Here is a 273869-nt window from a genome sequence, read left to right as displayed (position 1 = left end):
AGCTTGTTCTTTAAAGATATTTCACATGGTTCCATATTTTGCCGAAGCGTTAGAATGCATGCTTTCTTATTTTAAGTATTAACATCCCCTTCTGTGCCTCAATCTGTGCCTATGAGATTTTCAAGATAGTGTGTCACCTTCAAGGGGTCATTTTCCAGCAATATTCTATCAGCCATATTATTGATTATATTTGAAATGCATAACTTTGGTGTTTTATCTATATTATGTATACATGGTAGAAACTCCATAAACTAGTCAAGGAGCATTGAATGTGTCACGAGAGAGTGGCATCCCTTACACAGAAAAAACAAATTCACTGAGAAGTGGTAATGTGCCGACATGTGAATATTGAATGCATCCTTGAAAGGTGAAGCTGACTCATAGTACATAACTTGCCAGTGACCCAGACAGTGGTACACATTCTTTTGAGTATATATATTTGAATGGTGGAATTTGCTAGAATCTTTTCAGACGGTCAAATTCGGTGACAAACTTTGAATTTCAAATTTTGTCAATGCCATAATTGATTCTTGTCAATGAAAATGAATCTGGTTTGTTCACCTTTCTATAATCTATGCACATGCAGATAGTTCTTTCTAGTTTCGGTTCAAGAATATATGGTTAACTCTAGTCACTTTTACTTGGTTCTGCAAAATCATTCACCAGCAAATACTGACTTTCAAACACTCAAACAAACTGACTTTCAAACACTCATGTTTGAGAGGGTTAACCCTGTACGGTATTGTTTCACAGGTGTGTAATCTACAATTTCATCGTCATGGTAGAATTTTTTTGTTCCTGTAGAAACTTCTGGAAACAAGTGCTCATATTATAGTACCAGCGGTTTTAGTTCATTCTTTTCTCTTGTTGCTGCAGATGTGAAAGTTTCTGGTCCAGATAATTCATAATTTTGAAATATCCAAAGATTGGTTACTTAGAAGCACTACAGTTTGATTACATTGAATTTCTTAATTCCTCACTGTGTGGGACAGGTACCACTAAATTGACTGCATAATTAGCCTGGCTATAGCTATCAACATACCGCTGCTCTTTTTATATATTTACATACAAGGAGAACTAATATTGTTATTTAACTCAATCATTTTCTTCTTAGCTTTATAAGGGCCATAATACTTAATCTGTTGAAAATTTGAAAGCATGACCTGGAGAGACAGACCCCTATCAGCAAACTGAAAAGTTTTGTACATTGTAGTTCGGTCGTACCTTAATTTAACTTCTGACTTGAATTTTTGGATGCCTAATTCACGCATAACTTCTGAAAAATTGCTGACATAAAATTTTGCCCATGCTCAGATTGGAGAGATTTGGGAAGGCGAAATTGATATTACCTGTGGGAGTTTTATACACTATAGAAAGAGTTTTGGATACTATTTCTTGATATGTGATAGGATATCTTCCAGTGCGCGTAGAACAGTGCTCAAGAGTTTGGTGTTGGATTTTAATTAAAAGTGGATCATAGATAATATTCACAAGTTGAGTTTTGGATGGTATGTTGGTGTGATTTGACCCACCTTGTTTTACATTATACCCATTTCTTTGGATAGTAGAGGCGGGATTTTAGACACTACATAAGACGTTTTGGACAATATATATAAAAGGTGTTCGGTAGGATATCATAAACTGTGTGTTGGATATTATATCAAAATATGTATGACAGATATTACTCACGAACTGGGTATTAGTAAAAACGATGAGGTGTTCGACAGTAATCAACAAGTTTGTGTTGTGTAATTTCGTTCCCCTTTTTTCACATCATATCTTTTTTCGTCGTATATTAGCCGTGGGGGTTTGAGAAGCTACACAAGGCGTTTTGATAATATGTGTTTGGTGTTGGATAATACTCCAAAAGTATGTGTTGAATAGCATATAAAAAGTGTTGGAAAGTACCAGAAACGTGTGTGCTGTATAGTAATACAAACTGGATTTCGGAATGTATATCAAAAGGTGGATATTGAATACTACTCAAAAATTGGGTGGTGCATAGTATGTGTATATATTATTTCTTTCTTCTATTCGCGATGTGAGACTATGACGATGCTGAGTTTCGTGCTTCGAAACAGTTTTTTTTTCGTCCTTACGAGGTTGGTAATCGGCAGCTGGTTTTGCTGAGTCACAAACCGATTCGTTAATTCCTATTTGCTTTCAATAAATTGCAAAATGGTGGCTTATTGTCACTGTAAAAGTTCGAACAGAATGTCAAAATCCTTTTTTGTAAGCGCATAACTTAGCATATACAAGATTTTACTTCCAGAATTTAAAATGGTAACCTAATTGTTTGATGCATGTCTTATTAACTACTCGAACTTACCACATGAACCATATTCTTGTGGTGAAATGCACGCATTAGTTAGTCTCGAGCACACCATAACTGACTTCAGACCCATACAATTTAAGCTTAAATGTCAGCAAAGCAAATGTTGAGCTTTTTAATCCGGCAAATTCAAGTCCGTGCTCCACTCATATCCCAATCACCACTTCCTCTCTCTCTCTCTCTCTCAGTTACACACAAACACATACGCACGCACACACACGAACATATATACAAACACATTCCGGTGAGAATTATATCATTGTTCATGGCAGTGATGAGAGCCTCGACTTCATTTCGCAGATCTGCCTCGATCTGTCAGCGCCCACCTTTGGTAATGTTGTTGTTGTTGTGGGGTTTAACGCCATATTTCAGCACACGATAGGCTATACATGGCGGCCAGTATTAATGGTGGAGGAAGAACCCGGGAAAACCCCGGGAAGAACCACCGACCCACGAGAAGCTACTGGCGAGCTTTCTCACATACCTACGTTAGCCGAATCCTAAACTCGAACCTACGCAGACAGAGGTGAGATGTCAGTGATCCGTAACGGAAAGCGCTTTAGATCATTCGGGGCCCCCTGGCAAGATTTACTTGTTGTTGTTGTTGTTGTTGTTTGGGGGCTTAACGCCATTTTTCAGCACACGATAGGCTATACATGGCGGCCAGTATTAATGGTGGAGGAAGAACCCGGGAAAACCCCGGAAAGAACCACCGACCCACGAGAAGCTACTGGCAAGCTTTCTCACATACCCACATTGGCTGAATCCTAGACTCGAACCGCCGCAGACAGAGGTGAGATGGCAGTGATCCGTAACGGAGAGCGCTTTAGACCACTCGGCCACTCGGGGCCCCTGGCAAGATTTACTAAGAAGCGGGTAACATGTAAATTAAAATTTCATTTTATTGGTTTCAGTTATTGTCAGCAAAACGAACTTACGTGTTCTGACTACAAACCAAGATGACTAACATACTGAGACTTCACTGAATGATCATGCACGTGACACTAGGAAGACGTGTTGCAATGCATGCGTTTCGGTCGAATGAAATCGTCCTCAGCCTTAGGAAAGAAAATGATAGGAAACTGTACTACATTTAACGGTGTTTGATTTTTGTACATTTTTTTACGTATTTCTTTTTATTCCAAACCTTTTGACTGCTTTATAACCAGTTTTGCACCTTAAACTATACATCTCTCTGTAATCCGAATCATAGTCACACTATTGATATGCAATCCTTGTAATTCAAAACTACTGCATTCATTAATAAATCGACAGAACAGCGCTTAAAGCAATATCCGTTACGAAAAAAAAGGATCACTTCTTAACTTTCAGACAAAACAAGCACCATCAGGTTGAAAATATGTTTCTACTCAGGATAATTTAGAGTCCAATGAACACGCACCTGATGTCTTGAATATCATTACTTCCGAAACATTGTCTTCTACGAGCCATTTGGCTCCTCCGAGAAATGCTACTGTTCAATTACATTTGGAGTCCCAAATTGATGTAATAAATGCTGACTTCGTTCGTTTGTATGATCGGCAGAAACATGGAGCAGAACACAGAGTTAAAAGATAAATAATAAAACACCGAGTTGGAAAAGAAACTAAAGAGGAAGATTGATGATCAAAGAAGATCCCAGAATGCAAGGGATTTGAAAAAATCAAAACAGAATGCTTTATTGGAAGATAATCCTGAACTGCGCACAAAACTGAATATCAGGGCAAGATGTGGTCAACCAAAAATTGAAGAGAAACAACCTTTTGCAAACTATACTCGATATCGTAATGCATGGTTCATCTTCTCATGAATAAAAAAATAGTTCGAAGTCGACAGAGTATCAAAACCTTAGATCAATTAACAGAGCATTTAAAAAAAGATGGCTTCAATATAAGTCGAAGTAAGCTATACTTTCGACTGCTTCCTAAGCGTAGTTCATCGTCAGAAGGTAGATATCATGTAATCACTGTCCCAGTAAAGTTAATCAGAGTGCAAAATGGTTATCACACTAAACATATTGATGGCCAGTTTTGCACAGCTACAATAAAACATTTGGAAGAACTGTCTTCCATGCTTGGTGAGGTCTGTTTTATTATCCAGTACAATACATGTCGCGTACCAATTTGTCTGGTCGCAGCCAATAAGCAAAGCTCACTGCTAATGTACGTTGAGTATAAAGTAAGCCTTCCTAACCATGATTGGGTAGTTGCTGCCTGTCACAAACTTATACCCTCGGTGTATGCCGGCAATGAGATCATCGCAACGGTCTCGGAAACAGAGACGCTGTTGGCTTTTCTGGCCATCCGATCTGGAAACTATTCCGCATCAACAGCACTCAGCCATGGGGTTGACTTTGAAAATTTGATGTGTCTGACAGGGTTCGACACCATAAAACCATGACTGGTATTGATAAATTGGTCAAGCTGATTCTCGTGTTTACTATTGATGGTAAGCCGGATGAAAACCCACGGTATAAAAAAGTCATTATGGTTTCCATCCACTATTTCTTGAAACATGATCTTGACTCTGTCGTCATAGCAACAAATGCTCCAGAACGAAGTGCTTTTAACAGAGTGGAGAGAGAGAAGGCGCCGCTGAGCAGGGAATTGAGTGGATTAATATTACCTCATGACAACTATGGCAGCAATTTAGACAAACGATGTAAGACAATTGACATTGAGCTAGAATAAAAACTTTGAATTTGCCGGAAAAACGTTGGCCGAAATAAGGCCACAGTTGACTGCCGACAATTACCCAACCATTGCTGAATATAAGGATCCATTAAATTCAGAACTCATGGAACAGGATATATTGTTAAGAGATCAAAGCTGGTGTGACACCCATGTCCGCTCAAGCCAATACTTGCTTCAGATTGTGAAGTGTGACGCCAACATATGATGCTTGAAATCACGAAGCTCATACTTTAACTTGATAAAATATATATTTCTTCCTCCTCCTTTACCCCTTGTTCAATCACGTGAAGGGCTTAACGTTCCAGAACGAGCAACAGATGAAGCCATGCACAAATGTCCATCAATATTTGGAACTCAAAGTCTCAAAACGGAAGACATTCTACTTCGGTTAGCAAACACATTTAGAATAATTCCTTACGATCTTTATTGTCCTTCACTTAAATCTGTGCTGAAGGAGAGAATTAGCCAGATATGACACGTGTACTTCAGCTCTCTGGTCATGCTGCGCAGTCACTCAGTCATTCACAAACAGATAGCAATTCCATCGAAGCACATCAGACCAATGATTGTCGCTGCTAGAAGGCAATGCGAAATGGTGGTCATCCTAACAAATGCGGAAAACGGATGAAGTTGGGATTGGATTGGATTGACCAGGAGGAGTTTGATTTGGAGAGAATATCCCTTCGAATAAACGATGTTAATCTAGACACAAATGGATTTCTTGTTTGTTCAGTAAAAGAACATCTTCCTTTGCCTTGGAATAATGTTAACTAAGAAGAAAAGTAATTCAATTACAAATACTTCAGATTTTAACACTTAGAATTTGTATGGATTTGTTGAAACTTTAATGTTAGGAAGAATTGAAGTGATCGATGTGTTTAATTTACATTTCATTTTGTTTTTTGTTTAAAATTAATTAAATTTTTGAAAATAATTTTATAAATTTGTAATTAGCCAAGCAGTCCTTGTACAAGCCTGATTAATTGAACACTATGTTACATAAAAGATTGTTGTTTTGTCTGTGTAGTTAACTGATTTACATTAATTTACTTTTCAATATTACAAACAATTGTGGAAAAAAGGGGAGGGTAAAAGGGGTGTCTGTGTTTTTGTGACGAAGTGTGACGGTGTGTGTGTAAAAAAAATGGCAAAAATTGCGTGACGTCATATGTGGACGAACCCTTAAGCCGTACTTTAACCGCATTTAAACCACATGCATCACTTTCCCTGCTGAAGTCAAAGACGTACTAAAGCTTGAGGCGGAAAATAATCTTTCCATCAACGTTTTTGGCTTGCAAGAAAACAAAACGTCGGAAAAGAATTTCACTGCGTATCCTATGCTCATTTCCAAAACAGCCTAACAAAGCAGCATCAACTTTCTTTATCACAAAGACCATTTTCTCTGGATTAAAGATTATACCCGAGTATGCCTATCACAGTATATACAGCGTAAAGAACAATGACATTTCTATAATCGTGGTTACATTGTTTTTCCAAATTCGAACGATTAAACAAAAATTTGTCGTCGGAATACTGTCAAGAAGTACAATCAGTTCAAATGCCGGAGCTTGATAAAAAAATATTACACATTTTCAAAACACTAATAGAAAATATGCTCAAACGTTTCATACGGTATTCAACCGTGAGGCGCTCTTGGAAACAGTAAAAGGACCTGTGCCAGATTTTTACCAAGGTGGAACGACATCACGTACCCTGCGATGTCGGTTATAAATTATGATGTTCGTCCGATGAACGTACGTTTTCGGATTATAAACACAAACGTTGACTTGACTACATCGTCTGGTTCTTTGAATAACTCGTCGAATGGAAGCGCATCCTTGGCATGAGAACATATTTCAGCTCCATGAATTCCGCTCACTTCAGAACAACAAAACCCCCTTAAAACAGCAGATGTCACATTTGCGTAAAACCTTTTCCTAACACACACACACACGAATCTAAAACAAAAAAGGTCATATGTCATGGGTACGTTACTGGGCGTTATTGATGACCGGCGTAGTCAGTGCAGTTTAGAATTCAAAGACCAACCTTTATATTCCTGTCACAGCTTATAATCTACGTGGGTACGCTACTCATTTCATCGTGGCTGCACTAAGCAATCCGCGAGTTAAAGAACTTTATAATCTGTCGAAAGCAGTATCAAATAGTTTCCACATAAATTTAACAAGTACATGTCGGTGACTATAGGACTATTTTGTTTTATCGATAGCGCTCATTTCATGGCGGCTTAATTGGACGAACTAGTGAAAAATTGTCCTGATTTCAAACATTTGGAAAAAGGTTTTACTCATCACCTGCTGCTCAAACAAATAGGAATCTACCTGTACAAATACATCGATAGCTGGACGAAATTTGACAAAACCTAGCTGTCGTCAAAAATATGACTTTTACTCCAATCTCAATATGACAGGAATCAGCGATGACGTTTATGAACTTGCTGAGCAAATCTGGAAAGAGTTTGACTGTAAAACACTAAGAGACTACTACGAATGTGCCTAAAAACCAACGTGTTCTTTCTAGCAGATGTGTTTTTTGAAAAACATGCCAAAATGACTATAAACCTGACCCACTGTAATATGTTTCATCGCCAGGTCTCGCATGGAATGCACTACTGAAAAATCGGGAGCAACCTTAGAATTTTTTACCGATCCAGACGTGCTCATGCTCACTGAAAAAAATGTTTCGGATGGAATCTGCGTCGTTAGCAAAAAGCATACTGTAGCCAACAACAAATACCTGTCCAACTACGATCCCACTAAAGCTGACTAAGCCATCGGTGTATATCATTTACCTGAACGCCTTCAATCTGTACCACTGGGCCATGTCACAGCCACTTCCCGTAAGCTGTTTCCACTGGATCACCGCAGAACAGTTTTTACAAGAACGATATGCCATTTATGTCGACGACCTGTGATATTTTGTGGAGGTGGATCTGATTTATCCCAAAGAACTCCATGACGACTATAATTGTTTTCCTGGTCATTAACAAAATGCAATCATGGGAACAATTGGAACAAAAAAAACCCATTAGGTCTGAGCAAAACCAACGTAAGAAAAGCTGATACCGAATCTCATGCATAAGAAAAAGTACATTTTGCATTATCATTTACTCGAGCAGGAGATGAAATACATCAAAGTTAACATTCAGCAACGAACTCTTGCCAAGTCAGATTTCGAAAAAGATTTATTCAGACTCATGCACAATAGCGTGTTTGGAAATACCATGGAAAACAAACGAAAACTGAAAAACATAGAAATCATTGACGACTCCCGCAGACTTGTTAAACTTGTAAATAATGGTGCTTTCCTCAGCATGGAAATCTTCGACGAAAATTGGACGCCATCGAAAGCAGAAAAATAGCTCTTAAGCTCGACAAACCTTATTTTGTTGGTGCCGCCGTGCTGGATTTATCCACATTACACATACTTGGTTTTCATTATGGTTTAATCAAGCCCAAATACTGTTCATGACCGATATGGACAGCTCAGTCTACGATATTCACACCGAGGATGTTTACAAAGACATGTTCGATCACAAAGAACTTTTTTTAATTTAAATGATTACTTACTTGGCAGTCCGTTTTATTGTGCTGATAACAAAAATGCCAATAACAGAGTTTATCGGGTTAAGATAAAAAGGAAAAGACTTTCAAGCTGGATACAGACGCGGTCAAGAAAAAAAAGCTCTCGTGGATAACGTGGCTAGCACCACTCCTCATAGATGAGTGCTACATGGAGACATCATACATTATCCCATGCGATGCTTCAGATCAGAATGGCATCATCTCAAAGCAGTTTTAATCAACAAAAATGGTTTGTATACTTTAGATGACAAACGATATTGCTTGGTAAAACGTTGGCCTTTGGTCCCTGGAAAATCATGCCACACGTTCATACGGTTTTGGGCTTATCATTCGAGTCCAGAAAGCATCATAGTTTTGACACACATGATACAGAAACTCCCATAGTTTTGATACGCTCAGCAGAGCCAGATCATTTTGATCACCATTACTCATGTGTTTGATCCTGAAATCAGCAATCCACACACACACCCAAAATACCCCATAGATTACTGTAGTCTCATTATAGTTTAATGCGCTCATCAGATCCTTCAGCATCATAGTTTTGTATCATTACTCATGCATCTGTCCAGAAACCTCCATACTTTGTATCTTCACTCGTGCATCTGGTCCAGAAACCTCCATAGTTTTGTATCATTACTCATGCATCTTCCAGAAACCTCCATAGTTTTGTATCATTACTCGTACATCTGGTCCAGAAACCTCCATAGTTTTGCGCCATTACTCATGCAACTGGTCCAGAAACCTCCATAGCTTTGTATCTTCACTCATGCATCTGGTCCAGAAACCTCCATAGCTTTGATACGCTCATCAAATCCATTAAACTCTTATAGTTGTATGCGCACGTCATATCCAATAGACAGCTATCAAATTCTTCTACTTTCGTCATAGTTTGTATTTATTTTGATACTCCTATCAGATATGTTGATTTCTTGGGGTCCAGAACCTCCATCATCATAATTTATGCAATCTTCAGATCCAGTAGAAAGTTATAAAATTCTTGTACTTTCCTCAAAATTTTGTTTTCATTTTTAAAATCTCATTGGTCCTTTAAAATTCTTATAATTTTATGTGCTCGTCAGATCCATTATACAATTATCAAAATCTCATGATATGATCATAGTTTTTTAAATTTCTTTTGATGCTCATGAATCCGTCAAATTTGTGTGGTATAGAAAACCCATTTTTCTATTAAAGCACGTTCAAGAAAAAGTGGTCCACAACCGCCATTTGACTATACTACTGGCGTCGTTGTCATAGCTTATTAGTGTTTTAGGTTAAATTTTTTCATTTGCTTCTATTTCCTAAACCTATCGATAGATTATATTTATACTTAACATAAATCATTATGACGTTAAGGCAATTTATTCTATGACATGTTTGCTGATTCTTTCACGCTGTGGTCAAGGTCTTAATCATAGACATTTGTGTCAAGGTTACGTTTACATTTTCTTGGTATATATTTTTAAACCTCTTATTATATTGTCGTTATACTTGAGATGAATCATAATGATGCGAAGACATTCCATCCTGCCTGCCGCCTTTGTCCTTGGTGTCAAGGTCACATTGATAGAGACTTTGCATTAACGTGTTAGTAATTATTATTATTATTATTATTTGGCCATTTGACTATATTTATTAAACCCATCGATTGATTTTCTTCATACTTTGCGAGAAAGATTATGAAGTTAATACTATTCATTCTTCGATGTGCTAACTATCCCCTTTGACCTTGTGGTCAAGGCCATACGTTTTAATGCTTTGATCGTAAACTTGACATGCTGGCTTTGCTGTTCTTATTTCGTTAGGTGCAATAATTTGAATATACTATATCGCTGAGATTTTGCATGCAAATCTTTATATAATAGTTGCAAAGTCTGATGGCTTAGTGTCCCATGTTCATATAAACTATGCAATATTTATTTCATTTATTCTACTTGATGCTATATCTGACATTTTTTAAAAACATTGGAATTTTCGTTATCACGGGTCCTTCGGCTTCGATAGAGGAAAATTAATATAGATTTTACTCTTTGTTGCCATAGAATAAAATAGTGTTACAAGCCACAACTTCAGTTGTAAATTAGAAAGCCCGACGTGTCCATTCTATACATAAATTTTACTCTAATCAATACAAGACCAGAGATCTCACAACTTTCCAATTGTCTATCAACCGCACATCTGCATGGTTTCTCGTCAACCTTTCGTACCGTCAGCAGTTCACGCCGTAAATTTCTATACAACTGTCCTCTAATACATGGAAATATTTTCACTACGCCACCATGGGTCAGTGAATTCATGGTTTCGGGCTACACTCCGCCAATAAAACTTCATCACATTTGCCATCATGGCGACATAAACGGTATCTGCCGAGTCCCTTATTTATTCCACTGTGTAATTTACTGGTCTGCTACCATAAATACTGTCACCGCAGTCACACCACCCATGTACACTATTAGATTTTAATAGGTACTATGGATCGACAGGGACACTCATGCGGTTCTGACCTGAATTCACTAAAAGTAAACCATGGCATTATGGAAACTCACTAATACTTCACTCCGTGACGTTTGCTACTAGTAACTGGCTACTTATTTCGGTCTAAGGAATATTTATATTGCTCTGAATTCGAATAATCAAATAAGTAATCACAAAAGTCTAAGGATTCCTTAAAACTGGGCGCTATAACAAAATGCGCATGCTCCAAATTTATTACAATAGTATCCCAAACCAAAACATGATTATTACTTAGGTCTTTGGGGTTGGTTAAGCAAAGGGGGTTAGCAGAAGATGATTAAATTAGTTCGCACTGGGCAAAACTGTCACATTAAATTGATTCTCTTTGTGTATCAGTTCAAATTTCAAATGTTGCAAACAGATTTCTTCATATCATGTAGCCGCTTTAAAACTTTGTTTCAAAGACCTGCCAACCCAAAGATGGTTATAATCATCCCAAAAAAAACATAAACTATTGCTAGGAACTTATCCTATCTTTTATTGTTCTATAAGTATGAATTTTGTTAATTATACTCATGCGAGTGTTTAATACTTGTAAATATTTCACTCAGTCCTACAGTTGTCATAGAATATTATAATGCGTATATTTACCCGTGGTATACAATTTCCGTTTAAGAAAGGTGAAATTCGTCAGTGAAATACCTCGGGTCTGACGTTATCGGGATAATAGGAATAGGAATATCCTTGTATTCCTTTGTGTCTTTATATTACACTATCTCATGGTTAACATATGTGTGTAAAGCATTAGTAGAATAATAATATACTTTCTGCGGGTGAATAAGTTTATTTCTATATATGTTTTATAAAGAAAATAACCTATATTTACATGTATGTGCTAATTTATGCTGTTAAATGCAACATATAGAAACTTTTCGCCGAAACAATGTTCATATATTTGTTATTGTTATTGCCGTTATGGTAACAATCTTCATATATTTGTTATTGTTATTGCCGTCATGGTTGCAATGTTCATATATTTGTTATTGTTATTGACGTTATTGTGATTCTTTGATCATAACCTTCTAATATTCCTATATTTTCACCTGTGAAAATAATATTCTTATATTTTCAGAGTTGGAAATATAAATACAAATATGTGAAATATATATATGACGCATGATTGTGTGTACCTACAGAAATGATACCTGCGGTAGCAAAAACGAGTACTTTGTGTGCTAAAACAAGAAGAAACATTTCAGATATAGAAATTAATATTTTGCTACAATTTGACTCGACGTCTTTTCGCGTGCTTATGAAGTTATTTGCCTTTATTTATTTGACAACAGTGATAAACCCGATGTGATTCATTAGTGAATCGGACTTGCTTTATAGTGAGATACAATCAGATAGTTTACTGTGCTCGGAATAATTGGTTATTCTGTTGATCAGTTATTTAATCTGTTTGTTGAGTGGGCACATCGGTTTTGGTTTTCTGTATTAAAGTGACTTTTAAATTAGTTTATACAAGGCTGTAGATTTGTCAAACACACACACATATATGTGTGTGTGTGTGTGTGTGTGCGTATGCATTCAATGTAGTCGCCTGGTTATGGTTCCGCACGCTTATGTATAAACATATCCTATCCTGTACCATATCTGCAGTGACTATCTATCGGTCATTCTCAGTGAAATACCAAGGTTCTGTTTTTAAATTTATTAACTGGAGGAATTGTAAACTTCAATGAAAAAGTTGAAAGCTATGTTGTAAACAAATATAAATTCCAAGCTGAGACAGAAAATTGTCTTTCCGCATGAAATGTGCTTTAATCACCTGTACACGTTGTATCCAGTTTTTTTAATAAAAAATACTTTTAATGTCTTTGTACTTTGATTTTTATATTTTTGAGCTTAACAATTAATAAACTGTTTTGTCAGTCATAAGTCCAGATAATCTTTGTATTCTGGTTCAATACCGTGTTTTGCTTATCTTGTTTATACAAGTTTCCTTTCTTGGGGAAAAGATATTGACTCCTCTATCATTTGTATATAATGCAGTTTTATGTCGGTTGTCATGGTAATATTATTAGCATGTTTATGTTCTCTTGTTTGTATTTAAATATGCAGCGTATGCATTCTTGTTTAAACTCTGTCATACGTGTTTTACATTATGATGGTAAAATGTCTCTTACATACATAAAGCAATAGAGACTTTTTAGGTTGTCATACTACCATTGCAAAATAAAGTTTTTCGTGTCTCTTTAACGTGTATGCCTTGCGTGAAGGTTAAACGTTTGTACGATGCAATTTGTATATAAGGAAATAGTGAAGTCTTGTACGATGCAATTTGTATATAGGGGAACAGTGAAGTCTTGTACGATGCAATTTGTTTATAAGGGAACAGTGAAGTCTTGTACGATGTACTTTTTATATGGGGAACAGTGAAGTCTTGCTATAAAGCCCTCTATTGATACATACGTAACATATTGCTTTGAGTATTGAAGTCATATCAAACAATATTATTTATGCGTCTTACTCGATGTTTTCCAGCAAGTATTGACTGTCTAATTTTGGTTGCGATTATTGTTTTGATAGATCAAATGTATGGAAAGAATTGCCTCCTTAAAATCCTTCACAGTACTGTTAATTTAGGGTACGTCAGAAGAAAAAAACCATAAAAAGGAGAGAAAAAAAAACAAAATACCATTGACATTATTTATGTATATGTAAGGGTTTATGGACACGTCAGCGCAATACTAGATATAAAGAGATGATTCTTAAATAGAATGATAAAATATGGCTAAAAATGTAAGAAGATCAACCAATCCAAAATAATGTAAACATATGAACCTTCAAGGTAAAAGGTAAAGATGTTATAAGTCTGTAAAAGCCATATACTATCTTAACAAATAAATGTATCTGTCAATTTGAGAAAACCGCCCCACTTTGACAGCACTCTGCAGTAGCCAGCTACATACACAGCATTGTATATATGCTAGCGTTGATCTATCAGAACAACACATTTGAATGAAAACTTTGCTAACAACATTTCATCAGAAAGAATACATTTTCTATTGCTATCCATGTGATCGGGACATTGCCATGTGTTTCCTACGTTCTTCAAGAGAAAACTCAACTTTAATTTCTAAATCACATACGAAACGATGTATCTATATCAGTCAAAAAGTCACACAAGGAGAGAAATTCCAGAAATTTGTATGATTCTGATCTACTAAGAGCAAATATAGAAATTTAAACGTTTGTTGATTCTAACCTTGAATTATAGAATTATGTTTACCAGTTCCCTTTGAAATAATATCCAAGACTTCTTGTGAAATTTTGAATTCAATACTCCTTTCATCTCCATCTCATGAGTCCGAATAACTTCAACAACCTCCCACCCATGTGTGCCCATGGTATCCATCCCTGAAACCCAGCCTATAGGACTAGAGTGATTGGACTCTTGCAGAACATCAAATCCATATTCAACGTCATATCAAAAGTCTAAAACTGTTCCTTCATATAAATGAGACAACTCATTAAACCTTGCAACTGGTTTCTCAAAAATCCAAGTGGTATTTTTGTGTGCATTTGATGGGAATCCAGGTATTGTTCCCGATTATGACATATCTGCTAGAATATCCACAAGTCTCCAACCTTTTCTTAAATGTTATGTTCGAACACCACTCCAGTCACAGACACACACCCATTTGCTTTGTCAAAGATATCTTCTAAGCTTGCAGGTTATGGGTACACTGACAGATTTGTAGGTGTGAGGTTCTAATGTTGAGTCATCGATGGGTATTTCACCAAAGATATTAGCACGATCATCTGCATTAAAAAGGAAAATAACGACACTGAGAATAAATTACATTTATGATTGAAATGTATCTAATACATTCAAGAATATCTGCGTTTTAAACTTTGATATGAGTAATTAGTTCCAGTAAGACGATTCAGTAGTGTTTGCATTAGACAACTATGTCCAATTCCATAACGTTGTTAGCTGGTTGTACATTTCTGATGGTGATAACATATTGCATGGAGTTATTCTGAATCAAGGTAACAGCCATTAGTGCTAAATATTATGGCATTATGGTGTGGTCCACTATGATATATTACTAAAATTAGATCTTATCTTCGATGTATGTATGTATGTATGTATGTATGTATCTATGTATGTATGTATGTGTGTGTGTGTGTGTGTGTGTGAGTGTGAGTGTGTGTAGTATAGTGTGATACCCTACGGACAATGGAAATCCCAGTCAAAATACCCTAGGAACGTCTACGGACAAGATTTTTCAGACCCCCCCCCCCCGCGAACGTTTACGGACGATGGGAATTTATTATGGGGAATATTGGGACTGTATACAGACAAGAGACAGTGCAGTTCTTGTATAGGGTAGCGGGTAGCAGGTAAGTTCAGCTAGTTCAGCGGGTAGCGGGTGACGGGTAAATTCCGCTAGTTCAGCGGGTAGCGGGTGGCGGGTAAATTCTGCTAGTTCAGCGGGTAGCGGGTGACGGGTAAATTCCGCTAGTTCAGCGGGTAGCGGGTGGCGGGTAAGTTCAGCTAGTTCATAAAATATACCAATAAAACAGCACTTGGTGGGGCGGGACAAAGAACTTCTTAGTAGACAAAGACATAGACATAGGACACATACATAGAGTGTTGAACATCAAACTATCAACAAACAACTATACAACCAGCTTAAAAAACTAGGGAAGAAAGCAAATCTTTTCGATGCATATGAGTGACCCTGAAAAGAGCCTTTGTTTATTGGGGTCTTTTTTTTTTTTTTGTTAACATCATTCCTTTAACATAGAGGGCATTGCATAGGTCTTCTTCTCTTCTTCAAACTTCTTCTGACTTCTGCTCCGTAGAAGAGGACTCTTTTCAGACAGTCTTGTCTCTCCACATAGATTCTTCTTTTCAAAACGCTCATATCGGTGATCCGGATGGTTGTCCATGATAATCTGACATAAATGGGTAAGTCCGTACGGAACAGCATCGACGATACGAGAGTAGATGATTCAACGTTAGTCCACATCTTGTGACGAGAACAGTTGAATGGAATGAAATAAACTGCGGTTATTTATAGTGGAAACGTGGATCAAAACGGATCGAGTTTTTTGACCAATCCTAACACGCATTACAAAATTCAGTCACAGTGTGGAGTCTGTCTTCCAATTCGAAGAGAGCTACATGTGACGTCACATTCCATATATAGGTGCGCTAGCGTCTGTGCGCAGTGAATCAATGCGGCAGAGTTTTCGAACATGACGGAAATAAAGAAGACGATGAATTGGGGTGCACCGGCCATGGAGACGAGAAGTGACGGTATAGCAGCGGCTACCAAAGTCAATACAGTTCTACTTCCAGAAGAGACCGATTTTAATTGGGATTTAGTCGATTTTCTCTCTGCTTCGCAAGAATTTGTTCCTGTACCAGCACTTTCGCCGCCTTCTCCTTCCTTACCACATGTCGAGGATTTTAAACAGACAGAAAAAAGTATTGGAGAAATTTTTACTGTAGCAGAAAGAAGCCTCGTTGCTCGATGAAAATAGAATTGTTATTCACTCTTTTTAAAATGCAACGCAGCAAGTTCAGTATTTGCATTTATTAAAACAATTTCAATGTCAAACATCAGCCGTGTATCTTTAGTAAAATTATTACTGCATTTTTACATTTTGCATTAAAAAGTTGTATTAAAGCATGTGCCAGCGTTTGTGTAATTTTTAAGTATCCTAACATCATTCTCATAGCAAAGGTTCATCTTTCCCATTCTGCGCAAGTTTTGTTAAAATTACTTTTCATTACAATAAGATGTTTAAAATTAGTCTTCAGTTGTTTAATCGACTGAAGACAAGCTTGTTAAAATCATTGAAAAAATACATATTGAAATTGTATACTGCTTGGGGCCAAACATTCACGTAGCACTGTAGAATTAATTCAAAAACCACATATAAAAAAGAAAATAATGTAGATTTAATCTATCTACAGTGCCATTTTGAACTACAGCTTCCATATAGCAACGCGTTGAATTTTGTCCGTTTAGCCACTGATCCATATTGTTTTATTATGCTCAGTATGTCGTCTTTCATCAATAATTATGCAGCTAGGTCAATAATTATTTTTCCAAAACAAGAATTAGCCCCTCAAAGGCTTTCGTCTTAGTTATATTTGTTAGTTAGGAATACAAATTTCTTATTCAGAAGATTGCTTTATTTTTGGAACTAATCAATAGAGACTTACAATTATTACAGTGCACACGCACATTAATGGTCGCTATGAAGTGCAGGCTGACCCCGTGAACGGCCTAATGTACAGTTTACGGATTAGTGGGCTGCATGCTTTCCAAACACACTTTCAAGACTATTTGCTATATCACGACAAAAAAAGGGCTCAAATTTAGGTTTTCGAAGGACACGCTGAGTTAGCCGAGCCGCCATGGCCTCGGTGTTATCCATAGATTACGATGACTACGAATCTGGCTGGGCTGCTTTCGTATTATGGTTCCCAGTTCAGCTGAACGAAGCGGTTGCTTTTACTTACCTATGCATCAAGGACACAATGCTAGTTCATAGCACAACCGATTATCATTGCAAAAAGTAATTAAAATTATATGGGACTCAAAACAAATCTTCTCATATCTTTTTTTATATAGATTTAACTCAAGATTTGCTATAAAGTAAGGTAGGCTAGCATCATTAAGAGTACATTCTGAGACCTTAACTTATTGATTTAAAGATTGGCCCTCTTTAACATTTCCTGAATGATTTTCAGTATTGATTATTTCCTATTTATATGTAGACATAAATAAAGATGTTTTGTGATATGTATGTATCACCTTGATTCAAACATACTCAAGCTGACCCACACATGCGTACTGGCACAACCAATGAATCCTCTAAATACAGATAAGATTATTTTACGTACATTACTAATAAATTATTGTCATATGTAGCTTCTTGTTGCGAAATAAACAATATAAAGTATGTATGTTAATTAATGTAGCAAACGAAACACATGCATTTTAGAAACGCAGACATTTCCTTATTCTAAAAAAATATTATTTTAGTTTTAAGCGACTTAACAGACTTAGACATTCTGGCTTCCTTCTGAGTGATGGAGTTATGTGCAAACGTGGTAAACTAATAATAGGAAGATGATTATTTATGTCTCTTTGAAGATTTCATGGAGCAAGGTCCAGTAAGAAGAAAAGTGAAATGACCCCTGTAAGCAAAGAAATTTAGTTGAATATCATATGATTTCCAGCTGTTAACCGGCAGAATCAATCATTAAACAGGTACTCTCTCTCTCTCTCTGTCTCTCTCTCCGTCCCTGCAGGATACAATAAAATACACATGAAAATACAATGCACAATGTTCATAGTATGGGTCGATGTTTAGTCCACTGCAAAACCTAAATCATTTTATCTGTGTGTGCGCGTGTGTGTGTGTTTGAGAGAGAGAGAGAGAGAGAGAGAGAGAGAGAGAGAGAGATTAAATATTAACAATTCCAAACTGTGGTTTCTCGCTGAATCAAATCAAATCCATGCTACATTTATATACAGAAAATAACAATGAAATATACATTTAAAAAAACAAAACTATCTTGACCGTCTAAACGAGGTTTGTATTTCTAGATCTGTAACACAATAGATACATTTAAGTTTTTTCATACAAAGGTGATATTGTTTTCAGTTGGTGTAAATGAAAAAAAAATTCTATGATCTTTGATGTAATATTGTCCGGGCCCCCATGCCACGATAAACACATTTTGCTAAGATTAGGTAGTAATGATGAGGATTTGTTTTCGGTTGGCTTGTATATATTTCCTTATGATAATAAATAATATTCCATAACAAATTCTAGTTAAGACTAAGTGGCGGATATACAAGCCAAAAACAACTTCTATCTTAAAGATGATTCTTACTGATTTTTTTCCTATATCAATATTAATGACATAATATCCACATCTAAACCGTATCAAACATTTTCTGGGATTGTTATTGAAATATCTGTTGGAAGGGGTTCTAAAGCAATCTTAACACCATTATTCTGTTCTGCCAAAAAGTGAAAGCAATAGTTATGAAACAGACGTACGTCAATGATACATTCCTTGTTGTTTCTGAAGAAAAAAACACTTTAATTATAATTATTCCAGCTCCACGATCAAGATGAAAACGGTCTTCGTCATTTTACTGCTCTTGTTTTCGGTTGCCATAGCAACACCCGGCTACTATGGAGGATAACATTGTCGCGGTGACAGTTCATACTCACGAGGTGGATATAGCCGAGGTAGACCGGGTTATTCTGCATACAGTAGAGGTGGATGCAGTTGATATTGTAGACATGGATACAGTGGATATCGTAGACATGGATACAGTGGATATAGTAGACACTATTATTAAGGTAGCGATACAGCGATTAATTTATGGATTACACCATAATCAGGTAGGTAATTCTCCACACATATTTTCTTTCTTGCAATACAACTAAGGGCATATTGTTATTTTGTTTGGTTCGTGATAACTGTCCAAAATAATTGCCGCTTTAATGTACTTTATAAATTGGATATCAATCGATACAATTATTTGTGGGATCATAACTTGAAATTGTCATTTTTAAATTTCCTATTTGGCAGGCATTTTGCCTTCACATTATCATAATTTATTACAAAAAACAAAAGCAATGTTTTAAGAACATATATGTAAGCAATCTTGATTGTTTTGTTTTCTTTGTATCTATCAAACGATTAACATCATCTGAACTATTGAAATAATGTCGACCTTGATATTTGAAGACTTGTAAAGTTTGGATCTCTAGTGTTATTTGTCACATACCTATGTCGACCAGTATGCAATTGCCTATCTTCTTGGATCGTTTGAATTACACAAACTATTATTTGACATGTATTATTGTTTAGTTTAATTATGGTTAAAGGAAGTAGATCCCTGTAACGTGTAAGCCTATAGAGCTAAACATAGATATTTAGTATTTTTATCATAGAGATATACAATAAACACTTTAAAGTGTCAAAATATGGTATCGGTATGTAAATCATAATACAGGTAGGGCTTTGTGTACGAATCTTTCGCATGTAAATATTTGTGAAAACGCAACGGTTAAAATACCTCAAATGATGTCATAGAAAATATGGCCTCAATCGAAATGGCAATCAGAAATGTCTGTAGTATTTGTTATATCTTTCAATGATATTTATTTCCGAAACACCTGAAACATAGCCAGTTGTATATGTATATACCTAGTATGATCACCTGTCATGTTCCCACAAACAAATTTGTATCATCAACCATTTTGCGTGTACTGTTAAAGAACCTTATGAAGAAAATATTCTGTTGACTCCTTTCTGCTTGCAAACAGAACTACCCACGTAGCAAATCATAGCATTTATATTTCTATTTATTACCTCTTTACGTAAACGATGTTTTATATCAAGATTTCATTTTTTTATATTCTTGATTTTAGGATGTTAATCATAAATCAGAAACCTTTATCCTAGTTATTTCGAGTACACAAACTAGTATCAGTCACCAGTGATGAATGCTAAATTAAACCATGACCGTAAAACCGAATATTCAGTTTAATCCTTTTAACTGGTCTCCAAAGAATACACCCAGACCGTCTTTTATATTCGTGAATGCTCGTTGGTGAAAATTATTCTTTGTTACCACTTCCAATATGGGCAAAGAGTATATAAATGTTTCTACGTGTTTGAGACTAATGCATAAGCCTTGCCTCTGATTAAATGGTTGTCTGGGTTAGAGATTAAGGTTAGCTGACAAATTAATATGTGTGAACATTCTGTGTGCATACGACTGGTCTTCCATCCAAACGTAGAATGTACAGTTCGTTAAAGTCCAACTATCATGCCAATTTTTCTACTATCTATCTGAATATGATTGAGACTAAAAAGGAGTTACATCAGGCAAGCATAATATTCCTTTAGAAAGAGTAAGATTTTGCACAATTACCTGTAAAATGTTTGAGCATTTGTCTAAATAAAATATTTTTTATAGTGGTTAGAAATTGCTTTAAAATAAAAATCCACTGTTCGGTAATAATAATTAAAATGCAACGTTTGAGCTCTTGATAAATTGGATTTTTCGTCCAGTAAAATTAACATTTTATTTTGCCTCCTGTATGTTTTCCAATCAGCAATCATTTTCTTTCGTGTTGGTACCGTTGACTTTATGGGTAAATATCAAAGTAAAGAAAACTATTTTAATAACAAGAATTATTATTCTCCTAATGTTTGTAGAGCGAAGACAAAAAAGATAGTGTTTCTGGGTAGTATAATATTGCCTTTCTTGAAGTAAAAAGACAAAATAAGCAAACAGATCTTATAGTAATATTTGTATTCCTATGTTTATGGTTGACAACAGGTATACTCAGAGATATTTAAACCTTATCACAAAGTTTTCAAAAGATACCGATATAAAAATAAGTTAAACTATCTAAATTTCTGTCAGATCCAGCTCATTCTCGCATGCATTATACAATATTGTCTGTAACATACGCATGCATTATACAATATAGTCTGTAACATACGCATGCATTATACAATATTGTCTGTAACATACGCATGCATTATACAATATTGTCTGTAACATACGCATGCATTATACAATATTGTCTGTAACATTCGAGGTAATATGAGATTTTTTAAGCTAATAGGATGGCGTCTTGAAAACTAGAGGAAAGTCAATGAAATAGTTTGATTGAAATTTACAATATATGTCCTATATTTAAGTACCGATTGATGGATCGTTTCTGACATGTCATCCAGCATTGTGTGAATTGATGCAAATTTTGACACAATATTTAATCTGATAGCTCTACCATCGGCCATTGACAATTAGATAAGCAGATGCTATGCATGATAGAATGATAGTATCGGAGGAGTCATTTCGTTCTTTGTTATTATGCACATAATGTAGTTCCTTGCACTTTCTACAGCCGTGCTTTCAGGCAAGTTATTGACATATTACTGCATCATTTGTGTAACTGAGACAAGCTGTTGTCTCAGTGTTCTAATAGACCAAAGATCTCACCGGCGAAAGATTATCTGACGTTTGAGGAAAATGATCAACGCCACTTGATTCATTACAGCAGAAGGACAAACGTGTCAGGTCTCTAGGTTATGGAGGGAAAATAATCTGCTAGTTTGCATTTTCTTGGCAGTTTTGTCATACATTAATTGTATTCGAGGACATGTTATTAAAAGATCCAAAATCAAACTCATTAAATAATAATAATAATAATAATAATAATAATAATAAATCTTAAAAACTGCCAACTCATTCTTTTTTCAAATAGCAGTTGTATTGCCGTGTTGCGTAGCATTAACTTTATTGCTACATTAATGCACATATTTTATCCAATGTATCGACCAATCTGCTGGCCACTTTTATGTCAGTTTTTATGGCCTCGTCCCATATGAATGAACAAGAAAAAAAGACTCTTATATGTATGATAGCCGCTTTTAAATGTTAGTTGTTCTATCGTCAGGTTCAATATATAAATCAGAGTTTATAATTCCTATTGGTTTCTATCCAGTGTTGTATAATTTGGCCTTATTTTCAAAATTTTGCAATATGCTATCGATAAATAGAAAGGAATGCAGATGAGCATATGGGTAGATATGCCGCCAGATAGATATAAGGAGAAGCATAGATGAAAATGTGGTTGCAGACAAACTGAAGGAGAGTATGATCGATGACATGTTCGCTCTTCTCAGAAATAATACTCTGGAGAAACAGTCCTGTTACTAATTTCATTTCCTTTTTCCAATATACTGCATGTATGAAGAAGCCTCTTGTTCACGAAATGTACACATCGGACACACATGTTGCTGTTTCGGAGAGAAATGTATATGAATTATATACATGTAATAATAATGTATGGATCTTTTATGGATCAGACTAGAAATATCGCTTCCACAGAAGTAACAAGCACAACCAATCAGATTCAAGGACGTCTAATTAGTATGCTTGGATCTTGCTCACTATCATTGGGATCTTTACGCTATACGCATATAATTCAAGATTGATCAAAATTATATCAGAAATGAGGCATCTAGGATGGTAACAAATTCCAACAATCAGATTCAATGTCCCTTCATTAATATGCATTAATCTTGTTCATTATCAAACCCGTTCCATATTTTGACAATGTAAACATAAACACCAAGTTTGATTGAAATTGGGTAGACAATATGGACTCAACAATGATAACAAGCAATTGTTGACACACAGACGACACGGGTCATACACATTATAATATTAAAATTGTACTGCACACAACGCGTACTTGGTATTAGGACTGTGCGCAGCATGCTTTGCCTGTGAATCATGAAGATTTCTGATAAATGCTTCAAATGGTTAAACACAAAAACTGTTTTGATTTCAAGATTCATTAAATTTTATGTTTTGGGCATTGTAATAATGGGCAGATCTTGTGTACGAGATTGCGATTCCTGGCTGTGTTTTAAATTGTAACTACAGTTGCCACCCCCTCACGTTCGCAGCTGAAGCAAGAAACAAATGAACAACACTTGCTACACTGTTCACTTTTACTAATTCAGATTTTACATTGATTTTTAAAAATATATATATTTAGCAATAGTTAAAACAACAATAGAAATGTAGCAATCCTCTCCTGAAAGCAAATGAATTATTTAAGCTTGTGATGCGCTATTTAACTCCTGAGGTTTGGTTAACTTTAACCCATAATAATAATATTGTACCTGAAATATGGTCAGCTTTAACTTGAATCTACATAAGCGACCGTAAGAGACAATAAACTTTAACTTCATATTACCCATAATGTTTTACCTGAAGTTCACCCTCAACAGAAACTTCTTTGATCTTTTATCTTAAGGTCAAGACATATTTTGATAAATCCACTTTTAAATGTTATACACTATAACAATTACCAATTTCCTTTCTAAGCAATAGAGATAAATAAGAATGGACAGGAATATTTTATACTCAACCTTTATAATTCTATGTACAGCGCATTTTCCTTGCCTTTAATGTGAGAAAAAATATTGAAGATGCGACTCTAGCGTCATCATCAACACCATCATCATCATCATCACCATCGTCATCATCATCATCAACAACAACAACATCATCAGCATCAGCATCATCACAAGCAATACCAACATCTAAATAACTTATTTTTCAACATGGTCTTATTTTTTATAGATCGATAGAAAGATATATATATATATATATATATATATATATATATATATATATATATATATATATATATATATATATATATATATATAAATGACATGTTTCTTGGTACTTAGCTTCTTTCGATCATTGTTTTGTAAGTCACGTTCTTTTTATTTGCCTTTTTCAGTAACTCATTTTTGCATATGCATATATATATATATATATATATATATATATATATATATATATATATATATATAATGTGTGTGTGTGTGTGTACGTATTGATCTTATTCATTCTTTCTCCATGTGTTTGTCGTTTGTAACTAAATCCATCCATTATTATTTAGTAATTGTCTATTGCACTAAAAGATAGAAAACATGAATTGTTTGCACTATGTAACAAGGTTGTATTCTTCTAGATCCTTCACCTAATACATTTTTAAACTAAAGTATTTTTCTACATTTTGGCTATAATTGCCCTCCTGTATTTAGGGTGTAGTGAGCTGATTTCACCTGTCAAGATTATACATTCACTCAATGATATACCCAAATAGACTACAGTTATGTTGATTCCTAACCCACTGTAAAAGGATATTCTGCACGTGCAGAACGCCCATGAATACATTTTTATGAATCACTCTCTGGATGGGTGTACTGAAAATTTATTGTGTTTCTTACGGGTTGAGGGTGTGTGACTTTTCATTTATTCGTGAAATCACAAAGATATATCACTCTAATCTCTTGGTTGTACACTCTAGTCTCAGTTAAAACCACGAGCTAATCAGCAAACATGAACCTGATCTGCTATAGTATAAAGCGGCTGCATTGTAGGGTGCATGTTGGTGGTTCTACTGATTACTTCTAGCAAACAGCTCCGACCCAGATCTGCCGGAACATTATGCGCCGACTTTGTTAACTTCATTAGTGATTAGGTAAGATTTACACATCGATAAATACCCGACCATGATCATTTAATCCTTATAATTACAATTTCGTCCTTTCTTCGTCAAATCAACTTATTCGATCAACAAAACGTTCCAGTTTAAGTAGCGTGTACTTTCCTTTCATTCGCCGCTTCGCATCGCCCCAAAATGCATTAACTATACAAAATCACACGAACATATTGACTACTGTCACAGTTACGTTTATTCAGAAACTTCATACTTTACATCTTAGACAATGGCTACCGATCGTTTCAACATATTAAGTTTATTTACAACATTCTTGTTCAATGATAGTCAGTCCCATCTGCTACGTCAGATGACCATGACCTTACATAATAACAGCTGAAACGGAATGTACTAATGTGCTAGATTAAATTTCCTATCAAACTTTAAATCATAATGGATTTTATCAATGAACATCATGGAAATATGAACAAGATGATGCTATCCCTTACTAACATAAAAGTAACAATTACATAAATTGGATACAGGAATAACATTTTATATCATTCTCAACAGCGTTAATACTTGTGAAGACCCGTTCAGTGATCTAATGTCAAATTAAATGTAATTACTGTCACAGTTACGTCTATTCGGCAACTTAATACTTTACATATTTGACAATGGCTACCCGTGATGTCAGCGCATTTCTTTTCAAATAGAAAATAATATTCTTTTTTTACGTTTAAAATGTACTATACAGGAATAATATTTTATCTTTTTCATCAGCGCTAACACTTAACTAGACCCTTTCAGTTATTTAATCTGAAATTAAATGTGCATTGTTAAATGTAGAGTTGCTTGCAAAACTGGCCATATCTTTTGTTTGGTTGCATAGTTGAGTACTGGAGTGCTGGAAGGAATTAATGATTACACATCCAAAATAATTTAAATTAGCAAAACAGTCACCTTTATATATTGTTATATACATTTTTCAATGGTGTTAAGTCACATTGGTGGAGATGGTAGTTTTACAATTTAAGAACTTTATTCAGTTTTTGAATAATGGTCTCATAAATATTTATTTTTATTCTTGTGCAAGTGGTCATATTCACCAAACCACCAACATCCACACACGTTGTTTAAATAAGCAAACAAAATTGTTAATAAAAAAAATTACCATTGAAAACGGCAATACCCAATTTTGTGTTTCGTTTAGCAGCCTATGAGTATTGATTTATTTCAACAGCTTTTAAGTCCTCAAATAATTTCTCTTATCTTGATTTATATCCCTCGTCAGCCTTAAAATTGACTGGCTGAGTTCCCACACTGTCGTTGTTGTGTATGTCTAGAGTGACTAAGGTCATGGGGTGCTCTGTGAGGGAATTTATCAGTCTGTTGTTCTGTTTCATTTTCAGCGTCGGTAACGTCGTTCACATTATAGTCAAATCCATCTTCATCTGCTTCGGTCTCTTCTATTATTTCTTTAAACTCCTTGTCATCTAATTGTTCAAAAACTCCTCAGAAAATTGCAGTGAAAAACCCCGTAATCTGCCATTTTGTGCAACTATGTAGCAGACGAAAGCCAAATTGTAAAATATGCATTTCAATCAAAGAACATTTGAAAAAGTATTAAAAAAGGGTATAATTTATTTGCATTTGCTGAATAAAAAAATTAAAGAATGAAAAAATCTATTCACAATGACGTGTCTGCAATGTTTATTTATAATGCAAACAGTACAAAAGCCGAAAGTAGTCCTAGAATTTATCGATGTGTAAAAACTTCCAGATCAGTATACGTGACCGTTTACAGCCAGTCGTATTGCAAAAAATGATTTAAAAAATTGGATTTATACTGAAATTGAATTTACAAAAACAATTCTTTTTATTGTTATAATTAAATTTTACACCTGTTAAGGACAGACTATCTGTATCAAATATTAATTCTAACTGAATTTGTTGGCGTTGATGAATACATTAAAATAGCAAATAATATCCGTAATTTGTGTACAATGCTATGTATATGTTTTTGGTAATTCTTGTACATGATTTTTGATTTTAAAAAATTATTCATAACTGCAAATTGTATTAATCATCTACCGCTGGATTTGGCGTACGTGATGTTGAGAGATGCATATGATCTATGAATAAATGCTTACGTATGTCTTGACAGTTAATACCAATATAATTAGTAGTAAATATGACTATGAGATTAGGTCTTTTTCCCATTGGACAGGTAGTCAGGTGGTATCTAGAATAATTAAGTTAATTCCCATAGAGGGTTTAAATCATACGAGTTCTTCTACGATGTTGTCACATAGGATTTATTTGTATAAGTGGGTAATATAACATTACGAGTATTATATGAGGATATATATTAAAATCCCTATGGTTGATGATTCTAGGGACCTTGATTACTACAAATATTGACACCCTAGCGCTAAACAAGCAATTCAACAATTCGATCCATACTGGGTTTCTGTTTGGTATCGAACCTAGGATTCCCTTATGCAAGATAAGATAGTTATCGCCTGCCTGCACGTTCCAGTGCCATACTACCGTGGCTACGGCCACATTGAGGTTATCACGTAGGAAGGATTGATAGTTTCTGTGCTTGAGCTTTCTCGCCACTATATAAGTAACTTGGATTGGGCAGTTTACTTATTCTTATATCTTGTGTTCCTATTGTAACATCCTGTCTGCAGAAGTGTTTAATGTTGTACTTATGTAGTATTTGAGAGGAAAATCATTTGTTTGGACTGTTCGGTGGAACTGGAAGATGTTCATTGGACTATAATATTATTTTGGAACTATTGTGAATTATTCAAAGGAGTTCTGGACAATGCCATTTTGACCAAGCCATGATTCCTGGCGAATCAGTACATTTCCGGTTCTGGAATTTATTCAGACCTTTTCATTCTTTTTGACTTTAACAGAACATTTTATTTTCAGGATTATTTTGAATTCATTTCATAATAATGTAAGTTCCTCTCGCATTTTCGTTTATAAATTAGATAATTATATTATTTTCATTTTACAAAACATGTTCGCTTTGCTTCTTTTTGTTACTTTTTTATGACCATATATTCGTAACAACACTCAATAAAAAATAATAATAAAAAAAACAACAACTTTGTTAATCTGGCTACCTGGCACAAATTGACTCCTGGTTGTTTAAATCATCAGAGCTGTTGCCTCTATCTAACACTAAAGGCAATTTCAACAAGTCTGTCTCCATGGTTGAATAATATGCAGATACTTTTGTTAAAATGTACAGTATCATTTCCAGTTGGTTAAATTCGTGTGAAAATGTTTGCCAATGTCGAAATTAGGAGTTGCGCCAGCCGCAGTTCGCGTACAACATTCACACCTTGCGATAATGGCCGATAACAAACCCTTTGTAAAAAGCAAAGAAGGCAGACTGTTGTTTGTGATTAATATTAAATAATCAAATGGCAGATGAAATTGCCGCATTGAACATGACGGATTGAACAAATGCTGTTTTGGTCAAAATCATCCATGAAAATTTGAGAGGGATGGAGAGATTGTTTTACTATTAACTTTTCCATCAAGAAATACTTCTTCGACCCTTTATGACAGGGAACCGTTTAAAAGCTAACAAAGTCTAAAAATAAATAATGCTTTTAATTTACATTTAGAAATGAACAGAATGTGTACTTTTACTAAGTCTTGTTTAGGTCACAATGCCATACAAAACATGAAAATGTGAACAGCATATACGCTAGGCGAAATCCACCTAGTCAGTACCACTTTAATAAACGAATCAGGTGTGTGGGGGATTTTTTTCTTTGTCATTTTTGTTATTGGGAAAATATTGTGATAGATAGTACTTTTATCCTTATAGTTTCAAAGGTTTTATGCTGAATTCTTATTCATTTTTGGTATTGTTCTTTTTTAATACTACACCTGGCTTCATTTGCCAATGTTCGATAAACTGTCTACTTAGTCAGTGTATACGAACATAGCTTACAATTCATTTTATCTACGCTTCTTTACTAATGGTCAAAAAAGAAGTACCAGTTGGATATTTTTGGTTCACTCCATATGCTAGAAATACTAATTAATAAGGATTGAATTATTACTTGATTACAATTTTATTCCATCCTTTTTGGTTTTTAAATAGAGCTTAAGTAAAAACATTTTCTGTACCTAGGGAAAAATGTCCTCATTATTTTCTTTTAAATATTTCAGCGTTTACTTCTTGTCAGATGTTTTTTGAGTAAAATGGATGCTATTTTTTGCCATATTGTGAATTTGAACTCTTGTTTTATATCATTTTTAATTGCCATCATTTAATGATCTGAATGTTGGTAGAATCTAAATTAGGATTTATTATTTTAATTTTGTGGTCTTTATGGCTTATTTCTGACGATAATAATGCACATATTATAAATATCGGACACCATGAACGAAGAGATATAACCCGGTTGTCGAATATATTTTGTTTCTGCTATCTTTATAATTCTTATTTCCCCCTTCCTCTCTGACACACACACACACACACACACACACACACACACACACACACACACTATGTTTATTTGATACAAGTGCAAGGTAGGTGCGAAAAATCAAACATTCTTAAAATGATCCATATTATATCATTCCCGTTCGCATATTTTAACAAAAATTATCATTCGTGCAAAACATATAAAACACATTAGGTCATAAAAAATACTGTACGTACCAGCTAAATTAAGCGCTAAGTCCTAAATGTATGTATGTATGTATGTATGTATGTATGTATGTATGTATCTACCTCTCCGGCGGCATAATTGGTTAGTGAGTCCGCCTCGGTGTCGGAAGATTTTGGGTTCGAACCCCATCAGAACAAATACTAATAAAAATGTTACTAGCATCTGCCTGACTTGTATTCAGCATTAAGAGGTTACTATTAGGACTGGTCGGCCTGGCTTCAGGTTGTACATGATGCTACATGTCTGCGGCATAATGTCCCAGTGCTGAACATCAGTATGAGCTGCCACCATGCGGACATCGTGGCACAATTAGTGCAAAATCTACGTCACAAAACTGTCACAAACACACACACACACACACACGCACACACATTCTTGTATTTGGTGGATATCGATGACTCGGGTATGGAACCTACCGATGACATTTGTTCTCGATTTGATAGAGCGAAACTAAATACAGTGTGAGGCAGTAAATTAATAGCAAATGGTGATGTATCAAGTGGGGAATGATATCATCAATTCTAAGGAATAGGAAATTTGGCAATGTAAGCGAGGACGCACACGCTTACACGAATATCCTGTATGATCCATGCAAGCTAAGGACGCATACTATTACACAAAATCACGCAGACCATGGACATTGGTACATTATGACCAACGAGGACATATTTTTGCATATCTAGTCCAGTCTTAACAATCAATACGACCACTTAAAAGGTTAGTGTTAGGACTTGTCGGCCTGGTGTCAGAATAATGTGATTCCGTAGGAAATTATGCTACATGTCTGTGGCGTGAATCCAGAGTGCAAGAAATCATTATAAACTGCCACACTGCAAACATCGTAGCGATATGATTGAGAGATAGGTGAAGCTACGTTAATATCAAATCCAAATCACGTACTATTAATAAGTAACTGTAACCTCCATACAAGTTTCGTCTACAACTGTTCTTTAGAGCAATTACATTATTTGCTGAATATATATATTGTTATTGACTGATGATGAATTTATTGATTGACTGATTGTACTGCAATTATTCTTTAGTAGGACTAATCCATCTCTTTGGAGCTAATACTGTACAAAATTTGGAGTATGCCATTTGGTTATAGAGCCCCGTTGTAAGGAATTCTTAGATTTCTGTGATTACGTGTTTGATTGGGGGCCCCGAGTGGCCGAGTGGTCTAAAGCGCTCTCCGTTACGGGTCACTGCCATCTCACCTCTGTCTGCGTGGGTTCGAGTCTAGGATTCGGCTAACGTGGGTATGTGAGAAAGTTTGCCAGTAGCTTCTCGTGGGTCGGTGGTTCTTCCCGGGGTTTTACCGGGTTCTTCCTCCACCATTAATATTGGCCGCCATGCATAGCCTTTCGTGATCGTGTGCTGAAATATCGTAGTAAACCCCACAACAACAACAACAACAACGTGTTTGATTATTGAATTCGGTGCAAATGGAAATATTTCTTGGCCCGAAATAATTAGCCAGTTAGTAGGAGCAAACGTCACGGAGTGAAGCGTTAGTAAGTTTCCAGGATGCCATGGTTGACTTTTAGTGAATTTAGGTCAAAAGCGCAGGATTGCCCCCGTCATACCATAGTCTCCATTAAAACTTAGTGGTGTACATTGTTGGTGTGGCTGTAGTGTGGATTTAAGTCAGGAGACCATGTAAATTACACAAAGGAATAAACAAGGAACTCTTTTGATACCGTTTATATCGCCATGGTAGCAAATGTGACGCAGTTGTACTGATGAAATGTGCCTTGAAACTATAAATTGAATGGCTTAAGGTGGCTATGTAAAAATAGTTCCTTGTATTAAGAGATATTTGTATAGTTTCTATGACGTTAACTGCTGACGGTACGGAAAGTAGATGAAGAGAAACTATGCAGATGTGAGGCTGATGGATAATTGGCAAGTTGTGAGATTTGATGTCTTGCATTGATTAGCGAAAGATTTATGCATAGAATGGACATGTCGGACAGCTAATTTACAACCGAAGTTGTATAGAAATCTTTATAAATTTGGGGTAAACTTATGACTTCTAGCGGAATCGCGCCAGTGTTTGACACCGCTCTGTCAAGCAGATACCCCTGGCTTGTAACAATACAATTTGGCTAGATTTTAACATTGATGGCAAAAAACTCGCCTTATCAGCAATGACTATTAGCTTTTTGACAAAATAGAGTAATATCTTCCATGTATAATACGCGTATTTATCTCTCTCTCTCTCTCTCTCTGGGATTCTCACGAGTCACATTACAAAACACTTAGCTTATTCATTTGCTAATTCAAGGTATCTCGTAAAGGTATTTTGTATCATTGATTGGAAGTTTCAAAAACCTTTATTTCCGCGTCGCCTTGTATGTAAAACATGCTGTAAAGAGACTAAATGAGTGAGAATATTACAGTATAATGCTGATCTAAATAAATTTTCTTTTAAGTTATAAATACAATTTGGTCCACTAGAACATCCTGAGCGTTATGGCTATTGTTAAAAGCCTCTTTAAATTTGGGAAAACAATATAGATGGACGCCTTGTGTTAACATTTTGTGTGCTGTTTTAATAAGACTTCGTTTACAACATAACTATCAATATAAACATAATTCGTGATATGTTAAGTAATTTCTTTGTTTATCTATTGAAGATAAAGTACAGAGGTAATTCGACTGATTGCCCATTAGCAGTGGTGGCACCTAGGTAGTAACGATACCTCATCACCTGCTCTCATGAAAGCACTGATTAAGATCTTTTACACATTTATAAGTGTTATTGCAATTAAACCATATTTATAGCATTTGGTGTATGATCTCTGCATTTTTTTAAAACAAGCCCTTCATTTATGTCAATCATCTGTCAAAGATTAGATGCCCTAGATCTTATTTTAAAAGACTTCCAGAATCAATCTTGAAATTTAATAATCTTTTCTGACTTTTTGATGACTATATTTTTACACTGGCTTCTTTCAATCGATGCATCAATCAATATTTATAACTAAAATGTCACTGAAGTACCTATGTTGTCATGGTTACCATCTTACTGTAAATAGGTAGAGTACTGTTCGATACTCCTATGATCCGAACATAACCGCTGACTAGTGAGCGACACTAAAGACACTAAATGGTAAGGTAACCCTAACATGAACCTTATGACTGTTGCTCTAGTAGTCAGTGATATTTAGGTTACTAAAATTGACTGTTATTACAATAAATGGCTTTAATGTTACAAGTTATTTCAATCAAAAATACATTAATCTACAACCTCTGAATAACACATTGTGAGAATTGTGTATTGAATTAAAAGTGTATGATGCAGACAAAAATATAAAACACCATACCCTTTACTATTGGACACTAGGAGAGGTCAATTCTGTGTGATTCTTTCTGAATCAGAGAAGCATACAAGCAGAAGTTTAATAAATAGCTTAGGGTAGAACAAAGAAATAAAAAATGGTAACAGAAAGCAGGATGTTGCTCCATTACAGAATTTTTTCATCTTTCAGCTAGTGCACAATAACAGTTAATCATGGTATTTTCAATAGCGTAAGCAAGTGAGACAAACACACAATAGAGACTTAACTTTCTCAAAAGAAAACATTTATTAAAGAATGATAGTTTGTCTCAAAATATTTAAAATGGTGTATGATCTGCTGTAAGCATATCCAAATGTACAATATTATCTCATTAGAAGCTTATGAGATTATAAAATCATAAAATACACAAACGATCGTTTGGCTTCTCTCATCAATTATGCTGCAAATAATCAACAGAATTACCACCGATGCTCCATTCAGAGAGGAGTGCAAAGCTTGTTTCAGGTGAACATCTGTACAAAATCATGTAGGTTCTTCTGAAAGGTTCTGAAAAAAGAGAAAAACAAATATAATTGATGCACAAAGATATGTTTAATGAAATTAAAACTTTTTCCAGATTTCATGTGATACTTCTGTGATTTGTTCTGTCTCATGTGGATTTTACTACAGAATATGACACACACACTAACAGGGAAATGTCATCAACCAGTAGTATAAATGGGTGACGTCATTATTAATAGAAAAATGGCATTAACTTACCATGCTGAAATCTATTATGGGAAGTCAATCAAAGCTAGATCTTATGCAAAGATACCTGCCATTTAAGACAGTGTGTGTGTGTGTGTGTGTGTGTGTGTGTGTGTGTGTGTGATTTGGATTTTTAACGTAGCTTTAAAAACATTCAGTCATATTGTTACGATGTCTGCAGCGTGGCAGTTTATAGTGATGTCTAGCACTGGGGCATCATGCCACAGACATGTAGCATGATGTCCCACACAGTGACATTATCCTGACACCAGGCTGACCAGTCCTAACACTAACTTCTTAATGCTGAGTGCTCAGCAAAGCAGCTCTTAGTACCATTTGTATAAGTCTTTGGGTATGACTCGGCTGTGGATGGAACCCACGTCCTCCTGCATCCGAGACAGACGTTCTAACCACTTGATCCACGGAGCGGTGAGGTCATTTTAAAGATTATCCCTTTGAATACTGGTGGCTAAATTTGATAATTGATCAAATTAATACGTAAAAAATTTAAAGTACTTAATACATTCATGCTTTTTGTAAAATTTCTGTTGCACAGATTTTTGTGAGGAAGTTGCTTACAAATTTTTCTATTTGAGTAAAAGTCATGATATAAGGAGAGTGATAAATGTATGAAATTATATTTAGTGGTTTTTGAAAAGTTGTTCAAAGTTTGATATGTTGAAAAGTATCCATACTTATTGACAGATTTAGTGTTATCCTTAAAAAGACTGCTTGGATGCAGTGTGTTAACTTTTGTTTTCATTTTTCTGGTTGTTTAGCAGTCGGATGATGGACAGTTTTTCCATTTTTACCAGATATTACTAGAAATACATCAATCCAATCTGTGTCATAACAACTAAACTGCTAAACTGACATATTTTGAATACTGCAAATAGCAAAATTTTAACAACTAGAATATTTTAGAGAATTTGGAGAGGAAGATAAACTGAGGAAAATATTACATGCTAAAACTACACATCAAAAATGATACCAATTATTCACTTACTTTTTCTTGAAAATTAAATTGATTTTAAAACAACTGAAAAATTGTGATGATGTTACAATATTATGATTTAGCATAGAATTTCACATTAATATTTGGGTATAAAATATGCTGCTAATCATATATGCAAATGTCACAGTGTTTGCGAGCTTAAAGTGGTAATTTCATTCTCTTCCCTTCCATCTTTCTTATAGTGTTTCAAAACTTCATTATGCACAATCAAATCTGTAGACCCATATGAGAATTGCCTACACAATTTGGGTGACTTTGGCACATTCACATGCTTTCACTGGTCAGAGCACAGATCACAAGATCAGCTGGCCAATGGACCTAAATTGACAAAGGAAACATACTAAATTAGTATACCAGTTTAACTGTCCATGATACATTCTTTACTCACTCAGGCTGTAAAGTTAAAACAAGAAGATTGTTTCTTGTAAGTATTCAAATAAAATCAACACATCTGAAGGAAAAATAAGCGAAATAAAATTGGGACTGCATATATTTATTATCTTATAAAGAAGCCTACAAAAGGTAAAACTTGCATATTTACAATCTACTATAGCATAAAGTATACGTAAAAAATAATGCAAAAGAAAAGCTTAATTACAAAACATTAGATATATAATTGTTTTATAAATATTATATTGTTCTTATTCAAGTCTTACCTAGACATAGTTTATATTTGTTTATAAATAAGTAATCATAAAATGGAATATAAAAAAACAAGAACAAAGAGATGTGTTTATACAATACGATAACCCCATTGAAAAACAGCTACAATGTAAATTTTGATGAAAATTTTAAACACTGCTATACTGGCAGGACAATCCAAAGATGTATGCATATCCAATTGTCTACCTCACATTTTCGGGGGATGAATGTGTGCTGACAGGGATATTGTAACAAGCTGAGGGTAAAAATTGTATTAAAAAACCAGCACATTTATCATACTGAAAAACTGCCATAAGGTCCCGAATATCTATTTCAATCCTCTGGATATAAATGCAGATAAGTCTACCAAACTTCAGCAAACTCAAGTTTGAGGGTCCACAAAATGTACGATTTTAAATATTTCCTGTAATGGACTTAAAACATAACCAAATCTATATCCTTCATAAAATGTGTATAATTTAATGGCTTTAAACTAAAATTGTTATATAATGGGTATATACAGATCAGGAAAAGTGAAATTCAATGACTTTTCAATGACTACTCACAGCTTCAATTGTTCTACTTCAATTACTAATTTAAATATAAGAAATAAATACAAACACAATACAGAAATAAATAAATGTTTTAAAACAATTCTTTGTTTTCTTTTGTGTGGCTACTTTGTTCAGGAATGTCCATTTCTTCAACATGTTTTTCTTACACATTACGTAAAGAAGTTACTGCTGCGAGGCTGCATCTTTAATCAGCCATTTAATAAGGTCTTTGTCCTGTAGCCGACTGTCACTGAATGTACCTTTTCCATGTATTTTCTGATGCTAGCTCTTCAATCAAATTAATTGTCAATGCTTGGTGGAAAATTTAAGACCTTGTGAAATTAAAGAATGCACACGTGTTAATAATACACTGTGCAAAGGACGCTATGCATGAATCTGATTACTTCCTGTAGATTCTGTTAATGGACAATGGTTAGCATATGACAGAAAAGCGATTACTTTCTGCAGATTCTGTTAATGGACAATGGTTAGCATATGACAGGAAAGCAAATCATACTTTCAATTCCCACACAATGTAAAATAAATGACTCGAGAGTAAAATTTTCCATTACATTTTATTTTTAAGCAAAGTTTCAAATTTCATGATTTTCAATGACCAATCTTCTTTTAGGTTAACCGTTATGCCAATTCCATAGTTACTTTCAGGATCCTTTGAAACTATGCCCCAAGAAGGAAAATTACACTGCCTCAACAATGTAGAATGAAATGCACAAAACTGTAATAGAGGACTTAAAGGGATATACAAGTTTTTATCATCGGAAAGTTCTATACTTAAAAACAAAAAACGAGTTTAGTGGTCTTTCAATTGTCGAGTTTACCACACAAATGCTTGTCTGCTTTTGTTGGACAATTGTTTTGTTGTAGAAAGTTGTCATAATTAATAAATAATGTAAATTGCAGTTTTGCCTAAAGAAATATAACTCCATTCGCATAGAGAGTACAAATTTAAAAGAAGTTTTATGATCAGATAGTAACAAATTCTTACAGACACTATTCGCATTTTATTCAGTCTTACATTTATTATCATGCCTATTTTAGTAACATAATTTGATCTATTTGCATTTACCATAATTGGTGAATTATCTGTATCACTTTATCGACTTCATCTTTTCATTATCATGGGCAGTTTCCAGTTTGTTCGGCACAACAGTCTGTAACAAGGAAGACAAAACATGATATTTGAAACAGGCTAAGTGCTTTTATTAGATGTGAAACTAAGAATAAGTTCATAATAAGTAAAATGAAACCAAAGCCAATGAAGAAAAAAATGAAAAATGATTTCATACACTACCCTAAGACTTCTGTCAAGTTTACTTCGAAATTAAATTTGTAATAATCAAACTGTTTTGGTATGAAAACCTTCAACAATATTTATGATATAAGACACTAGAACATTCGAGCTAATTTAACTGTCATGATTTCACTAAATTACTATAAGCAACAAGTAACGCAAATATGAAAATTTGTTAACAAATTATTCACTTATATGTAAAATACTGCAAAGACAAATGAATAGGTACTGATGCAAATACCTGACATGCCATGAAGACAACAAAGTTAGTTTTCCATAGAGAATCTTAGCAAACTTATTCCATTACTCAATAATGGAGCCCATATCACTTGCATGTGAAACAACTGAAATTTGTCAAACATGTTTTTGCACAGTTTCACATTAAAAAACTTTGTATCAACATAGTCAGATGGGTGGGGGTGGGGGTCAGGCCCACACCCACTCCCGCTTAAAAAACATACACACACAAATGTACAGTCACTTGTCACTTTAAATTCGACCATTGTTTTATTCTTGCGCATGTTTTATTGGTATTATGCACACTTGGAGTGAATACGTACGCGGAGTTTAGCTTTGGTGCCCTTTCAAGGAAGTCAGGGCCCTTTGGAAATTTCGGAACAACCCCATTCCCCCAACACTGGACCTGATCCAGTCTGGCATCAGCATATTGTTTACTGCAATGGGAGATATGTTTGACTGACATTGTTCAGATCAATTTCTTAATAATCTGTTTGGCAAACTTATCTCTATTCATTTTGAGAATATCATTTTTGTACAGGTTTAAAAATTCACAATTTTTACATCAATTAAAAAGATTGGCCATTCTGAGTAATTTATATTAGGAGACAAAGCTTGCAATAATGTCATGATGAATGCCATCGCTGTAGTATTAGATGAAACAAAGTCATTGTTGTTGCTGTTGTTGTTGTGGGTCCTAATGCCATTTTCAGCACACAATATGTTATACATAGTATCTAGTATAACTGGTGTAGGAAGAACCTGTGAAGGACCACCGACCCATGGGAAGCTACTGGCAATTTTTTTTTACCGTTTTGGGGACTAAAATTAAAAAATACGACTTTTTAGAAATGGCAATTTAAAATATCTGGTGTCAAGTGGATTGTCAAGCCACTTGGTGATTAGATGAGTGCAGTGTCAGTGCTGACCAAGCGTTGCATAAGGGTCATAGAACAGAACCGAGCAACAATCTTTCATATGACTGATTTCAGGTCAGTAACGTCAATTTTTTATATTTGTATCAGAACTGGTAGAGTAAAAGTTTATTCTGGTCGAATAAAACATTTAGTACTTGCCGCACTGGGTGGATGTTGTATTTCTTTATTCACTGGAGATTTGTAAAACCTTGTTTTATGTTCACCAATAAAATTATAAATTTCATACTACTACAAGTTTAAAAATATAACGTGTAGGATATTATTGGCAGACAATTACTCTTCCTAGAATAAAATGAAAATTGTTTCATCAAACCTAAAGGGATCGAAATGATGTATTTGATTATCCTACATAACAAAATAAAATAAGCCTATTTTGTTGTTATCAAGATAACGTGATTAATGGGTGAAAATGATTGATGCCCTGGAAGAGTATATGTATCTGCTTTGTAGATAATAAAAATAAACAGCTACTAGATAATAAAATTGTTTCAAAACTTAACAATTATCAATGGATGGGAAGTGTGGGCTTTAAAAGTTTTAATTCATTTCTCCTAAAGTAACTTTTATGTTCTCAGAAATTTTCCAGCATATTTTCAAAATATTTGTGGCTAAGCTAAAAACAATCAATCTCAAAGTTAAAATCTCTATCATCACATCGGCTAAAAGTAGCATTGTGAATAATTGTAACCAAAAGTAAAAAGAAATAATGGCCATAATTGATAGTTTGGAAACGACTAGGTGTTCAGTTTACTACTAGGTCAACAATTATGCAACCAACTTTTGACTCATGGTAGCAACAGACTGATACATGTAAAAAAACAAAATTATAATGCTGCATCATTATGCAGACAACAAAAAGAGTGGTGATGCAATACCTCCTACTATGGTTGGCTACTGCCAATTTATAGATAAGCAGTGAATATTTATATTTTACACAATCCAAATGACTAAAATCCTGGAGACAAATTGTTCAGTGAGTTGAGAACACAGTAATGAGGCATATACTGCTCTTGTCGTACGTACAGTATATTTCTTGAATAAAATGAATAAAAATATATTAATACTGAAGAAAACACTTCGATAGTTTCGTTTCATTCAAAATACTTCTCATCCTTTTAACCAATTTTGGCATTTTGGACTTCCATTGCATTCCAGCCTACTGAAATGTAGGCCAATGAACTTGAAAACACGTCCACATGTCTGTGTGAGAATTTGAATTAATTTGAAAGAAAGACACCAGAGTAAGTAAAGTCTGACTAAAATATTATTAATTTAATTTGTAGAAAAGTGTTGAGATGGGCTGCCAAGAGTGTTAGTATTCCTGAAAATTTAACTTCTTGTTCTGATGATAGTCAACATTGGAACACACTATATAATACCGTTATTTCGTCAGTAAGACCTAAATCCCCAAAACGTAAATATCAGGGTTGATGTCTTAACTGTTAGCATCAGTTTAAGGCCATTTGTCATCCTATGCTACACGACAGCAAATATATCTGGTGGAGGAAGAACCTGGTAAAACCACTCGGAAGAATCAGGAAATGATGGGAAGCTAGTGGCAAGGTGTCTAAAACAGTGCAGAGCTAGTCCTACAACGTAACTTCGTAAGACGGTAACGGGTCAGAAAGGACCGGTACCAAAAAGGTCCGGTCCAGAAAGGTCAATAACGGGTCAGAAATTACCTGGACGCAAAAGGCTCTGGTTAAAAAGGACCGTTCAGAAGATCGTTTAATTTTTAAAAATAATAATAATAATAAGAAGAAGAAGAAGGGTTTTTCTACTATATATATATATATATATATATATATATATATATATATATATATATATATATATATATATATATATATATATTCACTCCTAAGTCAATGACATTGTTACATATATTACTAAAACACTGAGCTGCCAAAACTGAAGCACTGGTTAGTGATGATTAACACCTAGAAAAAAAGCACGGATGGCAAACAGCAAACCTTTACCGATTACGCAGATTGTAGTACCGATATTACGAATGAATCAGCAATCCTCTTGTACTTTTCACACTTCCTTTACCTCTATTCTGTCTCAGATTGATTTAATATGTTAGGAAAATTTGATAATCACAGTTAAGAAGTAAATACAAGTCTCCACAATCACAACTCTTTCACATGCATCCAGCCTCAACAGCGCCTGATGTTTCATACGATTTAATTGTTTTTTAAACGATTACTGAGACTCTCCTTACTCAACTTCCAATGGGACAAGAAAATATCTACTTCCATACGGTGCATGCGCATGCGCAGCAACAAATAATAAGATAATTACATGTAATACCTATTTAAACGGCAAAGTCTTTACTGGTAATCACTGATTCAGGTGTTTAGGGATTTATTTGTATGCTAACTTCATTACAATCTATTTATTTTTATTTTATCAATATTTTACTAAATTACCTGCTGTGTACAATTTATCTCAACGACACACAATTAAGTTTTTGGTACTTATTGTTTCATCTTGTTTCACCATAATCTGTTTTCCATACCCGTCTATCAATTTATTATGACTTATAAAACAGATAAGCAAATAGTATAATGGCGTATTGTGATATGGAGGTTAGGCCACGACAGCATGCGATTGCTTGTGAAGTGTGTGGGTTTTGGCAACATCACACGTGCAGCACTGGTAAGGACACTTTTAAATATATTCATAAAGTTTCACATTAATAAGACTATGCTTAAGCTGTAAAGGTAATATACAATATTGCCACCAATATCAACCATATTCGATAACATATATACGTTTTACCCTAAGAATTGCCGTCTAAATATAGGATATGATTTCTTCGGTATTTCTCCTTCTTATTGATTTCCATTATCAATTGAATTCTTTCTTTTTTCCTTTCTTCGCACTGCGCTATAGGATGATATTTTGTAAAAATTCTTTTTTCGCAAATGGGGCATTTAACAATTGTTCTAACCATTCTTCTTCGTAGTGCGACTTCTCCAGTTAACCATGCGTTATTTGAATATTATACTTTGAATCTTGGGTGAGCCGATATTGGCCAAGTGCCTCCAAACAATATCCCAATTAACGGAGATATTTTCTTCATCTACTTTATTTTTCATTCTTAGGGTTATATTTTCCCTTATCCAATTATAAGTTTTCTTCGTTTCAATTCCCCATAGTTTATCAATATCCCTATATCTACATAAAAGTTCTTTTATTTTCTTAAATTTCATTGGTACTTCCAGTTTGTTTTACTAACTTATTATTTTTGTATGTATCACTTCTATTCCTAATGGTAAAACCAAGCCAATATATATATATAACGCTTCCCAAGGAGTTTTTGGTTGGTTATTTAGCTTTCTAAATCTATTTAAAATATTGGAACATTTAATTAAAATTGGGCTTGATAGGGCCAGCCCTCCCCTATTCATGGCCCTATATAGTGTAGATTTTTTAACATAATGTGTTTTAAAATTCCAAAATATTTTATAATGCCATTATCAATTTTGTCAAGTTCATTGTTCTCTACATCTACAGAATTTAAAAGATAATTCATATTAGAATATAAATACGTTTTTGCAACTTGTTTTCGCTCCATTATACATAATGGCGTAAGTGCCCAGATTTTGATATTTTCATTCATTTTCATTTTTACATTTTTGCAGTTTTCCATTTCGTTATTTTTTCCACAAAAAAAATATCCTAGGGCTTTTACCCTGTCTTTAATTAAGTGTGATGGTAAACCCGGGTGGTTTCCCCTACAGTTCCCTCTTTTTAGTATCTCAGTTTCGTCATGATTGTTTTATGACCCCGACGCTTTTCCGAAAGATTCGTATTCCTTTTCCAAGTGTTTAAAGGAATTGGAGTCTTTAATAATGTTTGTACAATCATCAGCATGTTGGAGCATTTTAAACTCTTCTTTTAAATTTAGAATGTTGATACCTTCTATTCATTTCTTGGATCTGATTATAATACTTATAATTTCTATTGCTATTACATATAATAGCATTGACAGTGGGCAACCTTGCCTCACTGATCTATGTCAAATTTTTCCGTTACAGCTCCATTGACCTGTACACTTGCAGTTATTTTGTTATACATGATTTTAGTCCAGTTTAGGAAGTGTGTTCCAAAACCACATTTTTCTACTATTTTTTGTTATGTAGTTATGTCCAATCTGTCGATAGCTTTCTCTTTGTCAAAAAGTACCATAGCACTTTTCGTACCTGTTTCATTTCTAAAATCAATTATAGTTCTTATATTTTAAATATTACTTTGACTGTTTCTACCTCCCCTTCCACAAGTTTGATTTATATTTATTATTTCATTCATTCCTTTTCTTAACTCTATTTGCTAAAATTCTACTTAATATTTTATAGTCTGTATTTATGAGGGAGATGGGTCTCCAATTTTTAAGTTCTTCCCTGTCGCCCTTCCCTTTGTATATAATAGTTATTAACAATTCCCTCATGGATTTAGACATTGTATCATCTTTTAAAAGTATATTATTATATAAACATTCAAGAATCGGCGCTAACTCTGGGATTTTGTCTAGAATTCCGCAGTGAGTCCGTCTCTCCTTTGGGATTTACCTTTTGCTAGTTCTTTAATGTTGGATATTATTTCTTCATTTGTGATGAAATCATCACACAGGTTTCTGTATTCTGATGATATCATTTCACATGGTACCCCTTCTAAATAATCTAATATTACCTGTGTCTCTATGTTTTGAGACGTATATAAGTTAGTGTAGTATTCTCTTATTTTCCCCATTATTTCTTTTTTATCCTTAATTTCTATCCCATTATCTTTTAATGTATCTATTGTTTTCTCTCCTCCTCTCCTCATGTCCTCCCTTTTATACAAACCTTCTGTCCTATTAAAAATTTTATTAAATTTTCCTGCTCGTATCTCTATACTTTTTCTTTCTTCCTCTGCTATTTGATTCACCCTATCCGTATATGTTTTCCTATTCTCCTCTGTTAATTTTAGGTTTTAGTTTTAATTCATCTTTTTCCAGTTGTTGTATTTTTCTACGCTTTTTTGAACGATGAATTGCTATTTTTTATTTTATCTTTAGTACGTCCCAATCTGAAAATATATTACTTATAATGTCCCCTTTTTCATTCTTTATTTTGATTAATTCATTTTTAACTTCTTCCACAAAACCCTCTTGATCTAGTATTCTATTATTTAGTTTCCAGATCCCTTTCCCCAATTTTTCCTATTATTTAAATTCATTTCTAAATTTGCTAATTTGTGATTTGAAATTTTGAAATCAATAATTTCTGCTTTTTTGTGTATTTTTTCCTCATATTTAGTAACATAAAATTTATCCAAGCTACTAGCCTACTTATTTTTTTTATTCATGTGTGTATTCTGTATTTAATAAATTTAATCTTCTATATATATCCACTAGATTGTGGTCTTTCAAAGTTTTTTCCATTATTTCCCTTGAACTGTAGTCATTTGTTGATAGTCCCCCTGTTCTGTCTACACTCTCCCCCACCCAGTTAAAATCACCTCCTATAACTAATTGTTCCATTGTGTCGTCGCTGATATGTTTACTTAAATTTTGTATGAATTCATGTCTCTTGTATCTGGTGGCTGGACAATATACATTGATTATATGCAAGTGATTTAAAAGTATATGTATTGCCCTTCCCTTCAAATTTTCCCCTTCTTCTATTCTTTCCCAATCGAAACCAGTTTTGTTCTTAATAATTGTGGCTACCCCTGCTCGAATATCATCTTGCTTAAAATTATTTAAAATTACAATTACATTCATTTCATCTATCATGGCTATAAATTCTTTGGTAAAATTATTATGAGTCTCCTGTTAAAGGATTACATCATACTCATTTAAGCTTATTAATTTATTGACTTTATCTAATCCATTAGTGTTGATTGAAGCAATTCGTAAGTTTGTTCCTTCCATTTTTGTTTCCTCCAGGTGGCCGCTTTCTTCTAATTATTACACTATGTATATGAGTTATTTGTTTATTTTGTTATTAGTGGTTGTTTAAAGATACAATGTTTTGTTAGTTGGGGGCACTGGTCCCCCATCGGCTTCCGATACATCAGTCGCTTTGCTTTTTGTAAGGTCAGTTTCAATTTCCTGTTCGGTTTCCATGTCCATTTCTTTGTCCGATTCCGTCATACTTAATTTGCGTTTGATTATTTCCAGTTCCAGCTCTTCATCATCATCATCATCATCGTCATTATCATTTGTGTCATTTCTGCTTTCGTCTTCGTCCTCATTTTCATTTTCAGGGTCACTTTTTCTGTCCTTTGTTTGGTCATTCCCGTATTCTGTCATGTCCTTTAGTTTTTGTTCTCTCAATTTTTGGTGGATATTCTCATTCACTTATTTTATTGTTGATGTTTCTTCTGTCGATATAACGACACTTGGTGACGACATCGACAGGGATTTCCTTAATTTTCTCTTTTTTATTGTTGTGGGTATTGGTGCTGATGTAAAGGGCAGCAACCCGCTCAGCTCTGTCGCCCCTTGCTCAGTTTCCAATTCAACTTCCTCTTCTCTTAGCACTTCACACCTGTTGTAAGTGCTGGTTTGCCCCCTTATTGGGGCCGTCTCTTTTATTATTTTATACCGGGTGAGGAATTACATCCATTCTGATGTCTTTTGTATCTCATCCCTGTAGTGTAAGCCTTAATCTAATTAGCTTTGAAACATCACTTGACAGTAAAAGTAATCAGACATTCCACACTGCACTAGAACTGATACACACCAACAGCTGGTTTATGTTATACATTCACTAGGGTTTAAGTTCCATGGGAAATAGACACTCAGGGCAGACTTTACTCCCCTTCCAAGCTGTATTGATGTCTTGTATATAATAAATACTATAGAACGCCTTCTGCAGTTATTCTTCAATAACAAATAACATTACATGGTGGCAGCGGTAAAAACACAGGATCGAAATTATCAGAGTTGAAAATGGCTTCATTTCAATTTACAAATCCGGACAAATTTGACTTTTCGAGACCTGAAACTTGGGAAAAGTGGTTTCAGCGCTTTGAACGCTTTCGGCAAGCGTCTGGACTTAGTGAAAAAGAGGAAGAAATTCAAGTGAATACCTTGATTTATTCCATGGGAAGTGAGGCTGATGACATTTTGTCTTCGTTCAACCTGACAGAGGAAAATCAAAAGAAGTGGAAGCCCGTGACAGATAGATTCATGCTATATTTCATTCCAAAGAGGAATGTAATTTTTGAAAGGGCAAAATTTAATCAAAGAAAACAGGAAGAGGGAGAAACAGTGGACAGTTTTGTTACAGCTATCTATGTGTTAGCAGATAATTGTAATTTCGGGCCACTACATGATGAAATGATCAGAGATCGACTTGTAGTTGGACTGCGAGATTCAAAGCTGTCAGAAAAATTGCAGTTAGATGCAAATCTAACTCTAGAGTCAGCCGTTAGTCAAGCTCGACAAAATGAAGCTGTGAAAAAACAACAAACAACGATACGAGCAAGTGGAGAACGAATGTCTGAAATGGATGCAGTAAAATCGTCTTCACTGAAATATGGGAAACAGAAACATAAAATCCCAAATGTTCAGCAAAATAATGTCAGCAGAAAAGGATGCATGAGATGTGGAAAGAAAATTATTCATTCTCGAGATCAATGTCCAGCAAAAGAAGCAGAATGCTACAAGTGTAAGAAAAGAGGACACTATGCAAAATGCTGTTTGTCAAAGTCAACAGTTCGCACAATAGAATCTAGAGAGGAATCTGGATTTCTAGGGACTATTAGCACGAAGAAGGGTCAGCCGTGGATAACGCGTGTGAGATTAAACAACACTTCACTTGTATTCAAGATTGATACTGGAGCTGATGTGACTGTAATTCCTGAGAGAGATTTAAGAAAAATTGGAGACCAAAAACTATCAAAGTCTGATCGAAAACCGTATGGACCTGGAAACTTTGAACTTAAAGTGCTTGGAAAATTCACATGTGGACTTGAATCAAACGATGCATTCAGTGTACAAGACATATTTGTTGTAAAGGGACTGAATCAGGCACTCTTGGGCAGGCCCGCGATTCAGGCTCTCAAGATAATTGAACAGGTAAATATATCCTCAGTAAATGCCTCAGATAAAAACTCACAAAATGCAAGCAAAATTCACGATAAATCCATACATTTAGATAGGGATTATCGCGAGAAATTTCCAAATTTGTTTAAAGGTCTAGGGAAAACAAAATGGTTCTATAACATAACTCTGGACAAAAATGCCAAACCTTATGCCTTATCTACCCCAAGAAAGGTTCCTATCCCTTTATTGAATAAAGTTCAAGAGGAGTTGGATAGAATGGAAAAAATAGGTGTTATTTCAAAAGTAGATGAGCCCACTGAGTGGTGCGCGGCAATGGTTGTTGTTCCGAAACCAAACGGTACGGTACGAATTTGCGTGGATCTAACAAAACTGAATGAATCGGTTAAAAGAGAAAACCACCCACTACCATCAGTTGAAGAATCCCTTGCAAAACTAGCAGGTGCAAAGTTTTTCACCAAACTTGATGCAAACTCAGGCTTTTGGCAGATAAACCTGTCAGAAGATTCACGCCGCCTTACAACTTTCATTACTCCTTTTGGAAGGTTTTATTTTAATCACCTTCCATTCGGAATCAGTTCTGCGCCTGAATTTTTTCGGAAAAGGATGTCAGAAACGCTGGAGCGACTTGACGGAACACTCTGTCACATGGACGATGTTCTTGTCTTTGGGGAAACGCAGAAACAGCATGACGAAAGACTAGAAATGGTAATGAAATCAATTCAAAAGGCCGGCGTCACTTTGAACGCTGAAAAGTGTGAATTTTCGAGACCATCAATAAGGTTTCTTGGGCATGTTGTTGACGAAAATGGTTGCCGACCTGATCCAGAAAAAGCCAAAGCTATAACGGAAATGGAAACACAGAAATGCGTAACAGATATACGACGATTTCTCGGTATGGCAAATAAGCTTGGCAAATTTAGTCCAAATTTGGCAGAAAAATCAAAACCATTACGTGAGCTTTTGAAAGGTAAAAACTCGTGGACTGGGGGTCCAGATCAAGAACAAGCTTTTAGAGATATCAAGCAAGAAATGATATCTTCACCAACTTTAGCACACTATGATCCAAATAGAGAAATAGTTGTATCTGCAGATGCATCTTCATTTGGACTAGGTGCTTTGCTACGGCAGAAGCACGGAAGCACTCTGAGTCCGGTGGCGTTCGCATCACGAGGTATGTCAGAAACTGAGCAACGCTATGCTCAAATAGAAAAAGAGGCCCTTGCAATCACTTGGGCTTGTGAACGCTTCAGTAGCTATTTAATTGGGTCACAATTCAAACTTGAAACTGACCATAAGCCATTAGTACCACTAATGAGCACAAAAATCTTGGGAGTTTTACCCCCTAGAATTCAACGCTTTAGAATGCGTTTGATGAGATTCAACTTTTGTATAGTTCATGTTGCTGGCAAAAATCTATTAACTGCTGATGCTCTATCCAGAGCACCTTTAAGTTATCACTCTGAGAGTGACAGAGAATTTCAGGCTGAAACTAACGCCTATGTTGATTTCGTAGTTAGCAATTTGCCTGCATCAAATACCCGACTTGAACAAATAAAGTCTGAATATCGAAATGATTCGATTTGCAAACAACTTGTACAATTCTGTGAAACGGGGTGGCCAGAGAAATCCGCTATTGACGGAAAACTTCAATCGTACTGGGCAGATAGAGGTGAATTTACAGTTCAAAATGGTCTTTTAATGAAAGGTACACGCCTTGTCGTACCAGAATCACTTCAAAGAGAAATCCTAGAGAGAATTCACGATGGTCACCAAGGCATAGTTAAATGCCGAGAACGCGCCAAAACGTCAGTTTGGTGGAAAGGACTAAGTACTCAGCTAGAGCACTTGGTAAAGTCTTGCCAAAATTGCATCGAAAACTCACGAGATCAAGCTGAACCAATGATACCAAATGAATTTCCAAGTCGACCTTGGCAAAGAGTCGCTTCAGACTTGTTTGAACTGAATGGTCAAACATATCTCTTGGTGATTGATTATTTCTCACGATACATCGAAATAGCAAAATTGCAAGGCACAGGTTCGAAAGCAATTGTCAATCATCTCAAATCAATCTTTGCGCGACACGGTATACCAGAAGTTTTAGTTTCAGATAATGGTCCGCAATACACATCCGCAATACTCAAAGATTTTGCAAAAAGTTATGGATTCAGGCATATTACAAGCAGTCCAAAATATCCACAGAGCAATGGTCTCGCCGAAAGGGCTGTTCAGACAATTAAAAGAATGCTTAAAAAAGCAAACGATCCTTACATAGCTCTTTTGACATATCGCTCAACACCATTACCAAATGGATACAGCCCTGCTGAATTACTGATGGGAAGAAAATTACAAACTACTTTGCCAATGGCACCAAACAACTTAGAGCCGAAATGGCCAGATTTAATGAAACTGAAGAAATCGGAAAACTATCAAAAGCAAACTCAAAAGAGAAATTATGATCGTCGACATCGCGTCCGAAATATGAAAAAACTTCAGGTAGGGAATAAAGTATGGATTAAAGATCATTTTTCTTCAGGGATAATTAAATCTGAGGCATATACACCTCGTTCATACATGGTAGTAACTGACGAGGGAGAGATACGGGGTAATAGGAGAAATTTAGTTCCCATGCCTACCACATTATCGGAGCCTCTAAAAGTGACTGCTTCAGACCCTGATACTTTGACTGACTCAGATGAAAGCAAAGCAGTGCCAACCAGTCAAAACGGATATTTCACACGTTCGGGAAGATTGTCGAAACCACCTGAGAGACTGAACTTGTAAAATAAATTAAGCTGATGTAGCTTGTTTAGAAATGCGGTCATCAGATCACGTTTCGTTTTAATGTAAACTTCTCAGGAAGGGAGATGTAGTGTAAGCCTTAATCTAATTAGCTTTGAAACATCACTTGACAGTAAAAGTAATCAGACATTCCACACTGCACTAGAACTGATACACACCAACAGCTGGTTTATGTTATACATTCACTAGGGTTTAAGTTCCATGGGAAATAGACACTCAGGGCAGACTTTACTCCCCTTCCAAGCTGTATTGATGTCTTGTATATAATAAATACTATAGAACGCCTTCTGCAGTTATTCTTCAATAACAAATAACATTACAAGCCCCTGTCTCCCTTATTTCTGATTGCTCGAAGTCCGGTAGGGTGACCGGTATTCCTTCTACACTTTCTTTTCTTATTTGCTGTATAAGTCTTACGATTTCGTCTTGACCATCAGTCTCCAAGGGTTGATTTGTTGTACTTGCTACATTGGAGGCCAGTTTTCCAGCGTAAGTTTGGGACCTTATGCTGCTCGGCTGACTTGTACATTCCTTTGGTCCATGACCAGTTTGCTTACATTTAGTACAAGGTCTGAGCAGCAGAGGGGGCGAATCCGACATTTTGTCCAATCGTTATTTTGCTTAATTATTACTTTCTGCACTCAGCGGATCCGGTGTAGTCAGCGCTGGTAAAAAAAAAACGACGACGTCGTTGGGGGATCGTCGCGTCGTCATTTGGTTTAATTAACACCTTCTGCGCGTCGATCCCCAGCGTCGTCAGCGTCCGGTAAGCACATCGACGACCGCGTCGATGTCATCGCCCCCTCTGCTGCTAAGTGGTTATTTACAATGATCTTACAAACAGAGTGATCACTAACTCCTCCTCCTGTAGATCAATTAGGTTATTTGACTGATCGGTGAGTTTAAAATTAATTCTCGTTAAAAACCGATCATGGCATCGCATATAGACCGGATTAATCGGATTCTCAACGATTAAAAATCCCGGAGGGGCTGTTGGTGAAAATGAATAAAGGATATACCCCTGTTGAGCTTGATTTGATTGATTGGTATCTACCTGGTAACTCCCTTCGATAACATCACACACTAGATTGATTGCTATCACCGATGCGATATTTACGTTGTATGGAGCAATATGCCTACCACCATCTCCGTTATCGTGTCTGAGGATATAAGTTGATGGATCGAGAAAATCATTAAGAGACTTTCTTAGTTCTGGCGCGTTGTATCCTGGAAACTTGAAATCGGGTAAATCGGCTTCTGTGATATTATACCCGGTTAGGAATTTTTGTTTATTATCATCGCTGCTATCGGATATTACTTTAACGATTCGTTCATTGATATATTCCATGTCTGATATAAGTTGATTTAACACCTCAACGTGTTTTTGTGCTTTTGTCTCTCGTAGTTGTTCTAGTTGTAATTGGTAATAATGATTAATCTCGGCAAACGCACCAGTGATATCATCTAAACGAACTGTGACCTTGGCTGACAATTCAGGAGTTTTCTTATACGGAAAAAACCATTGCATGGTATTCCTGTCTTGAAATATAAACTCGCTGGGTAATAACGTGTTTCTTATAATAGACAAATCATTCAGATAACTGGGATTAATCTCATGATACGATTGCACATTTGTGTGCAAATCCGCGGGTGGATTCTTAGGCCATCCTAGTATGGTTCTTATTGAACTGTTATAAATATCAACCATATACCCCGGTGTGCTTATTTCAATCGTCGATGATAACGTCGGTTCATGAACCGTAATAGCGATTTTTGATTCCTTTCCTGTGATCGATTTTATTCTGCGTTGAAATTCTTTATTGATTTGCTCTATTTGGTATGACCCAGTTGGTATTGTAACCTCCTCCCAGTCTGGGGTCCCATCGGGTTTATTTTTCCGTGCAAAAACCAGCGAGTTATTAGGTTGTTGTCCGTTAAATGCGTCCGCTCGAATATTAGGCCAACTGTGATATACTCGCAATTTTGCCAGCGCTATTTCCTTCACTGGAACCGGCGACGGGAAGTTCACACTGAATTCGGGTTTCGTTGACGTTATTGATATCATATTTGTTTGTACCGGAGTGGTGTTCTCCGCGATCCGCTGAAGTAATTGAAACCCTTCGGGGTTCAGCGACATTATTATTATTCGTTGTCTTTAGTGTCTAATTTCAGCAACCAGGTGGTTCCGGCTTCCAGTTGAAAATCCTCGATTTTTGACATCGCGGAGCTATACAACTGGACCATTGTGGAGAATTCAACATCGGATACGAACAAATTATCAATTGACAACGAGATCAACTCGGATAATTTTGAGTACGCGTCGGATACTATTTGATGTTTTACTGTATACTCGTTGAGTTTTTTTTGAAAACACGATGATATCTTCCTAGTGATTGCGTTGGCGACTCCAGCAACTGTTGTCATCGCGGAGACAGCGATTGGAACAGCGATCGGGGTTATCGTGGTCATCGTGGATAAAATAACACCGGCGCCAGCTACTATACCCGATACCGAGTACACGACCGCGTCGATGGCGGTTATTTTTCTGCGGTATTTTTTTATTTTTATACGGTATTGTTCGGAAAGCGTTTTCAAATTCGCGGATAATTCTTTTGCGGTATCGAATCGATATTGATGTGACGTCGGTGATACCTCTGATTCAATTTCCTTGGTGGTCATTTTTATTTTAAAAGAACTAGTGTTTTTAATTACTTAGATTCGCTACAAATTCCACATACCATGTAATGTTCGCCCCGGCTAGATTTCTATCAACGGCATAAATTGTAAACTTTTCAGTTGCGTTCTTGTTTATAATTGTTGATATTGTATTGTTAAACCCGGATGAACTCGACGATAATATATTAAACTGCATCATTGAAATCAGTGTCAATCGATAAATGCCCTTAACAGTTGCGGTGATATTTACTGTATTCTGTGTAGGAGTCCAATCGAATGATCCATGCCGAATTGTGTATACTGTGTTGATGATGTTCTCATGAGGGATTTTTATTTTTTCGAGTTGCTCTGCCATTCTCGGTAGTCTGTCTTTAATCGCTTCAACATCAGTTATAACTATTCCTACTCCCCGCCAACTCGCGTCTATATTATTCTTGTTCGCTGCAACATTAGTTTTGATTGTTTCTATTTCCCGTGTATTCTCGGTCATGCTTTTTTTGTTCGCTGCAACATCAAGTTTGATTGTTTCTATTTCATATGTATGCACGTCTATACCTTTTTTATTCGCTGCAACATCAGTTTTAATTAATCCTATTCCCCGCCAATACGCGTCTACATTTTTTTTGTTCGCTTCGACATCAGTTTTGATTGTTCCTATTTCCTGTGTATGCGCGTCTACATTTTTTTTGTTCGCTTCAATATCAGTTTTGATTATTCCTATTTCCTGTGTATGCGCGTTTATATTATTTATGATCGTTGCAACATCAGTTTTGATTGTTTCTATTTTCCGTCCATGCGAGTCTACATTATTTATGATCGTTGCAACATTAGCGCCGATTATTTCTATTTCCCGTTCATGCGCGTCTACACTCCTTTTGTTTGTTGCAACATCAGTTTTGATTGTTTTTATTTCCTGTCCATACGCAGTGATATCATTTATAGTTATTGTAATCTCATCCGGCTTGGTATTTTTTTTACCAAAGAATTTATCAAAGTTGTCATCGATCCTGTTAACATTTTTTCGCAACGGGGGTAAATTGGCCGACATCTCCATAAGATCCGAAATAGCATTTTTTATTATTACAAGATTTGGTTCGTCTGCCGTCGGGGGTCCCCGAAAAAAACTATTGACAATGTCTCGCATTTCGCCGACGTGCGTTATCATCGACCTGAACTGTTCTCCATGAAAGTTAAATTCACCACGTAAACCCTTTAACGAATTTGACATGGTTATATAATTGTCGCCAAGTGTACTTATTTTTCCATTTATTGTCAAGATGGATTCACCCGGTTTGAGTCGTCCGTCGCCGGTATACAACGCGATAGTGCCCTCGGCGGCATCACGCTGTCGTGTTAAAACATCATTCAGTGACACATTACCGGATTTCAATTTACCCTGGCGGTCTTGAAATACAACTATTTCGCCCGGGTCAACACTTGTTAGATTCAACATATCAGCGATTTCATCCTCAATTAGTTTTTTTATGTCGGCGGCGGTCGTTTCCGTGGATTCTTTCAGCGCCGAAACCGGTCGCCCCCAGATATCAATCATTATTATTGTAAATGTTATTCTCTAAAATCCGTTGAGCTTCTACGACCCCACTAGTGTATTCGTTTACAACCACATGAGGTGGTTTCCGCGATGATGAAATCGCCGCGAGTACGTTCAATACCTCACGGCCACATATCGGTGGGTCACTTAATCGCTGTGTTGGCAGCGTGGAATAAAAAACCCGGGCTGAACACGCCGGGGCTGAACACGCCCGGATATACCGCATGAACTCTTTCGGCGGGGCTAACCCGTATGAATCAAAATAGACGATCGCACGCGGATCAATCGCGTATGCAACCCAATGAGTTCCCGCTCCGGAGGACCCATCGAGGTTAATTATACCGGTTTCAATATTCCTTGGGGCCGCCGGTAATTGATCTCTCATAAAAACACCTCTGAAGTTTTTTATCGCTAGCGCGTTTGCGGCGTCTATTAAATCAAAATTAGACATAGGAGTCATAGACTCCCGAGTCAATAAACGGTTCCCGGTAGTCTTAGACCCTTTCCCGAATACCATGAATACGGGGTTCCCGGTAGTCTTAGACCCTTTCCGGCCACGGGTCGTTTTTTTTTGTAGCCTTTCCCGGTTGCCTTCTTCAATGCCATCCCCGCCGCGGTACCAACGGCTCCTAACGCCGCCGCCTTAGCCACTGCTGGTGCGGCCGCGGCAATCAACGCTGGAATCGCAGCTAACAGCGGAAATATCCCACCGGTCTTTTCCATGTTTTTAATTGCTGCGGCGGAAAAATCTATTTGAACACCCTTTTTATTCTTCATCGCATCATTGAAATGTTTTATTTGACGCGCCGTCAACGATATCTTATGATTACCACCCGCCATCTGTGACGGCTTCAGCGTTATTGTGGTCCCGCATTGTTTAGCCGACTTTGATCGTAATTTCTTGACTTGACCATCAGTCAACTCTACACTGACGACACTATACGACATTTTATTGTAAACGCGTTTGTGTTTTCAATTACATGTTTTCCACTGGCGCATCAACGATTCTCATTCGTCCACCAACACCTTCTAGCAGCATTGATTTATCGCTGAGAATGACAGCGACCGCTCTGTAATTAACACCAGCTGGGGCTATACGAGCTCGGAAGTGTATATCAACGACGGATTGTCTCGTTAAATCAAGATGTTCCAACGAAAAGTAATAAATCGGATACAGGTTTTTAAAATCAAGTTGTGATATTTGCAAACCAGTGTCGACGTTTTGATCACGACCCATATATGACAGCAATCGATGATACACACGTGCGACATGGTTGTCACCGTAATTAAGCTGTATATCCTCGGATGGTTCCTGTTGTCCGTTTATTCTCAACGAAACCTCCATGACTCCTAATCGATCAAATATCATATGGCTGCGTTCTTGATTACCCAATCGTTCCCTATTCTGTAGCGCTATGAATATATGACGCGGGGCTGAAACACCCTGTTTTGACGCCAAGTGCCATGTAAACGTATCGGCGACGTTATCCTCTTTAGCATCAGTTGTTACCGCTAGCCAACTCAATAACGATTTCCCTCCCTGTTCCATAAATGCTAACAATCGTGCTTCCGTGGTAACTGATGGAGTCAACACCGGCATCCACAATGCCATTTTAGTTAAAATGACTTTACCGGCAGCGACGCCAGCAGCATGCCATATTGCATTGTTATCATCACCCCTTCGCGTCAGCGCGATTGTATGCTTAGCCCCATAGACAACTTTTCTAACATTTCTGCAGAATCCAAATATGTGATGGAGTGGAATCGCGCATGAAAACTTTCGGCGTGGTCCTTGCAACATTCCTATTCGTGTTGCAAACCCTAGATTAAAATTATCGTTAGTACTTTTTATGATATTGAACTCAGCACCCGGTCTTGTTCTGCGGTCTGGGTTGGCTGCTTCAGCTTGATTAGGAACTGAAGTATCTCTTTCCACCAGCACGTTAATGTACTGAATATGATCAGCGTTATCGGTGGAGTCCTTTGCGAACATTATAGATGGGCCCGCCGATCTTGTATAATCATCCGAGTATCTCGCCAACCCAATTATCGTCGTTGCAACATCAACCTCGCGTTCTATTGATTCAATTTCTCGCCCGTCAATAAGATATCTGGCGCTCTCAAATAACGCCATGATACCGTTGTTGACGAAGCCAACTCGAACATGATGGTCATCTGCGTATGGTGCATTATCGGCGGCATTTGTCACGAGTTCTCCCTCGATTTCGATAAACGCTTCACACGGCAGAAAGTATTTACTGGTATCTTGGACTTGAAGTTCAATTCGCGATCGTAGGTCAGGTTGCGCTGCATAATAAGAATAATATTGATAATCACGGACAGAATCATCCCTGCGTACTGGGGCGTCCATATCAAACGCGGGATCAGCGGTACGCGCAAACATTCTATTATTTATCATGTTGATGTTTTCAATTGCGATTTTTTCGTCGTAAATTCTTTGAATTTAAACCACTCCCCGCTATCGCGTTCATGAGTGCGTTGGTTGCCGCATCGGCGGATGGCGAAGTCGCCAACGACTGAGTCGTCGCCAACGACTCTAATTTTTCTTCCACGGCGTTATTTATTACTTTACTGACATTTGCAGGCATCACTGTCGTTGATGGCATTACCGGTGGTTTCTGTTTTTTTCTCCTGAATTTCACCAATGACATTAGTTTGTCCCGCGCGGCTGAAAACGCCCTTCCGGCAACATCTCCAATGGCACTAATACCCTTATCACGAATAACATCAATAGCCTTCATTCCTAATTGTTTGGCTAACGGCGCTACTTTTGGAGCCATTCTTGTAAATAACCCCGCAATGGTGCTACCGAGACCATCTCCATAGTACGCGCGGTAAACAGGCAATCGCGAGTTTACCACGTAGACGAGTACTGGTTTATCATGGTTGTAGTGTATGATCATCCTTATTAAAAACACCAGTTTTCCAATTAATCATCCACGAGTTCGTCTACGAGCGTTCGATATACATTAATGTCCATAATACCGCCTGCAAATAACCGCTTGCAAATATCAGCGGCCTCATTGATTATTTCCGTAGAGTTATTTCCGGCTCGTTTTCCTCCAATTAATACCTCTAGCCGTGATATATCACTGAGAACACTACCAGGACAGGTAACGCCGTAGGATTCTTTACCAACAGGGTATCCTTTTCCTTTTTTTGGTGTTCTACTCTTAACTTTCTCGAGGAATTTATCGTAATCGGGATCACCACGATGTGGTAATGCTTCTCTATGTTTACTCGCTAAATACACTATTCTTGCCCAGTTCTCCGTCGAGGTTATTTTTTTCTTGTAACCTTCATTGATATACTCATCTCGAATGTTTTTAGTTGATGTTGTAGCAACAAAATTAACTAATTCTTCATCGTCGTCGATGTCTCTAATTTGATCTATTGCGGACTTTTTAAGAACATTACGGGGTATATTTCCCTCTTTCTTTTTTTTTTTCGATGTTTCTTCGGGTGTTTCTTCGGGTATTTCTTCTTCTGGTTCTTTCGCAGTAGCACCTAATTCTTCCTCGTCGGCCATTGTAACATAAGGTTCTTGTGGTTCGGTTATAGCGAGTGGTGGTGGCCTCCGTGTTGTAGCAGCCGCTATTTTTGCAGGGAGTGTTTCTAAGGACCTTTTTGTTTGTTTTGTCTCTGCCGCTATCTTTTCAAGCGCACCAAGAACGGGTACAGTTACCGCTGTAGCATCCTTAGTCGCTTTAGTTACCGGGGCAAAGAGTTGTTCGCTTCCAACAGTAAAATCGGTTTGCATTTGTTGTCGCGTTTGAAGTTTCTCTCTCACTCTGTCTCGTAACGGTATAAACTTTTTAAGCGCTGCTAGCCGCTCTCTGGCTAGCCGAGTAGTAACTGATTCACCTACCATTATTGTAAATTGATCCGCAATTTTCTAATTTTCCGCCGAGTGTACCATCGGGGGCTCCACGGAGTTTTCGTCTATAATCCTTCTAATGTTTTTGATCTTACTAGAAATCTCCCGGCGTCGTTCATAAACACGTCCGAGTTTTTTTCGTATTATTTCAACGGCAGTGAATAGTCCAATGAATGCATTTGCGTCATTGTGGTACAAGTTTTCATTAATCGTATGTTGTAATCGTTTTATAAAAAAATACTCGCGGGCCAGGGTAAAACGCCCCCGTTTCGACTGTTCGTTAATAATCTCATAATCGGATAATATTTTTTCACTGTCGAGACCATCAGATAATTCAATTCCTTGATTTTTTAATTTTGAAATCTCAGTTAATATATTATTGATGTCTTCGATATTCATTATTCTTATAAAACATCTTATTTCTAATATCAAAAATTTTAATAAAATTTAAGTTAAAATTTAATAAAATTATTGGGGTCATTTTTGACCCCGTTTTTTGTATGGACAGTACAATGCCGTAAATCTCCACTCGAGTGTTGTGGCAGATTACAGGCATACATAGACGGTACAACGCCGTAAATCTCCACTCGAGTGTTGTGGCAGATTACAGGCATACATAGACGGTACAATGCCGTAAATCTCCACTCGAGTGTTGTGGCAGATTACAGGCATACACATATACTTAATTAAGGACATTCACATCTTGGAACCCTAAACATACATCTCCGGGGGGGAGGCCTAGGGTGACAAACGTCATCGTAGACCTCCCAGAAGATATGTTTAGGGACATCACTACATGGATGAATATATTTACAATGAAATGATTGATGGATGATGGGACGGCACAAGACAGCACAAACATAAAACGACGGGGCGGAACTCTACGGCCAATTCAACCAATCAAAAGCAACCCAATTAAATTAACCCGGTTGCATGATTGTAAACAAAAGACAACCACACGCCCGGGTTAAGAGCGTGGGTTAGTTTTGATTAGTTGAATTGGCTTTCGAAAGCCCCAGGCTTATAACGAGTCATCTTATATATAAAGTGACTAATACAGCGGCGTCAGTCACAAGGTGTGTGTTAATTTGAATTCCCTTGAATCGTTAAACCCTTAAATACTTATTAATGGTGTTTCACGGCATTTAAATGAAACCAAATACTCAAATAAAACATTAAAAAAAAGAATACAGCTGTTAGATAATAGCGTGTATTTCATTAGTTTTCATCGTAAAATGATTAATTAATCGCAACATTAATTGGACTTCAAGGGACATAACTCTTGTCATGAGACGCTATCACAAAACGAGTTATCTCCCTTTGATGTTATATATGAAAATCGAATTCTGTGACCCGTCTTTTTTGAGATCGCTGTTTTAGTTATATTCTCCGCAACATCTAGAACTGATTTACTACAAATATCGAAGTATTTACCAGCCGCATTCATAGAGCGAAATATTTTTTCCTCGTGCGTTATTGTATCAAATGACTTTACGGGTTTTGCCTTTCTCATCCCTCCTGTTTTTCCAAATTTGGAATTTTGACTCGGTGTAACAGCTCTTAGATTACACAGTCTGTTATTTTGAGGACATCCATCAATGTGATCAATAACGAGACCGTCGTTGATCAGTCCGTTAAACGCTTCATACACCATCCTGTGAATAAGACAGATTTTTTTCCCAGCATTAAATCGCAAGTATCCGTGATTATTTACAGTACCAACCGGCTTCTTCAGTCTGCGGTTTCTAACAATACCGTCGCGAGATGCCTCGTAATTAACAAACACAGGGTGAGGTCTGAACTCTTGGTCCATTTGTATAATAATACTACTTGTCTAATTTATTATTTGGTTTAATTATAAACCTTGCAATGTAGTCCTGAGGAGTTTTGATGACGAAGTCTGCGGTGGGGTCAATGACGGCGTTTTTAATTCGCTTGTCATAATAGCGTTTTAGTTCCCTGTATCGCTTTCCGCCACAATTGATACACAACTGCGATTTTCCTCTTACACCGACGTGGCAAACCAAGCACGGTAGGGGGCCAAGAGAGCCATTACGAACGCTTTGTAAATGATATCCGCAGAATTCACCTCTACATGATTTATTGCACGGGGTTGTCGACCCAATCATCAACCATTTGCATTTATTCATTATACTATATTCTTTCATTTAAATACTTGTTTTAATTATATGGATGAGTTCGAGAGATTAGCAGTAATTAAGCCCCGGAAAAATATTAAGTTCAATCTCGATAGAGTCCTCAAGGACACACCAAAAGCGTTAATAAACGATAGAACCCTGTTGAATAAAATACGCGATTGTATCGATGAATTCAAACGTGATGGTGCATCTCATAGTTGGTCAACATTTCGAATTGATGGCGTTGTTGATGCTACCATGAACGACAACCGCGCAGCAATGATAATATCACAACTTGACGGTAAAAGGTATTTCTTCAGAGTAAAATTCATTGTCCGGGTGAAATCAGGCGATTGGATCATACGTGATAAATTTGAACCAGTTCTCAGCGACAAGAAAACAGTCACTGTCAGCCGCGACTCCAAGCCGGGGTTGTTAACCGGAATTGACAGACCATACTATGAACGAGCGTATCCTGAAACAGCAGTTGTTTATGGAATATACCCGTTAAATAAGAAACCTGATATCGGAAAACTGAAACCGATGAAACAGTCAACGGGGATAAATTGTGTAGCAGAACGAATAATAGAGCATTTTACAAATGCATGTCGAGGAAACAAATTGACTGATTTACGACGTAGCAAAATCAACCAGTGGGAACTAACCGTAAAAGAGCGTGGAGCAACCATCAGCGACATAGCGAGATTAGAAACGTCGTTGAGATTTCCAATAACCGTTACAACGATAACCGGTGAAGTATTATACGAATCAAAGTACAAATCAAATGGGGCCCCAATCAAAATTATTGATCATAACGAACACGCATGGACGCCCGCGATCACAATATTTCCACGGGATAGAACAGTAAAGTATATCCCGGGGGAATTTTTAGGAGAGGACGGTTTTCTCGCGGAGAGGAAACTATTTGATGCTATTGCTTGCTTGTGTAAAAACGACCCTGTATCAGTGTGGTTACTTCGCAGCGCTGAAAACGATGCGGATACCTTTGATCAGTTTGTAAGACCAAACGGTGAATTATATCGCACTGAAGCATTTCACAACAAGATGAAAAAAACCGCCATAGAATTTGAAGAGCATGATGAACAACTGCTAACAAATTGTTTTACGATTCCATCGGTTGTAGCTCATGTTGCAGCAAGGAAAAATGCGTGGAGACCAACGCGCAAGGAATTTCTACCGGATGTACAATCCAGTTGTTTGGAATACTATCACGGTGGACTATGGAACACTGAATACAACCGCGACGCTATGATCTCGGTTGATATGGTTGCCTGTTATCCAGCGAGTTTTCTCGGGTATGGATCCGCCGCTGAATATTTCAAACGATTTGGACACCCCAGACATGAAATGACTCGTGTTGCTCTTAATGGACCACTGCCTGATTTTGATTTAACCGGATTCGCTCGCATAGTATCATTTGAATTCGCGGCAGGACTCCATCGCTGTTGCTATATTTGGATCGGTAGACACATAGCTGAAAAGAAGTGGTTGCCAATAGCGCTGCTACGGTATATGATTGATTGTAGCATGCTAGTTTCGTTGATTGTCAGTGACGCGATTATATCATACCGGGCGCAGACTGAAGTCTGGTTACCAGAACCGGAGCGTCTAGATAGCATAATTGACGAATCCAGAAAAAACATTGATGCCGACGAGGAATATATCATCGAATGGTCCAGGAGGATATTTAACCAACGAAACCGCGAGGCAAAAGATCTCGGTAGAAGAATAATTGGTAAGTTCACACAAGGTGGAAAAAACCACGACTACAAACGATATTGCTCACGGCTGATTATAGATGACGCAGAATATGATTTCGTAATCAAGGACGCAGTGGCAAAAAATAGATACGTGAACTGCAAAACAGCTTTCTTGTCCAATGGAACAAAGTTGGGTACAGTTGTTACCTACGGCGATGGAGACAGCCCCACGTATCCGCATTTGAGGGCGTCTATGCTGGGTTATGCCGCTATCAATTTATTCTTGATGATAAATAGATTCCCCGATACCGCGGTTAGAGTAGCCGTTGATTCGTTTTATGTTGACGTAGCGTATAAGGAAAACGTAGCCGGGTTTACTAATCCGGACGAGAGTTGGGGTACATGGAGAATTAAAAATGAAATACGACGCGATTATTCCCCGTCAGCAGATGTCACCGTTGAGAACAACTACTTACGCGGTGATAAATTGTCAGAATGGTCTAATGCACCATCGTGTTCTGATCCAATTTGTAGACACAAAACAGTTTATTTAAGCGGCTGTGGCGGGTCAGGAAAGACGACTCGGGCAATTGAATTATTTCGAACGCGGGCAAGTATAATCGTGCTTACACCGACTCATAGACTAGCGCGAGAGATAAAACAACGAAATGTTGACGCCGTTACTTATCACAGCTTTTTTCGATACAGCGGCGGTGAGTGGACTCCTGATCGAATGGGTGAAAAATTTATTCCCGACATTATCATCTGGGATGAGATATGTACTGTTTCGTTAGATACTTTACAAATGTTTCTTGAGTGGTTGCTGCGCGCGAATACAGCGGTAATCATGTGTGGGGACCATGGCCAACCACCACCATTTGTCGGCGAGGGTCCACATGATTGGTTAAAGGGTTTTGTGGACTATTATGAAGAAACCGATACTGATTATCGAGCACTTGATGAACAACTGCGCGAGGTTAAAAAACTAATCAGATTACAGCCGGATAAAATTCAATGTGAAATAATCCGCGAGGTGATTCCGGAAACGCCGTTGAATGAATTCTGGGAAACATGGAGACCAAACGATTTGATTGTAGCGAGTAGAAAGATAGTCAGAGACACACTTCAGCGGAAGTTGTTTGCGTTGCATAAGGAAAAGTTTCCAACGTGTCCAGTGCCGTTATGTTATAGACCCGCGGACACACGGCAGCAGAACATTGAAGTTGAAATCCCGGGCCCGACAGCGTCAGGGACAAAAAAACAAATTCTCGTGCTGAATGATATCGTGCTCGTTGATATCAGCGTCGTCGAGGACGCGCTACGTGCTAATAAATCCCCGTGGACGCTAGGATACGCAACAACAATACATTCCTCGCAGGGACTAACCATCACGGACACAGTTGTTTGGATGGTTGATAATCGCATCGAATGGTCGAATCTAGTCTATCTTGCAGTGTCCCGAGTACGAAGGATAAATCAGCTTCGAAGAATTGTTATTGACGGAGTCAGTGACGAAGCCAGTGACGGAGTCATCGATGCAAGCGTCATTGATAGAAAACTCTCGGGTTACCGCCAACAGGATAAAAAAAAACAGCGGCGTTTTGATATTGATGCCGAATTAATAATTGCGTTACGACAACAACAGAATAATCACTGCGCGAGTTGTAATTGTGTAATGCGCTGGCGTTATTCGGATAAAGACGCTCGCCAATTTACCGTGGACAGGATCGATAACAGTCTCGGTCATGTCAAAAACAATGTGAGGTTGACATGTCTTGAGTGCAATAGACGCAACGGCGCTAGTTAAGACCACGCGGGGGTAATTGAGTATCGTCAGGTATCACTTGTAGTTGCTCGCGTGTAAATCCGCGCTGAGGAGCAGTTGAATCCAGTCTGTAGATCGGTGGTCTACCAGTTGATCGTGTTATCGTTGATATGTTATGTGTGGTAACACTCCAAATAGGATCAGTAGCTCTTTTTTTACCGCCTTCAAGCTCTCCTGGTTCATATAGATATCTAACAGTGACATCGCCAAGAATCGGCTTGGGAACGCTATTTATTTTTGATTTTCCGGGTATATACTCGTATTTAATCGCGTCGCTGGGCTTCATGTTGATTGCTCGGGTAATCTCGTTATTTAACGCTGCAATTACACCTGGCAACCTTTTAACCCATTCACGAGATCGTTTTTCTTGGATGAATTCCTTCGCGTATTGATATCCAAATAACCGTTCAGCGAGAGTTCGATTGAATCGTTCAACAATTGCCTGATCACGATGTAGCGCAGTATGACCTCGTCGTATCGCGACGCTATGATGTTTCAGCGTTGATAAAACAGCACCGCGAAATTCACTACCGGGATCAACTTGTAATAGATTTGGCCAGCGCAGAGGGCCTCTTCGATAAATTCTTTCAAACGCAGCGGCTACTTCAGTTGCCAACTTTGTTTTTAACGGTTCCGCTTGTTTGTATCGACTCGCAACATCAACTACGGTTAGCGCGTATTTGTAACCGTTGTCATGCGGCAAAAATAGTATATCAGCCTGATGAACTTCATTAGGTACGCTGACATCAAAGCGCGAAAAGTTGATTTGTTTAGGCGGTGGTAGATAAATTTGCCATATAGCCTGTTTGGATAACCAATTAGCCGCAGTGGCCTTTGTTACCTTTGCAGCGCTTGCGAGTTTACCAATTGCGGCCTTCCCCTTCCAGTATCCTCTCGGAGAATAATAGATGGATTCCATGTTGTTATTATAAACGCTAGCGTTTTCAATTACCAGCGCGAGAAGCTCCGCTTCCAATCATTAATTTACCTTTCATAGCCGATTTTACCAACCATGAGGCCAATTTTTCTTTGACGGATTTATCAGGAATAGCATTTAATGCGTGAATTAATTTTACATCCGCGATATGACGCTGTTGCAGATCGCTACTTTTGTAAGCAACATCATGAACATGACACGCCTTATCGATAGCGTTTATTGGATACTCACCGGGTTTGGGCTGATTTTGATCATCGAGTCTGATATCTAATCGTGTTCCGGGGCCACAGTAGCTATATCCTGGGAGGTGTTTTTCTCCTGGATACTTTGCCCACGGTGTTCCGGGGAGTTTTGCCAATTTGGCTGCAATATCACCTCCTCGCTTTTTTTTAAAGCGTCCCCGGGTTTAATAGAAATAAATCTAAATTTCTTTGTACCGCATTGTACACACTTACCAGTAAGCGCCGATCTGTTATTTCTTGTTGTAGCGGTTGTCATATCATTTGTGCCAGTACGCACTCTACACTTCACACAATATAGATCCATAATTTATGTATAGAGATATGGATATAATTGATTTTTCGGCGACTAAAACAAGAGAACCAGTTAAGCATGTTGCAGCGTTACCAAACTCGATCCGGATGATTATCATCGGACCATCTGGATCCGGCAAGACGCAATTGTTACTCAATTTAATAATGAGATGGATGAAGTGGGATAAGTTGTATTTGGTTGCTCCTAGCGTGGATGATCAACGATGCTACGAGGTGTTGAAAGATTTCAACGAGAATGCATCAGCGATCGCTAAAAAAAATGTTATTGAGTTTATTACGGATATCAATGATGCACCGGGTATTGATGATATTGATGGCGACGTTAACAATCTAGTCGTGTACGATGATGTTATGTTAGATAATCAAAAAAACCCAGCTAGGATATTTTCCAGAGGCAGGCATAAAAACACTGACGTGATATATGTCACTCAACGATACACTCAGATTCCAAAAGTAATCAGAGACAACTGTAATATTCTTGCTGTATTCAAAGGCGTTGATACACACACGCTACGAAATATTTGGCAGACATGGTGCGGCGGTGACATGGACTTTAATGGTTTTCGAAACTTTTTTAGTCATGCTCAGTCCACCCCACATGGATTCGTAACGATAAATTTACATGATCCTCGGACACGATATCGTATTGGACTTGACCAAATATTCGGTTAGTTGTAAATAATTTTCATTGTAAATAACCACTTAGCAGCAGAGGGGGCGATGACATCGACGCGGTCGTCGATGTGCTTACCGGACGCTGACGACGCTGGGGATCGACGCGCAGAAGGTGTTAATTAAACCAAATGACGACGCGACGATCCCCCAACGACGTAGTCGTTTTTTTTTTACCAGCGCTGACTACACCGGATCCGCTGAGTGCAGAAAGTAATAATTAAGCAAAATAACGATTGGACAAAATGTCGGATTCGCCCCCTCTGCTGTCTGTTTCTATCTGAACCTCTGTACCAAGTTCTAGCAAGAAGCCCATCACATAGAAATAAGTTGGAATTCTTTTGGCTTCTTGCTTTGGTACTTGGAGTATTCTCACTCCAGTTTTAACAGTTTGGAAGCCGTACACTGTTGCGATTTTACTGCTTTTAACAGGTACTCTTAGTTTTTCTTGTAGTTTTTCAATAATTTCCTTTGTATCAACTTCCAGAGGGAGGCCAGATACGAATACATCCATTGTTTTGGCCTCGACCTCTCTGACTATGGGCTCTGTGTCAGTAATTCTTACTTCCAACCCTTTGATCTCTATTTCCCTTTCTTTAAAAGAGGGGTGTAGTTCTTAGGGTGCAATATGTATCTATTTTAACCCCCCCCCCCCTTCTGTAGGCCTTCTATATCCTAAATTTGCAGACCTTGTACTTTCAGTGCCATTAAAATTTCCGCCTGCCTGGGGCAGTTTTCAATCTGCCCAAATCTAAAGTCTGACAGCGTTCTAGGTGAAAGGCTACATAGTTTTAGCTTGGTGCCTGCTGGGTGTATTGCCACATAGTCACGCTCTGCAGCGTCTACTTCATTTACTCCCATTGTACTGAGTGGTGAATTGTCGTCACTCAGAACTATCAGTGAGTGGATCTCACTCTTCTGTAAATGTATATGATTTATTTAATATATGAGTAATATATGAATACACTAACTACACAAGCATTTAACTCTCTCCTAATCCTAGACTAGGTAAGAATGCAAATAGCAAATTGTCAAAAATGAAAATCAAAATTCAAAAGGAGAAAACATCCCCTTCTAAGCACAAAAAGAAAAAATGAAATAAATTTGAAAAAAAAGGAAAAGGAAAATAAAGGTGTAAGAGCTGAAAAGACTGCTTACTTATCTGGTGGATTTCCTGGCTGTTTGCTCGGTACGTGCCATTTGGTTAAGCACACCCAAAACAAGTCTGCTCTCCTCGACATACTCAATGCATTGTTTTTCAACCATTACTCGTGTCTAAAATTTGGGGACTTTTTTGCATAGAGAAAAAGTATGCTGTTTGATTAATGCGCAGTACTCATAGATCTCACATTATGGTATTTGGACCAACAATGGAAAGAAGCTCGAATGCTTTCATTTATTTTTTTTTTCTTTTCTTCTCTCAGATGTATGCGTGTTTTGATAGCTCGGTATTTATTTGAGGCTGTTATTCTAGAATTACGTACTATATTGTACTGTTAAATTTATTTGACGGCCATGATGTACAATACTGTTGTAGTGTATGGTATATGTGTAGAATTTGATATTAGAATTTAATATTTATGTATTATCAATAATTGTTGTTATTGTTAATAGATTTATTAATCTGAAAGTGCGTTAGCGTTATTTTGTCTTTTGTTGCTAATTCAAGTTAGACATTATAACTTTTCTTCTTGTCCGTCTTTCCCATGGTATTTAAAAAAATAACCCCTTTATCTTTTCTAATTTTGATTTGACCTTCATTGCAACCACAACGCAATAACGGTGTCTACAAGACACTCAGTATAGCAAACGTCTATTTAAAGCCTAAATTATATTAATTAAAATAAACGACGCATACACGCGTTTTAACGATAATGAATGAAAGTGAAAGAGGAAAAGAGCCAATGCTCTTCGCAAATAAAAATATTTATCCATCATTAATGGAATTGTCGTTATAGGGTATTACCATGAAAGGAAATTATGGAGAACTCGCCCCATGGAGAAGTGTTCTCTGTCCTTTTTTGCTCTGCTCTTCAAATCATTAGATGCATTTTATTTTGAAAAATAGAGCGGTTGTAAGCATGATGTGACGTTTGCAGTTTTATATTTGAAAAGATTCCAACTTAATAACCAAAGTAATCCTGAGATGACTTTATGGCATGGACCTCTATATCACGAAATCGACTGAATTTGTGCTGACCATCAATAAGCCAAAGGGTTATAGTATCGTCTCTCTAATTGAACAATTTAATCTGATTGTTCATGGAGATTTGCTAACAATTGGCGAATGTTACTTGAACTCGATAAAAAGCATCACTGACGCCTACTTAGGAAATGCGGTCGCTACTGAATTCAACATTATGGCTAATGCGCAGAATTCAGACGGTTTCTGAAAGATCACTTGTATTACGCCCATCATTTAATTTATTTCTTCTTTTTTTGTTAATTTCTTCTTTTTGTCAGTGTTTGTAATTGTATTATTTCTCAACAAAACAAACTGTTTAAAATTAAACGAGAAGTTTAAAAAATATTTCACTACTAAATTGCCGATGCAAAATAAACAGGATTACGTTATTTTATTATATATATAACAACACCATGATCATGCGTACTAAGGGGGTTTTGTTACCTTAAATGCATATTTGAACTGCTCGAAGTACTCGGGACATAATGAGAAGATCAAATCTAACAACAAATTTAAATGTCACATTTAAATCCTGGACTAAACTGAATAATATTTTACATGGCCCGAATCAGCTTTGAAGTTGGGCCAAATCAGCCAGAAATCTGGTCCTAATCAGTCAGTAATTTGTATCGAATCAGCCTGGTCCTAGTTTGAGAGTACTTACCACATTAATGAATAATGTTAGTATAATAGATATCTAGATCAAGAAGGTTAACAGTAACATTTGTTTAAAAACCTTTCTTGTGGTGTTCCGGTATGTGTTGTTATAAAAATCTAACGAGTTTATATGAACACACAAACTTTCAATTATACGTGATTTATTTTTCTATTATCGACATTACACAAACAAGATGAATGCAGAATGGGAAGGAGGGGTTTATTATACAACGAGTGGAAAACAGTCTTGAACGTAAGTGTGGAAAGAAAAAATGTATATTCATCAGATGCAATTACATACAAAATCAAAGGCGCATAATAAATTGATGTTGGAATCATTGAATGACAAAGCGTAAACATGTCTTTAATGTTTTTTTTTTCTTTGGTAGATAATTTCTTACTTTTCAAAGATGGAGAAAAAAAGAGTATAAAAAAATGAGGATTGTTTCAGGACCCATGTTAATATAATTATACAATATAAATATCAGAGTTCAACAGCGATCTAAAGTAAGGATTTCAAAACTAATACTTTTTGCTACCAATATTGAAACAGTTTTGCCGTATAACTGTCAGAGATGAGCACTAATTGAAAACAACGGCAATACTTCCCATATTATTCAGTACCAAGCGTTGGATCGTCTAAGAGGATGAAAAAAAATTATTCGGATACGCGCTGAACACATTCAGTCATGGAAAAGGTATTCATCTATCTATCTGATAATATGAACCCTCTACTTACTTAATAGTACGTTTCATAAAATTAATTATATTTATTTGAACATCGATGAATTTAAATAAGTTGTGCACGGGACTTACAAAGATTTTGTCAAAATGTGTTAAAGAACAAAAATGTTTATGTCAGAGTTACAAACAATGATGACTCGTGCTTTTTGTATGCAATTGAATCATTTCTAAACACTTCCGTAAATGAACCCTTGATACCAATAGTATTTAATTTTTAAACAAGTGTTCCCGTTGTTTTAGTAGATGTCCGAAGAAACGAATGATCTCAGCAAATTTGACAAGGATTTTGATATCACTGCATATATCTTTGACCTTACCGAAATTTACCAAATGATCAAAAAGGAATAAACACTTTGCTACGATGATATTTGTACCATTACGTTGGAATGACAAACATACTAAAATAGAATCAGGATACATGTGCAGTATAATATCTAGAACAGACGGAGAGAAGCCATCAGATAATCAAGACGTATTTCAATTATCGTAACCAAGGTTTGTAATATTAAAAAGGATAGTGGCTGATATAATTTAGATATTACTAAAATAAGAGCCAAAGATTAAATTCCATTGAAAATAATGGCATTCATTGAAAATAAATAGTTAAATAAACAGTTACAGTGAACGGTCTAATTTTGATGGAAGGAGACAAGACTTATGAGGGAAATTAGGAAACTATAACATAGTCTGTTATTTGAACTAACAATCGGGGCTGCATGAATTGCTTACCATCTTGGACACCACACAGATGACTGTATCATCTCGTGTTTGGTAACTTTCTTTTTTTTTTGGTGGGGGGCACCAGACAGATATCCCCTCCCACCATTTTCCCCCAAGAAATAAAAGGTGTTTTATGTGTGTATGTTGCCACGAAGGTATGTATGTTTGTCTTATTTTAACAAAACAATTTCGATCAAAATTTAGTTAACTAGTAAAATTTTTGTAAGGGTATCATTTTTTTATTTTTTCCCATGTGTTATCTAAAGGGTTGTTCATCCGATTATGGGCTTTGTCCCCAGTGTCAGAGTTCCTTCCCCACCCCCACCCATTTTTGTGTGATCTGTGCCAAAGATCTCCTAAGTCTCGTGTGTGCTATGTGTGTTTTTGCTATATATTGTGTGTATGCTATAGATTTAGATGTAGGGACGGCAGTCTCAGTCAAATTATATCCTAGTTGTCTTATCATTTAAATTTTTTGAGCTTATAAATTGTCCAAAATTTTGGGAAATTTATTTTTGTTTTTGTTTAAAGTTTTGAATTTTGTAGAGAAAATGATGTATTGCAAGGTTTATGAAAGAAAAGATCCTAATGTTTCATTGCTGAGAAGGGTAATCCCGAGTAATGAGCCGCATTTTCTTTATTCATTTATGCATCCCTTATCTGCGGGGTTTTAGCCGTTTCATTTATCATTAAAGATATAAAAGTTCCAAAAGGGTTTTATTTTCGGGTTCGTCCCTAAAAGTTAGTAAAGGTAAATCTTGGTTAATTTACTAAATTTATAGTTTGTCCCCGTATAGTTGTTCTGTTTGTCCATTTCCAAACATGTGGATTTTTTCTGATTCTCTTCCGAAGGCCTTTTCACTTCGCGTGGCGCCATGTGACATAGCTTTTCGGCGTCTGTGTGTTATACTTCTCTCACATGGAGGTTCTCTGGACATAGAACACATTTAATTTTACTATATGTTCTCTACATTTGTTTCTCAATGCTAACTATGTGACAATCAATACAAATCATATGTTAATCTAAAATACCTTCAAAGATGACTTCACCGTTAAGTTCTTGTCAAAGGTTGACCTGGATTTTTGGAGAGGCTGGACTGTTAACAGAGCAGCATGTAAACAGAGCACATATTTCACTTCCGGATCATCACCAAGGCCGTATTACTCACTGTGCACTGTCGCCGAAATACACACGGAATACCAAACCCTGAGCTCATATTCTCAAGACTAAACAATTACCTTTAAATCCCTACCAAAAATGCTTAAATATAACTCTTCTATCACCACCAAAATGAGAGAGGAAAAAATGTTCTAAAAATAGACTAGAACTACATTCGTGGGTACTGAACTGGAAGTACTAATTGTAACCTGATTCCGTGACAGGCCCCATTTCTATGCCAATTTTAGTCCAACTTTTATGTTTGCATGCCACACCTATTTCAACTTTCTACACGAAGTCTTTTTGAATTTCCTTGCAAACAAAACATGTGACACCTGTCAGAAAGTATGTAGTGCTGGTGTTCCACAGGGTGCAAGTTTTGGTCCAAGTGCTCTTGAGAAACCAAAACTAAATTTGCTATATCTTCGTTAATTATAGGAATTGTTCAATGCAGTAAAACCTCATTGTAATACAAGATAAGTCCTGTTTGAAAATACGTTTCAAATTTAAAAATATTGATAAATTGAATTTTAATGGCAATTAAAATAAACATTTAAATTTTAAAAACTAAATTTTATTGAAAAATTAAATTTTCATACAAGTTTTAAAACTCAGTTTGACAAATTTTAGACAGCAAAGTTAACTAACGAATGGTATTTAAAACAAAAGGTAGTTTGGGTCCGTACAACTGATAACATATTTCCCAGGGGTAGTGAAGCAACATGGCTCATAGTGATTTTGGCAGCGAACCGCAATATCCCTATCCAGATGCATATAGGTGTACTTACTAAAGAAACAATGACAGGTTCTATGTTACACATTTATTGTGTCAGGTACTTAGGTAATTGTTTGTATAACTAATAGCGCACTCAGATTTAAAGTTCTGATGGGACCACTACTTTGTTTTATAGCAAAAATGCACTCCATTTCAAAGTCGATAACTACACAAGGTGACAAAGGGATGGGAAAATAGTTTCTAGGGAAGCTCTACCATACTAAAATATGGTGCTAATCTCTCTCATGAAGAACTAAGCCATGTCTTTGAGGTGCTATATATCAGTCTGGTGATATGAGCTAATCTTGGTCACTTATGGCAGTACACTGCACATGCCCTTATGAAATCTTGCTATCACCACTGGACTACAAGAGAGCTTCCAAGCTGATCCAACTCTAACACTTTGTTCCAGATACCAGGCTAGACCTGAAAAGATACGTTTCACTTAATTCTAGAAAACAGTAAGATGTAGGTCAATGAAGTTAAAATGTGTTAGATATGGTGATTTCAAAATAACATTAAGGTTGCAAGCATTGGAAAAATATTAAACTTGGCAGAGTGACACTCAGAAATGTGAAGCAATGGCCATGTATTAAAGTGATAAATTGATCATAAACATATATGAGGTTCTCAGAAGCATATTTAGCCGTTTACAGGTTAAATAACTAATCAGGTAGACTGTGTATCATAAAGTTTAAAGCAATGTTTGCGCGGTGAGGTTTGATCATTGGTGCAAACATTAGTACATAATAGTGTACAGGAAAATCAAGTGAGAATGTACTAAATTAGAATATATCACTATAATCAATCTTATTCATGAGGTAAATAACAATTTTGGATATTGCAAGTGAATACAGCCAAATGTGGCCACACAGATCAACTATAGGTACCAATAAATCCTATATCATCAACTAGATGTGAAATTCTGATCCCCAAAACTTGTAAACAAGGATGGAAATTTGCATATGTGGGACATATACAATGTACATATTAAGATTAAATGTGCAAACATAATTCAAATGATCTGTTTTTAACATTTATAGTGTATTTTTATGAGCTGGTTACCAGTTATTAAGCTCATTGATTCAATGGAATCAGATATCAGCTGATGCTACAATACCGCACCCTGTCAAAGTACTAAATTGAAATTTGATACCATAAATAGAAATATTGATGATGAAAATAATATTTTTTTATATTTTCAGTGCACACAGCCATAAATGTGCATCACAGATTCACTATAGATACAATATCAGCCTATATGATGTACTGAATGTGAACTTTTGATCCCAAACATTCTAAAATGGATGGATATTTGTTCGTGTGGGATATGTAACCATGTTAAGATCAGTTGTACAAAGTTAAATTCAAATAATCTGTTAGAATATTTCTTATGTAATCAATAGAGTGTCAGTTAATAAATGTTATTAGTAATTAATAATGCATAAAGCAGGATGGATCATTAGAATTCCCATAACATCATATAGGCCACAATGCCGAACTTCACCAATCAACATCTTAACCAAACTGAACAATACAATGGAATGCATTTTGTGCTCAACTTACATCATTTTGCTGTTTTCTTACATCCAAGGGTAAATATACCCGGGGAAAATAGATATTATCTTTTTGACCTGTATTTCTTTCTCGGACAGTTTAACATGATTTGGCAGAGCACTTGAGTAGGTTCTAGAATAATGTTTTCATCGCTGTCCTCTCACTAAATACCATATAACTATGTTTATAAACAATTACTGAAGGCTATACAAGCAGATATGTGTTACTCAGGAAGTGACCCCATCATAAACACATAAATTTACTGCTTGGACCACTAATAAATAGTTTGAATGGGCAATACAAAATAGAATTTTGTCTTCGTGTATTTTGAATGAAGGTCTCATTTTGACTTACAAAGATATTTTCTCTGACAAATTTGACAAATATCCAACACTGGAGCTTGTATATGGTGTATGAATATATACATGCTGATATCATTTAATATGATACCAAAACATATTATATATGTGCATTTTGGGGGATATATATAAAATATTGTTTCTGTGATACTTGTACTTTTTACATATTTCCATATTAGTAATATCCTTTTTTATTTGTTTTGTCGCATTGGGCGATCGTATGGAGTTTTGTGAAACTGGCATCTTTACATAAAGGGCATTTCGATATTGTTCTGATTATACGACGTCTGAAAGCTTCTTCGCCTGTAAGCCATGCGTTGTGCAGATATTTAAAAATTATGCTTTGAATTTTGACAGATCTTATTTGCTCCCAATTTTTCCAATTTTCTCACATTTTACACCCCCATTTGTCTTGTTCTAATTTACATCTTATTCTTTTCGTTACATCCTCTCTTATCCAATCATATGTTTTTCCTGTATCCAATGTCCATAATTCTGCTTGATCTCTATATTTTAAAAGTATTTCCATAACATATCTAAATTTTCGTGGCACTTCGAGTTTTTTCGTAATCTTATTATTTCTGTGTATCTCCGGTCGGCCCTTATGGTGAAGCCGAACCAGTAGATATATAGTTCCTCCCACAGTAGTGAAAGGGGTCACCCTACGGACAATGGGAATTAGCATTACAGGGACCCCTGGGTCACTCTACGGACAATGGAAATTTAACATGGCGAAAAATCGTGGGTCACTCTACGGACAAGGGGAATTTAACATGGAGAAAATCGTGGGTCACTCTACGGACAAGGGGAATTTAACATGGCAATAAATCGTGGGTCACTCTACGGACAAGGGGAATTTAACATGGGATTTTTTTTAAAAAATTTTTTTAAAAAAGGGGTAGGCAATTCAAAGACTATCTCTTTTCGAGAAATATGGCTGGCCCTGAAAAGGGCCTTTGGGTTTTCTTCTTCTTCTAATTTCTCCTTTTCCTCCACCAACTTCTTATTTTATCTCCAACACTCTTTCTCTTCTTTTTTTTCTCCTTCTCTTCTTTCTTCTCTTCCTCCTCTTCTTTCTTCCTCTTCTCATTTTCCTCTTCTTTTTCAATTTTTTCATTCCATTCTCTCATCCTTATCCTTTCCTCTTCATCCTCCTTTTCCTCCTTTATTTCTTTCAACAGATCACTAATGATTACCTTCATTTTTCGTAAATTGTTTATCTCCATCTTCACTCTATGGGGACTATATGAGTAGTGATCCTCGTTTAGGTTAACCAACATTTGCTCAAACATTCCTAAATTGTCCATCACGTTTTGCAATTTTTCCATTTTGTTAAGGTGGTTTGATGCCATCTTCTTTTTATTCTTTGCAGAATGGTTTGAACAACTAATACTGTGGGTTCTTATACGAAAAGCGCGAACGTGAAGGAAAACATCCCCTAAAAACATAAAATGGATCTTACCTAGATCATGACCCAACAACGCGCGGACGTGAAGGAAAACATCCCCCTACTTTCTCATTTCATATAATATAACCCTAACTATACTCTCCACATTTGCTAAGAAACCCTTAATCTACTATTCACACAAACTTACCTGAGCTCTTACTAACACACAAACACATACACTTCTACTATTAATAAAGAGTTAGTGTTTATTTTCACACTACTCTACCTACACACATTGGCAAATTAATAGTTATTTCTTTTCTAGAGTATTGGGTAGCCCTGAAAAGGGCTGTTTTTTTTTTAAACTCCAGATGCACCTATCTAATGGTTGCACCTTCCTGGCCTTGCGCCGCACACGCATCTTCTTCCCCAGTCTTCTTTCACCTTTCTTCTGGGGAGCGCAGAGGGAGGATGGTTCGCTTCAGCACCCCAATCCTCTGTTTCAGGAATATTAAATGACATCCTCTCTTCTCTTTTCTTTTCCTCTTCTTCCCTCTGTCTTCTCTCCTCTTCTTCCTTCTTTATTCTTGCTTCTTCTACTATAGCCTCCGCTGATAGTTCGTTTACTATCCGCCTGGCATATTCCAGGTGCATCTGGAGTTCTAACAGTTTCACTATTCTGCTAGTCATTCTTCTGGCTGTGTTGATCAATCAACAAGGGTAGCTGGACTGCCCAACGAGTTTCAATTTATACTGAAAGCGCGGACGTGAAGGAAAACATCCCCCTAAAAACATAAAATTTATCTTACCTAGATCATGACCTGAAAAACAACAACAACGCGCGGACCTAAAAGAAACACTCGCTCACTTTTTTATGCTACCCATCACTATTATAAAATTTTTTATGAATCACTTCAATAGACTATTTACATATGCAAAGCAATCCAATCTAACCCCAAATCTACACCTCAAACAGCCCAGAAAAAACAAACATCATTTTAATCTACTATCCACACCAACCTACTTTATCACTTACAAACACAAACACACAAACACATACCCTCACAATATCTTAATAAAGAGTTAGTGTTTATTTTCACACTACTCTACCTACACACATTGGCAAATCGATCGTTATTTCTTTTCTAGAGTATTGGGTAGCCCTGAAAAGGGCTGGTTTTTGTTGTTTTTTTTGCTATGGCATTCTTTTTTAGTTTCTAAGAATGCGATGTCCTCTGAGGATAGACTTTCTGGCAATAGGTCTGCTTCTTCGGAAAGAGAAGAAGAATTCTTTGGTGTCGATACGACAATCGACAAAGCCTCTGTCAGCTTCAGGTTGCTGCTGTTGCTGCTGTTGCTGTTGCTGTTGCTGTCTCTGAAGTCTGTACTTTTCTGTCCATTCTTCTTTCTCCCTGTTCATTTCTTCTCTGAAGAGCTCTTCTATCAGGTCTTCAGTGATTTTTAACATTCTCACATTCTCTATTTCTTCTGGCTTCGGTATCAGACTGTGTCTGACCCTATGCAAATTCACGTAGGCTTCGTTGAGCTTAGCTAGTTTGGAGCACATCTTCTTAGGAGGACGAGTCGACAATGGATGGCTAGACTGGGAACAACCCGGTTCTTAAAGTGAAAGCGCGGACGTGAAGGAAAACATCCCCCACACGGTTTTCGAGCCGCAACGTTCATGAGAGGGATAGTAAGAAATGAAAGAGCATCAATCCAACATTCTTCTAGCTAAACAAAAGACAAAGGCATTTTTTCTAAACACAACATTTTTTTATTCAAAAATCACTTAACACTAAACAACAACATTTTTAACAATAATCCAACACTATAACATCAAACAATTTTTTTCAAATCACAAACATTTTTTTCTTCAAATACAATCTACTTTAAACAAGGCTGACAACGTTGTGAATGAAATTGTGATTTCCACTGTTGGAAATCATTAGGCCATTGATGGACACTACGTTTCCTAGCTTGAGACAAAAGATAAGCATAATGGTCACAAAACCATCGATCTACTTTCACATCGTTTCTAGCAGAAGAACGAGGATCAAAATGAGTCACTAAATGTTCTAAGGAATAGCCCAGGCTGCGATGATGCAGAAAATACACACAATATTGTCCACACACCAAGGAATCTGTGCCTTGTAATTTCACGTTATTGAATCGGGTGGTTTGAGCATTTCTTCTCATAAAGTCGATGATATCGTCTTCCAAAGGGGGCAATCCGTACGAATCGAAATATTCCACACAGCCTTCTTGAGGAAAGTAGACGGCTACCCAGTGGGTTCCTGGGAGATGACTGTCGTCCGTGTTGATCACGTAAGCTTGATGGTCTTTAGGTGTGCGATGAGGGAGTTCATCTTTAGCACAGACGACGGGATTCCAAGAAGACGTATACGAACTGTGGTTCAAAAGGTAATAAAGTTCCCAGGTATCCATTGATTTGTGTGTGTTTTTTTCTTCTTCTTCACAGGTAATAATAAGTCGTCAATTCGATCCTGACTTTTTGCTTGAAAATGTCTGACGAATAAACGGTTATTCGTTCTGTTTCCTCACTCTGATTCAGGAGAGCTTCGATACGATGGATCTCTTGAGTGGTTAATGGTGGACAAGAATGTTCACGCAAGTCTTTATACCACTGGTGCAACACGTCTTCGTTCGAGATGAGACTCCAAGCTTCGTCCAGATACTCGTCCAATTTTTCTTCTTGACTTAACATCAGGCATTTATCGTGTTGAATTTGACTGGGATGATCGTTTTGACATCCATAGCAATTTTTCTTGATCAATTCCGTCATTTTGTCGACCAAGTGTTTGGCAAAACAGGAGACTAAATGGGCTTCTTGTTCTGGCCATCTCGACTTCATCATGATCACTTCTTCGTCTTTGTCTTGAGATTCTTCTCCTTCCACGGTCTCCTTACATTCCATCTCCAAAGTTTCTCCACTAGGTAAAGAGGGATAACAGTCTTCCATGGCTTTCTAATAATCTAGAATGACTTCTCTCAAACTGTTGATTTCTATGGTATTATCGAATTCTGCATACAGGATGACGTTCACTGTCTGTTTCAGTTGTTCTGCAAACTGAAGTTCCACACGAATCTGGCCGGATTTTATAGGGTGGAAATGTCCCTCGTCGCTGCCTTGGTCTGGAGTGAAATCGAAAGCCCACAAAGCATAGCCTCCTGCATAATCCTCATACTCAATGCCGTGACTGGTGTTGGTTCCTAACTGACCGGTGGCTTCGTACAGGGACAAGTACGATCTCAAGTAATTGTTCTTGGCAAAGTCAGGTTCGAAAGGTCGGGTACACAAGGTCTTGCCATCGCGACTGACTTCGATTTTCTTTACGTTGAAGTGATGAAAGTTGAAAGGATTTTCAACGAAGGCTCCGTTGAAGGCTGCATTCGAGACCATACCAAGGATTAAACGTTTGGGTAACTGTCCTTGAAACAGATGATCTTCGGTTATGGATTGCAGTCCAGCAGAAATGGTGAACGTTTTCACTTCCACACGTCGTATGGGATACTTGGCAGTCGTTCTGCTCAACGTCTGACTGATGTCATTTCCCACTTTAGGTAACACTTCCACGCGCCGTACGTAGAGTCTGGCTTGTAGGATTGTGCTTTTAGGATTGCCATCCTTAGTAGCAGTTTCATTAGCCAACAAATGGAAAGCGGCACTGCTGCGATTCAGTCTTAGGCGCACATTGACCCCGTTCAGCAAATATTTCTCTTGCAACCACATGTCCAAATGCAAACGATCCATCAGTTCTAAACTCTTTTTGCCTGTGATTCTGTTTCGTCTTGCCACAAAGCCGTCATTGTCACCTGCGTCAGCTATCTTAAACTTGTCCGCTTCGTCATCTACCCACAGCACACAGGCATTGAGATGACTTGTCTTGGCATCAGGTCCGTATGTCAAGAGATTTTCCAGGTAGGCACGGTAAGGGTAAGTATCCATGCTGCTGCTGACCAGTTTGTTGTTCAAGTACAAGTCCACTGAGCTGAACAAGGAATGCATGAAATTGTTGACGGGAGCTATAATCTCAGTGTCTTCTACTGGACCATCATCCTTATCTAGAACTTGGACTTTCAAGTACAAGTAACTGCTATTCAGATCGATGTAATCTTCGGGCTGTCCTTTGATTTCAAACTCGATGGGAGCTGAGGCTGTCAATGAGGAGACGGGATGAAATTCCACCCATTGGGATTCTTGCATCGTCATCATGGTGGGGGGCATGGCAAACAGATCCAGTTCCGTCTTGGAACAGGCGCAAGACTCTCGGTGCATCATTTTTTGTTGTTGCTGTGTCTCAATAATCGAAAACGTCTAAGTCTCGAACGGTTCTTCTTTTTTTGGCCTTTCTCGCTTGAAGTCTGGTGAAAGGGTGTTTTCTTCTTCGTCGTCTCTTTCTGCCTTGTCCTTGCTGAATGCTTGACTCGGTAGCGTGCAGGGCATTTATAGGTGTGTCTCGTCGGCCTAAAATGTCTTTGCCCGTTTGCAGCAAGACATTTTTGCCAGCCCTCATGAAGGCTTCTTTAGGGTTTTGTTTGTCGATGATGACATTTTGGAGAAATTCTTTGCCTTGTGTCAGTGCCGCATCTTTCAAGGCGTGCAATCCTCGTGTCACCATCGGTTTCAAGACTGGAGCCACCGAACGAAAGGCCGATTTTAACATGTCTCCTAAACCGTGTCCTCGCTGTCGAGCAACCCCTCGGTACACTGGATACATGACTGACTTACTTACGATTCGTGAGAGAACCGTTTTCGAAAATGGAGTTTCACCGTGACTTTTCCTTTGGTGAATGGAATATCTTGTCCCAAATCTCCTTTTATAGTAATGTTGACCGTGTCCAAATACGACTTGCTGACGGGCAAATAGTGAGGATGGACAAATTCGCGGTGGACGTGGTAAGTGTTTCCACCTTCCTCGTCAGCGATTGTGGCAGAATCCACTTTGAAAGGAATGACACGCAGTAACGGCACGGAGGTGTGTCCCACCACGTTGTATTCCACCACATCGGAATACACAAAGATCAAATTCAGTCCTTGGTTCAGTTCTACCGGGGTACGAAAATACTTGACAAAAGTATCGTTGTCGTAAATGACAGTTTTTTGTTTTAGTGTTAGTTCTATTTTCTTCCTCATCTTTACGTCACCACCCAACATGTCAAACAATTCATCATTAAAATAGAAACCTATGATTTTTTCATCAGGAAATTTCATCAGGAAGCGACGAGCTGTTTTGTGGTATTCCAGGGTGACAGCTTTGGACTTGAAAGTCTTAAAAGCTTCCCCAAACACGCCATTAAACTTGGAGACTATGGCGCTGACCAAATGTTGACCACTAAAATAATAGCCTGAGGGAATGAACAACTCATAGTCCATCCAATTTGGATTGACTTTGTTTTTTGTTTTATGGGGATATTTGTCATTCTCATTCATCCACTTTTGCAATGGTTCGTCATAAACTTCCACCGTAAATTTACTTTGATCGTCAATGACATTGAGGACTTGGGTTGGGTGAATCATTTCTACCAAAGCCACTTCCCAATGGGCTTCGTGATCTAAGGGGATGGCCTGAGGTAATTTGGCCGTGTAACAGCACAACGTGTTGTTGGGAAACACCTCCATGGAACTGTCACTGGGTAAGGTTAAGTAAAATTGGTTTTGGTGACTCATAATTCCAGAGTTCTGTGGCTGTCCGAGGGGTTAGTGGATGTCAGAGGCGTGTCTCCGCCCAAAATGGGGTTTTGGTTGTGGATGTTGGAGTGGTGACTGGCACTGGCACTGGACACAACGTTCCCGTTCGAGGAGAATTTCAGGGAGGGATTGGGAAGCAGGTAACCGATGCAACTGCTCAATAAAATGGTCCACAATTGTTTGTCTCCTTGTTGCAAACTCAAATTGGCGATGGCTGCCCCGATGACACAATACACCACGAAGATTTGGCAGAAAAAGACGATTTGCGTTTTAGGCACACGTTCTCCACACCACACCCACAAGGGTTGTTTTTGTAAATCTTGCACAGAAGAACTAGGAGAAGAAGGAGTGGTCGACGTAGCTGCGTCTGATGTGTGAAAGGGCATGATGGTCACTTCTTCTTTTTATAGTCGATGACTTGCGAAGCGTCGATCCAAGAATCGAAACTGGGTGGATATCCTTTCCAACGTACTTTGACTTCTTTGACACGTCGTTTGCCCACTTTACGGGTTCTGCGTTCGAGAATGCTTTCGATGTCGTACACGTCGTCTTCTTTTTTGGTGACACGTTGTAACTCGGGCAAATAAAACGTTCCTTTGAGTACTTCTCCGTTCATGTCTTCCAATTTATAGACGGCAGGATGACGGCCATGTACTCGTCCAGTGACGCGAAACAATTCGGTCGTCCAGTTAGGTAAGTAACCTTTGTCGAAAGTGCGTTTGGTTTTGCCAATGCGCACCCAATCTCCTACGGTCAACTCTCCACTTTTCTTGGGGACAGCCCTCGTCGGGGACGTACCGAACAGGCGCTCAAACACCAGCACTTCGTTGTCGGGAGTCACGTCTTGCGGGGCACGTCCGATGCTTCGATGGTAAGATTGGTTGTACGCTTGCACCAGGTGTGGTAAGATGTCGATGTACTTCAGAGTGTGGTGATGCGTAAAATATTTCCACATGCGTTCTTTCAAAGTGCGTTGAAAACGTTCCACGATGCTGGCTTTGGTTTCGGGATTCTCGGTGGTAAAAAAATGAATGTCACGTTTCTTTAATTCTTTTTGGAAAGCTTGGTTCAGAAATTCGGTGCCTTTGTCCGTTTGCCATCGAAGAGGGCGACGACCGCTTTGTTTCAACACCCGTTGCAGGGCTCGCACTAACTCGCTGCTGGATTTGGAAGTCAAGGGCACGACCCAGGCAAATTTGGAAAAGACGTCGATGACACAAAACAAATATTTGTAACCACGATTGTAGCTGGCCAAATGAGAGACATCGGCTAAATCGGCTTGCCATTGATGATCGATGCCTTCCACTCGGGTGCGACTTCTGGCAAACTTGCGTCGAATGGGTTTGTGCAAAGTGTAGGTAGCTTGTTCTTGTAACCATCGTTGCACTTGAGGTAAACGGAGACTTTTCAGTCGCGTTTTGGCAGCACGATACAATTTTTGAACTCCTGCGTAACCTGCAGGATGCGAGGGATCGTAGTAAATGCTGGCTAAGACTTTTTCCATTTTTTTATTTTGTATTGGTGTGTTAATAAGTCACCCACTCTTCGGTGATGCTACTTTGGGTGGGTCGAAAGGGTGGTTTGGAAACGGATTTACGTGTCCGATGGGCTACGGGAGTAGAAGTCGAAGGTAGTGGTGGAGGTGGCAATGGAATGGCTTTGGTTTTCTTTTCTTTTTTCACTTCTGGTTTCCCTTCTTTCTTTTTCACTTCTGTCGAAGAAGGCGTGGACATCATCTTTTTAACCCAAGCTTTCATTTCTTCTCGTTGGGGTGTGGGGGACGGGGTCAACAAGGATCCTGCAATCTTACTCGAAATGGGAGCTGCTGACGGTGTTTGAAACACTTCGCGCGTCTCTTCTTCCTCAGGTCTTTGTGGGGTAGCATCTCTGGTGACGGTTGGGGATGACAGTAGTGGTGGTGGTGGTGGTGGTAATGATGGTGCTGGACTTTTCATCAAGGTCTTAAAATCTTTTAGAGTGGGTAAAGCTGTTTCGTCTAAAGCTTTCTGGTGAAAGAGTTGCAGTCTTTGCAAGAGTTGACCATACTTTTGCGATTTTTCTGTTTCGGACAAATCTTGACGATCCATCAAGGACTGCAATTCGTGTTGTAACTGGGACATCTCGCTCAAATTGGGATTGGGAGGTAAATGCGGGGTGCGTTGTTCTTGCCACCGATGGTATTCCATCCATCGTTTGTAAGGCACTAAAGCTAGTTTTCGTCCTTCCATGGGGTTGTCAGGGGTGAATTCTGAGATCTTGGGACTTCCGAAGGCCTTTTTATCTTGCTCCCATCAGTCCTCCCAACATGGTTCCCAAGACTCCTTTTAGTATGGGGCCTAACAAGAGAGGTAAAATGCCTCCACGTTGGACCAACATCTTCTTTTTTTGACGAATGGGAATTTTCTTTTGAACCATTTTCCGAAGAACGTGACGATGTTTGCCTAAGCATTGTTTCTGGTGTTTGGACAAAGGGATCGTGCCTTTCAAAACGTTCAAACAACATTCGCACACGGTATCGATGACCTCTTTGGAGGCCGTTTGAATGAGTTTTTTTCGTAGGGGTGGAGAAGCTTTGGACAGGACAGATAACATGTCCCCATGTTTGGCTAAACGTGGTGGCAGTCCTTTCCTTTTTTTTCCTTGGGGTTTTCTGGAGGGTGACATTTTTTGCTTGTGGGTTCCGGGACATTCACCGAACAGACACTAACGTCGATGACTTAACGCACACCCTTTTATCTTTTTTTGGGACTATCGCTTTGTCATAAAGGTAACAATGTTTTTCCGAAAATCGCCAAGGAATCCTCCCCTTTGTTGGCGCCTCTTTTTCTTGGAACGACTGTGTCTTTTTTTAGGGTAACGTCGATGCTTGGCTAAGCGCTTTGTCGGATGACGCGTCTGCCTTTGTCTCTTTCTTTTGTGGCTTTTTGGAGGTGACATCTTTTACAAGTTCACTGATACCCCGACTTGGTCACAGGTCTTTTTATACTGGAACGCGTCGCCACTGATTGTCTTTACGTTTTATCAGTTTGAGGACAGGCATGACACGTCGTGCAGGGGTACGTAACGGACTAAATCGAGCCAGTTCTTGTTTGGACAAATCCAGTAAACTTTGTAACATGCCCGATCTTTCTTGGACTTTGATTTTGGGAGAAGGTACTTTGTGAGCAGCAGCCACTGCCGCTAAATTGGAAGGTCCTGCCACTGGGGAAGTTCTTTTGGGGGTCATCAACGGAGAAGTTCTTGGTGTAATCAACGTCTCCAAGTACTCTTCAGTTCCTGGTGACATCAACGGAGAAGTGGACAAACGTGAGGCTGCCGGAGACGCTGTGGCAGGTCGTGGCTTGCGAGTGTAAGGTTGCGTCCTGGCCGAAGTGCCTCTCTTGCGACTAGTTTTCTTCTTCTGTGGACTTTTCTTTTTCTGGGGACTTTTTCTCTGTTTCTTTTTCTGGGGGCTTCTTTTCTTTTTCCGGGGTGATGGTGGTGGTGTCTGGTAAGAGGAGGGTCCTGCCACTGGAGAAGTTATTCTTCTTGGGGACTTGGTCTTTTTCTTTTTCTTCTTGGGGCTTCGTTGGACTTTTGTCTTGGGGATAACTCTGGGGGCATTAGGATCCCATCTTAAGAGTGAGCGAATGATGACCCCTCCTAGAGTACCGCTCCCTCCAGGTTTCAAAATGATTTGTTTTTTGGTTTGAGTGTCAATGCGGGGATCGGCCAGTTGGACCAAAGCGACTTTGTTTCGATCGAAAAAGCGTTGGGTTTGATGAGGAATCTGAATGATTCCTTGGAGTAATTGACGTGCCGTCACCGTGAACCATCGTAAGACTTCTTTGAGACTAGCTTCTAAGACACGGGCTCGTGTTTGTGGATCTTTTTCTCGGCTGATGCCATACAAGGCACGAATCAATTTGACGGGAAGATGCGACTGAAGGGACGTCATGTTCACACTGTGTGAGACAGACGAAAAAGGGTCTGAGGTTTTTATAGATTTTTTTCATGGGAGGAGTGAAATGAAGTCGAGGACGGAGACGTGTACAGGACAGGCCCTCCGTCTTGGCACCAGTGGTGAAACAAGTGGGTACGAAATCGCAAATCCTCGGGGGTCGTAGGTTTCAAATCGACGAGTAAATAGGCGTGTGGAGTTTGAGTGGCATCTTCGTACGCCTGAGTCAGCCAAGGCGTTCCTAACTGTTTGGCTAAGACTTGCACTTGCGATTTATCTCGAGGGCTTTTAAACAAGACCACGTAATGCGCATTGAGACTGATGGTGCGATGGGCTTTACTTTGTTGAAACAAATTTTGGGTGATGTAAACGACACTGGCATTACGGTGATGCCCTTTGCGCGTGAACCACAATTTAATTTCTTCTTCGTCTTCTCCTAACATGTCGTCGAAAATGACCAAATGGGTTAGACGGGAGTCAGAGACGATGCCATCGTCTTCTTTAGGAATGCCTTCCACAAACACGATGGAATCGCCTTGACTTTCTCGCAAGAGGTTGTACGCCGATTGCCACTCTTTGTAACACCACACGATCCGTTGAGGGGGCCGATCGATCAAATGATGTTTATGTTCGATCAAACGTTTGACGAATTCGGTTTTGCCAGAACCGCTAGGTCCAGCAATGAGCATGTTAAAGGGATGGCGAAGATACAAAGCCTCCCAACTGGCACGATCTAAGTGTTCGTCGATGACTTTGACAGTAGAGGAAGAGGGAGCAGAGACAGCAGAGGTAGCCATGGTGTGAGAAATGTCACTTGTGACACGAAAAACAAACAAGACAAGAGTTTATATACTTTTTCAGAACACGTTTATTGAATGTTTCAAATATGAACACGAAAGACAAAAATACATACAACCCAAATAGTGATGTACAGGAATATAAAACACAGCAAAGCGATCAAAGTGGAATATAAACAAGTGTCTGTACAACATGTTTTGGGTAACCAAGATGTCCTAGGGACAGTGTGTAATGTTCTTACAGTCTCTACATGAGGTATTGTCACACAAGTGTCCTCCCGGAATGACCTTTCAGGCATGTCCATGACAGTCCTGTCCTGAAGCGAGTGGTTGTTCTCGGTGACGGGTTCTTCTGGCACCGTCACTAACACGGGTTGAAAAGTAACTTTTTTCCTTGAACAACTCTTGTGCATACTGGGCCACTTCTTGGGTCCAAGCCTCAAAACCCCCCTTTTTCCAATCACGAACATCTGTCCAATGAGGGTGTAAGTCACAAGCTACACACACATCGTCATACACGTCTTGGGTCGCTAAAAGTTGACGAATCTTTTTTTCCTGTTGAGGTCGAGAAGTATCCAGATGAAACCGCAAGGCTTTGAGCAAAAGGAGTTTTTCGTGACCATTTAAGGCCATGGAGGTGGTAAGTACTGATCGTAAAGAGTCCACAAAGAATCGGCTGGTAAACGAAATCCCAGAAAACAAGTCACTAAGACACACACCACTTGTCGTCCCAAATTGAATGGATATAGTTCTTGTAATAATCGATGGTAATGATCCACGGTTTGAATATGGTCATTGAGTTCCTTCCACGGAATCTGTTGAATGATATGTGACATAATCCGTGGCATGACAACTTGATTTTATAGTGTCTTTGTTTCGGAAGCAATAAAGGTAATTTCTAACCAAACACGTTCGTTCTCCAGTAGGGAATTTAAATGTTACATACTGTAACTGAAACGTCAGAGTTTGTCTAGATGTTTCGTCTTTTTCTAAGCAGATTCCATGTAACAAATGTTGGTAATCCTTTAACTCGTCTTCCTCAATACGTTGCAGTAAGTGAATCTCCAAGTAACCAAAATTACGAACGTCTAGCCCATCATCATTCATATACTGAAAGTATTCAACAAGGTCTGACCAGTGAAAAAATTTCTGACGAATCAGTCCTCTTATACCCTTCAGGTACCAGTGGTTAAAGATCTGGTGACGTAACGGATGCAATTGTTCTTTACGTTTCACTTGTATTTTCACCAGCTCTCGGTAAATCCTTTCTCTCAACTCCACAGGCAAAGCACGAATGTTCTCTTGTAAAGTATCCATGAATAGGTCATTGAGTTCCTTCCACGGAATCTGTTGGATGACATGTGACATAAACCGTGGCATGGCAGCCTCTTTTTATATTCTCTTTTTTTCGGATGCAATAGACGTACTTTCTAGCCAGAGATCTTCGTTCTCCAGTAGGGAATCTAAATCTTTCATACTGTAACCGAAACGTCAGAGTTCGTTTAGGTGTTTCCTCTTCCTCTAAGTAGATTCCACGTAAAATATGTTGGTAATCCTTTAACTTGTCTTCCTCAATGCATTGCACTAGGTGAATCTCGAAGTAACCATAATCATGAACATGTCGATCATTAGCGACCTCAAAGTTTTGAACAATGTCTGACCATTGAAAGAATTTCTGACGAATCAGTTCTCTTATACCATTCAAGTACCAGTGGTTAAAGATCTGGTGACGTATCGGATGCAATTGTTCTTTACGTTTCACTTGTATTTTGACCAGCTCTCGGTAAATCCTTTCTCTCAACTCCACAGGCAAAGCACGAATGTTCTCTTGTAAAGTATCCATGAATAGGTCATACTAAATCCTCTTTGGTCTGACACAAGAAATGTACTCTTTGCACAAACATGGTTTCACTTCAGTGTCGAATTTAAATCGTTGAGTCACTAATCTACACATTACAATTCGTTCAGAAGTTTCCTCTTTCACCAAGTTGACATTGCGTGAAAGATGTTGGTAATTCGTTAACTCTTCCTCTGGAATTCGATGCAGTACGTTTACAATGTAGTAGATAGAATCGTCAATACCAAACCATTCCTTTTTATAACCAGGAGGTCGTTGATCAATGTCTGTCCAATGGAACACTTTCAATTGAATCAGTCCTTGTATAGCCTTCAGGTACCAGTGGTTCAAACACCGGTGACGTAACGGATGCAATTGTTCTTTACGTTTCACTTGTATTTTGACCAGCTCTCGATAAATGCGTTCTCTCAACTCCACAGGCAAAGCACGAATGTTCTCTTGTAAAGTATCCATGAACAGATGATTATGGTAAAAAGTTTCTTCAATGTCTCGGTCCCACTAAGGGTAAGTAATGACAATTCGGTGACCATCGAGCATGTTCTACGTAGGCCGAATCTTGCGGTTCCCAGTGGTGAAGTGACACACCGCAACTGAAGCACTTGACTTTATCTCCTTCGCCCAAGTAGAAAAATCCGGCTCTGGCTAATTCTTCGGGGGTCGGTCCTCCCAGATACTTTGGCCATTTTCCTTTGAACGATTGAAGACGATTTTCAAAGTCGCAGTATTCCGACAAACGCACAGGAAACGAATATTCGTCTTTCACAGGTTCGTTTCGATAAGGGTTGGGTGACATGAACAGGAGTTTGCTCAGGGCTGGATGACATCCGTAGGGGGGTAGACGTGAAGGTGAACATTCCCCTTTAAACCCGGTAAAATGTCTAAGAGGACGAGCGGCATCGCTTTCGCATCCCTCAGGTTTGACACGCACAGCATCACTTTCCATGACAGGGGCAGTGAAAACAAAGTTCCCATGATGCTTTACGGCATCACTCAGGTCACAACGTGCAGCATCGGTCCCATCGCAAGGCTCACAATCGCACTCGTCTGCAAACTCCGTTACGCAATTACAATGGTAACCACATGGACAATCGCAGTTTCCTTCCGGACATTTTCCGTCGCAATGCATGGGTCTTATCCATCCAGTATTAGTCACACTAGAGGAAGATACAACTTTTTTACAATCCCCAAACTGGAACGATGTCTTTTTCAAAGTATTCATCTTGTTCGCTCGGTCTTGGTAGTCACAATGAACTATCGATCTTGCCTAGGGTTCCTTTTTTATATACAGACCAATACCGACGTGACCGTACGGTAAGGTGAAATGATTGGGAAGTCGAACTCGCTTCTGGTACACGATTTGATAGACTTTTTCCAAGGGCCGACTGACGATGTGATGAGTGGGTAAACGTACAATCTTGTTCGGTTGGTGAGTGGTCACTTTAAAGTTTCCATCCTCTCCCGATTGCAAGGCTTCTTTCATTACCCCAAAGTTGACCACTCGACTGGTACGATAATTCAGAGTCAGTCCTTTCACTTTGCACGTCGTGTGCACTTCTCCTTGTTTGTCCCGGTATTGGTAGCCGTAATTTTTGGGACCGCCACTGACAAAACTTAGAATCTTGTCGTCGGGATGCTCGTCTGTCCAGGCTCCTAAACGGTCTCCTTCGATGCTAGGGTGATGTTGAATCGGGTGATGGATGTAGATGCAACTGTCCGTGTCAAAGTACAGGACGCGTTCTTCTAACAGTTCTAAAGCTTCGTACAATTTTAAGCGAGCATGGGCTGTCACGTAAGCCGCAATGATGACATTTCCAAAAGGGTCGTCTTGTACAAAGTCCAGATCTTCTTCGTAATTGACCAAGATCAAATTCTCTCGAACGACGTCCACGTGTTTCATGTATTTGGTTTTGTCGTGAATCATCTGGAAGTAGCGGGAAGGTTCTGTCAAATATTCCGTCTTGGGTAAACACGGTCGTTGTGCCATTTTACCCCACAAGCAATTTAACATCACTTTGGCAAACGATCGCCTGCCTTCGTTTTTCTCGATGTGGTCTAAAGTGATACCTTCTTGTTCGTAATATTTCTCTTTGAATTGTATTTGGTCTTCGGGAGTGTGACACCAGGAAGGATAGCCGCTAGCTTCTTGCTTCAGTTTCAAAAAGGCATCCACGTAGTCTGCGAAAATGCCTTTCTGCGTGGGGTCACCCTTGCGATACTGTTGTGTCTTGGGAAAGTGGCAAATTTCGTACACTTCTAACAGTTGGTATCCCATGTCCAGAGCTTTGAACAATTCCACGCTGACCCAGGTTCCCGTCAAGGCCCGTTCTTCCTGGCTGTGCTGACAAGGCTGGTCTTGGTTGCACGTTTCGGCACAAGTACGGCACAAGGGAAACATCAGTTTGCCTTGACAATGGTGAGGTAAGACGGGATGGTATAGGTTCGTGGGAGGCAAAACTTTGCACTTGATCAAGCCTTCGTATTGTCGAATGTTGACCAGGTCGATGTGTTCCGTCAACAATTGCGGGTGCCCTACAGGAAAGCGACAATATTTGCACACGTAGGGATACAGCGAACACACGTCCAAGTATTTGATTTCTTCTCCTTTCTCTTCGTCGGCTTGGTACAGCAAACAGGTGGCATTGGTCCTTCCTCCGTACAAACTATCCCTCGGGTTCAGCGGGTCCATCAGCTTGTAACTTTCCACGAGACGTTTAAACTCGGGATCGGTTTTCATACGGTGATCGTACTCGTGTTCCCACATTTCCACCACTTGGTATCCTTCCTGTTCTAACTTTAGGCGTCGCTGACAAGTGTCCTGGTACAAGTCTTCCATGGTTCGTTGCAAAAACTGATTTTTAGTACCACGGTCAGGGTAACAGACGGGACATCCGTGAAATAAGCAACCGTTAAACTCGTACACGATCTTGGGCTTTTCTAAGTCCCAGCCATCGACCGAATACGTTCCGATGGTCTTTTCGCCCCCTCCGTTGCGGGCATGCTGAATCCACTTGTCTTCCTTGTCGCACAAGTAATGTAACCAACGTAGGGCTTTGACCGAGTATTGACGTTTGACAAAGTGGGTCGTTTGAGGACTGATGACAGCCACGGTGTTTTCAGGCATGAATCGTTGTCGATACACTAAGGAACACGCTTTGGCAATGGTGCAAGCTTCTTTCAAAGGATCGACCCCTCCGTGTTCCATGAACAGTTCTCGAAATTTTCCACAGCAACGCCGTAAAATGTCCACGTCGGAACGACAATACTTTAGCATTTCTTCCTGAAAGTCGAAAGGGTCCGAGGCGTGAGCCTGGTACCAAGCGTAGAAAGCTTCTCGTTGTTCGGTACGCATGTTGTCGGGGTCGTAATAGTGAGCCTCAGGTAAATGGGGTAGAACGGCATGTTGATTGGCTTCCGTATTGAAAAAGTGTGGAAAGTACCCTTTAGCCATTTCTGTCATTCCAAACGTTTTAGGCATTCGACTCAAAGGCATGGCCAAATAGCTCATCGAATCTTTAAACTGTACTTGTCCCACTTGCATGAAAATGATTTTGGCCCCGTTCAAAGTCACTTTAGGACGCTCGGTGCCTTGTTCCGTATAGTACCTCAAAAGAAACTGTCCATCGTATCCGGAAAAATTGTGAGCCATCACCGTGGCATGACGATGACAATCTCCGTAACGTTCGATGTCCTCTTGGCTCCACGTCTTGTCGACGGGGTCTAAGACCCATTGGGCAAAATCGGCTAACGTATTTGGTCCCCGAAAGATTTTTTCACGCCCTCCAGGAATCTTGCTGCAGTGAGGGCAATGACTGAAGATAGGTTCTTGAATGCACTTCTCGCACGCTCGATGAGCCACGCAGAAATTAGGGATGTGAATGCCAGTCTCTTGCATGCATTCGAAATCGAAAAAGATGAAATTGCCTTTCTTCTTGTGACCGTCCTCTTTCTCTGGTGGGGGTTGGTATTTTTGCACGTAACATTGGTGTTCCAAGTCCACGATGTGGTGACAAATGTGACATTTTTTCTTTCCTGAACATACGTGTGCCTTGGTATTATTGGTACGTATGACTTGTTCACACGTAGAGCACAATCTCAGCAGTTGACAAGCACATTTCTTCTGTGAACCTTGCGTCTTCAAATGTTGTTGGTAACATTTAGGGCTGACAAACGTGCGCAGACAAGTGGAACAAGGCACTGGTTCTTCGCTCAGACAGGGTGGAGAGGCCAAACATCCTGAGCATTTCCATCCACAATGTTTGTGTTGCTCTCGATTATTATAACCATAGTCACATTTCTCACAATAATAAACATATCTCAGGAATCCAGTGATACTGGTAATGGTATCGAAATGGTCATCGTGATGATAAAGGTGAATGTATTTTCCGTCCTTAAAGTCTTGGCCTCGAAACAACAGAGGTCCGCGCACTTCTTGAGGGTGCACTTTCAAGGTGTATCGTGGAGCTAGGGCATCTTGCAATTTTTGCATCTCTGGAATGCCACAGGGTGTGTCTTTGGGCAATCCGGCTTGTTGTAACAGGAGTTCTGCTTCATTTCGTTGTTTGGCTCGGTCGGAACGTTGAATAGTGTCCCAGGTTCTTTTCCATTCTACCGTGTCGTTCTTGTTGGCATAGGTTCGTCCCACCACGATGGCACGGGCTAAACACATCTGGTCATGAGGGTTGTTAATTCGGACGAGACTCGTTTTGGTGTTGCGAAGGTCGTCCACCAATAACATCTTTTTGCGTCCTGTCCCTTGAGGAGGAGAGACGTGGGTCATGTCCAGTGTGGCTTTACCATCGGTGATGTCAAACTGATCATTAGATTGTTGTACGTGTTGAATCTTGTCCATGACTTTGGAAGCAGTCAATTCTGCAGGGGTGCTAAACTCGATCCAAACAGGGGATTTCAAACCGTCGTGTTGTATGGAAAGTCTCAAGCGATCGTCTTCTTTGGGTTGACATTGCTGCTTGAGTGAAGTGAGCAAAGAATCCCACACCTCGGTGATGAACACTTCTGCTTTCTCTAACGGCACTTCAGCCTTGAAATCTTTAAACTTCACCGTGTATTTGTAAGCCGTGGTTCTAAATTTTCTAGAGGAGCGCTTTTCCGTCTCTCGAATGGAATAGTATTTTTCAGGGTTGACAAAGGGTGGTGAATTTGGTTTAGAGGTTTCAAATTCTGGTTCACTCATGTCCTCTTCAAAATCACTGGCATGAATTTGTGCCAAGATTTCAGCCCTGGTACGAGGCGATAGATCACGTTTCTGCCTCTTACTTTCTTCTTCTTTCTTCTCGAATGAATGGGATCGTTTCATCTTGAAAGCAAAAAGTCAAATGACTCAAGTTCAAACACCATAAACTACTTTATAGTCATAGCAGACCAGCGTATATAAAAGGGTGTGTGTCTTGTCCTTTCACTATTCATTTCACTCTCAAGCCGAGCACAACGATGGAAGAGACTGACCAGATGGAACGTTTCGTCAGAGCTTTGCGAGGGGTCATTAGAAAATTCTCTTCAGACCAGCCTACGGACTACTCTCCTTCCTTTAGAGATAAAAGTCAAGATACTTGCTATATCTGTCAGAACAAAGGGCATTGGTCTTCAGAGTGTCCAGACCGTCAAAAAAGAAAAAAAACAGGGGATAAAAAAGACAAAAGTCAAGATACCTGTTATTATTGTAAAGAAAAAGGACATTGGTCTCCAGATTGCCCAAAAAAGAAACAAGAGGAGTCAGAAGAAAAGAGGAATTCTTCAGAAGAAGAGAGGGATTGTTCAGAGGAAGAGAGGGATTCTTCTGACGAAGAAAGAAGACAGGTGAAGAAAAAGAAACAGGAGAAAAAAAGAAGAAGGGAAGAAAGTGAGGAGGAAGAAGAGGAAAAGAGTGTGACGGTGAAGAAATTCAAAAAACAGAGAGACTAAACAAGGAGAAAAGAAGAAATCAATGAACTTTTCATTAAAGTGTTGTGTTGTGAAATGTGAATTGGATTGTAAAAAATGGAGAAAAGAATAAATGAATGATATAAGGTAAGTGTCTTTGAGTTGTCATTTTAAAATAAGAAGCTACACTCACGCACTCATAGACAGACACGTAGAATAAGGGTAAAATGGGTGGGGTTTATTTTTTTTTGAGTTATTGGCAAATTGAAATTGTATTTCTTTTCGAGAAATGTGGGTGGCCCTGAAAAGGGCCTTTTTCTTCATGGTGAAAGGGTGAGTTTAAGCAATCAACTTTAACTGCCTTATGCCTTTGCCACGGCCAAGGCCTACTTCTGGACTGCGTAATGATGATAATGATTGGGTTGAAATCACTAAGGGTGGTACGGTAGGCTTAGTCACAGGGTTGACGTGTTTAGCTCGGGAAGGTCGTATTCTCTTCGGTCGTGATAAAGAAGTCTGATACATTTGTTTCAGACTTCTTAACTCCGCTAAAATGTCCAACAGTACCGTGACCGTTTGATTTTCACCCTCTTGTTTCTTTGCTGCTACTTCTTCTTGCTGTTGTTTTTTTCTTACCTCTTCTTCTTGTTGCTGTTGCTGTAGGAGAAAAGCCTGTTCCGCTTCCTTTTGTCGTTGTATAAATTTCTCCAATTCTTCTTTCTGTCTCTGTCTAAAATTCTCCACTTGCGGTAATGAAGAAGGTAACGAAGGTTCCGGAACAAATTCTTGCGAGGAGAGAAAATCCACAAAATCCCAATTCACCTCTTCTGAAAGTAAGTCCGGGTTCCCTTGGGCAGTCTCCCCTGCTGGTGCACCCCAATGGATCGTTTTCTGAGTTTCCGTCATGTTGAATCACTGTCGCATAGATTGACTGCACACAAGCGCTAGCGAATCTAAATAGACTACGTGACGTCACAGACTGGTCTCTTCGGATTGGATGTGAGCTGACTGAATTCTGTAACGCGTGTTCGGATTGGTAAATGAACTCAATCCGTTTCAATCCTTCCTCCGCCTATAAATAAGCGCCGTTCAATGCATTGATTCACCTGTTCTCGTCGCTTCAAGATGTGGACTACAGTTGAGTCATCCACCCTTGTGTCTTCCATGATGTTTCGGACAGACTTGCTCATGTATGTCCGATCGAAGTGGACCGTTGTCCACAGGACCAACACCAGCCTGTGGATACGTAGGATCTACGTCGAAAGACAAGGATGCCTGAAAAGAGTGCTGATGTACGGACCAACAGTAAGACGCAGCCTAAGGACAAGAAGAAGACCAATGCGGTGCCATTTATGTTAATGAATACATTAACATAAAAATCAAAGGCCCTTTTCAGGGCCAGCCATATTTCTCGAAAAGAGATAGTCTTTGAATTGCCTACCCCTTTTTTAAAAAAATTTTTAAAAAAAAAATCCCATGTTAAATTCCCCTTGTCCGTAGAGTGACCCACGATTTATTGCCATGTTAAATTCCCCTTGTCCGTAGAGTGACCCACGATTTTCTCCATGTTAATTCCCCTTGTCCGTAGAGTGACCCACGATTTTTCGCCATGTTAAATTTCCCTTGTCCGTAGAGTGACCCAGGGGTCCCTGTAATGCTAATTCCCATTGTCCGTAGGGTGACCCCTTTCACTACTTCCCACGCTGTCTTAGGTCCGGTTTTTTAAAAATCTATTTATTATATTAGCTACTTTTAGTAGTACTGGGCTTGGCAGTCGCAATCCCCCTCTACTTTGTGCTCTATACAGAGTCTCTTTAATAATATAATGTGTTTTGTAATTTCATATGTAGTTTATTATTTCCTTATCCAACTTATTCAGAATTTTATTTTCCATGTCTACTGATCTAATTATATAATTAATATTTGAATACAAATATATTTTTGCCACAAGGGCCCTCTTTATGATGCATAGTGGCGCTAGGGCCCAGATTTTCGCATTTTCTCTTATTTTATTGATTATATTTTTGAAGTTTTCTATAGTGTCTTTTTTCCCAAAATATACCCCTAGAGCTTTCACTGTATCTCTCAGTAGGTGGGGAGGTAACCCGTGGTGGTTCCCTCTGCAGTTGCCTATTTTCAAGATTTCGGTCTTGTCATGGTTGATTTTTGTGCCTGATGCTTTCCCAAAATGCTTAAATTATTTCTCTAGCTGTTTATAAGATTTTGCATCTGTTATAAAGTTTGTACAATCATTAGCGTGCTGGAGCATTTTAAATTCCTCTTTTAGATTTGGTAGTTGGATACCTTGTATTTCTTAGTTGTTGCATATTTTATGACAGAATTTCGATTGCTATTACGTATAATAACATTGATAGTGGGCAACATTGCCTCACGGATCGTTGTATGTCAAATTAGTTCGTTCATTTTCCATTTACCGGTACACATGAGGTTATTCCTGTTGATAGGATTTTAGTCCACTTTCGGAAATTTGATCCGAAACCAAATTTTTCTAATACTTTCTGTATATAGTTGTGTTCTAATCTGTCAAAGGCTTTTTCTTGGTCAAAGAGTACCATATTACCCTTCGTACCTGTTTCATTAATATAGTCTATTATAGTTTTAATATGTAAAATATTTTTTGAATGTCTCTCCCTTTTTCTCCACAGGTTTGATTTACATTAATTATTTTACTTAAACCACCCTTTACTCTATTTGAAAATTTTATAATCCGTATTCAAAAGTGATATCGGTCTCCAATCCTTGATGTCATCCCTATCCCCTTTCCCTTTATAAATAATTGAAATAATCCCTTCCCTCGTTGATTTAGACATGTTTTTTGCTTAAAAAATATTATTGTATAAAGCATTCAGGATTGGCGTTAGTTCACCGTGGAAGTTTTGGTAGAATTCCGCGGTGAGCCCGTCGTTCCCTGGTGATTTCGTTTTCGTAAATGTAGCGATATCCGAGATGACATCATCACATAAGTTTTTGTGTTCTGTTGGTATCATCTCACACTTAATATTTGATAGGTAGTTTTCAATTGTATTATGATCGATGCATTTGTGAGGTATATAAATCTTTATAGTAAGAGAAAATACTATTTAAAATATCCGATTTTTCTGTATAGATTACATTGTTTACTCTTATTTTGTCAAGGATTTTATCCCTCCCTTTTCTCAATTCTTCCTTTTTATATAGATCCTGCGGTTTTTTAAATATATATTTCCGTGAATTTCCCCGCCCTGATAGTTCTTCCCTGGAATTCTTCTTCTTCTATTTTATTATCAATTGTTTCTTTTCTTCTTTATTCCTTGTTTTATCTAAATTTATTTTTAACTGATTCTTATCTTTTTTTAATTTCTCTGCCCTTGTATTTGAATATTGTATGACTTTTATTTTTATTATTTTCTTTAAAATGTCCCATTCCTTTATTATATCGGGAGTCTCTACATTTATAAAGGCATCAATTTGATTTCTTATTATATTTGTAAATTCTACGTAATTAAAATTTTTATTGTTTATTTTCCACTGTCCTGGTCCCCACTTACATCTGTTTTTTTTTATTTTTAGTTCAACAAACACCATATTGCGATCAGATAATTTCAAATTAGTTATTTTTGCATTTTTAGATAATGTTGGATTAAAATTTGTCCCATAGAATCGATCTAATCTGCTTGCTTGGCCAAGTTTTGTATTCATAGGTATATTCCCCTCTTATTTAATTCAATTTCATATATATATATATATATATATATATATATATATATATATATATATATATATATATATATATATATATATATATATCGCACATTTTATGTTTGTTTATTAGGTTTATAATTTCTTTTCTAAAAAGCTTATCATTTGTTGTCAAATCAGATATTCTGTCAATTTCATCTCCTACCCAGCTAAAATCACCTCCTAGAACTAAATTTTCTATTGAGTATTCCTGTAAATAAGTAATAAGGTTTTCAATAAAAATTTGTTTGTTTTTTTTTGCTTCTAGTTGCTGGTATATATACGTTTATTATATGTCATTTTTATTTTAATATGTATTAGACGCCAATTAAAAAGTACCCTCATCAAAACGTTCCCAACTTATTCCTTGTTTGTTTTATTTTGTTAAATTGTAGCTACTCCACCCGTTATTTATATAATCGTTGCATATAACAATTGCATTTAGTTTGTCTTCTAATAAGTTTTTTAGTACTGGTGAAATTCTATTGTGCGTTTCTTGTATTAGGATCACAACAAAGTTTATTTCTTTGGTAAGTTTTCTACTTTTGCTTTTACTTTTGCTTTATCTATTCCCTTACTATTAATATTCGCAATTCGGAAGTTTACTTCTTCCATTTTTAAGGCTACACTTAACCAGGTGCCGCATCACTGTAATTTACAATATTCACATGTATGTACTGTTGTCTTAAGTTTGTTGGACTAGAGTTTATTTATTATATATTACTAGGGTTCTGGGTTATTTCCGAAGCCTCTTTAGATTTTTGTACTTCCTCTTCGGTTATTTCCTCAAGCTTGTTTCATCTTCTGTTTTGTCATTTCCTTCTTCGGTATCTGTTTCTAAGTCAGAGTCTTGGTCCGTTTCCATGTCATTGTTGCTGATTGTCCTTGTTTCGTTTTCCGTTTCGTCCATTTGTCTTTTTTTTCTTTGTTGTTCTTGTCACAATTGTTGTCCTTACTGGCGGAATTGCTGTTTGTTGGGTTTTCTTTTGTCCAATGTCCTCTATCTAAGCTCAACTCTCCTTCCAGGGAAGAGCTTAATGCGGCAGTCTGGTGTTTCCTCTTTTTTGGGGCCGGGATGGACGTGAGGGTTATAACCCCCATTAAGTCCACCGGACCTAATTCCTCTCTAGTTTCCTCGTTCTCTATGAGATTGTCATCCTCAAATTAAATCAAGAAGTATGGATTAGTTTCTATGATATTCTCCTCAAATCCACTTACTTCTGGTTTAGAGGTTTGTTTGGGGGGGGGGGGGGGTTGCGGTTGGAAATCAGCCCACTCTAGATCTTTACCCTTTTTAATGTCATTTGCACCTGTGCGCTGCTAAACCCCGTGGTATCAACTACTGATTGTGTCGTAATCTGGGCAACGGTGCTGCTGCAACGCTAGCATAGGTTTGGTAACTTTCAGAAAACAAATCTGCTAAAACGCCTGTCAATGGTGACAGTATTAAATTGCATCAACAACAGCAAACAGCGATTCCGCCTCAATGATCGGTAATAATAGTCCCAAATCTACTATAACGCCTGTCAGTGGTGACAGTACTAAATTGCATCAACAACAGCAAACAGCGATTCTGCCTCAATGATCGGTAATAATAGTCCGACATATACAGGGCTTAAGTAAACACTTGTGATGGAAAACGTCGTGTATGGGGTGGTATATTGGAATTTCAGTGCGAATGTTAGTTACGATGAATTATAATCTCAGTTAGGTACTAGAACAATTCAAAATACGATCAAATAATGCGGTAACCACCATGTGGCGACATATTTGTTACCAACAGTATTGTTCTAAGGCACACATTTCTATCTTTGAAATAACATCTATTTCAAAGATTAATATTCAATAGGTTTTCTAGGTGACTAGTTTTGGGGTGACTTCTCCAGCCATTGGGGCGACTTCTCCAGATAAGTTGGGTCGAGTTCTCCCACGGCTAGTTCTCCATGGGGCGAGTTCTCTCAGGATGAGTTCTCTAGGTATGCGGAAAACTCGCCCCATGGAGAAATCGACCTGGGAGAACTCGCCCCAACGTATCTGGAGAAGTCACCCAAAACTTGTTACCTTTTTATAACAGAATTAAATCATCTTTTACGTGATTCATATTTAGATTTTTATATATACGCAGTCACAAAAGAGATATTAGCTGTTAGTCATAAAAAGCAATATCATAGTAATATTTCTAAGGACTAAATTCAGTCTTTATATAATCTAATGAATGACGACAGTATAGTGATTAGAAAGGATGATAAGTCAAACACTAGTATTATTATGAATCAAGATGATTATATTAAAGAAGTTCAACGTCAATTAAATGATTAAAAATACTACAAACATATTATCGAACACCCTTCAATAGAAATAAAATATAAAATTTCAACATGCATTAATGAGATCGCTAAAAATAATAATTCCGTATATGAGGAATTTATGCTTTTCCTCTTAACACACCTCAATTCTACATATTATCCAAAACTCACACAATAGAGTCATTTCAGGATGACTTAGGTTATTAGGTTGGAATCCTTTCATATATAAAATTGCAGACATCACATCATGCTTACACCCTCTCTATTTTTTCAAATAAAATGCATCTAATGATTTGAAGAGCAGAGCAAAAGGGAAAGATAACATTTATTTTTCGATTAGTACAGAAGCGGTCTTGATAAAATGGAAAAGTTGAAAAGTTGCAAATTTTATAGATTTAATAAGTTATTAAGTTGAAGAAAGAAAAAAAACAATAAATGAAGCCTTAACAACCACGTGGCGACATCTCAGAATTACTATATATGATCCTTGGGGCGACTTCTCCTGACACATGGGATGAGTTCTCCCAGGGCGAGTTCTCCATGGGGCGAGTTCTCCATATACCTGACAAAGGTTGCATACATAAGCCACACGTGGGTTACAATAATTCGTATTCGGTATTATAACAAAGATTCTCTTTACTTCGAATGTTTTCTTTCACAATTAGCATTTGCCTTATTTGAACTTTCTCACATTCAGTAACTTGCGTTATTTCCATTGTTCATTTTACAAAGAACAAGTAGTAGCGTGTCGCAATTAATTTCATGATCACTCACGTACGATTGTGACATACAACACAATGATTCTCTACTGCACATTATTTATAGACATTTCGCAGTAAAACAAGGATTTGATATTTACATATGACTTTAAGTATACATGATACAAACAATTAGTAATTGACACATACATGGGCCTTTTTCGACTGGGCCTTTTAAGCACTAGTCCGTTTTGACCCTGATCCACCCAAATTATAAGCCTGAAACAGAAGGAAAATCTTTTCATTTGGATTTCTCTCGGTTCCTCTTTCTAAAGTACCAATTTTATACTTGTTTATAACGATTATTCCCTAGTACAGTCCACAACCAGTTATGTGATTCAGTCCTTAAACATGACCACCAATGCTGCTTACATAAACGTTTGATTTACATAACTTTATGTAACTTAACTTTATACTCCCGAGTATACTATATCCTGGATACAGTAAAGTAGTATAGCAGAGTATCACTAGATCGATACATTAAACTTAAATAATCACTGATAGGAAGTAGTAACGCGTTAAACGTGTGGATAATGAATAAGCACTCTACGTAGAAATAATGATATTAATTAAGTGTACTAAAACTATATAAAATTCAGATTATATATCTACATTATGAACAATTAACTGAAAAGGAATTTTGGTACCGAATATTCGATGCAAGAGGTTCTTAACTGCCTTCCTGGCCCTTTAGAATTATGAAATACAACTTTGAATGGCCATCGTCCAATACAGTGCTCTAAGGCTTAACCGTGTGTGTGCAGTTATACCCGGATCTCATGAAACTATGGTTGTCACGAGACTATTCTTAAGGACATATGAACCTAAAACGTCTCGCATGGATCTTCACCTGAGTTCACTACATAAGTTTCCAAGTAAAGTACGCTATACCAGTTCTGGACTAGTCTAGTGTTCGTGGACTTGAATTCTGCCGGGTATGAGTGATGGCTTCCAATATGCTAACGTGAAAATTACGATGATCGTAACATTTCTTTGAAACCATTGAAACATCGACAAACTGGTTTAGTGATCGATCTTAGAGGGCCATTCTTTCTACTCGCTGTCATCAGTTACAGGTATAGCTGCGCCTGAAGACTGAAGGATATTCTGAGAAGACTAGGGTTTAGCAACCGATTATAGGAGGTGTAGAAAAAAAATCAAAATGGCCTCGTTGGGTAGACAACTTATTCTTCTTTTGTGGAAGAATTTTGTATTGCAGAAGAGAAAAGTTTGTGTGACGGTGTTTGAGATCATAATTCCAGTAGCCTTTGCGTTACTTCTTGTTGTTATTCGCTCACTGTCAGATTCACAGTACGTGAACCAGAACACCCATTATGAACCATTTTATCTTGCAACTTTCAATCTGTCAAAGCCGAATCAAACGTTGTTGTACACACCTAATACCACCGTGATCTATAAGCTCATGAAAAAGGTTCAGAAGAGGCTTCAAGGAAATATTGGTTTGTATTTAAATTATGTAATTACTTCTAATTTATTTTTAAATGTTATTTATGTTCTGTTATAAATAACTGATCTCTATAATCCAGATAATTAGATATTCAAGGGCTTCAATTGTTTTACATAGATTTTATTATGTCAGATCGTGGACTCAATGACCATAAGAATCAATAATGGACCAGAAACTGGGACTAATATCAAATTCATCCAGAGAGGGGACCAACTGTGATGGTTCTACATAGGATTTTGAAAGTTGCAGTTCAGGACTGCTTCTTTGAAAAAGTTGCAGTCCCAACACTAAAATGATACTTTTTTTTTATTTTACCATTGCAATAATTTAGAATATTATGAATGTATATTGTCACTATTGTATTTAACATCAGATTGCTAATACTGATTGATCGTGCAACATTTAGTATGATAATAAACATCTGACACATTAAGGCTGTTGCTTTACTGTAACAGTGATGTAACAACTATAAAAAATTTCAAGCTTTTGCTTCGCAATTTTTTTACTTTTGTGTGCAGCTACAATGGATAAAGGAAGGGATTACATTTCTTTTTCTGTAATAATTTATTTTATTAGCTTAATTCCATTTCAAATTATTCAGTTTCCCAAGACACTGGAAGAAGAAACAAATAAACATTTTCCACTGATAGCATACTTCATCTACCAGTAGTTTTTTCTTAAACTTTAACAATTTTCTCCGTGGCTGGTTTAGGATCAAAATCCAAAGCTCTGGACCATCATCAATCACCCTATTAAATTTCTTTACAGTTTCTTGATTTAAACATCCATGGATGTTTGTCTCGATGTGATTATGTTGACAAGTTCAGTGTTCTTTCGGTTGCCATTGCATGATTCCTAACCTATGTGGATTCACCGGATCTCATTAAAATCAGTTGAAGTTTGTTAGATAACTCTGACAGTACATGAATACTTCATTTGTACAAAAGTATTCAATAAAAGAGAATATACACCTTTCACAATACACATTTCGAACAAGTTGTCATTCCTGATATCGATTGCTAAAAATCAAAACAAGGCGATCACTGCTGGGTGAATGTTCATTATATTGACTTGGAAGTGGAAGTAGTGAATGGGGCCACCCTAGGGACAATGGGAATTACCATTAAAAACACCCCTGGGCCACTCTAGGGACAATGGAAATTTAACATGGGGAAAATTGCTGGGCCACTCTAGGGACAAGGGGAATTGAACATGGGGAATAGAGTTTGGGCTTGTCTAGGGACAAGGGGAATTGAACATGGGGAATAGAGTTTGGGCTTGTCTAGGGACAAGGGGAATTAACATGGGGAATAAATTGTGGGGCTTGTATAGGGACAATGGGAATAAATCGTGGGCCTGTATAGGGACAAAGGGAATTTAACATGGGATTTTTTTTTAAAAAAAATAAAAAAAAGGGTAGGCAATGGAAAGTCAATCTCTTTTCGAGACCTATGGGTGGCCCTGAAAAGGGCCTTTGGATTTATGTTAATATGCCCTTAACATAAAGGGCATCTGCGGCATCTTCTTGTCCTCAAGCTGCGTCTTACTCGAGGGCCATAAATCAGTGTCCTCTTGAGGCAACCTTGTCTCTCCACGTACACTCTTTGTATCCACAGACTGGTGTCTGACTTGTGGAAAACGGTCCACTTGGATCGGACATACATGAGCATGTCCGTCCTAAACATCACTGAAGACCCAAGGGTGGATGATTCGACTGTGGTCCACATCTTGAGGCGCCGAGAACAGGTGAATCAATGCAGTGAAATGCGCTTATTTATAGGGGTAGGAAGGATTGAAACGGATTGCGTTCATTGACCAATCCAAACACGCGTTACAAAATTCAGTCAGCTCGCATCCAATCCGAAGAGAGCAGTCTGTGACGTCACGTGGTCTATATAGATTCGCTAGCGCCTGTGTGCAGTCAATCTATGTGACAGTGATTCAACATGACGGAAACTCAGAAAACGATTCACTGGGGTGCACCAGCAGTGAAGACCGCCAAAGGGAACCCGGACTTACTTTCAGAAGAGGTACATTGGGATTTTGTGGATTTTCTTACCTCGCAAGAATTTGTTCCGGAACCTTCGTCTCATTCTTCATTACCGCAAGTGGAGAATTTTAGACAGAGACAGAAAGAAGAATTGGAGAAATTTATGCAACGACAAAAGGAAGCGGAACAAGCTTTTCTCCTACAGCAACAGCAACAGCAACAAGAAGAGGTAAGAAAAAAGAACAACAACAACAAGAAGTAGCAGCAAAGAAACAAGAGGGTGAAAATCAAACGGCCACGGTATTGTTGGACATTTTAGCGGAGTTAAGAAGTCTGAAACAAATGTATCAGACTTCTTTATCACGACCGAAGAGAATACGACCTTCCCGAGCTAAACACGCCAACCCTGTGACTAAGCCTACCGTACCACCCTTAGTGATTTCAACCCAATCATCATCATCAGAAGTAGGCCTCGGCCGTGGCAAAGGCTTAAGGCAGTTAAAGTTGATCGCTTAAACTCACCCCTACACCAAAAAAAGGCCCTTTTCAGGGCCACCCACTTCTCTCGAAAAGAGATAGCCTTTCAATTTGCCAATAACTCAAAAATCAACAAAAAAAACATTTTACCCTTATAGTACGTGTCTGTGTATGAGTGCGTGAGTGTAGCTTCTTATTTAAAATCAAAACTCAAAGACACTTACCTTATATAATTAATGTATTCTTTTCTCCATAGTTACAATCCAATTCACAATTCACAACAGAACACTTTATAAATTACATTCACTTCTTCTGTTTCTTTTTTTACTCTCTCTTTTTTTCAATTTCTTCACCGTCACAGTCTTTTCCTCCTCACTTTCTTACCTTCTTCTTTTCTTCTCCTGTTTCTTTTTCTTCATCTGGCTGCTTTCTTCCTCTTAAGAATCTCTCTCTTCTTCTGAAGAATCCCTCTTTTCTTCTGACTCCTCTTGTTTCTTTTATGGGCAATCTGGAGACCAATGTCCTTTTTCTTGACAATAATAACAGGTATCTTGACTTTTGTCTTTTCTAGCCCCTGTTTGTTTTCTTTTTTGACGGTCTGGACACTCTGAAGACCAATGCCCGTTCTTCTGACAGATATAGCAAGTATCTTGACTTTTATCTCGAAAGGAAGGAGAGTAGTCCGTGGGGTGGTCTGAAGAGAATTTTCTAATGACCCCTCGCAAAGCTCTGATGAAACGTTCGATTTGGCTAGTCTCTTCCATCGTTGTGCTCGGTTTGAGAGTGAAATGAATAGTGAAAGGACAAGACACACACCCTTTTATATACGCTGGTTTGCCATGACTATAAATTAGTCTATGGTGTTTAAACTTGAGTCATTTGACGTTTTGCACTCAAGATGAAACGATCCTATTCATTCGAGAAGAAAGAAGAAGAAAGTAAGAGGCAGAAACGTGATCTATCGCCTCGTACCAGAGCTGAAGTCTTGGCACAAATTCATGCCAGTGATTTTGAAGAGGACATGAGTGAACCATAATCCGAACCCTCTAAACAAAGTTCACCACCCTTAGTCAACCCTGGAAAGTACTATTCCATTCGAGAGACGGAAAAGCGCTCCTCTAGAAAATTTAGAACCACGGCTTACACCTACACAGTGAAGTTTAAAGATTTCAAGTCCGACGTACCATTGGAGAAAGCAGAAGGGTTTATCATCGAGATGTGGGATTCTTTGCTCACCGCACTCAAGCGACAATGTCAACCCAAAGAAGACGATCGCTTGACACTATCCATAGATCACGACAGCTTGAAATCCCCTGTTTGGATCGAGTTTAGCAGACCCGCAGAACTAAACCCTTCCAAAGTCATGGACAAGATTCAACACGTACAAAAATCTAATGATCAGTTTGACATCACCGATGGTAAAGCCACACTGAAAATGGCCCACGTCTCTCCTCCTCAAGGGACTGGACGCAAAAAGGTCTTATTGGTGGACGACCTTCGCAACACCAAAACAAGTCTCGTCCGAATTAACAACCCTCATGACCAGATGTGTTTAGCCCGTGCCATCGTGGTGGGACGAACCTATGCCAACAAAAATGACACGGTAGAATGGAAAAGAGCCTGGAAGAATATTCGAAAATCGGACCAAGCCAAACAACGAAGTGAACCAGAACTCCTGTTACGACAAGCCGACTTGCCCAAAGACAAACCCTGTGGCATTCCTGAGATGCAAACATTGCAAGATGTCCTAGCTTCACGATACACCTTGAAAGTGTACCCTCAAGAAATGCGCGGGCCTCTTTTGTTTCGAGGGAAAGACTTTAAGGATGGAAAATACATTCATGTCTATTATCACGATGACCATTTCGATACCATTACCAGTATCACCGGATTCCTGGGATACAGATATTACTGTGAGAAATGTGACTATGGCTATAACAATCGAGAGCAACACAAGCATTGTGGATGGAAATGCTCAGGATGTTTGGCCTCTCCACCCTGTCTGAGCGAAGGACAAGTGCATTGTTCAACTTGTCTGCGCACGTTTGTCAGCCATACCTGTTACCAACAACATTTGAAGACGCAAGGTTCACAGCGGAAATGTGCTTGTCAACTGCTGAGATTGTGCCCTACGTGTGGACAAGGCATACGTACCAATAGTGCCAAGGCACACGTATGTTCAGGAAAAAAAAATGTCACATTTGTCATCACATCTTGGACTTGGAACACCAATGCTACGTGCAAAAATACCAAAAATACCAACCCCCACCAGAGAAAGAGGACGGTCACAAGAAGAAAGGCAATTTCATCTTTTTCGATTTCGAATGCATGCAAGAGACCGGTATTCACGTTCCTAATTTCTGCGTGGCTCATCGAGCGTGCGAGAAGTGCATTCAAGAACCTATCTTCAGTCATTGCCCTCACTGCAGTAAGATTCCCGGAGGGCGTGAAAAAATCTTTCGAGGACCGAACACGTTAGCCGATTTTGCCAAATGGGTCTTAGACACCATCGACAAGACGTGGAGCCAAGAGGACATCGAACGTTACGGAGATTGTCATCGTCATGCCACGGTGATGGCTCACAATTTCTCCGGATACGATGGACAGTTTCTTTTGAGATACTATACGGAACAAGGCACCGAACGTCCTAAAGTCACTTTGAACGGAGCCAAAATCATTTTCATGCAAGTGGGACAAGTACAGTTTAAAGATTCGATGAGTTACTTGGCCATGCCTTTGAGACGAATGCCTAAAACGTTTGGAATGACAGAAATGGCTAAAGGGTACTTTCCACACTGTTTCAATACGGAAGCCAATCAACACGCCGTTCTACCCCATTTACCTGAGGCTCACTATTACGACCCCGACAACATGCGTACCGAACAAAGAGAAGCTTTCTACGCTTGGTACCAGGCTCACGCCTCCGACACTTTCGACTTTCAGGAAGAAATGTTAAAGTATTGTCGTTCCGACGTGGACATTTTACGGCGATGTTGTGAAAAATTTCGAGAACTGTTCATGGAACATGGAGGGGTCGATCCTTTGAAAGAAGCTTGCACCATTGCCAAAGCGTGTTCCTTAGTTTATCGACAACGATTCATGCCTGAAAACACCGTGGCTGTCATCAGTCCTCAAACGACCCACTATGTCAAACGTCAATACTCGGTCAAAGCCCTACGTTGGTTACATTACTTGTGCGACAAGGAAGACAAGTGGATTCAGCATGCCCGCAACGGAGGGGGTGAAAAGACCATCGGAACGTATTCGGTCGATGGCTGGGACTTAGAAAACCCCAAGATCGTGTACGAGTTTAACGGTTGCTTATTTCACGGATGTCCCGTCTGTTACCCTGACCGTGGCACTAAAAATCAGTTTTTACAACGGACCATGGAAGACTTGTACCAGGCCACTTGTCAGCGACGCCTAAAGTTAGAACAGGAAGGATACCAAGTGGTGGAAATGTGGGAACACGAATACGATCACCGTTTGAAAACCGATCCCGAGTTTAAACGCCTCGTGGAAAGTTACCAGTTCATGGACCCGTTGAACCCGAGTGATAGTTTGTACGGAGGAAGGACCAATGCCACCTGTTTGCTGTACCAAGCCGACGAAGAGAAAGGAGAAGAAATGAAATACTTGGACGTGTGCAAATATTGTCGCTTTCCTGTAGGGCACCCACAATTGTTGACGGAACACATCGACCTGAAAAACATTCGACAATACGAAGGTCTGATTAAATATAAAGTTTTGCCTCTCACGGACTTGAACCATCCTGTGTTACCTCACCATTGCCAAGGCAAACTGATGTTTCCTTTGTGTCGTACTTGTGCCGAAACGTGCAACCAAGATCAGCCTTGTCAGCACACCGAGGAAGAACGGGCCTTGACGGGAACCTGGGTCAGCGTAGAATTGTTCAAAGCTCTGGACATGGGATACCAACTGTTGGAAGTGTACGAAATTTGTCACTTTCCCAAGACACAACAATACCACAAGGGTGACCCCAGGCAGAAAGGCATTTTCGCCGACTACGTGGATGCCTTTTTGAAACTGAAGCATGAACCCAGCGGCTATCCTTCCTGGTGTCACACTCCCGAAGACCAAATAAAATTTAAAGAGAAATACTATGAACAAGAAGGCATCTCTTTAGACCACATCGAGAAAAACGAAGGCAGGCGATCGTTTGCCAAAGTGATGTTAAATTGCTTGTGGGGAAAAATGGCACAACGACCGTGTTTACCCAAGACGGAGTATTTGACCGAACCTTCCCGGTACTTCCAGATGATTCCCGACAATACCAAATACATGAAACACGTGGACGTCGTTCGTGAGGATTTGCTCTTGGTCAATTACGAAGAAGATCTGGACTTTGTACAAGACGACCCTTTTGGAAATGTCATCATTGCGGCTTACGTGACAGCTCATGCTCGCTTAAAATTGTACGAAGCTTTAGAACTGTTAGGGGAACGCGCCCTGTACTTTGACACGGACAGTTGCATTTACATCGATCACCCGAGTCAACAGCACCCTGACATCGAAGGAGACCGTTTAGGAGCCTGGACAGACGAACATCCCGACGACAAGATTCTAAGTTTCGTCAGTGGCGGTCCCAAAAATTACGGCTACGAATACCGGGACCCACAAGGAGAAGTGCACACGACGTGCAAAGTGAAAGGATTGACTCTGAATTATGGTACCAGTCGTGTGGTCAACTTTGGGGTATTGAAAGAAGCCTTGCAATCGGGAGAGGATGAACACTTTAAAGTGACCACCTATCAACCCAACAAGATTGTACGTTTACCCACTCACCACATCGTCAGTCGACCCTTGGAAAAAGTCTATTAAATCGTGTACCAGAAGCGAGTGCGACTTTCCAATCATTTCACCTTACCGTATGGACACGTCGGTATTGGTCTGTATATAAAAAGGAACCCTAGGCAAGATCGATAGTTCATTGTGACTACCACGCGAACAAGATGAATACTTTCAGAGAAACACAAAACAAGTTTAGAAAGGCACAATTCAAGTGTGGGGCTTCTGAAGTGGAATGCGATTGTGAGCCTTGCTACTTTTTCAACCTGTGTTAGTGACGGTGCCAGAAGAACCCGTCACCCAGGACAGGACTGTCGTGGACAGGCCTGAAAGACCCATTCGGGAGGACACTTGTGTGACCTTACCCCCTATAGAACTGGACAGAACTTTACCCAAAACATGTTGTACAGACACTTGTGTTTATTCCACGTTAACGGTTATCATGTGACTTTTATCCTTGTAATTAAGCCTTTGGCTTTTATGTATTTTTGTCTTTCGTATTCATGTTTAAAACATTCAATAAACGTGTTCTGAATAAAGTATATAAACTCTCGTCTTGTTTGTTTTTGTGTCACAAGTGACATTCCTGACACTATGGCTACCTCTGCTGTCTCTGCTCCCTCTTCCTCTACTGTCAAAGTCATCGACGAACACTTAGATCGTGCCAGTTGGGAGGCTTTGTATCTTCGTCATCCCTTTAACATGCTCATTGCTGGACCTAGCGGTTCAGGCAAAACCGAATTCGTCAAACGTTTGATCGAACATAAACATCATTTGATCGATCGGCCACCTCAGCGGATCGTGTGGTGTTACAAAGAGTTGCAATCGGCGTACAGCCTCTTGCGAGAAAGTCAAGGCGATTCCATCGTGTTTGTGGAAGGCATTCCTAAAGAAGACGATGGCATCGTCTCTGACTCCCGTCAAACCCATTTGGTCATTTTTGACGACATGTTAGGAGAAGACGAAGAAGAAATTAAATTGTGGTTCACGCGCAAAGGGCATCACCGTAATGCCAGTGTCGTTTACATCACCCAAAATTTGTTTCAACAAAGTAAAGCCCATCGCACCATCAGTCTCAATGCGCATTACGTGGTCTTGTTTAAAAGCCCTCGAGATAAATCGCAAGTGCAAGTCTTAGCCAAACAGTTAGGAACGTATTGGCTGACTCAGGCGTACGACGATGCCACTCAAACTCCACACGCCTATTTACTCGTCGATTTGAAACCTACGACCCCCGAGGATTTGCGATTTCGTACCCACTTGTTTCACCACTGGTGCCAAGACGGAGGGCCTGTCCTGTACACGTCCGTCCTCGACTTAATTTCACTCCACAAAAAAAATCTATAAAAAGCTCAGACCCTTTTCGTCTTTCTCACACACATTTTGAACATGACGTCCCTTCAGTCGCATCTTCCCGTCAAATTGATTCGTGCCTTGTATGGCATCAGTCGAGAAAAAAATCCACAAATACGAGCTCGTGTCTTAGAAGCTAGTCTTAAAGAAGTATTACGATGGTTCACGGTGACGGCACGTCAATTACTCCAAGGAATCATTCAGATTCCTCATCAAACCAAACGCTTTTTTGATCGAAACAAAGTCGCTTTGACCCAACTGGCCAATCCCCGCATCGACACTCAAACCAAAAAACAAATCATTTTGAAACCTGGAGGGAGCGGTACTCTAGGAGGGGTCATCATTCGCTCTCTCTTAAGATGGGATCCTAATGCCCCCAAACTTCTCCCCAAGAAAAAAGTCAAACGAAGTTCCAAGAAGAAGAAAAAGACCAGGTCCCCAAGGAGAACTTCTCCAGTGGCGGGACCATCCTCTTACCAGACACCACCCCGGAAAAAGAAAAGCCCCCAGAAAAAGAAAAGTCCACAGAAGAAAACTAGTCGCAAGAGAGGCACTTCGGCCAGGACGCAACTTTACACTCGCAAACCACGACCTGCCACGGCGGTGACCGTGTCTCCGGCAGCCTCAAGTTCATCCACTTCTCCGTTGATGACACCAAGAACTGAAGAGTACTTGGAGACGTTGATCACACCAAGAACTTCTCCGTTGATGACCCCAAGAAGAACTTCCCCAGTGGCAGGACCCTCCAATTTAGTGGCAGTGGCTGCTGCTCACAAAGTACCTTCTCCCAAAATCAAAGTCCAAGAAAGATCGGGCATGTTACAAAGTTTACTGGATTTGTCCAAGCAAGAACTGGCTCGATTTAGTCCGTTGCGTCATGCCTGTCCTGAAGTTGATAATACGTAAAGACAATCAGTGGCGACGTGTTCCAGTATAAAAAAGCTGTGTGACCAAGTCGGGGTATCAGTGTTTTTGGTGCTGAAGACTCAAAGATGTCACCCTCCAGAAAACATCCCTCTTCTAAACAGCCCCAAGGAAAGAAAAGGAAAGGACTGCCTCCACGTTTAGTCAAACATGGGGACATGTTATCTGTCCTGTCCACAGCTTCTCCACCCCTACGAAAAAAACTCATTCAATCAGCTTCCAAAGAGGTCATCGATACCGTGTGCGAATGCTGTTTGAACGTCTTGAAAGGTACGATCCCTTTGTCCAAACACCAGAAACAATGCTTAGGCAAACATCGTCACGTTCTTCGCCAAATGGTTGAAAAGAAAATTCCCATTCCTCAAAAGAAGAAGATGTTGGTCCAACGTGGAGGCATTTTACCCCTCTTGTTAGGTCCCTTACTGAAAGGAGTCTTGGGAACCGTGTTGTGAGCACTGGTGGGAGCAAGATAAAAAGGCCCTCGGAAGTCCCAAGATCTCAGAATCGACCCCTGACAACCCCATGGAAGGACGAAAACTAGCTTTAGTGCCTTACAAACGATGGATGGAATACCATCGGTGGCAAGAACAACGCACCCCGCATTTACCTCCCAATCCCAATTTGAGCGAGATGTCTCAGTTACAACACGAACTGCAGTCCTTGATGGATTGCCAAGATTTGTCCGAAACAGAAAAATCGCAAAAGTACGGTCAACTCTTGCAACGACTGCAACTCTTTCACCAGAAAGCTTTAGACGAAACAGCTCTACCCACTCTGAAAGATTTTAAGACCTTGATGAAAAGTCCAGCACCATCACCAGTACCAGTACCACCACTACCAGTGACCAAGACAGAAAAAGGAGAAGAAGAAGAAGAAGGGTTTCAAACTCCACCAGAAAAAGTACGCAAGTTAACAACACCACCTACCTCCAGAATTGGATGGATTAAAAAGATGATGGCCACCCCTTCTTCCTCACAAGAGAAAAAGAATGTGAAGACAGAAGTGAAGACAGAAGTGAAACAAGAACCGATATCACCCGCTCAGACATCCTCCTCTTCGACACCTATTGCCGGTCGCACACGCAAAGCATTGCAATCCAAGAAAATACCCCAAGAGAAAAAGAGTAGCATCCTCCAAGAGTGGGTGTGTTATTAACACACAAAAACAAAAAAATGAAAAAAGTCTTAGCCAGCATTTACTACGATCTCTCGCATCCTGCAGGTTACGCAGGAGTTCAAAAATTGTATCGTGCTGCCAAAATGCAACTGAAAAGTCTCCGTTTACCTCAAGTGCAACGATGGTTACAAGAACAAGCTACCTACACTTTACACAAACCCATTCGACGCAAGTTTGCCAGAAGTCGCACCCGAGTGGAAGGCATTGATCATCAATGGCAAGCCGATTTAGGCGATGTCTCTCATTTGGCCAGCTACAATCGTGGCTACAAATATTTGTTTTGTGTAATCGACGTCTTTTCCTAATTTGTCTCGGTCGTGCCCTTGACATCCAAATCCAGCAACGAGTTAGTGCGAGCCCTGCAACGAGTGTTGAAACAAAGCGGTCGTCACCCTCTTCGATGGCAAACGGACAAAGGCACCGAATTTCTGAACCAAGCTTTCCAAAAAGAATTAAAGAAACGTGACATTCATTTTTTTAGCACCGAGAATCCCGAAACCAAAGCCAGCATCGTGGAACGTTTTCAACGCACTTTGAAAGAACGCATGTGGAAATATTTTACGCATCACCACACTCTGAAGTACATCGACATCTTACCGCACCTGGTGCAAGCGTACAACCAATCTTACCATCGAAGCATCGGACGTGCCCCGCAAGAAGTGACTCCCGACAACGAAGTGTTGGTGTTTGAGCGCCTGTTTGGTACGTCCCCGACGAGGGCTGTCCCCAAGAAAAGTGGAGTGTTGTCCGTAGGAGATTGGGTGCGCATTGGCAAAACCAAACGCACTTTCGACAAAGGTTACTTACCTAACTGGACGACCGAATTGTTTCATGTCACTGGACGAGTGCATGGCCGTCATTCTGCCGTCTATAAATTGGAAGACATGAACGGAGAAGTGCTCAAAGGAACGTTTTACTTACCCGAGTTACAACGTGTCACCAAAAAAGAGGACGACTTGTACGATATCGAAAGCATTCTCGAACGCAGAACCCGTAAAGTGGGCAAACGATGTGTCAAAGAAGTCAAAGTACGTTGGAAAGGATATCCACCCAGTTTTGATTCTTGGATCGACGCTTCGCAAGTCATCGACTATAAAAAGAAGTGACCATCATGCCCTTTCACAGAGACGCAGCTACGTCGACCACTCCTTCACCTAGTTCTTCTGTGCAAGATTTACAAAAACAACTTTTGTGGGTGTGGTGCGGAGAACGTGTGCCTAAAACGCAAATCGTCTTTTTCTGCCAAATCTTCGTGGTGTATTGTGTCATCGGGGCAGCCATTGCCAATTTGAGTTTGCAAACAAGGAGACAAACAATCGTGGACCATTTTATTGAGCAGTTGCATCGGTTACCTCGTTCCCAATCCCTCCCTGAATTTCTCCTCGAACGGGAACCTTGTGTCCAGTGCCAGTGCCAGTCACCACTCCAACCACAACCAGAACCCCATTTTAGGCGGAGACACGCCTCTGACGTCCAGTAACCCCTCGGACAGCCACAGAACTCTGGAATTATGAGTCACCAAAACCAATTTTACTTAACCTTACCCAGTGACAGTTCCATGGAGGTGTTTCCCAACAACACGTTGTGCTGTTACACGGCCAAATTACCTCAGGCCATCCCCTTAGATCACGAAGCCCATTGGGAAGTGGCTTTAGTGGGAATGATTCACCCGACCCAAGTCCTCAATGTCCTTCCCAATCAAAACTTTTTTGATGTGGAAGTTTATGACGAGCAAATGCAACAGTACTTGGATACCCATGGCAAATATGACAAGAAAACCCCTGGCACAAGAAATCAAAAGTACACCACCTATCACTTGTTCATTCCCCCAGGCTATTATTTTAGTGGTCAACATTTGGTCAGCACCATAGCCTCCAGGTTTAATGTCGTGCTTCTGAAAGCTTTGGAAAGTGTCAAAAAAGTGTCACCATGGAATACCACAAATCAGCTCGTCGCTTCTTCGTGAAATTTGACGGGAGTAAAATCATGTCTTTCTTATTTTGTCCTGAATTGTTTGCCATGTTGGGCGGGGACATGGAGCTGAGGAAGAAAGTAGAACAAAAACCCGAATTACCAGTCATTTCCGAGAACGAGTCTTTTGCCAAGTATTTTCGTACCCCGGTAGAACTGAACCAAGGACTGAATTTGATGTTTGTGTACTCCGATGTGGTGGAGTACAACGTGGTGGGACACACCTCCGTACCGTTACTGCGTGTCATTCCTTTCAAAGTGGATTCTGCCACGAACGCTGACGAGGAAGGTGGAAACACTTACCACGTTCACCGCGAATTTGTCCATCCTCACTATTTTCCTGTCAGTAAGTCGTATTTGGACACGGTCAACATTGCTGTAAAAGGAGATCTGGGACAAAATGTTCCATTCACCAAAGGAAAAGTCACGGTGAAACTCCATTTTCGAAAACGGTTCTCTCACGACTCGTAAGTCATGTATCCAGTGTACCGAGGGGTTGCTCGACAGCGAGGACACGGTTTAGGAGATATGCTGAAATCGGCCTTTCGTTCGGTGGCCCCAGTCTTGAAACCGATGGTGACACGCGGATTGCACGCCTTGAAAGATGCGGCACTGACGCAAGGCAAAGAATTTCTCCAAAATGTCATCATCGACAAACAAAACCCTAAAGAAGCCTTCATGAGGGCAGGCAAAAATGTCTTGCTGCAAACGGGCAAAGATCTTTTGGGCCGACGAGACACACCTATAAATGCCCTGCACGCTACCAAGTCAGGCATTCAGCAAGGACAAGGCAGAAAGAGACGACGAAGAAAACACCCATTCACCAGACTTCACACGTCTAAAGCTAGAAAGACAAAGAAAAGAAGAACCGTTCGAGACTTAGACGTTTTCGATTATTGAGAAAGAACAAAATGATGCACCGAGAATCTTGCGCTTGTTCCAAGCCGGAGCTGAATCTGTTTGCCATGCCCCCCACCATGATGACCATGCAAGAATCCCAGTGGGTGGAATTTCATCCCATCTCCTCTTTGACAGCCTCAGCTCCCATCGATTTGAAATCAAGGGACAGCCCGAAGATTACATCGATCTGAATAGCAGTTACTTGTACCTGAAAGTCAAAGTTGTCGATGAGGATAATACGCCCCTAGATGGTGATGAGGTAATAGCTCCCGTCAACAATTTCATGCATTCCTTGTTTAGTGGAGTGGACTTGTACTTGAATAACAAACTAATCAGTAGCAGCATGGATACTTATTCTTATCGAGCGTACCTGGAAAATCTCTTGACGTACGGAATAGACGCCAAGAACACTCATCTCAATGCCTGTGTGGTATGGGAAGCTGACGATGCAGGCCGGTTTGAAGAATTCGAAATTAATACAACCAAAGAACACAATGCGGGATTTGTAGAACGAAGAGACAGAATCAAAAGTGGAGATAGTTTAGAACTGATGGATCGTTTGCATTTGGACATGTGGTTACAAGAAAAGTATTTGCTGAACGGAGTGAATCTCCGCCTGAGACTGAATCGTAGTAGTGCCGCTTTCCATTTAATAGGTACTAGTGCTTGCAAAACTGTCATCGAGGAAGCCAGGCTCTACGTACGACGCGTGAAAGTGTTACCTAAAGTGGGTAACGACATCAGTCAGACGTTGAGCAGAACGACCGCCAAGTATCCCATACGACGCGTGGAAGTGAAAACCTTCACCATTCCTACGGGTCTGCGATCCATGATCGAAGATCATCTGTTCCAAGGACAGTTACCCAAACGTTTGATCCTTGGTATCGTCGAGAATACAGCCTTCAACGGAGCTTTGGCTAAAAATCCTTTCCACTTTAAACACTTTGACGTGTCCAAGATCGAAGTCAGTCGCGATGGCAAGACCTTGTGTACCCGACCTTTCGAACCTAACTTTGACAAGAAGAATTACTTGAGGTCGTACTTTTCCCTGTACGAAGCCACTGGTCAGTTAGGAACCAACACCAGTCACGGCATTACGTACAAGGATTACGCAGGAGGCTACGCTTTGTGGGCTTTCGATTTCACTCCAGACCAAGGCAGCGACGAGGGACATTTCCACCCTATAAAATCTGGCCAGATTCGTGTGGAAATTCAGTTTACTACAAATCTAACAGAGACGGTGAACGTCCTACTGTATGCCGAATTCGACAATACCATAGAAATCAACAGTTTGAGAGAAGTCATTCTAGACTATTAGAAGCCATGGAAGACTGTTATCCCTCTTTACCTAGTGGAGAAACTTTGGAGATGGAATGTAAGGAGATCGTGGAAGAAGAAGATTCCCAAGACAATTCGAAGAAGTGATCATGATGAAGTCAAGATGGCCAGAACAAGAAGCCCATTTAGTCTCCTGTTTTGCCAAACACTTGGTCGAAAAAATGACGGAATTGATCAAGAAAAATTGCTATGGATGTCAAAACGATCATCCCAGTCAAATTCAACACGATAAATGCCTGATGTTGAGTCAAGAAGAAAAACTGGACGAGTATCTGGACGAAGCTTGGAGTCTCATCTCGGACGAAGTCGTGTGGCATCAGTGGTATAAAGACGTGCGTGAACATTCTTGTCCACCATTAACCACTCAAGAGATCCATCGTATCGAAGCTCTCCTGAATCAGAGTGAGGAGACGAAACGAAGAAACGGTTACTTGTCAGACATTTTCAAGCAAAAAGTCAGGATCGAATTGATGACTTATCATTACCTGTGAAGAAGAAAAAAACAAAACATGGATACCTGGGAACTTTATTACCTTTTGAACCACAGTTCGTACACGGCTTCTTGGAATCCTGTCGTCTGTGCTAAAGATGAACTCCCTCATCGCAAACCTCAAGACCATCAAGCTTATGTCATCAACACGGACGACAGTCATCTCCCAGGAACCCACTGGGTAGTCGTCTACTTTCCTCAAGAAGGATGCGTGGAATATTTTGATTCGTACGGATTGCTCCCTTTGGAAGACGATATCATTGACTTTATGAGAAGAAATGCTCAGACTACCCGATTCAATAATGTGAAATTACAAGGCACAGATTCCTTGGTGTGCGGACAGTACTGTGTGTATTTTCTGCATCATCGCAGCCTGGGCTATTCCTTAGAACATTTAGTGACTCATTTTAATCCTCGTTCTTCTTCTAGAAACGATGTGAAAGTAGATCGATGGTTTTGTGACCATTATGCTTATTTTTTGTCTCAAGCTAGGAAACGTAGTGTCCATCAATGGCCTAATGACTTCCAACAGTGGAAATCACAATTTCATTCACAACGTTGTCAGCCCTGTTTAAAGTAGAGTATGAATTAAAAAAAAAATGTTTGTCATTTGAAAAAATGTTTGATGTTATATGGGTGGATTATTGTTAAAAAATGTTAGAGTTGTTGGTTAGTGTTAAGTGATTTTGAATAAAAAATGTTGTGTTTTGAAAAAAAAATGCCTTTGTGGTTTGTTTGGCTATAAGAATGTTGATTTATGCTCTTTGACTTCTTACTATCCCTCTCATGACACTCATTGAACGTTGCGGCTGAAAAAACCGTGGAGGGATGTTTTCCTTCACGTCCGCGCTTTGACTTTAAGAACCGGGGAAGTTTCCAGTCAAACCATCCATTGTCGACTCATCCTCCTACGAAGAAGTGCTCCAAACTAGCTAAGCTAAACGAATCCTACGTGAATTTGCACAGGGTCAGACACAGTCTGATACCGAAGCCAGAAGAGATAGAGAATGTGAGAATGCTAAAAGTCACTGAAGACCTGATAGAAGAGCTCTTCAGAGAAGAAGTGAACAGGGAGAAAGAAGAATGGACAGAGAAGTACAGACTTCAGAGACAGCAGCAACAGCAACAACAACAACAGCAGCAGCAGCAGCAGCAGCAGGAGGAGGAACCTGAACCAGAGAGAGGCTTTGTCGATTGTCGTATCGACACCAAAGAGTTCTTCTTCTCTTTCCGAAGAAGCAGACCTATCGTCAGAAAGTCTATCCTCAGAGGACGTCGCATTCTTAGAAACTAAAAGATTGCCATAGCAAACAAGAAAACAAAAAAACAGCCCTTTTCAGGGCTACCCCAATACTCTAGAAAAGAAATAACAATCGATTTGCCAATGTGTGTAGGTAGAGTGGTGTGAATATAAACACTGACTCTTTTTTTATAGTGAGAGGGTATGTGTTTGTGTATAGGATTGTGTGTTTGTAAGTGCTCACGTACGTTGGTGTGGATAGTAGATTAAGATCATGTTTTTGGCTGTTTGAGGTGTGGGGAGAGTAGATTTGGGGGTTTGATTGGATTGCTTTGCGTATGTGGATAGTATATTGAAGTGATTAATGAAATATTTTTAGAATAGTAATGGGTAGTATAAAAAAAGTGAGTGAGTGTTTCTTTTAGGTCCGCACGTTGTTTTGGTCATGATCTAGGTAAGATCAATTTTATGTTTTAGGGGGATGTTTTCCATCACGTCCGCGCTTTCAGTATAAATTGAAACTCGCTGGGCAGTCTAGCTACCCTTGTTGATTGATGAAGAGAATGAATACCAGAATTGTAAAGCTTCTAGAACTCCAGATGCACCTGGAATATGCCAGGCGCCTGTTGAACGAACTGGCCGCGGAGGCCATTGTCGAAGAGGGAAGGATGAGAGAGGAGGAGGAAAGAAGAAAAAAAGAAGAGGAGGAAAAGGAGAGAAGAAATTTCAGAATCCCAGAGACAGAAAATTGGGATTCTGAAGCCACATATCCCGCCTCTGCTCTCCCCCAAAAAAGAGTGAAAAGAGACTGGGGAAGAAGATGTGTGTGTGGCGCCAGGCCAGGAAGGTGCCAGCATTAGATAGGTGCATCTGGAGTTAAAAACCAACAGCCCTTTTCAGGGCTACCCAATACTCTAGAAAAGAAATAACAATCGATTTGCCAATGCGTGTAGGTAGAGTAGTGTGAATATAAACACTGACTCTTTTTCATAGTGTGAGGGTATGTGTTTGTGTGTTTGTGTTTGTGTTTGTAACCGCTCACGTACGATTGTGTGAATAGTAGATTATAGGTTTGTTTATTGTTTCTTAGCGTATGTGTTTGTGTGTTTGTGTTTGTAACCGCTCACGTACGATTGTGTGGATAGTAGATTATGGATTTGTTTATTGTTTCTTAGCGTATGTGGAGAGTATAGTTTGGGTTTTGTAACCTCTCACGTACGATTGTGTGGATAGTAGATTATGGGTTTGTTTATTGTTTCTTAGCGTATGTGGAGAGTATAGTTTGGGTTTTGTAACCGATCACGTACGATTGTGTGGATAGTAGATTATGGATTTCTTTTTAATGATTTGCGTGTGTAAATAGTAGATTTGGGGTTCGTTTATTGCTGGTTCACGTATGTGGATAGTAGATCATATGAAATGAGAAAAGTAGGGGATGTTTTCCTTCACGTCCGCGCGTTTTAAGTGATAATCTAGGTAATATCAACTTTGTTTTAGGGGGATGTTTACCATCACGTCCGCGCTTTAACTATAAAGCTAACAGTGTTAGCCATTAGAACCCATTCCACGGAATAAAGACAAAGAAAATGGTGGTAGCAACAGCGTTATTGAATCATTTGATAGGCATTTATTATTGGATAGTAGATGTTACGTTTGTCATGGAAAAGATAGAGAAAGAATTCAAATTAGAAAAGTGTCTTGACTGTTTTAATAATTTGAAGGAAGCAAAGGAGATAGTAACAGGAATGATGGAAGAAGAGGAAAAGAGACTGAGAGGATTGATTGACCCGCCTTATGTAAGAGTGGGAAGTTTAAAGGAAGCACTTGAAAATGCCATCGAAGTCAGATGCTTCTTAGAAAAGATATTGAATTGGACGGAGTGGCGATACGTAAAATGGGGGTTGGACCAGCTGACAAAAACGGAGGAAGTAATGAGGAAAGTGATGACGGAAGAGGTAAAGAACATCAAAGAAAAGTGGACTAAGGAAAGAAAAGAAGAAGAAAATAGAAAGAGAAAAGAAAGCTTTGAGAAACTCAACAATAACTGGATACGAATACAGGAGAAATTCCGAGCGATAGGTCATCCTGACTGGATACCTGAATCAGAAATAAAGAAGAAGACAGGAATAATGGCAAAAGTTAGAAGATGGCTACAGAAGTGGAGGAAATAAAAGAAGAAGATGATGAAACCAAAGGCCCTTTTCAGGGCCACCCATAGGTCTCGAAAAGAGATTGACTTTCCATTGCCTACCCTTTTTTTTAATTTTTTTTAAAAAAAAATCCCATGTTAAATTCCCCTTGTCCCTATACAGGCCCACGATTTATTCCCATTGTCCCTATACAAGCCCCGCAATTTATTCCCCATGTTAATTCCCCTTGTCCCTAGACAAGCCCAAACTCTATTCCCCATGTTCAATTCCCCTTGTCCCTAGACAAGCCCAAACTCTATTCCCCATGTTCAATTCCCCTTGTCCCTCGAATGGCCCAGCAATTTTCCCCATGTTAAATTTCCATTGTCCCTAGAGTGGCCCAGGGGTGTTTTTAATGGTAATTCCCATTGTCCCTAGGGTGGCCCCATTCACTACTAGTGGAGATTGGCTTTGGTGTGTGTGTGTGTGTGTGATTTGGATTTTTAACGTAGCTTTTTAAAAAAAGTCAGTCATATCGCTACGATGTCTGCAGTGTGGCAGTTTATAGTGATGCCTAGCACTGGGGCATCGTGCCGCAGACATGTAGCATGATGTCCCACCCAGTCACATTATCCTGACACCGGGCCGACCAGTCAAAACACTAACCTCTTAATGTTGAGCGCCAAGCAAGGCAGCTGTTAGTACCATTTTTGTACCTCTTTGGTATGACTCTGCCGGGGATCGAAACCACGACCTCCCACATATGAGGCGGACGCTCTAACCACTAGGCCACCGGAGCGGTTGAGATTGGCTTTAGAAGGTCTGAATAACTTCTTTACATCATTTTCATGTATTTATAGGGTTGATAAATATGAGCATTCAGAATACGTTAAAAATCCAGATCACAAACACAGATATAATCTTGAAACAATATAACCTTGATTCAGTTATGCCCACCTAAGTGTGACATTAGTGACCTGTTGGCTCATCCATTTCATATGGATCTTGCATTGGGGGCGATTAGGTGTAAATATTCGTTTTGCAAATGTTAATCACTAGCGCATACAGTTTGTTATGGACAATTAATATACAGTAGGAAATTATGCCAGAGGTGAATCAAGTGTAACTAAGATCGATGCTCTGGACGAAATCAATGTATATCATAAAAATGCACAGGTTGGAATTCCCATGCATCAGAAATGGGCAAAATTTAAATCTCATGTTTCAAAACCAGAGGGTACATTATCTGTTGAGAACAGTTATATATTTCTGTTGAAGTGTCACAATTTGAGAAATGCTACATAGATTTAAAAAAATGCAGTTAACAAATCTCTGAACTGGATACATTTGAATACAGTTTAATGATCTCGGTTCGTAAACTGCTCTGGTGGCCTAAGTTGTTAGAGCATCCGCCTCAAATGCTGAGGTCATGGGTTCAAACAACAGCCAAGTCATACCAAAGACTTATAAAAATGGTACTGACAGATGCCTTGCTTGGTGCTCAGAATTAAGAGGGTAGTGTTAGGATTGGTTGCCTGGTGTCAGAATAATATAACTGGGTGGGACATGATGCTACATGTCTTCTGATTGATGCCTCGGTGCTAGACATCACTATAAACTGCCGCACTGCAGACATTGTTGTGATATGACTGAGAAATTGTTAAAGCTAAGTTAAAAATCTAAATCACACACACACATCTCAGTTATTTTAGGGTGAAAAACAATGTATTAGGAGTTATTTTAAAAATTGCTTTTCCCCTAGCTTAGTTCAATAGTCAAACAATCATATATATATATATATATATATATATATATATATATATATATATATATATATATATATATATATATATATAACTAGTGGTGCATTACTAATTCAGCGTATGCCAGAGACAGCTCATTATTCATGGAGGACAAGGGAGTGCAAGTGCTAGGAAACTAATGAGATACAGAGAACAGAAATTATAGTATTGTTCAACATTCATTATTAATGTTGGGGTGAAATGAGACAACTATGCGGCATATCAATGTGACTCATGATACACAGCATATTATAAGATACAGTATTGATACACACATGAACATGATGGTCCTCCCATCTTTTAAAGGTCTGTCAGTGGTATGTTGTTCCCATTTATGTTATTTATTGTTTGTATTTCCAGTATGTATCATCTGTGACAAGATAACATAAATACTTTCAAACAGACTACCTATTGTCTGATTTTTATTCAGTATTTTTGCTCATTTTGAGCTGCTCCATTAACTCATTAGAGATACATAGTTTTGTTGCACATGATCTTGCAGGGCTAAATTGCATTCTGCTTCTAAAGTGTCTGTATATAATGTGGCTTGGTATTCTGCCTTGTCTTCATTTGCTGAAATGAGGATTGAATCGCATGCCATCTGTTTTTGTTCATCCAGCATTTACATTGGACTCATAGTTAACACCATTTTCGAGCCCAAAATCACCCACTGGTATTTCCATTAACACTTTCCCAGCTCCAATAATCAGATTTACTTCATAACTTTCAAAATTATTGTCATCATAACTACTGTCAACCTGAATTTGCCAAACGAAATCGTCATATGAAGATGAACCCCACTGTGTATCAGACATTTTGCGTTTTCTAGGTAGCCCGTATTTTAAACACGAATTTGTAAAACTTCCTTGAATCAAGGTTCAAACTAGGACATAAGGCTTGTTCCAGGGCCCATTGTGCCAATCAAATTTAGTTTAACAACCAATCATGTCAAGCTGAAGAACAGTGACGTGTAAATATTTGATTACCCCAACAAATGTCGCAACAAATGCTATGATACATCTGCTTGCGCGACTAATGTCGTGAAAGCCACTTCAAGGGTGAACAGTTAAATACAAATTGTATACTGTCCTGAGTACATTTTCATATGCACAACATTCAGTTTATTTGTTGGAGTTCTCCCGCATCAGTCCTCTCCAAGTGTGTGAATTCATATGAATTTTGCATGATTTGCAAACCCTGTCAGCATCTTTGTTTAAGTACTTTTCGGAACAATTAAGGATCACTTTTGTGTTAAGTGTCTCAGTTGCTTTGCAAATATTTCGTGTTTGTTGCATAGTGAGGAAGATAAATGAAGTTCTTCTGTGTGGTATTTCTTGCCTGTACCAGAAACAATTACCATCAATGAGAATTCAGTGTAAAATATTTCATTATAATATACCAGTAGTGTGGCTTTTAAATTCGACCAATGTTGACAGTTACAAATCAAGAAAGAAACTTCACATAAAAATGGCTAATAAATGATTCCTAAAGTACCTAATTATACATGTGGTACACATTTGGAATGTTTTTTTATGCTGTACAAGCTGCTGGGATAAAATAATTAGCATGGTATTAGTAGGGGGGTTTGGGTTATCAATATTATGAACCACATCGCTGTGCTTCTTTGTAGAAGGTGAGTGGGTGTTGTCAAGTCTTTCACTTTTAGTTACAAAAATTGAGTGCCTCTGCCTGTAAGAGCTGTCTCAGATGAATTCTCAGTTTAAGGAATAACATGGCAAATGATTAATAGTTACTGACGAATGATGAAGATCAAAACAACATGCATACAGTAAGTATTGTTTTGTATCGATTTTCCACCTCTTATATATGTGTATCAGTACAGCAAAAGTATATAATGATAAATCGTTTCACCCCTAGTTAATGTGCTTTGATTTATACACAAAATTAATAGCTTTTGATACAGTTAACAGATTAAGGAAACAAGATTCATAGGATGGAGGTTGTTACGAATGGAGCCCCAGTAGGAGGATGAATATTATCCATTCATGAAATTCAAGATAAATTGCTGCATTTTTTTTTTTTGGCATGCTTAAGATTTCTTTCAGGGTAATTAGGTAAAACTTTTTTATTACAAGTCATTAATTGTATGCCATTTATGAATTGGATTGCATACATATGTTTAAGCCTATTTAGATTGGCGAGTAGAACGTAAGTATGCTTGGTATTTATTGATATATTTATATAAATGGACATGTCTTAAATATAAATTGAGATGCAAAGGATATTGTACTTTTTTGATGACAGAAGGATTCATATAGTTGATATTGCAGATAAGGGACCAACCATTTTATTTTGAGGGAGAGCATGGGATTTTTTATGAAAATATTTCCAGCTGAGAAAAACAGTTTTGCTAAAACAAATGTTTTTTAAAAACAAAAATTGTATTGATTTTACTTTTTGAGAAGAAAATGATCTTCTAGTAAATGATAAAGAATATACTTGCAGAAGAAAATCCCAGTTATAAAATCCCAGTTCGTTAGAGTCCCACCCCACTCTCACACCCCTGCTGAAAATGAAATATTAGTCCCTAATTGAAGATCTCGCACAGAATACCTGGTAAAGTTCCAAGTAAATTAAGGCCATCAGTTTTATGACACGTCGAACACTGACATCAGTTTTTGTGTGTTTCAAACCAAATTGTAATTTCTTTATTAACATGGCATCAATATTCGCGTTTGCAATGTTGTTTTTGTAACACAATAGTGATGGAGTTCATTGTCTTTGATCAGTTCCATATAATTCTAACTTTGGGAGGTAATCTGTATTAATCAAAATAGGCTCATCATACATTTGTTGCGCAAAAAGCCTTTATGGCAAAATACCATAATGAAAGGCCAAAATATTGGACTCTGCCTTAAAGCAGGCTCTGTCCAAACAAACCAGGTATTGATCATATATTTTAAAATGCAAACTAACATATCTAATTTGCTCAGGATACATTTATTTGGTAAATAGCCTTTATGGCAAAATACCAGACTGACGTCAATGAACGGCTGTAATCTAGGACTTAAAGCAGGCTAATGATTGTGTATTTTTGTTTGCAAATAATCTATCTATAAATTAAAATCTGCTCTGCATACATTTGTTAGATAACAAGCCTTTATGGCAAAATACCAAAATGACCTCAAATGCAAGACTAAAATAAAGGACTCTGCGATATCCTTATCTGCTTTCACACTAGGTTAATACAGTAACAGTGACTCAACAGGAAATAACAGAGTCAGTTTGTTTACTTTTTTTGGGTGTTGTAAATCTGTTAATTAGGAACAGTTTACTTGGCATTTTGGTAGAGGTTACTCGCATTGCAAAATTATTAGGATACCTGGCTTATTGTTTGGGCATCTACTATAAGTAGAAGACCAATCTACAGGTAGAATTATGGACATCCTGGAGACGTTAGACCACAAGAGGTGGGGAGGTATATTAGTGGAATCCCACATCAATAGGTTTCTGTAGATGTATCGTAGTGCTAGTTGTGACATCTTTTTTTTTCTAGGCAACTATTTACACTTCTCGGTTCTTCAGCTAGACATGAATATTTGTTAAACTAGATTTGATTGGCACATTGTGCCCTGGAAGAAACATTATGTGGTAGTTTGAACCTTGAAGAAGTGTTACAAATACATATTTAAAATACAGGTTGCCTGCGATGTCTGCAGTGTGGCAGTTTATAGTTATGTCTAGCACTGGGGCATCATGCCGCAGACACATAGCATGATGCCCCACCCAGTCACATTAACCTGACACCAGGCCGACCAGTCCTAACACTAACCTCTTAATGCTGAGCGCCTAGCGAGGCAGCGGTTAGTACCATTGTGGTAAGACTTTGGTGTGACTTGGCGGGGTTTCGAACCAGCGACCTCCCGCATCTGATGTGTCGATAATGTATCATATCATAGGCTGTGTATCATGAATCATATTGATATGTGGCATATGAATATCTTTTCACCCCAAGTATTCTATTATTTTGTAAGCATGATGAAACATAATCATTTTTTTTCAAGCAGTCTCAGAAATGGTGTTGAGGTTTTATAAGGTCACATATTGTTCTACATTATTTGCGTAACTCCAATGAAATGTTTTGCTACTGTTACCATAAGTCTAAAGTGTGAACTGTGACTAACTGGGCTTGGGATTGTCATTGCCTGATATATTATGTAACAAAGGTACTTTATATACGCACGTGTAAGTCAGTCCGACTGCAAACTGCACAGACCCAGATCTGCTGGTGCTGTGACGGCAGATCTTGATCTGTGCTGTTTGTTAGGAGTAATCAGTAGCACCAACAACATAAACCCAGATCTGCAGGCACATTATGCTACTGCAGATCAGGATTTTTGTTGTTTACGGCATGACTTGTATTATAAGTGAGTATATATGGTAGTGCAATCCACACATGCTGATTTGCACTATGTTATTATGGTAATCTAAACAATTTTCACCGTTATTATTTTTACCAGATATCTTCACCACACCTTTGGATAGGAAGTGTGTCCTTCATAGCAGCACAGAAGTCTGACTTTTTATCATTAAAGTCGGCGAAATCTCTGACAACATGAAATCACCTTATTGGATATATCAATGAACACTTATATAACCGATAAGGTGATTTCATGTTGTCAGAGATTTCGCAGTACTTTACTGATAAAACGTCAGACACCTGTGATAACAGTTACACTTATTACCCGTGTGACTGTGAATTAAATCAAATGACATTTGCCTTGTTTCATAACTTGGCCATATTATATATATTCAATTATAAGTCCAGACAAACTGCAAACAACAAAGATCCTGATTTGCCATAGCATTATGCACATGCAGATCAGGGTCTATGCTGTTTGTTCTACTGATTACTCCTTACAAACTGCAAAAATCCAGGTCTGTTGGCATATAATATGATGGCAGATCTGGGTCTATGCAGTTTGCAGTTGAACTGATCTTATAAGCGAGTATGTACGGCATTTCATGCCATACTTACACAGTGAAACTCAGTGATGTAGGCATATTTATATGTCAGTGGTTGAGAGGGAAGTACATAATTTGTGGTGTTTCTTAAACTAGATGTACAAGAAATCTTGTAAGACTTATCAGTTCTCATGTATCTAAACACTAGTCAATCAGCATTTAAGCAAAGATGTTTAAAGAATCAAATTTTTCATTCTGGTTTTGACAGACGCTGTGTTTAATTGCCACTGATGGATTTTTTAAAGCATATTCTTCACACAAATTATATTACAGTAAAATCACATTAGCTAGACATTTGATAATGTGATTTTTTTTCAGCCCATGTCCATTAAATACTGTAATAGAAACCTATTTGTCTTGCCTGCATAATCATGACGAGACGTTATATTTCCAGTGATGTCAGCAATAATAGAAAGCATCAACAGTGTTTAGTGTTGCATACTTTCTACATGATTTGTTGAACTCAAATAAAACTGTAATAAAATCATTCAATACATGTCTGAAGTGAATGCAGTGTTATGCTAAGTACCCCACCATCTTGCCTGTACTATGGATCATGGTGAATATTATTACAGCTTTGTGTTCAAGTTTAATGATTATCTTGCTGGGCATACTGATGCATGATTGTCTTACTGGGCATACTGATACATGATTATTTTGCTGGGCATACTGATGCATGATTGTGACAATTACAGATATTTTCCAGACATGAGACAAAATATTCACCTTTCTCTCTTGTATGTTTTGGCAATTATTTTAACACAAATGCAATAAAACAAGTTGCAGTCATTCATGATGGTTGTAAAGTGGACATTACTTTTTCAAACGACCTCAACTAAAAGTCTGATTGCAATGAAAATTGAAATGAATTTTATTTATTTTTGTAACTTGAATAAGATAACAATTACAGCTTACACTATATCTTGAAAATAATTGGTATTTAATACAGTTGGTACTTCTTTGCTAGATTGTTAGGGCCATACATGGATTATACAAATAGATCTATTGTGGATCATAGGGTATTAGCATGGACCATTGGGTTACTAATACTACATCGAAAAGGTGTCTATATGTGTCTTATTCTTTATTCCAACGATCTGGACCTTTCAGCGAACCCTTTTCACACATGCTCAGTACCCACTATAAAAATATATCCAGCAAAATCCAATAGTTGCTCTGAACTGATTTTTCTTCCTCAAACTATTCTATTATGTACATGCTATAACAGGGAGCAGTGACTTGTATCTGGCATAACAGAATTTGCTGTGATGATTTAATTGCAGCTGTTACTTGTATCTGGCATAACAGAATTTGCTGTGATGATTTAATTGCAGCGGTTACTTGTATCTGGCATAACAGAATTTGCTGTGATGATTTAATTGCAGCTGTTACTTGTATCTGGCATAACAGAATTTGCTGTGATGATTTAATTGCAGCGGTTACTTGTATCTGGCATAACAGAATTTGCTGTGATGATTTAATTGCAGCGGTTACTTGTATCTGGCATAACAGAATTAGCTGTGACGATTTAATTGCAGCAGTTACTTATCACCATCTTTGCTGTAATGATGAGAATACATTTTTTTCACTTTTTCCAGACATTCTCAGGTACCTGTTGCATGCTTGATACTAAAATGGGTTGATACCATGAAAATATATGGTGTTCCCAAAGGATATTAAACATAATAAGAGAAAACGTCCTTTTAAATGAGCTATTACTCATTGTTATGAGTAAGAAATGAGAAAAGTTGAGAGACAGAAAATGTAATTTTTTTATCATTGTCTGTTCAGACAGTGTCATACCAAAATAATCCAAATTAAGATCCACTCATTAAATGTTCCTTTGATCCTGGGATTCATTTTGACATTCTTTGTCTCGTGTCTAATTCATGCAGATGTTTGATAACTCATTCAGTGGAAAACTTTAGTGACATGATGTATGCTAATAACATGTAGTCAAATTAGGCAAAAGTAATCTATAACTATCATGTGATAAACAATAAGTGATGTTGAACTTAGGCACCTGTAATGCATAGAGAATGCACTTCTCTACTCTTCTTCAGGTCACCATCTACTCGGCCCAGTTTTACCTGTCCCGCGCAAATTTTACCCAGTTAGGACAAGAGAATGAGTGGTTTCCCTGAGCCTGAGTATTTTTCTTATAGATATAAATAGATGAAAGTATCTAAAATTAGTTTATATATCTGACAGTCATGGACAGGAAGGAAGAATGGGATTTTCCATCATTCATCCAGCCATTAGGACATTTGTTATGACTAGTCTTCCGAAATTTCTTTACATACAGATTCATCTCAAGGTCCTTAGGATGTATGATGCACTTTTTTAGATGCATAGCTGCTATCTTGGTATCACTACTGATCCTGTTACAGATGATATTATCAGTAGGGGATTTCTTATGTTGTCTTGTTACAGATGGTCATATCAGTAGGGGATTTCCTAAGTTGTCCTGTTACAGATGATCATATTAGTGGGGGATTTCTTATGTTGTCCCATTACAGATGGTCATATCAGTTAGGGATTTCTTATGTTGTCCTGTTACAGATGGTCATATCAGATGGGGATTTCTTATGTTGTCCTGTTACAGATGGTCATATCAGTAGGGGATTTTGTATGTTGTCCCGTTACAGATGGTCGTATCAGTAGCGGATTTCCTAAGTTGTCCTGTTACAGATGGTCATATCAGTAGGGGATTTCTTATGTTGTCCCGTTACAGATGGTCATATCAGTTGGGGAGTTCTTATGTTGTCCTGTTACAGATGGTCATATCAGTAGGGGATTTCCTAAGTTGTCCTGTTACAGATGGTCATATCAGTAGGGGATTTCCTAAGTTGTCCTGTTACAGATAGTCATATCAATAGGGGATTTCTTATGTTGTCCTGTTATATATGGTCATATCAGTAGGGGATTTCTTTTGATGTTCTCTTACAGATGGTCATATCAGTAGGGAATTTCTTATGTTGTCCTGTTACAGATGATCATATTTGTAGGGGATTTCTTATGATGTTCTCTTATAGATTGTCATATCAGTAGGGGATTTCCTAAGTTGTCCTGTTACAGATGGTCATATCAGAAGGGGATTTCTTATGTTGTCCTGTTACAGATGGCCACATTTGTAGGGAAATTCTTATGTTGTCCCGTTACAGATGGTCATATCAGTTGGGGATTTCTTATGTTGTCCTGTTATATATGGTCATATCAGTAGGGGACTTCCTAAGCTGTCCTGTTACAGATGGTCATATCAGTAGGGGATTTCCTATGATGTCCTGTTACAGATGGTCATATCAGTAGGGGATTTCCTAAGTTGTCCTGTTACAGACAGTCATATCAGTAGGGGATTTCTTATGTTGTCCTGTTATATATGGTCATATCAGTAGGGGATTTTTTATGATGTTCTCTTACATATGGTCATGTCAGTAGGGGATTTCCTAAGTTGTCCTGTTACAGATGGTCATATCAGTTGAGGATTTCTTATGTTGTCCTCTTACAGATGGTCATATCAGTAGGGGATTTCTTATGTTGTCCTGTTACAGATGGCCATATTTGTAGGGGAATTCTTATGTTGTCCCGTTACAGATGGTCATATCAGTTGGGGATTTCTTATGTTGTCCTGTTACAGATGGTCATATCAGTAGGGGATTTCTTATGTTGTCCTGTTACAGATGGTCTTATCAGTAGGGGATTTCCTAAGTTGTCCTGTTAGAGATGGTCATATCAGTAAGGGATTTCTTATGTTGTCCTGTTACAGATGGTCATATCAGTAGGTGATTTCTTATGATGTCCTCTTACAGATGGTCATATCAGTTGGAGATTTCTTATGTTGTCCTCTTATATATGGTCATATCAGTAGGGGATTTCCTAAGTTGTCCTGTTACAGATGGTCGTATTGGTAGGGGATTTCTTATGTTGTCCTGTTACAGATGGTCATGTCAGTAGGGGATTTTCTAAGTTGTCCTGTTACAGATGGTCCTATTAGTAGGGGATTTCTTATGTTGTCCCATTACAGATGGTCATATCAGTTAGGGATTTCTTATGTTGTCCTGTTAGAGATGGTCATATCAGTAGGCGATTTTGTATGTTGTCCTGTTAGAGATGGTCATATTTGTAGGGGATTTCTTATGTTATCCTGTTACAGATGGTCATATCAGTATGGGATTTCTTATATTGTCCTGTTATATATGGTCATATCAGCAAGGGATTTGCTAAGTTGTCCTGTTACAGATGGTCATATCAGTAGGGGATTTCTTATGTTGTCCTGTTATAGACGGTCATATCAGTAGGGGATTTCTTATGATGTCCTGTTACAGATGGTCATATCAGTTGGGGATTTCCTAAGTTGTCCTGTTACAGATGGTCAGATCAGTTGGGGATTTCTTATGTTGTCCTATTACAGATGGTCATATCTGTGGGGGATTTCTTATGATGTTCTCTTACAGATGGTCATATCAGTAGGGTATTTCTTATGTTGTCCTGTTACAGATGGTCATATTTGTAGGGGATTTCTTATGTTGTCCTGTTACAAATGGTCATATAAGTAGGGGATTTCTTATGTTGTCCCATTACAGATGGTCATATCAGTAGGGGATTTCCTAAGTTGTCCTGTTACAGATGGTCATGTTAGTAGGGGATTTCTTATGTTTTCCCATTACAGATGGTCATATCAGTTAGGGATTTCGTATGTTGTCCTGTTACAGATGGTCATATTAGTAAGGGATTTCTTATGTTGTCCTGTTACAGATGGTCATATCAGTAAGGGATTTCTTATGTTGTCCTGTTACTGATGGTCATATCAGTAGGGAATTTTGTATGTTGTCCCGTTACAGATGGTCGTATCAGTAAGGGATTTTCTCAGTTGTCTTGTTACAGATGGTCATATCAGTAGGGGATTTCTTATGTTGTCCCGTTACAGATGGTCATATCAGTTGGGGAGTTCTTATGTTGTCCTGTTACAGATGGTCATATCAGTAGTTGATTTCTCATGTTGTCCTGTTATATATGGTCATATCAGGAGGGGATTTCCTAATTTGTCCTGTTACCGATGGTCATATCAGTAGGGGATTTCCTATGATGTCCTGTTACAGATGGTCATATCAGTAGGGGATTTCCTAAGTTGTCCTGTTACAGATAGTCATATCAGTAGGGGATTTCTTATGCTGTCCTATTACAGATGGTCATATCTGTAGGGGATTTCTTATGATGTTCTCTTACAAATGGTCATATCAGTAGGGAATTTCTTATGTTGTCCTGTTACAGATGGTCATATTTGTAGGGGATTTCTTATGATGTTCTCTTAAAGATGGTCATATCGGTAAGGGATTTCCTATGTTGTCCTGTTACAGATGGTCATATCAGTTGAGGATTTCTTATGTTGTCCTCTTACAGATGGTCATATCAGTAGGGGATTTCTTATGTTGTCCTGTTACAGATGGCAATATTTGTAGGGGATTTCTTATGTTGTCCTGTTACAGATGGTCATATCAGTAGGGGATTTCTTATGTTGTCCTGTTACAGATGGTCTTATCAGTAGAGGATTTGTTATGTTGTCCTGTTACAGATGGACATATCAGTAGGGGATTTCTTATGTTGTCCTGTTACAGATGGTCATATTAGTAGGGGATTTCTTATGTTGTCCTGTTACAGATGGTCATATCAGTAGGTGATTTCTTATGATGTCCTCTTACAGATGGTCATATCAGTTGGAGATTTCTTATGTTGTCCTGTTATATATGGTCATATCAGTAGGGGATTTCCTAAGTTGTCCTGTTACAGATGGTCATAGCAGTAGGGGATTTCTTATCTTGTCCTGTTACAGATGGTCATATCAGTAGGGGATTTCTTATGTTGTCCTGTTTTATATGGTCATATCAGTAAGGGATTTCTTCTGTTAGATATGAGTTCTAAATGAAATTGGCATGAATCTGACCTTTAGTATGGCTATCTTGAAAATACTGTTATAGAGCTATTCCCAGATGGATGGTCATAGTGACATGCAGTTTTCATCAAAAGACTTGACACAGTCTGATGTTTGTTTGTTCCGTAATGAAAATGGTGCCAATCTTATTACCCATTATAGCTTGTCATGAAGGTACAATTGAAAATCTTGATATGGTGTTTTACCAGAGGATTATAATGATGCTGGTTCTAAATGAAAATAGTGTATTTTACATGCTATACTGCTACCACAGCAACCAAACTGAAAATCATTTTGTTATGGTACTCAAGATTATGAGAGATGGTTTCAACACTCAGCAGTTGAAAAAATAAACGGTCTTCTTTGGTCAGTAAGAGTTTTAGTTTATTTGAGGGGCTCGTGTTAGTTTTCAAATTGACCATGTGAAACCTTTTTAATCTTGAAAATTATAACAGTTGAGAAATTATGCAAATCAGTGGATATCCTCAGTTATAAGAAGAATCTTGTGAGGAGAATTGTTGAACAGTATTTGAATTCCTGACACCTCCTGTATCACTGGGCTGCTGCGACCCATATTAAATATCATGTTTGGTGTTAACAGCAGTTGTATAGTTTGATGCATCTCCAGTAATACGTCGGAGTCATTTATATAATGCTTTTTTGCTGACGTTCATAATGTTGTTATTTAATTGTAGTATTGGCCTTCAACACGGAAAAAGAATTGGAGACTGAATACAGTATGTCAGATAACGTTTGGGCTGGAGTGGTGTTTAAAGGCGACTATAGCTCATCCTTAGACACTAGCATCAGTTATTCCCTTCGGGTGGCACTTCGTCCGGGACATGAGGATCAAGATCAGTGGAGGACGCGCAACACATACCCCTTCTTTCAGAGTTCTGGACCAAGAAATAATGACTCAACTGGTGGAGAACCTTGTAAGTGTGGGAAAAAAACATTTTCAGAACTCAAAATTAGCAGCTTCAGATGACAGATATGTAATCTTAAGTAACTGCTCATTGTTTTCTTATGCTTTCCATGAAAAAGTGATGATTAGCTAGACTTGAGGGCTGAATGGCGAGAATTGGGAGCAAAGCAAGAAATATATATATACATGTGCGTGTGTGTGTATATATATATATATATATATATATATATATATATATATATATATATATATAATAAACAAATTTGGTATATGTATGAATATTACTTATTCACATGCAGTGTATTCATACTTGAAAGTATGTATGTTAAATAGAGAGATAATATGTAGTGTATTTTTGCCTAATGAATTAAGAATAGCAAAGAGGAACTATACTTAATGATTAATTTCAACTGATACGAGTACCTCAGTTGCAGTATTATAATTGCAAATAGGTAACAATACTTAATCAACTGCCACTGAGCAAGAAATTGAACCACTTTTAGTTTCTCAATAACATTTCTAAGTTTATCTGAAACAATCCCTATAACATGCACATGAGAGCACATGTATGGGTATCTTCACTTGATAGTGTTCATTATTCAGATCACACGGGTCACTGGTGTTACAGATGAATAACTTAAACTTTATAACCTTATAAGTAACTTGAACTTTATAACCTTATAAGTAACTTGAACTTTATAACTTTATAAGTAATATGAACTTTATAACTTTATAAGTAACTTGAACTTTATAACCTTATAAATAACTTGAACTTGATAACTTTATAAGCAACTTGAACTTTATAACTTGATAAGTAACTTGAACTTTATAAGTAATTTGAACTTTATAACTTTATAAGTATGTGTGATGTGATTTGGATTTTTAACGTAGCTTTAACAATTTTTCAGTCATATCGCTATGATGTCTGCAATGTGGCAGTTTATAGTGATGTCTAGCACTGGGGCATCATGCCGCAGACATGTAGCATGATGTCCCACCCAGTCACATTATCCTGACACCAGGCCGACCAGTCCTAACACTAACCTCTTAATGCTGAGCGCCAAGCGAGGCATCTGTTAGTACCGTTTTTGTAAGTCTTTGGTATGACTCGGCCGGGAGTAGTGAAAGGGGTGAGATTAGCGTCAATGGGAATTAGCATTAAAAACACCCCCTGGGCGAGATTAGCGTCAATGGAAATTTAACATGGGCAAAAAACCCTGGGTAAGATTAGCGTCAATGGAATTTAACATTGGAGAAAGGAAAAAAAAGGAAATATTGAGATTAGCGTCAAAGGCATTCGAACAATGGAAAAAAAAATATCGATTCTAGGGACAAAGGCAACTGAACATGGGGAATAGAGTTTGGGTCTGTCTAGGGACAATGGGAATTGAACATGGGAATAAAGTGTGGGTTTATCTAGGGACAAAGGGGAATTGAACATGTTAGAAGAAAAAAAAACTACTTTAGGGACAAGGGGAATTGAACATGGGATTTTTTTTAAAAAATTTTTTAAAATTTAAATTTAAATTTAAATTTAAAAAAGGGGTAGGCAATTGAAAAGTCATTCTCTTTTCGAGAAATATGGGTGGCCCTGAAAAAGGCCTTTGGTTTTTCTTCTTCTTCTTCTTCTTCTGCTTCTAATTTCTTCTTTTTCTCCACCAACTTCTTATTTTCTCTCCTACACTCTTTTTCTTCTTTTTTTTCTCCTACTCTTCTTTCTTCTTCTCTTCCTCCTCTTCTTTCTTCCTCTTCTCATTTTCTTCTTCTTTTTCAATTTTTTCATTCCATTTTCGTATTCTTATCCTTTCCTCTTCATCCTCCTTCTCCTCCTTTATCTCTTTCATGACACCACTTATTATGTCCTTAACTTTTCTTAAGTTATTAATTTCCATCTTTAGTTGATGGGGACTATAGGAATAGTGGTCTTCATTGAGTCTCACTAACATCTGCTCCATTATTCCTAAATTGTCTAAAACGTCTTGTAATTTTTGCATTTTGTCAAGGTGGTTCGAAGCCATCTTCTCTGTAGAATGGTTTGAACGACGAATACTGTGGGTTAATATACAAATAGCGCGGACGTGAAGGAAAACATCCCCCTAAGACATAAAATTGATCTTACCTAGATCATGACCAAACAACGCGCGAACGTGAAGGAAAACATCCCCTACTTTTCTCATTTCATATAATATACTATCCACATAAGTGAAGCAACAATAAACAAACCCCAAATCTACTATTTACACACGCAAATCATTAAAACAAACCCAAATCTACTATCCACACAATCGTACGTGAGCGGTTACAAAACCCAAACTATACTCTCCACATACGCTAAGAAACAATAAACAAAAATCCATAATCTACTATCCACACAATCGTACGTGAGCGGTTACAAAACCCAAACTATACTCTCCACATACGCTAAGAAACAATAAACAAAATCCATAATCTACTATCCACACAATCGTACGTGAGCGGTTACAAAACCCAAACTATACTCTCCACATACGCTAAGAAACAATAAACAAAATCCATAATCTACTATCCACACAATCGTACGTGAGCGGTTACAAAACCCAAACTATACTCTCCACATACGCTAAGAAACAATAAACAAAATCCATAATCTACTATCCACACAATCGTACGTGAGCGGTTATAAAATCCAAACTATACTCTTCACATACGCTAAGAGACAATAAAGAAACCCATAATTTACCATTCACACAAACTTACGTGAGCAGTTACAAACACAAACACACAAACACATACACTCGCACTATGAAAAAAGAGTTAGTGTTTATATTCACACTACTCTACCTACACACACACACACACACACACACACACACACACACACACACACTGGCAAATTGATGGTTATTTCTTTTCTAGAGTATTGGGTAGCCCTGAAAAGGGCTGGGTTTTTTTTAACTTCATGGACACCTGGTTAATGGTGGCACCTTCCAGGCCTGGCGCCACATACACATCTTGTTCCCCAGTTGCTTTTTACTTTTTTGGTGGAGAGAGCCGTGGCAGGATATGTGGCTTCAGAATCCCAATTTTCGGTTTCTGGGATTCTGAAATTTCTTCTTTTCTCCTTTTCCTCCTCCTCTTCTTTGTATCTTCTCTCCTCCTCTTCTTTGTATCTTCTCTCCTCTTCTTTGTATCTTCTTTCCTCCTCTTCTTTGTATCTTCTCTCCTCCTCTTCTTTATTTCTTCTTTCCTCCTCCTCTCTCATCCTTCCTTCTTCCACAATGGCCTCCGCGGCCAGTTCGTTCAACAGGCGCCTGGCATATTCCAGATGCACATGAAGTTCCAACAGTTTCGCCAGTCTCATGTTCATTCTGGTGTTGATCAATCAACAAGGGTAGCTGGACTGCCGAACGAGTTTCAATTTATAATAAAACTGCGGACGTGAAGGAAAACATCCCCCTAAAAAACATAAAATTGATCTTACCTAGATCATGACCAAAAAACAACGCGCGGACCTAAAAGAAACACTCACTTTTTTATACTACCCATTCCTATTCTAAAAAATTTTTTCATTAATCACTCCAATATACTATTCACATACGCAAAGCAATTTAATCAAACCCCCCAAATCTATTCTCCCCACACCTCAAACAGCCAAACAAAACATGATCTTAATCTAGTATCCACACCAACGTACGTGAGATGTTACAAACACAAACACACAAACACATACCCTCACACTATAAAAAAGAGTTAGTGTTTATATTCACACTACTCTACCTACACACATTGGCAAATTGATTGTTATTTCTTTTCTAGAGTATTTGGGTAGCCCTGAAAAGGGCTGTTTTTTTTGTTTGCTATGGCAATCTTTTAGTTTCTAAGAATGCGATGTCCTCTGAGGATAGACTTTCTGGCGATAGGTCTGCTTCTTCGGAAAGAGAAGAAGAACTCTTTGGTGTCGATACGACAATCGACAAAGCCTCTGTCAGGTTCAGGTTCCTGCTGCTGTTGCTGCTGCTGTTGTTGTTGTTGCTGCTGTCTCTGAAGTCTGTACTTCTCTGTCCATTCTTCTTTCTCCCTGTTCACTTCTTCTCTGAAGAGTTCTTCTATCAAGTCTTCAGTGACTTTTAGCATTCTAACATTCTCTATCTCTTCTGGCTTCGGTATCAGACTGTGTCTGACCCTATGCAAATTCACGTAGGCTTCGTTTAGCTTAGCTAGTTTGGAGCACATCTTCGTAGGAGGATGAGTCGACAATGGATGGTTAGACTGGAAACAACCCGGTTCTTAAAGTCAAAGCGCGGACGTGAAGGAAAACATCCCTCCACGGTTTTCGAGCCGCAATGTTCAATGAGTGTCATGAGAGGGATAGTAAGAAGTCAAAGAGCATGAATCAAACATTCTTATAGCCAAACAAATCACAAAGGCATTTTTTTCAAAACACATCATTTTTTATTCAAAAATCACTTAACACTAACCAACAACTCTAACATTTTTTAACAATAATCGAACAATATAACACCAACATTTTCTTCAATTTACACTCTACAAACAGGGTTGGCACAGTTGTGAATGAAATTGTGATTTCCACTGTCGCAAGTCATTGAGTCATGGATGGACACTACGTTTCCTAGCTTAAGACAACAAAATAAGCATGCTAGTCAAAAAATCAACGATTTACTTTCTCATCGTTTCTAGAAAAATCACGATCAAAATAAGTCACTAAATGTTCTTTTGCTGATAACAAGTGATCAATTTCGATCTCGACTTTCTCTTTGAATTTGTCAAAGAGGGTTTTGATGTAATGGATGTCTCGAGTCGTTAATGGAGGACAGAAATGTTCACGCAAGTCTTTATACCACCAACGTAACACATCTTTTTTAAACAGACTCCAAGCTTCGTCCAGATATTCGTTGAATTTTTCTTCTTGACTGATGTTTTGACATCCATAGTAATCATGCTTCATCCATGTCGTAATTGTGTCTGCCAGGTATGTAGCACAGTAGGAGACCAATTGCTGTTCTTGTTCTGGCCATCTCGACTTGATCACGATGTCCTTTTCGTCTTTGTGTTGGGATTCTCCTTCCACAGTCTCCTCACATTCCATCTTCAAAGCTTCTCCACTAGGTAAAGAGGGATAACAGTCTTCCATGGCTTCTAGTAATCTAGAATGACTTCTCTCAAACTGTTGATTTCTATGGTATTATCGAATTCTGCATACAGGATGACGTTCAACGTTACATCATCATCACCGATTCTGTTTCCGAACTGAATTTCCACACGAATCTGGCCGGATTTTATAGGGTGGAAATGTCCCTCGTCGCTGCCTTGGTCTGGAGTGAAATCAAAAGCCCACAAAGCATAGCCTCCGTCATAATCGTCGTACGTAATGCCGTGACTGGTGTTGGTTCCTAACTGTCCCGTGGCTTCGTACAAGGACAAGTACGATCTCAAGTAATTCTTCTTCTCAAAGTCAGGTTCGAAAGGTCGGGTACACAAGGTCTTGCCATCGCGACTGACTTCAATCTTGGACACGTTGAAGTGATGAAAGTTGAAAGGATTTTTAGTGATAGCTCCGTTGAAGGCTTCATTCGAGACCATACCAAGGATCAAACGTTTGGGTAGCTGTCCTTGGAACAGATGATCTTCGATCATGGATCGCTGTCCCCTAGGAATGGTGAAAGTTTTCACTTCTACGCGTCGGATCGGATACTTGGCGGTCGTTCTGCTCAACGTCTGACTGATGTCGTTACCTACTTTAGGTAACACTTCCACACGACGTACGTAGAGTCTGGCTTCTTGGATTTTGGTTTTGTACTCGCCAGCATCAGCCAATAAATGGAAAGCGGTACTGCTCCGATTCAGTCGCAGGCGGACATCCACCCCGTTCAGCAAATATTTTTCTTGCAACCACATGTCCAAATGCAAACGATCCATCAGTTCTAAACTTTGGTTGGGTCCTATGATTCTCTTTATTCGTTCTACAAATCCCTCATTGGTGGTTGTTTTTGATTTGGGGTCAGCTTCAAGACCTGTTTTATCAAATTCGCCCGCTTCGTCAGGTTCCCATAGCACGCAGGCATTGAGATGAGTGTTCTTGGCGTCTATTCCGTACGTCAAGAGATTTTCCAGGTAGGCACGGTAAGGGTAAGTATCCATGCTGCTGCTAACCAGTTTGTTGTTCAAGTACAAGTCCACTGAGCTGAACAAGGAATGCATGAAATTGTTGACGGGAGCTACTGGCTCAGTGTCTATAGCATTTCCATCCTTATCTAGAACTTTGACTTTCACGCACAAGTAACTGCTATTCAGATCGATGTAATCTTCGGGCTGTCCCTTGATTTCAAACTCGATGGGAGCGGAATCGGTCAATGAGGAGACGGGATGAAATTCCACCCATTGGGATTCTTGCATGGTCATCATGGTGGGGGGCATGGCAAACAGATCCAGTTCCGTCTTGGAACAGGCGCAAGACTCTCGGTGCATCATTTTTTTGTTGCTGTGTCTCAATAATCGAAAACGTCTAAGTCTCGAACGGTTCCTCTTTTCTTGGCCTTTCTAGCTTGAAGTCTGGTGAAAGGGTGTTTTCTTCGTCGTCTCTTTCTGCCTTGTCCTTGCTGAATGCTTGACTCGGTAGCGTGCAGGGCATTTATAGGTGTGTCTTGTCGGCCCAAAAGGTCTTTACCCGTTTGCAGCAAGACATTTTTGCCTGCCCTCATGAAGGCTTCTTTAGGGTTTTGTTTGTCGATGATGACATTTTGGAGAAATTCTTTGCCTTGTGTCAGTGCCGCATCTTTCAAGGCGTGCAATCCGCGTGTCACCATCGGTTTCAACACCGGGGCCACCGAACGAAAGGCCGATTTTAACATATCTCCTAAACCGTGTCCTCGCTGTCGTGCAACCCCTCGATACACTGGATACATGACTTACGAGTCGTGAGAGAACCGTTTTCGAAAATGGAGTTTCACCGTGACTTTTCCTTTGGTGAATGGAATATTTTGTCCCAAATCTCCTTTTATAGCAATGTTGACCGTGTCCAAATAGAACTTGCTGACAGGCAAATAATGAGGATGCACAAATTCCCGGTGGACGTGATAGGTGTTTCCACCTTCCTGGTCACTGGTCGTGGTACTATCCACTTTGAAAGGAATGACACGCAGTAACGGTAGAGAGGTGTGTCCCACCACGTTATACTCCACCACATCGGAGTACACGAACATCAAATTCAGTCCTTGGTTCAGTTCTACAGGGAATCGAAAAAACTTGTAAAATTCCATATTGCTGTTGATCTTCGGTTTAAAATTTGGAGCCATTTTTGTGTCTCCACCTAAAATATCAAACAAGTCACGATTAAACTGATGGACAACGTTTGGGTATCCTGAAATTTCATCAGTAAGCGACGAGCCACTTTATGGTACTCCAGGGTGAAACTTTTTTTGACTCTGTTCAGGGCTTTGCCAAAGGCTAACTCGAACCTGGAAGTAATGGTGTCCACCAAATGTTGGCCACTAAAATAAAACCCTGCCGGAATTTTCAAGGTGTAGATATTGAAGGGTGAATTGTTGGATGGTCTTGTGTCCCCTGAAAACCCGATGTCATTCATGGTTTCTTGTAATTGTTGGTTCAGGATTTCGACCTCAAAAGTGTTTTGCTTTTCGGTGATGTTTTGGATTTGTGTAGGGTGAATCATTTCTACTAAAGCCACTTCCCAATGGGCTTCGTGATCTAACTGGATGGCTTGAGGTAATTTAGCCGTGTAACAGCACAACGTGTTCTTGGGAAACACCTCCATGGAACTGTCACTGGGTAAGGTTAAATAAAATTGGTTTTCGTGACTCATAATTCCAGAGTTCTGTGGCTGTCCGAGGGGTTAGTGGACGTCAGAGGCGTGTCTCCGCCCAAAATGGGGTTCTGGTTGTGGTTGTTGTTGGAGTGGTGACTGGCACTGGCACTGGACACAAGGTTCCCGTGGTTCCCGATCGAGGAGAATTTCAGGGAGGGATTGGAAAGCAGGTAACCGATGCAACTGCTCAATAAAATGGTCCACAATTGTTTGTCTCCTTGTTGCAAACTCAAATTGGCAATGGCTGCCCCGATGACACAATACACCACGAAGATTTGGCAGAAAAAGACGATTTGCGTTTTAGGCACACGTTCTCCACACCACACCCACAAGGGTTGTTTTTGTAAATCTTGCACAGAAGAACTAGGTGAAGGAGGAGTGGTCGACGTAGCTGCGTCTGTGTGAAAGGGCATGATGGTCACTTCTTTTTATAGTCGATGACTTGCGAAGCGTCGATCCAAGAATCAAAACTGGCTGGATATCCTTTCCAACGTACTTTGACTTCTTTGACACGTCGTTTGCCCACTTTACGGGTTCTGCGTTCGAGAATGCTTTCGATGTCGTACACGTCGTCTTCTTTTTTGGTCACACGTTGTAACTCGGGCAAATAAAACGTTCCTTTGAGCACTTCTCCGTTCATGTCTTCCAATTTATAGACGGCAGGATGACGGCCATGCACTCGTCCAGTGACGCGAAACAATTCGGTCGTCCAGTTAGGTAAGTAACCTTTGTCGAAAGTGCGTTTGGTTTTGCCAATGCGCACCCAATCCCCTACGGCCAATTCTCCACTTTTCTTGGGGACAGCCCTCGTCGGGGACGTACCGAACAGGCGCTCATACACCAACACTTCGTTGTCGGGAGTCACGTCTTGCGGGGCACGTCCGATGCTTCGATGGTAAGATTGGTTGTACGCTTGCACCAGGTGCGGTAAGATGTCGATGTACTTCAGAGTGTGGTGATGCGTAAAATATTTCCACATGCGTTCTTTCAATGTGCGTTGAAAACATTCCACGATGCTGGCTTTGGTTTCGGGATTCTCGGTGGTAAAAAAATGAATGTCACGTTTCTTTAATTCTTTTTGGAAAGCGTGGTTCAGAAATTCGGTGCCTTTGTCCGTTTGCCATCGAAGAGGGTGACGACCGCTTTGTTTCAACACCCGTTGCAGGGCTCGCACTAACTCGCTGCTCGATTTGGAAGTCAAGGGCACGACCGAGGCAAATTTGGAAAAGACGTCGATGACACAAAACAAATATTTGTAGCCACGATTGTAGCTGGCCAAATGAGAGACATCGGCTAAATCGGCTTGCCATTGATGATCGATGCCTTCCACTCGGGTGCGACTTTTGGCAAACTTGCGTCGAATGGGTTTTTGTAAAGTGTAGGTAGCTTGTTCTTGTAACCATCGTTGCACTTGAGGTAAACGGAGACTTTTCAGTTGCGTTTTGGCAGCACGATACAATTTTTGAACTCCTGCGTAACCTGCAGGATGCGAGGGATCGTAGTAAATGCTGGCTAAGACTTTTTCCATTTTTTTGTGTTTGTGTGTTAATAAGGCACCCACTCTTGGAAGATGCTACTCTTTTTCTCTTGGGGTACTTTCTTGGATTGCAATGCTTTGCGTGTGCGACCAGCAATAGGTGTTGAAGAGGAGGATATCTGAGCGGGGGATATCGGTTCTTGTTTGACTTCTGTCTTCACTTCTATCTTCACTTTCTTTTTCTCTTGTGATGAAGAAGGGGTGGCCATCATCTTTTTAATCCATCCAATTCTGGAGGTAGGTGGTGTTGTTAACTTGCGTACTTTTTCTGGTGGAGTTTGAAACCCTTCTTCTTCTTCTTTTCCTTTTTCTGTCTTGGTCACTGGTAGTGGTGGTACTGGTACTGGTGATGGTGCTGGACTTTTCATCAAGGTCTTAAAATCTTTCAGAGTGGGTAGAGCTGTTTCGTCTAAAGATTTCTGGTGAAAGAGTTGCAGTCGTTGCAAGAGTTGACCGTACTTTTGCGATTTTTCTGTTTCGGACAAATCTTGGCGATCCATTAAGGACTGCAATTCGTGTTGTAACTGGGACATCTCGCTCAAATTGGGATTGGGAGGTAAATGCGGGGTGCGTTGTTCTTGCCACCGATGGTATTCCATCCATCGTTTGTAAGGCACTAAAGTTAGTTTTCGTCCTTCCATAGGGTTGTCAGGGGTCGATTCTGAGATCTTGGGACTTCCGAGGGTCTTTTTAGCTTGCTCCCACCAGTCCACCCAACATGGTTCCCAAGACTCCTTTCAGTATGGGGCCTAACAAGAGAGGCAAAATGGCTCCACGTTGGACCAACATCTTCTTCTTTTGACGAATGGGAATTTTCTTTTGAACCATTTGGCGAAGAACGTGACGATGGTTGCTTAAGCATTGTTTCTGGTGTTTGGACAAAGGGATCGTGCCTTTCAAAACGTTCAAACAACATTCGCACACGGCATCGATGACCTCTTTGGAGGCCGATTGAATGAGTTTTTTTCGTAGAGGTGGAGAAGCTTTGGACAGGACAGATAACATGTCCCCATGTTTGACTAAACGAGGTGGTAGTCCTTTTCTTTTCTTTCCTTGGGGTTTTCTGGAGGGTGACATCTTTGAGTCTTCAGGAGCACCAAAAAAAAACACTGATACCCCCGACTTGGTCACAGGTCTTTTTTATACTGGAACGCGTCGCCACTGATTGTCTTTACGGCGTATCAGTTTGAGGACAGGCATGACACGTCGTGGAGGGGTACGCAACGGACTAAATCGAGCCAGTTCTTGCTTGGACAAATCCAGTAAACTTTGTAACATACCCGATCTTTCATGGACTTTGATTTTAGGAGAAGGTACTTTGTGAGCAGCAGCCACTGCCACTAAATTGGAGGGTCCTGCCACTGGGGAAGTTCTTTTTGGGGTCATCAACGGAGAAGTTCTTGGTGTGATCAACGTCTCCAAGTACTCTTCAGTTCTTGGTGTCATCAACGGAGAAGTGAATGAACGTGAGGCTGCCGGAGATGCGGTCACCGCCGTGGCAGGTCGTGGTTTGCGAGTGTAAGGTTGCGTCCTGGCCGAAGTGCCTCTCTTGCGACTAGTTTTCTTCTGTGGACTTTTCTTTTTCTGGGGGCTTCTTTTCTTTTTCCGGGGTGGTGTCTGGTAAGAGGAGGGTCCCGCCACTGGAGAAGTTCTTTTTGGGACCTGGTCTTTTTTTTTTCTTCTTGGGGCTTCGTTGGACTTTTTTCTTGGGGATAACTTTGGGGGCATTAGGATCCCATCTTAAGAGTGAGCGAATGATGACCCCTCCTAGAGTACCACTCCCTCCAGGTTTCAAAATGATTTGTTTTTTGGTTTGAGTGTCGATGCGGGGATCGGCCAGTTGGACCAAAGCGACTTTGTTTCGATCGAAAAAGCGTTTGGTTTGATGAGGAATCTGAATGATTCCTTGGAGTATTTGACGTGCCGTCACCGTGAACCATCGTAAGACTTCTTTGAGACTAGCTTCTAAGACACGAGTTCGTATTTGTGGATTTTTTTCTCGACTGACGCCATACAAGGCACGAATCAATTTGACGGGAAGATGCGACTGAAGGGACGTCATGTTCGCACTGTGAGTGAGACAGACGAAAAAGGGTCTGAGGTTTTTATAGATTTTTTTATGTGAAGTGAAATGAAGTCGAGGACGGAGACGTGTACAGGACAGGCCCTCCGTCTTGGCACCAGTGGTGAAACAAGTGGGTACGAAATCGCAAATCCTAGGGGGTCGTAGGTTTCAAATCGACGAGTAAATAGGCGTGTGGAGTTTGAGTGGCATCTTCGTACGCCTGAGTCAGCCAAGGCGTTCCTAACTGTTTGGCTAAGACTTGCACTTGCGATTTATCTCGAGGGCTTTTAAACAAGACCACGTAATGCGCATTGAGACTGATGGTGCGATGGGCTTTACTTTGTTGAAACAAATTTTGGGTGATGTAAACGACACTGGCATTACGGTGATGCCCTTTGCGCGTGAACCACAGTTTAATTTCTTCTTCGTCTTCTCCTAACATGTCGTCGAAAATGACCAAATGGGTTTGACGGGAGTCAGAGACGATGCCGTCGTCTTCTTTAGGAATGCCTTCCACAAACACGATGGAATCGCCTTGACTTTCTCGCAAGAGGCTGTACGCCGATTGCCACTCTTTGTAACACCACACGATCCGCTGAGGTGGTCGATCGATCAAATGATGTTTATGTTCGATCAAACGTTTGACGAATTCGGTTTTGCCTGAACCGCTAGGTCCAGCAATGAGCATGTTAAAGGGGTGACGAAGATACAAAGCCTCCCAACTGGCACGATCTAAGTGTTCGTCGATGACTTTGACAGTAGAGGAAGAGGGAGCAGAGACAGCAGAGGTAGCCATAGTGTGAGAAATGTCACTTGTGACACTAAAACAAACAAGACAAGAGTTTATATACTTTTTTTCAGAACACGTTTATTGAATGTTTCAAACATGAATACGAAAGACAAAAATACATAAAAGTCAAAGGCTTAAGTATAAGGATAAAAGGCACATGATAACCATTAACGTGGAATAAACACAAGTGTCTGTACAACATGTTTTGGGTAATGTTCTAACCAGTTCTATAGTAGGGGTAAGGTCACACAAGTGTCCTCCCGAAAGGGTCTTTCAGGCCTGTCCACGACAGTCCCGTCCTGGGTGACGTGTTCTTCTGGCACCGTCACTAACACAGGTTGAAAAGTCGCAAGGCTCACAATCGCCTTCCACTTCAGAAGCCCCACACTTGAATTGTGCTTGTATAAACTTGTTTTGTGTCTCTCTGAAAGTATTCGTCTTGTTCGCTCGGTCTTGGTAGTCACAATGAACTATCGATCTTGCCTAGGGTTCCTTTTTATATACAGACCAATACCGACGTGTCCATACGGTAAGGTGAAATGATTGGGAAGTCGCACTCGCTTCTGGTACACGATTTGATAGACTTTTTCCAAGGGTCGACTGACGATGTGGTGAGTGGGTAAACGTACAATTTTGTTCGATTGATAGGTGGTCACTTTAAAGTTTCCATCCTCTCCCGATTGCAAGGCTTCTTTCAATACCCCAAAGTTCACCACACGACTGGTACGATTATTCAGAGTCAATCTTTTCACTTTACACGTCGTGTGCAATTCTCCTTGTGGGTCCCGGTATGCGTAGCCGTAATTTTTGGGACCGCCACTGACGAAACTTAGAATCTTGTTGTCGGGATGTTCGTCTGTCCAGGCTCCTAAACGGTCTCCTTCGATGTCGGGGTGCTGTTGACTCGGGTGATGGATGTAAATGCAACTGTCCGTGTCAAAGTACAGGACACGTTCCCCTAACCGTTCTAAAGCTTCGTACAATTTTAAGCGAGCATGAGCTGTCACGTAAGCCGCAATGATGACATTTCCAAAGGGGTCGTCTTGTACAAAGTCCAGATCTTCTTCGTAATTGACCAAGATCAAATCCTCGCGAACGACGTCCACGTGTTTCATGTATTTGGTTTTGTCGTGAATCATCTGAAAGTAGCGGGAAGGTTCTGTCAAATATTCCGTCTTGGGTAAACACGGTCGTTGTGCCATTTTTCCCCACAAGCAATTTAACATCACTTTGGCAAACGACCGCCTGCCTTCGTTTTTCTCGATGTGGTCTAAAGAGATGCCTTCTTGTTCATAGTATTTCTCTTTGAATGTGTTTTCGTCTTCGGAAGTGTGACACCATGAAGGATAGCCGCTGGCTTCTTGTTTCAGTTTCAAAAAGGCATCCACGTAGTCGGCGAAAATGCCTTTCTGACTGGGGTCACCCTTGTGGTATTGTTGTGTCTTGGGAAAGTGGCAAATTTCGTACACTTCTAACAGTTGGTATCCCATGTCCAGAGCTTTGAACAATTCTACGCTGACCCAGGTTCCCGTCAAAGCCCGTTCTTCCTGGGTGTGCTGACAAGGTTGGTCTTGGTTGCACGTTTCGGCACAAGTACGGCACAATGGAAACATCAGTTTGCCTTGACAATGGTGAGGTAAGACGGGATGGTATAGGTTCGTGAGAGGCAAAACTTTACACTTGATCAAGCCTTCGTATTGTCGAATGTTTTTCAGGTCGATGTGTTCCGTGAACAATTGTGGGTGCCCTGCTGGAAAGGGACAATATTTGCACACGTAAGGATACAACGAACACACGTCCAAGTATTTTATTTCTTCTCCTTTCTCTTCGTCGGCTTGGTACAGCAAACAGGTTGCATTGGTCCTTCCTCCGTACAAACTATCCCTCGGGTTTAGTGGGTCCATCAGCTTGTAACTTTCCATGGCACGTTTAAAGTCGGGATAGGTTTTCATACGGTGATCGTACTCGTGTTCCCACATTTCCACCACTTGGTATCCTTCCTGTTCTAACTTTAGGCGTCGCTGACAAGTGGCCTGGTACAAGTCTTCCATGGTTCGTTGTAAAAACTGATTTTTAGTGCTACGGTCAGGGTAACAGACGGGACATCCGTGAAATAAGCAACCGTTAAACTCGTACACGATCTTCGGGTTTTCTAAGTCCCAGCCATCGACCGAATACGTTCCGATGGTCTTTTCGCCTCCTCCGTTGCGGGCATGCTGAATCCATTTGTCTTCCTTGTCGCACAAGTAATGTAACCAACGTAGGGCTTTGACCGAGTATTGACGTTTGACATAGTGGGTCGTTTGAGGACTGATGACAGCCACGGTGTTTTCAGGCATGAATCGTTGTCCATGCACTAAGGAATACGCTTTGGCAATGGTGCAAGCTTCTTTCAAAGGATCGACCCCTCCGTGTTCCATGAACAGTTCTCGAAATTTTCCACAGCAACGCCGTAAAATGTCCACGTCGGAACGACAATACTTTAGCATTTCTTCCTGAAAGTCGAAAGGGTCGGAGGCGTGAGTCTGGTACCAAGCGTAGAAAGCTTCTCGTTCTTCGGTACACATGTTGTCGGGGTCGTAATAGTGAGCCTCAGGCAAATGGGGTAGAACGGCGTGTTATTGGCTTCCGTATTGAAAAAGTGTGGAAAGTACCCTTTAGCCATTTCTGTCATTCCAAACGTTTTAGGCATTCGACTCAAAGGCATGGCCAAATAGCTCATCGAATCTTTAAACTGCACTTGTCCCACTTGCATGAAAATGATTTTGGCTCCGTTCAAAGTCACTTTAGGACGTTCGGTACCATGTTCCGTATAGTATCTGAGAAGAAACTGTCCGTCGTATCCGGAGAAATTGTGAGCCATCACTGTGGCATGACGATGACAATCTCCGTAACGTTCGATGTCCTCTTGGCTCCACGTCTTGTCGATGGGGTCTAAGACCCATTGGGCAAAATCGGCTAACGTGTTCGGTCCTCGAAAGATTTTTTCACGCCCTCCAGGAATCTTGCTGCAGTGAGGGCAATGACTGAAGATAGGTTCTTGAATGCACTTCTCGCACGCTCGATGAGCCACGCAGAAATTAGGAATGTGAATGCCAGTCTCTTGCATGCATTCGAAATCGAAAAAGATGAAATTGCCTTTCTTCTTGTGACCGTCCTCTTTCTCTGGTGGGGGTTGGTATTTTTGCACGTAGCATTCGTGTTTCAAGTCCACGTTGTGGTAACAAATGTGACATTTTTTCTTTCCTGAACATACGTGTGCCTTGGCATTATTGGTACGTAGGCCTTGTCGACACGTAGGGCACAGTCTCAGCAGTTGACAAGCACATTTCTGCTGTGAACCTTGCGTCTTCAGATGTTGTTGGTAACAGGCAGGGCTGACAAACGTGCGCAGACAAGCAGGACAATGTACTCTTTCTTGTCCTTCGCTCAGACAGGGTGGAGAGGCCAAACATCCTGGGCATTTCCATCCGCAATGTTTGTGTTGCTCTCGATTGTTATAGCCATAGTCACATTTCTCACAGTAATAACTGTATCCCAGGAATCCAGTGATAGTGGTAATGGTATCGAAATGGTCATCGTGATAATAGACATGAATGTATTTTCCGTCCTTAAAGTCTTTCCCTCGAAACAACAGAGTCCCACGCACTTCTTGAGGGTGCACTTTCAAGGTGTAGCGTGGAGCTAGGACATCTTGCAATTTTTGCATTTCAGGAATGCCACAGGGTGTGTCTTTGGACAGGCCAGCTTGTTTCAAGAGGAGTTCTGCTTCGTTTCGTTGTTTGGCTCGGTCCGATTGTTGAATAGTTTTCCAGGTTCTTTTCCATTCTGCCGTGTTGTTCTTGTTGGCATAGGTTCGTCCCACCACGATGGCTCGGGCTAAGCACATCTGGTCTTGAGTGTTGTTAATTTGGACGAGACTCTTTTTGGTGCTGCGAAGGTCGTTCACCAATAACACCTTATTGCGTTGTCCGGTCCCTTGAGGAGGAGAGACGTGGGCCATTTTCAGTGTGGCTTTACCATCGGTGATGTCAAACTGGTCATTAGATTGTTGTACGTGTTGAATCTTGTCCATGACTTTGGAAGGAGTTAGTTCTGCGGGTCTGCTAAACTCGATCCAAACAGGGGATTTCAAGCTGTCGTGATCTATGGATAGTGTCAAGCGATCGTCTTCTTTGGGTTGACATTGTCGCTTGAGTGCGGTGAGCAGAGAATCCCACATCTCGGTGATAAACCCTTCTGCTTTCTCCAATGGTACGTCGGACTTGAAATCTTTAAACTTCACTGTGTAGGTGTAAGCCGTGGTTCTAAATTTTCTAGAGGAGCGCTTTTCCGTCTCTCGAATGGAATAGTACTTTCCAGGGTTAACTAAGGGTGGTGAACTTTGTTTAGAGGGTTCGGATTCTGGTTCACTCATGTCCTCTTCAAAATCACTGGCATGAATTTGTGCCAAGACTTCAGCTCTGGTACGAGGCGATAGATCACGTTTCTGCCTCTTACTTTCTTCTTCTTCTTTCTTCTCGAATGAATAGGATCGTTTCATCTTGAGTGCAAAACGTCAAATGACTCAAGTTTAAACACCATGGACTAATTTATAGTCATGACAAACCAGCGTATATAAAAAGGGTGTGTGTCTTGTCCTTTCACTATTCATTCACTCTCAAACCGAGCACAACGATGGAAGAGACTACCCAGATGGAACGTTTCATCAGAGCTTTGCGAGGGGTCATTAGAAAATTCTCTTCAGACCAGCCGACCGACTACTCTCCTTCTTTTCGAGATAAAAGTCAAGATACTTGCTATATCTGTCAGAAGAAAGGGCATTGGTCTTCAGAGTGTCCAGACCGTCAAAAAAGAACAAAAACCGGGGCTAGAAAAGACAAAAGTCAAGATACCTGTTATTATTGTCAAGAAAAAGGACATTGGTCTCCAGATTGCCCAAAAAAGAAACAAGAGGAGACAGAAGAAAAGAGGGATTCTTCAGAAGAAGAGAGAGATTCTTCAGAGGAAGAAAGCAGCCAGGTGAAGAAAAAGAAACAGGAGAAGAAAAGAAGAAGGGAAGAAAGTGAGGAGGAAGAGGAGGAAAAGACTGTGACGGTGAAGAAATTGAAAAAAAAGAGAGAGTAAAAAAAGAAACAGAAGAAGTGAACGTAATTTATAAAGTGTTCTGTTGTGAATTGTGAATTGGATTGTAACTATGGAGAAAAGAATCAATTAATTATATAAGGTAAGTGTCTTTGAGTTTTGATTTTAAAATAAGAAGCTACACTCACGCACTCATACACAGACATGTACTATAAGGGTAAAATGTTTTTTTTTTTGTTGTTGATTTTTGAGTTATTCGCAAATTGAAAGGCTATCTCTTTTCGAGAGAAGTGGGTGGCCCTGAAAAGGGCCTTTTTTTGGTGCAGGGGTGAGTTTAAGCAATCAACTTAACTGCCTTAAGCCTTTGCCACGGCCGAGGCCTACTTCTGATGATGATGATTGGGTTGAAATCACTAAGGGTGGTACGGTAGGCTTAGTCACAGGGTTGGCGTGTTTAGCTCGGGAAGGTCGTATTCTCTTCGGTCGTGATAAAGAAGTCTGATACATTTGTTTCAGACTTCTTAACTCCGCTAAAATGTCCAACAGTACCGTAGCCGTTTGATTTTCACCCTCTTGTTTCTTTGCTGCTACTTCTTCTTCTTGTTTTTTTCTTACCTCTTCTTGTTGCTGTTACTGTAGGAGAAAAGCTTGTTCCGCTTCCTTTTGTCGTTGCATAAATTTATCCAATTCTTCTTTCTGTCTCTGTTTAAAATTCTCCACTTGCGGTAATGAAGAATGAGACGAAGGTTCCGGAACAAATTCTTGCGAGGTAAGAAAATCCACAAAATCCCAATGTACCTCTTCTGAAAGTAAGTCCGGGTTCCCTTGGGCGGTCTCCACTGCTGGTGCACCCCAATGGATCGTTTTCTGAGTTTCCGTCATGTTGAATCACTGTCGCATAGATTCACAGCACACAGGCGCTAGCGAATCTATATAGACCACATGACGTTTTAGACTGCTCTCTTCGGATTGGATGCGGACTGACTGAATTTTGTAACGCGTGTTCGGATTGGTGAATGAACTCAATCCGTTTCAATCCTTCCTGTACCTATAAATAAGCGCAGTTCACTGCATTGATTCACCTGTTCTCGTCGCCTCACGATGTGGACCACAGTTGAATCATCCACCCTTGTGTCTTCCATGATGTTCCGGACGGACATGCTCATGTATGTCCGGTCCAAGTGGACTGTTGTTGATAGGACAGATACTAGTCTATGGATGAGAAGAGTTTACATAGAAAGACAAGGATGCCTCAAGAGGGTACTTGTGTATGGACCTGCAGTTAGAAGGAGTTTAAGAAGAAGAAGAAGATGTGACAGATGCCGTCTATGTTAATAATAATATTAACATAAACCCAAAGGCCCTTTTCAGGGCCAGCCATATTTCTCGAAAAGAGAATCACTTTTCAATTGCCTACCCCTTTATAAAATTTAAAAAAAAAAAAAAAAAAAATCCCATGTTCAATTCCCCTTGTCCCTAAAGTAGTTTTTTTTTCTTCTAACATGTTCAATTCCCCTTTGTCCCTAGACAAACCCACACTTTATTCCAATGTTCAATTCCCCTTGTCCCTAGACAGACCCAAACTCTATTCCCCATGTTCAATTGCCTTTGTCCCTAGAATCGATATTTTTTTTTCCATTGTTCGAATGCCTTTGACGCTAATCTCAATATTTCCTTTTTTTTCCTTTCTCCAATGTTAAATTCCATTGACGCTAATCTTACCCAGGGTTTTTTGCCCATGTTAAATTTCCATTGACGCTAATCTCGCCCAGGGTGGTTAATGTTAAATTTCCATTGACGCTAATCTCGCCCAGGGGGTGTTTTTAATGCTAATTCCCATTGACGCTAATCTCACCCCTTTCACTACTGCCGGGGATCGAACCCACGACTCCCGCATCCGAGGCGGACGCTCTAACCACTAGGCCACCGGAGCGGTTAACTTTATAAGTAACTTGAACTTTATAACTTTATAAGTAATAAGCAACTTGAACTTTATAACTTTATAAGTAACTTGAACTTTATAACTTTATAAGTAATATGAACTTTATAACTTTATAAGTTATAAGCAACTTGAACTTTATATCTTTATATTTTAAGTACATATTTAGGGAGTCAGTTCAAAATTAGATGTGAATCTTGTGGTAATGTTTGAAAAATCAGAAAAATTAAATGACTTGTTCTAGTTCTAGTTGATTAAGTATTTCAGGGCTTCCATTAGCATCGCATTTTAAGGATTCGTGTGGACACCCACACTTGAATTTTAGAGGATCGTTACAAGATATTAAAAGATCCCAGTTACAAGTTCCTGCTTTTTAATTGCATTTGTGGCAGAGAGTGAGAGAGTGAGCGATTTCTATATTACAGTGGACATTGCTTTATTTGTGTGTCACTGAAATAAATAATACATTGTCAGGAATTTACAAGCTCAGATTTGGTTCAAGCAAGCTGAAGTATGCACGGCACATACATGCAGGAAGAATTACAAAATTGAGAGAGTGGTGGAAGAAATTTTATTTAGCATTATTGGTCTGGGTAAAATGCATAAAACACTACATCTATACAAGCAATTTTACCGACATGTGCTCATGTTTTGACTTCCTAATGCTTTATGTTCTGCAACTTCTATACTCTGCCATCTAACCAATATATCAGCACCTTTGTTTATCATTTAGATGTAGTGCATTCTTTTACGTAACTGGTCACAGTTTCGTTCATTTATTGTATGTCATTTCCATCCTGTAGTCAAGATCATTCTTGCATTTCTTAAATATAATGTGAATCGATTTTCTTAAAATATACAATATTTTATCTTTTGGTTTTACTGATATTGGGATGTTATTTTTGAGGCAAGCTCACATTTTCAAGGATAATGTCTGCTGAGGGGTGTAAGTTTTGGCTTCCGTTTCATGAGTTCTTCACAGGTTTATAGAAGGTAAAATAAATAAAAGTTTCAATGACATTTTCTGACTCCATCATATACACTCGTGTCAGGAACTTCCATCATATACTGGACAGATTTGCATTTTGGTGCATGAGTCTGGCTGTGGTGTTAGATGTCAGGGTAGGGGTGTTTTTGGATATGGAGTAAAAGTGGGAGAATTAACAAAGGCAAGCCATTATAATTATTTTTGCTTTATTCATCAGCTTTTTAAGACTTATCTTGAATTTGTGATTAGTTATGAATTCTCAATCAAATTTAGTATCTCTGATGTAGAGACGAAGTGATTAATTCAGAATACAGTGATGGAGCTTCTAGAAGAGTTTTAATAGGGCTGAAAATAGGCAGTATTATTTCCTTTATGGTTCTATTTTGTGTCATTTGTTGAAGTAGGTTGACAATTTACATTTTAAAAATTATTCTTCCATCAAATGTTGTTTATAAGAAGCTGAGCTTCATGTCGTTATTTTTTTGTTGAATATGTTGACTTTCACCCTGTGAATCGGAAGTATTTTGACGGTGCACAATCGTATGATGCTGTAGGACCTCCACCGCAATTTTTACAAATCTGATATAATCCTCTAACGCCGTTGTTACATCCAACACAACTTCGTGAACCAGCATTAGGATTTTTCTTTAATATTCTCCACGACACCTTTTGTTGCATTTATCTGTTGTTCCTTGAATTAACCACGCACAGTTGTTCATTATATTAATGATATATGTTTAATTAAATTTACACCCCTTCTGCTAATATCAATAAAAAAATTGTTATATTAAAAATAATGGTATATCCAGAATCTCATACTGCAAGAATAGAACGAGAATGATTAGAAGCAATTAAAAAATTTCTTCCTGTCAGAGATTCATTTAGAAAAAATCTACAAGCGCAGCAAGAAGCACAAGTTGAGTACGAAGAAGAAACTAAAAACCTGTTTAAACCCGTCACTGCAGCTACTGAAAAGGTTACAGCTGTCATCAAAGAAGATCTTCTTCCGGTATCAAAACAAACAGCAGAACAAACTGAAAAAATAGCAAGAAGAACTAAACAGACAAAGAAGATTTTACGAGATCTTCCACCTGGCATAGCCAGGGAAATAGCTGCGGCTCAGCCTCCACCTGTTGGTGAGGAAATACTTGAAAGTATTGGAAAACTTCGTACTGAAGTCGCCGACGTGCAAAAAGAACATGCACCTAAACCCGAACTAGTAGAAAAAAACGTAGAATTTATTGCAAAATTTAGGAAAGGGGTTGTTGAAGAAATTAGAGATACTAAAGAAGAACAATTACCCGAAGCAATATTAAATATACTATTTAATAAATCTGGTATTTTAAAACCCCATTATGAAAAAGTAAATGATGATAATCTTATTAAATATATATATATCGCGTATATTACAACAAAAAACAAGCTAGAGGTCAAGAATATGAAATTATTAATGAAGAAGTAAAAAGACTTTATAGAGAGAGACTGAAACAACTAAAACAAGAACAACTCGCCCAGCAGAAACTTCCTCCACCTTTACAACAAATAGAACAACAGCAATTGATGTTAAAACAATCTAGAGAGAAAAGGAAGCAGATGGCAAAGGAAATGAAGCGAAAAGCAGAAGAAAAATGGAAACAAGAAGAAGAAATATTTAGAGATATAGAAACTAAACAACAGGAGAAATTACGTTCACTGGGTAAAGAAAGAGATCCTGACGATGATCCTCCAAGCGCTGTAGGAAGTGGGTTCCTGACTACATCAGAAGGAAATAATTTTATTTGTCCTGATAATATCCTCAATGACGTGTCACGGTTAGAAGTTCTCATAGGAGGAAAACGTGCCGGAAATAATTCACCAGAAATAATTAATGAAGCAGCTGATATTTGTCGGCGATTATTTCAAGGTGGTATCATGGATATCGGAGTTTACCGAGAACTTATCGATGAACTTGTTGATGACTAGTTGTTAAATAAATGGTAAATTAAAAAAGATGATCATACATAATAATCATCGTAAACCCGTACAGGTCAGAGTGGTGAACTCACGATTACCAATCTACAGAGTTACTTACGGAGATGGACTTGGTGATGTTGTGCGGAGATTATTCACAAGGATAGCTCCAAAAGCAGCACCCGTTGCAAAACAAATATCGATGAAAGCTATCGATATTGTTCGTGAAAAAGCTCCTGGAGCAATTGTCAATGTTGCTGGTAAGGCGTTCTCGGCAATCAAAGAAAGACTAGCACGATTATTGCGACGAAAACAACAGCCACCAGTGAAACTGGCAAGTACTGAAATTATGCCCGCAGACGTAAGTAAAATAATAAATCAGGCTGTAAATCAAAAACTCGCGGAATTATCTAAAGAGGCAGAAAGAAATATAACATCAAATTTGATAGATCAAAGACTCAGTGAATCAGGAAATAATATTTCAAGCATGATATCAGGAAGTGGAGTTTCCAAACACTGTTTTCGTGTTAGACGAAAATAATTATAATAAAATGTTTAAACGTGAAGCCGATGAAGCATTTGATATGGAGGCACCTGTCCTTAAAGATGAATCGGTACGTGATTATCAGTTTTATTCTTATGAGGCACGAATACCACATCAACATGGAAGAATTGAACTACAAGTTCATGATACAAGTAGATACTTTTTACCCGCTGAGGCTTTTCTTGAGGTAGAAGGTACAGTTATAAAAACGGATGATACTAATTATGGAGGTGCAGTAAAAGTTGATTTTGTCAACAATGGGATTATGGCGTTGTTTGATAGCGCCACTTATATGATCGATGGAACAAATATTGAATCGATTCAGAAAGATGTAGACGTTGCTACAACAATAATAGGATTAGCAAGATACTCTGATGATTATACAAGATCAGCAGGTCCTACAATGATGTTTGTGAAAGATAACTCCAATCACCCTGAAAGCGATCCGTATAATATAAGACGACCAAGAAATTTTGCCAATAACGCTGATGCTGATGTGGCCCCAGTGGTTCATGGTTCTAGCGAAAATTTCAACTTGGGATTTGCAGCACGTAAAAATATGTTACTAGGAGGCAATAGAAGATTTTCATGTGCAATTCCACTATCGCATATTTTTGGATTTTGTAGAAATTTTAGAAAGGTTATTTTTGGAGCTAGACACACGGTTGTTCTTGTGCGAAAAGGTGATGATAACGATGCTCTGGGGAGACCTGTTGGTGATGCTGGTAAAGTAATATTGTCTAAACTTTCACTATGGATGCCGGTAATGACTCCAACGATCGCAGTAGAACAAAAATTAATTTCTTTCATGGACACTGGTGGTAAATCCTTGTTGTCATGGTTAACAACAAGCACAGATAGTATGCAAACTAACGTTAACGGTCAGTTTACATGGCATATAGCATCACAACAGGGTGTTTGTACACCGCGACATATTTTTGTTGCGTTTCAGGAAACTAATCGATTAGGCTCACAAGTTCACTCTCATATGATATTTGATAAACTAGGTATCACAGATATTTCTTTACGGATAAACGGACAACAAGAACCAACAGAAAATATACAACTAAATTATGAACAGAATCGTGTAGGACGTGCATATCATCGTTTAATGTCATTCATGGGACGTGATCAAAATGTTGATACTGGATTGCAAATATCACAATATGATTTCAGAACTTTGTATCCGATTTATTATTTTTCACTGGAACATCTTGATCTATCAAAACAATCTGTCGTTGATGTACATCTTAAAGCAACATTGAATACAGGTGGTGCTAATTATAGATCAATCGCGGTCATACTCAGTGATAAAGCCATGTTACTTGAAGGTGGTAGTGGTCGAATGAGAGTCGTTGATGCACCAGTGGAAAATCTTTAATTATTCAGAAAAATATTATTTATATAAAAATGTCGTATAGTCATGTTAATGTTACTCTGACTCCCGGTCAGGTCAAAAAAGCTTCAATCAAAAACCACCAGCAAATGCGGAACTAAAATATCACTAAAACGAGATCAGATGGGTGGTGGTCCAAACAAATTATCGTTGACAAATAATCAGATTAAACATTTCAATAAAGCCCTAGAATCAAAAACTGGAGTTCAATTACGTCTTTCTCCGAGCGCCATCAAAGACATGGTTAAAACGGGTGGTATATTTCCACTTCTCGCGGCTATTCCAGCGTTAATAGCTGCTGCCGCTCCAGCCGTAACAAAAGCAGTCGCGTTAGGTGCTGTTGGAACAGCTGCTGGAATGGCTCTAAAGAAAGCAACAGGAAATGGGTACAAAAAAAGGGACGCGGTCTAAGATTACCGGGATCTCGCTGGGGAAGCGGTCTGAGGCTCCCACGTTAGATGTTCCAGCATCAAATTTTGATTTACTTGATGCTGATAGACGATTAAAAATAAAAGCCTTTAGAGGTGTTTTTATGCGAGATCAATTACCAAAACAACCAAACAAACTCGAAACAGGTATTATTAATCTCGACGAACGTTCTGGACCCGGTACTCATTGGGTATCATACACGGTTGATCCACGTGGACTCGTTTATTTTGATTCAAACGGGTTAGCTCCACCTGCTGAATTTATCAAGTATGTCGCACCACTTCACGCAGGAACCTCTGGTTGTAAAGTTTGGTATTCAACGCTACCCACACAAACAATGACAGATCCGCCAATATGCGGCCGTGAGGTAATTAATGTACTCGACGCTATATCAAAATCATCCAAACCTTCACATAAAGTTGTGCATGATTATACAAGCAACCGATTCGTTGCGCGTAAAGCGTTTTAAATAGATCTTAAAATATAATGGTTGATATTTACGGAAGAAGATCTTCCCGCGTTAAGAGAAAATCCGGTGATGTTGATCCGTCGAAGTACGCAACTAAAGATGAACTCGCTGATATCATGAATCTTGCTGGAGTTGATCCAGATGAGGTTGCTATTTTTCAGGATCGATATGGTAAACTAAAAACGAGCAACATCAGATGGAATGATATAGTTCGACGAGTACTCGGTGCAGTTACAAATAATATTCCCGTGTTTGCTGACGGTGGTAGAATCAAAGATTCAAATACATCATTTACAACAATTAGAGATGAAATTGCAAGAAGCGTTGCTAATCGCGTGAAAAATACCGGTGAGACAATGACGGGTGAACCCAGCATGAACGGAAATAAAATAGTAGTTTTAAGAGATCCAACATCCGACGAAGATGCAGCAACAAAAAATTATGTCGACACCGTAGATGGTAAATTATCCACGCTGCCGGCTGAGTATGACGTTCACGTAGGCGTTTTTGCAAGATTTCGCAGAAACCATCAAAGAACCGCAGAAGAATTCTTCGGCACTCCGCACTCCGTTGACATAAAACTCGCTGATATCAAGACGAACATCGACACGATCAAACGAACACAGCAAGACATCGTAGCGGGTATTCCTGAGATCGTTAATAAAACCAATTTGATTAAAATTTCAGCCGGAATAACTCCTGGGCATATCACAAACATCGTATGCACTGTATCATCGGGATTCGCAACATGGTAGCAGCAAAATAAAACCATCAAATATACGGTAACAGTCACTGGCGTGTACAGGTTGTCTGTGTTCAGTGGTGCGCGATTTGAGATATTTACAACGTATCCATGGCGTCATTCAACGGATAGGTTTTCCGGAGTTGTATCTGTTATATTAAATAGCGGAACCGAAGAAATTTTTATCCTGGAAGCAGATGATAAGAAATTAACCGCAACATCTTACTGGTGGTGTTTGGAATTTGTAGCTGAAACACCTCAATTGGTTACTGCATAAAAATATATGGACGGTGCACAATACAGATACAATCAAGCGCGTGAATGGCAGGCGGCGCTAAAAGATCAAGTCGAGCAATATACAGTAAAAGTACAAAAATATCGACGACGATTAGTTATCGTTGATGTGATTGTTATATTATCAGCGGTGACAATGATGGCACCAGCAGCCGTAACTATTTGTATTTCAGCAGCAACAACGATTGCAGGTGTGCTTAATATCATCACAAAAAAGGTATGTACCTGCATGAATGAAAAATTATCCGATTACATGATAAGATTACATAGAGCGACGGTCGCATACTCGAAATTGTCCTCGTTGTTATCAGCGAGTCTCAGTGATGGAATTATATCTGATGTCGAGTTTTCAATGATTAAAATATACGACGAAGGTATCGGTATTAAAGATACAAGTACTAATAATGACAGAATTACCCCAGCAGATCGTGACTAATACAACTCCGTCAAAGATAACGATGATCTCGGTAAGTTCAACTAATCCTGAATTTAGTATTAATTTTCCTACTGTAATTCCAGTAAAGAAAATAGCATTAGCTCAATTACGGGTATATTACAGCTGGCCAAATATCAGATCAAAATCATTTAATGATACACCAGCAAATAATTTACTTGTATTTGGTAACAAGAACAAACCAGATGGTACTCCTGACTGGATAGATGTTGGAATACCCACTGGTAGTTATGAGATCGAACAAATCAATGAGGAATTTCAACGTAGAATAAAATCAATAACCGGAAAAGAAGCAAAAATATCGATTAACGTTCATGAACCGACGCTATCTTCGACGGTTGAGATACATTCTCCTGATTATGCCGTTGATATCTATCAATCCACGATAAGATCCGTACTAGGTTGGCCAGGTGTTCCCCCGGTGTATGAAGGACCACCAGAACCAACTCGGGATGATTTTACATCATCGAAAAGTTTTCATCATAATATTAAAATGAATTATACAAATTTCTGGTGGAACATAGAAAAACGGGTATGGGATAAACGGGATCAATTTCATGTCGAGCGAACTGGTGAGTACTACTAGCTCTTACACAACGTTGATGGTGGTAATTCATTTTACGATATAAATATCAATAATGTCATTCATATCATAAATTCAGATCACGAAGAACAATTAGACAATTTACGTGATAGTTTTCGGGAATATTTGTCTGATTTGACATCTACGCGTGAAGAAATTATTAAACGAGTAGAAATTTTAAATCATATAGCTGATACCATTCAATATTTTCATAATAGGATCATAAACATGGTTTTTGAATCATCGGGTTATAATAGAAGTTTTTTCGCAACCAAGTACAAAATATCCGAAGCTGACATTGTAACGTTTAAGTTCCCTGATTATAATCGAGATAGACCGAGAAAATCTGTCAATGATGTCATTGATGAATATTTTCCTAAAATACTCGATGCAAGGAGAAAACTAGCACCATATCCAACCGTTCTTATACATAATAATGATCCACATGGCGGCGGCAGACACGTATCTCCGGGAATCGTTAATATAACCAGCACGATCGTGGTCAATCTGGTTTGTGACGTAGTCGATGGCAGCTATCAAATAGATCTCGGAAAATCAAATCAGGCTCAACAAGGATACATCCTATACACATTTACACCACAAGTTTCCCCTGGAAGTTTAATCGTGCAAGAACCAACTAATCCTGTGTATCTGCGGTGTCACAATAATATGTTAACACGAATAAATTTTAAGCTCACAGACCACCTTAATCGCTTAATTGACATGCGTGGAGAAGAGCTTGTGATAAATCTGTATGTGAAATCTTAATTAATCCAGTAAATGTTATATAATGTACCAGCACGTGATTGTTTTTTTATACACTTGAAAAACGTTATTAGAAAAGTGTTTTCAAAACACAGAGCAATTTAGCGTTAATTTAGTTATTGATGCATACGGAAGCGAAAACAGTTAGATGAGCTCCGCCGAGAACATATTATCGAGATCATCTGTAGAGAGATCAGATTCTAAATTATACACACTCCTGTATTAAGCTCGATCAACTTAAAAAAAATAATATTTCAGAATAAATAAATATAACCACTGATGGGACAAATTGCACAAATTAATCAATTTTGTACAATCTGAAATGAATCAATCTGATGGGATAAATTACACAAATCAATCAGTTTGCTAATTCTGATGGGGTAAATTACACAAATCAATCAGTGTGCTAATTCTGATGGGGTAAATTATACAAATTAATCAGTTTTCAAAACAAAATACTACAAAAAAATATTGTATTATTATTCTGAAATATTTTTATTATTTATGTAAATTAATCAGTGTGCTAATTCTGATTGGGCGATTGCTACTTAAAAGTATGCAAATCAATCAGTGTGCTAATTCTGATGGGGTGATTGCCACTTAAAAGTATACAAATCAATCAGTGTGCTAATTTTGATGGGGTGGTTGCTACTCAAAAGTATACAAATTAATCAGTTTTCCAAAAAATATTTTATTATTATTTTGAAATATTTTATTTTTTATGTAAATTAATTCTGATGTGATATACAGTGAGGGAAATTATACTACTACTCAGTCGTTACCCGCTGACATAATTTTTCTTAAGTATCTTATGCGGGTACTGATTGTTTCTTTGGTTTCGTATTCGCTGGATAATCCCGACCTGATCTTTTCTATTGCAACAGAAAGAGGAATAAATTCATTTACTTGATCATCGTTCACCATAGCCAGTGACTGAAACATAGCTGCCTGAATCCGCTTTATGAACTTATACTGAGATGATAGAACGTACTTATTTTCACTTTTAAGTTCTTCTAACGTTTCAAAATCAGATATTATTTTTTCAGGATTTAGTTCATCAGATATATTAATTCCGTTTTCTTCTAGTTTTTTAATAGCAGAAATAATGTCTTTGATATTTTCATGGTTCATTATATAATATGTAAATCTTTAAAGTAAAAAAAAAATTATCCCTAGAACCCCTATCGAGTCTTTAGCGAGTTCAAGGTACAGGTACACGAAACACTATCCCCCACTATGAGAGCCCCTAACCCGTCAAACAGCGGTCTAGAGGCCCAAGAGGGTGTGTTTGGTGAAGATATACAATGAAATGGATATATACAATGAAATGGGTATATACAATGAAATGGATATGTACAATGAAATGGATATATACAATGAATGAATGACGGCACAAACATATATTATGAAATGAACTTCTATTCGAGTTTTTTTATCAAGTTCATTAAGTATCAATGAAATGGGTATGTACAATGATATGGGTATGTACAATGAATGAAGGACATTACAAACATATAATGAATGAAGGACATACGCTCAGCAAAAACCCACCCACAATAATCAAGCCCGTGGGTGATACGGTTGATACGTGATTGAGATTTGCTGAGCGGAGGGGCTTTTTGCTGCCGCCCCCCACCCCCAATTATTATAAAAATCGCAATTTTGCGCAAACCACCGACCAGTTGTCAGCCATGGGGATTCGATCCTGGACCGCGAGCGTCACAGTCCAATGTGATACCGATTCAGCTATCAAATCTTGTTACAAACATATGTTTCGGAAGTTAATATATAGCTAAGGAACTAATTTCGAATAATACAATTCTGCATTCAAGAAATACGTTTATATAATATATTCTCACCAAACAAAGCTAAATTAAGGAATTTCCTATTTATTATACCACGCCATCTATGATAGAACATCCGGTCCAGATCATCTCATTGCCAGATTTTTCCATCCTCTCTATTACTTGATAAATAAATAATCACGCATACATACACAATCTCGCATTATATTTCTGCACTGAACAAGGAAAATGCAACTGATTTTTAATTCCAAACACTATCGTGGACCTACGAGTCAGTACATTGCCACACGATACAGACTAGACGCTGGATTCTGCACTCAGTAGGCTGGAATATACATGTCGGTTTTCTGTAGGTTAGATGTAATGTCTGTGTGTTGCGCTGTTCTAATAGGGCAGAAAAATACACGAACTGTAAGTTAGAAATCTGTAATGCATACTCTTCAACGTGATCCACCAGGCATCACAGACCTTGGATGTTGCATATGATTATGACCATAAATTATCTCCCTTTCATGAGTCAAAAAATAAGTAGTATAATACTGACAATTTCTGACCCCCCCAAAAAATAAATATAATTCGAGGTAGTGATGATAGTTAACAGTACTGAAAGGTGATTTTCTGCTTATATTTTTTTGAGAAAGCAGATCTGGTTATATTTTCTGCTACTCTTTGTACTGAAGACGGATTAATATCAAAGTATTTCGCAGCAGAACGTATCGAACGAAATATAATTACCTCGCCAGTTTCTGTGTTTGTGGAATTTACCGCCCTCTTTCCGATTGTTTTACATCTTCCAGTATTACCACGTGCAGAGTTCACGCTTTGTGTGACAACACGAAGGTTGGATAAGGAGTTGTTCTGAGGATCCCCGTCAACATGATCAATAACAAGATCATCTTTGATCACTCCGAAGCAACACTCATACGTGAATCGATGGCACAGATATCTTTTCTTCCCAACTGTACATCTAAGATATCCAGTATTAGAAACAACGCCAACGTCTCTTCAACCTGCAGTGTCTGATCATGCCATTACGATCTGATTCATAGTCTGTTATTGTGGGATGTGGGACAAATATATTTTGCTCCATATATGCAATAATATTATTTGTTCAAATCATTGTTTGTCTGAAATCTTAATATATAATCCTCCACGGATTTTATAGCGTTTTCACTATTATTAATTTTTTTGTCATAATATCTTTCAAGTTCTCTGAACCGTTTTCCACCGCACTTTCCACATAATCCTGTTTTTTCTCGCACCCCAACACCACATCGCAGACACGGTATTGGTCCTTGACTTCCTCGTCGTATACTTTGTAAGTGCATCCAACAAAATTCCTTTCTGCAGGATTTGTTGCATCGATTTGCTGAGCCGATCATCAACCATTTGCATTGAGACATTGTATATATATATAATTTCTTTATTTAAATATTTGTTTTAATTATATGAATGAGTTTGAGAGATTATCCCAAACTAGGCCTGTTAAATATAAATTCAACCTCGACAGATTATCTCCAGACTTGCCAGTACGAGATATGGTTGATCCGAAAAATAAAAGTTTGATCAATAAAATTCACGCCAAGAAAGAATTTTACATGGATGGTGCATCTCATACATGGTCAACGTTCAAGATTATACGCCTTGACTCTGTCAAGGAAGCTGTCAAGGACGCCACAATGAATGACAAGCGAGCGGCAACTATCATTAACTACATCGCTGAGTATGAGGGCAATCAAAAATATTTCTTCAGAGTAAAATTTATTGTATTAACAGAAACAGGTAGTTGGATTATCCGTGACAAATATGATCCTGTCCTTGGCAATAATAAAATTGCCATATTAAGTAAAAATTCCAGACCAGGTCTATTGACGGGTATTGACAAACCGTATTATGAGCGAGCGTATCCTGTAACAGCGGTTATTTATGGAATCTATGAGATAAATAAAAAACCCAACGTTGATAAACTGACACCCATGACATTTTCAAGGTTAAATTGTGTAGCCGAGCGAGTAATAGAACACTTTACAAACGCGATGCGTGGAAATGGATTAACTGATTTAAGACGTGAAAAAATAAACTCGTGGGCTGATTCAGTTAAGGATACCGGTGCTACAATAAAAGATGTTGCTGAGTTAGGAAAAATATTAAAATTTCCAATAACCGTAGCGACAATAACGGGAGAAATACTGAACGAATCGAAATATAAATCGAAAGGAGCTCCAATAAATATTATTGATCATAACGCGCACGCATGGACCAGCGGAGTAACAATATTTCCACGTGATCGAACTATTAGATTTTACCCCCCAGATAATCAGATAATTCTGGGGCAGATATGTTTGATTTTATCAACGAAATAAGTAAAAACAATCCTGTATCGGTATGGTTATTTAAAAGTAATGAGGAAGGTGAATTTGATCAGTTTGTTAGACCAAACGGTGAAATATATCGAACAGAATCTCTCCATGACGAGATGAAAAATCTCGCGGAGAAGTTTTTCACGGAAAATACTGACAAATTACTAACTAATTGCTTCACCGTTCCATCTGTTGCGGCTCATTTCGCTAGAGAAAGAAATTCATGGAAACCAACACGATTTGATTTACTTGAAGATGTACGCGCAAGTTACGTCGAATACGGACATGGCGGATTGTGGAATACCAAGTATAATTACAACGATGTTATTTCGGTTGATATGGTTGCATGTTATCCAGGAAGTTTTCTAGGATAAGGAGATCGTTCTGTATACTTTAAAAGATTCGGTCACCCTACAAACGAGATGACGCGAGTGGCAATTAATGGACCATTACCTGATTTTGATCTGACTGGATTCGCTTGTGTTGAATCGTTCGAGCTTAAGGAAGATCTTCACAAGATTTGTTATGTTTGGTTTGGCAGACATTTTTGTGAAAAACGTTGGGCGCCTATAGTGTTATTACAATATATGCTAGATTGTGCGGTACTGACATCGTTGGTGGTTAGTGAGGCAATTATATCATATCATGCACAGACCGAAGTCTGGTTGCCCATGTCAGATTCTATCAGTGCTGATGAAATTATTAGCGAGTTTAAGGAAAAATGTCCTGGTGTTTCCGAAGATGATATTATCAAAGAAGCTCCTAAAATTCTCGAGATTAAACTCAAAAACGCAAAAGATCTCGGTAGAAAAATTATAGGTAAATTTACTGAAGGTGGTGCATATGATCATAAAAGACGTCACACACGATTAATTTTAGATGATGCCGAGTACGATTTTATAATCACTGATACAACAGCGAGAAATATATTTGTAAATCGAGAAAGTGTTTATTTATCCGACGGAACAAAATTGGGTACGATCGTTAGTTATATAAATGATATCTCCCCACAGTATACTCATCTAAGATCTTCCATGTTGGCTTATGTTTCCATAAATTTATTATCGATGATTAATAGATTTCCTGAGACCGCAGTCAGAGTCGCAACAGATTCGTTTTATATTTCGAGTAAATATTTAGAGTCTGTTATGAAATTTACAAGTAATGATGAACGATGGAGTTCGTGGAGAATAAAAAAGGAAATATTACACAATTATACAGAATCAGCAGATGTTCCGATGAGACATTTTTATCGTAATTGTAATAAAATATCAGAAATATCGAAAGCGCCATCGTTGAGTGATCCAATAACTAGATATAAGACAGTATATCTCAATGGACCTGGTGGATGCGGCAAAACGACTCGAGCGATTAATGTTTTCAAAATTCAGATATGATCGTGCTGACACCCACACATAGACTTGCACGGGAGATAAAACAACGGCAAGTACAATCGTGCACGTATCATAGTTTCTTTCGGTGGCGCGGGGATACATGGACTCCTGAGCGAATGGGAGAAAAATATATACCTAAAATAATTATTTGGGACGAGATATGTACGGTGTCATTGGATACATTAAAAATGTTTCTTGATTGGTTGCTGACGAAAAATACCGCTATAATAATGTGTGGCGATCATGGTCAACCGCCGCCTTTTGTTGGACCATCTCCACATGATTGGTTAAAAAATTTCGTTGATTATTACGAAGAAATAGACGATGATTATAGAGCTCTTGATGCAAATTTAAAGGAATTTAAAAAATTAATCAGATTACAATCAAACAAAATTCAGTGTGAAATAATACGCGGAGTAATCTCAGAGGCTTCAATGAGTGATTTTTTAAATTTATGGAGACCCAACGATTTGATCGTAGCAAGCAGAAAAATAATCAGAGACGATTTACAACAGCAGTTATTTCAGCTGCATAAAGAAAAATATTCTGAATTACCCGTACCGTTATGTTATAGACCATCAGATACACGAAAACAGAATATTAATATTGATATTCCAGGACAGACTGAGAATCCAAATCTCGTATTAAATGATATTGTCGCTGTTGATATCAGTGTGATCGATGATGCATTACGCGCTGACAAATCTCCATGGGTGTTGGGATACGCTATGACGATCCACTCGTCTCAGGGATTAACTATTTCTGACACACGAGTCTGGATTGTAGACGATCACATCGAGTGGTCAAATTTAGTCTATTTAGCGGTATCGAGGGTCAGAAAAATATCTCGATTACTTAGAATTATAATTCCTGAAATCGTTAATAAATTTAACTTCATTGATGATGATATAATAAGAAAAAAATTAATCGGATACAAACAATCTGATAAAAAAAATAAACGCGACTTTGATCTTGATGTTGAATTTATTATTGAGTTAAAACAGCAGCAGAATAATAATTGCGCAAGTTGCAATTGTATAACGCTGTGGAGGTATTCGATTAATGATTCAAGACAATTTACCGTAGACAGAAAAGATAATAGTCGCGGTCATACACGAGAAAATACCATGTTGACCTGTCTCGAGTGTAATCGACGTAGAGGCGCTAGTGCTAGTTAAGTGATCGCGGTGGTAGTTGTGTATCCGTGGGAATTATTTGTAGTTGTTCACGTACAAATCCACGTTGAGGAGCAGCCGAATCTAGTCTGTACATTGCAGGTCTACCTGGCGATCTTGTAACGGTGGATATTTTGTGTGTGGTAACACTCCAAATAGGATCAGTCGCTCTCGCGCTACCACCTTCAAGTTCACCCGGTTCATATAAATATCTAACTGTAACATCACCCAATATTTTTTGTTTTTCAAGATCCTTTCGTTGTATTGGTATATTTTTTTGTGACTGCGCTAATGGGTTTCATGTTGGTTGTTCATGTTATCTCGCTATTTAATGCAGCTATCACGCTTGGTAATCTTGCAACCCATTCACGAGATCTTTTATCTTGAATAAATTCCTTCGCATATTGATATCCAAATAATCGCTCAGCAAGTGTTCGATTAAATCGCTCAACAATTGCCTGATCACGGTGAATTGCAGTATGACCTCATCGTATTTTGGTATTATGTCGTTTCATCAACGATGATACTGGACCAAGAAATTCCTTACCAGGATCAACCTGTAGCAGCTGTGGCCATCGTAGACCATTTTGTGGTCCACCACCTCGTTGATAAATTCGTTCAAACGCATCGGCTACTTCAGATGATGTTTTCGTTGATAGCGGCACTGCCTCTTTATATCTACTTGCAACATCAACTACAGTTAACGCGTACTTGTACGTTTTTCCACGCACAGTATCATGTGGTAAAAACAGAATATCTGCTTGATGAACTTCATTAGGAACACTAACATCGAAATACGCGTACTGAATTCGTTTCGGTGGTGGTAGACAAATTTGCCATATTGCCTGTTTGGATAACCACGCTTTAGCAGTAGAATGTTTAACCGCTGCTGCATCAGCAAGTTTACCAATGGCTGCTTTGCCTCTCCAATATCCTCTTGGTGAATAATAAATTAATTCCATTATTAATTACCAGCCCCAAACGCTAATTTACCTTTCATCGCAGATCTTACTAACCAATTAGATAATGAGTCTCTAATATTTTTATTTTTTAAAGAATTTAACGCGTGAATTAATTTCACATCTGCAATATGTCTGTCTTGTAGATTTTTACTCTTATAAGCTACATCATGAATATGACAAGCTCGATCAATAGCGTTTACTGGTTCCTCGCCTGGTTTTGGTTGATCCTGATTATCAAGTCTGATATCGAGTCGAGTACGAGGACCGCAATAATTATATCCTGGTAGATGTTTTTCTCCTGGGTATTTAGCCCATGGAGTACCTGGAAACTTTGACATCAAATTAGCAATATCACCACCGCGCTTATTAGGTAAAAACGAAAATTTCTTTCTACCGCATACAGAACATTTTCCACCATACGCTATTTTTTTTATTTTTTGTTATAACTGTAGCTAAATCAGTAGTCGGAGTTTTAACTCTACAGCGTAAACAATATAAATTCATGTTATAATATATATGGATATAATTGATTTCTCAGCGACAAGAAAACGAGAACCTGTTAAGCATCATCCTGCGCTATCGAATTCCATCAGAATGATTATCATAGGACCATCTGGATCGGGTAAGACGCAATTATTACTTAATCTGATAATGAGATGGCTGAAATGGGATAAGTTGTATTTGGTAGCACCATCCGCTGATGATCAACGATGTTATGAAGTATTAAAAGATTTTAACGAAAACGCGCGATTACTGGACGAAGATAATGATGTTATAAAGTTTATAACAGATATTGATGAAGCACCGTCCGTTGATGTTTTAGACGGATTTATTAATAATTTAGTTGTGTATGATGATGTGATGCTAGATAAACAATCAAATCCAGCCAGGATATTTTCTCGCGGCAGACATAAAAATACAGATGTTATCTATGTTACTCAACGATATACACAAAATACCAAAAGTAATTAGGGACAATTGTAATATTTTAGTTGTGTTTAATGGCGTAGACACACACACGCTGCGAAATATTCATCAAACTTGGTGCAGCGGTGACATGGATATAATTAAATTCAGAAATTTCTTTTCACGAGCGCAAGCTACTCCGCATGGAGTTATAACAATAAATTTACATGATCCTAGAACAAGATATCGTGTGGGTCTTGATAAAATATTTGGATAAATTAATAAATTTAATTAAAAAGATATCATTAATATAATGAACAACTGTGCGTGGTTAATTCAAGGAACAACAGATAAATGCAACAAAAGGTGTCGTGGAGAATATTGCAGAAAACATAATTATATTTTAAAGAAAAATCCTCATGCTGGTTCACGAAGTTGTGTTGGATGTAACAACGGCGTTAGAGGATTATATCAGATTTGTGAAAATTGCGGTGGAGGTCGATACAGAAGTTTGATGAACTATTACAGAAAAAGAAAGAACATAAATCCAAAACCACCATCAGAACTTGAATATTACTTGAAACATAGAACAAATTCCCAGGACTCAGATGAAGATTCCCAAGATTGATAGCAGCAGAGAGGGTTCGTCTACAATTCTGTTTGGGACAAACAATAATCGTAGACGTGGTACTGACCTCTATGAAGGGTCACTATTTTTTTTTTTTTTGGGTCTAAACACAAGGGCGACCATTCCCTTAAGTGGTCTGTTCACCCTCTCTGCTGCTAAGAAAAATAGGTTTGAGAAAAAGGTGTTCAATTTACTTCAACAAAATATTTTGTTAGAAAAAAAACTTACAGGTGTATCTGTAAGATAGTTGCAAATATCAGGCCAAGTCACTTCAGGCCATTTTGTTGGGTAATTTACCCAAATATTTGCTGAAAGTTTAAAATTATTAATTTCCACAACTTTTAAGTTTATGTAAATATCGTGCATTAGCATCGCTATCCAGCTTCTCTTTGTAAACGTAAGACATTGCAAAAATGGCCAACTGATCTTATGAACCTTGCATTTATATTAATTTTATAAATGAAAAGTGTACAATACACAAACTATATAACAAACAGGATTCAAACTGCCTTGACACTAATTGTCGTATATTGTCGTTTACACATGTACGTGACACGTACCACAGGAGTCTGACGTTTAATCAATAAAGTACGGTAAATCTCTGACATGAAATCAGCTTATCTTATCGGTAATATATTCTCCTTTCCTATTGTTTTTTCCCTTCTTCTCTCAATCATTTTCATCGTCATCATCATCATAAATAATATATCTCTCATATAAGTATCATATTTTCTTCTCAACTATTATTTTCTGTTATGAAAAAAAATATCAGTACAAACAACAGATAATTTTACCAGGTGGCAACCTCTAGAAAATCAATCAAACACAATGGATTCTAACAGAAAGGGTTTGTGACCGTAATGGTCAAAATAAAGGTTAATTCGGTGGATTGGATTCATGACATGATCGTCCGAGAGTTATGCGTACGTCACTGTCTTTTGAATGTATATGTGTAGTTTTTCAGTTTTCTTGCGTTTCTGAAGCGTGAGAAAAGTCGAATCGAGCCGAGGGTTGTGTTGGTCACGCTTGCACTTCTTGTGTTCATTTTTATTACCGACAAGATGATTTCATGTTGTCAGAGATTTCGCCGTACTTTGTTGATAAAAAGTCAGACTCCTGTGCACGTACACACCACTATCACCCTTATCAACCTAAAATATATTACGTCTTTAACAATATTCAACAGACACATTCGTGGTTTTATGTCCTGCTTTTACAGAAGACTATGCTTCACTTCTGAACAGAAAACAGAAATAATAAACAAAATACAGGTAAACTAAAATGATTTGCATATCGAACATAACTAACGCTACTGTACTGTTACTAAGGAATTGTTTTCACCTCCGCAATATGGCGGAAAGTAGGTCGCTATGCTTGTGACGTCATGCCGACCCAACCTGACTACCATGTCATGCGGTCTACCTCGGTAATACTGTAAGAGTGCATAACACGGTTTCCGAACCATTGCTATGAGCGACAGGCTAACACGGTATGTGCCGCGAAATACAAAATTGAATTTTTTTCTTCTTTTTCTTTTTTTACTTAGGGCAATTCAATCGCAATGTAGCAATGTGTAAAATATCCAGCTGGTAATTTCTATAAATAATCATTGTGAAAATTAACTAAATATACACATGCAATACTAGCTCATGCTGGTTTGGATATTCCAACAAAAATTGTGGGTTTTGTGGGCTTTGCTAGCACTGATGGTTTTGTGGACGTTGTGGGTTTTATGGGCGTTTTGTATTTTGTGGGCGTTTTGTATTTTGTGGGCGTTGTGGGTTTTGTTGGATTTGTGGGTTTTGTAGGCTTTGTTAGTTGTGGGTTTTGTCAAGAGTATATAAGGCTTTGTGGGCTGTTTGAGGGGTTTCAGTCAGCTTGCAGCCATCAAACTAGGTACATCACAGTTATTGAGTTTTATTATTTGTTTTATTATTTTGTTTTGTTTTGTTTATTAGAGAGTTATGCAACTTTAGGCAATATTTTGGACAGTAAATTTTTTTTAAAGTTTATTTAAGTACAAATTAAATTTTATGTAAGTTATTTTTTTATTATTTTTTTCCTTCTAAATTATATGCATTCTAGTCATTTCTAATTTATTTTACAAGCAAACTAGATATTGTTTTATCATTTGTTATTTGAAATTCAGTTATATGGTCAAGTGAGTGTTGTCCTCACAGACCAATACTTTTATTCATTTCTTTATTTATTTTCTTTATTTAATTAGTTTTATGAAGCTAAAGACATACAGAGACGTTTCTCTATATTACAAATATATAATTACTTCTTCTTAAATTATAGGTCCAACAAAGTTATAATGGAAAAAAAATGTCTAAGTCATTGTGAGTGCTTTCCTCAATGACTTAACATTCTAAATTCAATTCAACAATACTTGATTATTCTAGCCATCTATGAAACATAAGTTACGTGTCTATTTTATAATTTACTAGTTGTCTAAGTCATTGTGAATGCTTTCCTCACCGACTTGACATTCTAAATTCAATTCAACAGTACTTGATTATTCTAGCAATCTAAAAAAAAAATGTAAGTTAAGTTTGTATTTTATAATGTATTAGTTGCCTAAGTCATTTGAGTGTTTTCCTCACCGACTTGACAGCCAATTTACTTCCATCTATACCAGTTCACTTCAAATAAGTATTACACTATAGTTGAAGTGTAAAGTCAAGCAAGTATTTTCTTGCAGATTTTTACATTTCACAATTACAATCAAGTCATAGTTTCTCTTCTGTAGTAAACTTAGTTGCAACTAATTCCACAGATTGTAACTCTTATTTAATTTTCATTCATCATAAGAAATAATATAATGAACTAATAGTATAGTGCTAATGTGTACCCTGACCTTGCATGAAATTATCATATACCATACTGTACCTAGAAACAATGATAGTATTTTGGCTTAGTACAAAAACAACGAGACTGTCATGGTTATGAACTGACTTTATTATACGTTTCTTAATAAATGAATCATCTTGTGTTATGGTATAAAAGAAATCAAGAGTTCGAGTTTACTCCATTCTTCCCCTTCTTAGTCAGCTGATAAGAAGCATACTCATCCCTGGTGCGATACTCCAAGATAGTCTCATCAGGACCTAGCTTGGCCTTTACAATATATATATATAATGTCATACTAAAATACAAGTTTTATTAATGAAGTCCATTTTTTCCAATCATTGCAGATTATTATGATACTGGATTTCTTGCACTGAAGTACCATCTGGATATGGCAATCATAGAAACGGTAACAGGAAATACGACATTGAATACCCCTGTTGCCATGCAAAAAATGCCATATCCACCTCATCTACGTGATGTGTTGATCAGTGTGCTCCAGTCCAATCTTCCCCTCTTCATTGTTCTCAGCTTCATCTTGAATGCACTCCAGATCACCAAGAACATTGCTTATGAGAAGGAAAATAAACTTAAGGTGAAATAAGAGAGTAATTGCTGTTCATCAGTTCCTCGCCTTGATTGTCAGTTGCAACTTTTAACCTCTGCCATCCATAGGCTGTAAAAGATTGGCAGCTTTGAATCAAGCCACAGTAAAACATAGATCATGTCCTAAAGTATATTAAATCTAGTCCATAATTAATTTCAGTGTTATGAATTTCCTAGTCGATAAAAAAAAATGTTATGAATTTCCTTGTATATGATAAACTCCAGAGTTATGAATTTCCTTGTCTATGATAAACTCCAGAGTTATGAATTTCCTTGTCTGTAATAAACTCCAGAGTTATGAATTTCCTTGTCTGTAATAAATCCCATTGTAATGCATTTCCTTGTCTGTAATAAACCCCATTGTTATGAATTTCCTTGTCTGTAATAAACCTCATTGTTATGAATTTCCTTGTCTATGATAAACTCCAGAGTTATGAATTTCCTTGTCTGTAATAACCCCCATTGTTATGAATTATCTTGTCTGTAATAAACCCCATTGTTATGAATTTCCTTGTCTGTAATAAACCCCATTGTTATGAATTTCCTTGTCTATAGTAAACCCCAGTGTTATGAATTTCCTTGTCTATAGTAAACCCCAGTGTTATGAATTTCCTTGTCTATAACAAATATCAGTGTTGTGAATTTCCTTTTCTATAATAAGCCCAGAGTCATGAATTTCATTGTCTATAATAACCCAAAGAGTTACGAATTTCATTATCTATACTAAACATCAGACTGTTATGAATCTCCTTTTCTATAATAAACCACAGTCATGAATTCTCTTGTCTGTAATAAATCTCAGCATTATCAATTTCCTTTTCTGTAATAAACCACAGAGTTAGGAATTCCCTATTCTATAAAAAAAAAATACCAGTGCTGTGAATTTCCTGGTCTATAATAATATTCTATCAGTAAAATCCAAAATGCTTGACATTTGAAATCCATTTATATGATAAAACCTTGCATTCAATAATAGGTCACAGACTGGTATCAAAATAGTTGAGAAATGATCAGTTTCACAACATCCTATAGTTATATTTATTGTACACATCTGACAAATAAACATTGAAAGTTTTTGATTCACAATATCCTATAACAGATCTAATGTCATCTGATATAAAGTCCAAGAATTTGTCCTCATTGTCTGATAAAGTTCTGAAATCCTCCATCATTGTCTAGTTATCGTAAATATCATATGTTTCCTCAGCTTCATTGTCATTTGTGGATGCTTAATGTTGAGACTGAGCTAGGGTCTTTACAGTGAGTGAAATCTATTCAAGTCTGCAACTGAACACGTGTCATTTGTGTGGCAACATCACAGGGTGTTCAAATGATCACCCGCTGTTACATGGCACTGAGCAAGCATCAGACTTGTGGCTTGATCAAAGGTTTGACATGTGGGGAAAAGAAGGTATGAGATTACGGTCAAACATACACTGGTAAGATGTAGAACATGACTTGGCAATGAACAAGTACATGTATTAAATTTGCAGCTCTTTCAAAAGGTTTATCAACTTGGAAAGAAAGTCAGTGCTGCCTTTACAAGCCAGAAAACCTGGGAAATATCTCTTTGAAATTAAATCTGACTTACAGATCAGGAAAATACAATTTAATGCAAAACTGTCTAATAATAATGAGAACTCCCATAAATTTGAATTCTTAGTCTGTCTTACATATGTAATAGTAAAATGGTTTGATATTTAGCACTTAAAAGATATAAAACTTATTAGGCAACATTTCAATGGTCTGTAATATTTCATATTAAAGAAGACATAGCTAAATTCAAATGTGATTTTATTTTACAAAAAGAACCAAGGCCCATGATCGGGTGAAATGAGGTGTTATCCAATAAGAAAAAAGTAACATTTTTTTCACACATGAAGCAATTGAAAACAAATTGCAATTACTGGGAATATTCTGACAATTTCCTTGTTTGCGTAAATCCTATCTTGCAAGTAAATTGTGACTGCTTTCTTTTTATCAGAATTTTCTAACACAGCACTGTATAATGGTGGAAGAATGAAACGTGATTGCACACCTTGCAGTATGAGCTCTAACAATAACGTCTAAAATTTAAATTTGATGCTCAGACAATTAGTGAATGATTGGATCACTTTTAAATTTTGACAAAGATTTCTAATTGGATCACTTTTAAATTTTGACAAAGATTTTCAAAGGCATCCATAAACTTGACAATGGTGCTCCAAAATTTGACATGGGCACTAAATAATAGGGCAGGGATTAGTTACCCCTCTATGTACGCATAGCTGTAACAATAATACTGTCTTCAGATTTAATCCACATTGTCATTTTTGATGTCATGATGTCCTGAGTGTAGTTAATTTGCAATAAATGTTGATCAAGATGGGGCTTGATTGCCCTAACCCATCCTACCAAATAAGGAGATAAATTGTGTCACAGTCCTCATGTTTAATTGACTCTGATTTGTTTGATCGATACCAACTTTTAACTGAACAAGTAATTGAGAATTACTTCCCTTCTTTACCTACAATCTATCATCAGCACTGAAGGAAGATTTCTGATCCTACTGAGATTGAAGATAAACAGGAAATTTATGTCCTCATTAATTTGATTGTTAGTCTTTAGATTTGGATGACTGTGTTCATTGTTTATATGCTGGTATGTGTGAGTCATTAAATACCAGAGTGGACAAAGGAAAGGGATTGATTTGATAGCTTTATTAAAATCTACAAACATTCAAATCCTGTTAAAACCATTTGATGAATGTTTAAATATGGAAATTTGTTTTTAAGTTTTGTTCTAAATGCAATGGCGTCAAGAACTTTTTCAATGACAGCTTGTAGACTTTATTGCTTTGCAAATCAGTTGACACTACTAGAAGTGTAATATGCTGCTTCTTTTGTTTCCAGGAATCAATGAAGATGATGGGTTTAAGTACCGTGATGTACTGGCTGTCCTGGTTTGTGAAATGTCTCATCTACCTTGCCATAGCTATGATATTCTATACACTGCTTCTGTGTATTCCAATTGGGTCCAAAGGAAAAGTGCTGAACTACACCCAGCCAACACTGTTCTATGTATTTCTTATTACCTACGCTTTGTCCCTCATCGCCTTCTGCTTTATGGTCAGCACATTCTTCAAGAAAGGTAAGTTTCTGTAATTGTTTTGAATTATTTCTTTTCATGGGCCAGGATGATTTTTAGAGCCCCGTGTAAGCAATAGGTAACCCTGTAGTAATTACCTTTTCCTTCTTTTTGTTTATCCATCTATTTGCCAGTCTATGTAAATTTTTTGGTAGCTTTTGTTGCTTATGCATACCAATTTCTTTTGACATAATTCACTGCCATTGCTACATCAACTGTCTTATACATGATGTGCCTTTCAAAGGGTTTCACCTTTTCAGCTTCGGTTTGAATTGATAAATTGTCAAGTTTCATAAGCAGTTTCTTATAGATAACACAGTTCAGACACCAGTCAACATATTTTGATGCAATTTTGGTGAGAGCTCTGTACTACAGACATTGTTGTGCTTCTTATCAGATAAAAATTGAGAGCATTCCCTTTTTTATATTTATGATTATATCACTCTGGAATTTTGTTTTGTTAGTATGAGTTGGCATCTCTAAATATTGTGTGGTGAGTTTTTAATAGCCAGGGTCTTTTCTAGGATATTTGATTGCAGGATTCACATGAATTTAAAATAAATTCTGCCCTAAAATCAACCGAATTCATGAATTTCTAAAAATATTGTGTGACGACTGTTTAATAGCCAGGGTCTCTTCTAGGATATGTGATTGGAGGATCCATGCTAATTTAAAAAAAAGTGTGCCAAAAAATCAACTGAATGCATGAATTTTTAAAATATTGTGTAGTCAGTAAAATATTGTGTGGTCAGTGTTTAATAAACAGAGTCTGTTGTATGACATGTGATTGCAGGATCCACGCTAATTTAAAATGAATGCATAAAAATTGCACATCCTAGGTTCAATCCCTACCTTATATTTCTTCGTTCAATCCCTTACATATTTAGAACAAAATTCCACCTTTATTTTAAATGGAGGAGAGAATTTCCACTCTTTGGTTTTTGGAGAGACTCCAAATAAGTGCATGTAAAGAGGCCATTTAGGGGTATTTTTTATTTTCTTAATTTTAAAAAATAGTGACACTTTTTTTGTCAGTTTCATGTCTTCACTTTGGTAGTTGCTTTTAACTAGCATTGGTTAGAAAATGTCAAATATGTAGATACATCTTGAAAGGGATTCATCTCAATGCCATGTACTTCCATTTTTAAATTGACTTGAATCAAAATCCTTTTAGTTAATGTAAATATCCATCCTTGAACTTTTATACTACCTATTTAGAACTAAGAAAATATTTAGTCACTCAGAATCCTCCCAAGAAATTTTGTTTCTTTCTAGATAAGTATGCTTGCTGTGAAAATCAGCTTGTTTATTTTTGCAGCAAATTCTGCGGCTTTTTCTGGAGGAATTCTATTCTTCCTGACTTACTTCCCTTTCTTCTTCCTGACGGATCAGTACGAGGACATGAGCCAGGGAGAAAAGATGGCAGCTTGTCTTCTGTCTAATATTGCCCTAGCATTTGGCTGTAACACCATTGCTATCTATGAAGGAACTGGTGAGCTTTCACTTATGAATACTGTAATTCATAAAATTTTGACATGAGTAAACAACAGACTGGTGTTTAATGGTACATTACTGTGTCGGAAAGGTTTTCTTATGTGGCAAGGCAATTAGGCAATATTTACATTTTTTTGTTGAGATTAAAAATTTTCATTAATACATTGTATCTGGAGATGTTGCCAGTATGTGTAAGTATGCACATCATGCCAAATTGTTATGAATCTACACAAATGGATAAACAGTAATGTGTGAGAACTGCAAATTAGTTAAAAGTTGCACATATGAAAATGCACTTGGTGCATTATATAATTTTTATTAACTGTTAAGATAAAAACTGAATAAAAAAAATCTAAAAAGTAAATAATAAGGGTACTTATTTGATCAAGATATTTATGTCCTGTCCGACATATTTAGATGCAGTTTAATAGAGAATGATGTCAGAGAATCCAGCTAATTGTTTATGACAGCAAAATATGTGTACTAGATGGGTTCTGCAATTCCCCATATTTCCACATGTGCAAACTTTGGTTCATATTTTGATGGTGATATTGTAGTCAAGTATTGCTGACAAAAAAGTTACTTGTACCTTTCATCTTCAAGTCAGTTCAGGCATAAATGTGAAAAGTCGATGGCAAAGTGCAGAAAGTTTAGGATGTAGTTGATTTCCTTGTCAAACGGAGAACATTAATTCTAAAATGATGTGTTATGCAAAGTTAGAGAACTCCCAAAGAAAAAACAAATTTTGATGCAATATTTTAGAAATCTTGGTTATCACAGTTCCTATGGTGACAACACAACACCAAGACGAACATATGTTGTCTAGTATTTGCAAAACCTTTGGGAATAAATTGGAAATCATCATTTGAAATTTAGAATGTCAACACTTGTACAGCATGCTGAATCACTTAATCACATCCATTTTGGAGCAGAGATATTCGTAAGACAGTACCTGTAAATAAAAAATTCAACAAAAAACAATAAAGAAACTTTCCCGACTTGTTGTAGCTGGCAAAGCTAGCTACACATATGCCTCCTCAGGTGGTGGACTGAAAGAGTTCTCAACACAGAACATTTTTTATACATAGAAATGGAACAGATTAAGCTCAGAAACAATGAACAGGTTAATGCTAATATCAGGATTTGATTTTGATTTCAGTAGAGAGAGTAGTAAGAAGGAGTGATTGGTATTTAAGTGTTGGGTAAATATAGAACTAATGCAGTATTCACTCCACTCCACCCACCTTCCCATGTTTTTCTAATCCCCATGTTTTGATGATCCACTCTTAATATAAAATCCTGGCATCATCACTCTGTCAATATTGTATTGTGTAATATTCTAGCAAAGTTAGTTTCTTTTGGTTAAATTGGATAATGTTTCAATTTAAGAATTGTATTGTCCTCAAGAAAAGAATCATTTGGCTCTGTTATATTATTTATTTACATTTAGCAAAATGTAATAAAACAATGATATAAACTAATGACATGCATGCAAATAAATTTCTTTTTACACTGTCATAGATATTTTTAATTCATGCTATGGGGACTCAGTATTTGATTTTGTATACTGTCTAGTCTTCATAGGGTTCCATGTTTTTATGACCAACAAGAAATTTGTTTGTAATATATATTGTTTAATGGCACATCAGCTGACTACAGGCTATTGGTGCAGACTTAAAGTTAAATTTAAAAAATGTAAAAAAAAAACTTTAACCCAGAGAATGATGATCCTTCTGTGGAAACAGTAGGAAATGTTCCTCAATCTACAAAGTTAAGAACCACTGAAAAATGTATTTTTGTGTGTGTGCAAAGTCACAATAATTGATAACTACTAAAAGAATTAATTGTAACTAACTTATGGCATAATGATATTGAACTATTGATTTCTATAGATGGCATCTGCAGGCATTAGTGATTTCTTAAATGAGTTAATGCTTCTTCAGATTCCCAGGTCTTCTCTTCATAGGGGCTAACAAGTGTCAATATCTGAAAAGGAAAGAGTAATCACATTACTGATTAAAAATGGTTTTATAGTATGCTTAAATTTGAACTAATATAAATATTTTCAGGGGAGGGAGCCCAGTGGAGCAATTTCTTCAGGCCTGGTACAGTGGATGACAATTTTTCCCTCCTTGATGCCATGGGCATGCTTCTGGTTGACACTGTGTTTTACATGGTCGTTGCCTGGTATGTGGACAATGTCCATCCAGGAGAATATGGTGTGGCACAGCCCTTCTACTTCCCTTTCATGGTATGTAAATATTACATCAGAATCACTGTTATCTTTGTCAGGGATCTCAGGCTATTGACACCATGAGTTTTTCACCAAGTATTCATTTCACATTCAAGATGCATACCACAGGTGAATTCACACTTTATGAATTAATAATAATGTACTAACTCCACAGTGATAAAGATAGCCTTAGTTTAAATGCAGTCACCAATAAAATTAAACCACATGATATTAACCAGGTGAATAATGGGGCAGGAAATAATCCATTTTAATTTGTTGGTAGCGTGTAAATCATATTTCTAGTTTTGCTTGTCCATAATAATACTTTGCTGCCTTTGGTTTGCTGATAGCAAATTAAAAATCTGGTGCACCGTTCTATCTGATAAACAGCCAACACTTTAATATACTAGAGCAGTGGTTTCTAACCCAGGTGGGGGGACTGCAGGGTTATTCAGCTGGGGCAGCAGGGTTATTTGAAGGGGTTTGTATTTTCTCAATTTACGAATTAGCGTGTGGTGGTTGACAAATTATTTTGAAGTTAAAGGATCCTCATATTCAAAGGGTTAGGAGCCACTGTACTCGAGAAATGATGTGCACAACCAGTTGAAGAAACTCAGGAGGGTTGACATAGAAAAATATACAATCTAATCTTTTCTTTTCTCAGGCATCTTACTGGTGTGGCAGGAAGATCAAGGACATTGATTATGAGAGTACAGCAAACAGTGGGATAAGTTCTGAATTCTTTGAAAGAGATCCACCTGGTCTTACCCCAGGAATATGTATCAAACATCTCAGAAAGGTCATAATCGTACAGTTTTATTGTTAAATGTAAAAATGTTACAGTACAGTGAGCAATATACTTACCTTTAGAAGCAATGTTCATTGTGTAACCCAGGAATAAGTATCAGTAATCTCATAGAGAATGTTACATTCTAATGTTAAATGCTCAGTGTATAACTCTAAGCTTTGTAATTTGCATGGGTGTTTTTGCAAAACAAGCATGCTTAAATCAGGACTGAGGAAAAATGTTACAGTACAGTGAACAATATACTTACCTTTAGAAGCATTTTAAGTGTTTTTAGCACAAATACACATCCCCATTGTTGCTTTTTCATTCCTTCAAGTTTAATATCAGCATTTGGCATATGTCTATATGTTACTATATTACATTGTGTCATATTTTGTATGATACATAAATTTACAGGAAACTATATTTGTCACTGATGATGTTATTTATGCCCCACCATGTCTATGTAAGGGTCGTATAATGTTACCCGGGACTACCTATCACATCTGGTCATGTCCATCGTCAATTTTGCTTATGCTCAAAATCTTTAGAAAGATTGCATTGTTTAAAACCAAATTATAAAAATATTTTATGAGGCTTTACATTGCAAAGACCCAGATCAGATTTGATTTTTATCATTTTCCAACAAAACCCAACAGACATGGCCACTGTTTCACTTAGAAGTTTCCTTTAACTTACATTAGTGAAGGCATAAATATGATGTTGACACATACTTCGTTTAACATAATGTCTGCACTGTGATAAAAAATTTATTATTTTGAATCTTTTTCATGAGTTTAAAGTTTGTAATAATTAGCACTCACAGCATCCCATTTATGCTGTTTCTTGTGCATAGTAGAAAAGGTAGGTTCTTATGTATGTGCTGAGATGTCTTTCCACATTGGAGGTTTATTCTCCCATTATTTAGCTTATATTGGTAAGTGATAATGAGACAAAAGGTATATGTGGTTGTAGAAAATCATGATGTTTTAAATAGACTTTAGCGTCAGCTTCTTTCTCATGAGGTATACATAAAGGGACTCCAGTTTTTTCCCCATGAAGCATGCATAAAGGGACTCCGGTTCTTCCATTTAGGCTTGCATAAAGGGACTCCAGTTTTTTCCCCATGAAGCATTACATAAAGGGACTCCAGTTCTTCCATTCAGGCTTGCATAAAGGGGCTGCAGAGGCTGATTGGTTAGAATGCAGGACTCGTGACAAGGTTTGATTTTCACCTTTGGGTCATACCCTATTTTCTTCCATGGCATGTCCACCATGATATAATCTTGAAAGTGTTCCTGTGCAGTAAAACACTGGAACAAAGCAAATCCCAAAAGGCATGCTAGAAATGGATACTTTGTATGTAAATTTTGGTGCAAGGAAACGTGTGTTTATTGAGTCATGTGAATATCTTGTACATGGTATGTACTGTTAGCATATGTACCAGATAATAAAAGGTGTGTATGTAAAGAAGTCCAAGGTATTAAATAAGCTGATTGTCTCAAATATATTTGATAGTAATATTTAGAAAAATGTAAACTTACTCTTACTTACTTGCTTACTTGGATTAAAGTGATTTTCGCTCCAATGGAGCATGTATCACTGTTTAATGCACACACAGCATGCTATTTAATTACTCCTGGGGGAAGGAATGAGAGCCACATCCCCCAGGCTTTTATGTGTTCATGGAACACTTGTTAATTAGGCCATCAGATCGAGGTACTATTTAGTTCCTATCGATCTGGATGTATAGCCGAGGTGAGTGGGATTGGCCCCAGCATGCACTCATTGCTTAGGTTGCATTGCTTTGTTGATTGAGACAAGTGGGATTGGACCCAACGCGCACTCGTGTATATTGCTATGGGGGCGTGCACTGCACGCGTGATGTTTTGATGTCCGGTCGTGGTAGAGGAGGAAGAGGCTTGTGAATTGGGAGGCGGTTTATGGCACATTTTTGGCATTTCTAAGTTCCAGGGTATAGTTTCTAAAAGTGTCTTCCTGCATAATTTGGAGGATAACATAGGAACTGTGCTGTTTTTAGAGTAGGTTAAGGATAGATACCCAGGTTGACAGCCATGGGTTTTGATGTTGCCACCTTGTGTAGCGGGCCCTGATGGTCTTGGGTATTTGAGACCACCTTGATTGGTACTGGTTTTTAGTGTCTTAGTATTCTAATAAGTGTTGTTTTTCGTTGCAGCTTTGTGCTGCTGGATCTGATGGTCCTTGGGTTTTAGACCACCTTACACGTGTATATTTGGGGTTATACTTCCTTAAGCAGAGAGTTTATTATTTTGCAGCCTTGTTCTGTGGAATCTGATAGTCTTCGGAGTTTAGACCACCTTATATAGTGATATTTTGGGGTAGTATTGTTCCTGATCTGTTTTTGTGAGGACGATCCTGATGGTCTGTGTTCAAGTCCACCTTATATGATCTGATTTAGTGTCCTGTCGGTAATTCTCGTTATTTGTTGATTGATGGCTGTCACCTGGGTTAGAATGTGGTGGTAGAGATGCTAATTTTCATGCCAAGAGACTATAAGATGGTTAAAGAATAAGGTAGGAAGAAAGTATAGATAAAAATAAAAATGTTTTTTTTTTTTTAATTTTTTTATATATATATATTTAAATATTTTTTCTTTTTTTTTCTTTCTTTCTTCAATTTTACGTCTTGAATTCCATATTTATTATGATTCCTTGTCTTATTGGTTTGGAATGAAAAATTGTTTTATATTTATTTGTATGTTATTATGTAGTCCTGTTTGCATTATTTCCTATTTTCCTATTTTAAGTTTTCGTGGTCTTAATTGGTTTTAATTATTAGGGCTATGAACAGCTGTGTCAGTCTGTGAACCCACGAGACCTAGCTGGCCGTCATAATTCCCAAACAAAGATTTTGTTTTATTTTTGACTGATCTTGATTTACTTGTATTTCTTTTAATTATAATTAGATTAGATTCGTCCTTAGTTGGTTTTTATTATTCGGGCTATGCATGGCTATGTCAGTCTGTGAACCCATGAGACCTAGCCGGCCATCATAATTCCCAAACAGTGATTTTGTAATATTTTGGACTTGTCTTGATATGCTTTTTTAATTTTTTTAATTAGATTAGATTCGTGTATAAAACTTATGATGTATTCGAATGTTAGATTGATATTGGGGTTTGTGTTCATCAAGAATTCTGGGTATGTGACTGGGGATCCAATATTACGTTGTTTAATTTTAAACTTACTCCTTTCTTTTTCAAGTGTGTGGCAGTTGTTAAAAATGTGCTCTAGGTCTTCTGGGACCCTGCAGTGGTAACAGTTAGGGTTATGTGGTTGTGGTCCTATGTACTGTCCGAAGCTGTTGGCCAGCTTGGTTTTGCCTGTGAGTATTCTATTTATAAAGTTTTGGTCATTGCCTTTTGGTTTGGGTGATTTCCTATTTCTGCAGACTTCTTTAATTATGGTTTTTAGCTTCCTGCCTTGGTTTTTTGTGTTCCATAATTCCTGCCATTTATTGTCAATGAGAGTTTTAGATATGCTATAGAGTTCACATATGCTATAATCTAGGTTGATGTGAGTGGTTTCGTTTAGTTTTTGTTTAGCTGTAATATCTGCCATATCGTTATCTGGTATGTTAATATGGGATGGAATGCACATAAATTCTACTTGTAAGTTATTATTGTTTAGTTTTTTTAACAATAGATTGGTTTGTCTAAGATAATTTTCTCTTGATTTGGTGTTGTTATTAAGTATGGAGTTTATGACGCTTATCGAGTCACTTATTATTACCGCTTGGGGTATTTTGTTCTCTTCGATCCATTTGAGTGCTTCAAGTATGGCCCATAATTCAGCTGTGTATATGGAGCAGAGGTTAGGTAGTCTTCGTCCTACTTGAATGTTAAGCTCGGGGATTACATAAGCTGCTGATGTTCTCGGTGGTTCTGTTATTTTGGATCCATCAGTGTAAATCTTAATGTAGTTGCAATATTTTGAGTTGATCTCTTCTGAACAGATTGTGTTTAGTTTGAGTTCTTGTTCGTTTTTATTTCCATATTTCGTAATGAGGGTGTTAACTGAAGGGTTGGTATTTATCCATGGTTCTTTGTCATAGTGATTTGCAATTTCTGCTTGGAGGTTGTCTATAGGAAGTTCTGGTTTAACTAATTGATGGACTAATTTCCCTGCTGGTATGTTTTTTGTTAATTTAGTTCTAAAAGGTATATTGCATTTATTTATAGCTAGGCGGTGGGGTGTGTGTTGGGGTGTGTTGTTAACCTGGCTGCATATCTGAGGGTGAGTTCTTGTCTTCTACGGTGGAGCGGCAGTTCTCCAGTTAAGATTTGAAGCTCCACCAGCAATGTGGATGGTAGTGCTCCAGTGCAAATAATTAGGGCCTTTCTTTGTATGCTATCTAGTTTCTTGAGGTTAATTTCGGGTGCCGAGTTGTAAATTTGGCATCTGTAATCTAGTTTAGATCTAATTAACGATTTATATAATGCTAGTAAGGTTTCTTGATTGGATCCCCAGGTGGTTCCTTTAAAGTTTGTAAGGAGGTTAAGGTCTTTATTGCACCTTTTGACTATTTCGTTTATGTGATATCCCCAGTTTAGGTTAGAGTCATAGTACATTCCTAAAAATCGTGCTACCTTTATGAATTTAATTTCTTGATTTTGGATGGTAAGTTTTGGAAACTGACTTTGTGATTTACGTCTGGCGGTGAACAGTACTGCTATGGTTTTTTCATGCGATAATTTGAATCCCCATTTATCAGCCCATTTCCCTATTTTGTTTAAATTTGTTTGAATATCGCTGATTACTTTGTGGTTGGAGGGGTTTCCTGTGCTCCATAGTCAACTGTCAACAGCAAATTGTGAGAGTTCAATTAGTTTTGATGCTAAGTTGGTGTCCAAGTCATTAATCATGATGTTGAAAAGGGTTGGGCTGAGTACGCTTCTTTGTGGTGTACCGTTTTCAAGTGTGTGTGGTTCTGAGTAGATGTCACCGACTCCAGTTGTTATTTTACGGTCGGCAAGAAAGTTTTCAATGAAGTTAAACATTCGACCTGTGATGGCGTAGTGGTTGAGTTTGGCTAATAAGCCTTTGGTCCATACAAGGTCGAATGCCTTTTCGAGGTCAATAAATACTGCAATTAAATTCCTATGAGCTTTGTGTTTGGAGTTGAACGCTAATTTGATGGCGGTTTCCAATCGTATTAGTTGATCCGTGGTGGATCTTTTGTTTCTAAATCCGCATTGATTATCGGAGATTAAATTATTGCTCTCTAGGTGGTGTTTGGGTTGGTTGGTGACTATGGTTTCCATGATCTTACAAATGTTGGTTGTTAAAGGAAATGGGTCTGAAGGAGCTAATATCGTTAGGGTCTTTTCCTTGCTTGGGTATTGGAATTACTATTGCGTGCTTTCATTTATCAGGTAGTTTGCCTGAGGTCCATATTTGGTTTAGTAATTTAATAATTGTTTGTTTAATGTTATTTGGGATATTTTTGTATATTGTGTATCCTATTTGATCTTCCCCTGGGCTAGTTTCGTATTTGGTTTTCAATGCTAGGTCCCATTCGTAAGTTGTAATGTCTTTATTTAGGTTTGAGACTTTGAGACTGAGGTCTTTAAAGAGATTATTATGTGTTCTTTCTACTTTGCCCATATGTAATTGAATTGATGGGGTGTGGTTGGTGTTACTACTCATTTCTGATAAGTGCTGAGCTAGTTGGTCAGCTTTTTCTTTATTAGTAATGGCTCTCGCTATTTTTGGGGTGGTGTTTGTTGTCTTCCCTCCAATTGTTCTAATCTTATCCCAGACTTGTTTAGTACTAGTTGTGATATTGATGCTTGTGCAGTAATTATGTCATGTTGTTTCCTTACCCTGTTTAATTAGGTTTTTAAGGGTTTTCTTCCATTGTTTATATGTAGTGAAATCAATAGAATCTTTAGTGCGTTTGAATTTATTGAGGGCTTTTTTCTTATCAGTGATGGCTTGTTTGCATTCTTCATTCCACCATGGGGCTGCTTGTTTATTTGGGTTACCACTAGTTTTGGGTATGTTAGTGGTGGCTGCCTTTAGTATGGTATCAATCAGGTCTTCGTAATATTTATTAATATTATCATTTTCTAGGTTTTTGGTGTCTATTTTGCTTAGTGTTTCATTAAATGTGGTCCAATCTGCTTTTGAATATATCCATCTAGGGGTTCTTTTTAGCGAGTTGTCCTGGACCGTCATCAGCAGGGTGATTATTACTGGGAAGTGGTCACTGCCCAAGGGGTCAGTTTGATCCACCCTCCAGTCGGCCACCTGGTTTATTGATGGCGAGCAAATGGTGAGGTCGATGGTGGACATAAGACCATTGACCTGGCTGAGGCGTGTTTTTGTGCCGTCATTTAAAATGGTAAGGTTAGATTCAGTGGTCCATTCTTCAATCAATTTGCCTCTTTTGTCCGTCACACCACACACCCCCAGCTTGCTATGGGCATTGAAATCTCCACAGATGATGATCTGGTCTACTCGTCTGTGGTCACTTATTTGTTTATAAGTAGTTAAGTTAGCTGAGTCTGATTTTCCCCCTGGGTCATAAATGTTACATATTTGTATTTGACCCTTGCCTGTATGAATTATGAGGGACTGCATTTCGAATGCTTCTTTGCTACCTGGGGTTGGTGTTATGGTTATTGTTGATGCATTCTGAATGTTATCTGCTATATATATGGCTAAGCCCCCTCCTGCTTGTCCTGTGGTTCGATTTTTGAAGTGGCCTGGGTGTAGCCCAGGAGTTTAGATATTTGTTTAGTTCTGCTTGTTATTTTGGTTTCTTGTATACATATAATATCTGGTTTATATACTATATTTTGTAGTTTAGCTTTAAGTTCATTGATATTACTTGATAGCCCTCTAGCATTCCATTGCCATATTGTGATATTTTTGTTTGTGTTATTCATACTATTAGTGGTCATTTCTACTGGCTAATAGGCTAATCTATGTGTTATCAGTTATTATTTATAATTAATTGTAGTTTTTCCTATATTTGTTTAATTTTGTGTTCAGCTATGATTTGTTTTTCTGTAATCACATCCTTGATATCCCTAATTAGCTTTCCTATTTCTGTTGCATGTCCTGTCTGGTTTTTATTGTTGGTGCTTTCATTCCACTGTGTGGTTTTGCTAGTTTGATATTTCTTTTTGACTGGGGCTTTGGTCGAGTTCTGAGCTTTTTGTGGGATTTGTTTTGGATTGTTTTCATAAGCATTGTTCGGTGGTTTGTTTTGTAGCATTTCTTTTTTGGCTGTATAGTACTGTAAATTCTTGGTATTCATGAAATGTATAATTTGGAGTTCTCTTTTTGCATGTGGGCATTCCAATGATTGGGATGTGTGCGGGCCCTTACAGTTAGTGCATTTGGGTGTTTGTCTCTTGCATTGCCCCCTATGGTTCCCACCACATTGCTGACAGCTTGTCTGAAATTTACATTTGGAGGCAAAGTGACCCCAATGTTGACAGTTGCTACACAGCCTTGGTTTATTTATAAATGGTTCGATGTGTAGTCGTATCCCTGAGGGGCCTATTCTCACTGGTGATTTAAGTGGTAGTTACGATTCAAGTACTACCAAGTTTGTTTCCTGCCCTTTGTAATTTCTTAATCTAAAGGCCCTGTTAATGGTGTGTTCCACCTTCTTTAAGTTGTATAAACTTACTCTGTTCAGAAATTCTGTAGGTTTTGAATTTGTGGTGAACATTGTCATATTGCAGGAATTCGGCTCTGGAAGAGGGGCTAAGGTTGCAGTGGCAGACATGACCGTGAATATGTATGAAGACCAGATCACCTCACTTTTAGGGCACAATGGAGCTGGGAAAACGACAACCATGACAATGCTAACAGGTAAGATCTGTTTCAGGAAAAAATAGCATAAAGGGTATGAACACTATGTAAAATTTATGTTCAGTCTACTAGTCATTGTTTTCTTTGAAATTATTCGATATATTATGATGATCTCTATTAATGTCTTTAATATCTCTTTCCATCCATAGTTCTCTTTTAGGCCAACCACATTTAGTAGAATCACTTCAGTCTTTATAATATACATATACTGGTTGATATTTTGACACAGAAAGAATTAGTAGTGGGCTTGGTGGTGTGCTGTACTATGCCTTAGGGGCACTAACCGAGGATGTCCTAAAGTACAGAGATGCCAGGTTGCGTAAGTACACTTGTAAAGCAGAAATAACTTACATTCAAAGTTCCACATATAAAATGCACTCTTGGAAGCATACAATTTTCATTTAACTATAAGGTCAAATAAACAAACATTTTGATGATACTTTTTTATATCAAAATACTTCCACCCATTCCAGAGCACACATATGTAGTTTAACACAAAAGGATGCTTTGGAAAGGTTTGCTATTTACAGCACAAAAACATGTACTAGAGGGGTTCTGCATGCAGCTGATGCCCTTTCCTAACATTTGTGAGTGAGTGAATTTTGGTTCATTTCTGGAAGAAGAAATTATAGTCAAACATGGTTGGTCAAAACTGTACTGATTCTTTTAACTTCAAGTCATTGCTGCCATGAATGTGCAGAGTGAATAGCAGAATGAAGAAAGTCAAGGATGACGTTTCTTATCAAATGGAGGATGGTCATTCTAAAACAAGGTCAGATGTTGGTTTAGAGGAACTGCCATAAAAGAAACCAAATTTTTTTATGCAAATTTCCAGAAATCTTGGTGTTACAGTACAAATGATTTCAGTACAACACCAGGATGGCAGATATGTTGTGTAATATTTGCCAAAGGTTTGGAAATAATAGCCCTTTTTTGATGGAAATACACATTTGAATTTTAGAATGTTAACTCTTACATGACATGCCAAGTCACCAGCTCACATGCATTTTGATGCAGAGATATTCATGAGAAAATACCTGTGAAATGTGGACACGTTTTATTAATGACCTTGAAGAACAACTTGTTGGCTATTAAACTAGCTGTGCATAATACCCTTTAAGATGGCAGACTGTAAAGGGAGGTCCTCAGCACAGAATGATATTCATACACAGATAAGGAACTTATTGAGCTCAGTAACAGTCAGTAGATTAATGCGAGAGGGGGCATAATATGAGGATTTTAATTTCAGTTGAAAGCAGACAGGGTGGAATAGGAAGAAAGAGATATAGTATTTAAGTGTTGAGTAAATAATGAACTACCCGGTTTATTATAGCATTCTCTCGGAGACTTCCCCGGGCCTACCCAACGTATTTTTTCTGCACCCTAGTTTTGGTGACAAGGAGAGATCCCTTATTCAGATAAAATCTTGGCAGCATCTAGGAAGGTCAGAATTTGTTTATACAAACATGATAGAAAGGCCTATAACAAGTTTTTAGTCATCCCTTCCCTTACTGCTGGTTTTGACACTTGAAGTTTGGGAGATGGGTCACAAAGTTGAATACGTTTAAATACACGTTCAAAAGTGAATATTTCTATCATTGGAGCTTATGGATTGAATAGTGTCATATGAAAGACAGTAAAACCTGTTATGAGAGACTGCCACATCTGCCAACAAAAAGCAGTCTCTCAAGATTTGTACAAAAAGACCAGTTTCCAAGGTCTAGTTTCAGAGCAATTTCAAGAAAAATAACCACAATCACTGTACATATATTCTATTCTTTATTAATAGTTCTTGCTAAAATATTGTATGCATTCATCTGAAAACAAAATTTCATAGCAAAAAAAAAACATTAATCACATTTACATTTGAAGATCACATATTTTTAGCATATGAAATTGTTTCTGAATTACCTATTTTCATTTATAACAACCTGAATTTGTTTTAACGTTTAAATCAATATTTTGTGAGTGGTCTGCTCTTTTTAACTTCTTTCAGTTACAATAATTATTTTCTCCAGCCTTAAAATTTCTCTCTTTAGTTGGAGGTTCGTCCATTGTTATTAAGGTTCTAGGTGTTAAAATTATTAGTGGTCAATTGTAATATCTAACATAAAGACGGTTTTTGGCTTGGCTGTGGGAAAATATGTAAAATCTATACATATGCATTGCATATCTAACAATTAATGAAATAAAAAGAAAGAATTATCTCATCCAGAAACAGAACCATTTTCTCAGAGACAAAAGTCAATGGTTTCATTCAAAGATGACATACAGGGATTAACTCTATAAGCAAAGTGCGTAACCCGGTCACACAAACTTGAATAGGTGGCAGCTTTGTGATTGGGATGTAATCACTTAACATCCGGGTGGGGGGTATCCTTAACAAGTCTTGAACACTATCAATCAAATCCTGCAAACGATTCTTTCTTGCTGGTTTAATAGATGATGACCTTATTCACCCACGGCAATACGGATTAACTCTATCGACAAACAATATAAACGACCTCTACGTCAACTTTGGCACTTAAGTAGCATTTCGTGTACATTAGCCTGGTTTATGGACTGTAGCATTTATCACCAGTAGCAACAATTCCTTTTTTTAAAAATTCATTTTATGTTTGTTTTTTATCAGAACAATAATTACTAATCATGTGGTTGTTGTAACAATTGATTGCATATAGGTCAGTGGTGTCTATCTGTTATCATGATACGGTCGTTGATTGGGATGCGGGTTACTACAATAAGGCCAGGAAGCAGACTAAGTGTGGGAATAATTAGTCTGGTTCCCTGCTTTTATGCTCCCTGCATTGCTCACCCCTTTACAAATAGCGGAGAACAATGCAAGGAGCATACAAAGCAGGGAACCAGACTAGGAAATAGTCTACAAATACTTTAGTCTGGTTTACAACAGAAACTATAAAACACTATAGGCATAGCTAAAAAAATTCAAACATTGGTAGCCAGCCTATTTTTGTTTTAAAAAATGTAAAATTTAGAATGGTATGTGCAGTCCTTTTTATGAGGATTAAATAAAGGTCGGTTGAGTTTATCCTCATTTATAGCAGTGTCGAAATGCAAATTTTGCTAAGACATCACAGTTGCTGTTCGTGTTTTGCAGGTGGTTGCTCATCGTTTATATGATAAAATTGATCCGTGTATTACAGTTGTGGTTGGAATTGACAGGTGGTTGCTCATAGCAGAGGTCACTCATTTCAGTTTTTACTGTACTTGACATATTAAATATTTGACTCCACTGAACCTGTCTTCAAAAGCAAACATACATTCACATTCCAATTAGTTATTCCTGGACAACCCATGGATAGCACTAACAGCGTCATTTCCATGTTAAGCTCTGTGACAGTCTGTGGTCCATTTTCTTCAAGGAGATGTGTAAAAGAAAACTATGGGTTGATTGTTGATGGCAGAGGTTAGCACTTGAAAAAATTAGTTGTCACATTTATGGACCTCAGAAACAATCATTTTGAGCTAGATTTGTTGTAAAGGAAGTACTCAGCCAAAAGGTACATCATTATTTTGTCTAGATTTTGAGACATTGGTAACCATTATTATCTTTGGCCATCAGGAGGGGCAGAGATGTGTTTGGGTCAAAAACCACCTCAACAGCAAGTTTCACTCCTTGTTTCTTTATATTGTGGTATATTTTGTTAGGGGTGGGATTAGCTGGTTTAATGTATCCCATATAAGCTGTTAGCATTTACACATGCAGTTATTTTACATCGTGTAATCCACATCATCCATATCTTTCAACGACATTTTTAAAACTAAATAATTGCAGTCATGGCACTATGTTCTAAGTTGCTCTAGTTTAGCTGTGTTATTATTCACCAAACCAAATGTTTTTTAAAGCTCACAGTTCGATTTTATGGCAACAGCCCAGTAAAGTATACACTGTGACCCCGCCATAACATGGTAGTTGGTAGCCATAGAACCCGACCGCGTTATAGACCGAACCATGTTATAAGCAACCAGGTCAGTTAGCTGAAAAAAATGTACCCAAAACAAATGGTCGAGGGTGTATTGTAAATAAATGCAGGAGGTAAAATACTTGCTTCATCGGCACAGTTACTGTCTTAATTTGATGCATATTAAATGAGAAATACACTCGTAGTGAAAACAAAGAAGACATATATAATAGTTTACTTTATTTAGAGAACCTTGAATTGATACATATACGTGAATCCTGTTTATATGTAAATGTCTAATGTATAGCATAAATAGAGTATCAACACCATGTATGCCCCCGTGAACCTCATCATATACATTGAATCCACAATACAAGTGATTCCATCGAAAATATGCACAGACACAGCTTTAAAATATTCAATAATATTGTAACAGGTCATATTGCTATGAATTCAGTGAAAAAACATAGCACAATTACGTAATGAATGATGAAGCACATTTACTTTTCAGTAAGTTCCAAGTTGGTAAAAGTTAGTTTGTGTTTCTTTGGTAACTTCGTAAGCATAAACCTTTTCCCTACAAAAAGGAAACTTTCACAGCACAGTTACGTGTTTCAGTCACGTTAGAAAATGCAAACATCCATCAGATTCCATCACTTTTATTTAACTTTGGTACTGACTTCTTTTGAAGAAAAGTTCTTTGCTGTTATTGAAAGATTGTAGTCAGCTTTCTTTGATGAAGGGTGCATGCGCAATTGAAGTCACTGCTAAAGAAGAGCTTTGGAGAACCAAACAAATGCCCATTTCTTATTGTGGCAGCAACGTTAACTAATCGTATTCATGATTGAGACTAGTAGTTTTTTCATTTGCTGAGTACGTTTTCATAACAGTCGGTGCTTCAAAGGTAAGCTGTTTCCTTTGAAATTTCAGCAGACTATTTTATATGGGTACATTTTTAAAAAGGAATTGACCATCGTTTGGACTATTTCTAATTATTGTCATTCCATACCCACTGAATAAACCAATAAGTAAGATGCATTTTCTTTTTATAATATTTTTTTTACATTTGTGGTAGCAGTGTGATGCTGCCTTTCACGCATGCGTCTGAAAATTAAGAAAGAGTCAATGAACAATAGAGACGCATGTGTTATGATGACAGGGATTATTACAGAAAATGTGTGTTCTGAAGGATTTAATTCTGAGCGAAAAGAAGAGGAATTTTACTTACCATCCACATACAAATATCAGTCTTTGTAAATATATTAATTGCTAGTGAGCGGTCAAAAATTCGATGAAAGATAGATTACGAAACAATGCCTCGTCCGGTTGATCTCCATTACCAGAAATGTCAACAACAAAAAAGCGGATATTTCACAACACAGAGAACTCGTGCTACATGTCATGATAAGCGGATTATGATATAACAATGCACTGTTTAGATGGTTTGTCAATATGGACAAAGAATTTATTTATGTAACAATAGATAAATTTCAGTACATTTTATATCCAGTTTGCGGTTTCCTTTCATGGGGCCAACGAATTTGTGCCCTCCATACCAGTGGTTGCATATAAAAGTTTTAACAGCCAGCAATGTCGTCAATAGAAAAAGATGCACAGTACGTTTTGCAGCCAATAAGGAAAAACAATCTAAGTTTGCGACATTGGTGAAGACCTATGCGATCCCAGAATAAACTTTTTATGCAGATTTTTTCCGTATTTTTAAGAAGAAAAAATACTTTGTTGTGTACGAGAAAAATACATATAAAAATTCAGGAGCCAAGCCACAATTGTTTAGTATTAGTCATAAGCGATCTCTTCCCCATAATGATAACAAACTTTTTATGTTTTATTTTTGTACTTTTTAAGAAAGACTTTTTTTGCACAAGAAAAATACATGTATATGAAATTTCGGGAGCCACGCCACGACCGTGTTATATCCGAATTTGTGTTATAACAGAGCGAGCAATGCGGGGGGGGGGTCCACAATGTATTTTATTTTCTATATCTTAACATCAAAACATATATTTATCTCTGCATAAAATGGAAAGGTTTGGCAATATTAGCCAAAAGTCATTTTGCCTGTCAGATAATGGTTTAACCACACAGAAACAATTTACTTCCTTTGTTGCTGATAGCCTAAGTATGTATAGAGATACCAGTATTATGTGCTGAAAAATTGCATTAAACCCCACAACAACAACTACAACAACAACCTCCATGTACCACTTCTTGTCTAGAAATTATATAGATAATGGAAATAACTTGGAGAAATAGAAATTGTTGTTGTTATGGGGTTTAATGCCATTTTTCAGCACATGATAGGCTATGCATGGCAGCCAGTATTAATAGTGGAGGAAGAACCCAGGAAAACCCTGGGAAGAACCACCGACCCACGACAAGCTATCTCACATACCCAGATTAGCCGAATCCGTGACTCGAACCCATGCAGACAGAGGTGAGATGGCAGTGATCCATAACAGAAAGTGCTTTACACCACTTGGCCACTCGGGGCCCCTGATAGATATTGTCAGATTTTGCTTATCTGTCAGCCTCTGACTCAATCGACCACAAGATAGCTAAAAGAAAATGAGAAGGCCAGATTAACATGGGCTTTAGATAGAGTAATCAATATTGTTTAGCCAATGTGGGTATGTAAATAAGGCTTGCTAGTTGCTTCCTGTGGGTTCCTGGTTCCTGGGGTATTCCTTTACCACTTCAACTGGCTGCCATATGAAGAGCCATGTTCTGAAAAATGGTGTTAAACCTACAACAACAGTAGCAGCAGCCGCAACATTATGATGTTTTCTATAAGGTGTCTTTCTTTAGCTGAGCATATCATAGGGGTATGATCATTGGGGAGATTGCGCTAAAAATGAAGTAGTTGTTTCTTTTGTCTCTAACTAAATACTGAAAGATACACATTTTTTGCAGTTTTAATAATCACAATAACTGTCCTGTGGAAGATAATGTTAAAATCAACAAAAAGTATACAAGAACTTTGGAAATCTTTAGCAATTTACAACCTGCCATAAATCAACAGTGCAGTGTTTTGTGCAGAAAACCTGTTTTATCTCAGTAATTATGTCACATTGAAATAATTCAGTGACCTGCATGTACTTTTCTTTGTGTAATTGATGAATCTATCTTCAACTTGTGCAAGTCTGATTTTTTTAATATTCATTTAGCTATTATTTTGTGGACAATTAGTTACAAGGTACTTTTCCCCATCAATCTTTTCATCTTTTGGTTATTCTGGATTGCTTGGACCCCTATTGATATAAAAATATCAATATTAAAAAAGTTACATCCTTCAATATGTACTTCAGTATTTCACAGGTGTTCATCTGTAAGCAGACACAATGCAATATTATTAGTACATACATGGTATGTTTGTAGGTTTTTTGGCTCCTACCAGTGGAACAGCCATAATCAATGGTTATGACATTCGGACAGACATTGCCAAAGTTAGACAGAAGCTTGGATTGTGTCCCCAACACAATATCCTCTTTGATCTGCTGACTGTAAAGGAACACCTGGAGTTTTTTGCCCAGGTACGTAATGTAGATTACATTATTATCAATAAATTAAAGTTTACTGAACTTTGACTATTATGGTCAACTTCGATGGGAATAATAATGTGATCAAGTAATGTTTCCATCTTTAGTAATACTTCCTATGTGTGTTTAAGTGCAGTCTCATTTCTTTTCCCTCAAGTTACAGAGGAATTCAAACTTAATGGATGTTTTATTGCTATTTCGAACTTTTAATAAAAACCACTGGACAAATTTCAGTCATACTTTGCTGAGAGTAAGTTTGCCATAAATGCTTTTTGATTTTGTTCAAATGATGTTGATCCACCATTAGCTGTAAGCATCCTGGCTTCAAAGTCTTGCAAGTTTGTACAAATAATGCCATCATATAAGGCCACCATTCCTGAAAATAAAAGAATAAAAAACTTGCACAAAGTACTGAACAGAATTGGACCAAAATTAGACACAACATACTTTGGCATAAAGGCCTTTCAGTTTTATAAAAACAATGCCAGTCCACCATTAAATATGGCTGCCATTGCTAAAAACAGAAAAACTTAAGTGACTTTTCTCAAAAAAGACACAACACACTTGGGGGGTGGGTGGAATTTGGAGAAAAAAAAGTCATCCAGGGATGAAGTCCTTTTAATTTTTGTACAAATGATGCCAATTCATCTTTGAATATGGCCAATGTTTGTAAAAGTGGAAACAACTTAAGATGTCTTTTCAGAAGCCACTGAACAGAATTTGACTAATTTTGACCGAAATCATCCTGACTTGAAAGCTTTTCAAGTTTGTACAAATGACTCGGGTCTGTTATAAAATATGGTATCCTTTGTTAAAAAAATAGAGAAATCTTCATAACACTTCTCAAAAACCAATGTGAATCGATTTGACAAATCTTTTTGATCTCTCACTTTCTTTGAAAGATTAAATTGAAACATTAAAATTTACAATAAATTTTAGTTCATTGCAGTGGTACCCTTTATTTCCAGTTGAAGGGCTGTGAGAAGAAGAATTTGAAGGCAGAGGTGGATGAAATGATCAGGGTGTTGGGTCTAGAGGCCAAGAGGAATGCTTTGTCCAGCACACTTTCAGGGGGGCAGAAACGCAAGCTGTCTGTTGGGATAGCTCTCATAGCAGGGTCCAAGGTACTGTAAAACCCATTTTATGAAATTTGTTCAGTAGTTATGAAAAGTTACTAGTTTAAACATTATGCACAATGCTTGTATCTTTGAAAGTGAATGCACAGAGAAACCTTGTAAGATTGAAACTCTTCCGGACAAAATGTGACAATTTTGGTTTTGATAAGATTTTAGTTACTTTGGTTCTTTCTTGTAACTTAGAGTGAAACTTTCTTTGTTCTGACAGTACATCAATAGTAAGTTCAATTTTTAAGTAGATATTTTATAATTGGGATTTTATTGCAGCTTTGCATTTTATTAAGCTGGGTTTATTTCTGTCCATGCCCATGGGATATTCAAATGGATAATCATTTTAAAATGGGTTTTAATTGAAATTGGTACAGATCAGATATTCAGTATGGCTGCCACAGGTTTTTGATTTCATTACTCTTCCTGAACTGACCATTGTATTGACATGGGCTTATATTATTTTATTGAATTGGGGGGGGGGGGGATGGGGGATGTAAATAAAAAATACTGATGTCAGTACAAAGGTTATTTCAAGAGTAGTAATTGGTTCTTTGTGTAAATATTAGATTAAAACTTGGCCAGCACAGATCCCACTTGGAAAATAATTTTACTAAGTTAGCAAAAGCTCATTATCACTACTTGATTTCTTGAAGGGTTGCCTTGAAATGTTGCATGCACATGGTGTAATTGGTCATAAATGAAGGTTTAATTGGTTATAATAGAAGGTTTAATTGGTCATAAATGAAGGTTTAATTGGTCATAAATGAAGGTTTAATTGGTTATAAATGAAGGTTTAATTGGTTATAAATGAAGGTTTAATTGGTCATAAATGAAGGCTTAATTGGTCATAAATGAAGGTGTAATTGGTCATAAATGAAGGTGTAATTGGTTATAAATGAAGGTTTAATTGGTCATAAATGAAGGTGTAATTGGTCATAAATGAAGGTTTAATTGGTCATAAATGAAGATTTAATTGGTTATAAATGAAAGTTTAATTGGTCATAAATGAAGGTTTAATTGGTTATAAATGAAGGTTTAATTGGTCATAAATGAAGGTGTAACTGGTCATAAATGAAGGTTTAATTGGTTATAAATGAAGGTTTAATTGGTCATAAATGAAGGTTTAATTGGTTGTAAATGAAGGTTTATTTGGTTATAAATAAAGGTTTAATTGGTTATAAATGAAGGTGTAATTGGTTATAAATGAAGGTGTAATTGGTCATAGATGAAGGTTTAATTGGTTATAAATGAAGGTTTAATTGGTTATAAATGAAGGTGTAATTGGTTATAAATGAAGGTATAATTGGTTATAAATGAAGGTGTAATTGGTCATAAATGAAGGTGTAATTGGTGATAAATGAAGGTGTAATTGGTTATAAATGAAGGTTTAATTGGTTATAAATGAAGGTGTAATTGGTCATAAATGAAGGTGTAATTGGTCGTAAATGAAAATTGTAGACATCTTGATAATTGCTACATTTCTTGAATAGACAGCAGTTGTTTTCTGTTTGACTTCTATGTAATTTCTTCAGGACATGAAATACTATTTTGTTTGTTTAATCTTTGTGTTACTGGCCCTGTCTGATAAATGTCTTAGCTGGGTGATGACATCCCATTCAAGAGTTTCCCTTTCTATTTCAGTAGCTGGCAGATTATAAGCTTCAGTATCAGTACTATCAACATGCCCTCTAATCTCAGTATGTTTTACAAGGTGTCCACTATGCTGTAAATGTAATCTTCCCACTTTTGTTACAGGTTTTAGAAGGCAACTAATACGCAATTAACAAACTTGTCTACTATAAGGTGCTGACCATTTAATTTTTGGAGCTAAGATATTTTAGTTTCTTTTGTCTCAAGGTCATTCATTTTTATCTTCTAATGGATATAACATGCTAATTTGCTATAAATTTGAGCAAGATATTTTGTCAGCTATGTGAGAGCTGTAATTTAAAGCAAAATCCCAGGCCTCTTCTCCAGAAAATTATATTATTGGTCTCTAATATAATTGCAGTTAACTGTGGTATGTATTGAGGTATGTTAAAAAATACTGTGGTAAAAAACTGTTTGTTGTACCAAGCTCTAGTTAGTTGTAATCAAAAATAGTGCAGATCTGACATACAGCATGGCCACCATCTTGAAAATCTCTTCAAAACTATTGGAAGGAATGTTCAGGAACTTTATATGCACATTCATCAAGTTGGTCCTAAATTTAAAAAATGGTGACTAGACGACATGCCATATGATTGCCAGGGTGACAACATTGAAAATATTGTCATCATTATGCCTCCTGATTGGTCATATTGATATGCGGGTTTTTTCTGAATCATTTGTTATGATGTGTAGTTGGTCCTAATTGAAAATGGTGCAGATTAGACATTCAATATGGCAGCCATTTTGGCTGTTTATAATTTATTTTAATTTTTGTGGTCAAACACATTCATACCATGGCTTAGATTGTTCTAAATGAAGACCAGTTTTGTTAGACATCCACTGTGGCTGCAAGCATAACAGTATTGGATTGTTTTAAAAATCAACACTTATTCAAATATTATTCTCAGGATTGTAATGATACATTGTACAAATGAAGAGGCTGAGGTTTTTATTGATTGCCTATATGGCATGCAATTTATTTATTTATTAATCTTTGACATTAAAAAGACATTGCATAGAAAAATTATTCAAATTAATCTTGTTAAAAAACTGCAATTTTCACATGTGGATTTGGGGGGATTATAATTTTTAATTTACTGTATACAGAACTTTCCATTTCTTTGTTCACAGCATGATAGTGTTCTTGGTTTTACCATCATTCATATTAATACGGATGCTAAAGGAGTATAGCTTTTAGTTCATCTGTCCATATGGCCATGAGAGCTTGTGGTATAGCTGTTCATTGTGTATTGCCATTTGTTTCTGTTTACAATTGTTACCATATTTTCTACATGTTCTCAGAAAGCAGAAACAAGTTTTTTTATCCATCCAAAAACATGAAAAGATATCTTGTTCATTGTCAAAAGCAGATAAGTAAATGAAGGAAAAAAAACCCAAGCAACCAAAGACACACATGATACTAGACTGTGCTTTAGTCACACTGGACATAATCAAAATGTGTTTACATTGATAAATGAAAATCAAAATAGCTAGCCTGATTTCATCTAGTTTGTTCAGGTCCACAAGAAAATGCAGTCATATTGAAACATATAAACTTCACTTGTGAAAAAAGGAATCCACCATGTTTTAAACTCTTACCATCATCTACCACATGTGATAATTTAGATAAATATCTCCAGAAGATTGCAGATTTTGCCCTTAATAAAACACTGGAAATCAATATTCATGATAAATCTTTATTGTCATTTTCCACAGTTATTGCTCTAGCTTTTTTGGGAAGTGAGTGGGAGAGCAGAGTGTTGGTCCTAAATATCAGAGTCCATGAACCCATTCAAGTTTATACTGTCTGGTACAGTAAAACCTGTCTTGAGAGACCACTGCTATGAGAGACCACCTGTCTTGAGAGACCAGGTTCTCCATGTAAAGATTTAGAGATTATATAGTGTTATAACCTGTTATGAGAGACCACCTGTCATGAGAGACCATTATGTTTTGGCAGAAGGGGTGGTCTTTCAAGACAGGTTCCACTGTACTGACATTTTTATAAGATGAAGAGCAGCTAAATTACATTCCAATAGTTGAAAATTCACGTCAGTATTTAAAATTAATAAAATAAGGATTTATTTTTGTCAGGTTATCTTAATGTAGGTTATTATTAACTGAAACAAATTCCTTTATAAATGACTAGTTTGTGATCCAGTATATGTCAGAGTGTTAAAAAAATTGTTAGGTGAAGACTTTCACATATTGAATGATTGATCTTCTGTTCTATTAAAGGGTAACCTATTCTTCTAATATTTTGTGATTTAAATTATTTTTCTAAAGGTGAATAACATAGTTTGAAGCAAATGTTATTTAGTTAAATCAATGTCAGTGAACTAATGAATTTGTGAAACATGGTTCTGACAAACTTTTCAGCAGTTAGAATCATGCATGTAACTTGTTTAAGTTATTTCTAATGACACAAAAGCTATTTCTTTAATATCCAAAAGCTATTTCTTTAATATCCAACAGCTATTCCTTTAATATCCAAAAGCTATTTCTTTAATATCCAAAAGCTATTCCTTTAATATTCAAAAGCTATTTCTTTAATATCCAATAGCTATTTCTTTAATATCCAAAAGCTATTCCTTTAATATCCAAAAGCTATTCCTTTAATATCCAAAAGCTATTTCTTTAATATCCAATAGCTATTTCTTTAATATCCAATAGCTATTTCTTTAATATCCAAAAGCTATTTCTTTAATATCCAAAAGCAGTACTTCTTCCATTTCTTAGCATTTTAGAACAACAGTTGTGTCCAGAAACAGTGGATAAATCTGATTCTTTTAAACTATTTGTCAAAAAGATTGTTGTCCTGATAAACAATGAGAAAATATGTGTTTATAACTCAAGAGCCATTTGTCTAATTTGTACATAGTTTTACAGTGAATAATGTGTAAATAAGACCTAGATTTGTTGAAATGATGCTGGTCCATCATCCAGTATGACTCCATTACATTACAAAGGTAGTTCAAAAGGCTCAGACTGAACAGGCTGCTTTGAGTTCTATCACCTTGTCAAAATGATTACACATTTCAGCTAATCTAAACATTTTCCTCCATCAGTATTATAACTATATATTTCCATTCAAGAGATACAAAGTCTGTGATTGCTAACAAATTTCATACATACATCTGAATTGTCATTATCTGTTAATTGTTAATTGATTTAACTGCTTAATAATCCTGGGTTGATAGAAAAGTTGACAGACATTACTGATTAATAGGTGCTTTTAATGTATGAAAAGTTGTGAACTGTCAGAGAAAACTACAATTACAATTAGAAAAGCAATGACGTAGCTCACCTCTACTTTCACTAGTCTCCAGCAGCCATTCCAGACATTGCCATGCAGAAACCTAATTCTGAGAGAATTAATCTTGGCCCATTTTCGATTTAAGATTTTTATTTTTCATTAAAATTTTTAATCATTTACAAATTTGAAATTCAAGTTTGTGATTGACAATATATAGCCAGAATTGTGCTGACGATTGTCAAATACCTACTTGACTACACATTTATCTACCCATCAACCTAGATACCTACTTGGCTACACATTTGTCCACCCATCAACCTAGACACCTACATGCCTGCTGTCACAAGGCATAAAAGACATATTGTTCTTAAAATCTGCTTGAAAAGCTATTATCATTGTTCACCACTACAAGCCCGGTATTACTGGGTGAAAGTCAGTCTTGGAGTGAGTCAGCAGTACATACCTCATGAATCAATAATTACCTTCATTAACCACTGCAGGTGAGGCCTCACAATGAAGTAAGACAATTGCAAACAACGGTAAAAGCAGATATAAATATATCCCCTGTCAACGTGTGTGTAATGGCTTCATTTGATGTGCCATTATGAGTTTATCTTTCTTCCTATGAGAAATAAAAATTGTATATGGATTTGATATAATTTAAATTTACTGGTTTGTCGGTGATACCCTTATTAAATGAGTTTATCCATCCAACTGAGGATACATGTTAACACAGCATAAAGAATATAGACATTTTCTTCAGTCACTCAGACAACTTTGACTTTGTATAAAGTGTTTTTTTTTAATATATTATAACTTTAATATTTTTCCATCAACATCATTAAATTATTAATTGTAGTTCAAAAAAATGTAATTGGTTTATACTTACATGACAGTTATATATGTACAATATAAATTTAATGGCTGCAAATACATAATGAAAGATTTATTTTAATTTTTTTAAATACTGAAGCTATACTAGAAATTCTGATAATTATTAGGTATGCTTAACTTTGCAAGAACAGAAAGAATGTTTTTTTTTCTTCAAGCAAAATGTCATCTTTAAGTTTGTGAGGATGTTCGTTTTTTCTCATAGATCATCACCAATGAGCTGCAAATTTGACCCGATTTTTCACCATTGAAAATCTTTATTTCATGAAATATCCTTGTGTGTAGTAGTTAAAACCCATTAATGTACGATGTGCAAGCATCTTGCAGTCAGGTAGGAAAGTTTCAGAAATATTGTTGAGAATATTTTTCAATAAATCCATTGCTAATGCTACTGGATCCACCATTTTTATAATATTTTGTGAGCCGGAACAACAGTAACTAAATAAGTGGAGCTTATCTTACAAAATTGGAACTATCCATTGATTTTGGAGTAAAAAAAGTCAAAGGTTTAGGTCACTGACTTAAAGAAAAATAATAGTTTTTACAGAATATCTTCAGTTCTCGACCACATACCTTAACCAAAGTTTGTGAAGGGCTTGCACATAAAGTATGGAAGAGGCCTGTTGATATCAGGCCCAGACATTTAAAGGTCAGGGTCATTGTGGCTCAGGAAAATGAGTTTTGATAATGGGTAAGTTTCTCGATGAAACATTATGGATGACTTGCACTGGGGGTAATGAAGAAGCATATAGTTTCAGGGTTCTGAAGGTTAGAGGTCATAGTTATGGCAAATCTAATGAGAAAATAATCATTTTTGCACATTAAGTTTTTTTCAAATATATGTACTTGACTAAAAGTCTAGGTTATTGTGACCTGTAAATAAATATTCGCCAGAGTCAACCATTGCATTACTTTATGTCTACATCAAGGACTACAGTTTAAATACTGGACATGCATATAATGTGCAGTATTGCTGCTTACATGATTAACTTTTTTCTCCTTTGGAGACAGTCCACATACCAAGAACCTGTTTTTCTTTTGCATCTGTCCAGTGCCTATCTGTTATTGCAATGGCAGAAATCTTGAAAATCTTGTTTAGCTACTTCTCTGGAATAGATGACGTTATTGACATAAACATTTACTGAAAGACATGATATGTAGTTCATCCTAAATAAAAATGGTTGCAAGCAGCCCCCCCCTCCATGGATGTTATGGTGGCCATCTTGAAAATTGGATCACTTCCTCTCGTAAATATATGGTCATATCTACCTTGGTAACAATGGTGCTGTCATAACAAAATGGGTGTTTTAGTAAAAGAGTTATTCACTTTATTTGTTTTTATGTTATCAAACTTACTAAAAGTGCATAAATATTTATATATATTCAAATAATAGAAAACAGCATAATTTTAAGCATAGAGGCTTACATTTTCACCATATATTGCCCCAGCTGTAAGCACAGTCTGTTTTATGATGGCACATGTGATCGTTATAAACTGTGCTGTAAGTTCAGATTCTGTTTTTTTTCTTCTCATTCTAAAATAATAATAGTAGCACCCACTCAGATAGAACCATATGATCAGATGTTTCTTGTATCATGTCATTTAATTGGTTCTGAATCAACACTAGTGCTGACCGCTAGCATAGCTGCACGTTTTGAAAACCAGACCTAATTGACCATGGGGTCAAGTTCATTGAACACAGTGTCTTGTAGACAGACACAAATGAATTTTAACCAGACTTTATATTTAGTTGCATTCCAATGAAGAAGCTTGTAGAACCTTGACATTCATTTAAGGTCAAAGCACATTGACCTTTAGAAAAATAAAAATCGTGTGTTAATATACCACAGATGAACTACATGTGTTTTCATGTATCATTCTTGAGGGCTTTGACGTTGTTTGCTATTATTGGTAAAATATAGTTCAGCATTTGTTATCTGAGATTGATTATTTTTTGTATAACTACACATAATAACCTTGAATTATAAATGCATATCATTAACATAAAAATTATTGATGTGTAAATCACACAGATTCAGTGAAAAATGTTTGCAGATTTATACCACTTATTAGTGGTGGCATTGATTTTAGTGTAAGATAAACTTTGAGCTGTAGACAGAACTCAGAGAGCACAAAACAAACACTTACTTTGCATGGATGACCAATGACCATTGCAAAAGTTAAAGCTAATAATCATTCCAGTGACTGCGGAGGTGAAGAACAGGCAGGTAACTAACTACTGCACTAAACTAATCACTTATCCTTAATATTTCTTAGATTGTAATACTTGATGAACCCACTTCTGGCATGGATCCAGCTGCCAGACAACAGACATGGGAAATCTTGCAGAAATTTCGTTCTGGAAGGACCATGATATTGACAACACATTTCATGGATGAGGCTGACATCTTGGGTGATCGTATTGCTATCATGGCCAATGGAGTTGTTAAGTGTGCAGGAAAATCGATGTTTCTTAAGAAAATTTATGGTAATGATTATTAATATTTTTATTTTACTGGCCTGATGGAGTATATAACTGATAGACAGTGATTTTCTTCTAACAGAAAGGGCACTGTCTTTGAATGGTGTGACTAATTCTTCCCAATGTGCATGCTCATTATTTTAGCCCAACTGGTTTTAGACAAGAACGGACCATGCAGTGACCTGTTATCCATCCATTGGCACAAGTTTGTTATCACTACTTGTCCTAAACTATTTGGATGATTAAACTTTACACACATTTAGAAGTCTCACTGATCCTAATTAAGAATGGTGTTGCACACATTCAATATTGTAACCAGGGTGACCATCTTGCAAATCATGTTTTTGCTATTCCTCTTGATTTAATGGTTGTATTGACATAGGTTATTCACCCAATGACTTCTAAGAAGTAGTTGGTCCTAAAAAAATTGGTGCCAATTCTGAAAACCAGTCTTGGCAATTTTGTTACCACTACACTTGAACAGATAGTCGTATTTACATGGGGTTTTCAGAAAAAGACTTGTTTTGATGTCCAGTTGAGCCAAAATTAACAAGAGGCACCAGGTGGCAGAGTGATCTTGAGCGCTAACCTTTACAGATCACTCACCTCCAGTCATGACAAGGCAAAGATGGGTATGTAAGAAAACTTGTCAGTAGTTTTTGTTAGTAGTTCTTCTTGGGTTCATACTCTGCTAGATATACTGCCTATCAAATGCTGAAAAATGACATTAAACCCACAAAAGAAAACCAAACTTGATATTGCTGATCTAGCATTCAATATGGCCACAGTGAAAAGCCTATCACTACTCACCCTTAAGGTACGCTCATATTGAAAGACTTATTATGTTGAGTTGGTCCTAAATGAAAATGTTGCCAATCTGACATCTAGTGTGGCAAGAAAAAGACCAGCTTAAAAACATTTTTGGTATACCTCATTAACAGCTGTTTTCATCAAAGTTGACTCTTCAGTCAGTCATAAATGGAAATGGTCCTAATCAGGTATTCTTAAGATTTATTATGGTGTCTAGTAAATGAAAATGATGCTAATGGTCACCAACATTGGTGGCCATCTTGAAATTCTTGTTATTACTACTTGAGGAATGACAGTTGTTGCAATATGGGGTTTTCACTGACAGACTTATTTCAGTATTTAGTTGATTTCATATGGTGATGACCAAATCTACAATATGGCTACCTAGGTAACCATCTGACATATTTTGTTACAGTTGCTTCTTATAGATATGGTCATATCTACATGTGGTTTTTACAAAACTTCTGACTATATGTAGCTGATCAAAATGGTAAAAGATGCCATTGTGTCATCCCAGATGTTTTGAAAATTCTAGTAATTATTATTAATATTATTAACTTCTTGTAAACATATGGCCTTATCGACAGTTAAGAGCATTTTCTGGCAGTATGTTATTACTGTAATTAAAGAAGGCTGATCTGACCTCCCAAAATTGCCAAGTTGAATATCATTTTATGCTTGCTTCTGAATAAATGGTATTGTCAACAGGGAGTTTGACTAAAACAATATTATAGCAGTATCTTGCTGGTTCTGAAGGAAAATGCTTTTGATATGTCATTTCTTTTACTGTCATTATTTAATTGGTTCTAAATAAAAATGGTGCACATGTGACCCTCATCACATCTGCACTTGTGTAAATATGCTTTATAAACCAGACCTGATTGAAAGGTCATTGCTTGTGTTTTTGTTCTTCAGTATTCTTATAATCACAGTGGCTGGCTGTATTCATTCTTGCATTTATTTTAAGGTGTGGACCTTGGTTCAGTTTTTTAGTTGTACTGCCTTGTGAGTATGATAAGTATGAGTGAATTTTAATAAGTTTGGAATATGAAAAGTATGAAGGGAGTATAATCAGTTTGGAATATAATAAGTATGAAGGAAGTATAATAAGTATGGAGTATAATATATATAATAGGCATGAAGAGGGTATAATAAGTATGAATAGAGTATAATAAGTATGAATGGAGTATCATAAGTAATAAGGGAGTATGATAAGTATGAAGGAGTATAATAAGTATGGGGTATGATAAGTGTGAAGGGAGTATGATAAGTATGAAGGGAGTTTTATTAGGTTCAGTTTCTGGATGTAACAGATGCAGTCCTTGAAATGTTACCATTTAAATAAGGTTTCATCTCCACCCTTATAAAACAAAAGATCCTGTTTATAGATTTAATCAAGCATATCATGTTGGTATATTATGCATTGTCTAAGTCAAGTTCAGCGAATTTCTGTTGATGAGACCAAGTTCAACGTCAAAGCATTTTGTCTTGCTTTTATAGGTATCTTGCGAGCATGTTAAAAATATTTTGTTACCAAATTTGGTATGTGGATGTGTTTTTTAAAGAATAGCAGAGATGATTCCTTTACTCTGCATTTAAAAATAATATAAGGACAATATAAATATATTTATCTTGGATTTTTGGAAAGTCTTTTAGGACCATAGAATGTAATGTCATCAAAGGTATTCTTGTTTTTCTAATAACCCTCTGTCTTTAATAATTCATATTGCAGGTGCTGGTTACCACATGGTCATGGTGAAAAACAAAAACTGTAATGTTGATAGAGTAACAGCTGTTGTCAATAGCTATGTACCTACAGCAACACTTGAAAGTGAAATCAGTGCTGAGGTGTCATATCTTCTTCCATTTGATCAGAGCAACAAGTTTGAGGCCTTGTTCAAGGAAGTGGAATCCAAGATGGTGGAACTTGGCATCAGCAGCTTTGGGACATCTGCCACAACAATGGAAGAAGTCTTTTTGAAGTGAGTTGTCACTAAGGATGGTTGTCATGCCTGTTATAACATTTTTGGATATAAATTATTTTTCATGGGGTAGCAGTTTTAGTGGATTTTATAATTGCTAGAAACTAGATTCAAAGACCCAATTAATAGTGATATATCTGTGGAAACAAGATAGCCCATTCCCCAGCTGCTGAACTGAAATGCCAATGGAAATGTAATTTTTTAATAAGACTAAAGCAACTCCTACCTACAGTAATAATGAATTTATAGTATTTCAAGTACGCTTGATAAATTCTCTTTATTATAAAACAATATAGGTCACAATTTTGAGAATATAAGCTTAAACCATCAAGATCTTAGACAAATTCAATAATGGGAAAGATTTATTCATACACTGAGTTGATGTTGGACAAGTTCAATAATGGAAAAGATTTATTCATACATTGAGTTGATGTTGGACAAGTTCAATAAAGGGAAAGATTTATTCATACATTGAGATGATGTTGGACAAGTTCAATAATGGGAACGATTTATTCATACATTGAGGTGATGTTGGACAAATTCAATAATGGAAAAGATTTATTCATACATTGAGTTGATGTTGGACAAGTTCAATAATGGGAAAGATTTATTCATACATTGAGGTGATGATGGACAAGTTCAGTAATGGGAAAGATTTATTCATACATTGAGTTGATGTTGGACAAGTTCAATAATGGGAAAGATTTATTCATACATTGATGTGATGTTGGACAAGTTCAATAATGGGAAAGATTTATTCATACATTGAGGTGATGTTGGACAAGTTCAGTAATGGGAAAGATTTATTCATACATTGAGTTGATGTTGGACAAGTTCAATAATGGGAAAGATTTATTCATACATTGAGTTGATGTTGGACAAGTTCAATAATGGAAAGATTTATTCATACATTGATGTGATGTTGGTTAAGTTCAGTAATGAGAAAGATCTAAACATATATTTAGGTGATATTTGGACAAGTTCATTGTTGAGAGAAATCTGTACATATATTGAGGTGATCTTTGGACAAGTTCATTGTTGAGAAAAATCTGTACATATATTGAGGTGATCTTTGGACAAGTTCATTGTTGAGAGAAATCTGTACATATATTGAGGTGATCTTTGGACAAGTTCATTGTTGAGAGAAATATGTACATATATTGAGGTGATGTTTGGACAAGTTCATTGTTGAGAGAAATCTGTACTTATATTGAGGTGATATTTGGACAAGTTCATTGTTGAGAGAAATCTGTACATATATTGAGGTGATCTTTGGACAAGTTCATTGTTGAGAAAAATCTGTACATATATTGAGGTGATCTTTGGACAAGTTCATTGTTGAGAAAAATCTGTACATATATTGAGGTGATCTTTGGACAAGTTCATTGTTGAGAAAAATCTGTACATATATTGAGGTGATCTTGCATCTGATTATCTGAGTTTGTTATGACTTTGGAGAAACCATACTGCATATTTGATTTAGAACAGAAATATGATATAGTCTAATATCATGAAAATTTCATAGCTCAGTAATGAGCAAGATTTATGCAGCTAACTGACTGAGCTTGTTACCAGTCTGGAGATGATATTTCTGATCATATTTTGATCACACTTGAAAAATAAACTTATATGATCAACGAAAGGTCATTTTGAGACAAAGCGATGCCATCAGTACAAATGCAAGCCCTTTTCCTATGTGATAATTTTGAAAAATATTCTGTATTAAACAGCTTGATGTTTTTTGAAAGTATTTGCCATTCAGTTTGTTTTTGAGATTTTCTTTTTGCCTTGAACCCAGAATGTTTGTGGCTATGGGTGACTTGCTTTACTTCTCAGTTGACTGTTAGTACTTTGTTGTCTAGATACTGTGAAGTAACTAGGTATGGGCAGTGTACCAGCCTTATGCATCAATTTCAAGAACCACACATAATTCACAAATATATTCATATCAGTTATTATTAAACAATAATAACTGAAAAATATGAGGACAATTTATGAAACGTTTCCTTGCTGCCTGCCTCCATATTGGTGTCTATTTCTCTTTGTATGGTAGTTCACACTACACAGTTCTGATAATTATTCTTAGTCATAACGTTTGCCACCACTTACATTCCCAACTTGCGATTGTGATGATTTTGCATTTTTAGACCTTGCTAATAACTTTTCCAGATCTGGTGAATGGAATTTGATCATATTTGACAGAAAGCATCCTAGCATGAAGATCTGTCAGATTTATATTGAATGATGTTGAACTGTCATCAGATATTGTCACTATTACAAAAATAGAAAAGCTTTGAAGCAGCAACTTCTCCAACACAGCTGAAAAGAATTTGAACAAACTTGACAGAAAACATCCTTTCAAGACCTTTCAGATTTGACTTGTTCACAAAAACTGCTCAGATCAAACAGAGAGCTCCTGGCATAAAAGATTTTCAAGTTTATACCAGTGATGCCAATTTGAAATTAAATATAGCTAAACATAACTAAAAATAGAAAAACCTATAACTTCTTCAAAGTAATTACTTAACTGACTTTGACAAAAACTTTTCTGCATTGAACATGTCAAATTTATATTACTAGCACCATTCTGCAACCAAATCTTACTGGCATTACTAAAAGAGAAAAACATTTATACAACTTTATGTAAAAGAAAATAAAAAAGATAAAAATAAGAATCTGAAAACAGAAAGCATCCTAGCATAAATTCATTTAAAATTTGTACAAATAAAGCCAATCTGCGAAATAATATGGCCCAAAATTAAAAACAAAATGTCTTCAGTTGCTGCCAAGCTGGCAACTAATATAGCTATTATTACCAAAATTAAAACATAATCTGTCTTCAAATGCTGTCAGTTTGCTATGATATATGGTCCCATTACAAAGAGAAAAATCTGAAGTGACTTATTTGTAGCAGCTCAGTAAAACTTTAATTTACTGCCAGTGTGGATATGTGAGAAAGCTGCCAGTAGCTTCCCATGGGTCAAGGGTTGTTACCAGGATTTTACTGGGCTTTTCCTCTGACAGTTATATTGGCTGCCATACATAGCCTATCTTGTGCTGAGAAGTGGCATTAAACCCCAAACTCAACAAGAATTTATATATAAAATTGAATAAGCATTTTACTTTCTCATCATTAATAAGAAACAAAAGTTTGCAACTATGTTCTTCCAAATTTCATTGTAGTAACATTCATTCATTCAATTAGGTAACAAGTGAAATCATAATCAAAAGATGACATCATTTCAAACTGGGAAGTAATCGTGGCTTTTTGACAATCAGCTGGCCTTATCAATGTTGTGAAATACGCATTATTGAACAGCTGATATGGTCTTCCACAGAACTCTTACTTTCAGTGTCCCTATAGTCATTTACATCTTCATATTGCATTGCTAATGGATTTCTTTTTGATATATGTTATCAATCATGACACATTAATAGCGTGATGTTGACCTTGCAAATCCTGCCCTACAAAACTTGTTTTTTGCCAGAAAAGTGCTAAAAGTCATCTGACCACCTAGATGGGAGTGAGTTAAGTAATTTCCCCTTGGATAAATGGATTTGTTCTAACTTCTGTCCATACTTAAATTACTTCCACTGATGCAGAACCATGCTCTTTTGAAGAGCTCACAAAGCCATTGGCCATTAATTGCCTTTATCAAATTTGAAGATTTCTAAGGAGTTGTCTCACACAGGGAAGTATATTCCAGCTTTGTATCTAGTTCTTGCTTTGTTCTCTCAGAGACAAAGAATTCACACATTCTTGCTCATACTTTGCCACATGATATATGTTGACTCCATTTTAATTAATAGAGTAAGTCAATTCAGATCTTAGCATTTAACCTAGTTTTTGAATTCTGTTAAGTAATTGTCTGGTATTGCATACTTTCATGTAATTATTGTTAATTATAGTCAACATTTGTGTTTGTCATTTTGCATCCTTGTCACTTGTTCATGCAGTGCTTGATTGGATCCACCTGTATATGCTTTTGTTTACCTGTCAATAGTTACAGGTGTCAGTGGCTAAGCACATGGGTATGGATGCTTTAAGCTGGCTGAATATGGGTCATACAGATCTTCTCAGTGGTACCTATAAGAACAATTCTTGCTTGGTTTGTTGACCAGTCATGGCATCAGAAATTGATTGGCTAAAATCAATTCTGGCTCCAACACAGACTCAGCTGATACCAAGGGGGACCAATATATTATAAAATATTCTGTCTTACCCAATCCTGGCATCATGAATCTATTACTGGTATGGAAACTCGAATGGTCTCCCCAGTATTGACTGGCAGGTGTCATTACTGTTGGTGGACAGCAACAGCACCATCCTCAACTTCCACCTTGTGAAACAGAAGTATTTCGACATGAACTGCTTAAAGAAACCAGATGAAGATATACCAGCCAAGAAAATATCAAGTTTTTAAGGGAATGTAGCTTGTATAATAAATTGTAACTATGTTTTAAGGATTTTACATGTATTTACATTTTTCTGTTATTTTATATAAATTTTACAGAATATTTTATTTTGTGTTTAGTATTGGTATTGTATTTTAGTGCTTACATTTATTTGGATTTGTTTGTCTTCATAAATATGTGTGCAATCATTTGTATGTTGTTTTAAAAATGTTACCTTGGCAGGCACTACATAGCTGCTTTTGTGCTGATGAGCCGTAAGACATTGCTGTGTACATTTATCATAGTGTGTCATGGCTTACCAGCATGGCTCAAGCTATTGTGACAGTGCAGTCCCAGATACTGGCTGTACTAGACCTGGACCATTGATGAATCAGACAGAATATATAAGACAGCTCCAGCACTGGCTTTGACTAAGTTATGGTCTCTCACAGCTTACCAGCACTGGTTTTGACTAAGTTATGGTCTCTCACAGCTTACTGGCACTGGCTTTGGCTAAGTCATGGTCTCTCACAACTTACCAACATGGTCAAGGTTATAGTGACCATATAGTCTTGGATGCCATATCCAGAATGTTGTCAGTTCACTGAGTGACCATCTGAATCCCATTATGGCCAGACACTAAGTCTAGTTTGCCATCCTTTGTGATATGCTTGTCAGTAGACATCTCTGTCACCTCATTTTTAGGTGCGTCAGGGCTCGTAATTTTTAGCTCAGTCATCTTTTCTTCATCTAATGATGTCCAGAGATGAATCAACTTCCACACATGAGCGTTTTCCCCATTTCCTCCTATGCCATCAGTGGCTATGTTCAGATTCCATATACGCCTCAGATAAGTCATACCAAAGACTTACAAAAATGGTACTAACAGCTGCCTCGCTTGGCACTCAGCATTAAGAGGTTAGTGTTAGGACTTAACAGCCTGGTGTCAGGATAATGTGACTGGGTGGGACATCATGCTACATGTCTGCGGCATGATGCCCCAGTGCTAGACATCACTATAAACTGCCACACTGCAGACATCATAGCGATATGACTCAAAAATTGTTAAAACTATGTTAAAAAGTCCAAATCACACACAGTTTCCATATTTGTCTGTCTGTTAGTCAAAAAAGACCCTGTCAGACAGAAAATACTTTCTCGACACTCAACATCTTGTTTGAAATTGCAACAGAATCTGTGTTTGACTTGGTATTCATGGCTGTATTTCAGCAATCTGAACACAGGCTTTATTCAGTGATAGCCCCTAGGTCACACTTGGGAATCATTGTCTTGGATGGCATGTGTTCTGGAAAGTGCAGTGCAGCACATGCTTGCCAGTTTCATAGTAGCATCAGTGTAAACTGACAACATGCAGAAAAGATGCCTTTCTTTTCACTTTAAAAGAACTTCAGAAAGACCATATATATATTGCTGCCCCATCAGCAAACCTGCTATGTCATAGTCATGTCAAGTTTTAAAAACAGGTTGACAGAGAGCTACAGCTCACAATGTTCTTGAACTAAGCTCTTGTTTCAGAGAATATATCAGGAACCATTCTGACCTCAGGCATGATCAGTGTGAGGTACATGACTTGTTAGTAGATTTAAACTCTATGCAGCTTGGTTATGATGACTCATTTCCCTGCTTTAATATTGCTAATAACAGGCTCCCACTCATGGGGAATCAGTTCTTTGTTGTGTAAACCTTTTTCTTCATTGTACCTTCACTTAAGGGGCATCAACAGGACCCTGTAAAAGCTTTGAAGTGGTACCTTAGGTGAACTGAGCCAGTAAGAATTGGTAGATCTCATTCATTTGTTCCACTGAAAGAGATCAAGGATATCTCATATTAGAATGTATTGTCTTGGCAATGCATTTTAAAAGCTAGCCCAAGACCATTTGAGTTTCTTGTGTATATCATCTATCAAGATTAGGGCAGTAGCTGCCAGCATGGCAGTCCAACACAAAATGTTTCTGAATTTAAGTCCTCTAAGCCATGTTGGCTGCAGTATGTGATGAATTTTCTTTCCTTTTTACCTCTAAGACATTTTTTTCTAAAGTGATCAATTTTAGCTGGTGGGCCAATAGCAAAATTACAGCAGGCTGGGTCATTCAGCAGTTTCATAAAGATATGGCCACTCAACTTCTGCTAGATTTGTGCAGGATAATTTCTTTCCTTACAATCAATATCTGGGCATGAGGAGACGATTACTTGTTCCCATACCACTCCAAGATATGAAGCTGCTTAACAAACATTAGGAAATTGGGGCATTCACTAAGATAGGGAAAGTAACTCCCTCCACCTCCTACCTGTTCTTCTAACATTCTATGAAAGGGTAACATAAAATGTTTGAAGCAAAATAAGTTTCTTTGACAATAGAGACCCAATTAAACAGGCCGACCCTCCCAGTCATCCCAGCAGTTACATTTTAAATAAAAACACACACACACATATATTTAGTAGTACCTGAGGTATGGTTAGGATGTACCACCAACCCCTCTTTCCAGTGGGAGATCACTCTTGTCCAACTTGCCTAGGTGGACTGACAACATTAGCACTTACTGCATATAAGCTTGGGAGGGCTGGATTTTTGAGGCGTTGGTCATATTCCTCATGCATTATTATCAGGTAGGTATTATTGAAGAAACATTTAACTCAAAACTGACTTCTTTTCAATGTAATCAGTACCTTCATATGTTGTACAGGGTTGGTGAAGGGGCAGACGATGAAGAAAATGGTGTCCTTAATGGTCCTCTGTCCAAGAAAATGATGTTTGACAACCCAAACTTTGAAAGTACTGAGAGGGGAGCAAGTACAGTCAAAGTGGCCCTTGACAATGGGAAGACTAACCCTTCCTCTCGTAAAGGCTCTCCCACTAGCAAGGTGTCTCCCTTGAATGGTCATGTGACAAATGGTGTGGCAGGAATGGAGAATGGATTGGACACTGTAGCTTGGGGTGATGACAACACAGTTTATTACACCAGTAAGATTCTTTTAAGAAAAATATTTCTTCTGTATTCTGATACAGGGTACATCAGAGGGTTGAGTTGAATAATTTGGCCTAAACTGGCCAGCTGCTTTCTGTTATTTTTACTATAGTGTGTAGTATATAAACTGATCTGAGCATCTTTACCCTGACCCTAATCTGCCCTTGTTGAATCTTGACAATTTTATGCTCCTTCCAGTTCCAGCAAGTGTTTTATGTATCACTGTTCTACCACAGTATTGTTTGACTCTCCCTGGTACATGTTTTTGGGAGGAAATTGTAGCTTTACTCTGTTGGTCATAGACTAGAAGAATTTATGGGATGGCCTGATGTCTATCAGTCCATCAGCTCAAGTTTGTTGTCACAACTTTTATTAACATGTGGCCATGAAAGTTCCAACATATATTAATTCAGGATGTTTTTGGTTCCAAATGTTAATTGTTCTGTGCAGACAACCAATATAACAGTCTTGTTATTGCTACCTAATGGAATGTAACATTTTGACATGGGATTTTCACCGCGAGACTTCTTATGATGTCTAGCTGGTAACAAAAAAATGAAGCCGATCTGAAATCCAATATTGCCAGCATTGTAGCTATCTTGGAAACCTTGTTGTGGTTATACATTCAGAATGGATGGTCATATCAACATGTGGTTTGCATCAAAAGAATTCTGACATGTTTTTTTAATACAAAAACAACTTTTCTTTTGTTGCATGGAGGGTTCCAGATGAAATGATGCAGATGCTAACATCCAATAAGGCCACGACAGCAAAAATCTGGAAAATCTTGTTGCATCTCCTGAAGGGAATGCCATGTTGACATGAGGTGTTCACCAGAATCTTTTTAATGCTATTTAGTTGGTCCTAAACAAAAATGATGTCAATCTGCTGTCCAGTGTTGCTGTGGCCATCTTGAAATTGTTGTTGTTACTATTTCTCAGGATCGGATGGTCCTACTGACATGGGTTTTCACCAAATAGACAATTGCCATATTGAAAATCTTGTCACTACTTTCTCTGAATAGATGGTCATACTGACATAGGGGTTTTTACCAAAAGACTTCTGATAATGAAAATGGTACCAATGTGATATCCATTATCTCCATCACAAACAGCTGGTTTGACAATCTTGCAATCAGAGAGAATTAATTGACATGGTTTTGTTGCTCAGCAGTTTAAAGGAAAAAATGGTATTATCATTAATTCCTGGATTTTTTTAAAGCCAGTCGAATGTCAGTCCCATAAAGGGACTCGTATATGTTAAAAATTTACAGTATATATACATCAGCTTGTTTTTATAACTTTGGATGAATAGGGCTGAGAAAACAAAATCTCCCTAATGTTCTGGTAAATGGCATCAGTGTTAAACATTTTGTTTTGTATGATATTATCTACACATATATGGCTTATTTTGTTCATGTCAGATGTAAAGGAATCTCCAGGTAAGTCAGCATATTTTAATTTGGTGTTGTTGATCTAACTCATTTACTACACAATGATTTTATTTTGAACTTGGATGTTTTGGTTGCAGTTTTTGGTTACTTGTTTAACAATGACAAATCTGGTTCATAACGCTAACTTACTCTGAACCTTGTAAAAACTGTATTATAATTGATATAATAATCACTGAATGCTAATTTAGGGCTAAAATGGTGTACATTTCTCTATCATTGAAATTAGTTGATGTTTTCTATTTTCTTGTTTTCAATATGGTTAAAAAGATGAAAAATAAAATTGTATATACTTCCCTAGGACTTTAATATGCAGTTTAGATTTATATCAAGTTTTTTAAGAGATACCTACTGAAAGAAAAAGTATTTTAACATGTAGTTACTAAAAGAAAAAGTATTTTAGCATAAAGTTACTTTAAGATAAAACATTTTGACATGCAGTTACTGGAAGATAAAATATTTGACATGTAGTTACTGGAAGATAACATATTTAACATGTAGTTACACGAAGATAAAGTATTTTAATATGTAGTTACAGGAAGATAAACTATTTTAACTTGTACTTGCTGGAAGGGAAAGTATTTTGAGATGTTTCTGGAAGATAAAGTATTTTAACAAATGGTTACTGGAAGTAAAGTATTTTAACACATAGTTACTGGAAGATAAAGTATTTTTAGATGTATATACAGGAAGATGAAGTATTTTAAGATGTTACTGGAAGATCAAGTATTTTAACAAGTAGTTACTGGAAGATAAAGTATTTTAAGAAGTAGTTACTGGAAGAAAAAGTATTTTAACACAGTTAACTGGAAGATAAAGTATTTTAACACATAGTTACTTGAAGATAAAGTATTTTAACACACAGTTAACTGGAAGATAAAGTATTTCAACACATGGTTAACTGGAAGATACAGTATTTTAACACATAGTTACTGGAAGATAAAGCATTTTTAACACATACTGAAAGATAACATACTTTAACACACAGTTAACTAGAATATAAAGTATTTCAACACACAGTTAACTGGAATATAAAGTATTTTAACACATAGTTACTGGAAGATAAAGTATTTTAACACACAGTTACTGGAAGATAGAGTATTTTAACACACAGTTACTGGAAGATAGAGTATTTTAACACACAGTTACTGGAAGATAGAGTATTTTAACACACAGTTACTGGAAGATAGAGTATTTTAACACATAGTTACTGGAAGATAGAGTATTTTAACACACAGTTACTGGAAGATAGAGTATTTTAACACACAGTTACTGGAAGATAAAGTATTTTAACACATAGTTACTGGAAGATAGAGTATTTTAACACACAGTTACTGGAAGATAGAGTATTTTAACACACAGTTACTGGAAGATAGAGTATTTTAACACACAGTTACTGGAAGATAGAGTATTTTAACACACAGTTACTGGAAGATAGAGTATTTTAACACACAGTTACTGGAAGATAGAGTATTTTAACACATAGTTACTGGAAGATAGAGTATTTTAACACACAGTTACTGGAAGATAAAGTATTTTAACACATAGTTACTGGAAGATAAAGTATTTTAACACAGTTACTGGAAGATAAAGTATTTTAACACATAGTTACTGGAAGATAGAGTATTTTAACACACAGTTACTGGAAGATAAAGTATTTTAACACATAGTTACTGGAAGATAGAGTATTTTAACACATAGTTACTGGAAGATAGAGTATTTTAACACACAGTTACTGGAAGATAAAGTATTTTAACACATAGTTACTGGAAGATAAACACTTTAGAGCATCAGTGGCTGACACAAGCCTAAAAATGTTGAACAAAAGCCAATAGCTAGGAAAAATGCCATACAGAGTTACTAAAGTTCCCCAGATTAATGTTGTTGACCAATTCTGACACCAAGCACAGTCTGTCATACTATAAGATAATAAAGAGAGAAAATTAGTAACTTCAAAACACTCCGTTCCACACCCAACTCTCGATTTGTGGCTATTTCCATTAATGAAGGTTCTCAGCTATAATCAGTGCCACATTATACTCTTGATGTATATTTCTATTCATCAGTCCACAATTTTATTTTCTATGATGTTCCAAACTGAAGTTACATGCCCCACAGCATAAGAATTGTGTACATTTTTGCATGGTATGATGAAATTATATTCACCAACAAGCTGCCAATACTTATTAGATATATGACTCTATCAAATATTCCTTTATCAGTTTAATTACAGAGATAGATAAGAAAAACTTCTATTTACTGTTCCATTGAATTAACTCAGTGAATTCTATTCCATGCAGGAATTGCATACGTGTTTGCAAAATTCCACTGGTAATTTCATGAATACAAAATTTGCTGCATTTTGAGCGAAGAGTTCATTGGGGCACATACATTAGTGAGAAAAGATGATTGGTTCAAATTTTACTACTGTTTTTATTAACTTTATTTTTAAAAATTAAAATGTTATGTAGTGGAATCATTTTTATTTGATATAGTAGCTTTTGGAATGGAGGGTTTCTGTGTTATGAACCTTGCCTCTATTTAACTTGTGTCAGCCTCCTGTGCTTTAGAGTAGACAAATAACCATTAGTTTCATGTATATACAACCACTGTGAATACCACTAAACTGTTTTTACTTTGACTTGCCACAGATTTCCACCAACCCTTACCTCCCATACCAACACAGGATTTTAATGCAGGGGTATCCAATCATAAAGGTGCTTCTTTGTCTGGCAACAAGCCAGGTGTAAAAATGCAGAATAAGCGACTTGAGTATCTTAGTAAGTGTGGAAGTTTGGTCAGAATTTGTGTGCTTATAGTGTTGTCTCTGTACATTGCATTTCTGACTGGACTGCATGCTTTCCTGTCACTTTAATTTGTTGTGACTCTCAAAAGTTAGTAAATAATTGAATATTGTTATAATTAATTTTGACACAAACTTTTTTGCTTGAGTGTTGGCACAGCAAGCAGTGCATATCTTCTTAACACAGTAACACACACACATGTACAAAAGTACCCAGTAGAATTAATTTATAACTGTATGTAATAATTTTTGGTTGCAAAACTGTTATTAAATTCTCATCCTGCATACCCACCTATCTTTTGTATTTTAACTTGAGAAGAAAAGATTTGGAAAATTATCATACAGCATTGTTTGAGGAAAGAGTTGCGATAATTGCAAACTATTGCAGAACTATTTCATTTAATATAAATTTTAAGCATAACTGCAATACTCAACAAGAAGCAATAAAATCAGAAATAAAAATTTTACACAATTAATTAGATTAAACTGAAAATTTGTGATGCAAAAAATTAATTAGGACAAAGTTCAATTACCTGGTACCAATCAGTAAAAAGCTAACTTTTCAGACAATTTCTTTGCTTCTTTTTTTTATTTGGGGCTTATCAAGAGTCGTCATTCTTTGATCAGGCCTGTGAATGGCATGAGATTGGTACATAAGTATTGCTTCTCCAGCAATAGCAACATTAACAGTGTTAAGATTCTGCAGGTAAGGTTTTGAATGTTACATTTCTACAGCATCAGTGGCTGAAACTTTGGTGTGTACCACAACTATTTGCCTTAAGTTCATACCCTGATATTCCCACATTTCATTGTCCTGCCTGACAAAGCAGAATGCCACATAATCACAATGCCATTCACAGGTGAGACACCAAAGTTTTTGGGATACTTTTTAATGTAAGATACTAAACACTGTACTACCACCAATTTTAATATCTCGTTTTTAGCAATTTTAACATTTCATTTTCTCTCTTATTTGTTATGCCTGCTTTGTGTGTCCATGCAGTAATTTGAATGCTTACAATCTATTGTTACTAAACTATGCAGAGGACTTGGTATTGGAGAAAGGAAGAAGCCTATTGATAGCAGGGTCCAAAGTCAAAGGTCATTATCACTAACTGAAAGATAATAGTCTTCTCACAACAACAGGGTTCGCACAGTACCTTAAAAAGTACTTGAATTTCAATTCATCCTTGAAAAGTACTTGAAAATCATTTTCACCTTGAAAGGTCTTTCAAAAGTACTTGAAAATAAGCTTTGGTCCTTGAAAAATATAACATTAGTTGACAAAACGAGTGTATAAAAGTTTCTTTTCATACCATTATGTCATGTAATCAAAATAAAATGTTTTGCTATTTGGTTGGTTTCCAACACGTGACCAATCAGATACTTATAATTGTGCGCAGACCTGATTATAGAAAGGAATGAAAAGTGCACGAATCTTTTCCAGCGATCATTCTTCTGTCAGTTTATTTTGTGTGGCAGTCATACATCTTTGTACTTTAAATCATGGTGAATCAGCTGTTCAAAATCTTTAAACAAGATAATGAAAAATATTCACAAAAATGGTCACAACTTGTGCAGATAAAAAAAAATTATACATGGCAATTTCGTGGCTTATGATTTTAAGATGCCGCATGAATGCATCATATCATGCATCAAACTTATTCCCGAAATTGATTTTGTCCAATGTGTGCAACTTCAGGTACACATAAATCATGCAAAATGCTATTTATACAGTCAGTTGATGTGTTTTTGTGAAGTTTTTGTGAAGTATGTCGGAGAGAGAAGGTGGACTTCAGTAGCTTTGTAAACTTTGATCACTTGTGAATATTCAGAAGGCTACGTTAACACCCATCCACCAAGGGATAAACACATGTACATGGCATTGAGAATACAGAAGATATATCAGGGTATTTTTCTGCAAGAGCTTACTCATTTCACTTGGAGCAAAATGCCTGGGAAGTGTGTGTTCAACCCCGATTAGTGTCAAAAATAAGAATACAAGACCTGGTAATTAATTTCCCATATACTTGAAAGTGAAATATTAGTTGATTATACCTCCATAAGGAAACAGTCTACAAATTTGATTTTACCAAATTACAGGGCTATCAGCTCTAAATCTCAATCAAAATTTCTATCCTGTTAATTTTTGTTTGTAAGCATTGTGCATTTATTCTTGTCATCTAATTTATTAGGTATTATCACTCACATAGCAGTGTCTTAGACTTACGCAGTAGGCCAGACCATTTTTGCATGAAACTGAAAACTTTCCCATGAATTCTGAGTAAGCAACTGCAGCTGATTTCAATTTTTGTTAATTAGTGGCCCATAATTTATTTTTACTGGCCCATCATTATTAGTGCTCAGCTTGCAGTGTAGTTAGAGTTCAGAATTTAAAGAACTGTTGAACCTAGTGTACCTTGAAATAAAGATCTGAATTTATTTGTTTTTCTTAGAAATAAAATGTTGTTATTCTCCTAAAAATTCTCTATTATAAAGTCTCAAATCTATTGCACAAATATTAGGAATCCCCTTGTCAGGAAATTACAACATTCTACTAATCTCTTCAATGGCCATTGATAAATATACCTAAAGTACACTGGGTATCGGGGTCCTTGAAATATTGGAAAAAGTAATTGAAAAGTCCTTGAATTTTGTCCACCAAAGGTGTGTTAACCCTGAACAACTGCATCATAACTCTTTTTGCATGTTTTTCACTTGGATTTTAGTAGAAGCCTATTGGTTTTGGATTAAAAAAGTCAAAGATCAAGGTCAAATATCAAGGTCACAGTCATGAAAAAGAGTAGTTTCTATACTGCATCAAGTCTAGGACTTCATTTTTTGAATGGTTTACACATTAATTGGAGTAGAAGCATGTTGATTTTGTGTTGTAAAGTTGGATGTAAAGGTAACTGGTTACCAAACAAAATGGTTTATGCACAAATCAATTCAGTTCTTAACCATTCACCCTCACCAGGGTTTGTGAATGACATAAAAATTGATTTTGGGGGTCTGAAGGTCAGAGGTCATGGTGAAGATGAATCTGAATAAAAATAATGGTTTCTGATCAGTAAGTTCAGTTCAAGATGATCTACCTTGACTATAGGTCCAAATCACTGAGACCCAGTCATCAGTAACCTCCAGAGTCAGCCATACCCTAGTAGTGCTTACATAGAGGACTATCAGACATCAGGGTGGCATGTAATGTGCCACTCATGGTACTCTTCTTGATACAATATTGTATTTACCTGTGTTTCTCTTTTTGATCTGTCCATTGGATTTTGCCTGTATTATGTTTATGCTGTATTTTTCCATCTTTTGAATACATGTTGTTTTCCTTTAAGTTTGTATTTTCAGAATCTATTTCACCTACTACAGAAGCTGCAGTTGATTGTCACAAGTTTCGTGTTACATGTTTATATAAAGATCATTGTGATGGAATATATTTGTTGGCATCATATGGTAGCATGCATACATGTACACTTATAAAAAAAGCGTATGTCAGGCAGATTTACTGGAAAATTTCTCATTATTTTCTCTAATCATTCTACTTGGTGCATTGGGGCCTCGAGTGGCCGAGTGGTCTAAAGTGCTCTCTTTTATGGATCATTGCCATCTCACCTCTGTCTGCGTGAGTTCAAGTCTTGGATTCAGCCTATGTTGGTATGTGAGAAAGCTTGCCAGTAGCTTCTCGTGGGTTGTTGGTTCTTTCCTGGGTTTTCCTGGGTTCTTCATCCACCATTAATACTGGCTGCCATGTATAGCCTATCGTGTGCTGAAAAATGGCATTAAACCCTACAACAACAACTCTGTGCATTACTAAAATAATTCATATGTAAATTGGTCACATAACTGCTCTCATATGAATGTTCTGTCATAAATTTAATATGGAGGAGCTTGCTGGTATTTCCACATATCGTCTGCATCAGTGGTAAAACGTTTGATTCTGCAACACATCAACATTTTATCAATAATGATTATGTTTTTCACTGATATGTTTGATCAGATGTCTGTAAGGTTTGGTGAGTTTTTTGTATGGTCTTTTCTGTCTGTGTCATGCTTCATGAATTCATCCATCAACAGTTGTGTGTTACCACAGTGAAAGTGACATATCTGATCCAATTCTGATCAAACTTGGAATAAAGGCTTACATTATTAAGATCTCTGATGTAGACTCGTTTGTGAAAATAAATAATTAACAAGACCAGCACATATTAATGAGGTCATAATGCATCAGGCTTGGCTTGTTTCCCTTCTGGAAGCCATAATTTCGAATGATTTTCAGTAATTACCACTCCAATGGCCTAGTAGTTAGAGCATCTGCCTCAGATGTTGGAGGTTGCAGGTTCAAACCCTGGCCAAATTATACCATAGACTTATAAAAATGGAACTAGCAGCTGGTCACTCAGCATTAAGAGGTTAGTGTTAGGACTGGTTGGCCTGGTGTCAGGATAATGTAACTGGGTGGGACATCATGCTACATGTCTGCAGCATGTTGCCCCAATACTAGACATCACTATAAACTGTGACAATGCCGATATCATAGCGATATGACTGAAACATTGTTAAAGCTACATTAAAAATCCACATCACACACACATACAAGTTCAATAATTAATGGATGCAATCGTGTTAATGAAGTGATGTTCATGATCATTGTGAAGGATGCATTCAGCTGTTATTAGTGTTATCTTTGTGTAAGTTGCAAGATGATCTTGCTGACATCAGATACAAAATATGAATGGTTTGCTTTTGCTTTCTCTTTATTTTGGATTACTGATCTTGCATGTATACTAGCTCCATGTGGCATGCAAAATTGGCGTAAGTCGTACAGTTTCTTGGAACTGGATTAGCTACACAGCAACTTGCTTTTGTTGAATTGCCAATATGCTTCAAAAGCTTAGTCTTTTGGTAAGTGTCTCACTCACATTCATGCTGTAAATATTGGTAACTACACTGTACAGGCAAAAATAAAGTGGTTCATTCATGTACTGGGAGTGCACCAATTAGTTTTTATGTGCCACTTTAGTGCACTGGATTGGAGGGGGCAGTATCTTTTTTATTGCACCTAAACAGGGAAATTTGACTAAATCTGCACTTCATTTGTGTTCTGTTTTCTGTTGTAGTGTTAGGACTGGTTGGCCTGGTGTCAGGATAATGTGACTGTGTGGGACATCATGCTACATGTCTGCAGCATGTTGCCCCAGTACTAGACATCACTATAAACTGTCACAATGCAGATATCATAGCAATATGACTGAAACATTGTTAAAGCTACATTAAAAATCCAGATCACACACACTCCAGTTCAGTAATTAATGGATGCATTCATGTTAATAAAGTGATGTTCATGATCATTGTGAAGGATTGTTTTGGAATCAGCTGTTATTAGTGTTATTATCTTTGTATAAGTTACAAGATGATCTTGCAGACATCAGATACAAAATATGAACAGTTTGCTTTTGCTTTCTCTTTATTTTGGATTACTGATCTTGCATATATACTAGCTCCACGTGGCATGCAAAAGTGGGTGAAAGTCGTACAGTTTCTTGGAACTGGACTAATTACTTAGCAACTTGCTTTTGTTGAATTGCCATGCTTCAAAAGCTTAGTCTTTTGGTAAGTGTCTCACTCACATTCATGCTGTAAAAATTGGTAACTGCACTGTTCAGACAAAAATAAAGTGGTTCATTCATGTATTGGGAGTGCACCACTTAGTTTTTATGTGCCACTTTAGTGCACTAGATTTGGGGGGGGGGGGGCAGTATCTTTTTTATTACACCTAAACAGGGAAATTTAACTAAATCTGCACTTCATTTGTGTTCCATTGCATTCATGTCTGCATTTCAGCAATCGTATTACCATTTTTTAGTTCTACTAGCCATAGGCCTGAAGAACTCGTGGGATAGAGATCCTGTCAACAACTGTCCATATTTTGTTATTGCTACTCCTTAAAAAAACTTGAAGGATTGGAATGGAACTTTGCACATGCATTCATCCCAGGGTCTAGTTGACAGTCAGGTTGAGTGAGTTCTGGCTTGCAAATTGTCATTGACTTTAATTTAGATAGAGTTTCATATTTGTTCAGTTAAACAGCATCATTTCGATTAAAGAAAATTTGGTAAATATTGGAGCTTTTAAATGGATTGGACCGTGATTTCAAATAGGGTTCTTGCTGTAAGACTTCTTGTGTTGTTTAGTTATGAAAATTTTATCACTATTCCTCGAAGCAGATTGTCATATGAACACGGGGATTTTTATGATGTTAAGGTGGGCCTAAATAAAAATGTCAGTCAGATATCCAATATATCTGCCATGGTGGCCATCTTAAAAATCTTGTTGCTGCTTCTTCAGAATGGATGATTGTATCGACATGAAGTTATTGCTAAATGACCATTTATTTTGCAGGTCTTGATGGAAAATATTACCATCGGACATCCCATTTGTTTCGATAACCCTAATCAGGCCTTCACTTACATAGCCAAGATGACCATCATCAAAATGTTTTCACTGCTGCTACTGAACAGGTGGTCCAGGAGACATGATGTTACATTGAAAGATTTTACTATAATAAATAGTTTGTCCGAAATAAAAACAGTGCTGATCAGTGGTGTCCATTTTAAAATCTTGTTATCCCCCTAGTGCCATATTGTATGGTGTTTTATTCAATGTTTCACTACATATAGTTGGCCATAAATAAAATTGATGCTAATGTAATCTCCCAAAATTGGTAAAGTCTAATTATCTAGCCTCAGTTTTCTCCATAGTGGATGGACACACTGACATTTTAAAGTAAAGAAAACAAAACTTCTTTCTGGCTATATATAGTTTTTTGTATATTAAAATAATCTAATGAATTTTGAGGAATTGGTCATAATTCATAGAGTTCTCCTCACTTAAAATCTCAAATGTTCAAAGCTTTTGCTTATTTTTGGTTAGAGAAAAAGAAGAAACACTGCCTATCATGACAGTCATCAATTATAGCTTGCTTAGTTGGATTGTTGTGTTTAGATCTAAAATCATGTGATGCTTGGGAGTACATGATAGACCAAAGTGTTCAGAATCAATCGTTCTCTCACTGTTAAGTAAATTTCTGGGAAAGATCTGCAGTGGATCATTGACAGGATTGATATTTTATTTTGTTCACGTTTCTTATTCCATGAATTTTGTATGTCAAATTGTGCATTTGTTTCTACTCTGCTACCAAACAATGTTCCTCGTCGGATATCTGGGTTTGCATGATGTTGTATTACTGCCACATTAAAACATATTTTTTGAAATAACTGAAGTCTGTATTTCTCACTGACAAAAATATGCTGCTGTAAGACTGTATATATATATATATATATATATATATATATTCATCTAGTTGTCTTTCTGTCTGTCTGGAAATCCTGCAACAGTCATCTCTCTGTCTCAATGAATTGTCCTAATCTGACATATTGTATTTTAATTTTGAAATTTAGCTGAAAATGAGATAACTAGTTCTTGGTTTATCTGTTTCTGTAATGTTTTAGACTCAGTACAACAACTCATTCAGTACCCAATCATTAATCCATAGTTTTCACCATCCATTCCCTTCTTGGTATTTGTACAGTTTAATTTTATATCCCCCCCTCCTCAAAATATAATGAACATCCTTGCTGAGCTGTAACACAGCTTTCAGTGACATCTCCCAGCCAAACTCTCACTTTCTCTCCATGTTGTAAATTTAACCTATGATTTATGCTTAACAATCCATGTAAATTCACAATTGTATCTAACAACAACTTTCTGACAACAGCCCCTGTATATGCACAACTGTATCAAACAAGCAATGTAAATGCACAACTCTGTCTAACAACAATTTCAATAAAATAACCCATATAAATACACAACTGTATCTAATAAAAACTCTTCATTAAAACAACCCATGTAAATACATATCAGTTTGTTGTGCTTATGAAATGAGCAACATTTTACTTCGAGAATAGATCATTACTATAAAAATAGTGGCTGCATTAGAAATTTCATGTGCACATCACCTTATTTTGCACACTATCTGTAATTCTTGTCTTGAGTTGTTCTTTCCCACCTTTTTTGTTATTTTCAGTGTTTTAATATTATATTTTTTTCTACAGTCATGGTTGATTTTTCTACAGCCATGGTTGATTTAAAAAAGTTAACATTAACCTTTAGTTATCAGTGGTAATTTTTATACAGTTAATTATACTTTCATTAGAGATCATTCACTCTGCATTCAGGATTTACAGTTATTTTTTATATAAAGATATTTATGACTTTGTTTCTGATATATATTTTTTTTATTTTACTGTCAAGAATTGTATTTAATTTCTAAATTTGGTGAGGATAAAGAAATTGAACAAAGTGCTTTTGTACATAAAAAGAAAACTTGCATGTCTTTTACTGCAAATTATCAGATCAAGGAATCTAAACACAGTGACTCCAGCAAGCTTACAAGTTGGCATGGTGGCGAGTTCTTTCTTAAGTCATTTCCATGCTCTCTCCAACTCCACTGTGATGCACAGAAAAAGGAAAATTGCATCAGCTATACTGCATACAAGTGACAGATGTTTTGGGAATATCTCAGAATTTAAAGATCATTGATTGGTACCAATCAGACTGATCAGTCATTAATTGTAATTGTTCAAAGACATTTTTCTTTACAAAGAGAATTAGTTTCTCATCATCTCCAATTGCAGAATGATTTTTAATTGTTCAAAGGCATTTTTCTTTACAAACAGAATTAGTTCCCCATCATCTCCAATTGCTGCATGATTGTTCAAAATCTGATGCAGTATCTTCATCTGTTCCTGATGCAAAATATGCCATGTATTATATGTATTAATGCTTCCCTCTGCTTGTCCTAAATAGATCAGAGTCAAGAATATGTAATAATCATGCAGTAATTGGTTCCATGCATCAGTTGGTGCAGATCTGTTCATCCTATCCTGGAAAGTCTAACATTCATGTTGGTGGTACTTGGAATAAACTAATATATGAAATGCTTTTATTTCAAGTCAAGACTATTATTTACACAATGGTAATTTTTACGAAAGCTTTGTACCTAAGTAACACATGAAAAAGAAACAAAAATCACATGTGTAGTGTTGCAGGTTCTATGAATTGTTGGTGTTATACCTGATTTTCTAATAACAATTGATTGACCAGTACTGGTCAGTGACAATCAGTACCAAAAACATGTCTTACATTGCCTATCTTTAAGTGATTATTACATTCAGTTTTGATGCACTGAAAATGTTCTGAAGAATAATCCTGTATTTATAAAACTTAATTATGGAAAATTATGGCAAATCATAATCAGCCACTTGATCGATTTTATGAACCACTGTTGAGTTATTCTAATTGATTGTCACACCACTACTATTAGTTTTTATTCACTTAATTTTTGAGTGTTTTAATATTTAATAAATGAGTGTTTGTCTTGAAAAGATTGTAATTATTTGATCTCTTTTAAATGACTCAGTACATTGCATGATGAAACATGTATCATTTTTAAAAACAATTGTCGAGAAAATATCAAGTTTTGTGACCAAGGACATCTTTAACATAAGTTCTCTCCCAGTAGTATACGTATAAAACATCTATTCTGTACTTCATTAGATACAACATACAAATCTTATTTGTTTCTTTTATTTATATTTTTTGCCTTGTTTATAGGTTACAACAAAGATATCAGGAAGAACACTGGTGTCACTTTGATACTCCAGCAGTTTAAAGGAATGCTGGTCAAAAAGATGATCCACACCTGGAGGAATCAGGTTGTCACCATTGTTCAACTTCTTCTGCCTATTATCTTCACCATCCTTGCCTTACTGATTGAGAAGACTATCCCTAGTGCTGGCGATGAACCAGCCCTTGTCATGGACCTGAGCAACTTTGGTGGATCATATATCCCTTATTGCAGCGACAGTGGTGCCAACGGAGCAACTTCAAATTACACTGGGAGAATAAGTGGACAAACACTAGAACCTTTTAGTAACACTTTATATGCCACAATGGATGATTTTCTTTTATACAGGGCCAAGAACAAAGGTATATCTACTTTCAACAGAAAGTACATAGTTGCAGGATCATTTAATTACAACAACACATCAAATCTCACAGCCAGTGCCCATTATAATGGGCAGCCATACCATGGTCCGGGTATCTCGCTAACATACATGATGAATGGTCTCATGGGATACTACAATTCCTCGTACACCATCAGCACAACGAATCATCCACTGCCCAAAAAGCTGACTGATAACACTCGACGGCTCTTCTTTTCAACCACTGGAACTGCATTCACAATTGCCATCAGCATTCTCTTTGGGATGGCTTTCATGGCTACAAGCTTCATCATTTTTTTGATCAAGGAGCGTTCCAATGGGGCAAAGCATCTGCAGGTTGTCAGTGGAGTTGGATCTTTAGCTTTCTGGTTCTCCAGTTTTCTGTGGGACATGATCAATTACATAATCCCAGTATTTGCTATTCTGATTGTCTTTGCTGCATTTCAGACAAAGGCTTACACCCAGGATGGACATCTTGGTTATGTATTTCTGATCTTCTTACTGTATGGATGGTCTATCCTGCCATTTGTCTACATGTTCAGTTTTCTCTTTAAAACTCCAGCATCAGGCATGGTGTCTGTCTCCATGATCAACATTCTAACAGGTATGTTAATATATAAGATAAGGGCTTGGGCATTTAGCCTATAAAAAAACAAAAAAAACAGCTGCCCTAGCCAAAACATTAAAACGAACACTTCGAGTTTTCCTTACTTGTTGTTATCTAGCATGTCGGGTTAAGGTATCAAAATGAGAGCAGTTCCACCATTACCTTGGTTCTAGCTTTCCTTCGGTAAAGTTATTTAATGCTAGGACCTTTGGACATAGATCTTGAATTTCCAATATGTTTTAAATGATTTTGAAACTACAAAGCCCAAACTTGTTTGTATGTTACAGAAATTAACAGTCTGGACATCTTATTTCCAGTTGACAAACATGTCAAAAATTCTTAGCCTGTTGCAATTAAGTAGATTTCCATGATATATGACAACTAAATTCTCTTTTTTTCCCTTTTAAAACATTTTTCTGTATATTACGGGTAAATTATCTGACCTTTAGAATATAAAACATTTCATAAACAAGTATATACACTTACTTTGAAACATAACATGGAGATGCATAACTACAATCAGACCATTTAAAATTGAACAAATTTTTTTTATAAAGTCTTCAGTTATGTGTCTCCAGGTTAGGCCTCAAAATTAAGTGTGTATACTTGTTTAAAAAATGTTTCCAACTGCAAACAACATAGACCTTGATCTGTTCTTGCATAATTTGCAGACAGATCATGGTCCATGTTTTTCTATTGATTGCTACTAACGAACTTGACAGACCCAGATCTGTCAGTACATTATTTGATGGGAGATCTGGATTTATGTAGTTTGAAGTTGGACCTGACTTATAATCGAGTATGCACAGTAGCGTATTGTTTTCCAGAACGTGTGCTTCCAACAATTATAATCATGACGTTAAAGACTTAATCTTTTGACGATACTGTTGATGTAGTACATTTCATTATACTTTAATTTACCACAAATACTCGAGCTTCTAATTAGCACACCTTGTCAATCAACCTTACTGATTGGCTGACGCAACATTTTTCTATCCACGAAGGCAAAGCTAATGAAAGAAACAATGTAATTTGACTAGTCTGCATGATTCCCAGTCAGACTGTAATAATTTAGCTTGACTAGCCAGTCAGATTGTAGCAGTGTAACTTGACTAGCCTGCATGATTTCCAGACAGACTAATAATCTGATGGCCTGCATAATTCCAAGTCAGATTGCAACACTGTAACTTGACTAACCAGTTTAATTCCCAGTCAGATTGTAACAATGTAACTTGAGTAGCCTGCATGATTCCCAATCAGACTAATAATTTAACTTGACTAGCCAGTCAGATTATAACAATGTAACTTGAGTAGCCTGCATGATTTTCAGTCAGATTATAACAATGTAACTTGAGTAGCCTGCATGATTCCAATCAGATTGTAGCAATGTAACTTGACTAGACTGCATGATTCCCAGTCAGACTAATAATTTGATTAGCCTGCATAATTCCAAATCAGATTGTAACACTGTAACTTGACTAACCAGCATGATTCACAGATTGTAACAATGTAACTTGATTAGCCTGCATGATTTCCAGTCAGATATTAACCAGTGCAGACATAATGATGGGATTGGCAAGTTGTCAGTCAACAAGGATTGATTGACAGGGTAAGCCACTCAGCAAGGTTGATTGACAGGGAATGCCACTCAGAAAGGTTGATTGATGGCAGGGGTGTCAGCAGGGTTATTGACAGGGCATATCAGTCAGCAAGGTTGATTGACAGGGTATATCAGTCAGCAAGGTTGATTGGCAGGATATATCAGTCAGCAAGGTTGATTGGCAGGGTATGTCGGTCAGCAAGGTTGATTGACAGGGTATGTCGATCAGCAAGGTTGATTGACAGGGTATGCCAATATGAAACTTCTGAAGCTGTGAGAAATTTTAAGTACAACACAATGCCTTTGGTTGAAATTACCATCATTGAATTATTGTAGTCTTTATTGCCACTAGTGTGTTGCAGTGTAGTTTGCAAATAATCAAGAAGCACAATTTGGAGCCAAATTGTCACTCCAATTTAATGTTTGTGAGTCCAGGACCAGGCTTGGTTTACTCCTGCCCCAAATGCATTAAGTCTTCAGTGGGTGCATTTTGATGACGTCACCAAATTCGAATATTCCTTACGTATTTAATCACTTGTGCATTGACATTGCACATAAATGACAAATTTAGCCATTCCTTAATGATTTGTATAAAAAAATTCCAAAATCTTTGTTAACTCATTAACCCCTGGTGCTGCATTTACATAGCAGGAGGTAGTAGCCTACTGCCGAGCTCTGTAGCGTCAAGGTCATGTATGATACACTAAAGTGGGTGGTATTACAGAAAGATAGACAGATGTAGCTCAGCAATGACACCAAATAATCTGGAAGTTCTAGTTGAACTAAAAAGTACATAAGGAAAAATCTAAATTTTTGGACCCGATTTTTTTCCACCCAAAATTCGCCTGTGGTTGGAATCCGATATTGTGTCTGGATTTTTTACTTTTGGGTCTCAGATCTAAGAGAGACTGGTCTGAACTGCACACAGACAGATGAACCTTTGCAAACAGTAGGATAAGATGGGCATTTGGAATAAAGAGTGGTCTCGATATGAAAATGATGGGTCCATTAAGCAAAATAAAAAAAGAACTCCAGCTTTTACCCTTCTGTTGATGCGCGAGCAAAATAGCCAATGAAAAACAATGTTTCTAACACAACTAGGAATTAGGTTAATGGAAAATCACTAAGAAGTCTATGTATTAAGATGTATTCAGTAATAGCCCACAAAATGTGTTTCCTACTTGCATTTCAGGCGAAAACAAAAAAAAACTCCAGGGGTTAAAGAGTTAAAATGATTGTTTGTGATCTGTTGTGTTGGAGAAATAAAGATTTTGAAGAAAAAAGATATTTTTACATAGTTAAGGGTCCAAGTAACTCAATATATAGGTTCATATACATTTATTGCACTAATCTTATCTGTCGTCAAATAAAAGTCAATACATAGAGAACATGGTATAAAGTGCCATGTCACTAATTGTCCACAGAATAATAGATAAGTGAGTATTTTACATTTTGTCAGATTTGCACAGGTTGAAGACAAATAAAGGGATATTTAATTAGTTTACTTTACCAAATGGCACAGTTTTTGAGATCCAGTTGGTTTCCATGAGAGAAATCTGTGCAGCTAATTTCTGGCAGATCATAAATTGCCAAGATTTATATACATTTTCCTGACTGTATAATTTTCTTTTCATTACAAAACTGATATAGCAGTTATTAAAATTATATTAACATTTTTCTTTTTCATTATTTAATAAGAACTAGAAGTAGCAATCAAATTATTTCACATCCAGTCTCTCTTCAAGTCCAAAGGGCTATGATACACCTAGTAGGTAAAAAGTGACATCATGTAAGTGACATCATAATATAATAATTATATTGTTTCAGGTTGTCTAGTATGCATTGATTTTACAAGTTAGACCTTACATTCAGGTTCTTACCAGATGCAAAATCAATAAAAGTTTACATTCCCCAAAATTTTTAAAGCTTTATATAATTTTTAGAAATTTTAGCCTTGGTGCTTGTAAAAAAGTTATTTGACCTGTGTTATTTTATGGGTTTTAATGTCCTTCTAACTTTATCTTTACAAGGTTTGGTTACACTGCTTGCAATATTCACACTGAAGATACCACAGCTTGGTACAGAGAGTGTTGGAAAGGCACTAGAATGGATCTGTGCTATTCTCCTTCCTAACTTTAACCTGGGCCAGGCCTTGATGGATATCTACACCAATTATGGTCATGAGAGTATCTGTAAGGATTTCAGAGACCAGGGTAGATGTAAAATTGCCACCATGCCATATCCTTGCTGTTTTCCTGGTAAGATTGATAGGGAATTTTCATTTAATCAGTAACTTTTAGTACAGCTGATATTTCTTCATCTGTCAGAATGAGCATTGTTATGTTTTCATTACTGCAGAATTCAAAATATCCTTTCTTTTTTCTCAGCAGTAAATAGTTTGACAGAATTGCTTCTCAGATTCATAATGATTCAAATGTATGCATCAACATCCTTTTGACTCCTCCAGAAAGATAATTAATTTGAAATACATAAAAATTGAGATACATAAATAAAATGTGATGCATAAATAAAATGTAATACTTAAATAAAATATAATACATAAATAAAATGTTATACATTATATTCAAATATAATACATAAATTCAACAAAGGAATAAACATGCTTAAAGCATCAGGATTTTTCCTTTGGACGTAAGAACAGGGAGTCCAATTTCTAATAATGAAGGGCTCTCCTTGTTGACTCATAGGGGTTCTAAATGAGCATCCTGATAGTGTATTAACAAATGCTTGTGGCTCAATTTTACAGACAAGTGTGGTGGGACATGCTTCACCTTTTACTCCAATTATCTGAAATGGGACAGCCCAGGCATTGGCCGCTACCTTGTTTTTATGGCCATGCAGGGATTTGTGTATTTTGGCATCGTGTTCCTAATAGAGTCTGGTCTGCTGTCTCGACTTAAATATTTGATGTTCAAACCCAGTACTGCAGCAGTAGGTTCCATGGTTGATATGCAGAAATTGAGAGAAGACGGGGAAGACAGTGACGTGATTGCAGAGAGGAACCGAATTAACAATACCAGCCTTGCTCAACTGATGCAGACTGACAAAATTATTATTAAGGTAATTTGCAGTTTGTCTCCATTTATGGAAGAATCTTTAAATTTGATTCACTGGTCACCCAAGCAGAGCATTCTATGTGACCTAGCCTCAGATGGGGTAACATGAAATTGGGCAGGAAACATGGAAATCAGTATATGGTGTCCACATTTTCAGAAAATCCCATTTGCAGGAAATAAGAGATTTAATTTGTGCATTGTTCTCATATGAATTCAGTATTTACTGGAATTATTAAGAAACATTAGCGTTTAACTCATTAAGTTTGTATTTCAGTAGAAAAATTCTCTAAACACGCCTCTCCATGGTTTTACAACCAAACTAGTCTTGTTGTAGGGGTTTCCATTAATGTAAGCACATGGATATTTTTAGATTTAACTTAATTCAATTCTGATACAATGTGACCGTTCCAGTGGCCTAGTGGTTAGAGCATCTGCCTCAGATGCAGGAGGTCATGGGTTTGATCCCTGGCCAAGTCATACCAAAGACTTACAAAAATGGTCCTAACAGCTGTCTCACTTGGCACTCAGCATTAAGAGCTTAGTGTTATGACTGGTTGGCCTGGTGTCAGGATAATGTGACTGGGTGAGACATCATGCTACATGTCTGCAGCATGTTGCCCAGTGCTAGACATCACTATAAACTGTCACACTGCAGACATTGTAGCAATATGACTGAAAAATTGTTAAAGCTACGTTAAAAATTGAAATCACACACACACACACACACAGATACAGTGTAGATCAAAAATGTTCAGTCTGATAACTGGATTGTATTGTGTGAACCCTGATCTAACCTGAAAACTCTGGTGAGGAAGTATAGTCATCCTTTGATACCCACAGCTGATGAGCAATGCTTCCCATACTTCATTTAATTGTTGAATGTTGAAAACAAGATTGCATTTTTCCTGGGGTATCTGAGGATGGACCACCTCATGCTGAAACTTTTTGAGACTGTGGCTAGACTGTGGCTTTAAAACTGTCAAAATTAATAATAGCTCCTCATTCTGCAAGTACATCACTGTTATAATAACTTTATGTTTTAAGCATTTTTAAAAACAGATTTGCCATTGAGAAATTCAATATCTAAAGTTCTTATGTAAAAAGTTACGGTTACATATACCATAATCCAATTGCAAACAACAGAGACCCAGATGTGCCTTACATTATGTGCTGGCAGATGAATGTGTTGCTATGTTTCACTGTTCCTAACAAACTTCAGTGATCAAGATTTCCCTGTGTATTATCCAACAGTAGATCTGGGTCTTTGGAGTTTATATTTGGACTTCTAAGTTAGTATTGTGGTAACTGCAAATGCCAGACCCATTCTACCTTTGCAGTTGGAAATGAGTTTTTCATGATAATAAGTCATATAAAATACTTTTGAAATCTGATGTTACAGCAACCATGAAAAAAAATGGAATGAAAACGTCAATTTGATTATGGATTTTTGGCCAAAAATGTATTCTTCAGTACATAAAAACAAGAAACGTCAGGCAGAGCCATTGATACATATGCATTGTTAGTTGACCCATTTGTGTGCAGTTCCAACAAGATGGGTCATTAGCTCATGTTGGCCACTGCTGTCATTGCCAAGAACAAGCTACCAGTCAAATGAATAATCAGGCTTTGGCATTAAATTCCTGTCTGATCTGGACACTTCATCTTAAGGTCATCTACTGGACCTAGTGCAGGCTATGAAGTGGTACTTGAGGAAGAGTGACCAGTTTCATTGGGGAAGATTCCACCACAAACAGCTCACAGAGTGAAAGGACAATACATCAACACACTTTTCTTCCAGGACAATTTTGGTTATTCAGTCCACATATTGGAAATATCCCCTCACCAATGGATTTGCTCATGAAGTTAGGACAGTTGCCACAAACATTGCATGTGGGCAGAACTGTTCTGTTATCTGTGCTGTGGGATTTAGATCCGAGTACACTTCTCCAGCTTTTATCTCAGAGATCTTGCATCATAAAAGACTCAACTATATGGTGGGACCCATAGTCTTGGTACAACAGGTTACCTTATGTGGTGTGAGAGACTGGTGGGACCCATAGTCTTGGTACAACAGGTTACCTTATGTGGTGTAAGAGACTGGTGGGACCCATAGTCTTGGTGCAACAGGTTACCTTATGTGGTGTGAGAGACTGGTGGGACCCATAGTCTTGGTACAACAGGTTACCTTATGTGGTGTGAGAGACTGGTGGGACCCATAGTCTTGGTACAACAGGTTACCTTATGTGGTGTGAGAGACTGGTGGGACCCATAGTCTTGGTACAACAGGTTACCTTATGTGGTGTGAGAGACTGGTGGGACCCATAGTCTTGGTACAACAGGTTACCTTTCCAGATCATTCAGCAGCTTCATAAGGACACTGCTTCACAACACTGGATTTTAGGGAGGGAAAATTTTACCTTTTGAAGCCACTTCACAAGATATGAAGTCTGTTTTCCAGTCGGGTTATCTAGCAGCTGTCTCACATACCTTAGGGGCTGGAGATGATCTTTCCGAGGGAATGGGATTATCTTCATCTCATACCTATTTTCCTAAGGTATTATGATCAGGTAATGTGTTTGAAGAAGAAACAAATTTTTTTCTTCTAGTAAAATATGTATCTTCAATAATACTTACCCGATCATAATACACATACACCCTGCCAGCCTCACTGCAGTTAATCCATATAAGAGTGAGCCTTCTGCTCCAGTTATAACTGACAGTTTCACTGGATTTGGCACCAATCATGGTATAAAGGGGAGATCACTTTCTAGTTGTGCAGATAATTTTTACTTTTTTTAGCTGAAATGTTTTAATCTGGTAGGGCTTGAATGAGTTCACTGAAGAACAGGTGGCAATGCTCCTTCCCACTCCCACCACAGGCTGAGTGTTGGAGGAAGAAGAAGCCTGTGCATTCAGTAAGACAGTAATTGAATTGTATTGCCTCTTGCACCCGGATTTGTATATGAAGCATTTGGGCTCTGAAGACAGAAAGATTCCCTCCAGTTTGTAAAGAGTCTTAGGGTCTACAATTGATCCTGAATTTTATGATGGACTGGGTGCTTAAGAGTTTTTCAGGCTGCAGAAAGAGTAGTCTGTCCCCACACACATACAATGCTTTGTTGGCTTTTTCTTTATCTAGTTATAGACCTCTCACCAGTTTAACCCCTTTGAGTTTCCAGAAAAAAAGACATAAGCATTGTAGTTTAAAGGAGACTAGAACTCAAAATTTTCCTTTTATGTATGTAATTCTCTACGGATTTTAATTCCACTGCAATGTTTATAAATTAAATATCGTAAGCGGGTAGTGATTATATTGTGTGGAAGATACCACGATTCCGTAAATTGCCAAGTTTTTCAGAGTTTTGATGAGACAATAGATCACGTGGTACCGTGACGCTATACTAGCCAGTCCTCGAATACAAACATAAACATTGGCGAGCGAGGCAGACAGGAGAAACATTTGGGTTGCACATTCAAAAGTTGAATGTGCAGTCTGATATAATAGTTTATGTACTGTACTGGTAAGTGCTAAAAGAAATTTGTTAGGCACAGGCCCCAGGCTGGTGACTTAAATAAACTAAAGTCCTGAATGAAATTCCACAAGCCCAGACAGTTCATACCTGTCAGCTCTCAAGCCGGGAGAAAAACCTCCCGATTTTGGGGGTATTTCCTCATCTACGTCCCGATCTCATAATATCTCTCAATTTTGCGCAACGAAGTCACGATTATTACATTATGTCTGTCAATTTTCACTTGTCAGAAGAAAACAACCCAACCCCAAATCATTTTTAAATATAATGTATGCAATCCACAGTCTAAACTGACACACTGCAGACATTGTAGCGATATGACTGAAAAATTGTTAAAGCTACTTTAAAAATTCAAATCACACTCACACACGTCTAAACCGGCACTGGACGAAATAATTAATATCATACAACAGTTTTTTTTCTTTCTTCTTTTTTTCTTCTTCAGTAAATAGAACATGAAGATTAAACATTATTCAAGTAAATTTCAGATTTTTTTAAACAACTACATCAGTACTATAGTATTTTTAAAAAATTAAAAGAATAAAATTGTCACCAATTAGCTTAAATGAATGATCACTTTGAAATTTTCGCTGCAAACAAAATCGCATCTCCATTTCCTCCAAAGAAACTCGGGCAGTTAACTCCTGACATTCCTCTACCGTATATGAAAAGTTTAATTATCATGATTAAATTTCAAGGAATAAAACAAAATATACCATGCAGTATATGTGGCCCTAAAGAACTAATTCTGAATAAATATTTTATTCAGTAAACAGTGTTCCATGCATTAACACTTAAACCTAAGGAAATAAGGTGGGGCATAAAACATGAGATAAACAGTTGCCACAAGTACGGTAACTTGTGACTGCAGATTTGAACTGTTAACATTAAGTGTATGGCATTGTAAGTAATAACAAAATAGGCATCGTTTATTTGGTAATCAATTGATGGTGCTTACGCATACACACACTGTCGAACATGGTTTTTTTGAAATATGTCCAAAGGGCAGTCCTTTTCACAAGATCAATGCAAGGATAAGGATTATGTTCATTAGTCACACTGGTTTTATCATTTGCGTACTTAAATCAAAACTTTAGCTATTTTGCAATCTAGCCAGAACTGACCAGAATATGCAAAAGGGGCTTGTCATGGGGAATAATAAGGCGTATGACAGGGAGAAAAGGCACGTCAAATGGGCAGTCGCACATTGGGGCGGGGGGGGGGGGGGCAATAGCCCCCCTCCCCGTTCTATTGTCAGACAGTTAATGTGAAACTTTGACCTCTTTTTTTTAATCGCTGCTTTTTAAACTGCCCAAGGAATAGTTTTATATCAGTTCCAATTATTATATATTACCGTTTATGCATACTACATGTATACAATGCATTTTTTTATTATAAATTTTTAATTTTTATAAGATTACTGAAAATTGTGTTTTCTCGAAACACGACAGGTTTATAATCTTATTTTTAGCAAAGTTTCCATTTGATTAAAATCAAATCTAAATTTCACCTAGGACAGTTTTGATTTGATTTAGATTGTGCCGTGTTAAGTCATGTCCCAAACCAAAACTGCAAGCTTGTTTTAAAGCTTGCAGCAAGCTTGCCACAAGCTTATTTATAAAGCTTGCGGCAAGCTTGTATTTGGAACATTGCAGCAAGCTTGCGCAAGCTTATTTATAAAGCTTGCGGTAAGCTTGTATTTGGAACATTGCAGCAAGCTTGCGGCAAGCTTGTATTTGGAACATTGCAGCAAGCTTGCGCAAGCTTATTTATAAAGCTTGCGGCAAGCTTGTATTTGGAACATTGCAGCAAGCTTGCGGCAAGCTTGTATTTGGAACATTGCAGCAAGCTTGCGCAAGCTTATTTAACAAAAGTGTCATAAGCATGCACAAGCTTGCGAAAGCTTAAGCTTGCACAAGCATGCGCAAGCTTGTTATTTATTTACCTAGTACAATAAGTATACACAAGCTTATGCAAGCTTGTTACTAGCTTGCGCAAGCTTGTTACTAGCTTGTTGCAAGCTTGCAGAGATTTCTTGCTACAAGCATCTGGGCTTTCAAAAATCAGACATGATTGTGTTTTCCCCCCTTCCAAAAAAACCCCTGAAAATGTGAAAGGGGGGGGGGTGGGTGGGGGTCTGGGAGTCCGAAGGCCCCTGTCCAAAAATGCATTTTAGACTCAACTGCTCCTGGTGGACCAAATTATCATAATATATTGCAAAGTTTTACTTCATTCCAATGAAGTAATCTGCATATTTAATGATTAAATAATGCAATCTTATAGTTACGATGCAGTGGAAAACAAATCTGTTCTGCCAAAACATTAAGTTTAATTCCATTGTTCAAGTTTATTCATTTACTGCAAGCTTACCCAAGGCTGCAGAAGCTTTATGTGTTCCCCTAGCTGCAAGTGTCACGCCCCTATGAAATGATCATGAATAATGAATGAACTGTTCATGAACTTGGTTCAAGAACCATTCATGAAAGTTCATCAAAAGGTTCATGAATTATTATAGAATGTGCATGAATTGAAAACAGTCCACAAACTGGATCATCATCATTCATGAACAAGTGCATGAACATATTCATGAACTATGATGAACAAAGTTTCTCAATGATTCATGACTTCACGAACAGTGCCTATAAAACAAAATATGATAACCTGACAAGTCACAAATACCTATTCATCCTGAATCATACAATAACCTTAGATGGGGGATGGGGTTAATACAGTATAAAATGCAACATATTATCTTAAAAACTGTATTTGATTTCAGATAAATTTAAACTGACAAGTGATATTCTTTTTTTTTTACCCTTAGCAACACTTTTTGTATGTTCTGTAATTTTTCTTTGAAAAATGTTCAAGAGATATTGGGGCAGTTGCCTGCAATCAACTGTTGAAGCATATTTCATAGTCATGGGGCTGTCTTTCAGCTGGGGTTTCTCCTGACCAATCTTCTTCCAGAGACTGACCTGTCTGATAACTCTTTTGTGAAGATGTTCAGGGTCTATAATTTAATCAAATCCTGTCCATTGTCACTACTGAATGTCTCCTTCTGCAACTTAAGCTGTTCCATCTGATTACTGTTTGGATCTTTAACATTGTTGCAGCAGTCACAATTTAATGTCTCTTCCATCTTGAATCCTCCAGTTTTCAAATTTTCATCCTTAACCTACAAACTTCATCCTCTAACAATTTTACTTTTCTGCTGTCTGGTCTGAAAAAAAGGTAAAGTTAGTTAATTACAGATAATCTCTGATCAACATTGTTTTTAGCTTTTAGCACATTATCATTGTACCCCACTTTACTTACTGGAATAATATGATCCAACTCAAAAATGATCTAATCCCTTGCACATAATACTGAGCATTTATGTTATTGCAGAATTTTGTCACTGTTTTATATTAACTGAATCTGTCTAGCCATAGGTATAGTCACAGGAGACGGATGTTTTATATGTTTTATTCAGTAAAATATGACATTTTTTTGACAACACCGTTACACTAAATAACCATATATATTACAGATAACGGTTATTTCATGCTTTCAAATATTTTCGCCATTTTTTATTAATAAAACGCCAGACTTGTGTGGTATAGGCCCTTAGTATGTCACTAATGCAACCACTCCGACTCCGCATGTTGCGTATAGCTGCTTCCGGTTTCATCACGTTGTTATTTGCACTTTTATTGTGAACAGTTTCACGCATTAACTATTTTCTTAAGGTTTTTTTTTTAAATTACGAAATTACATCAGATTATAGAAATAGTGATGTCATGTAAAAGAAAACGATCTCGAACATCTCAACTCCTATCGATATCGAACCACGTCTGGTATCGAGAACTGGGGGGTTGGGGGTGATAATGTTTAGTGATTTTCAAAACTTCGATGAGCAAGTTTAAATTAGGTCTGAACAAAATCGTGTCATTAGCTTGGTTATAAATAATATGATGACATATATAAACCAATAAAATATCCATATAACTTCTACTGAAATAATCACGAATGACCAAGAAAAAGATACTCACCGTAATTCTGGTCATCCGGGCTTGGTACGCTTTTCCGCCTAATTTTGCTCTCACCAAATCATTTCCTTCACATTCTTCAAAGTCGCTTCTCTGCACTTCTACTTACTTTAAAAAAATAATATAGAAAATATTCTCATCTGTCCATTCCATGGAGTCCACGGTTTTTGTTCGAGGTTTTTGCCTAACGGTCTGCATGATCTTTGGTTTCTGAGGAAGCTTAACTGTTGAAATCGCGCGCGTATATTAACCAATCATATCACGTCTTTTTTCAAAGTCATCCAATCAGAATAATCGTTGTTAATATATTTCGGTTTTTACTGCAAATTGGCAACCAGTGGCTAAGTCAATAGAATATGCAGTTTATAACAGTAATGGAGAGAAGAAAAAAAACGTTAGGACAAAGTCATTGAAAGCTTTTTAAAGCAAATACATTTTGTTGATGCTGGCCAGAAAATATTTTCCCATATTAATCCAGAAATACTCAGGTTAAGTAAACAAGTATTGAATTAAAGATCTGTATGAACATTTATACAGTATATCATTTTAAAAAAAGAAGAAAAAATTCACCTTTATTTAAATTTCACTAATATTGTGAGAAGTTTGTATGATAAATTTTCATGAACATTTTATGAATATAATGATATAGATATTTAATATACATTTTTTTAAGAAATACCATGGTATTGCATCAAAGTACTTGAATTGTTCATGAACCATTAGTTCATGACATTTCAGGAACTTCAAAGATATTATAATAGTTCATAAAAGTTCATCAGTGTGTTCATGAACTTCAAGTACATGATTCATCAAAATTCTTGAAGTTCATGAACTTACTTGAGGAACTTTCATGAACACTTCATGATTGTTCATCAAGTCATGACTTTGTTTTCGTAGGGGCGTGACAGTGATGGTGCCTGCTACTTGGATACATGGTCTCAAACTTTCACAAGTAATGGATATAGATATATATATATATATATATATATATATATATATATATATATATATATATATATATATATATATATATGAAGAAACTTGTTGCAAGCTAGTTTAAATTTACTTTCTGAAACATACAAGAAAGCTTGCGCAAGCTAGTTTTACTTTCTGAAGAAAACAAGCTTGCGCAAGCTAATTTTACTTTCTGAAGAAAACAAGTAAGCTTGCGCAAGCTAGTTTTACTTTATGAAACAAACAAGAAAGCTTGTGCAAGCTAGTTTTAATTTCTGAAGCAAACAAGAAAGCTTGTACAAGCTTGTGCAAGCTTGCGGTTATATCCAGCTATCTTGCCTAAGCCTGCACTTGCTTGTACAAGCTTGCGCAAGCATCCATGTTAGCTTATAAACATCAAACTAGCTTATCGCAAGCTTACCGCAAGCTTGCCACAAGCTTTCAGCAAGGATGCATTTTGGTTTGGGGTATGTCAACATCTTGAGAATACATTTACTCATTTCACCAGCGCAATCAAAGTTTCCTCAGGCAAACAATTTTTGTTTCGACAAGCCTGATGGGCACCTCACTTTGAATACAGGATGGGCCGGAACTAAAACCAGAAGGGGCCCAGGGTGTCGGGCTATCAGATTTGTTTTTAGCACTGCTGTTTTTAGATAAAAGATGTGGATTGATTGTTGCATTTTGTGGTCACTTACTCGTCCTTCTGCCCGCTTTCGTAACTCGCACATTTAACACTTTTCCCAGGATTTAAATTTCCAAAGGTATGCCTGGAAGAGTGCCAACTTTTAGTCTAGGCCTAGCATTTGTGTATCTTAGAGCTGCTATTTTTTCATAATCCCTCTCGTAACATTCCTTTGAGAAATGTAACGAGCACATAGTGCTGTATGGTGTTGCTCTGAAATCGACTTGTTTGTAATAATGTACCCAATCTTTCATTATGCCTTTATCTTTCGGAAAAGATTTTTTTTTATGTCAACAGGCTTTCCTTAATGTTTTATTACACCCGTAAGCAACGCAAAACGGTATTGTCTTTTACTCTGGCAACTCTCACTTGGGCTGCTGGAGTCGCTACTATGACGTCACATCCCGAAAGTAACCGAATAGGCGCGGAAATTTTGCATATGATGTCACGGAAATTCAGCTCCTAGAAGATATGCCAATATTTAAATATTGGCATTACGGTCGCAGATGATACTTCAGAATAAGGTTTTCTGCTATAGTACTTTTATTATTATTCTATATTTCCATTGGTTTCCTTTAAGGTTCATGCACTCATCACAATCACCTAGCATGTATAACTATTTTTTGCAGCCACCTTCAGTCTTTTGAAAGACAAATTTTTGTCTTCAATATGACTTCAGCAGTTGCTGGAGGCTATAGCAAAGATATTGAGTTTTCTATATCCTTGGCACTCGTTTAGGAACTGCTCTAACTCCACAGGGACGCTTCTATGGAATGGTCAGACATCTTCTTAGACCAAAGCAAGAACCTTCCAATGTCTGCTTGTCATGAGGTGGAGACAAAGTTTGGAGGCTTAATCCCTTCCATGGTATCTCAGGATTTGAGGAACCCATAACACAAGTTATTTACAGATGTTCCTGGCCCATTCAAACGGGCCAAGAAGTATGCTCAGTCTGACTGCCCTTGAGATATTCTGCCAAAGTTTTCAAGCAGATGCAGCTTTACTAGTCTTGTACACAGCCTTAATTCAGAGCCACCTTTCACATATCATTTACTAAATAAAGTAACCAGAAAGGGCAAGAAAGGAAGTCTTCAGAGGAAGGAGGTCAACTCTTGAGACTCACACCCTCCCCTCCTATGTCTTCCTCTTCCCAGTATCCACATAGGAGCTCAGCTAGCCTTATGTTCAGTGGCTTGTTTTGGCATCATAGGCAATGTGTGAGTCCTATCCACTCATAAGGATGACTGCCAGCTTCACTTCAGAAACATCCTCTACTATCATGGACCCCATCCAAATTCCAAACCAAATCCTGTTCCTCATAATGGCTGTCCAGGCCAAAACCTCGTTGACTCGTCTTTACCTCACATTCCCAGGACTCCAAACTTGGCAGATTTGATTCCTCCAGTAAGATATTACTTGCATCCTCTCCAGTTCCTGCTTCTAGCAAACTTGAGACCACACAAGAACCATCCATCTGCTTAATAAACCCTGGGATGTAGTTTTCACCCCCACCAGTGTTGTTGGCTAAATCGAAACTAAACTGGTTTCTGAACATAGTCCCAATTCACACCCCAAATCCCACTCATTCTGTAAACCAGTACATCAGATTTCAGGGTGCTTACCTCAAACAAGAGGACATAGTTTTACAGGAATCTTTGTTCCAGGAAGAAGCAGTTCATATAAACAACTTGGATATGTTGGAAGTGTTTCTAGTCCAACAGGGTTGGTATCAGCCTCATAAGGAATCATTGCATGATAGTCACCTCAGACAACACATCAGTACTATCATACCTCAGGCAGCAAGGAGATGCGCATACTTCTTCTCTTTGTGTGGAAGTCTGGAACCTCCTCCATGGACAGCCTTGAAGATCCCTCTCAGAATCTAGCATATTGTGTGCAGTAGGACTATATTATGATAGACAGTCTTTGTAGAGGGGGCCATGTAGTCCTCACTGGTCTTTGCAACAGTTGGTAGCAGAGTCATGTGTCCAAATCTGGGAAAGACCCTTGGTGTATTTGTTTGCGATAAGACTGAACAACAAGCTCCTCATTTATGTCTCCAGTCCCTGATCAGATGGCCTTGGCAGTGGATGCCTTCAGTCTAAAGTGGGAATGATTGCTCAACTTTCAGAATGATTCTACAGGTGCTCCACCAGTCAAGATCTCCACTGCTCAGCTAATCCTAATAGTCATCCTTTGGCCCCAAAGGTTGTGGCTCAACAACCAATTCAGCTTGTTGGTAGATGAGCCCAGGCAACTTCCACAGTTGAGGAACCTACTGTTGCATCCAGGAGTCTCTACTCCACAACTGCCCTCATTTTCTTGATCTTCACTTGACTCACTGTAAGCAATCAAAATGTCAGGACCAGTTTTTTAGCACGGTTGCCAACTGCACTGTTCATGTGAAGAGATGATCCACTTCCCAAAAATTACAATGCAGTTTGGAGACTCTTCTGTGATTTGTGAAGTAGGAAACACATAAATCCTAGCGGTTCACCTTTGAGCATAGTTTTAGATTTTCTGCTTTTTCATTTTGAGGTACTAACAGCTGCCTTACTTGGCACTCAGCATTAAGAGGTTAGTGTTAGGACTGGTCGGCCTGGTGTTGGAATAATGTGACTGGGTGGGACATCATGGTACATGTCTGCAGCATGATGCCCTTGTGCTAGACATGACTATAAACTGCCACACTGCAGACATGATAGCAATATCTCTGAAAAATTGTTAAAGCTATGTTAAAAGTCTAAATCACGAATCACAAATCATTTTGAGGCAGAGAATGTTTGGTTTTCACTATTAAGGGCTATAAGGCAGCCCCCTCCCAACCTCTCAAAGTGACCTGCCATTGTGTTGGACCCTCATCTTTCTGATCTCATCAAGTATTTTGAACTTCAGAGACCATTATCCACTCACTGTTGCCTACGTGGAATCTTGTGTGCATTCTTTGTGTATTTTCAAGACCTAATTTTGTCTTGTCTCAGGAAAAAGGTTATTTTACAGTTCTGTAGTAATTATGAGTCTATTTCTCTTCCTTGCTAGCATTGATTTCTGGTTGAGCTACCATTAGTCCGCTTTTGAGATAAACAGACTAATTAACATCTGTACTGGGGATGACTAACATATACCCTTTCTTGCCAAGTTATGGAGAAGGAAGGGTCAGAAGCATAACATTCTACCAGTTAAGGGTTTCTCAGATATTTCAGCATCCACTGTTTCCAGATGGATTGTCATCACTGTCAACAGAGTTTGTCAATCCTTCACCACTACTTTCTCATTTACCTTTGATCTTTGGCATACAAGAGTGAAGTCATATGGAGAGTAGGGGCCAATAGTAATGGCACAACAAGAGGCTCATCAGAGTGAAGTCATATGGAGAGTAGGGGCCAATAGTAATGGCACAACAAGAGGCACATCAGAGTGAAGTCATATGGAGAGTAGAGGCCAATAGTAATGGCACAACAAGAGGCACATCAGAGTGAAGTCATATGGAGAGTAGAGGCCAATAGTAATGGCACAACAAGAGGCTCAACCTTCTACCAGCTTTCAGTAGGTAACATGCCTTAAAGGTAAGTACAATAGTTTTATGTTAGATTTTGTGAGGCCATCAGCTTCTGTCCAAACTGGTAAATTGAGCAATGCCATAGTAGCAGATATTATATTACTGCTATTAAAATGAATGGGGGGGGGGGATGAAACTAATTTTAATTCAGTAATACTTTACTGCTACTATTGCCAAGTTCCCTCCACTCACCCTAGTCTCTGATGTGTACTCTAGGTCCAAGTCAAAGAGGATAGTATTCCCAATGTGGACTATAACTCAGGAGTCAGAATAGGATCTTGGTTTTTCAGTTCTATAACCTTCCAGTCAAATTAGAGGAAAAATCTTATGCTTTGGGACAAGGGACGACAAGTCCCAGAATGGAAAGCAGTGCAGTAATAGCTGGTAAGTATTACATATTATTAAAATGATTTGGGAACAGTTTGAACAAAGGAAAACTTGGGTGTCATGATTCAAATGTATATATAATGTCATTATAAAGATTATATAGTATATATATATATATATATATATATATATATATATATATATATATATATATATATATATATATATATATATATATATATTCAACATCATTCCATGTATGGCAAACTATCTCTCTCTCACTCTCTTCGTTTCTCTCAAAATGAATTTTATGTCACACTTATGACTTAGAAACTATTTATCTCCAGCCAGGTGGAATTTATGGGGGGCGGTGTTTTATAAATTTCTGGCAGTTTGTTGCTGATGAACAAAAATGAAAATAATAAAATAAAGCATATTTCTGAATTTCATCTTTTAGGTCTTATCGTCAGACCAGAAGAGCTTATGCGATGATCTATTTTTCAGCCTTCTGTAAGCTCAAGTTTGTTATTGCTACTCCTAAACTAGTCAGAGGACCGCCATTAAATTTGATACACATTGATCCCATGGTCTGGTTGGTAGTAACTGAAAATAGTGCCGCTTTTGGAAATCCAGTATAGTAACCTGAATGGATGGTCATATTTGCATGGGGTTTTCACCAGAAGACTGTTTGTGATTGTTATCATTACTAATCCTGAACAGAAAATCATATTGATATGGGTTTTTCACTAGCAGATCCTTTTTTGAAATAAAGACAATGAGCACTTTAATTCCAATGAATAATTTAAGTAAATAATTCCTTTTAAATTATATCTGAACACGACTAAAAAATGATTCCACAGACTGATCTTAATATAGGAATGAATAAATGTTTCCCAAATCCCATATATATTTATTTCGCTTGACCTAAGACACAATAGAATTTCCTAGAGGAAAACCCAGGTCTTGAACTTGGATCCAAGTAAAGATCTTATTTACTTCTTAGAATCATGACATTAATTAGATAGCCATTACCTTCAAACATAGACAGGAATTAAGCATGCAGTATTCATAATATTACCAGCAGACACAACAAATCATACAATGAAAGAAATGTAAGTGATCTTCAATTGTCTAAGTCTGAAAGGTACGATATTATTTAACTTGGTTGCCATGTACATGATTCAGAATCATTGTGCATGTTGGAATTATTTCACTATTGTCCAAGTATACTGAATTTATATGCTTTATAAAAGTTTCCTTCACTCCATTTATCATGCTAAAAATCTGTCTTCCAAGGAGATATAATTCATGTTATCAGCTGAGTGTGAAAAACTGATAAACTAGTTTAGTGTTATATTTTCCCCTCCCTCTCTCCATGAGAGATAGGAGACATTGATTTGTGCCTTTTATCCATTACAATGAGTCCATAAAAAGATTTTCCATGGACTTTCATGGGTTTGTAGGTGCCTTGAGAGAGTCACAAGACTTGATTAGAGTATTGTGATCTTACACCAGTTTCAGGTCAAAGGGCAATATTTTATTCCAAGAAAAATAGGCCAGTCTCCATGAATCTAATCTGATGCAATTGCCTTGTGAGGTTCCAAGACCAGAATAGGCTACATGACCTTGATGGAATTTTCACTCACACTGCATCGATCATTCTGTCATGCTAAGTTTGTTGGCAAGGTATCTTAAGAAATATTTAAGCGAATTTGCCCATTTGAGGTTCCCAAGATCTCATTAGGTTCTGATGATATTGTCACAATTTTCAAGGTCACAGTATTTGGTGCTTTGGAAAGAAAATCAGTTTGTGAGCAGGATATTTCCAGTATTGTAAAACCTGAAATAAAATTTTGTATGTAAATTCCTTGTGATTCCAAGGACAGTAACCATGACCTGATTTTTCAACATGTAACCACATTTTATTTTTTGAAAGGGATAATTAGATGATGAGTAAAAATGCCCAGTGGCCTTCATTTTTTAAAAATATTTTATATTCTTATTGTGAGCTTTCCAAACAAAATTTCATTTGTGTCATCTATTTAGATTTTCTTTTCCTTGAAAGAGTTCTATTCTAGTTTATATATCAGAAAGACATTCATAGAGAGCAAATTGCGTCAATCAAGTTTACGTCACCATTAAGCAGACCAAAAATTAAGTGAGATCAAGTAGTCATGATGCTAAGATGGTCAAAGTCTTTAGGCTGCAGGACAAAGAGTCCAAATATGTTAAGAGCTGGACAAGACTGGTTTTACTACTGTACTTACCACACACCCTTTCAAGGGTTCTGGTCATTAATCAAATTCCAGTCACTTCTTTTTGTGTGTTTGAACATAAGGGCTAATTGAGGAGCTTGCTACTGAGACCTTTTCAGATATAATCAAATTAATATTTGTTTTCCTGTTTTTATCAGAATGTCAGCAAATACTATGGTCCTTTGCGTGCTGTGAATAACATCAGCATTGGTGTGCCAGTGGGAGAGTGTTTTGGACTGCTAGGTCAGAATGGAGCTGGAAAAACAACCACATTTAAAATGCTGACAGGAGATGAGAGTATCACCTCTGGACAGGCCTACCTTAGTTCATTCTCTGTTAAGTCGGATATAAAAATGGTAAGGCTTGGTATAACACTATGATATTATGCCATGCAATGGATTAGAATAGGATACTGTGCCATGCAATGGATTAGAATAGGATATTATGTCATGCAATGGATTATAATTGGATATTCTACCATGCAGTTAGTTAGAATTGGCTATTATTCCATGCAATGGATTAAAATAAAATATTATGCCATTACGCCATGCAATGGATTAGAATTGGATATTGTTCCAAGTGATGGATTAGAATTGGATATTCTGTCATGCAGTTGATTAGAGTAGGATATTATGCTGTGCACTGGATTAGAATATGATATTATGCCATGCAATGGATTATAATAGGATTTTATGCCATGCAATGGATTAGAATAGGATATTATGCCATGCAATGGATTAGAATAGGATATTATGCCAAGCAATGGATTAGAATAGGATATTGTGCCATGCAGTGGATTGGAATTGGATATTGTTCCATACATTGGATTAGAATAGGATGTTATGCCATTCTCTGGAATAGAATTGGATTATCACCTAGTATGTTGAATTTTTCCTGAAAATTGACATGATGAACATAACTTTTTGAAGTTTAATAGTAAAACATTTGAAGGAAATATAACAAGTTGTAAAAAAAAAAAGGATTACTATATGTAATTATGAAATGTTTCAGAAAATATGCCATTTGAGGGTGGGATTTCAGTTTAGTTTTAGTATTAACCTTCCATGATTCACTGTTTTCTTCTGAAATTATTATGATTATAAATATATAAAAAAATCTAAATACTATACTATAAAAGTTCATCCAACTAAAATAAGTTATTCCACTCTCTGTTTAAAAAAAAATAATAATTAATTGACAACAAGCAGACTTGTTGCCCAGAAATAAATGATGGGCATTTCCAGTAAAGTCAAATAGTGAGGTTTATTTTGGTCAGGGGAACAAATAAGTATTGGAGGATGAAAAAAGTAATTAGTTGTACATGCTAGTATCTTTGTTTTTAGGCCTCACATACTTTGTTTGAAAGGTATTGTGTTGAGACACTATGACACAAAATACTTTTAGAAATGTGGTGTGAGAGACTGATACAGAATGCAAACCCAGGGCAGTGGTTCAGTTTTAGTGTTTTGATCAAGTCCAGGAGATGAGCATTCGTACTATTTTGGTCTTGTGCTTTGTCATTATAGAGTTTTCAATTGATTTGGAATACATGTACACAATGACCAAACCAAATTAGTCTGTGACACCTCAATTGATTGTTTGACAAAAAACAACTTGTAAACTGCATCAGGTCACCCTTAAATTCAGCTGAGTCAGCAACAACAAACTTGACCTAGTGACCTTAGAATTTTTCTTCACTAACGTGTTTATTTGACAGTTTATTGGCTAAACAAATCAAAGACAGTTTGATACAATGTTATTGGAGATATAATTTGACCAGTGTCCAGTAGGTCCAAAAAGGTGCCTGATGCCAGACATGTCCAGCAAATACAGTGATTTCAGGATCTCTGTTCAACTTTGTTTAAGATACTACTTTGGAACCTCAAAATGGGAGATTCAGAATACCTGCAAGCATGTGACATTGCAGACACAGTTATGGTGTAATTTGTATTTTTTTTAATTTTCATTGAGACAGCTAGTATGAAAAATAGTGTTATTCTTCAAGTTTGAGGTTAAGTCAGGTTGGGTTGTATTTTCAGTATGTTATGTAAATTTCATGCTCTTTTTCTTTTTAAAATATTCCCGTTTTTGCCTGGTTTTTTTTTCAAACTTAAAGTACCCATGCTTTGTCCCTGCTGATTTATGAAGAGTTGCTGGAGGACTGCATCTTTGACACATGCATTATATTTAATATGTAAACCCATCATAATTGTAGGTACAGCAGAATCTAGGCTATTGTCCCCAGTTTGATGCCCTTATTGACCAGATGACCGGACGTGAGACACTCTGGATGTACGCTCGACTTCGTGGGGTTGATGAAAGCAAGATTAGGACGGTTGTCAACGATCTTATTAAGGTCATGATGCTGGACAAGCATGCCGACAAACAAACAGGATTCTACAGGTATGTGTGTGGAGGGGTTGGTGGCCAGTGATGAATAATTTGTGGGGGGAGGGTAAATACTGTTCCTTCATTTTTCTTGGATTTTTATGCTTTCTGTTTACATGTTTTAGTAACCAATGAATAATGTTTCTTTGAAGGGAAAGCTAGGATTCCTGTGCCAGATGTCAAAATTAACTTTGATAGTTACTTGTTTATAATTTGAGTCAAACTATAGATTACACAGACCCAAATCTACCATTGCATGATGTGCCAGCCGATCTGGGTCTTTGCAGTTTGTTAGTAGTAATCAGGAAAACAAACAACCCTAATCTGCCAGCACATTATATAATGGTAAATCAGGGTCTATGTTGTTTGCAGTTGGACTCGACTTATTGGTACCAACAAATTTGTATTTATTGCAAAAACATGAAAATGTATACCAATAAATGCTACATTCATTAGGAAAATCATGTATATATATTTTAAGACATTATTTAACATATAAATCCTATTTAAAAAATCCGCTGAATCAAAGATGTAGAGATGTATAATTTAATTGGAATGAGTATAAGAATGAGTATAATTTAATTGGATTGAGTATAATTTAATTGGAATGAGTATAAGAATGAGTATAGTTTAATTGGATTGAGTATAATTTAATTGGAATGAGTATAATTTAATTGGAATGAGTATAAGAATGAGTATAGTTTAATTGGATTGAGTATAATTTAATTGGAATGAGTATAAGAATGAGTATAGTTTAATTGGATTGAGTATAATTTAACTGGAATGAGTATAATTTAATTGGAATGAGTATAAGAATGAGTATAATTTAATTGGAATGAGTATAATTTAATTGGAATGAGTATAAGAATGAGTATAATTTAATTGGAATGAGTATAATTTAATTGGAATGAATATAAGAATGAGTATAATTTAATTGGAATGAGTATAATTTAATTGGAATGAGTATAAGAATGAGTATAATTTAATTGGAATGAGCAGTTCCTGTATTAATGAGAGCCACATACATATTCCTTTTCACAGATTTTGTAAACGTTAGCAAGCAATAAACTAAGTCATTTACACATGTGAACTTTGCAGCCATGTCAGGATCTTACATACATGCCAACCATTACGTTTTTGGCATAATTATTATGCTTTTTTCACTAAATTATGCCTTAAGCGTATATGGATGACGCTTTTTCGGTAGATCCACATTCCCAAAAAAAACAATTGTTTGTTTTCTAGTTTTTATTAACATCCCATTAATCCCACAGATCGTATTTTAGAAAAGACGGCTTCTAAGTAACTACATTATAACAGTATGCTTGTCCATGCACTTTCCCCAACAGTATTATGTTCTATTAACTATCTTATTACCCAAAAACATGCTTGTTCGACTTTCAAACTTTCGACCTCGTATTCTATTCATAGCAGCTGTATGGCTTAGTGAGGAGAGAACAGACTGATTTTCCTAATTTTAATCTTTACTCGCAGATTCTTTTTTCTAATTTATATTTAGTATAGAACCAGTTTATAGGTATTTGGCACTAAAAAGTATAATTTATTTTAGTCGATGTGTGTGTGAGAGCAGAAATAGCTCCTTTCAAATAATTTCACAGATGGATTAGAAAAAGGCCAGAAATAAACGAAACATAAAATAACAGAATCCTCCAAAGATGAGGACACGAGGGCAGCATCATGTGATGTCTATTGCAGGCTGCGTGGAAATAATTGTACTATTTGGCGCTAAAAGTCTTCAGTTGTATCCTAGTCAATGTTTGTGTTAGAGCACATATATTTTTTCAAGGAATTTCACAGGTGGATCAGAAAAAAGAACGAATCCTTCAAAGATGAATACATGAATGGCATAATACATCGTTCCATTCTCGGGCACAGGGGCTTGTATTGTTGCTTAAATTGACCTGTCATACATGTACATTTACCCTGACCTTCAGAAGCTGATATAGTTATGATGAGTGATGTAATTGTGTAGTAAACCAATAAGCTTGTAATCAAGATATCACCAATATGTGACCCTGACCTTCAGAAGCTGATATAGTTATGATGAGTGATGTAATTGTGTAGTAAACCAATAAGCTTGTAATCAAGATATCACCAATATGTGACCCTGACCTTCAGAAGCTGATATAGTTATGATGAGTGATGTAATTGTGTAGTAAACCAATAAGCTTGTAATCAAGATATCATCAATATGTGACCCTGACCTTCAGAAGCTGATATAGTTATGATGAGTGATGTAATTGTGTAGTAAACCAATAAGCTTGTAATCAAGATATCACCAATATGTGACCCTGACCTTCAGAAGCTGATATAGTTATGATGAGTGATGTAACTATTAAGTGAAGCAATAAGCTTGTTAGAAAGATAACTTACAATATGAGTTGACCATTGACCATACTAAAACAAATTGGAGAAGCAGAAGTCTTAGTTTCCCAAGACCTGATTAGAGGTTTGTTTCTTGTTTTACATTTAGCAAATTTTCATGGCTACAAGTGACAGTAAGGATATATTGCGAGTTTATGCACCATGGCAGGCTAAAGGAATCCTACTTAGGATGTAAACAAGATATCTCTCTAGTACAATGGAACCAAACATGAACTAATTGGATATTTTGAAATCTCTTAAATGATCTGAGCATATAAATTTCTGGTGATCGTAACCTAATTTCTTCCGATATATCACACAATGATAACACATGAGGAGGATATCCACCACATTGCAGATCCAGCCTTCCCAAGCTAAAAAAGACGTTAACTAATTTTTTTTATACTTGTTATAACAACAAAAATGCTAAAATGCTTTCTGCTAACCAAGATGACAGTTTAATAACATTGGTCTCCCCTTGGATAAATGATTGGCATCAGATCCCTTCATTCATCTGTTACAAACTTTGAGTTGTGCCTCGTCAGCATGCAGGTACCTTCCATTTTTTTGTGATCCTTCATAATTTTCTCATGACAGGAAAGTATATTCAGTCAGCTTTAGTACAGTCATAATTGTTTAGTACAATCATAATTGTTTAGTACAGTCATAGCTGTTTAGTACAGTCATAATTGTTTAGTACATTCATAGTTGTTTAGTAGTCATAATTGTTTAGTACAGTCATAGTTGTTTAGTACAGTCATAGTTGTTTAATACAGTCATAATTGTTTAGTACATTCATAGTTGTCTAGTACAGTCATAATTGTTTAGTACAGTCATAGTTGTTTAGTACAGTCATAGTTGTTTAATACAGTCATAATTGTTCAGTACAGTCATAGCTGTAGAGGAGTACATTTTGTACTTTGGTTGTCTGCTTCAGATCATATATATATATATATATATATATATATATATATATATATATATATATATATATATATATATATATATATATATATATATAGATTAGTTCTGTGCCATCTTAATTGCCTGCCTCATGTTCAGTAGTACTCAACATTCATCACAGTACTCAACCTTTTTGCAAGTTACATCAGTAAATGATCAGTTACTCCTGGTAATAAAATCATTTCTGAAATTGTCTCTGGCATTCATTTTAATTGTGCCCACTTCACCATAACCCAGCACAGTGCTAGGTAGATTTCACTTGTAGATACTGTTACTTGGCTTTTACTGGTGTCAGCACAAAATGGCAGGATTATGTGTGGGGTCAGGGAGAAAATATTAGCCGTAAGGGGTGTTCTTTGGGCCTCATCTGTGGTAGTTGTTTGCATTGGTCAGAAGAGATGGACAACAGTTATGGATAAACAGTTAAATGATTTAAGAGAGCTATGAAACACTCTCATAAGAATGTTCATACTGCCTGTGTTTGGTCTAGCACAGACATGGTATGGCAGTCTGGTTTTTTCTATCTTAGACCACCCATTACCATATATATACCCTGGTACTGGCTACTGATTGTTCATTCCCTTGGATGTGGGTCTGGTTATCATTTTTTTTTCAACATAATCAGTCCTGCATGAACTGAGAGGCTGCCCACAATGCCTGGCAACCAGTCACATGAAATCCAACCCCAGTTCTTGTCACTGGACCTTGTGCAGGTAGCACATGACTTGGTAATGTTTCTCATAATATCCAGTACTGGACTTTTGAAGGCAGCATGGACTGGCTTTGGACATGTCCATAGACTATTCTGATTCACTCATAATCTGTTATTATTGGTCATTCAGCATGCACTGCAGACTTTTGACAACACCGTAATGCCTAGAGATAGCTGACTACCAACTTCATTCATTGTCCATAACTGCCTGCTTTGCCAACTCAGTTGTCTTCACTTCAGTAGGCTGAATCAGTGAAATTCATGTTTTGTTGGTTGACCCAAAATATATGCAGTTTTGCCATGATAGCTCAGTTTCTTGCCTGGCAACCCCACTTTTCTATGTTAAGAACTGGAAGTCACTCATGGGAAATCATTTGTGTTGAAACTGATGTCTTATTTGGTCCCATCTTCTTCAGAGCATCTGCAGGATCCTATTAGTGCATTAAAGTGGTACATGGAGTGTTCTCAGCTAGTCACAAGATGGAGATCTCATTTGTTCATACCACTTTATGAAGGAGAGGACTATTTCTGCTCTGCTACTAGCCCATGACCAAATCAATCTGTTGCATATATTTACTGACATGGTTTGGTCAGTCTCTGCCATCATGGCATTTGAGTGCAACTGTAACTAACAGACCAACGTCATTCAAGTCATGTGATGAAGATCAAAGAGAACATTCAGTTTTGACCTCCATTCTTTTATTACCAACTGCTCAATTTAACCTGGTGAGACCGGTGTCAGCAGTCCAACAGACTACCTTCTCAGGCCATTCACTTGTTTCATAATGGTATAGGGTACTATTGCAAGATTCAATGGAAGCAAACATTTTTCACAAGACTGCGTTAACCTGTATTAACCTACCATGCATCTAACATGAAGCTCAAAGCTGCTACACATCATTGACACTGGTCATCTGATTTATGTCTTTGCTAAAACAAGCCGAAAACCTCAATTCAAGTCTTTATAGCTTGAGAGGGTTGGATTGGCAGGGTAGTGAAATATCCTAACTTATTAAAATTGGGAAACTATTGTTGAAGATACATATCTTGCTTATGAAAAAGGTTATTAAGATCTTGGACAACTTTGTTTACATTGATTTGTTCATTGCATTGTCAAGGCCAGGTGAGCTTATGATGAAGTCTTGCACTGGCCAAATTTTATTTAAATCTCTCTGAGTGTATTTTGGCATTCAAGTACGAATGATGTTGATTAACCATCAATATATGCCCATCATTCTTCAAAAATAGGGACTTTTTATCACAACATAATCCTGACCATAAAATAAGAGACTTCTAGCAAACAAAAAGATAATTCAGTCACTTACTAGATTTTACCTTCTTTCTACCAAGTTCCTGAGGCCAGGACCATTGTCTGATAATCAAGATATGAAATGCCAGAATAACATTGATTGGGTGACTTGTCTTGCCACCACCCCCTCCTATCTAGTCTTCAACAAATTTTCAGGTGATGATTGAATTTCAGTTGACATGGTAATTTGCATTCTAAAAAAAACATGAATTTCAAAGTTGTCAGTATAATGAATTTTTTTCGATTGTTAAATGCTAAGTAGATAACCATTTGGTTATTGTAACCAAAGTAAACCTCACAATTCTAAAGATGCAATAATGATTTATCTATCAAAACAATAGGATCCCCACACAATAGTCACAAGTCTTAATTTATGAAAACAATGGGATCCCCTTTTGCAGTGTCCATGAATATTAATACTGATAAGTAATTGGGGGGGGGTTCTTTCAAAAACCTTAAGAAAATTACCGGTACCCAGAAAATAAAAAACGAATTTAAGAGACTCCACTGTTCAGTTTCAGGCATAGTTTTTAGATATAAAAACCATATTGAGCAATGTCTGTGCATTCCATATTCTTTTCTATGAGGCATGATTTATGATATTTTGTCAGATGTTGTGCTGAAAATATATAGAATGCATGAAAGCCAAGCATCATCAAGCTTTTCCTGTTTTAATTAAATCTCAAAATAGTTTAATAAAATTCCCCTTTTTTCTCAGTTCAGGAGGGTTATTTCCTTCAGAAATTTTAAGTTCTAGAGTAGATCTTTGGGTTTATTGAATAAAAACATTGATTTGAATGATTAAGACCCAAACAGTATTGTATATCCTTCTATTCTAGTGGTGGTAACAAGAGGAAACTTAGCACGGCTATTGCCCTGATTGGGGACCCTCCCTTCATTTTCCTTGATGAACCCACTACTGGAATGGATCCTGGAGCCAGAAGACAGCTTTGGAATGTCTTGTCTCAAGTCAGGGCCAGTGGACGCACTCTTGTATTGACATCTCACAGGTAAAGTGTCACCAGGTTTAAAAATAAACATTAGTCATTAGTAAATCATATTTACTGTGCAGATACCATAAACACACACTTATAAGTTTAGTACTAAATGTAACCAACACAAACCAGCAAATCGGGGTCTGGGTTCTTTGTTTTACTGTTAGTCAAAACAAACTGCATAGACTCAGATGGCAGATCTGGGTCTGTACAGTTTGCTTTTGGACTTGTCTTATAAGCATTTACAATAAAATTAATTTTTTCCTTTTTTTTTTTGCACTGATACAAGGTCGTTGTGTCTGGATCAGATGTATCTTTGATACATGTCTCCAGATCATTTAACGTGAAAGTGTTGTATATACCCTTCCCACATGTAATCATTAACAGCCATATTTTCCTTGTGATCTTATTTGGTGTTTGGAAGTTGAGATAAATTCTTTGACTTTGAAAAATATATTTCAAAACATACATAAGTAGAAGGAACACAGACAGACTTTCAATGTAAAGGCTGTAGGTGGCCAAGGTTCTTGCCTGTAGATGATCACTCACATCTCACCTCAGTTAGCTCGAGTTCAAGTCCCAACATGGTCAATATTTGTACATAACAAAGCTTGCAATTAGCTTCACATTAATCAGTGTTTTTTTTCCTGGGATATTCCAGAGTGTTTCCTCCTAGCTGCCATGTATAGCCTGTCTTGTGCTGATAAATGGAATTAAATCCACACAAAAACAAATCTGTCATTGTCTTTATTTGTAACTTGTGTACTGATTTTGCCCAGGTACTATACCTTTAAAACATTTTTCTGTACATGTTAACTTAAACATCCTCAAGAATCTATATCCAAAGTTATTCCAAATATATCTTCTTGTTCCATGTATGTTTGCAGGGTTTGTTGAAGCTCTGCTGGTCATAGACCAGATAAGTTAATTTTGTCCACATGCACAAGTCTGTTATCACTACTTCTAAATCACTTGGAGGATTGCCATGAAACATTACACACACATTCATGGCTTTAGTTGGTCCTAAAAGAAAATGGTGCAGATTGCAAATCCAACATGGCTACCACTTTGACCATCTTGAAAATCTTATTCGTTCTTTTCCTGAGTGGATAGTCATATCAGCATGGGTTTTTCATTTAAAGACTTCATATGATGTCAGTTTTGTCTTAGATCAGAATGGTGCTGATCTGTCATCAACTATGGCTGCCATGGCAGTCATCTGAGAAATCTTGTTATTTCTACTCCTTCTACTTGGATGGTCACATCAACATGGGATTTTTACCAAAAGACTTCTTATGGTTCATGTTAATCCTAAATAAAAATAGTGCTGGTCCGATATTGAGTATGGCTGCCAAAGTGACCATATTGAAAATCAGAGTAGAAAATTTAATGAGGTATCACCCAAGGCAGCAGAAATATTTCATCTCAAGTTCCTATGTCACAATATATAAATTCACTACCTGGAAATCATGAAGCTTTTGAAGTACAACAACTGAGACTTTTACTAAAAAACTCAGATCATTTGAAATCTTTCTTTCATGCTTTCTAAATCTGAGCAAAACTAATTTATGGAAGTAATGTAGCTAGAGCTAGGAATTCCTTTCATCTGCATAACAGATAATTTTTCCAGATGTTACATTTTTAAAGCAGTGTTCAGAAATGGGATTTCAGTAAAAGCTTGTTATATTTTAGCAGTTTGCAGACTTGAAGAGGTTTTACCACATAAGCTGATTTATAAGGTTGCACACAATATTGACCCTGATTTGACCTCACATAATGTGCCAGCAGATTTATGTTGTTTGTTCTGCCGGATAGATCCAGATCTGCTGGAGATCTATTCTGTGAAGTGTACAGTGTTAAATGTGGTAATATTTAAGGTACTAAATTGTGATGGGAATTAACTTTAGGATTAAAATGTCCCCATCACTACAAATGCCCTCTATGAAAGATGAAATTCCCACCTTATGTTAAATTGTCCAATAGCTTTATTGTTGGATCTCGGAGTTTGCAGTACATTTTGGGTTTTAGTATTATAAACCCATGATGTGGCCATATTTCACCAATATAAGTCTTTAAATGAAGTTTAGATTTGAGCCATTTAATTGGTCAGTTCTTGGACTTAAATTTCAGCCATTCCAATCAGTTGATTCTGTATTTAAGTTCAAAATGAACTTCTGTTAGTGAAATCCTTGCCTAGTTTGTTTTTGAAATACAGCAAGTGAACATTCATAACTATTCCATTACTTCATAATTTATACCGATTTTTTTCCCTCTTAGCATGGAGGAATGTGATGCACTTTGCACTCAGCTAGTCATAATGGTGAATGGGGACTTCAAGTGCTTTGGAAGTCCTCAGCATTTGAAGAACAAGTTTGGCCATGGCTACACACTCTTGTGTCGCATGGGACTGGATAGAGATGGAAATACATCCTCTGTTGGACCTCTATGCGAGTTTATAAAATCCACTTTCCCTTTGAGCCAAATTTTTGATGACAAGCAGGGATATGTTCATTTCCAAATACCAGACCAAAATGCAAAGTTGGCTCAGATTTTTGGCAGAATGGAAGAAGCGAAGGTTCAGTTCAACGTGGCAGACTACTCTGTGCACCAGACTTCATTAGAACAGATTTTCCTAACATTCACTCAAAATCAAGTTCCACCAAAAGAGAAGAAGAAAAAATCTTGTGGTAAATTATGCTGTTGTAAATGAAAATGACCATGGCATGTTGTTGAAACTGACAAGTCACTATTCAAACGTATATATTTGATGTGGATGAAAAATCATTTTGTGCCTATATTAATGAGAAATAAGTTAATGTCAACTACCAAAGAGTTCAAATCAGAATTTGCTTCATAATCTTATATAGATGGATGATAATTATTAATTAAAAATTATGTCAAAGATTAATGTATCTAAGTTAGAATGTTTTCTTCTCAGTATGCTTGTTAACATGCAATTTTTAAGTTCCACATTTCCAGAGTTATTACCTTTTCATGCACAGTTTTAGTGTAGCCCAGATTTAAAATTTGGATTGGCTTTCTTTCATATTAAGACTGGGCTCTCTCTCTCTCTCTATTTATATATATATATATATATATATATATATATATATATATATATATTCAATACAATAACTGTTGAACTGCCTTGGCAGAAACTCAACACAGCAGACACTTTGGTGTTCATCCACACCTTAGATTAACCTCATTGTTAACATTCTTACTTTCATTTTAATATAATTGTTTTTGGCTCATCTTCAGATTTAGAACTTTGTTTCTTATGGTGTATAATTGTATATTGTGGTATATAATTCTTAAACTAAGGAGATTAGGATTTACAAGCATTCCTGGGGTCAGTGGTGGTTTTCTGCTGTAATTTGCATCCAGTTGGCAATTACTACGTTTTTTTGAGTTGTCCAAGACACCACACAGCCTAAAACAATAGCAGTACCACTGATGCTCCAGTTGGAAATGGCTTTATAGAGAGGTGGTGCATATGGGAGCTCAGCCTTGAAAATTTACTTAACCTATTGCGACATCTATGGATAGATGTATCCTGTATTTTTGCTAAACATCTAAATGAAAATTGCTTTTCTTTACATGTTTCATAAGATTGGATTTGCAACATATTGCTATTAATCTTTTTAATTGTGTTGTTCTCTCATTATTTTAAAGTTGGATTATAATTTTTATTTTGCTATTGTTAGCTGTATGAATCACAGTCCAGAAGATATGGGATGGTCTTTTGTCTGGCGTCCATTGTCCCTCTGCATTAGCACAAGTTTGTTCTTGTTACTCTTTAACTACTTGGATGATTGCCATGAAAGTTTCAATTATTCTTCCCAAGGTTTAGTTGATCCTGCTCAAGTATTCAATATGGTCATGACAGTGAACATATAATTTTTTTCATCACTACTACTCCTGAATGTGACTTTTATTGTCTTGGTGGTCCTAAATAGTATGGTGGCCATAATCTTGAAAATCTTGTTATCACTTCTTCTAAATGGAAAGTCATATTTTCATGGGATTTTCACCAGAAGACATGTGGTGTCTGGTCTCTAGATGGTCTTGATGAAAGTTATGCTGAGTTGACATCCATTATGGCTACCATAATGGCCATCTTGAATTTTTATTATTAATACTACTTCTGAATGGATGGCCATTTGGCCCTGATGAAATCGATTCCAATGTAAAATCGAACATGGCTGCCATAATGGAAATTTTTGAAATCGTGTTATCAGTACTCTTGCTGAATGGACGGTCAAATTGACATGGGCTTTTCATCAAAGACTACCTATGGTGCCAGATTTGTCCCAGATGAAAATGGTGAACTGGCAAGCCACAGTGGTCAATTGAAAATCTTTTTATAGCTCGAGAATATTAAAGATGATTTCAACACTCAGCAATTAAAAGAAGAAATGTTCTTGAATTTCTTTAAATTCTTTTTGCACAGTATAGTGTCAGGCCCTTCAATGGACTCTTATCATGACATTCCATATCTTTTTTACATTTTGTAAAATGCATTCATATTTTGTTGCTCTAAATATTTGTAACTACTGTTTCTCTTTGTTTTAAAGAATCTGTGATGAATGGAGAAAATACATTAAGATTTATACTAAACTTTACAAAATTATTGGTATCTAAGAGTGTATATACTACTGACTATGACTGCCATAATTAGCAACATTTTCTATTTCTCAGGTAGAATCCACTAGAATTATGATAAAATCAAACCGGTTATACTTTTACCAATAGGGCATGATTGTGAAGGTGATACAGCTACAAGCTTAATGAAACCAGTACTCAACTAGAATGTGCCTTCCATGTCTATGAATCACACATTAATAATTATTGTGATATGGTCTGCACTTGGGACATTAATTACTAGATTTGGAAAAATTACAGTGGCAGACCTGATGGCTTCATGGATAATTTTGTCTAGCAGTGTTTTCTTTTTCTGTAACCTGTCTACTGAAAAGTCTTGTTATGCTGGGAAACATTTTGTTTACTAGGCTAGGACCTGAAACTTTTTTCTGCGCAGAATTAGTGTTGCTCCGAAAAAAAAGAAAAAAAAAGATATAGTTGTATGACAAGAGAAACAGACATTGTTCCATTTATTAACTTGAAGGACAAAAATTATAGTCATTTCAGTTAAACTTCATTATATTTCTGTACATTTGGCTTAAGTTATTTGGATGGACTAATGGTGTAAAAAAATGGTCTTAGAAGATTCAATAGTATTGATATGGTCACCACTGAAGCAGCAGTGATCAATAAATCTATAACATAGATGTTACCCCTTACATTCAGTGTGTTATTTAATATTTTTGATATGTCAGCATGTTAACATATCACTTTGTGTGAATATGATGGGTCCAAATAAGCCTATGAAATTTCTTGTACAGTATTCACATTACTGATTGGTTATGACAGTGTGAAGTTTCCTTGCCATGTTTTCTGGAACCTGTTTTTAAGTATTACTATCATCATTTTGGTTGCCATCATTACACTCAGTTGCTTTAGGGGTATTGAGGAAAAGATTATGTCTGTCAGAATATAGCCAATTTACCCCACTGGCTTGTTACAAATAAAATTAAGGGTGTCAGTCAGTGAACCCAGGCCAGAGGATGATCCAAACCTGTATTACTGGCACCTCACCCCTATGATAGGCATGGTATCAATGTTAACTTATAAGAGTAAATAAACATTCCTGTTTTGAAACAAATTTCAACATATTGAAATTCTCCCAACTGGCAGAAAGTTATCTAACCACATCAGTCTTCCAAATCAAATAATGCAGTCACAAATATTTTTAAATCTGGAATTACTCAACATCTTTAGTCTTGCTTTAGTACAGTTTCTGCATCCAGTTATCATCCCTTCACATGAATATCCAACAACTGGAATGCTGCATTTTCTGCTGGATACAATACTGAATATTTACTAGTGGAATTTGCACACTTTAGGTGGAAACGTTGTAAACATTCTGATCAAAATCAATGTATATGGCTTGTCTTACCTGATGCAAGTCAGCTGTGTAATATCACACTGGAATTTTCATTAGAGATCTATTGCTGAAAACTGATGTTTGTATCAGATATTCTTTTGATTTGTAATTATAGTTATGCTTTGAATTATAATTTGTAAAACAATATACTTTTAAATGTTACTCTTTATGGAAATCTGCATTGTTAATTTAGCTAGTGCCTGTGACTATTTTTTTATGTGCAACAATTGAAAGGTGCAGCATCTGTGCCAGAATAAACAAAATCTCTTCTCTTAAAAATATTTCCATTCAGATAAAATCTTTGATAAATAGAATTTGAAATGGGCAATGATTTAATATTAAATTTATGATACACATTAAAACATTTCCAGGTTTCTGCTTATCAACGTTTATTATTCAACTTATTTCATAAATTCAGTATTAAATCATGACCAATTTGAGATCCTTTATTTATGAAGTTTCATGTATTTAGTGACCCTCCATAATGCAAAATGTATGTCTACCATTTCTTTGCATAATTTATATTGGGCCTATTTATCTTAAGCACATTGTGCCATTCTTTAGTTATTCTCCACTTGACAGACTCCTGGATTTATATATGTATTATGTAAAATTCTATAATTTATCCAGTCCATGGATATTACACCTTTTTTTGTTTCAAAAAAATTAAAAATCCATTTTCTCTAGATGAGGAATTTATCTCACCAAGCTAATTGAAGGTAAGGTATAATTTTGCAATGGTGATAATGTCAATAAATTAAAAAGCTTTGTATTAATGCATGTATATATTCAGGTACAAGGCAACCCGAGTTCTCAGGACCACTTTGTGTTTATACAAAATGCACATATACTGTGACCAAATTTTTTGTTATTTTCAACTGAAACTAGTCTGTGATATATCATTGTCATATCAGAGCTCTTTATTGCATTATCCAGTTAGAAATCCAAATTATTTTTGGTACAAGGCAACCCGAGTTCTCAGGACCATTTTGTGTTTATACAAAATGCACATATACTGTGACCAAATTTTTTTATATTTTCAATTGAAAATAGTCTATGATTTACTATTGTCATATCAGAGCCCTTAATGCATTATCCAGTTAGAAATCCAAATGATTTTTTTTATGTGCATGCCATAAAACGGAGCCTATTATGTTGTCCATCTGTATATCTCATCAGTATTGTTTTTGTACAGTAAGTTGGATTGACCAACATCTACAGTTACCAAATATTATAAATAAGTTGCACTTGGGGTAAGGAAGAACCCTTTTTTTAAGGGTGAAAGCCTCAAATCAGAGTTCTCTATCATCTACAGTTACAGACTCCATTGATGGCTTATACTTGGGGCATGGAAAACTTGCTGAATTTGGAGTCAAAATTCCAGGCCACTATGACTAATAAAACAAAAATCGTTTCTGCACACAAGTTTTAGTTACCTACATGGATGACCCTTAAAAAATGGTGTGGGTGTATAATGTGATGTTAATTGTAAATGTTTTATAACTGTTCATTGGGCAGTTGCTATTATTTGTTTTATTACTCAAGAGTTTTAGAATTTCATGCTTAATTTGTATGAATCTGCTTGATTGAGATGCTTATCTTTGTTGAAATCTTGAATTATAATTGAGAAAGAATGCATGAGAAGTGAATGTGAAAATGCCTATACAATATGCTCTTTTTATTTTCATCTCTTTTAATCAGGAATCCATATTAGTATTACTATTATTATTATTATTATTTGACTCCTGTTTCAACATGCATTTTGCTGTAATTATTAGATGTACTTATTGTATCATTTTCATCACACCTGTATTCTTAATTGACAACACTCATGACCTACTCTTGAGTATGTATTCATTATTTTTAAAATTTTACCATTCTGACATCTTTCGTGTTTTACTCACAATAGATGTTTGGATGCATACTTTGCATAATTCATGCAAGATTTTCATAAACCTTGATACAGATGACAGCGACTTTGAAAGAACTGAGTTTCTATTATTGTTGTGTTGTTTTTGTGGTTCTTTTTATTTTTATATTAGGTATTTGTTTATTCTGTATAATAATGACTTAGAATGGCATGTGTATTATGTGGTTTTAAGTTTTGGCCTTGATGTTTAAGTACAGTCAGAATTTTGCTAGTGTTAAGAAACTGTTAATTAGTGCTGTTCTGGTTAATTGATTTAGATGAGCATTTGCTATATTCAGTGAAACAACAAAAGAATTGATAGCAACTTTTGATCAGTTTAATTCTAAATTCAGTTCTGGACAATTTTCCACCATTTATGACTTAATGATATATATTTTTTTAAATTTATACTGTAGAATTGTCAAGGTTTAAGGGAAAAATGTGTGCATTCCAGTTGTTCTGTTAGTAACATGTATATTACATATTCTAGCACAGCCACCCCATGCCACATATTTAAACTAGTAAAATTTTTATATTATTGACTTCTCTCATTTGAGCTGTTCTCATTTAGTGTCATCTGATGATGTACTGTACTCCACCAGGAAATACCATAGGAATATAGTTCCCAAGGGCAGTAATAGATTTAGTTTATTGCATAATGTCATGTGAAATAATATAACGTTGACATGCTGCAATATTGCCTGCTGGTACAGTTATAGTTCCTGTTGTCAAGGGAAATTGCATGATGTCCTAAACTAGATCCCTAAAGTCAGCCAATTGGAACTTAGGAATTTATTTTAAAAGTTATGTTTTTTTTATTTTGCATAAAATTACTGTTTCATGTGTTCTTAAATTGATGGATTTGGGAATGTGCCCATTGTTTAAATAGACTGAAGCTTGTTCATTGAGTATTAAATTCATGGATTTTGGAAGGAGCCCTATTGTTTGAGTAGATGGATACTTTTTTATTGGGTCTTAAATTCATGGATTTGGGAATGTGCCCATTGTTTAAATAGACTGAAGCTTGTTCATTGAGTATTAAATTCATGGATTTTGGAAGGAGCCCTATTGTTTGAGTAGATGGATACTTGTTTATTGGGTCTTAAATTCATGGATTTGGGAATGTGCCCATTGTTTAAATAGACAGAAGCTTGTTCATTGAGTATTAAATTCATGGATTTTGGAAGGAGCCCTATTGTTTGAGTAGATGGATACTTGTTTATTGGGTCTTAAATTCATGGATTTGGGAATGTGCCCATTGTTTAAATAGACTGAAGCTTGTTCATTGAGTATTAAATTCATGGATTTTGGAAGGGGCCCTATTGTTTGAGTAGATGGATACTTTTTTATTGGGTCTTAAATTCATGGATTTTGGGAAGGGGTCCTATTGTCTAAATCAACAGAAAGTTGTTTATTGGGTCTTCAAATTCTTGGTATGCTGTGAGCTGTGGAGTCCAGAAATAACATTGACGTCATAGTATTTGAATTTTTCATTTCCGTACAGTCCCTGAGGATAATGTTGAAATTTTCTTTCCATTTGAATCCAAAAAAAAGATTTTCTAACTTGACATTTTGATTTGTACAATAATCAATTAGAAATGCTGGATTAAAACTGTACCAGTCAGAAGTATGAGCTCCCTGTTAAAGTTACAAATGGGAACTAAATTCCTTTTTTGTTGTTGTTGAGGGAATCTATATAGAAACATATTTGCTTGATACCATATTTTCCCTACAGATTTGACACATTGAATTAAAAAAACATTATTAGTGCTGTCCCAAATTGAGACATGAGAGCCATATGGTAATCACCTTTACCAGCTGTCACTGTCATTCCATTTTTCTACTATTCACACTTCATGTCACCAGTTCTGTAACCCTTGTGAATAATTTTATGCCATTTGGTCTGTGATCTAGCTATTTCATGTAGGAGCATCTTTCAGATCCAGTTTTGATGGAGTTATTGCCCTTGTTTCATCAATTATACATTTCCACAAGAGCAGTTACTTGTAACCAGCAAAACTCCAGAACCATGAAATAGCTTCAGATGTGATTTGGTGCATAAATTATCTCAAGATCTAGACATGCCTTACATGGATTTTGCTTCCTCAACTCTCTTTTGGATAGACTTATGGCTCTGGACCATTCATGTTATATCTTCACATGAGATGTTGCTTGTAATCAGCATTACTCAAGAACAAATCAGCATGTTTTAAGGCAGTTTGATATGATCATTTTCCTATGACTTGCATGCACCTTACATGATTTTAGTGTTATGACTTCCTGATTGCTCAAATTCATGACTGGTTTCTGCAAGGTAACTTTACTAAACAATTTTAGACTGCAACCTTCAAAAACTTTGCTGTGTTTATTCTCAAAAAAATTGTGTGCATTTAGTTTCCTATTTTATAGCCATTTAAAAATGCATATATTTCACTACCATACGACCAATAATGTTTATTGGTAGTGAGAAATAACAATTTTTTTACCAGGAATTGGTTTAATTTCTTAAAATGTACCTTGAATCTGAATTATATTTAAACTTGTTGATACATATTGACATGTTTATCAAACTGAATTTGAACCTAAATTTCTTTTATAGTTTTAACATCACTAAATCAGTAATTTTGAGCTGATTATTGCTAATTAAAACTTGCATCTCTTTTGATTGTTTCTACTGTTCCATTAAATATATTTACCAGGTTCAAAGTATGTTGGCATCCAACAATGAATGGTGTTATTTATTGGTATCCAACAATGAATGGTAAAGTCTATTGGCATCCAACAATGAATGGTCAAGTTTTATTAACACATCCACAATTTTCATCACCTATCAAGCGTTCCCGATGGATGGATAGCCACATATGAACTGTTGTCATCTTCAGTGGCAGTTACTTACTTAAAGAAATAAGCTTTGTGAACAAAATAATGCAAGTTTCAGCACTTGCTACTGAAATGTTTCCTTTTGAAATGCAAAATGTGTCTCTTTATAGAAAGTTATGTATCATTAAATATAGAGATGGGTGTGATAAATATTTTTGATGTATGTGAGCAGGATATTTTACTTGGTTCCTTATGTCATTTTATAAGCAGTAGGCAAGTTCTTTCTCACATGTAATTTGAATACACTGTATAAATACTTGCTTATAAGTCAATTCCAACTGCAAACAACATAAACCATGATCTGCCCTCATGTACAGCACATTACTCCAAACAGACTGCATTAACCCATATCTGCTTGTGTGTTGTGCAATGGCAGATCTGGGTCTGTACAGTTGGTCTTGATTTAGAAGCAAATATATATGGTAAGTTTAGTTTTGAACTCAACTGCAAAACATGGAAAGAATAAAGATTTCACTTTTCCACCAACACTTGCCACAGATTTAGTATTGATGTTTTGTGTTTTGAAAGTAAATTATCTGGATTTTAGGAGAATGGCCCACCTACTGATTAGCATAGTTATTTATTTAAAATCTAGTTTTTCTCCTTGGAAAAAAAGTATGTTGGTGATTGACAGTGGACCTTTAAATATCTGGTATACGTTTGTTTGCAAATTGGATGAGAGATGTAGTTAAAAGATGTGAAAGTGTAATTGTTTTATAGCACAACCTTTACTGATGACTGACCAATGCCAGAGTCACTACTTGACTGACCTATGTGTGGGAGAAAAATGTTAGATAAACAAAATGCTGGGAGAATAGATTTGGTGGTAGACCACTGGAATTTCTGTCATGCAATTGTTAATTAGCAGTCTTCGCACTTGGTCGAATGGACAGTTGCACGGTCATTGTTTCAACCTGGACATGTCTTGTCAGATCTGTGTAAAATAGATACTACACCATGCAATAATAAGATTTGATGTGTCAAAGTGGAACCAAAAAAATAATCAAAGAAAGTGCTTTTTATTTATACATTTAGTCTGATAGACATGCAGCCACCAGTCATTAAATGTCTGAATTGTGCCAAAAAAATTCTTTCTTTTAATGAAGAAAATTAATCTAGTGGTCTTTGTTCGATTACTTTGATTGCTATGCTGAACTGTCTTTTTTTCCACCATTCTCCAGCTGACAGATTTCTTTACCCCAGTACAGGCACAGATTGTAAAAGCATTGAAAATGAAGATAGTATGGTGACCCCAGTGCACCAGCAGGTAAATGACATGTTAAAAAAACTGTAAATGACATCTCGTTTTATTATGAGGTTTGCCTAATCACATCATTGGCCCACTTTATCAAATGAAGGGCACATATATGTTCCTTTTTTCCAAATCTTTCTGAAATGCTGCTTAGTTTGCAGGTGAAACAGTGATTTAAGTCAAATCAGTATCATTTATTATAGCTCCTTATTATGATAAGAAAGATATGCCCAGTAAGACACGTTCAGGCTGATGCAATTTCTTTTCTGCATGGTCAGACAAAGGAATAGGTATCAATTTTCCAGCCCAAATGGCATTGTGTTAAGATGTGTTAAAAGTTTTGTTTTGTTGAAAGCATGTTTATGGGAGGACAAAGAGGGGAGGGGATACATTTTGCACAGGTTCATTTGTAAGAGATAGTATTCTGGGGAGTGTTGTTTGTAAAAATCTTTGAAGATTACTAAAATTTCTGTTGATGATCTTAATAAAAATGTGTTCTGCCATATTCTGATCCTTAAGTAAAACTCGCAGACATTTTAGTATTGGCAGGGACTTGAAGGAGGTGATGAGTTTGTGTATCATGTCTTTCATACGATCAGAATGACTTTTTAATCTTTCTTATGTCAATTGTTGGATGCTGTAATATTGATAATCTTTTATAGTTATATTTCTACAAAAGTACAGTTTGTTGCTGTGTCAAGTCCTTTATCATTCTGTTATAAATCTTTGTGATATGTGTTAATAAAATCATATGAATTACTCTTTTATGTTTTATATTTACAATTATTATTTTATCTTTGCTTGAAAAAAACTAAAGTTTCTTCAATTTTACTGCCTCTGAGAATGTGGAAGGGGGTGTTTATTAGTGTTTGGGTTGTTTTCGTGTGACTATACATGAGTGGGTAATGCGTACTTTAGCAGACCATTGCTCAGTTCACTTTTTACATGTATTTATATCTGGAATGTAATACATGCATATTTGCATACATCCCTTGTTGCAGTAAAACGTGTGCCCCATGGATCTCTCCCTTGGTGTGGCTGTTGGGTTGTAAAGTGTTTGAAATCTAACATCATTAGACACTTGACTT

The 273869-nt window shown here is 37.3% G+C and overlaps 1 protein-coding gene and 3 long non-coding RNA genes across 6 annotated transcripts; 2 read left to right on the top strand and 2 right to left on the bottom strand.

The window, feature by feature from the left end:
• Positions 1 to 33470: 33470 nt before the first annotated feature.
• On the bottom strand, positions 33471 to 40895 carry LOC149787905 (uncharacterized). Of its 3 annotated transcripts, none has more exons than XR_016424120.1 (4): positions 40629 to 40895; positions 37250 to 37334; positions 35207 to 35284; positions 33471 to 33750 (listed from the first exon to the last, which is right to left on the bottom strand). It is a non-coding gene; the product is annotated as an uncharacterized LOC149787905 (long non-coding RNA). The 3 variants fall into 3 exon arrangements; XR_016424119.1 differs by lacking the exon at positions 40629 to 40895 and adding an exon at positions 40029 to 40261; XR_016424121.1 differs by lacking the exon at positions 40629 to 40895 and adding an exon at positions 40090 to 40261.
• A 59897-nt stretch (positions 40896 to 100792) lies between these two features.
• LOC149787903 (phospholipid-transporting ATPase ABCA3-like) lies at positions 100793 to 263743 on the top strand. Its single transcript, XM_089974151.1, has 21 exons — positions 100793 to 101476; positions 133694 to 133933; positions 174203 to 174450; positions 177353 to 177590; positions 178906 to 179079; positions 181151 to 181332; positions 181979 to 182113; positions 189843 to 189972; positions 197292 to 197446; positions 198421 to 198576; positions 206655 to 206865; positions 209402 to 209651; positions 216752 to 217029; positions 221135 to 221263; positions 230968 to 231963; positions 235597 to 235824; positions 236334 to 236647; positions 252140 to 252337; positions 254197 to 254384; positions 260578 to 260748; positions 263011 to 263743. Exons 1-21 carry the CDS (start codon positions 101179 to 101181, stop codon positions 263441 to 263443), a joined length of 5352 nt encoding a protein of 1783 aa, XP_089830277.1. The 5' UTR covers positions 100793 to 101178; the 3' UTR covers positions 263444 to 263743.
• LOC149787904 (uncharacterized) lies at positions 242922 to 245125 on the bottom strand. The gene is made up of 2 exons (XR_016424393.1): positions 244205 to 245125; positions 242922 to 243393 (listed from the first exon to the last, which is right to left on the bottom strand). It is a non-coding gene; the product is annotated as an uncharacterized LOC149787904 (long non-coding RNA).
• A 157-nt stretch (positions 263744 to 263900) lies between the features above and the next one.
• On the top strand, positions 263901 to 273540 carry LOC149787902 (uncharacterized). The gene is made up of 2 exons (XR_016424118.1): positions 263901 to 269900; positions 269964 to 273540. It is a non-coding gene; the product is annotated as an uncharacterized LOC149787902 (long non-coding RNA).
• The last annotated feature ends 329 nt before the right edge of the window (positions 273541 to 273869 follow it).

This window comes from Sinohyriopsis cumingii, chromosome 11 (assembly GCF_028554795.1).
Source record: "Sinohyriopsis cumingii isolate HCF-2022 chromosome 11, ASM2855479v2, whole genome shotgun sequence".
Classification (NCBI taxonomy): domain Eukaryota; kingdom Metazoa; phylum Mollusca; class Bivalvia; order Unionida; family Unionidae; genus Sinohyriopsis; species Sinohyriopsis cumingii.
The sequence above is the reverse complement of the archived record's forward strand: the minus strand, read 5'-3'. Positions and strand labels throughout refer to the sequence as shown.

Coding starts and splice junctions, on each gene's coding strand:
- LOC149787903 (XM_089974151.1), top strand. CDS start 101,179: ATGGCCTCGTTGGGTAGACAACTTATTCTTCTTTTGTGGAAGAATTTT. Junction 197,447..198,420: donor ACCTGGAGTTTTTTGCCCAG/GTACGTAATGTA, acceptor CTTTATTTCCAG/TTGAAGGGCTGTGAGAAGAA. Junction 221,264..230,967: donor TAAGCGACTTGAGTATCTTA/GTAAGTGTGGAA, acceptor CCTTGTTTATAG/GTTACAACAAAGATATCAGG.